Source organism: Manacus candei, unplaced genomic scaffold (genome assembly GCF_025592945.1).
Source record: "Manacus candei isolate 608988 ecotype Guabito, Panama unplaced genomic scaffold, ASM2559294v1 h1tg000061l, whole genome shotgun sequence".
Taxonomy (NCBI): domain Eukaryota; kingdom Metazoa; phylum Chordata; class Aves; order Passeriformes; family Pipridae; genus Manacus; species Manacus candei.
The window spans coordinates 2,736,826-3,025,183 of record NW_026138109.1 but is presented as its reverse complement, the minus strand read 5'-3'; the positions used below and the strand labels follow the sequence as shown (position 1 = coordinate 3,025,183).

The 288,358-nt window shown below is 37.3% G+C and overlaps 1 protein-coding gene across 1 annotated transcript; it reads right to left on the bottom strand.

Moving 5' to 3' along the window:
• Nucleotides 1-70,134: 70,134 nt before the first annotated feature.
• Nucleotides 70,135-272,563, bottom strand: HCN1 (hyperpolarization activated cyclic nucleotide gated potassium channel 1). The gene is made up of 8 exons (XM_051804740.1): nt 272,119-272,563; nt 247,221-247,644; nt 165,424-165,585; nt 142,830-143,048; nt 113,233-113,379; nt 93,654-93,894; nt 76,721-76,885; nt 70,135-74,820 (listed from the first exon to the last, which is right to left on the bottom strand). The coding sequence occupies exons 1-8, from the start codon at nt 272,490-272,492 to the stop codon at nt 73,979-73,981; spliced, it is 2,574 nt and encodes an 857-aa protein (XP_051660700.1). The 5' UTR covers nt 272,493-272,563; the 3' UTR covers nt 70,135-73,978.
• Nucleotides 272,564-288,358: the final 15,795 nt, after the last annotated feature.

The following is a 288,358-nucleotide window of genomic DNA, read 5'->3' as shown; positions in this document are numbered from 1 at the left end:
GCAGAGAAATGGCAGAGAGAAACAGAATAATCTGTCATTCAGGCTGGGCTAGGGAGATTGAGCTGAACATCCTCACCCCATGGTTTGATGTGACGTCTCTGTCCCTTGGTTTTCAGATCTCTTATGCTATAGGGCCCTCTTTAATCTCCACAGAAGATTACACTTGGGCTTCTCATATATGTAGGATGCTTTTTAAAACTTAGCACATTACAGGATGGGGCAGAGGTTATCTGTAATACCATTTGAAAGTATCTTTCCTCTGAATAAAATAATGTAGTTGGTAACATTCCAGTGAGGAAACGAGTCCATTTTCCAAACAAATAGTCACTACTGAAAATGGTGCAGGTGTCTTAGCACGTTTGATGATGCACTTTGCAGACAAAGTTGTCTTACAGAAGAGCACTATATGGTAGGTGGAGATGCTGTATCTGTGAATATATGTGATTAAGTATGTTTATAACCATAATTTAAATGTGTGACCTTCCTCCATTTGAGGTCAACTTCTACTTTATTAAAGATTCTTAGCAAAACTAGCATATGTTTTCACTTGAGTTCGCCTTAGAAGAAAAATTGGAACAGTATTTTTTAAATTGTCATTAAAAAATATGTCTTGTCTTGTTTCTTCCTGAGCATTTAGTAGACCATGTATAATCACTGTCTTGTGGTATTCCTAACATTCTGTCTGCAGTCTGTGCATTTGAGGCAGCTGCTTTCAACCTTTTTCTCTTTCAGAACATATTTTTGTATGGTTGGCAGAAGAAAAATGATAGAATTTGGCTCAGGTGCGCATGACAGCAGCTCCTCACAAGTGCATTATCTGCTGGTACTTTACAGTATAAATTGTTCTCACAAGACCTTACGCAGGCAGATTTGCTGATGTTTATTTCAATGAGTTAATATCACTTAGTTAGACTAATGGAAGGTGGTTTCCATCTGCTGCTATAACATTGCTGATACCCACAGTTTGCTGGAATAATAAAATATCTGATCCAGAGATCCTGGAGTCTTGCACTATAGGAGGATGAGTAACCAAAATAAGGAATGACCTATAAAAATTGTCTTGCTACTCTGTAAGGTTTTGCAAAGTTGTGGAAAGACTACAGAAAAATTTAATTTCTTAATGGATGTGAGATCTGATATTAAAAGGGAAGGAAGAGACACTGTGAAACAGCAATGAAGAATGTAGAGATCCTAAATATATTGTGCAACACCGCAGGAATTCACCTACATTTTGGCACTAAAGGATGGAAGCTGCTTTTATTAAGCTCCCCAGGAGAAATAAAAGATGTTTCGAGCAGCTCTCAGAGTGCTTATACTAGCATCATGCCCACATGCCTGATACTCACCTCTAGTCTTCAAAGTTCTCCAGTCATGGCTGGGCTTCGCGAATGAAGATTTGGGAAGGGCTCTACCCACGTTTGTTGCAAGGGCTTTGGTGGCTGAAAAGGCCAATACGAGACAGGCATGTCCGGTTGCAAAAGGCACAGCAGAAAGACTCCTTAGGTGGTATATTCTGCAAGACACAATTCTTTCTGCATTGTCTTTTCTCCTCAAGGGTGATCCTGCTTGCGTTCTCAAAAGCATCAGCAGCGTTATAGATGGTGTGTCTCCAGGCCTCCCAATTGGAAGCCAGAGTAGACCAGTTATGGTGATCAATGTGGCCAAGGCTGAGATGTTGTTTCAGGGAGTCCTTGTATCTCCTCTTTGGGGCTCCTCTCTTGTGGCAGCCAGTGGCAAGTTCACCATAAAGCAGGATCTTAGGGAGGTGATGGTCCTTCATCCTGGAGACGTGCCCTGCCCAATGCAGCTGTGTTCTCAGCAACATGGCCTCAATACTTGTGACTGCTGCTTGTTCTAGAACAGATGTATTGGTCACATAATCTGACCAGTGGATGCTAAGGATTGTGCGAAGACAGCGTTGATGGAAGCGTTCTAGGAGTCGCAGGTGGTGGCAGTAGATGACCCATGATTCAGATCTGTATGAGAGTAGACAGCACTATGGCTCTGTAAACACTGAGTGAAAGTTCTCCAATACTAATCCCTTAAATAGCCCTTTTTGTGTTGAAGTTTCAGTGGAAGAAAGCACTGCATACCCACAAGCACTCACACATTCCCATGTGGACTTCAGAAGACATTACGCTTGACAATTATTTTTCTGCTACTTTTTAACAGATTTTATAACCTGTGCCTTTTCATGATTAATGGTTACACCAAAACACTGGTGTAGAAATAGCTGTAATTGCTGTGATAGATTGGCAGAAGACTCTTGATTTAAATAAAATCTCATGTTCTCAAAAATGTCCTTCTCGATTTTTTAATGCAGTCACCTGCACTAATATCATACAGTTTCCATTATTGTAAAGCCTTGAAGTCTATGATGTTTTCGGCAGAGGTACTTCAGAAAATGTAGGTAAATATGTAAGACCAAATCTGCTGGGCTACACAGTTTACCACAGCAAGACTCTAGTGCATTCCCCTGTGGATATTTCATTCATTAGTACCTCCCTGGTCCCTAATGAATAAATTTAATGGCCAAGATAAATGACTGTTTAAGAGCTGCTATTTTTGACAGCGTTTGACTCTCTTTCTTTTTCCAATTGAGCATTTATATCTATTTCAGATCTCTCTTGTCACTGGTCTGGTTTGAATATCTTCATTGTCTACTTTTAATGCACTATAAATTAGTGTTTGTTGCTGTCCTTATAAATGTAGCTAATGTCATAATACTCTGAGGGCAGGGCTAATATCTATTCAGAATAGCCAACCCATCTAAACACATTCATCTGTGAACTGTAGAGTAATCGATTCACCATTGCATATGTACAGTTTCCACTGTCACTGTCGCTATGGTGTTATTTATTACCATAATGGGCATGCAGCTGGGGGAAAAAGGAGGGAAAAAAAGGTATTTTTATGTACAAAGAAATGAATGGCAGCATGATATCAGATCCTCGCTCCTAAAAAGCCCATCCAAAATCCACAGCCTCTGGTTACCACCCATTAGGTCTGTAAAGCTACATTTTTTATTCATAATGATAATTAAACGTCCAGTGTTTGATTGCTGAGTAACTCATCAGAAGCAATCTCTTGAAAAAATGTAGGTTACTGTTGGACAATAGATCACTAACAGTTATGCTTGCAAATCAAGATTAGTTGTACATTCCATTATTTTTGTACATAAGGTGTAAACACCTTGTGATGACTCATGAAGGCGAAAATAACAAAAGTTTTGTAGATTCACTAACGTGTAAGCTTCCAAGTTTAATAGAATTAAAGAGTGTTTTAATGACCTATGGGTTGTCACTCAAATATGTGAAAAAACCAGTCACAATTTACAAAAGATGTGGAAGAAAGGATGAAGTGACATTCACTTGTGTATCATTCTCTTGTGTAGCATTCTCTTACATATATAAAATAGCTCTAGTTTATTTCTGGAATAAATCAAGTGGAACCAGAGTCCCCTTTCATTGCATGACAAGATAGAAACTTAGTGATGTCAAACAAATCTACAATTTTTCTAAGTGTCAATGTATAGACAAACTTTAAGGACTTAACCTTGCCAAGGGTTTGTTTTGTAACTGTCTCTACTAAATATGAACTTGCTTTGATATTGGCTGTGATCTCCTGTTGGGACTCATTACAAATATTATTTCGTATTTACTTGAATCCAATACATATTTTATCGCAGTTCGAGGGGTTTCTGGGGGGTCACTGCCGGCCGCTCTGTGAAGGTTTTCAGGGCTGGAATCACCCCCCCTGCCCGTCCCTCGTGGCAGGGACAGGAGACAGAGACCATGCAGGGAATCCAGCAGCGAAGAAGTGCTTTATTCAAATTTCCCGCAGCTTATAAGGGCTACTGGGCCAAAGAGGGGATTGGCCATTTGGCTAGCCAATGCAAGGAGATAATATAATAACTATGGCAACACAGAAACCAATGGTAGACAAGTGAGTTAACAATTTCCAAACCCTGGCAATATTTGACAAATGGCATCCTGTTTTGGTCTGGTCAGAAAGGTGTGATCCTACTCTGTAGTCAGATATTATTTACATATATATACGTATGTGTGTATACATATGTATGCTACAGGGTTTCTGTTAGGGTTAGGGTTTCAGTTTTCAGCCATGACTGTCAGCTGTCCTGTAGCTCTATAGCACAGTAATTGCAGTGGTAGCACTGCTGGTAACAGGCACAAGCTGAGGCTGCAAGGCCTCAGCATTGAGGCTTGTGATAGTTGCTTTACCTGAACTTGTCTTGACCTTCCTGGAGCTTTGTTTATAATTGGTTTAGCTATAACAGGAACTTGTCTAATGGCTATGTCTAACTTATTTTACTTTTCTTCATGTGGTTTAGCCATTTTATTATATGGATAGCATAGACCAATGTATTCTTCATAGAATAAGGGATTTATGAAACTGGTATAGAGATATACTATGGAGAAATAGAGGCATGGTATGATAGCTGAGGTCTTGAGAAGTGGGAGCAGAGCATACAACACACAGGTATGGGCATGAGCTGGCCTTGGAGACTTCTTGACTATCACATCTCACCAGTGCTCAGGATAGGGTTAGGAGAAACAGAACAAAGAGTGAATATGAACAGCTACATAAAAACCACCATACATAATACATTGGAAGTAACATGAATTCATAAACCAATGAAGAAAGAGTAAATTGTAAAAAACATATTAGCAAAGATAATAATGACTCAGGGTGGGTCATAGAGGAGAGGAGAGGAAGAGGAGAACATCAATATCAACAGCACATGGCAAAGGACATAGGATGGTCATGACCAGCTGTATACTCAATTACCCCAATCAAATGGACACTGTCAACATTAGGACTCTAAAAGGTAATGAAAGGGCTTGCATAACATGAAAGAAAGGAAAAGACATCAGAAAGAAGTTATGTGCATGCTGTATATGAATTTTAATTGCACAGTTTTGAAACTTATTTTCTGTTACAGTGTTTTCTTTATTTTAATTTATTTTTTATTTAATTTTATTTATTAAAAATAAGTCTTCTCTGATAATGTCTTGTTAATTACATTGTTAAGATTTCATTTATACTAACAATAAATTCATAGCTTTTCATATTCAGTGTGTTTTCTCTTTGCCCTTAATAATCCCACAATATGACTTATAGAATAGGCTAGAAAAATTGATATATGATTAGATGTGACATAGCATACTGAGCTGTCAAAATCTGGACAGGTTAACTTAGTGTTCTTGAGTAGTCAAATGGAAAGTTAGGGTATATTGAATTGTGATTGGCCGCCAGGGCTACAGATCTGATCTTTGAGAAGCAGGAGTTTGTTCTTGGTTCAGTTAACCAAGTTAAAACTTTGGTGTGTGGGTGTTAGCAGATTTGATTTTCATGGTGAAGGAATCTTGAGTACTGTAAAAGTTGTTCTTTGAGTACATTGTTCTTTGAGTGACATGAAAACCATGACAGCTTTGTAAAATCAGTCTGCTGTTTTAATAAAGGTATTTATCATACAGGTAATAGGCTTCCTAATTTGGGAATTTAGGATCTAAATCAGAAAGGTTAATTCTGGAATGTGAGAAGACTGTATCACAAAGATCAGTGAAATTGGGTGCCTTCCAAATGATGGCATCATAAATTTGGTTGGTTGGTGGATAAGTCAGGAATTCCTTGATGCTGGGGACATGAGTCTGATGCACAGAATGAGGGTCTGGACAGCCTGGAGGCATCACAACAGTTGTTAAGCTGTAAATCTTCCTAGGAATTCAAACCAGAACGAGACTGCTGTACCCACAAGCCATGGGGATGGTAACAGCCTGGATGAGATCTCGTGTTGCTTAGAGCAGAGAGTCCTTCCTCTGGAAGGATCAGGAGTAGGCAGAGACACTGACTTGGAATTGATCAGTTCATTGAACACAGGAGGTGTGCTAACGCACCTGGGAAACACCTTGAATTGGTGGATTAATTTTTATGTAGATTATTTAGGGAATAGCACACACTTTTTTTTGTACCAATGTCATTCTCTTAATCTCATTTTTGGGTTTTTTTGATGTCTTTTTAAAAAAAAATTATTTATTTTATGTGAGATTTCAATACAGTATTCTCTCTGCAGTTAATTGCTCAATGTGAGCTTAATTTCATACATTAATTTTCCAATACTCTCTAAATTTACTGAGAAAAGTGAAATTCTGAGTGAAGTTCTCATTCAACAAGAATGTAGTACTTATTTTTCACTTTCATTTATTGATTAAAAATGTATTTTTATTGTGTTCCTTTGGTGCTTATCAATTTAGCTCCTTTAACTACATTATTCAATTTCTTTTATGTTATGTTCCATTTAACTTTTTTTTGGCATATAGTAATGTGTGCTTTGTTCTGAGTTATTAAAACTGTTGAATAGTCAGCTCACTCTCCTTATTTGAACAATAAGCTATTAATAACTCTACTAGAAAAAGAAAGTATCTCAAGTGAACTTATTTTTTTATTCATGTGTTAAATAAGATCTTGATGAAACCTCAAATTCAAGTCCATCAAGCTAAGTAGCAACATCTGAAGTGTGTGACTATGAACAACCAAGAGTCATATGACAAGAACAGATTTATGCAAATTTCGTATAAATATGAATTAAAGTAAAATTTATTCTCAATTTTAAATACATTTAAGAATGATTCTCATAACAAAAACAAGATTAAGCAAGAGTAACAACCATGTGCCCACCTCTTGATGGATTTTTGGTCATGATGAGAGCGTAGGGGTCAGATTTATTAAGGTATTTAAGTACCTAAGGAGCAATTAGGTATTGAGATTTGTCAAAGGTGCCAACAATTGCACTGACAAAGAGACTTTTATTAGTCACTGGTACATTAGGGATCAAGGTCTGTACCACTCATATTCCCTATTTTTCAGCTATTAAACAACTCTTAAGAGCTTAAATCTCTCAGCCTATTTATCAGTAAAACACCTTGTGTGGTTAAACAACTACTCACAAGTAATTAAATACCAGTTTGACCAAGTCAAAGGACTAAGGGTATATTCTCAAGATAACACATTTCTCTCACAGTTGGCTGAGACATTATTATTAATCTAATGGAAAGAATGTCTTCATGAATGTTAATCTAGGTAACTTTCAGGTGTAGGCAACCCATAATCATTAGTCAGCTTGTATGGATCAGACTGGGAAAGGCCCTACCACTGTACCTTGTTGCTAAGGTGGTTGGAATCAACATTAGAAAAGAACAACACACAGCTGGGGTATGCATTCTGACACTTTTCAGTTATAGATTGCATTAACTTTTTATTTTGGCAAACCTCAAGATGAATTTCTACCAGGGTGATAAAAAGAAATTGGAGAGACATTTAACCCTTAAAGTATCTGTATTGTAATACAATACAATACAACAAGCTTAGCTGAGACCTATTGTTTTTGGCAGTTTTTGATCATAGGTCAGTTTACACGATACCAGGCCTGTGGGTGTGGTACACCTCTCTCAAAGGGAGAAGGACTTTTGCTCAGGAGTTAGCCTCTTCTCCCAAGTGACAGAGTGCCTCAAGTTTCACCAGGAGAGGTTTAAATTGGATATTTAGAACAACTTCTTCACAGAAAGCATTGGAATGGGCTGTCCATGGAAGTGATTGTGTCACCATTTCCTGAGGTTATTTAGAAGTCATATATATGTGGCACTGAGGGCCATGGTTTACAGGTGGACTTGACAGAGTTAGGTTAAGGGTTGGACTTGGTGATCTCAAAGATCTTTTCCAACCTAAATGATTCTATGATTTTAAGATTCTATTGAATTATTCCAAGAATTTTACAGTTATTGCAATACAAGCACCATCTATTAGTTTTTTATCTAATTGCTGGCCTGGAAAACCAAAATTGAAACATAAGGCACACTTTGAATATGTTTAGATAATTTGGCTTCAAATTAATTTAGCCAAATTTGTTCCATTATTGTGATTGTCAGAGTGTTTATTTTTGCCCTTTTACAAATGTTCTGAAATGCTTTTTAGTATCAAAGTGCATTTAAACATCCTGAGCAACTGTAGAAAAGCAAGGTGAAATCCATATCCTACACACTCCAAAGTGAACTGAATGAAGACTCAGGAGGTATTCATCTGGATAGTTCAAGCAGGACCAGGCTACTGAGTTCAAAAAATTTTATCATCCCATTTCCAGTATCTTAATCCATTTACCTCTTTAGTTTCCATTACTGATCCTGTCACTCAGAGAATGGAGACCAAATCTACTTTCAATTTTCCTTGATCTCATTGAGATACTCTCAGTAACATTCAGCATAATTTAATAATATCTTCCCTAATTTCATTTCTTCAAACATATACAAAATTTGATACTTACAAAGTAACAACAGTGTCAAACTTCAGCCAGTGTCAGGCTAGATGACATGGGATCTAAGTCTGAGTAGGTGGGAAGGAAAATTTTGCTCGCTACCATTTCTGCTGATTGATACTCACTTTAGGGAGGAAGTTGCCTTCCTTTCTGAAGGAGGGATAAGTACACATAAATTTCTTGGATCTTTGCTAGTTTTGAAGAGATTCTGTTTACATATTAAATTTTTCATTTAAGTAACTGTTGAAATTGAGAAGAAATCGAGTTTGAAAAGGTGATGACTCCAGTGCACTACATGCTTTTATGGAAAATAAAATAGAGTGATTTTACTTTGAGGTAGCACATTCAATTTGTGAGTTAAGTAGCGGAGAAAAGAAATTTCATGATGTACCCATGCTAGGTGTGCACTCTTTGGAGTAATTAGGAAGAGGAAACTAACTAATAAATCATTATGAAGCAATTCCAATTAACTTGTTTGTGTTTAAGGTTATGCAAATGAAATAATGTGAAATCACTAGAATATGGCACTCACCACAGTCAAAATCAGATTTGGACTTGCACAAAAGCTAGTGGGTGATTGATGTCAATAGGCTGTTGATTTTTCTGGAGGAAAAAAATGTAAGTTATTGTAAGATAATTACAGTACTTACAGTACATATAACTCAGTAATGACCAGTAATGACAACATTTTGGACAATATGGACATATTTCTTTTTTATGCTTTATTTGTATCTATCATTTTGCACAGTCTTAAACTTCAAAACCAAACCAACATGGTTTTCGAAGTATCATTAGGAGACACAAAAGGAACTCATACAAATGAGTTTACCATGATGTGAGAGGAATGGAGGCAAAGGAAGGAAAGTGGAAGATTTTTTAGCAAGGTACTTCCAGAAAAACAGTTGCTAGTGTCATAACCTCCTTTCATTAAAAAGGAACCAACTAGTCTTTTTGGCTAAAAATTAAGATTCTTGCTTTTTAATTTTTTTTCATATATCAAAATATCTAACACTGAAATGAATTAACAAAGACCTATAATAGTTTATTAGTTTTTAAAGTATATAATGAGGTGTCTTGCATCCAACTAGTAGTGTGAAGACAACATTTCTGTGACTTTTAAAAGCACTCTGAACACCATCTAAGAAGATAAAGAAATCTAAAAAATCACCAAGAAGCTTATTTTGTGTAATCTTAGTAAACTCAGCCACAAAGTTCTTCTAATGCATGCGACTCAGCAGTTATCTGTATGAAAATGTTTACTCAGCAGATAGAAAATTACTAGACCTAATGGGCAGAAGGCAAGCTTTGTAAAAGTGGCATTTTAAATGTGCATCTGGAAATATTTTTACAGATTTTAAGCTCAGCATCTGAAGCACACCTGTACTTGGAAAAATCATAGTAGAAATTAATTCAGGAACAATTCTCAGCGTCAATCAGAAAAATGTAGTCTGAAATAAACCTCTTACTCAGAGTAGAGATAATTTCAGTACTTAGAGAATGTTGTTCGTGGCCTTTTTCAGCTTAGTTTTGAAAACCTCTAAGGATGGAGATTCCAACGTTTCTTTGGGAAACCTGTTGCATTGCTTAACAAAACCCACAGTGAAAGTCTTTCTTCCCTTGATTGTGACCTTTGGCTTCTGCTTTCCTTATTGCTTTGTATCCCTGAGATGAGTCTGCCTCTGCCTTCACTATAATTTCCCACCAGATGGTGGAAGGCTGCAACGATGTTCCCTCTTCAGCTCCCCCTGCATCTCCTTGCTAGTTACCTAGTGGCTACATTTTTGTAGATGCAGCCACAAAAGAGGATAACCTCTGCCACCACAAGGGTGTACAGCTGGCACATGGCATGACAGGCACTGGAGATGGTAATTTAGCACTCAGAAAGGATTATAGGATTCCAGCAGACTTGAATTTTAAGAACTGACCTGAATTAATGACAATGGCATAAATTTACCATCTTTCAGGATTTAGCTGGAAAATAATAGAATGAAATACTTTCTTGTAACTATTCCACAGAATTTCACATGGTGGCAGGTAGTATCTCTATCATTCCTCTTGGAATTAAAAGTTAAGGATGTGAAGGGTACTCCTCACATCATCAGGTCAAATCCTCTTTCAGGGTTATAATCCCAGAAACACGTTTATTAGAGTTCCTTTTAAAATCTAGCTCAGGCATATGTTTCTGGAGCTTGCACTAAGTTGTTCCACTACACCGACGGTCAGAAAAACTGTTCTAATTCTCAGGCTAGATATATTCAGCTGAAGTTTATAACCATTTGTAATTGTGTCAGTGTTGCCTTTTGACTGTAATATCTTTATCCATCCCAGTAATAACAGTGCTGATGTATTTATAGATGCATCTCTTATTAGGCTTTCATTTGCTGGTTTCAAAAATTGAAAATCACAAATTGGAGCAGGGAATATTTTCTAAAATTTTGTAGAACTGTATTAACGCATATTATGACTGCATCACCCTAGCATTTAATAGTTCCCTTAGTGTCTGTCACCACCTATACTACATTCATTTACCTCACTCATTAAACATCTGACCTTACCCTTTGTTCTTTTGGGAGGCTGAGGGATTTGATTTTGTTTTTCGTATGTTCTGAAAGAGCTGTGACCATTGGACCACTAACATATTAGTTTTATTTCGCCCTCCTTTTCTCTGTCTCTTAGAAATTTCAAGTTATCCAAGTTTTGGGTGTTTTCCCTTTCTCCTCTTTTCTGTTTGCAGTAGTCACTGCAAATAAAATAGATCTATGTGATAGATGAGCAATAGAAAAAAAGTGAGATGATCAGTTTGAGTAAAATTCCCAGGAACACTTCTTGTATTGGAATTTAATTGAGTCGGAGAAGCAATTTCTTTCTCATAAAGTTATTGGTCCAAACATAAAGGGCAGTTTTTATAGTTTTAAACAGCGTGAACCATCACTCTTTGTAACAAAAATTAAAATGATGGATATGCAAGTGAAAGTCAGACCATCACTCAGCATAAATTTCACAACATAATGTATGATATATGGGAAGGTTGCCTGGAGATGTTAAATGCGGGTTAGAGAAAACTAATAATGTCTGTACAGCATGAATGGATGAAGAAATGCAATTTCAAAAGCCATGAAGATGAACAGAATATCAGCAAAGGACTAAGTTAGATATTTCTTATTATTATTGAATGTTAATATTTCAAATTAGTATTTTAAAAACTTATCTGTAAGAAAAACTATGAAGAAAAGATTAATTTCTAGGAAAATAGAGTTTACATTGACATAGAAAGTATAATTCTCCTGTTATTTTCTGACTTTTTTCTTTTTTGCAATGTTGAAAGGATGTGCACCTTTTCTATTCTGCATAACATTAAAGAAAAAGATATGTATGATCACAGTGAAGACAGCAGCAAACTTAATACCACCACTACCATATAACTGAATCTTATGAATACATTTTCAATGACTTATCTACCTCCTAATTTCAATATGTAATCTATTACTATTGATATCAGTAATAGCCTTATAAAGCAGGTTTCACTTTAAATGGTAGCTAAGTTGTGTCTTAATATTAATATACACCTGATGAAGTACCAGTATTAATAACAAAGGAGAAGTTTTTTAAAACGTGGCTTGTAGTTTTTAAAAATTCAATTTGTAGGAGAGTTTTGTACAATTTTTTGTGTATTTTTTAATGAAGTTTGGGTTTTCACAATTTTAAAAAGGATTTGATTTGTTTCTGCTAAGCATTACCAGGTAATTCAAGGACACATGTTAATTAATTTCATTCTACAATGTCTAGTCATGCCTGTTAGCAAGAGAAAAAAGGTTTATGGGTGGTTTTTTATATGCAAATCCCATGAGTCATCTGAAATTCATTTGTAAATGAACATTTTTAATTCAGACAAAGTGCTTAATGCTAAATTAAATATCAAGGACAAGAGTATCCCTACCTGACAAAGTTGTGCACCCAATTAGAAATGTAAATATACCCAAACAGTGACCTATTGGATCTGGACTTAAATCTACATCATACTTTTCTACATGGAGTTTTACTAAGAAACCTTCTCATTCTCCCACAAAAACAGCAATTAAACCTAAATACTGTTTGAAGATACTCATCACTTCTCTGCCTTTGTGTTCTTCTTGCACCTTCTGCACCAGACATGTTGTGACATGAACCTTAGTATAGAGGTATGGCTAGGAATTTGCCTTTTCACAAAAAACCCACCCAACCTCCTGGTCTTCTTCCACAAGTCAGCTTGCCCGTCCCCAAAGCAAGGTGCCAAAAAAGAAAGTAGGTTTTAGATTTCAGAAAAAACAGATGTCTTTCCTCTACCCCATCATGCTTTCACCCTAAATTCCTTCCTGCTATTGAATCACACCTGCTTGTAGCAAGAAAACAGACAGACCGCCCAACAGCCTACTAATATAAACCAACAGTGGATATTAATGGTTTGTCTGATGCACAGAAAATGCAACCAACTAAAACCACTGGAGGTAGAAGTAGTGACTTTCAATTGAGCTGATAAGTTTTATAGCTTCTTTTCTCCACATACTTGATTTAATCTCCACTTATAGCTGATACATAAACAATAGTTCAGCTGACACTGATTTTTGCCCCAAAGTAGTGAAAGCATAAGGTCTGAACCTAAACCTGCAACTGCTTTGGTTCTTTCTTTGCATTTTCATTGTTTCACCTCAACTGTTACTTTTCTTTCTGAATGTTAATGTAAACACACCCCTCCTGATCTCAAAATGCATGTTTTAAGACCAAAATTGATATACAGAATTATTAGTGTTGTACACTCAAAACCTCTGCATGATAAGCATAGTGGTGGAGCACTAAGGGTGATGGAAGTGAAAAATTTTTGTCTTTATTATGATGACTACATTAGTTGCAAGTGTAATTAATACTGGACTAATCAGCTCATATTCTTAGACCAGTTTTGTGCTGCTTTCCATTATGTTATCCATGAAATTTTCATAATTTCTAAGGAGTCGTAAGCAGCATTTCTCTCCAGTTCCAAGTCGAAAGTTGACCCTGAAAAAGGTAAATTCATTTAGATGTTAGCAGATATTTATAATAAATTTCATTTTAAAAATATTCTTTCATATTGCCCTAATTTTCTTAATACATTATTGTTGTTTCTTTCCAAAACTTCAGTCACAGACTTCACTCTTATGTTTCCCATACGATCGACGTTTCCATTCTTGTACCCTTTATAGAATATGTAGCAGAAGTCCTTGGGAGAAAATACCTAGAAACTCATTTATCAGATGCTTCAGGTGCAAATGGTAACTAATAAATACAGTGATAGTTTAAGTAGTAATTTTTTCAAGACCTCTTTTATAAAGGAAGAACATCATTCACTGACCTTCAGTGTATGTCTGGAGAAAAGGACATTGCAATTCATCATAGATTGCTAAGAACAGAAAGTATATTTCAGACAATAAAACAGCTGCACTTCTGTCTAAAGAGGGACAAATAAGAAAGACTCTTCACAGAAGTGATTTATAGAGTTTATGTTAGCTAAATGTTCAGGTCTGAGCAAAATTAGTCCTGCACTTTCTTCTGGCCATAGTATTTTGATCTGTCTACTGTGATTTTTCCATAAGTGCTCCATATCCTTCTGGTGGATGTCAGCCCATAAAATAAAACTGGTGAAAGGCAGTAAGAAAGACAGTCCACAGTCTCATGAGTCAACAGTGCGAGACTGTGGCTCAGGCTAGCATGCTTTATTTTCTTCCTTAGGAGCATATATTTGCAATAGCTAAAACCAAGAAATTTCAGGGTAAGATGCAGAGACCCCTAGGAATACAGCCTTACCATACTGAAACTGATAAAGCAATGGAAAACTGTTTTCTAGGTTGTTCACTACTTAGTAATAAGTTGTTCCAGGCCGGTTAAAATATGCAGCTTTTGGGGGTTGTGGGTGTATATGTGTGTGTGTGTGTGTGTGTGTGTGTGTGTGTGTGTGATCATAAACCAAAATATTTTGCAATTGTGGCTCACAGCAATCTAAGTGGGTTGCAACTCAAAGACATTATATTAATTTTTCATCTTTCTCTGCGCAGCCAACTGAAAAAATGATGCTCTGGAGCCCTTCAGTTCCCATCTAGTTTGAAAAAACTACATAAAGGGAAGAAGAAATTAATTCCACTCCAAAGAATCCCTATTTCTCTTTTCTATTTCCTGCTACTAGTATCTATATTTAAAGAAAAATAAACAACACCCATAGTAAAAGAAAGGGCATGCATATGATAACAAAGGAAATAGAAATTTCTAAAATATAAAAATCCTGTCACCAAAATGTCTTACCTCGCTATTCATGGACAAATAGCCATGAACAAATGACAATAGGCTATCATAATTTCATTCCTTCAAAAAGAAAGAAAGCTGATCTCTTAGTGAATAGTTTGTTCCTGACTCAAAGGTAAAGAAAGGAGATTACTATTCCAGTGGCTATGGCAAAAACTGCACTACTTAAGACTAACTGTGAAGTTTTTACTTCCTCTGTGGTGGGTTCAGGGAGCTGCAGAAGGACCACTGCTGATTCTAGCAACATCTTTATTAAGTGTGCATTAAATGAGGCTACCATACTTCATGATGCTATGTTCAAGACAATATTTCTTGATGACATTTTTTTCAGACCTATATGTTTATTCTTCAGTCTATATGTTGTTCATCTCGTTGCTGTCAACTTTCCTAATGAAATATTCAGCAAAAAATACTGAATTAAAATATACTGAATGTGTGCATATAAATAATTCTCTTAATAGAGGACATAATTCTGGTGTTATATAATTTATGTATTAGTAATGGTAGTGAAAAGATGGAAGTAAGGGAAAGAGTATTGGAAGATATTCTAACGTACGCATGTAGCTTTTCTTGGCAGACTTACAAAGGACTGTAGTGACTTTGTGATAGTTATATGCATAAGCTTTTCAGGAAGTTTGATCCTGGATTGCTCCACACCAACATAAATATTATTACGGACACGAACTGTCAGAATGAAGCTCTCTACAAGAAAATTCCAATAGGGATGTGCAAGTTTTTTAGGGATGCACATTTTTTTCTCATATTTCTCAACTTTCTTGACACTTACTTGCAATTTCTATGAGCAGAAAAGGTAGAGTAGGTGTTCATTATGGCAGGGGATTGTAGAACAACTGACCATAAAAGTTCAGAATATCTAAGAGTAAAGTATATATTCTAGTAGCTTTATCAATGTTTTCTTTTTCTAGAACTAAAGAGCAGCTGTTCCAACTAATGTGGTGGATTTTTTTCTTTTTTATTGTTACAGCTTTTGATTTTTTTCTGGAAACATAGAGATAGATATTACATGAACTATAAGCAAGAGTAAAGTTGAATTGATGTCTCAGAGCTTTTTTTGTATTTTTTAATTTTTATAGATTTTAGAAGATGTGTAATGAATACAGATTTTAACGTACTTATATTATATCCCTTACCCTGTAGCATAATGTCTACACATACCCAACTCTACTACCCCACTCCATATCAATCCCTCTAAAATTCCATTAGCAGGTTTAGTCTTATTTTCAAGGTAGCATTGTAGAAAAACACCCTAAGGCCTGGACCAGAAGGTATCACACAGACACAGTGACCTTCAAGCCCAGAACTTTGGAGGAGCTCCAAGTACTGTATGTGCTGTGAAGAAGACGAAGATGAGGAAGAAGGGGTCCCAAATGCTCCCAGACCCAGTTCCTGAAGGGGTGTGTCGGGGACAGAACTGAACAGAAGCAGGGGTGGACAAACCTGGGATTGGATGGACCTTATTATAAAATCATAGAACCACTGTCTGAGGTGCGCGTGTGGTGTGTATTCCTCTAGGCCTACTGACTCACTAAAGGATCTGCCCTCTTTGTCTTATCTCCTACACTAAATTGGCCTGTAGTCTTTTTCTCTGCGGTCTTTTAGGCAACAGAATTGAGGTTAGAAAACACTGAAAATATTTCAGTTTTGTAAGAAAAAGAATGGTCAATTCATGACCAAGAATGCCATGAATTTCATTGCTACTGAATGAAACTAATATCGTTATGTACTTTTTTATCCACTGTATGACATTGGATCTGCAAAATGAGATATCACTCTTTCCCTACTTTTCAAATTATTAAAAACCACTCTTCCATGCCTCCCAGGAAGTCTTCCAAGAGTTTAACTTTCAGACTGAAGGAAAAAAAGGTGTCAAAAAATGTGATCTACTTAAAAAAAAAAAACCAAAACTGCCCTTGTATATAGATAGAAAACAAATTACTAGAGTTATAGATTCTGATGCCAAAAAGACCATTAGAATCATTATCCTGGCTTTCTGTAAATCACAAGTAAATAACTTTTATTATTTGTTCTTTATTGAGTGTAAGTTATTTTTGGTTGAAAAATTGTCCTTTTTTTTTCATTGGTTGCTTTAATATTTGTTCATTTACTCTCTTAAAATTGTCTGCATTATTTTCTCTCTGGGTTTGCTTGAACCAGGTTTAGCTTACCTGAAACCTGCAGTTATGTGAGACTAAAAAAGGTTACTTTATCCTCCTGAGGGTAATTGCATTTTGTAGCAGAATTTACAAGGAAGAATTAAAGCAATTTTTATTGCTAAGTTTTTCCTGAACTATGACAAAACTATTTTCTAGTATAGACTTTGGATCTCTGACAAATTCTGTTAGAAATATTCTGCTTTGTCACTTGTTTTTATTAACTATTCCATTCTAAGGTCTGTAAGTTAGCTGTTTTTTTCATTAAATGTACGGAATTTTTAGCTGAGATGTTATATTATCAGACATGTATCTACATCTGCCTTTGTTAAACTGATTTTCTGTCTCTTTAGAGAATTAGGGGTTTTTGTAACAAATATAAAGTATTTGGCATTAATCACATTCTTAACCTCAACTTTTAATTCTTTATTAGATGAATCCTCTACCAGCTTTTCCATTTATTTTGTCTGTGACAAAGTTCACTTAACTGGCCAACAGGATCATCCTGTTGCCCCATGTTAAACCAAGCATTTTTCCAACTTTCTGGCATTTCCACTACTAAAAGAAAAAAAAAGAAGAGCAACTCAGCACTGTCCTCAATACTATTAGAATGCCTAACATTAAGCTGTTTGGACCTAATAATTTTAAAAGCTTATTCCTTTTAATGCAATTTAACATATTCCCTAATTGCTAAGGGCTGGAAGATACTTCTTCTGGGAACAGCTTAAATTTGATTAGTATTTTTAAGAAAAAGTATCCAGGCTTGTTTATTAACTTTTTAACCACCAAGCACAAATAATGACTTGACAAATCAATGAGAACCTCTTACAACAACACTGGAATTGCCTGTTTGTTTAATAGTCTTGGCAATACAGGTGGTATAATCCCAGTTGTTTGGAGCACGAAAAGGTTTGATCTTTGCAAGCTTCCCCATTAGGATTCTGAAAGCTGTGAGAGTGGAGTGGTGACATCTAAAACTCTCTGTACCTGGCTATTGATTATTCTTTTGTTTATGAGTTCATATAGGAACAGATGTTAATCGACATTTTTTGTTTAATCTTACAGACGTGCTGAAATTACCTTGAGTGAATATGGAGAGACACGTTATTATCAAAAACAGAAGCCATGTGGAAACATAGAAGAAACATAGAATCTGGGGCAATAATCTGATCAATCTGGGCTCATCACTACAAGAGTTTTTAGGAATTTTGTTCTGTTGCACAAAGGCAAGTGCTTACCTCATTTGAGACCTATTTGCAGGTCTAGTTCATATCTGCTAGCTCAAGGAAAAAAATGGTAAAAAATGTGTCTCTATTTTTCAAACACATCTATTGCTATTTCTACACATACACACTGATAAAGAAAATAAGTATTCTCCATCTAGAAAAAAATCACTATATCTAGAATGTGAGCTCTTATATGGTCTTCAGTATGTTTCCCATAGCCTCCCATCAGCACATAAACTCAAAAAACATATACCTTCAAACAGTATTTGAGGTTTATAAAAAAATCATTATTCTAAATATAGCATGTCTATATGCCACTGATTACACCCAGACTTTTGTAGTTACTGAATGATCTATAGGCTGTTTGGAAGAACACACATGTACACTTGTACACATGTACACAAATATTTATATCTCTATAGTTAAAGATGTTGGAGGAAGTGGCATATGTCTTCTGAGACCAGGATCTGAAGAGTTAAGTTCTTTTCCTGACCATCTTTGCAAACAGGGGAAAGTTTAGGCCTCAAGCAGTGTCTTGTACTAAGTTTCTGGGTGGCCACTCATGTAAGTTTTGTCATTTAAAGTCTACAGCATCGCTAGACACCCTGGTGCTTCATAGTCCTCCTTGTTTACTAGCTGACTGCACAGCTTCGGAGCAACATGGCCTACATGTCTATTGAGTTTTTTGGAAATGCTTTCAATGTTGCTCCCCAACACAGGTAATAAACTTAGATACATATTGTCAGTATCTTACATTTCTTGATGTTTGCAGAGCCATTTATTCCCATATGATTTGTAGCTGCATGAAGTTGTGGGACAGTGAAATGCAAAGCTGTGTAGAGAAAGAACAAAATTAGCAGGAAGCAGTACACACTTCACATATCCCACAATTTACTGATCAAGTTTTAGATTCACTGAACTACCTGACACACAAATTCCATCTTTACAGCAAGAAAATTCCCAGACAAGTCCAGCTAAACAGATCTACAAGAGAGGTGATGTTGCAAAGCAAATCCAGGATTCCTGGATTTTTGAAACAGTTGAGGGAAGAAAATACTCCATCTTGCTGCTTGTATGTTCACCCGTGCTCCAAACAACTTCATATGCCTAGCTTTTGTTAATTTTCCAAAAATTTATTTAAAAAAAAAAATTACATGCTGTTCATAAGGTCTCTTGACATGAATATTCAGTCTGCTCTCTCTCATTTTTGGGACACAATATTGTGTAAACTAACACATAAGCACAGTCTTCTGGCATGATGACACTAATGCATGTATGTATTACCTGATAAAAAGTAAAAGCAGAAAAAAAATTAATACTGAATATCAATTGTTAAACTCTTAAGGAGCTTGTGGGTAAAGAAAAACAACATTTACACCTCAGCATATTTCTGCCTTCTTACAAAATAGAACTGATGGAACTAAAGACAATATTTTGGAGATGTGATCCTTCTACTCTGCTTGTAATGTTAAAGATTTCATTATGTGTGACTCTCATCATTCATTTATGGGTAGGCTTCGTGAACAAAGATTTGGGGAAGGTTCTACCCACACTTACTACAAGCGCGTTGGTGGCTAAAAAGCCCAATACGAGATAAAGTCTGGTTGCAAAAGGCACAGCAGAAAGACTCCTTAGGTGGTATATTCTGCAAGGCACGATTCTTTCTGCGTTGTCTTTTCACCTTGAGAGTGATCCTGTGTGTGTTCTCAAAGGAAGCAGCAGCGTTATAGATGGTGTGTCTCCAGGCCTCCTGATTGGAGGTCAGAGTAGACCAGTTATGATGATTGATATGGCCAAGGCTGAGATGTTGTTTCAGGGAGTCTTTGAATCTTCTCTTCAGGGCTCCTCTCTTGCAGCAGCCAGTGGCAAGTTCACCATAAAGCAGGATCTTAGGGAGGCGGTGGTCCTTCATCCTGGAGACATGTCCTGCCCAACACAGCTGTGTTCTCAGCAACATGGCCTCAATACTTGTGACTGCTGCTTGTTCTAGAACAGATGTATTGGTCACATAATCTGACCAGCGAATGTTTAGGATTGTACGGAAGCAGCGTTGATGGAAGCGTTCTAGGAGTCGCAGGTGGTGGCGGTAGATGACCCATGATTTGGAACCATATAAAAGAGCAGACAGCACAATGGCTCTGTAAACACTGATCTTTGTACTTTTCTTCAGGTGTTTATTTCGCCAAACTCTTTTATGAAGCTTTCCGAAGGCGCTATATGCCTTTGCTAACCTGTTGTCTATCTCTCCGTCAATCTTACCATCTGAGGAGATGATGCTACCTAGGTAATTAGGACTGATTTGAGCTCTGATTGGCCAATGGTGATATGGGGATGATGGAAGACTTCCTGAGGTGCAGGTTGATAGAGAACCTCTGTCTTCTTTAAGCTGACTTGCAGCCCAAAGAGCTCAGCAGCATCTGCAAAGCAGGATGTTAAATGCTGCGGAGTTACTTCTGTGTGGGCAACAAGGGCGGCATCATCAGCATAAAGCAGCTCCCAGACAAGATGGTTTAAGGTCTTGGTGTGGGCCTTCAGTCGCCTTAGGTTGAATAGGCTTCCATCAGTACCATATCAAATGTAGATACCATCCTGATCATCGAGGTCTGCCGTGGCCTTTTGGAACATCATGCTGAAAAAGACTGTGAATAGGGTTGGTGCAAGAACACAGCCTTGTTTCACACCATTGGTTATTAGAAAGGGCTCAGAAAGTGCATTGCCATATCTGACTTCGCCGTGCTGATCCTCATGAAGTAAGATGATCATTTTAAGGAACTTGGGGGGACATCCTAAATGTTCCAAAATCTGCCATAGACCTTTTCTGCTCACAGTATCGAAAGCCTTGGTGAGATCAACAAAGGCTACATAGACACCTTTTTTCTTTTCCCTACACTTGCAGTTGTCTGAGAACAAATACCATGTCTGTGGTACTCCTGTTGGCTCTGAAACCACATTGGCTTTCAGGTAGAATTCCTTCTGCTATAGTGGGTATTAGTCTGTTCAAGAGTATTCTTGTCAGGATTTTGCCAGTAATGGAGAGCAGAGTAATACCATGGTAATTTGAACAGTCTGATTTAATTCCTTTCTTCTTATACAAAGTGATGATGACTGCATCACGAAGGTCTGATTGTAGTTCACCTAGTTCCCAACAGCGCACCACAAACTCATGAAATTTAGCATGGAGTGCTTGGCTCCCATGTTTCCAGACTTCAGACGGAATTCCATCAACCCCAGCTGCCTTGCCAGTTTTCACCTGCTGTATGGCCTTAAGAGTTTCTCCTAAAGTGGGGGCAGTATCCAATTCATTCTTCACTGGTTGTTGTGATGGACTGAATAGCTGAGTCTTGGACTACACGGTTGGTACTGAAAATAGTCTGAAAGTGTTCAGACCATCTATTCCAAATGGAGGTTTTACCTGTCAGAAGTGTTTGACCATCTGCGCTGAATAGAGGGCTTTGGACCTGTATGCTGTTTTCAAGGCCTCATAGAATCCTCTGTGATCACCTGTATGTGTGCATAATTGAATTTTTTCAGCTAGATTGATCCACCACTTGTTCTGGATGTCATGAAGTTTCTGTTGGAGCTTGCTGCATACAAGACAAAAAGTTGCTTTTCTTACACAACAAGATGGCTGTGCAAGGTGTGCTTGGTGAGCAGATCTCTTCTTCCTCAACAATTCCTGGATCTCTTGATTGTTTTCATCAAACCAGTCCTTGTTCTTCTTGAAGGCGAACCCTAAGGATTCTTCAAAGGATGCTGTTTTTAATATGATGCCAAAGTGTTTCAGGAGACGGATCTATAGAATCTATAGAATGATTTTCAAGCCTAGTTTGAAGATTTGCCTGGAATCTGTCTCTCACTGTGGCTGATTGGAGATTGTTGACTTGGAGTCTCCTCCTTGGGATACTGCCCCTTTTGGGTTTGAACTTAAGACTGAAGTTAAGTTTACAATGCACGAATAGTTAGGGCAGAGCAATGCTCCGGACGTCCACTATCCACAGAATCAAGCATGGTTCTGACATTCCAGCATGCAAGAGTCAATTTGGGTACACCTTTGAAGGCAAGTGTATGCCTTTGTCTCTTGATCTGTGTGTGACCGCATCAGAAGATGCCTGTTGGCCACGGTTAACCAGCCGGGTGAAGGGTGGAGATGAGCTTTGGTTAGGCCACCTTTTCTAGGCCCCTCTCCGTGTGAATGAAGCAGTGCTCTCCTTGAAAAAGGCTTCTTGGTCATTCAGGATGCTGCTGAAAGAGACTGTCATCTCCGGGGTCAGTCTCTGACGACCAATATCCTGAACCACCTGCATGCAGGGTTGGGTCTGCGGCTTCCAGTGCATCTTATCACCTGCCGTTTCGATCCTTGCCTGTCACTACAGGGCTTTGCAAATGTGGGTAAAGCCTTCGAGCCTGTGCAGTGGATTTTTTAGGTGAGATGCAGCATGCGCAGAACTGGACCCACCCTTTAATCCTGAGGTTCATCTGCCAGGGCCAAGCGAGCTTGGACAGTGGCAGTGAGATCCTCAGGATGTAGGTTTAATTAGAGTATCCTTCTCTTAGATGGATGCCTTACAGGGCTAAGCGAGCTCCATCTGCCCAGGTCTGGAAACAGAGTTGTCCTTCTCCTAGGATGACTGCCAGAAGGCTAGTGAGTTCATCCTGCCCATGGACATATTATGTCTGACCCTTCAGTCTTGACCTGTCTGGCATGGGAGACTCTACTGAAGGCATGTACCATCTCTAGCATAGCTCGCAACCGCATAGGGGTACACAGACTTCTTACCCACTAAAACGGTTAGGGCAAGCCTTTCACTCCCTGCTTTTCTGCCACCCATCTATACTCAATCCCAGGGAAATACCCAGGAACATCCCTTTGTCCTGACTACCCTTTCAGGACACAATAAATATATCCAAAACATTACGAACCTGGGCAGTAGCCACAGGTGAGCCAAAACCAAACCGTTCCAGCCCCTGCACCTACCCATGGCTCGGGTATTTCCCAAGGCCCCAGCCCAGCCGAGACCCCCCAACCCCCCAGAAGAACCCCCTATCCACCCAGACCTTATCCTCCCCCCACCGTGTTACCACAGGTCTTCCCTCACACTGCTCACCTACAACACTCCATACACTCCATACAGGACTGCCCTGCCCGCCCTCCTGTCAGTCCAAGGACCCCCACAGGCTGCCCGACACCCCTCCCCTCCCCCAGACTGGACCGGCAAACCTCTGTGTGCTCTGAAGCTCCCCCTCTCCTCTCCCACGAGGGCTCAATCCTTGCCGGTGAAGCTCCCCCTCTCCTTTCCCGTGCCCAGGCGGCCGCCCCGCGCACCTGGGCAGCAGGGCCACGCATCTGTGCACAGCACGCCCAGGGCCATGTGCCAACGTGGAGCACGCCAGGGACCCATGTGTGACTCTAGATTTGGCCAAATCATAGTTGTATTGCTCAAAGGAAACACACTTTTTCTCATTACGTATTGTGAGGTTTATACATTTGTTAAGTTGGAAGGAAAGCTGTTCAAGATAAAACCCATTTTATTTGTGCCTTAAAAGAGAAAAGTAGCATATAGTCTCCCATTCTTCTCTATCTGGTTGCGTTACTCTGTCTTTCCTTTGGTTAGTTGATGGGCAATTAATTCTCCAAGACCAAACATTTTTTTAAGAGCCAAAACATTGAACTCCAAGCAGAAATTTTACTTAAATATTTAAAATATCATTAAATATCATTAAATATCATTAAAATATCATTAAACTTGAGTTTGCAAGAATAAGGCCACCACCAACAGGAGCAAATCTAGTAACAGTTAAAATTATTTATATCTGTTATATTTGAGTGAAAGGCAAAATTTGATTAATATGTAGTAATTAGAAATACAGCCAACCAGCTAAGGGCACTTTTTCAGATCTGATGCAACATAGCAAAGAGTTCTTGTTAATAAGAAAGTGAGATGCAAGAACCCATGTCTGTTTTGACCTGTGGAAGATTTCCAGGGCTCCTTCTTCCTCTGTGTTCTGCAGGAAGACAACTTATTCATAATAATAATAATCATTTATTGTGCCAGGTGTAAAGCTCATTTTCATTCCAGAACTGGAGATTCTTATGTTAAATACTGCCTGTTCCTAGGCAAGGAATCTCAGTAATGTTGGCATGTATTCAGCTTTCTGGAAATAACATTTTGGCTCCTGGCACTAGGCTGATGTTAAACTAAGATAGACAGACAGAGCTTCATCTCATTCAATGTCCTTGTCTTAAATATGCCTGTATTATCCAGAGATTTAAAGGATATGCAATTTGGACTAGGAAAATGTCAACACCATGTGACTAAACAGAAGTGGTTTTATTTGAATTAGAAAAAGAGAAGAAAGAAAAGCATGGACTAGCTGAGACACTCACTTTAATTTGATGGAGAAAGCCCATCTATCCACCTGAGGAAATACTCACGGACCACTTGAAAGGAGAAAGCACAATATGGGAATCTTCCTGACAGCCTGAAACAAAACTTTGAGAAATTTGGGCTGGGTCACAAGAATAATTTGTGAAGTGTGCAGTCTTCATCACTATCTTATGAAAGTATCCTTAGAAATAACAAGAAAAATTCAGGTCTTGGTTGTATTTCACAGAGTTTGATCATCTCCTATTTGAGATGGAGACTGAACTAAGAAGCAGTGATGTGTGCGTGCTCCCTCATTGCCCAAAGATAAATATCCAACATCCTTTGCTCTCAGACTTCATTCTCTCTTACCTGGATCCCTGGTTTTGAAGTTTTTCTTTTAATTCTGCATGACATCTCATATACCAATAGAATAGACTGTTATATGTTTTCCCCTCATTTTGTTTCTCATATCAACAATGAAATTAATTTTCATCATTTTGCTGCAAAAGAAATTCCCTAATAATTAATACCGATTAAATTAATTGCACTGAAAATAACAAATACACCTCTCTACCAGTGGTTCCTTCAATCCTATGAAAGACAAAAACTATTGTAGAAAAGCGTGCTGCCAGTGAAAACTGATCTGAGTCAGAGCTGTGCAGTTTTTAAATGAAAAGAAGTTATTGCTGGGCCCTTGAAAAACTTGACCTTAGACCCATAGTAGAGTCTAAGGGAGGTGTGTGAGGGGGTGTTTTATCTTCCTTTTTTAATATTTTTGTTTTGTATTTGTCAAATATTAAGATTAACATTAATTTCTAATAAGAAGCTGACATTGATTACAATAGCTATGCTGAAGATATTGGATTTTGACTGATAAACACCAGGCAGGATCTAACTTTCAGAACGTTTCTGCTCAGCAAGAATCCTTCTACTTCTGTCATATGTTTTTGAGCCATTTACCATACCAGATCCAGAAGGATCTTTCCTTTCAGTAGCCGTCAGCAGTTTCTGAAAGCTTGTCCCATTTTATGTTTCACAGAATAATCACATAAGATATGCCATTTCTCTTATACAAAGTCTAACAGAACATGGCAAATTTTGTGCTAGAAAAATGACAACTTCTTTAAAGATTTAGGTTCCTATTTCTTTGGGACACAATGTACTCTTCAGTGTGTATGCTCATGTGCCCTGTCTATATTCACAGAGCAGTTCAAGGCAGAGGCAGAACATTCCTGAGCCAGAACAGGGAACAGAAGAAACCTCAAATGGACTTCATCTGATACCTGTTCTGAAAAAACTGTGCTTGTTCAAAAGTGTTATGGCTATTAATTAGTACACCTGTTGCAGTGTACTGAAATGGCTTGGCTTGAAAGCATCATAGTTTGTAGACACATCATCTAATAAAAAGATAAGTTAAAGATCTTAATGTTTCATTGTGTATGTATCTGCTAATATTAATATTTAGCTGATACAGTTTTTCTATCACAACCAATGAAGCTCATGGAAAGTGATTTTTGCAGGTACTTGACGAAGTAATTATTCCTGCTTCATTACTTCATTACTAAGTATTATAGGCCACAGTAAAATTCAGATAGTTTTCTTGAGACAAAAAGTTCCAGAAAAGAAATTTATAATATTAAATGCTTTATGATGTAGCAATGGAGTATTTTTCTTGAATATTTTAAATTTTCTTGCTCTGTCTTCATCTGTCTATTGTTTAATTAGGAATAAAATGCTAAAAGTAGGTTTAAGTGGCTATAACCTAGGCCCCTGAAGTTTGCTAGTCCTTCTGGGGTCCTACAATACATGTCCACACAATGTCTTGCACATTTACGGCAAATTAGAGCTATATAGCCAAATAGTGTAGTTTTAAGGGTGCCACAAACAGCAGCTCTTGCTGTACAACCACTCCTTGCATCACTGACAGACATAGTAATACATTGTCCATGGCCATGCTCTCACTTGTTTTGCTAAGACTCACCTTAATGCTCACTAGCCAAGTTCTGCCTGATTTCTAAAAGAGTAAAGGAATATAATTAAACTAAATTCTAAGCAAAATTATTCTCATTCTCTTCTTGGGTTGTACCTTGCTACTTCTGTTTCTGTCATAGAGAATGTTTAAAGACTGGAAAGCACGTCCATCTTATGCCCTGTGCTCTTCAATGTCATAAATAATTTGGATGCAGGACAGGAAGGAATACTAAGCAAGTTTGCAGATGAAACAAAACCAGGAGGAGCTCTTGACTGCCTCAAAGGCAGGGAAGTCCTGCAGAGAGACCTCAACAAACTAGAGCACTGGGCATTCACCAACTGTATGAAGTTTAACAAGGGCAAAAGCTGGATTTTGCACCTGGGATGGGGCAAGCCTTGCTCTGTGTATAGACTGAGAACGAGACTGTGCCAAGGAACCTGGGGGTCCTGGTTCAATATGAGTCAGCAGCCAGGAGCCCTGGCAGCCAGGAGGGCCAACTGTGTCCTGGGGGGCATCAGGCAAAGCATCGCCAGCTGGTCGAGGGAGGGGAGTATCCTGCTCTGCTCTGCACCGGTGCAGCCTCACCTTGAACATTGTATGCAGTTTGGGGCACCACAATATAAGAAAGATATTAAGCTATTTTGTGTCAGGAGAGGTCCAGGTTGCATATTTGGAAAAGTTTCTTCACCCAGAGGGTGACTGAGCACTGGAACAGGCTCCCCAGGGAAGTGGTCACAGTATCAAGCCTGACAGAGTTCAAGAAACGTTTGGACAATAGAAGAAACATTTGGACAATACTCTTGAGCACATGGTGTGACTCTTGGGGATGGTCCTGTGCAGGGCTGAGCTGGACTTGATGCTCTTCATGAGTGCCTTCCAACTCAGCATATTCTATTACTCTGTGATTCTGTTATTCTGTGATTCTGTGACTCTATCTCTGTTTCAGCCTCAGGTATTAGCCCTCACAACATTACTTCAATACATCAGGATTTAATTTAAATATAAATAATCAAATGAAAACTAGTAATGAAGTGATGACCTATAGTGATAAAAAAGATAACGAGAATATCATTTTGCTGCTATGAGAAGAGCCATGCATTGACATATATCAGATACTTGGGAATATGTCTAGGCATTTACATTGATTTTGCCTTAATCACCTGTTTGAATTCAGAGAAACTCAGCTATGAATGTGACTTTGGAAATTAAATGTCTGTGCTACCTAACCTCTCATGTTTGATTCCTGTAGAGAGTGCAGTTATGATCTATATTTCTATCAGTGAGTACTGAAAAAATAAGTGCAAGCATAAAACAGAAATGCCCCTTGTCAAAATTCTAAAGCCAGTTTCTTGAACAACTCCTTGGTGGCAGTACAGGTTTTAATTGGTGCACCTTCTCTCTGTTTCTCTGACCTCTTTTCCATCTCTGTCTGATACTTGCCTTAGCATTCATGATGTTATGGCATGAAATGGACTGACGAGATGATCCAGATCCAAAGTATCATGAACATTCATCATTTAGCTTGTGCATTATCAAATATTGAACCACACTCAAAATAGTTCTCTCAAGTAAGCCACAAACTAGGAGTATATGATCAAAACATGTTATAAATTCCAACAAACATGTTATAAATTCCTTTGCCTTCCCAAATATCCACCACTTCATCTGGTTGATTGTGCCTGAAAGCCCTATGAAAATTCACACTGACAAAGCTCATGCAGCAGGAATAGTGTCGTGGCTCAGAGAGGCAGATAGTCCCTTTAATTTTCCCTCTGGATTTGATTTTTGGTAACTTAAACTTCTGAATTAATGGGTAGTCCCAACTCTTACCCAGCACTTTCCAGGGCCTGATTCATTTCCAGATGAACATATTATGTGGGGTAGGAAATTTAAAGGCTAAGTCTTGGTAACAGATCAGTGTTAATAGTTTGGATTTCAGTGCCTTAAGGAAAGGACATGGCTTGAAAAATAGCTCTGGAAATAACAAGAAGTATTTTTCCTTCTGAGAATAGTTCACCATATTTAGTGGGGCCTGGTGCTTAAATTCTCATGCATTTGCAATATCTGTTTTTATTCAGCTGGTTGAAGACTTGATCCAAGGACATAAAGACTTGTGGTTCCAGAGACATAATGACTTAAATCCTTGTTATGACCAAGACCACAATCTGTCATTCACTGAAGTCTTTGTAATGAAGATGGGCAAGTTAGTGGACCTAAGCAGGAAGTTTCTTTTTCACAAATAAGTTACCCTGTGAGACTGTCCTTGTGCTGCTTTGTTTGGTGCCTCATAAATAGTAAAACAACAAGGTGGGTGTCCTGAACCATCCTGCAAGCCTTTGTAGCAATATTCAGTCACATTCCCATTGTATCAGGAACAACTCTCTTCTCACAGCGTGTCTCCTAAACCTAAGTATGACATCTGGGAAGGTTCTGCCGGTACCATCCCAAGGCAGGGTTCCTGGAGGGTGGAAAACACTCATATTTCACTATATTTGCCTCATGTCATTATTTGGAGCAAAACTATGGAAGTAGGAAAAGCTACTAAAGATATGTTGGGTAAGGAGCTGTACTCTCAGCATGCTCATGTTGGTTGGAAGCTGGGAAGAGGGTCCTGCTCCTAGCCACACAAAACATCACCAATTTCTTGTCAGAAAGCTTTATTGGGATTTTTCTGACATCAATGTCATTAAACCATCAAATATTATCACACATAATTAATAGCAAGCCTAGCTACTAAGATTACCATCCAGCTTCCTGAAATGCCATAAATGTTATCCAAGGGAATATTACCAACAGAATGAAAAAAATGGTGAAACCTACTAACAAAAAAGACCACAGCTTTTCAGAAAAACTCAATTACCCTTTAGGACCAGGTTATGATGTATACCTAAAGTCCAAAGAAGACTTTTTCCCTTAAGCATAGTCTCTTTTTTTAATAATCTGCTGCTAGCACCTCTGCAGTGTATTTTTCTTTAATTTATATATAACACTAATTTTTCAAAATTTTTTTCAAGCTTATTGTCAAAATGTTCTGCTTTTAAATTGCTTTCATCATCCAACATCCTAGATTAAAACATCCCAAAGACTTTGCAATAACAATTTTTCACTTTTTATGGAACTTTCCTATGCAATCATCTATTTCCTTAATGAATGAAGTTTTTCCTCCATGGCATATTTGTATCTCAGCCAGGTCTCACTCTTCCCATTTTTCTTCAAACTGAGGATACTTGCAATGAAGAATAAAAATCCCATCCTTCCCACAAAGAAAAAGCCAGATAATGCTGGCATACAGCTCACCTTCTCCAACCAAAAGAGACATTACATCACTAGAGGACTGAAAAATTAGGAAGAACATGACAGAGAGTAGTTGTGATTTTAAATCAAGCAAATAACCTAACATTAGTGTTCCTTACATACCACCCTAGTATCCATACAGCCCTGGTCAACCAGAAATGTGCTCCAATCACCTAAATCTCAGGACATTATTGTTCACCTAACATGGCTTTTCCCTCACAGACTCCTGTCAGTCAGGAGCTGCTGTGCTTTAGGTGTACCCTAAAGGCTCCTTTAGGACCAAAGCTAAGTTAAACATTAGTTCAGAGCAGTCCTGGTTTTTTGCAATTTCCACTGAGGTAAACATTGAGGTTTAGGAACAAGGAACTGGGAGCTGCACCCAGTCCAGGTAAATGTTGAAGTATATAAGGTAATCTTCTGAGCAAAAATAAAACAAATCCCTTTAAATTCTATTTATTACAATTTGCTCTCTACTACCATCACCATACTTTCCACTCTCACTGTCCCAGTTGTCCAAGGAGGGCAAAGGACCGACCAGAGGAGCAAATCCCTTAGAAGACAGAGGTCAGATCTTCAGATCTTCTCCTTCAAACTGCCAAATGCAATCATAAGCAACCACTTGGCATCTATGCAACAAATAAGAAAAAAATGCTCCCAAAGTGGAACTGATTTTGTTTGTAAACTGTAATAGGCCCAAGTATTTTGCTGACCAAGATACTCTTGTTATCCCGTCCAACTGAAATAAGGTATAGAATAATGCTAAAGTAGAATTTAGGTGCAATTAGTCAATTACCTCTAGACATAACTTGTTTAATTGAAAAAAAAAAACAACAAAAAGCTACACCATATGTGGTCATACGGAGATTGCAAGAATTTTATCAAAATGCTTTCGTTGGCAGGGAACATTAAAAATTAATATATCCAACCTTACTGTGTTTGTTACAAATATCCTATACATACACATATCTCTACATACACCACCAGAGTGGTGTGTATATATATACATATGTCTATGTCTATATATATCATCTATGTCATCTATATGATATACATCTGTATCTTCTATATCATCTTTATCATCTATACCTTCCATATTTCTATCTGTACCTATATATCTCAAGTTTCTATAGTACAGAAAAGTGCTTTATATTTTTGTTAGCACTTGCTAATTATTAACTTTGATAAAGTTTGCCATACTGCATACATAGGATACTTAAAAGAATCAGCATACAAATAATATGATTAAAAGAAGGATAATAATAATGCTTGGAGTTTCCCTAGGACTCACGTGGTTTCTGTATGGCTGAAACATTTACCATTGTGGATTTTCTCAGATCCCATCCATTGGATGGTTGACCTAAGTGACTGAAGGTAAAAAGTATAGAAATGGATTCTCCAACGAGAGCAGCACAGTGTGGAGATAAACGTTGAAAGCTTTCCCTTTTCAAATATCTTTTCTTTTTTTTTTTTTTTAATTGACAATACACTTTCAATAAAGCTAAAAGGGAATCATAGTTACTGAGAATACTAATTTGAATTAACTTTTGCTATGAATTAATGGAACAAAGACTTTTTCTTTCCTTTTTTGTAGGCCATAAAATGAAGGTGAGACTATGGCATTTAAAGCAAGTTAAAATAGTTGTGATAATTTTAACCTTGAGAGATGAAATAGTGAAACATAGAGAATGGTTGAATAAGAAACACAGAGCATGGTTCTAAAACCATAGTGGGCATAGGAATGTTTACCCATGGTCCCCAAAAACTGTGTCACACTGACCCCACACCATCTACATGCAACAAAGGCTAAATCCACTTCATTCTTGTTGCAATTGTACCTCTATTTTGAAGTGGACATGCCCTTAATAAAGCCCAGTTCTCTGTAGGAATTAGTGGAGAGTTTTGCTGCACTAGTTTCCTCATGGGCCTGGATAGGTCTCCAAGCAGTTCAGTGGAAGAGTGGCTGGAGGGAGTGCATGATGTCAGGATCATAGGAGTAAGCTGGGAGCCTGAGCTACCACCACCTATGGCAAGGCATGAGCTATAAAAGAGTGTAACAGAGCTGAGACCAGGCCATGCCAACAGGGAAACAAGTAATGCCCACACTGAGGGTCTCTTAGGCCACATAATGATGGAGTTGTGCTTGTTTTAATAGCAACTATGAAAAAAAAGTTATTTGTCTTGATAAATGTGTTTGTATAATGACTTCTTTTACACTGTAACTTACATTTGCATAGACTCCAGAAAAGATTGGTAAGGTAGAAATAACCAAATATTCTGAAGCTTCCTGCAGGGTTTATGGTGTTCCTGTATGCATTAATGTCATAGGAGCATGAAAGAGTAAGCACATCAAGCATTTCTAATAAGGTATCATTGCCACTGCATGAAAAGAACCATGCAAACTCATCTGGAGACTTCAGCACCTGAAAAAAGTCAGTGGATTGTCACAAGAGAAATGACTCGGATATCACCCTAATATTGCTAGATGACCTGGCAAGGTTTACTGAAATTCCAATTACCAGAAGTCATTCAAGAACTCTCTAGTAATAATTATATCCTCTGTTACCTAGTATATGGTACTGAACAGCAGGAAATTGGAGGGAAAATATAAATGTACATTACATTCTAATGACTTAAAATTTGGTAAACAATCCACGGAAAAAATGAATATTTCCAAATGATTGCTGTTGAACTTCATGAATAAAGATAAATATTAAGTATCTTCATTGATGCACAAGAAAGGAAAGTACAGCTGAAAACCAATCGCCTTTTCTACGTCTTAATAATTATGTGGTTTCAGATATTTCCTATTAGCATGGTTTAAGAAGGAACAGGATTTTGCTTCCTCCTCAGTCATTATGGCCTCATTCCAGCATTTTAATGTTTAAATGAATCTTTATCTCTCTGTCCAAGAGATCCAGCTAGTTAATGGTTGAACAAGAGTTCTAATAAATGTGTTGAACAAAGTAAATCATCATCATCATAATTTAAAATAATTCCATAAATGCTTTATCACCATTGTATAATACTGTATCTATAGAATGTGTTTTGGCAAAACTTTCACTTCTGATCCATTGTTACCCTGGTCTCAAAACAAGAGGTTCATTAAGAAAATTGTTTAAATGTTTTATCTGGCAGCTAACATAAGCAATCTAAGATTGGTCATCATTGACTCATTACAGTAACAAATATGATAGCAAAAATACAATGAAACAGTGAGATTTATGGGGTCAATACATGTGGATAAAAGAGGACAGGATGAATTTCAATTCATTAGTTGTTGGAGGTCTGTGGGAAGAAGGAAGATCCTTGATGGTAAATGTTGCAACCAGGCAGCAGCTAGCACCAGAACTAAAAGAGAACTATCGAAGTACAGAATTTAAAATTGGGTACCTATTGAAAATTTCTTGAGTACAAGAAGTGGGATTACATAGTAAGTGCCCGTGCTGTCCCACAGTGAGGCACTGTGAGGCAGTCAGCACATCAGCTGCCCAGTAGCACTTGGGCCACCAGCTGTGGTGATGGCATTCCCCGAGGTTCAACTATTTCAAGATGCTGGAGCTGCTTCTGGCAGTAAAAGCAGACAACTTAGGCCTCTCTCTGTTCTTCTGCTATTATTGCACTGAGAGTAGATGATGTCCTTTTTTCTATTTGTCTCTATGGGAAAGAAAGACTTTTACTTTCATTATCACCAGGGCCTGTGACATTCTCACCCATCGTAATATCTTTAGAAAGGTGCTCAGCTTCAGGTAATAAATGAGAAGATTTCTCAGTTTTCTTTTATATCAACAAGTATTTCACGGTTTTGTTTTATACCAACAAGTACTCAGTGGAACTCCTGTTAAGTAACAATGGTGCTTGCAAGTCATCTTATCAATTTTTGCCAAAGAGAGAAGAAGGGAAAGTTGGGAGACAGAGTCACATACTGATGCAGTAGCTTATCTTATTCTCAGTAACAGTTTGTGCAAATACAATCAGCTTTCTCATTAGTATTGGGAAGGCAAGTTTTGTTTTTTTCTTTTTTAAACTGATTGTGTTGTTGTGATGGGACCCTGTACTGCCTGCATAATTTTCTCTGAGACAATACATCCCAAGATTTTTGAATCAATAAATCTAGAGATTTTACCCAACTCACTCTAGAATAACTATCTCCTTAAACAGAAAAAAACCCCCAGGCTTAAATAGAGCAAAATAGACAGCATTTGTTGCAGAGAATGCTCCCCTCCTCTAGAGGAACTGTTAGTTTAGAAGAGTAAGTGCAGCTCCCTATGGACCCCTTAAGATTTGTTCTTTCCATCTTGGCTGGCATTTGGCAATGCAACTGCCTTTATGGGAACTCTCCCAGCCTTTGACCGAATGTCTGAGCAGTGGCTCAGGGGATCTCTTGCTCTCTGCCTGCCCTACCCAGCAACCAGAGAAAACACTAAGAGCAAACGTGATCTTTTCCCCACTACACATGAAATCCTTTGGCTTTGTGGTACTTTGTCTTTGTCAGAGGCTCCAGGAAATGTATTAAAATAAAACAAATCTTTCTCAGGTTTGTATCCAATCTGTAAATCATATAATTGCATCCAACACCAAGCAAGAATTAAATTCCTTGGTAGGTTTTCCTTCTTTGTTAAACCTCTCTTAGCTATGAGGATAAGTGTTTCTTATTTAGCTAATATTGACCAGAATCCTCTATGCAAAGACATGAAATTAATTTATGTTAGTGCCCAAGGACTAAAGCCTAGCTCTCCATTTGAATAAATAGTTTTAGCAAGTACCATGGTAGATAAATCATTGTACATTGTAGTGCTTCTGGGCGTCATTTTATGTTACATCATGAACAACTAGTTGTACTGATTTTGTTGATTCTCAGTTTGAACAGTTTTCTCCCCCAGGTCTCTTTTCCTTCTCATTTTACATTCTCTCTCATGTCCAAACTGCAGAACCACTATCTGTTCCTGTAAACATCAGACTGGATGAAACAAATTCCCTTGCTTGCCAGACTTAATTGCTTTGTCAAAGGCAAATTCTGGATCTTTCTCAATGTTCTGCCTCAAATCCTGGAGTAATCGGTTCCCTTGGTCAGAAACTCTCATCAAATTTTACATTCTTTTGGTACTCCCTCAATATCAATAAGCATATATCTGAAATGTTTGTTTTTCTCCAAGTAAAAAGGAAAGGCAACACTTGACTCATACAGTTTCGTCAAAGTTCCCTGTTCACATAACTTCTCAATGATCTATAAATTATGCCAGTTTATAAGGGCAGTTTTAAACTGATGACTGGAATCAAAGCTATCAGATTGCTAGACTATAGGAAAATTGGTTCATGAAAATTTCGTTTTAACATCTTAGTCTGGTGTTATGTAACAGTCTCTGTCTTCCCAAAAGATGAATCAAGTTACAAAGAGCCTTTTTTTTTTTTTGGACATAAGTTATGGTCAATTTTAACTCCCTTAATTTATGACTGCCCCTTGGTTAAAGATTTCTGGGTACAAGGTCCAGAATTCATTATAGAAGTTATAAATGCTGACCTTGATCTACCCTTGCTTCTGGTGGTTCTCATATCTGCCTTCCTGCCCAGGGGCAGGATACTAATGTTGAAAATGTATTAAAATAAGCTTCCACAAAGATTCTGGCTAATTGGCCAGATTTTTCCAAGATCAATAGCAAGTACGCTGGGCTGAACTCTAAGTGCTTGACCTATGAATGATAAAAAAATTCCAGCAACCAAAATTGACAGGTTATTAAGATGTGGTCCCAGGATCCCAGGATATTTTTAGCAATTGCTAATTTTTCCTGCCTAAAACTTGAAGCCATGAGCTTCATGTCTCCCTCTGTATCCCGTGGCATTACATTATTAGCTATGAGATTATCTCATATTTTGTTCAAAGATGGTTTTATTTGTTTGTCTGTTTTTTTCCGATGTCTACGTCAATTCATGGAAGCCTCACACATAAAATGAATAAAGGCAAGCTGAAGAGGAAATGCACGAATTTAGAATTTCTACCTTTTCTTTCTCTCCTTTTATTTCACACTGTAGACTTTCACACTGTTTTCTTCCTATCTGAAAAACATGGCTCTGGAAACAGAAAAAATAATAATTTTGCTTTGTACTTATTTTTTGTTTTGTGTTTACACTACAAATGTCAGCTCTGCTGTGGTCTTTTGGTCCACCTTTATGTGAAGAATAACAGTAACATTCTACCCAGAAAAGTCAAATGTGAAATTGTATCTTTGTTTGGTGGGAACATCCAGAATAGGATTATTTTTAACTAACATAGATGTCTAAGTATGTCTAACTCTATGCAATTGTTTTAAACTCCTTCCCTAATCAACAGAGAAAAATACTCATATCCAGGTAGAAAGTCATCCTCTCCATTTTAGATGCCTTAATAAGACTGGTGCCTAAATTTTTCTTAGTTAAGAAGATTTCTTAGTTCTGTTAGATATAAGTATATCAAGGCCATCAGGAGTTACATTTTTAAGAGGCATGAAGTAGACTACATAAAGTAAGGTAAAATTGTCTTTTAAGGAGAAGCATCTTTTTCATCACCTGTTCTGCAATATGAGAACATATATATAAATGTGAATATAAGTAAAAATCCTGGGGGAAAAAAAGACAAAACCACAAATAACAACCTAATGCATATATATATCAGTTATATTAAGGAGCCACAAGCTCCTATTCAGCTGATCCCAAGGGCTGCACGCCAGACAGAAGTGGAGAAGCCAGTGGGAAGTGGTTTGGTGCTGGGAAGAGCTGAGCCCAGACTGAGCTGCAGGAGCTCATGAACCTGCAAGCTTATGAGAGAAGAAAAAAAACCCACAAAACAAAACAAAACAAAACAAAACAAAACAAAACAAAACAAAACAAAACAAAACAAAACAAAACAAAACAAAACAAAACAAAACAAAAAACCAAACCAAACCAAAACACAAGCACTCCAAATCCCACCTTGCCCTACTGACCCAGACAGAATTGCGCAGTTTCAGGCAATCAAAGCAGTCATGGAAAGGTACTGGGCTAATATCAAGGGAAAAGGAACAGAGAGCAGGTAGAGATTTGCATTGAAGCTTTCTTACAAATCTTTTCAGCAGGAATACATATCTTTCTCCATTTAAAAAGGGACATGTTTTTCTAATACAAATACACAAGGAAATTCTGACTTCAAGAGACTGTAAACAATGGCTTGTTTCAAAGTGTTCAGTTAAAGGAAAAATTGTAGTCAAATAAATGAAGGACTCATCAAAAAGAGCAAAACATTCTTTAAAATCCTCAGCTATAGTCACATTAACTTAATTTGTTTGTAGTAACAAGATGCCTGGTCCTTATATAAAGGACTGCTTTATAAAAATTGTAGCTCAGTATATTTCCCAGATATCAGTTGGACTGACCAGATTCTGAGTGTCTTATCTGGGAAGAAACTCACTGAATGTTCTTGAATATTGTCATGGTATGAATAAAACAAGGGATTGATTTCTCTTAATTCAAAAGGTCCTGCAAAATATCCCAGAAAAATACTTAATGCACATTTTCAAGTCCCAAAATCCTTACCAAGGGACAGTCTTCCTCCTTGTTCTGTGTTATTTTATAAAGACTTAAGTTTGAGGCAAAGACAGTGAAGTCTTCTTAAATTACAAGTTACTTTGATCTCAGATAACCCTAAAGCTGGTGGACACACAGCAACTCAAGTTTGCATACATAAAAATGAACTCTCTTTGGTGTATTGAAGGCAGCAGTAATTTTTACTTCAGGTTATTTACTTTCTGCTTTGGTATTAAGCCTGTTCTGAGACACACTTCAATTTGTTCTAATTGCTTCTTTTCAGTTAATTTAATTTTCATTTTTAATGCAGAAGAGTTCCAGCTGGGTAAGGTAGAAGGAAAGGAAAGGAAATGTCTTACTTCCTTTTTTTCCAGTGTTTTGCAAAGAAATATTATGCCCACATTATGTGAGCACTGGAAGGCACCTTGGAAAAGGTTGCCTGTGCCAAAAAAATCCCACATAATTTTTTGGTTGAAAACTGCTGAAAAAATATCCTGACACTCCAAATTATGTATATAGAAAAACAAACAAATGAACAATGGCATTTTAGTTTAGCTTAGGAAGAACAATTCATACTGAAGAATAAAGTCACTGACTTTCCAACTCTATTTTCAGGGGCCAATTATAAAATAAAAGAAAAAAGATGAAAAATGGACTAAGAAGGTCACCTATTTTACCTCCAGGTTACATCAGCTATACCTAACAAGTCCTGACAGATGTTTCTCTAACTTGTCCTCAAAATCCTCCAGTGACAGAAAAGCTACAAGCTCCCAAAGCAGTCTCATACATACCAATTTATTATGATAGAAAACGAAATAGTTTAATCAGAGATTACATTTAATGCTCTAAACGAAAACATGTATATAGTTTTGACACTGCCTGGATATTATCCAGGTTGGTTTGAGAGAATCACAAGAAGAAAGATGTACAACTGCAGTGCACTCAAGGTCAAGGCCAGGACCTGATGAAGTACATCCATTTGCTCGAAAGGATGATGAATCAATTGCTGGATGCAACTGCAATACAGAATCATAAATTACTGGCAAAGGTACAGCATTAAATCCACACAGCATCTGGTGAGTACACATGCACGTGTAGTCTCATGAAGTATAAGCTATCCTAGTTCTCATCTATTGAGTGGAAGGAGACAAATGGAAGAGACTGAAGATAGCCCAGTAATGTGGAATTGCTCATTAAAAACTCTTACCACTGCTTACTTAGCAATATTATTTTCATGCATCTATACATACAGAATGGAAAAGATAGTGCAACATATAGTTTTGATTTTGAGGAAAATATAGAAGACCTAATTTTTTTTGTTTTGTTTTTGTTTCTCCTTTTTTTTTTATTTGGGTTTCCTTAGGGTTAACTCACTGACAATCACAGGGGAGTCTTACTGATTGAGAGTCAGATGAAAAAAACCAGTGTTGAGCTTTTATAAATTTCAAAAAGCAGACAAACGATTAGGCGTATCCATATTTCTCTTAATTAGGTAATAGGTTGGCTGTTGTATAATTGGACTGTAAAATCAATACATTACTGGTTTTTTTCAGTTCCTTCAGTTCTTCCTGTTTGAAAGATAACTTTCTGATCTGCCCATTGACTTGCATTGGAGAGTAGAAGGTCTTCTGAGTTATGTATCATATATTTCTGCATCTGTGTGAATGACACCAAATTCACCACAGATTACACCCTCTGAAAAATGTTGGCTAAGGGAAAAAGTTGGCTCAAGGGCAAATAGAATAGCAATAGTTGGTCCTTCAGATATATTAGGAGTAAATATTGATGCGTACATCAGATATTAACACAGAAGTGATTATTTACACTGACTATACGTGACACCAGGGACCATAATTTTACAAAAGAAAAGGGAAAAATTTTATACTACATGACCTATAAGACAAGATAGGAGATGCTGGATTAATCTGGGAGGAAAAGAGGTGATTAAACAAGGACAAAAATGAGACTAAGGGACAGACTGGAATTTCCTGGGAATAGGACAATAGTTCTAAATTACACCAAGGGAGACTTATGTTGGAAATTACAAAAGAGAAGGGAGATTTAGGTACTATAGCATTGGAAAATGAGTTCTTGGCAGACAGAGGCTAGGGAAACACTATCTCCAGAAGTTTTATTTAAAACCCTGTTAAAATAAACCTCTGTGAGGACTGCTTTAGGAATAGCTGATCTTGTCTTGGAGTAGGAGGCTAAACCAAGACACCTGCAGCTCTGTCCTGTGCTGTTTTCCCAGCCCTACAGCTCTTAGAAAATGACAGAGATTGTGCTGTCAGAAGGCACTGATTTGCTGAATTAATCAAAAGGCCTTCCAACTAGCACTCAGAGATATGCTTCTAATCTTTTGCTTTACATTGTCTTGACTGTATTTTTCTAATTCTTCTGTGGTGATTTTCCACTTTTCCTGCCAGGACACAAGACACAGAGCTGTGAGCAAATCAATCCCTTACTCCTTGCATTGTACTTTTTACATTTTCTGTTTAATCAGAGCTCTTGGGCTTAGAAGACAGGCTGCCCATGAATGCATAGTCTAGTTTTTGATGTCTGCATATTCGTGGTTTCTTCAGTGACTAGATATAGGGCAATTTATTTCCTTATTTAGTATACAATGACTGTCACGTCTTTCAAGAAGGTGTTAAGATTGCTGACCTAACTCATAACAACACTCACTTACATTGTGGATTACTGCTCCAAAAAATGAGATGAAGGCAGGAGAGAAGCGAGAAAGGATGTTTAAGACTTACAGGGACTAATGAAAACATATGAGACCATAAACACAAAGTCACATGATGGAAGCATTTTCTCCACACTTTTCTGACTACTACTGTTCACTAAAAAACGTGAGAGAATGCTAGAAACTAGACAGGTGTGATATTTTTCTTTGAACTGACCCAATTAAAATGTTTCCCTCATGTATATTTGTCTTCTCTAGTTCCCTTGGAAGGAACTAGCACTCAGTAAAAATCAGAGGCCACTTTTGCTCCCACATGTTTTGGAGATATTAGCAAAAGGGAGAATAACACAGGAAATTAATAAATTAATTATTAAGGTGTGGTGAAATAAGCTGCATTAGAATCTCAGCTTCTCAGTTCTGCTAAAAGACAAGTTGTGGTTAATTAGCTCCAAATGAATAAAATTAAATCCTTAAACTGATAAAAGCAGTGTTAAACACAGGTCTTGAATTCCTAGCATTAAGAATTCCAGTAGTATTGCTCAAAATAGACTTTTTGCTACTGTCTCAAGAACTGAAATCAAAAAGACATTATCCTACTGTAACTTCTTATGAAGATGCACAAAACACTAGAGTGGAAGTATGAGCAGATCTCTTCAGAAACAGATAATACCACCACACTCATGATTTTGAATTTCACTATTCAATAAATGAATGTTGGCTTGAAGGCTCACTAATTCAAAGGGAAGAAACAAGTTACTTCACATTCTCTTTGGCAACCAGTCACCCTCTTTGGCTAGTCAGAAAGCCAGAGTCTAGGATCTCTACAAAGCCCTTGGGCTTGCAAGTCACATGCTGAACATAACTTTGCCTGGAGTGCAGCATTCATGCTACACTACATAAATCCATGCTCAGTACAAAAAGTGTAGATTGCTTGCAAGAATATTTCTGCTTTAGGTATTAAAAATAGAAATGAAAATTTGACTTGGAAAATAATTTAAAGAAACAATTGTGTTCACATTCAGCATTTACTTTCTGACCCTGCTAGATGTGTAAAAGTTAGAAGCAATACTGATTGAATTGCAATAAAATTCAACATGTGGTTCCAACTCATTGAAACTCCATTTAGCATTCAAAGAACTTAAAAGACTTCCAGAATACATAACACCAATATTGCAATGACCTCTGCTCAAACAAAATGTAATAAACTTGTCCTTTCTGCCTACAAAAAGTACAAATGTATCTGGAAGGATGACAGCAGTAAAACCTTAAAGCAGATATTGCCACACAGAGTAGATTTTTAAAGGTCTGAAACATTTGCTTCCTTTGGTATAATTGACAGAATTTAGGATTTGTCAGTAAAGGCAAATGAAATGTAGGAAGAGAGTTTTTTACTGCTTTGCTACAGATCCATTTATCACTTTATAAACTTGCTTGTAGGTTTGCCTCAATGCAGAACCACAGTGAAACTGTACCAATGAAGTCCTAGCCAAGTAACAGAAAATTAAGTCAGGAACAAGGCACTGCAGGCAAAGCAGAGACTTTTGAACAATTGATAGAGGAATATCTCTGAATTTAGCCTATTACAAAGGCTGCATAGTTGTGTTAAACACACTCAATATAAAATCCTTCTGGAAAATGTTATTTTGTGAAATGCGTGAGATAACACACTTTAATGCACAATCTATTTCCTGGTCTAAACATTAACTGGGATGAGCTGCTATATGTCTTGTGATAGTCCAAGTCAGTGGGACTAACATAGTTCATTCAATTCAAACTGTCCACTTGAGTCCTTGTGCCTCTTCACAAGGACAAGGTATTAGCTGAACTCCACTGCAAGGGATTTCTTGTTTCCTCTTGTAAAATTTTCAGTGGGGAGGTTAACCGAGTGAATATATTGATCCATCTACAGCTCAAATATATTCCATAAGCAGGTAAGTAAGTCTCAGACCAGGTGGAGCAGGCCAGTGTTGAAATATCAAACAAACTGAATAATCCAAGCACATTGAAGCACAACTAACTAATCTTCCATGAGAATTTGCAGAACTGATCATAGATTATGGATAGATCAATTATTTACTTTTTTAAACCTCGTAGTTATACTCTGTCTTATTTTAAGCCAGAAATTTTTTATTTATAAGATTTTAGTGCTAGGTGACTTTCATTATGTATGATATGTTATTACTAGCTTACTGAAAATATTTCTGGTATATCAGGTGAGGGTCAGGCGTGCAAATTCTCTACTTGGAGGGCAGAATAGTCCCACTGTAGCTACCAGAGAATAAGGGAGGCACAAACGGACAATTATTCTTATAGTCCTCTGAAATGACTGCAGGATCAACAAACTTATTGCTGTTACTGCTGCTACAACGGCTACATTGAGCATTCTCCAAGAAAAAAGGATTGTACAGCTGGTCATCTCTTGTCTCTGTGGGGGATTTACTTCAAAGCAGAATGCCGCATCCACCAGGGGACCAGTATTCCCTGCATTGCACTGCAGGGAAGCTAAACCACGCCCATTCTTCATCCTGCTTAGTGTGGACAATCACCTTCTAAAATTGAAGGTAATCAGTAATCCATATGCTTTTCTCAGTCTATGGATATATCTATGTTACCATGTGTTTAAGCAGCATGAATCTTTTCTTACATCTGTGCATTTAATTTCAATTAATTAGAAATAGTGCTAATGCTAGCTGGATTATGCATGGATTAAATACATAGTACAACCTCTAGTAAGAAGGCTGATGTTTTTCAATGCCATGTTTCATCACCTAATAACTGAGCACTCCCTCTGGGCTGTATGTGCTAACAGCATAGAGTCATACTTACAAGGTCAAAGCACACAGTAAGAATTAAGAGGAATGATTAAGTTTTAGATATTCGGAAAAAAACCCACACATATTTTGACTTTTTTCCCTTAATAAGAAAAAATATCAGTTCAGAAACAAAAAAACCCCAACCATTCCCAGAAACGTGTGTGAAAGCTTAATGAAAGTACTTGAAAAAGTATAATAAACTAAGGAATAAGTGCCCAGTGAGCAAAAAAGTAATGTTTCCCTACCTGTGTATCTATTTTAGAAGAATTTTTCTGTTTAATGATCTTAGCCTATTTCTATTTCTAGTTTTGCAAGTACTGCTTTTTGGGAGTCTCACAGTATTTGATACTTTACACTGGTGTGCGCTGTCCCAGATGTGTCATTGTACATGCTAAAATATATTTGCAGCGTTGCAGGTTTTTTCTGCTGAGTCTTAGTACAATATCAAAGGCAGGTGCATGCAGAAGTCAGTTAAAAAATTGTTAACTACCCTATAGCTTTTTTTCTTCTTCTTCTTCTTTTTTTTTTTTTTAAATATACAGACATTTTCAATACTTCATAGGCTGCAGGGATGAAAAATGCAAAGGCTCAATATTGGAATTGTTTCAGTAAAATTCCAGGGAGTCACTTGTTCAAACACATTTTACTATTTTGTTAATCTTATGGATGAACCAGATGCTCAGGAAAAGACTATTTGGATGACAGATTTAAGGGTTGGATTGTATTGTGAAAGCTGCCACATGCTCTCTGCAGCTTTTTTATTAATGTTCATCACTTTAGAGATGGGGAGGATACATGACTTGTAAATTCTTATAGGAAGATAGAAGTAATTACCAAGCCAGATCCAGTCCTCAATACTGTTACTATTTTAGCTCATCTTTCTTGAGCCAGATCATCTGATATGTACAAAAATGTGGGTTTAGCCCAAATCTCTCTAAGCACTCACACTGAAATTGTTCCTGTTTCTGAGCGCTTCCTGAATGAGAACATCTAGTTATTAAATGACTACTTTTGTGTTCTACTTTAAGCAGAAAAACCTAATTGTGGCTAAATCAAATGTTATGGGAACATCTTCAGAGAAGATGAAGATCAGCTCAGCTGTTCATGTCTTCACCATAGACAGTTTTTGACTTTTAAAAATGTATTTAGCAATACCAAAGCATAAAGAGAAAGAACAGATTTTTTTTTTTTATATAGGTATTTAGACATCTCTCACCTACAAACTCCCTGATCATTAAAAAATATCATCTACATAACAATGAGAACAAATTGAAAAAAATCTTTACTGATTACATCAGACCTTTTAGTAACTTCCCCTTCCCCTTCTCTCCTCTCCCCCCGACACATGCTTGGCTCAGGTTCATCCTAATTCTCTTATATGATAAATTCCTAAAGCTTCTTGAAGCTGATGGCAGGGAGAGATGTAATGAAAACAACAGAGGGGAGAGGTCATTAGTACTTATAATAACACTGTCACCAAATGACTTCCACCCCTGATGAACAGTTGAAAACACGTTCTCAAGGAGGGGTTTGTCAGGCTGCTTACCCCTGCCCGTGGTGTGTCTGGAGGTAAAGATTAGTTGCACAATGAGAGACAAACTGATAGAGCAAAGAGAGGGAAACAAACACGAATCTAGTAAACACAGTAGACAAAAAGGAAGAAGTCACAATCCCATTAGCCTGCCCCTATGTTGATTTACCTAGCGAGCAAGGTTTGTGTGCTCACATTTGCCACAACTTCATGGAAAATCCCTCCTATACTGATGAACCCAGTAGTTGCCAGGTTCTTTTGTGTCTTGTGTGAGACTTGTGTGTGCCTGGAGACAGCAGGTCTTGGGCAGTGGCACATAGCACCCACTTTGCAGTGCTGCAGACCCCAGTTTCAGGCTGCCTTGTCCAGCACAACAGGGAGCCTGTGCTCTGCAGCAACAGCGCCCCGGAAATAACATAGGAAACACAGATTCTACAGCAATGAGCAGTTTGCCCTGTTCTGTGCCATTCAATGAAGGGACATGTGCAAATTCTAATACTTATCTTGACTGAATAGGAACAGAGGTAAATTACACTCAAAGAAGAGAAAAGAAGATGCAGCTGGATGAAACAAAAATAGAAAATATCACAATCAACAGATGCATCTTTGGAAATAGAGAACTTTGAAAGACTTAAAAATATTGAGAGATATATATGAAATAAAATAGAAATAAAATGTTGTATAATTAAAAATATAAAATTCCATTTTTCCAATGCTTATAAGTTTTGGAATCTTTTAACTGGATTCAATGCTAAGTAAACAGACATAGATAAAATATTATTTGTTTCACTAAAACCATCAAATGATTAAAACCAAGTTATATTTTTAGATTGTACTTGGACAAGAGTTTTTGGTTTATTATGTATATTCCTAAGCAGGAGTAGACATTTCAATAGGCAAGACATTCCTGCAGAATAAATTCAACGTTTCTATTCTATTGACTTCTTTGTACATGATTTTAATGTAGTTTAGTTGACAGACAAGGAGTTTGTCACGAACAAAAGAAAAATTATTTTGCACACTGAAGAAAATGTGTTGTCAGAGTGATAGATTGCACTATCCTATATAAGTTGTATGTAAAGAATACACACAAAAAAAATTCAGAACCTATGAAAGATAGTTCATGTTCAGTAAAGAATACTACTGAGAAGAAAACCAGCTAATGGCAAAGACTCAAAAATCTTGAGTGGAAGCACAGTTTCCCTATTTCCTTGTCTTTTCACACTTCTGTAAGGAGAATATGTTAACTACATGTAATACTGCACATCATCTTTGCCATAATTCTTCATTAATTCAGGTAAAGAAAGAACTTATCTGATCATTTTCAGGCATTTTATTTCTTATGCTGATGTTTTAACTTGACTCAGACACTGCTTAAGGTTCAATTTTATACTGAACCTCTTACTGGCTATGACAGAGGTGCAATTTTTACTCAGATAACCTATTAATTTATAATTAAAATTCTGGTGAAATACTATAAATAATATTAGAAATAAAGTTTTAGAAAGCAGTATTTTCTTGACTTGGAAAGTTTTTGAAAACTACTAGTCCTTTGGGGTTTTTTAGAACTGTATGTGAACCATCAAATGTTCAGCAATGCAATTGAAAAGTTAGGTGTCTTACTTTTCATTCTTACTTTTCATCTAATGAACTCTAACTTGGTTTTATAAATGTTAAAGGTACTTTTAAGAGTTTGATGTTACAAACCATTGTGGAAATGTATAAGTTCACCCTTTGATGGGTGAGCTGTGACCTGGTGTTATAAATGTAGTTGAAGATACAGTTGAGAGTTTGGTGAGAAAATGTATGTATTCAAAACAGTTATATTCCCAAGATAACATCTGAGGAAAGGAAATACATAAGTATTTGACTTCTCACGAGGACATTACTTCCTCAGTTGACTTAAAAAAGGACCTACAGTGGTCCTTTTAATTTCATGTGGACTTAGAACAGACACCAATGGTCAGAAAATTAAAGCCATATTAGATAGCCTTGATCACATCAGTTCTACTGATAGTAAATCAGTAAAAATTCTGGAAAGAGAAACTAGGAAGAATCAAGGAAATTCAAAATTCATCCTCAAAAAAAAAAAAAGAGAAAAGGTTGTTTGTCAGCTACTTTTGTTTGCTAGTAAATACTTGCCATCTAAATTTGTTATGCTTTTTTTTCCTCTGATATAATGATGGAAGATTATACAAGATGAGGAAACAGACATTTCAAGAAAATCTTTCCAAGATTTATACATACACATTAAAAAGAATGCTTGCCAATTTTCTGTGAGTGTGTAATGAACAGAAACTTCTATAAAATAGAAAATTTTGTAGAATAGATGTTTTTATAAAACATCAGGAAGAACTGGATAAAATGAGTAATAAATACTATCAGTAGGAATAGGTTGTTTTATTCAAATGACTTGTGCATATATATCACATGTTCTTTCCCTTACTGACCAAATTACTCTATCAAGATGTTGGAAAAAACTTGAAGAAAAATAGCTTCAGATATGCGAGAGTGGAAAGTTGATATATGTTTATGTAGGAAGGATAAGATAAAAATCAAGGCTTCAGAAAATAGACGGGAATTAGAACATGTTTTTAAGGATCAACACCATAAAGCATTGTATAAGTGCAAAGATTTCCTCAAAACTTAGAAAATGCTTCTGAAAGAGAAAGACTTACTGCTCACACACGTAAGGGAGCAAGACACATGGAGCCTGTCAGATTGCTATTAAATCTTAAATAGAACTTGTCCCTAAAGAACATAGGGTCTTGTTACTGACACACCACCCAGGGTTACAGTCCCCAGAAACCCTGGGAAGTGGATCACTGATGACCTGAGCACTGTAAACTCGTGAGATGGCTATACATTTGCTAGTCACACAGTGCAAATGACCACCACTGGTTAACACATGGGATGTCCAGCCTGAGCCCATGTACATTGTCAGGACAGCTGACATTCGTCCACGGCATTCTGAGATCCAGCCAGTCTGGGGTGCCAAGGCACTGTGCATGTTGCTGCCTCTGAGTACTGCTATGCCCATATGAAGGTCATTCCTTCAGAAGTTGTGGGTGCTGAGCTGTCTTATGGAGATCGTAGTCGTGCCCTCCCACCCCCAAAGCTGCCTCAAGCAAGCAAGGCCTAAGCTAATAAGCCCAACTGAACTGTACGTTTGGACACACTGGCAGTGAAGTGCATCTCACTGCTGGGAACTGGTGCTTCTGACCGATGAAGGCAATGCACAGCACACTCTTTGAGGCTCACCTGAAGCAAGTCTCCAAATCTGATTCAGTAATAGGCACTGCCTGCACTTCAGTAAGAAATATTGCTGCACAAAATGTCTCACAGGAAGCACTGCTCTGTAGGCATTCTTTTATTATAACAAAACCAACATTTCCTACTATAAATAATCATTTCACCAAGACAGCTTATGATTTTCAGTGGCTTATTATCTGCCAGAAGACTGAAACACATGCTCTAAATAGATTGTACTATAGTGAAAAGAAACCACCAAACCAGCTAAGGACAGAAATAAAAGGTATCCTCTTTCTTCTCTCCTGCGTTTTCCCTTATTTTGATGACTAGTTAGATTAGGGCAATTAAAAGAAACACTTTCACCCAGTAGCACTCAGCAAAATTGCAACTAAAGAGAAACAAGTTATTTTTCTGTATATGAATTTCAAATATATACATCTTAAAGAAGACATTGGGTTTTATAGTTTCAAGGGTCTTAAATGTAAATAATGTGATAAGACACAGTGATCAAAGTTTAGCATAGGATATTTAGAGATATTAAAACCTGTGGAAAGCCAGTTCATTCAGAACACACAAAATATGACCAGAAAAAAAGTGAGGTGATACAAAAATCCAGTAAATCATAAATGATCAGGAAATTATCAAGGACTAGTAGTAAATACTACTAGTAAATGGGAGAAAAAAATAAAAAACAACACAATAAAACAAGCAGTGAGGATATAGCTTATTCGTCCTTGAAGTCTCTAAATTCTCCTGATTAAAAATTACCAGCAATGGTTGTCTCAGCTATGTGATAATAAAACACAGAGTGCAGGTTTTGGTAAAGTGTATCACCTTACATTGCCCAGGAAGGTAACATCAAATGCCTGATGAAGTAATAATTTATCATTATTGTGATTAAGTGAAGCTCCTGAATCAGAAAAATGTCTGTTTTTCACTACTGTCATTTTGCATCTATTATTTCCAGCATCACTACACTAAAATGCATTTTTGCCACAAAAATGGGACATGCAAAATGGAAAACCAAAAAAAAACACCAGTACTGAGGAGCTTGAAATCCACTAAGAGATACTGCAGCACACATAGATGGCAATGGTTGATCAGAGACCATGCAAAAAAACCTACAGAGATAAAATGTAATCAACTGGCAATGATTTATGCAGAAGAAAAAGAATGTGTTAAAATTAATTTTGACTTCTGAGCTGTGACTGAAGAAGATTCAGTTCAGTCCCCCATGGGATTATTGGTGTGCAGGTCCTACATACAGAATTTGATGACATTCTCAGCAGTCCTGAGACTGCCCATCAGTTTAAAGCCCATCAGCTATTAAATAGGTCCCTACTATAGCTGAAGGAGAAGAGTTTGCTATCTAAACTCTTCTTCAGCTATATACTTGTCCCATGAAGGAATGAATTCCTGGTGATGAGAAACTCCATACTTAAGTGTGACCAAACTGCTGGTCTGTGTATCTAATTCACTCTAAAGCCCTGGGAGGCCTGCAATGTGGTTGCACACCTGAGATGTGGGAAGGTGCTTGCTTTGTGCTGAAATTTTAATCCAGGCTAGGCTTAATTCCATCTCCTTGGAAAATGTCTAGTTCAGTAGGGTGGAGGAAAAAACAATGGAGCATTTTTACCCGGAAGCATTAAGAAAAATTTTCCTATGAAACACCCTAATGACAGAGGAGCTCAGGATATCTCCATCACACTGCTGACCAGTCAGAGTGGGAATCTGAGCTTCAGTCCTTTAAATCCCAAATGATTATTTATTCATTTATCTGGCAAAAAGTCATAGCTCTCAGCCAGAATTGAAGGCCTGGCTTTGTTTAGGCACCAGATGAGGATTCTCAGCCCTGAATCCTGGATGGAGGAAAATGCTTCTCTTTGGCCTAGAAAGAAGTAGGTGGCTCAGCCTCACTTCCTCCAAGGACAGCTTTGCCTCTTTTGGCTCTCTTTTCTCCTTGAAATTTTGTTTCTGGGTCAGGCTTCCCCCTGCTTAGTCACAAGTCTTTTTGTTGTCACCTAACTCATCACATGTTGTACCAGGGAGCCCCGTCAAGGTGAATCTGTGAAGGACAGTCTGAAAATTTGATAGTCTGCAGTGTGTGTACAGTGCTTGCTTCTTTCTCAGTTAATGAGTAGTATTTTTCAAGAGAGACTGCCAAAATACGTCATCTAAAGTGATTTACATTGCTAATGAAACCAATGCCAATGAATATCACACTTTTTCAGCCTATGCAAGGCATGGTTTCCAAGTATATGTAAGGATAACAAATATTAAAAAAATGTGCATGAAATATTTCTTGTTGGAACACAGAGTCTGAATTTGACTGCTTCACCTCCTGTTAACAACCTTGGACTATCTAGACTTTTATTTATTTGAGGTTTTAAATTTAACTTGTGGACTTCAGAGGGGAAGGTAATTCCAAATCAACCAGAATCTCTTAAGTATGCAACTATTTGGAGATCAGAAAAGACTACGAAGTTGTAGCTGTATAACAATCACATGTGATAGAAACCGAACATTTGCATCAAAACCTGTAATTTTAACTGACATACAGAATGTTAATGGCTGAGTAAAGAATAAAGGCAATGGAAGCTTCAATAATTCCTCATGCAAAATTAACAGGCAACTTTGAAGGAACATTTCAAATTAATACAGAAAAACTTTCTTTGTACCTGTAGTTTCATATCTGTACATGACAAAGCTGTCTAATCTGTCTTCCTTTTTTCAAGGAAATGGAAGTGAAATGAGAAGGGGGGAGCAAACAAAAGGCCCTGATGCTGGGAATCAGCTTTTTTATTCTCACTCTGACACTCAAAACTTTAAGTGTTATTACCGCCCCAAAACCAAACTTTGAAAAACAATTTCAGATTTCTCAAAAACTATTTTTTTTCCACACTCTTCCTTGTCTGGCTGAAACTATATTAGTTTCAAAGGGGTGAGATTCACACAATCTGTGTATGTGCCTACAAAGAAGTGACTATATATTACCATACATGCACAAAGGCTTCACAATTTATTTACAATTGGAGAGCACTGAAATTAGATGCCAGTTGCCCAAGCATTCTTGTCATCAGAATGACAGCTAGAGTAAAGGAATTGCTGGTGCTGTTTAACTGTTTACAAGGAGCATTTAATTAAAAAAAATTAAGATCCTGTGCTCTTGGCAGTGTATAAAGGTATTACAAGATTCTCTGAGATTTACATTTACCAATATTTTGTTAATTGTTGTTCTACTTCTGACTTAGCTTGTTGCATTTAATTTCACAGTTGAATTCCTCACATAATTTCTGAGCTTTATTAGTAGTGATCTCATTATTAAGAGACATATGGTGAATTAAAAAACCCAAAAGCTTGTTAAAAGGGGACTGGATGCGCAATCTATTGAAGTCAGTGGAAATTCCCCTTTGGTATGGACCAAGCCCAAGGGAAGCAGCATTTGAGCAACCAGGAATGCTGGTGCCTCACTACGTTCCCACTGCCTCCCTCTGGCACTCTCCTGAAAGCAGTCCCCTGTCTGTTGTCCTGCAGTTTTGCAATCTCAGTGTTAAAGAAGGCCATTCTACTTTGTTGGTTTATTTATGATTTCATCAATTTTAAAGCAGCCACTTTTTTTTTTTAACAATATTCATTAGCAATTCATTTTTGCCCAGAAAACTTCTCATGGATCCCACAGGTCTACCTACTGCCAATACTTTGAATAATTTCTTGATCTTCAATCAGCTTTTTTCCATTAAAACAATACTTATATTCCCTTTCTCATAAAGCTCATCAGTGTCAAAAACCAGTGATATTAAACATCTACTGTTACTGCAGTGAAAAATGAACCTCTGTTGCAAAAAATAGACATGTGTAATATATTATACAACTAGTACGTGTCAAAGTCACAGAAATGTCGCTTAAGATCCCAGTGTTGGCATATACTCTTTATTGTTCTAACTTAAATACATACATTCACATAGTAGAATAAGATCACACAGGCCTCTTTATAGCAAGAGTCAGATTTTTAGAGTGTTCCCGCATAGAATTTTAAAAAATTTACTTCATCACTCAAGAAAGACATTTTTTCATTCCTTTTTTTCTTTACCTTTTTTGACTTTTTTTTTTTTTTTTGTTAATTTAAAGTTCAACATGCTGAGCTTTTTGGAAAATGCTGCTAAGTATGCAGCAGGTTTACAGTTCCCCAACTACTTATTTATATGACAGTCATAAGGAATGATTAAATTTGAATCAATATTAATTCCAATATAGCACCACTATATATGCATTTAGATATGAATTACAGAAATGGAGACACTGAAATACCTCCCCTCAATTCCTTTTTATACACTTTCTTGGGGGTCCCTAAGTTACTGAGGCATGCTGATGGCAAAGACCTGGTTTATTCTAGCAGAGAGTATTTTCATGTGAACCTGTATGTAAATAAAATATTAGAAAGTGCTTCTTTGGTTGAACAGGTACAGTTTGCCTACATGAACACAGAGAAATGGACTGGATGACAGAAACAAGCAGGACACTCTAGGTTGCATGCCTGTGCAGTTCAAACAGCAACATGAAAAACAAACTTGCAAATGTGTTGTCATGAGTGGACGCTAGATGCCAAATGGCACTGCCTCAGTGATGCCTTTTAGCATGGTCCTACGCAACGGGGACACATAGTCTCCAATTTTTCACAGAGGGCACTCCTTTGATTTCACCAAAGGGCGAGATTAAATTAGCAGAAAGCTGCTGACACTGCAAATTTGGGCCCTGACCCCATTGCAGTGACTTGTGGCTGTGGCCATATCCTGCAGCACAGGCTTGCACTGCTGTGTGCATGACAGAGGACGAGTGCACACTTGGTCCATAAACAGACTACTTTGAGTTTATGAGGGCAAAACACAGCTTACTGATGCCTTTACTGCACATTTCCATCAGCTACACTTCTGGGAAAGGTGTTCTTCTTTTCAAAACTGACCCTTTGGATGGCTTCCACCTGAGAGCTTAATGTTGCTAGCAAAATGAAGAGTATGGCATTGCCTAAAGCAAGGTAACAGACTTAATAGAAACAGTCTGGTCTCAAGACAGATCATTTCCTAAAATGTAGGCATTTCTGAATTAAAAATAATGCATTAACCATTTTTAACCTAAAAATTCCTGTAAATTAATTTTAAAATTAATATAAATTGTAAAATTAATGTAAAATATAAACTAATTTCAGAAGCCCTCTGCTAAGCCATAGTCACTGCATATCTCCAAATGTTAGACAGGGAAACCTATAATGGCCTCTGGAAGCAACACTGGTGTAACACCAGGGAGGCTGAGAAGCAATTAGATAGCTGGCTTCAAGTGCAGTCTGCAGTGGGCCCACAGTTCATAGCCAAAAAGCCCAGAACTCCCTCTCCAGTGCATATAGAAGAGAAGGGGCAAGTAACACAGAAGAACGGAAGCTTGCAATGGCATGACCCTGCAGGAGAAAGGGTCTTCTCCCAAAGCATGAGGTGCCCTTGCAAAACAACTTCACTGCTCTGCAGAGTGAAGACCCATCACATCAGGAGAGATGCTGGAGCTGAGTAAGGCAGCCTGGTAGGGTAGCCCAATCTGCTGCTCGTGTAACACCCAGCACAACCTAGAAAAGCTGAGAGGTAATAGTAGTGGGTGACTCTCCTGGGAGGTATGAAGGCACCCACGTGCTGACCTGATACAGTCTTTGGAGAACTGTGCTGTTTACTGAGGGCTCATTTCAGGGATGTCATCGAGAGACTACTAAGCCTTGTATAGACCACTATTAATCACTGCTGTTGTTTCATGTGGGTGTCATGACACAGGCAGAAGCAGTCTGAGGAGTATCAAGAACAATTACCCAGCCCTGAGAGCAGCAGTAAGGGGCTCTGGAGCATAGGTACTTTTTGATCAGCCTTTCTGGTCAAACGGAAGGGGTTTGAAAGGGTTTGGACCCCGTTAGCCCATCATCAGTGTTAAAGATAGAGGCAAAGAAAGCATTGAACACCTCTGCTTTATCTGTGTCACTAAGATCATCTAGTTCCACCCATCCTGCCATGGGCAGGGATGCCTCCCACTAAACCAATCTAGTTTTGAATACTTCCAAGGATTGGGCATCCATCACTTCTCTGAACAACCTGTGCCAGTGCCTCACCATTCTCACAGTAAATAATTTGTCACTTATATCTAATCTAAGTCTACCTTCTTATAGTTTAAAACCGTTCCCCCCTGTCCTATCACTACCTGCCTCTTCAGCTTCCTTGTGGGCCCCCTTTAGGTACTGGAAGGCTGCAACAGGTGTCCTTGGAGCCTTCTCTTCTCCAGGCTAAAAAACTGAGCTCTCTTAGCCTGCCTTCATAGGAGAGGTTCTCCAGCCCTCTGATCATCTTTTGTGGCCTCCTCTGGACCTAATTCAGCAGGTCCATGTCCTTCTTATGTGGGGGGCCCCAGAATTGAAGGCAGTACTCAGGACAGAATCCCAGAGCCTGAAGATGAGTGAAAATGTCTGGAGAAAGGAAGACTTTCCTCTTCCATGGCAGGATGGGTGGAACTAGATGATCTTAGGGACATAGGCAGAGCAGAGATGTTCAATGCTTTTCTTTGCCTCTGTCTTTAACACTGATGATGGGCTAAGGGGGTCCAAGTGCCCTGAGCTAGACAACTATGGCTATGAGAATAATAACTCCCAATCAAACCTGAACTTCTGCAGGATCTTCTGCTCCAGCTAGATCCTTATAAATGTATGGAGACTGATGGGATTCATCTGGAAATACTCAAACAGCTGGCTGATGTCCCCGCAAGGCCTTTCAATGATATTTGATTGGTCTTGGTAATCTGAAGAAGTCCCAGTTGACTGGAAGCTGGCTAACTAGGCCCCAATTTTCCAAAACAGCGAGAAGGATGACCCTGGAAACTACAGGCCTGTCAGTCTCACTTCAGTGACTGGTAAAACTATGGAGAAGATTACTCCAGGAGTTACTGAAAAACATCTGAAGGGTGACACAATCATTGGACACAGCCGGCATGGCTTCGTGAGAGGAAAATCCTGCTTATCCAACCTGATTTCCTTTTATGACAAGGTAACTCAGCTAGCTGATCAAGGGAAGCCAGTTGATGTAATCTTTTTGGATTTCAGTAAAGCTTTTGATACTGTCTCTCACAGGATCCTTCTGGATAAAATGCCCAGCACACAGCTGGATAAACACATCATGCAGTGGGTGAGCAACTGGCTCAAGAGTTGAGCACATAGTGAATGGGGTAACATCAGACTGGTGACCTGTCACTAGTGGGGTTTCACAGGGCTCCACCTTAGGCCCTGTGCTCTTCAACATCTTCATAAATGACTTGGATGCAAGGGTTGAAGATACAGCCAGTAAGTTTGCCAATGATAATAAATTGGGAGGAGCTGTTCATACCTTCAAGGGCAGAGAGGCCCTGCAGAGAGACCTTGATAAATCAGAGAACTGGGTATTCACCAACCTTGTGAAGACTAATAAGGGTGAGTGCCAGATTCTGCAACTGGAATGGGGCAACTCTGAATGTTCGTACAGACGGGGGAATGAGATGCTGGAAAGCAGTGCAATGGAAAGGGACCTGGAAGTCCAGGTTGATGGCAAATTGATCATGAGTCAGCAGTGCCCTGGCAGCCAGGAGGGCCAAGCGTGTCTTGGGGGCATCAGGCAAAACATCACCTGCTGGTCGAGTGAGGGGATTGCCCTGCTCTGCTCTGCACTGGTCTGGCCTCACCTTGAATATTGTGTGCAGTTTTGGGTACCGCAATATAAGAAGGATATAAAGCTATTAGAGAGCACCCAAAGAAGGGCCATGAAGATGCTGAAGTGCCTAGAAAGGAAGCCACAGAAGGAGCAGCTGAGGCCACTTGGCTTGTTCAGCTTTGAGAAAAGGAGACTAAGAGAAGACTTCATCACAGTTTAAAACTTCCTCATGGGGGAAGAGGAGGGGCAGGCATTGATCTCTTCTCTGTGGTGACCAGTGACAGGACCCAAGGGAATGGTGTGAAGCTGAGCCAGGGGAGATTTAGGTCAGGTACTAGGAAAAGGTTCTTCACTCAAAGGGTGATTGTGCACTAGAACAGGCTCCCCAGAGAAGAGTCACAGCACCAAGCTTGTCTGAGTTCAAGAAGTCTTTGGACAATACTCTCAGGCTCTCATGGTGTGATTCTTGGGGACATCCTGTGCAGGACTTCAATGATGCTTGTGGGTCCCTTCCAACTCAAGATATTCTATAATTCTATGATCTTTGAGGTCCTTTCAAACCCAAATCATTCTATGATTCTATAATTCTGTGATTTAGGTTTGGCTCCCTGAGGTGTTGGTCTGTCTTTCAAGGAACAGTGGGGCATTCTGCAGGTTCTCAGCTTGTCATTATAGTCTATAACTTATTTACTACACGGTGCTTTTAAAATCCATCAAGAAAAATCTCTTACACTTTACAAAAAGCCTCCCAAGGGTTTGAATGCTGCAGCAGCCTGTGCTCCAGTATTAAGGCAATGTGCCCAGCTGTTTTTCAAATGGCCACAGACTACTCTCTCTCTGCAGTAACAGCAACTCTCAGGTCTGCCTCTACCTTGTCATCTGCTCAAATGGAAAGCAGCTGTCACAGCACCCCCCTTCACTCCTCAGAAATGGATGAACAGAAAAGCATTTTTAAGTCTCAAGAGATCATAGGGAGAACATAAACACACAGAGATGTAATCCAGAGGTAAAAAGACTTCATAGCTGTAACTAAAAAGTTATTCTCCGAGTCAGAAAGTGGCTGCTACCTGGACATTTTGAAATTAAGAGATGATGAAAAGTTTCAATTATTGTAAGTGAGGTATGGGCACAGGTATATTTTCTTCCATGGTTGCCAGAGCAGCATCTGAAAGGAAGACAGCTTTAGTATATCTGCTCATGATGAAGTAGTTATTAACAGCTGTTGCTGAGGCCCAAAACCCAGTCTGCAAGGATTAGGAATGTAACTGAGCCCTTCTGCAACAAAAACCAAGCTAGGAGAAATTGCTTGAAAACCACAACTGCTCTGAACCAAAAAAATACTAATGTTGGCACAGCCTAAATCAAAAACAGCAGAGAGAGAATTTGTTGGATCCCTAAGAAAATGCAATAACAGAATTAGTCTGAAATACATGAGAGAACGAACCTCTTTGTCCTTAACAACTTTACCTCATTTGTTTCTAGCAATAAAGCAGTATTTTCTGCAAGGAACCAGGAGGATAAGAGTCCAGAGAAATAGGTAAGTAATGACTACATATACCTATATATATGCATACATATGGCTGTATAAGTCCAAATGCTTAATTTTGGTCTTTTCCCAAAGCTTATAAAATGCAGGTCCTGTAAGTCCTTGTTATTTTTGTATTGTAAAGAAACACATCTCACTTATTTATAATCAGTTTAGATTTTTCTGAATTAGTGGGGAATTAGCCTTGCCATTTCAGTAAACACTTGATGAGGCCCATATATTACAACAGAGCACAGCATTTGGAGGCCTGGACTACCTTGCATGAGTAACTTAGAATACAGCTATCAATAAGTATTTAATATTGTGTTGTAAGTTATTGATTTGTTTCTTTTAAAATTCATGGAGGGAATGTGAAAATAATAAGTAATGGTCTACAAACTTTAATTGTTTCATAATGTTTACAAATGTGTGTACAACTCTGAAAACCAGGTTCTATTAAAATACCCAGTGGTAATAAAGATCAAATTTACCTCATTGAAAAGTAAATACAAAGCAAATTAATGTATCGAGTATCTTTAAAAGCCATTTTTACTTTTCACAACTGTTGCTTCCTTAGACTTTTAAAGTGATTTCAATTTAAAATGTGATACTTATATCCTTCTCAGGTGCAAATTTGCTACAGTAAGCAATTAAGGAGTTTGTGTCATCCATCAATAATGTCCCATTTTCTCTCACTGTAGCAATTCACATTTAATTAAATTAGTGCAAAAGTAGCAATTGGTTGAATATTGAGCCGAAGACAGCATGAAAATATAATCAAACTTTTCTATCCCATGACCAGTGTGCAATGAAACAAATAGTATTAGCACTCTTGAGTACTGCAAAATAGCCCACTGGCAATAATTTTCAGGATGCACTATACTGGGGACAGCTGCTGCCCCCCGTAAAGAAGTCAGGAAGCAAGGTGAAAGATAAAATGTTATTTGGCCCTCCACCCATGCTTGCACAGGTCTCAGTTCCACCAGGTAATGAGAGAGTGACAGTGCCAAACTCAGGCTTTAAAAAATCGTGCATTAGAGCTAAGTAATAGTGCAACTCTGTTCCTTTTTTTTCTTTACCTCGCATCCTGAGCATATTTTCAGCTTGGCTAGATTTAGTTTTTCTTTTAGTGAAGCTGACATACTGGCATGTTCATGATTCTACTTTGGGGGCTGTTACAAAAAATATGAAACAGCAGAAGAGTCACAGTAAACTACTGTGGGCTGGTAACACTGCACCGTAGTAAGATACCTATAACAAACACCATGGGGCATTGCTGTTTGCATAAAAATTTTATACAAACTTCCATTAACTATGTGATTCACAGTCTCTTAGATTGTTTGAATCAAAAAAGGATCCATTTAGATATAAAATCAAGGCATATTCAGTTGACGCTAATTCTCTTGGAAGATTCTAGATAGGAAAAGATTTTGACTGAGCATAAAAGTTTGTTGTTTATTTGAGGTTTTTTTAAGTAATTACTCAACTATTTTCTGAGGAACTGCTTACTCTCCTGTTGAGCTAACACTTTTTACCTTACTCTTTGCCCAACAGTCTTGCAGGGTGTGACCTAAAATGGCAACTGGAAAACCAAGATGTGGGAGTGAAGCAATATATGCCTGGATGCTGCTGATAGTTTTGACAATCGGGTTTAAGCCTATGAGGGATTTGTTTGTCTGCACCCTCAGTAGGTAGCGTAACACTATGGCAGAGGCACACAACCAGCAAGTGACACAACAGAACACTGGTGTGAAATGACACAAGCAGCTGAAAGGCAATGAGAGTTTTCCCTGTGCTTTGCTCATACGCTTTCCTTTCATGTAGCTAGATCTTAAACATGGTTGATAAATTCTCTGGGTAATGAGGAAACTCTGAAAAGAGATCTTGGTCTTCAAGCAGCCAAGTTAATGTCAAAGAAAATACTATCTCTTAGTTCTCTTAAACTCCACATCTTTTGCCTTTTGAGCTGATTTTGGCTGGAGTCCAGTGCCTAAATTTTGCGTGGAACGTGTCTGAGGAGGTTTGTTTCAAGCAGGCCCACGTATTCTGGGAGAACATTAAAAGATATTTCTTCCATTTAGTATTACACCGTAATATACAGGGCATGAGTTGTACCCAACTGACAGGAGGCTCTGAATTTTCTAATATACCCTGTCCTCAGTTACCTGAACCTCAGTTTGATTAGTTGTGTACAGCCACATCCATGAAGACAATTCTGTCTGCACTTAAACAGACACGTAATAGCAGGCACTGGAAATTATTTGCACATGCAGTGAATTATTCTTCCTCCTATTGTGTTATATTGCACCACAACAGATAGAACAATATTCAGGACCTACATCACTTGAACTTACTGTGTTTTGAAAAACATCCTGAGTTCAGAGAAGGTGTGTGATATGGGTTAGAGAGACTGACAGTACAAGCTGCATGCACTGTCTGAGGCAGAGTGAACTTGGGGTTCTCTTAAAAGCAAAGATGGTTTGACTCCTGACTCTGGCAGTGATTTCTAGTCCTGTTACTCTGTTCCCCATCTGTAAACTGAGGTTAATGAAATTTCACTGTCTCTCAAATTATTCCGAGAACTGCTTAGAAATTACTAATATCTTTGTTACGTTGACTAATCAGGAAAACATTGTTATGTCTAAGACAAAGAGGACGTTAGGAAAGTACAAACTGTATAGAAAGAATGGAGGGATGAATGCTATACAGAGTCGTTTTTTTAATCATCAGATCTGTGATGCTGTACAATGTTCTTGCAATAGGATGAGTTAAGGATCAATTTCCCTAAGCAGTAAAGAGATCTAGGAGAAAAATAAATCTGATGGGTAAAAAGAAGATCACTTTCAACTCCTTCTTACTGTTAAAAAAAAATGCAAGTATCTCAGCAGTAATCTTCTCTAATTTCTAGGGCTGTGTAACGCATAACCTATACTTTCCCACACATTTTAAGAAAACTGTATTTCAAGGCAGCTGATTCTATATACCTGAATTAATTTTAAGATAATTAACTAATAAAATATTTTCTCAACATAAAGAAATGTTTTACAGAAGTAACAGTGCACAGCGGATGCTTCTGGCACTGTTCTAAACTCCCTAAAGCAGCAATTACATGGGTTGTGAAAAAGGAGTGACTGATATGAATAAAAGAAAATTCATGCCACTTCCTGGGTAAGGCAAACTGGAAATTATATCAGAAGATATGTGTTTTATTCATACAGAGATCTTAATCAACTTTATTCTTCTGTTATTATTTGAAAGAGAAAAAAAATACTATGAACTGAAAATAAATTTAAGTATCTCATTTCAGCTCAGGTCTTCCAGTTTCAGAAAGCCCAAAGCTAAATGTTGTCTGTCATATCACTAAAGCCCATGCCCATACTTGCTTCTCGAACAAGACTTCAAGGATGGCACAAAAAACTTGGAAGATATAATCCATCTGTAATTCACAGAGAGGTCAATTAAGAGAAAGGACAGCAATCTTTTCTGAGCTAATCACACCCAGCTTCTCAGTGTCCATTGCACTAACAGGTCTTTGTTGATGCTGCCTTTTCAACACTGAACTATTTTGTAACCAATATGAACTGTGCCTGATATGTAATTAATTCTTGACTTCTATTTCACCTAGAATGAACACAGATACTGTCACAACACTCTAAGATGGGTTTATATAATTATTTCCCTTTCTTTACAAAGCTGTATAAAACTCTTAAAGATTTCTGGGCCAGAGAAAAATAAAGTTTGAATCTTTATTTGAATTCACAGAGTCAACCACTCAAACAAACTTTCCAGCAGAAAATATTTCCTGAGCTAATCTGTGATCTGAAGATGTGCATAATCTGTTTCCAAAATAGCCAGTGAAGTTGCCCATAACACTTGTTTCTTGAGCTTGCAGCGTTCTGCTGACACAGATGCAACAAAGATACATGGAGCCCCTAAGCTGCAGGATCCCTCCTGGACAAAAACATTGATCAGCAATACTCTACTGTAAGCAGAGTTCCTCATTTCACTCATAGGATGAGCATTTTGCACTGTATAGATTGAAACTGTATCTTTCCCACTCAGAGCACTTACCTGGGAAACCACATTTACATTTGAGTCAACCGTCTCAGTCCCTACACCAGTATATTGCACAGGACTTTCTTTCATTCCATTGCATATGATAGAAACTAGAGAAGCAAAAGTTGCAAGGCAGCTCTCACATCACAGAAAAATTGTTTCCTGTGCATCGTCAGTTAATGCAATTGGATTTGCTTCTTGAACTTGAGTATAGACACTGATGATCTGCACATGGGCCAGCAGAGCTGTTAAGATGTCTCTGTTTCAGCATCAGTCCTCTGGCAATGTCTTTAAGGCTAAGTAGAATCATAGAATCGATTGGGTTGGAAAAGACCTCCGAGATCATCGAGTCCAACCCTTGGTCCAAATCCAGTCCATTTACTAGATCATGGCACTCAGTGCCACGTCCAATCTGCATTTAAAACTCTCCAGGGATGGTGAATCCACCACTTCTCTGGGCAGCCCATTCCAATGCCTGATTACTCTCTCTGTAAAGAATTTTCTCCTGATATCCAACTTAAATTTCCCCTGGCGGAGCTTAAGCCCGTGCCCCCTTGTCCTATTGCTGAGTGCCTGAGAGAAGAGACCAACCCCCACCTGGCTAGAACTTCCCTTCAGGTAGTTATAGACGGTGATGAGGTCACCTCTGAGCCTCCTCTTCTCCAGGCTCTGAGAGTGGAAAATGATCTTTCCTTCTTCCCTCCTGGACTTTTATTTGGAGGGGAGAAGAGATTTGATCCATTGTAAATACTTATGTCATGGTAGAGATAGATAAGATAGTATATAATGTATTGTAGTATTTATTTTGTACAGTCATTGTAATATATATTCCCTTTCCCCCATTTTGAGTCTTGTGTGGTGTCTGGAAACCATCTCACACTGGGTTGAGATGTGGGAGGGGGCTAGGACTAGGGAATTGGATTTTTGGGGCTCTCAAACCATGACAACCACAGAGTGAAACACAGTACTTTCCAATTTTTTATGTTCTATGATAAATATAGGTTTCACATAGTCCAACTAATTCAGAAAAAAACATCACTCTTGCAAATATAGTTTCACTCTAAGAAAAGTGACTGTAAAACTCAGTTGTTTAAGGTTCTGCATTTATGTGTCTCAATGGCTGTAAATCACATTTGTTCAAAGCACAAGGGTTTTTTTCTCTTCTAAAAACATGACCATAAGGCTTCCCTTGGGATAAGAATATTCCACTGTGTTCTTTTGGCTTATGCCTCATGCTCAGAAAGATGATTCACTTGAATCTATATTTCTGAATACGGTATGGAAGCCAAAAGGAAATCAGAAGTTTCTTGTAGTACTGACTACTGGCAGAAATCTTCATTTAGAGCTTAATGATTCAGAGTTGTCTCTGAATAGTAGTGGAGCTACTCTCACCTGAGTACTTAGATTCACTGACAAGAAGAGTTAAAATGTTCATATTATTACCACGATTATCTGTGCAGCAATTAATTGAGCAAAAAAGCTTGAATTTTTGCAGCATGTGCCTGCAAATGACTAAAACTTTATTTAAGACAGAGAGTCTACTACCAAACTTGACATAAATAATAATAATTAACTTGCACCAGTATGAAGTATACCACTGCTTCATGTTAACATTTTAAATCCAAAATAAATAAGAGCAGTCTGCTACTGCATTGGTCATCAACTCCTCTCTGGAACTCTTCTTAGCCAGCTCAGATGTTAACTACTATATGCTTCTGGATGCACAAACTGAGAACTGGAAGGAAATGTTTCAAAATGCTTTGAGCCTCTCCTCTGAAATAATAACACAATCTCAGTAACTTAAGGTGACTTTGGCTTGTAGAAACCTCTAGGATGTCACTCAGCTAACAAAGCCAGAGAGGCCTCTCTACTGCTTAGATTTCAACGAGAAAGCAGGTTTTTATTTTCAAAAATTAAACAAAGTTGATAACCATCTTTTTGAAGCCTAGTTGAAACCACTTCCTGAATGAAGGGCAATTGCTGTCACACAGTCCAGGAATGTCTGGAAGAAGCACACAACCAGCTGTCTCTCCTCACATAACAGCATTTACAGGTACCAGTTCTCCTTCCTATTTTCAATTTTTCATTATTATTGGTCCATAAAAATTGATACCTGAACAAAATACTTAATTCCCTTCAATACAGATCAAACATGCAGGGCCATGCTCAGCTTGTGTGCAGTGACAGCGCACACAAAAAAAAATGTATCTGGTTTATGTATTACAGATGAGGATGCTGGGCTATAATCCACACATCCATAAGAAAGATGCTTCCATCAGCTTTAATTTTGTCTTTGCACTACTGCCACAAATGAAGATTGAGTTTTGGCTGTATAACTACAAGTTTGCTGACAGTTTTTGTTCAGGTTTATAGCAGGAGACAGAAGGGAATACAGCCCAGCCTGCTGGCACCACAGTGTTAAGTGTGAGAGATAGTAAAAATACTTGTCAGTTGAGTGAACAGAAGAGGCTTGAGTGCATGCAGAAATAACACTGCCTGAGAAAAGAATTGGCAGTTTTACTTAACAATTTTCCAGCAAGAAGGACACTCTATTATCTGAGACATTTTATTACCTTTTCCCCCACTCCTCCATGTCCTTCTCTTTATCTCTTTTTTTTTAACTAGAGAACTGATTTCATGGAATAACAAAGCAGCAGTGGCTTTAACTTTTGACAAAGACCATTGGATATAAGCTTGTTCAGACAAAGTGGCTGGTGCTGGGGGGGGGGCAGGAGTCGTAGGCACAGTTGGTGACATTGCAATCATAAAATCAGAGAAAAATTTAGGTTGGAAGTGATCTCTGGGGTCTATCCAGTACAACACCTTGCTCAAAACAGGTCTAGTTAAATCAGGTTCTTCAGGCCAGTGTCCAGCTTAGTCTTGAACGTCTCCAAGGACAGAGATGCTACAGCCTCACTCAGCTCATGTTGCAGTGTTTGTGTGCCCTATTAGTAAAAAAATGTTTTTCCTTGATATCTATTTGGAAATTCTTATGTTCCAATTTATGTTCTTCACCTCTCAGCCTATTGTTGTGCATCAACCTATTGCTGTGCACCAGCAAGAAGAGTCTGGCTCCACCCCATCTGTATCCTTGGATCAGGTAATAAGACCTCCCCAAGACCTCCCACTTCACCTTTAGGCTACACAAGCTCAGTTTGTTCAGCCTCTCCTTGTCCATACACCTGGATATCTTGCTTATCCTTTGCTGGACTTGCTCCAGTTTTTCAATGGTTTTTCTGCATTGGGGAGCCCAAAACTGGACACAATACTCCTGATTCAGTCTCACAAGTGCTGCATTGAGCGAAAAGATCATACCCCTCAGCTTGCTGGCTGCTGCCTTGCTAAAACAGCCCAGTATGCCAACTGCTGCCTTTGCTGCCAGAGCACAACCTTGGCTCAAGCTCACCTTGTTGTCCATAGGACCCCTTGTCCCAAGTCTTGGGCAAAATTGTTTTCTACACAGACATCCCTAAGACTGTAATGTTGAATGGGCTACTCCACGCTAGTTGCAAGACTTTGCACTTCTTTTGTTGACCTCCATGAGATCAATATCAGCCCATTTCTCCAGCCTGTGAAGGGCCCATTGCACACTCTTTTCCTCCAGCATATTAAATGCTTCCCCACCCTGCCTGCTCTCTGTCAATTGGAGGTGTTGGCAAACTTGCTGAAAGTGCACTCTGTCCCACCATCAGTGTTATAAAGACATTAAATGATATTGGCCTGGACAGTGATCCCAGAGGGATGCTGCTAGTTATTAACTGCCAGCTGGAGTGTAGCCCAGTCCCATAACCCATGCAAATGGTTGCACACATCATATAAACTACCTTAAAAAGCAGGTAATCATTGCAAATGGCCTGTGTTTGCCCAGAAGAAAAAGAGTGAAAATTCAAGCTGGATTTGGGAAGACCAGAAGAAAGGCTAGTGAATGAACTGTTAAATGAATAATCCCATACACAACAGATGCACTAAAGCTGAAGGGCTGGTACTGCAGTGAAACTTGGAGAACACAGCTGAAGAATTTTTCCTAGTGATTGGTAGACTGTGAGATTTCTTCACTCCAGCCCTTAAAGAAATCTCTCTGGGAATAGAACAATAGAACAATAAAGTTCCATTAGGTTAGGGTTGCTTTGTTGTACTCTCACACTGTTCTCTAATGTCAACATGAAATATAAGAAACTAATTTAATAATCAAAACTTATGTCTTTTGATGGAACTTTGATCTTAGTATATGGTAAAATCTTAATATATGATACAAATGAGGGTTCTACTTGCCGCAAAAATCTAAAATAAAATGTCTGAAGTATTATATTAATTATTATTTAACAGTTTAAGATTAAGAAATACTTTCAGCTAAATCATTTCCCTGCAAAAGTTTAAAACAAATAGTTCTGACTTCCAGCATTCTTCTACTGGCTGAAAAACTGTCCCATTGGTCACTGATGATACTGCATGCAATTAGCAATGGCTGCAGACTACAGACGGCTCTGAACAACTTAATATACAATGTGAATCCTTTAGATTCAAGGTATAGAAGGCTGGGCCACACTGCTGTCTGCATAAAAGGCCCTGCATGAGATTTAGACATATATAGATAACAGTTTTGTTATAGCCTTTATAATTTTATTTATTTATACATTACTGAAAAGCTTTCCATCGTTTTGCTGTAAGGGCATTATCTTAAAGGTGCTAGTACCAATACACTTTCAACAAATTTATATAGTGCCTATTGAGATAAGATGCTCCATCACAAAATGCAATTTGCATGATTGTTCTTAGATGTTACTGGTTAAATGCATTACATCTCTTTTCCTCCCAAAACTCACTTGTTGTAGGGTGGTAAATGTTGTCACTGGGCAGCATATTTATTCTAGACTTAGTGTTATTATCTGTAATGAACTTGCTTTTCCACAACTGTAACATTAAAACTTAATGTATAAATAGATATAATTCAAACACATTCTGGATTTTCTTCTAGATGGATTTCAAAATAATTCATGCCCTTCTTTAACCCTAATATTTGCAGGACATACCATGGAGCTGTTTGCTTCATGGGGAAGCAACCTTCCCCAGTTATAGTCTCTGGATGCCAAAGACAGATTTATCATAGTTTTGTGGGGTACTGTCATGATTTGTTGACTTTCATAACCAGTACAGTGACATTCTGGCTTCACTCCCAGAAGCCAAAAAAATTACTTATGGGATGTGCAAAAAAAGAAATGGGAGATAAGCCATAGTAAATAAGGAAGATAGGGAGATGTGCAGGATCTAAGTTAGAATAAATATTTGGAAGAAGCATCAATGGAAATATTTGATGCTAGTTATGCTCTGTCCCATTCTCCACCAAGCCGTGATCAGTAACATTTTTTGTGGTTTCCATCTAAGTTATTTGGACTGACTCACAGTAAAATTGTTTCAGCCTGTTTTGAAGTTCAATTAGCAATGTTTATAAAAGTAATTGTTAGACAGAGAGTGCAATGTTATTATAACAAGAAAAAATAAATTACTACAGCATTTTTCAATATACAAATATACCGTAAGTTTTGTAATTTTCCTCTTACACCCATCTTCTAACAGGCCCATCTCTGATATCAAAAGGAGTGGGCAAAGTGGTCTATCAACTGGCAAAGTGGATCTATCAAAGTTCTCAAAATAAACAAAATAAGTCACCTAAAAGAAGTCCTGTATTTGTGACAGAAACAAGAGATTGATTTCTCCAGCTCCTCCTGCTTTATCACTACCCTCATGACAGAGCTGCTTGGCAGCCTTAAATAGGACATGACATGTTGTCATCTTTCCTCTCCTATCCCTTTCATGTCCTTCAGGGAATCTCTACACAAACGCCTTATTTCAAGGAAATAATTTTTTCTGCCTCTGGCAATTCTCTTTGCTTTTCTTCTACTCATTGTTATTGTCACTTTTGCTCTTTTCACTGTGCTCGGGTAGTGACATCAGTATTTCCCATTACTACTGAGAAGCTCCTCCAAACACATGAGAAAAAAAAGAAAAAAAAACCAGAGAACGATCATTCCATTTGATGCAATGAATTTTATCACCTATCTCAAATGATGAAAAAACTGTTCTAGAAAATAGAACAATTTTTGCATGTTCCAGATAGTTGTATCTCTGTCTTTCACAGGAGTATTAGGGAAAGGATAAGAGAGCTAAAAGTGACCCAGCAGAGTGCAGCAATAAACAATACGTGACCTCTTTGACAATCACGAACTTGAGATAGTCAGTGTAACCAGGACCATGACACACGGTGCTCTGTGCTCAGTGCTGTCTGCTTCAATAACACTGCCTACACTATGGAAGTTTATCCCAGATATGTCAGTTTTTCCCAGTTATTAACAATGCCAATTCTTTTCTTAGCAAGCTGTAAAATCAATGACAAAAGACCAGTTAAAAACATGACTCCTCTTTCACAGAACACTTGACTGTCATAGACTTGAGCAAAAAAATAATAGCTATTAAGTATTCATCTTCTCAAACTCCAGATCTGAGAGATTTCACATGTGAAACACTTCCATTCTGATTAATTCAGCTCTCATAAAAAGTACAAACCCAGTTTGAATGCTTATTTATAGAGGATCAAAACCCTAAGGATTTGTAAAGTCCTTTTTTTTTATATTTTTTTTTAATTTGGATTTGTTATTCTGGGACATTTAAACATGTGCAAACAAAACAGAAGATTAAAAGTCCAAAGGTGCAGTCTCTCATTTTCTGGCTCAGAGATTATTTTTGAACTAACCCACAGATTAGATTAAAAAGTGTTTAGGGATACATACCACTTTAAGTCATGCATGCAGTGGTGAACAAATGAATTTTCTTCCATGGTCTAAAAGCTTGTTTTCTGATTTTATGTGCTAGTTGACCTAAGATTAGCACATACTCCATAAAGAATTTTTATTTCTCTTTGTGCATTAGTTCAATCAAGATTTTGATAGGAGTTCTGAATTGTGTCCACATCTTTTTGTCTTGCAAAACAGACATGAAGAAAAGCAAAAACCTTGAGTTATTCCATCTGATTTGTCTGGTGGATCTGATGAACAACTTCTTGCTACTGGAGAAAAGAAAGAAGATGTCAAACCCATTCTATTACTTGGTAAAATGCACACAATGCACTTCCTTTATCGTTTGGTTGGCTGGGGTCTTTTGGTTTTGTTTTGTTTCTTTTTTTTTTTTTTAGTATTTCTTAATCTTCTTTGAATATCAATGTAGGAACCAACTAAACTGAAATACAGTTGAGATACAGCACTGCCTGAAAATATTGGTACACATTTCTGTTGCCAAGATGACAGCACAGGATGAAGACTAATCATAGTCAAAAAGGGTCTCGACTGGCAGATGTTAAAAAAGCAAAGTTTGCAATTACAATATAATCTACTTTATCATACAGGGTAGATGTGAATCACAGGGTTTCAGATGTGAATTGATCAGTCCAGGTCATATTTAGGAGTATTTCTGGTTCTTTGTAAGAGGGCCTCTAATATTGCTGGTGATTGTCACTCTACTTAGATTTCCTGCTGCAGTGGACAATGACCTGGCATCAGTTATTCCTGACACTGCCTCTTGGCTGGATAGAGGAACCAATATAATTGGATGTAAATCTCCCAGCACTTAGAAAAAACTAATTGCTATAAAACTCTGCAGGCATCTCCTCAAAAATGCAGACTACACCTCTAGTGTAACAAGCACAGAAAACTTGTTATCAATGTTGACTTTGCAGAGAAATAAAAAATTCAATTCAAGAAGAACCTGGCCTAGAAGAACTGAGATCTGCAGTTATTGTTCTCTGATACATAGGAACTTTTCTTACTTCAAAACAAACCTTTTAATTTAAAGCCTCTACACTGCAACAACACAACTGAACACAGATTGCACATATTTTCCTTTCTGAAGAAAAGATGTGGAAGTAGATGTATAAGTAGTGGTCATACTCAGTGTACCACCCAGAGAACATCTCAGATTTTGTGATGTCAAGTGCAATATGGAACCTATAAAGAGTGGAGTAGTCATTAAACAGAAGACAGACGAGATGCTTCACTAATGCTATAGGAACTATGGGTTGTGTCTATGCAAACTTTTCAGTAACTGTGGAGCCCAGAAGCAGCTGACATTGGAGATGCATTTTCAGATTGAACCTCGGGTTTGTTGAGACCTATGGTTCAGTGTAAGAGTCCCTCCAGTACCCTGACGACTTTCCAGAAAAATGGTTCAAGTACCTGCTTCCCTTTAGTGCACAGGCTAGTTTCGACTGATTGAAACTACGACATTCAATCTCCTCTCTTTTGTGCTGCAGTTCTACTTGATCCAAACTTGCCAATGACTTTTCAGAAAGAACTAACTCAGCACTGCACAATCTCTTCAAAGCAGAGCATAGGGGGAACCATATTCCAAATCTGACGTGTAAAACTGGAGAATGGTAAAAAAATATGGTATGTTTTGCAAGCAGGTGAAATAACATCATACAAGAACAGTTTCAAGGATGAGGAAAAGTTTAGATTCAGTTCAAATGTGTGCTTGAGTCCATCAGTTCATAGTCCAAGGATCACCTGACCTGGAATACCTCTTAAACCATCTAATGGAATTGACAGCAATATTTAAAAATGTATATGGAAGATACACAGGTAGATTTAAAATCAATTCATTTAGTTGGATACTCTGCTTGTCTACTATCACTGCTTTTCTCTTTCTAATATCCCTGTTTTTCTCTTTCTAATGCTCCTATATCTTGACCTGAAAAATTCAGTGCTACCACACTCTTGTTAAGATATTGCATGTTAAAGTACTAATATGTCTTCACTGAGATGAGAAAAAAGGTAACCATGGATCAGAAATTATACCATCTGGATGGTGTCCATTGGGCTAGCCAGGGTGGATTCACACTAGCATTCTAGTGCTAAGTATGCAAAGGAGTGCTGGGTACTGATTATTGGTGAAAAATGTACCAATTCAAGACTCACAGCATGTATTTCTCATAGGACATGCTCTAGGGCAATATTAATGCTCTTACTCTTCCCTAATTAAAAAGAAAAAGGAAGGAGACAAAAGACCAAATCCACTAAACAAATAAATTTGCACACCCAATTTTTAGAGTGTTCAGATAGTGCTTGTAGCTCAGACCCAAGATTTGTAAACAAACACTTTCTGTTCCTATATTGTAACAATTTTTTGGAATGAGCAGAGGACTTAAGAACAGCAGAAATTACTAACATCACTGCATATTTCCAGAGCAGTTGAACTGCAGGCTCATTTAAAAATTTAACATCTTATTATCAAAATAATATGTTTTTCTTCACTGGACAATGTCACTTATAGAGTAGAAATGAATGCAAATGTATAGAAATACTGAAATTGGTTTGAGAACTCATGAATAAATTTTGAAAATAGAAATATTAAGCTTAACTCTTAACGACATGCATCAAGACATGAAAGTTTGCTTTTTAGATAAAATTTACTTTGGTTCCATTTCAAGATAAGGTAGGAAGTAAGCTGAGGTAGATATAGACACTCAAAATGGAGAGATTTTAAAAATACATAAATTGGTGTGTAGATACACATCAATACCATATACTGGGACATGAAATATCACTTAAAAACAATCCTTTGTTTCTTTTGGTTCTGCACGCAAACATGTATGGAATAATAAGACTGAACCAAAGAGCAAAGTATACTTTGTGCAGTGGTCAAATGTAGACAGGAGAACTGAACTGTTGCTGCTAAACAAGATTTTTCTAGTGTCATGCTAGTATTTTTGAAAATCCCTTCATTGACCACCATCGGACTGAAGCAATATCTTAGTGATGCAAAGTAAAAAAACCAAATTTAAATACCAGTGAAAGGAATTCACAATATACTCTAGAGTGCAAACTGAAAATACAACTACTCATGCTTGCTTAAATCAGTTTATCAGTCTAGGATTCTATTGATCCTACCGAAGATAATGTAAAACACATAATATGCTATTACTTTGAATGCACTAAGCTTTTTAATTTACAATGTCCTAAAATAAAAATAATGAACATCAGTGTTCCCCTGAAATCTGAACTATTATACACAAGTTTAGAGGTATATCTGGGATTGGCACACACAGTAAGACGAAGTGAAAATATGACAGAATACAGTTTCCTTAAGTTATACTTACACCTCTTTGGGATTTTCTCCTGGGATATTTAATATTTTATACAAAAACAAATGCAATTTTCAAATATTTGTACTTTAAAAATATTACAGATAAATATTAATTGCTTAAATGAAAGTTTTGTAGGGAAATTAATTTCTCTAATCTGAAGAGAATATATAGTTTAGGAATTGGTTGAGTAAATAAGGTAGTATCCTTGAATTTCTAAGCCCCCTTCTTTCAAGAGTGTACATAATGACTAAGGCAGTTTTCTCTCCACCTCCCCATACTTAGTGCATACCACTTCTGGGCTCAGAATAAAGAAAAGACATAAGCAAACAATTCTTCTTCCATATTAAAGCAAAACTTTCTCAGTTATAAAGATATTGGAACAAAAAAATATTCATGGGGTTTTTTTTATATATTTTCTTCAATTTATTAATAATCTTTTATATTTGTTTATTTATGGCTTTGAGCAAAGACAAAAGAAAAAATCTAACTCATCCCTGATCATACAGTTATTGTAAGAACCAGACCTATAGTCTTCCCAGCAGCAGTAAGATCCAACCTTTTTTCATTAATACATTGCAACTTGTACAGATGTGAGATTTCATACTTATGGGCTTACTTATGTACAGAGAAAATAGGTCACTTCTGAAACTAGCAATGGACCTTTATATTACAGGAATGTGAGTCATTTGTTTCTTAATCTAAGTATATATACATTCATACATACATATATATATACGTATATAATTTTATACCCTGTACCATTTTTTTTTAATTAACATACAAATCCTAGATATTGTCCACTCTATTACAAAGTCATTAAAAATTATTTATGGTTTCACTGAAAGACCATGTGAATTAATATTTCTTCATAGTGCTTAAAATAAAATAAAAATATATATAAAAATATTTTGCTACTAACCCCATTTCTCCTATTAAATGTAAACCTTAAACAGTTTTCAAGATCAGTACATGATCTTAGTTAACTGACAGAATTTGTTAGCATTAAAATAATATAAGGGGTATTTTACTGATAAATAAATGGTCTTGCAGCGTATCCATAATGTTTGAGACACTTTTTAAACAATCATTTCCCCATTTCCACTCCAGGTCACTTAAATTAATGGCAGCAGCATGTTAGTGGGTTAATTACATCGATTTTTACTGGTGAGTGTGAGTCAGCAAAAAAAAAAAAAAAGAAGATTTTTTAAAAATTTTATTTGATGTACCACTTTAGTAAAACGTATAACAGGCAGCATAGGCTCAAGCTCTGTTAGCTTTAGTATATTTTACTTGGCTCTCAAGTACATCTGGATTCACTGCATTAGTAGTTTGTGATGTTATTTAATTTTTCCATGCATCGTTAAATTCAGCATTAATGGAAAGAGAACTCCTTTGCATTCACTTCCTTAACATGAATCAGCCTGGTTTTAAGGAACAGAATATATGCTTATATCATATCCATAATGCTGATTTTTAATGAGTTGAATTATGACACATTTAGTCTCAATCTCTATTTAATGTGACAAATCAGGCACAAATGATTACGAATTTTTTTTTCTGGATAAGATAATGTGAAGGTTTGAGCAAACAAAACAAAATGTTCACAAAACAGTATGCTTTAACCCTGCTTTCTGTCACCATTTCCTTTCTGTTTTGAAGACATAAAAAATAATAAACCTCATACCTATGGGCTATGTTTGACACTACATGCCTTAGGATATACTAACCATTTAATTACAATATACACAGAGCAAATCGTGCATTTCCAGACAGACTTGATGCTATATTATATTTATTTTTGTAAATTAACACCACAGTCAACTACAAAACTACAGTGAAGACACAGAAAGCACCTGAAAGTCTAAATCAAGCTGTGGTTTACAAATAATCTTTTAAATGAAAAACCTCACTTCTAGACTTAAACCAGAGATTCAAAGTCAGCATTATAGGAATTTTAAGGTAGACACAATTAATGAATGGTTATTATTTTCTAAGATACCATAAAGCCTTTTCCTACTGACCAAACCTATTTTATCGTCTTTTTTTTTTTTTCCAAAGCATGCATGGAATATTCTCAGATGCTATTGAGGGCAAGAAGAAGAAAAGTGATGGTACTGGTGAAGTACAAGCGGTTTGCAGGATCAAGCGTACAATTTTGCATAAAACATTGCATGTAAAAGTAACACCATAGGTTTTAAGCCATTGCATTACAATTTAACAGTTGTGTTGCACTTAGCTTTAACAAATTTTAAAACTGTAAATTTTGAAGTGAAAAGCGGAACCTAAATTCCTAAACAAAGACCTTGCAATGGTACACCACACAGCAGCTATTTTTGCTTGGTTCTAAAAAGTTATTTACAATGGCAATATTTAGTCTTTGTAAAAGTCTTTAGCAATATGAAGATCAAAGTCCACCCAATTTTCTTAAACAACAGAAGGGTTGACATGTCATGAGGTTACAACCTATCCAGAGGAGTGCTAGTGCCACCCTTTAGACTGCAGATGTTTGCAATATAATGCTTTTCCAATCTAAATCCAAATGGATGGTGCTAACATATGAAATGTAATGCAAAATAACAACTGAATTCTTCACAAGAAATTAACATCATATACGCAATAAATGAAATAACACAGGTTTCAGAATATCACTTGGTCAGTGCTACGTGTTACTTGTTAGTTAAATTGATTTTTTTCTTTTTTTTTTTTTTTTATATACTTGTTTGAAGTTTGTTATTGTGTTGACAATAATGAAAATAGCAGATCCCCTAGACAGAGAACAGCTCTTAGGCTGATTTTGAAGTCAACACATTAAAAACATTACAGCTAAATTTAATTTTCTTTAATGGTTGAGAGGAAGGAAGACATGAATTCAAACAAGTTTTTTTAATTCTTTTAATATATATATGTATACATATATATGTATATACATATACATATATAATTTTTACATTCGTTACATAGGGCAAAGCTGTCTAAAGTATTTTTCTCATAGTAGACTGCTGGGGAACATTAGGAAACAGGCTACAACAGTTCGGAGGATGGTGCTCGGTTTGTTGAAAGTCTGTTGCTCACAGTCATCAGGGATCATAAGTTTGAGGCGAAACGCGGTTTGTCTCCCTCGGGCTCTGTGCTTAAGACTGTGGAAGAATCCCTTTGCAGGGGAGCAGCGGGCGGCGCGGCCCCCCGGTTCGGGGGAATGGCTCCCGAGGACATCTGTCGGAAGAGCGAGACCCGCTGCGGGACGGAGGCGCGGCCGGCCGGGGGCACGCCGGGACCCGGGGCGGGCTGCGGGAGGGAGGCGAGGGACTCGCCCACGGTGGGGTGAGGCCTGGCGATCAGCGTGGAGATCTCGTGGGGCAGCGAGGGCTGCGAGGCCGAGAGCGGCCGCACCTCCCGCGTCAGGTTGGTGTTGTGGAGGGCCTGGGTGCTCTTGTGCACCTCGTTCTTCCGCGCCGCGCCGGGGGGCTGCTGGGACGCTTGTGGCGGCGGCTGCTGCGGCTGCGGCTGCTGCTGCTGCTGCTGCATCAGGGAGAGCTGCGAGGCGGTGGGCGAGGCGTACTGGAAAGTTCGGCCGGCCAGCGGGCTCTGTACCGGCGGACTGCAGACGGCTGTGGTGTAGGAGCAGGGCGAGAGGATGACGGCAGCCTGCTGGGGCGTCTGCGTGCTGGGCGAGGGGGAGTGCAGGTTCCCGTGGGAGAGGCTGCTGGTGCTGTACACGGGCGGCGACTGCGTCCGGCCGCGCGAGGACGAGGCCGAGGTGCTGGAGTTGAGGGCCGGCATTTGCTGCAGGCTCACCGGGGCGATGGTCTGCACCATCTCCCTGTCGTGCTTCACGATCTGCTTCAGGATCTCGTTCTCCTGATTGTTGAAAACGCCGGTGTTGAGGTCTTTCTGGAACTTCTGCAGGAGGATTGAGTTCTTCTTCCCTTCACAGAGAGGCAGAAGAGTTAGTGATCCTGAGGCACAGGCGGCAGAGCCCCACTCTGGCTTTGTGTTTCAGCACCCAGCACTGGGTGCTGTGTATTGTAAAAGCCTCGGCAGGCACCGGGGTGGCTGAACTAAGGCCCCTGCTCCGCCCCAGCCCAGTGCAGGAGGGGACTGCGCCACTCGGGCACTGCCACAGTGGCCCACGCTGGTCACAGCTCCCCATGGCTGCCTCCACCTGCAGCCCTACATCCCCTCCCCGCACCAGCACAGCGGGCTCCTGTAAGACCCCTGCACTTAGATGCTTGGACTTTATGTGCCTCTTCACTTGCAGTTTACTGATTTTACTGCAATTACATGTAAGAATGGCAATTTACTGAGCAACTTACAGTAAGAGTTACCGTGCTCTGCATCTACATCATCTTTCTCTGTTCATTGCAAAACCAGATTTCCACTGAGCTGTTACATAACATAAATACACCTGCCATCTAGCACATTCCTGGGAAGTAATAACTAGACATTAGTAACCAGTGGCCACCAATTGACAAGAAATCATCCTTTTAAATGTGAACTCATATGAACTTATGGCTAATGTGACAACCTGCTTGCACAATAAAGACTGCTGTACACTGCATCCTAATGTCTGCTTGATGGGTTCCAGTGTTTGCAGGATGTAGACGCTATTCTGTCTGAGTCATCAGATGCACAGGAACACAATGGCACTCAATTGCTCCATTTTTTTTTTTTTTTTTGATAAAACACTTCAGATGGGATTGCTATTCCCAAGTGGACTGGACTTTACTGCTAATATTATTCAAGCACCTATTACTTAGAGTTGGACTACATTTTCAGAGAGTCTCAAGAGACAAATTTTAAGAGTTTAATGCATGGAGTGCTCACAATCTGCAGAATACTAAAACACCTCTATTAAAATTAGAAACCTGTATACCTGTATTGCAATTCTTTTTGGTATATTAAAGAAAAGATACTTTTTTCCAAATCACATCTTCGGCTTAGAACAGGCAGCACGACACTTCCTTGCAATTCTTTTTGGTTTAATTTCGAAGAAACTACAAGTATTGAGAAAGAGGGATGCAGAGAAATCTTTACACTGGAATTTTATTGTGAAGTTGTGAGTTTTTTCACAGCTGCCTTTTAAAACCAGTGTCGATAATCAGAGTGCAATTCTCCTGACCAAAGACCATATATTTTGCCTACTGTGTCCTATCAGAGAGGTCCAGAATATTGGGATGCACGATGGCAACTTCACACCCCCTGTTTTGATAATCTGCCGTACATTTCTGCCTTTCACTTGGATGTTGTTGGCCTGCTTTTCTGATTGCAAGCAGATCTGAGCAATGCCAGTGTGCAGCCATCAAAGCTAGCAGTGCCCATGTTGTGAGGAAAATGAGAGCCCTACTGCAAAGGATTAATTCACTTCAACAAACAAGGAGTTTGTGAGTGCTGAGAGGCTTTAGCTCTTCCCAGAATTATAGATGTCATCTCTAAGCAATTTATTTAGGAAAATGTCACCTACAGCTGATGAAACAGCATAAATCCTATCAAGTGCTGAAGGCAGCAAAAGAAATCTACAGGACTAATAAATAATACTAATGATAATTAAAGTATGAAAAATATGCTTAGAAGAGTATGAAAACTATGCTTAGAAGAGTATGAAAACTTTCTAAAACTTCATGGTTTTTATTATTTAAAAGTGAGATTGCAAAATTTCATGTTGGCACAAGTGTTATGTATAGATCAACAAAACATTTACTGCTGTATAACAAACAAAACTTATGGACAGGAGTTTTCATTTTTAAGAGTGGCATTTTATCATGCAACTCAAGGAAAAGAAAATGCAGAAAGGTTTTAAGAATTAAGCATATAGAAAAAAATAAATACCTATCCTGTCTAGCCTATCAATTGCCACTGTTTCGAAGGCCCTTCTCATCATGGGGTACTCTTCCAGGACCTCGTTGAAATTGTCCACTGAGAGGGAATACAGGCGACAGTATGTGTCTGCTCTTACACTGGCAGTTCGACGGCCTTTGGTCAAAAGGCAGATCTCTGTGGAGAGAAAAATTCAACACACACAGGAAACAAAGAAGTTAGTGAACCATGCGAAACTTAAAAGCTAGACATTGACTCAGTGCTAACAAGTAATAATTCAGTACTCAGTAATAATTTTTCTATTGCTGTTTACACAAGCTTGCAGGGGCAATTTTGGAGGTGTTTGATTCTGGTTTTGGTACTCTGAAAAGAAAACTCAGGTTCATTAAGAGGTTTTTGCCTGTAGGTTTTCTTGGTCTGAACTCTGATTTTATCAAGCCTTTTTAAAATAATGCTTCAAGTTATAAGAAATGATCCATCACCTGTCAAATACAGCTTTCTGACTTTGATTAACCCAAGTGCTGAATTAACCCAAGTGATTATATTGATTTTCTTTTATATATACAACTGCCATAGAGGACCAATGCCTTTAATAATTCACTAGATTTACTAAGCCAAAGCAGTACATGATGTAATGATATTTGAATAAAAGAGCTGTTATAAGAAAAAATACTTCAAGCATGACAATGCCTTCTGTTTCCTTGGGGTTTATGTGCTAGGTATTTTAGGAGAGCAAACTTAGGACTTTAGACTTTTTTTCTCATTAGGCTAAAAAATGGAATCCATTTGATTAGTCTAGTAGTTTTTCTCTGCAAGTGCCTACAACAGAAATTTGTTATTCTGGAACAGTGGAAACCAAAGCTATATGCAGAGTCCCAGGAAACAGCCCCAAACTTGTGATTGCTGATTCTAAAACCCACAGTAACAGGGTTACTGCATAAAGACCAAAGTAAATGTCTGAGGCATGTAACAGCAAAACATGGAGTAGAATATTTATGTACTTAGATTAATTTACATTAAGTACATTTTCAAGCTGGGGAATAAGAATGCATTTAGAAATATCAAGAATTCTTGAGCTCAGGCAGGATGAGAGATAGTTTCCCTAACCAGTTCCAGCAGTCAAGAGTTATGAGTTCATACTTGTTCATATTTAAATGCAAAGTAGGAAACTGTCTCCTCTGTTGCTTTTGTGTCCATTACATGCTCAACGTCAATCAAACTATCATTCTCAAGTGTGGAAAAACAAATGTTCTTTCCTAACAAAAATAGACTTTAGACTTTCTCAGACTTCAGTTATACAAAGTGCCAACAAAGTGCTTTTATTTTTTTGTTGTATGTCTTTAAGAAATAAATTTTTTGTTAATCTAGAATGTAAAGAATTTTGATTTTTTTTTTCGTCTCATACTTCTTGAGGAATTTCCACATACTACCTTACCCTGAAGGCTTAGGGGATAAAATGCTTAAATTGCATTGGATAAATTAAAGGAAATTAGCATGGGACCAGTACTAACACAGAATGTACTTAAACCCCAACAGCGCTGCAAGAATTTATAGAGACTACTGGGTGTTGCAAGGGTTCTTGACCTAAAGTTCCTCACAAAACTTGATGCCCATGCAATAATGACAACTTACTGTAAAGAAACAGCCAGGTATAACAAGAGGTCAGCCCTTTCCTTTTCTAACTCCTAGTTCACCCTAACCTCCTCTTCTTAGACTGAACCCTCTGCATTTTAGTTACAAGAGTGAGAAGGACATTTTGCCCAAGGGGAGCAGTTAAATGCAGTGAATGCCTGCTCCATTTCCTAAGATATTCTTCAGATCTCGCGAAGAATAAAGTTTTACAATACATGGTTGAATTTATAGATAACTGTCTGAAAAATCTGTGTGACTAATGATCACCTTTTGATTTTCAGCTTTCTTCAATTAAAGTTGCTGCAAACAGTACTAGAGCCATAAAGAGATATCTTCTGCTGTTCTCAACAAATACAAGTACTTAGGTTGAAAAAGCATCAAACGCCCCAAACAAAATAAATGCTGTCTTTGGATCCAAATAATTCTGAAGTGTGCAGAAAAAAAATGGAGAAAGTACAGTTTTCATCATTAGTAATCTTGACCACTGTATTTTAGATAATTTAAACAAAAAGAATGGGAAGAAGCCATAAGAGACAATGTTAGATTTCATCACAGGAGACTGGGACCATGGAATGAATGGATATTGGTGCAACAAATACAATTGTTTTTTTCCCCTTTTTTCATCTTTTATTATTCTCGTCAAGTAAGGGGAATGGAAAAAAAAAAATCACTGAAAACTACAATGTGCAGAACTCTGTTAACTCACAACTTCTGGTTGAAGAGTATCTGTTTGGAAGGCTCTTAGTAACCATAATGGAGTCTATTAGTTAGATAAGACAATAAAGAATGGGTCAGAAAAGATATGACAAATGTCCCAAGTGCCTAGAAACTGAGCAGGGACTGCTGCTGTGGAGTCTGCCTGCTCAGGAAGCTAGGAAAACTTTGTGTTCTAAGTCAGTTGAATGGTGTCATTCAAAAGATGAACTACAGCTTCTCACAGAAAAAATATCATGTGATGAATACTTCTGTACTGCATTTCCAGCAATGTTTCTTGACTGATAAGAATTGTATTATAGTCACTGAAACATCCTCCATATTGCTTTGTTACACGCACCAATAGCATCATTTGTACTCTGGCCACAAGACTAATGTGTTTGTTAATTGTATGTGTTCATCTATTAGTTATTTTTTGGAACAGACTCTCAAGCCTAATAAGACATAATATATAAAATCCTCTTTTATCTGGATAGAGACGAAGAACACAGAATATTGAAATATGTTCCTATCAAACACTTGTGTTCATTTAAATAAATCAAAGTTTGTTTTTCATGAAAAAAACAAAGTAATGAAAATATCCAGGATATATTTAAAATTAGTCTTAGTAGCATCAAGTGCACATGGTGCCCTCAATAATTATGCTTTCCTTGACATTCAGTTGATTTAAATAGACTAGGAAATGCAAACAATAATAACACAAGAGTGTGTAGTGAAATACAAAGTGCACAGACTATTTTCAAACAGCTTGGACAAACAAGGTTCTCTATTAGAATAAAAATAAGTGTCAGTAGCATATTATTAATATTTCTGTCTGCATTTGGCATGGTGCCTTACCTTCATGCTGATGCTTTCAGTGTGTCAAATACTTCTATCTTTCCTTTCCAAACAAAAGAATGTCTTTAATTCCAATTAATAATTATGTATTAGGCTGTAATGAACCTGTAATTCAATTCTTAATGCAAGTTTTACTTTATTATTTAATCTCTTGGATAACTGTTCCCTAGAACATTTTGAAACAAATGTCTGTCACTGCCCTAATGAAAAGTGACTATTTGAAAGCACTAAATGATGCTAAAAAAATAGATTTATTCTTTCAGTCTGTATGTAATACAAATGTAATTATTTCATCTGTGAAAATCATAATTTGTGTTCTGCTAGGGTCAGGTCTTTCCTGCAGAACAATACAGCTCAAAAGAATATGAAAAAGGCTCAAATACAATCTCAAGGTATTGACTAAAAAGCACAATGATAAAAGTTTAAAGCTAAGCTTGTTCTGAAGGTTATAAATAAAATAATCTGATCACCAGTGTCTTAGATGCACACATACATGGGATGTGGTTTAGTGGTGGAATTGTTAGTGCTTGGGTTAGTGGTTGGACTCAGTGATCTCAAATGTTGTTTCTATCTAGAGTGATTCTACAATGCCATGGCAGTATTTCAGCAAGAGCATCAGGTTGAATTTTTGGAACACCATGAATTTCTGAAGAAGTTTGCCCATATCCATATAAAAAAGGGAATGCATAAGTTGTATTTTATTATTGCCTTAATGTGACAGAACTCTCTGGATAGGAAATTCTACATACCTTAAAAACAGCAATACGGAAGACTGACTTCAGGAAAGTCTAAATGAGTTAAGGTGAATGACACAACCCACGGGATGAATTTTAAAGAATTAGGCTTAATAAGGCCCCAGTTTTGGTTCCAGCTGAGACCAGGTTCATCCTTCTCTTGGACTGTATTGATATGCCACTGTAGGTGATAATTTCCCCCCTCCCCCCGTTGCTATGTGATTCCTGAACGCTTTTTTCTTCAAGAAAATAACTGCAGGGAATGTGGAAGAGGTTTATCACCAGCACCCTATATGATGTTGCATTGCTTCCTTAGTCTTTACTGGATGGAAATATATTTACTGCCACCCTAGCAATAGTTTCCTGTGTCCACTTTACACTGACCTAGGAAAAATCCTTTTTTACTCTGAGAAGCAATACAGTTTATCTGAATGTGTATAGTTTTCCAGTCACCATCAGTTCATTTTACATATAAATTATACTCCAGATGTAATTACTCAACTTCATATGTCACACTAACACTTGACCAGAGATTAAAATCTTCAGAAATTCAAAATGTCAGTATAAAATTACCTTGCAGACAAAATGTGTCCACCAACAGATAAACTAGTTGATAAAGGAAAGAGGTATGAGTGCAGTACTTAGCATGCTCATTGAAGGACACCAAACCAGTCCTGTCTCCATATTTCTTAGCTTAGGATGGTAAATAGTTAGTGTAGAAAATTAATACAATGAATTACTGTATGCACACCTTTGTCTTGCAAGGACAAAACCACCAGAACTAAAGCACAAGTTCACTTTATTAGGTGCAGAAATAATTTTTTGTAGTAATGAATAAATGAAGTCAATAGTATTTTAGCTGTACAGCGCTCTCCCTATTAAAGGCAAGTAAAAATAATTAGCAATAATTTCTATGCATTTCTGTCCCCTTCCAAAGCTGTAACAGGTTTCCCATCATCTATCAGATTTAATATTACAGAATCTAATGAGGTATCCTTCCAGCTGAGGACAGCTAACTACTGCTTCAGTTCCTCAGCAGGAAACTTGTTTCATCTTGTAGTAGGCATATACGTTGCTGTGCAAACGGGAAAGAAGCTATTCAGACCATCTGGTTGCTTTGAGCAGCAGAAGAAAGATGGAAAATTAAAGCAATTCAAAGGATTGGGTCAGTCAGTCTAGTAGACTTGGAAATGTTTTCTGAGAACAGGACAGTGGATTAGAATATTTTTTATTTTATAGAAAGCAATGATTTACTGAACTATCATAGACAAAACTTAAATGTACAAATGCTCTTTCCATCCACCCATCTTGTAAGTCCTCAGAGTAGGCTTCCCAGAACTACCAGGTTTAGGCTATTCTTATTTTCTAACATAAGTCGTCATAACAGCAACTACTTGGCATGTAATAAAGATCAATAGTTCTTTGCTTCCTTCAAGCTACTGAAGTTGTCCACTGAGCAGAGATGAGTTAATGGGCACTTTCTCTGAGTGCCAGTCACAGGAAGGGACCTTCAGCACGGGGCACTCTGTTCTCAGCTTTACAACATGTAATGTGAATAATGTTTTTTTTCTTTAGGAAAGGACTATATGAAATTCAAGCAATTAAAAAAAAATCAGTAAATGGGGAGAAGCTGTTTCAAATGATAACACATTACTTTAACATACATTTCTGCATTTCTGTTTCCTTTTTCTTTATTAAACTCTGGAAAACAGTAAATGCATTTATCTGTATTTTTCCTAACTTTTTAATGCATTCTTCTTATCTTTTAATATATTATTACTAGTACATAGAATAGTAAACTTGGGGATATGCTGCTTTTTGTTATAGTTACTAAAATAACTACCACCACATCTTATGATTAGTCAGAATGTAGTTTATGCCAACTAAATGAGTTTCAGTGATCTGTGTTCTAAAAACTTCAGTTCTGCATTTAAGGAACCCTACACTATGGTCAATGCTCAACAGGAACATTTCTGCAGCAAAGGAGAGATCTTAAGGAGGCAGGAAAATAGAGATAATTCCTGCCTTTTACAGCCAGATTTGTGGTCTGGGCTGTCCAAAAGAAAGCTATGCAAAAATTGCACCTTTTGTCATGTTATTTACACTAAATATGAAATTAAGACAAGACAGTTTGAGTTAGGAGATATTGCCTGCATGACCTTTTCATTTAAAAAGTGACAGCAGTAATTGTAAAGTTGCTTTCAGATATCTGGGTTCATCAGTTGGACAGAATGTTCATATAGGAGGCCTGGATACATGACCGAGTGGTTACTATTTGAAGAGGGACTGAAAATGGCCAATTAGAATTAAAACCAACTTCTGTAATATCTCAGTTTCAGTCTCCAGTTATTTTATTAACTATTTCCCTAAGCTTAATTTAAATATATCTATTTGTAATTTTTGATAGCTGTTGCCCTTATTAGTCATCCTATTAAAAAAAAAACAAACCAAAAAAGCCCAAAAATCCCAAACAAGCAAAAAACCTCACAGGTTAGTTGTTTGTAGTAATTTGAAATTTCTGCCTCTGAAGAACCAGAAGAGACTTGAACTCTCAGTATGTTCATTGCTTAATTTACCATATTTTATTTAATTTAATATAAAAACAGCAAAGGAAATAACAAAAATTTCCTTGAGGAAAAATAATTAATCTGAAAAGAATTGCCTACCTTTCATTGACTCCAAATTTGATAGAATTCATATAGAAGTGTTTATTTAAAAAAAAATTTCGTATTTATTTAGGGTTTGCCAACAAGCCTGAGAGTACGCTCCTTTCTTTGCTTAGCTCCTAGCATTTATGGCACTTAACCTAGGAGAAGCCTGTTCCTTGAAGTAACTCTTGCTTTTTATCAGTCTGTTTCCTTGAATAAATCTTAATACAATATTTTATAGCAGTTTTGAAAAAAGCAGTGTGATAACTTGCAACTAATGTGGATGTTTTGAGACACTCAGAGCAGGTCCCTTAATATTTTCATGTGAAGTTCATTAAAAAAAACTGCAGAGCCCTTAAAATATTATCTACTGTGATATAAATAAATGTTGATGTGGAAAAAGACATTTTGAGCATATATTACATTTCAAGGCACATTTGGATGCAATAAGTCATTGACTTTTCAGTCATTTTGTAATGGTTTTTGTATATTTTGACAAGACTGATATATAACTGTATGTTTTAAGTCCTATTTCATGTAAATTTAATATTAAACATATTTCAGTGTAGTATGCTTAATATATATTGACAGTATAGTTAAATACTTTTCAGAATCAAGAAAGATGGACAAATATACATGGCCAGAATACATCTGCTTTTATAAAATGTGGCAAGTTATCTCACCAGAGACATTTTATTTTCCATTCTGACCTGTCTTTGCTTTTTGATTTGTGAAAGTACTGAAAATAGCTGTGGCCAAGTTTTCATGACTAGAGCAAACAAAAGCCAGTAAAAGAATCACAGAATCAATTAGGTTGAAAAAGACCTCTGGGATCATAGAGTCCAACCTTTGACTGAACACCACCAACCATGTCAACTAAACCCTGGCACTGAGTGCCATGTATAGTCTTATTATCATTTCTTACACCCTTCCTGTTTTCTAGTGGTAACTCAAATTCTGCTGAGAAAGCTCTGTTTGATAGAACAGAAGCTTAGGATAATTTTATAAAAGAGAAATGCGAGTGCATATTTTATCTTCAGTGCTATTTATAACAGAGCATCCATATGTTTTTCTTCTACTTTAATGAAGTGTTCTTTCCACCAACAGAGACTAAGATAGTCTATTTATTATCTTGTAAAACCTCAAAATTTGACTGATATTAATTTTATTTTTTTAAAAAATATAATAATTAAACTTAGACAATGTGTCTATGTACAGATTTATTTTTCATAATGGCTGTGTCTAAGGCCAAAAATGATTTTGTGTGATTCATTTACTCCTACTTTTGTTCAGATGGATGCTTATTCCCTACTGAAAAAGAAGGCACTTAGTTTCTTAGTTCTGTATTCTCTTGTCATCTGGAGTTTGGGAAACAACAACAGTTACAATATAAACTATTCAACATGAATTTAAGGGGACTATAAAAATATTGCACTTCTTTTTCCCCCCATTAAATTATTAAAAAAAAATGATCAGAGACTGTCAGTTCTGAATTAACTATTTAGTTAAAATTCTGCTTTCTGAAGGTACTTGCCATATCCTCTTATATGTGGTTTATCTGTGTTGGCCACTTCAGATTTTCAAGCTATGCTGTGAGGTGTTTTACTTGTGTCTAGTTATTTTATGTATAAAGTCTAACCTAAAAACTTATACTGTACATGAATTTGCAGAATTAGAATTATAATTTAGTTATGTTTTTCAGACTGCAAGACTTATTACTTTTGTTATCATTATGAATACTGTTAAATTTATATTTACATTTGCTAACTAATAAAACTCCTAAACCCAAACCTACTTCTACATTTTAGCGCAACAGAGTAAGTTATTTTCATTCTATTTTACTAAAAAGTCTCTTGGAATTTTAACAATATTATTGTGTTTGAATAGCAAGAAGTCCTTCTGACTGAGTAGTGTTTTCTGTATAAAACATGGTGTCAAAAGAACAACACAATGGAGAACAAGAAATTAGGCAATATCATCAGGAATTGTATCTTCAAAATGGCAGACTAGTCTGTGCCAAAAGACATTTAATTTTTATGCCCTCTTGTAGATAATACTTTTAGAAAAATGTTCTATACTGTTCACCTGAAAAGTGTTTTACAAATGAGTTGGTATGGGGATCTGGAGATCCTGCTCCCTTAAAGCATTTAATTATATCCTTGTCTTTAAGAATATGAATAATTACATCTCAGGGAGGCTACTTATAATTAATTATTTGGATTATAGCATGACTATTGAGAGAATTCATCCACTACTACCTTGAATAAGGAGTAGCCATATGCAGTATTTTTTCCAAATGTAAAATTATATATCGAATCAGATCATCCATATGTAAAGCACTTCAAGAGAATTTTTCCCATTTATAATCAGTATTCTAATGCAAATCTTATAAAGTATTCTATCAAGAGGAAGCACTTAGAGTGTTCCCAGAAAAAAATAAGTGGCAAAATATAATCTAAAGTGACTCAACATTTCCCATGGTATTATTTTCCACTGCACTGGTCTAAAATACACTGACAGTTACTGTTCCGAAAGGGGGAAAAGCTCCATAAATAATAGGTAGGTCAAAGAAGTTCTGTCTAATTGGCCTTGTACAAACTGAAGCAAATGCAAGACACAGTTTATTAGAATTTCAAGTGCAGAAGGGTAAATGTTAAAACTGCATTAAATAATTTAAGCAAAATAAAATATTTAAAATTGAAAATATTCCATGAACTACATGTTATAAAAAACAAAACAAAAACCAAAAGATGCTGTAATATGACTCTGGAACATTATCTGGGAAGATGGCAATGAGAATTTGGTTTCTGTATAAATTTGCTAGATGAACAATGACGTGAAGCACAGTTAGTGACATGTGCCTTTGAATAAATAAAATAAAACAAAATAAAACATGTATTTGTGTCTTATTCCAATGTAAGAGATAGGCCAATACATTTTCATATTTACAAGCAGTGACTCTCATATATACATCGTAAAAAGAGTTTTTAAAAAAATCACATACATTTCTTCATGTTCAAAATACCTGGAAGTTACTAGAAAACAAATGTTTTTAAGCAGTATGAGTTTTTAGTTAGTCTAAAAACTGATTTATACTGACTCCAAGTGGCATAATACCATTGGGATTTTCAATGGGATAAAAAACAATGGATAGAGGGATCTGCAATGGATACCTCACAAATTGGGCAGCATGAATTGTTGCACACTTACCTACTGAAATTAGGAAACTCCCTCAACTACTAGTACAATGAAACCTCCATGTGGTCCCTAGACCTAATTAATAAAAATACCTATACTTCTTACTCACTCAGTTTGGATTTCCCTATATCAGCATTCCTTCAGGTCTCACACAATATCTATTATAAACAGGAAAAAAGGGGTTAAATTTCCTGGAACATACATCTGAGCTACTGAATGAAGGAAAGCCTGTGTAAACACAGGTGTGAAAACAGATGGAGAATGGAAAAGATAGCAAGGAGACAAGTCTTATCTTGTGTCCCTGGAGGTTGAGAGGAATTGTGCCAGTGACAGCAGCAAGAGCAGGATGGAACCACAGTGAACGCTCAGTCCTCTGAGTTCACCAGCAAGAAAGTAAATGAAGTAACAGCAGAGTCCTGAACGTGTTCCCAGAAACCCTCCTTTGGGTAAGCTGTGCTGAGCCTTACTGGTTGGGTAGTGCTGGATTTATTCCTTTCTTTTTGCCTCTGTAGGCATGTCAGGCCCACTCCATCACACCAGTTCAGCATGAAGGCAGCTCAGCACGTACTTAGCTGAGTCAGGACTGCATGCCCACAGTGTTTCATCTGACTCCACAGGGCTGGCAGCTGGAGGGGAACAAGCCCACCTGAAACCACGCCCACTCATCAAAGTCTTCTGCACTAGTTTGGGACAGCTATAACTTTTATGTTTGCAGGGCTAAACAATCTCAGGGGAGTTTTGTTCTCCAAGCAGGAGACTGCCATTTGTAGCAGAGTATATTGGAACACCAGCAGACTAGGTCTGGGGTGAGGGGTATGCACAGAAATGAAGGGTCACAAGGCATCGGGGAGTAAAAGGGAAGGAGAAATTGCAGGGCCTGATCTTACTGTGGTAACTGAAGGAGCCCTAAGAGCCACACATAGAGCCAACTGAGTAAGAGGAAGGAAGTTGTTGGAAAGGATTTATTTTATTAAAGCAAACTTCTCTTTAATTTATTAAACTCCTGCATGCTTGCAGCATGCAAACCACAGCAAAAATCAGAATTGTCTCACATCAGTGGTATTACATCAGTTTCTATCAATATATATTTGTATAAGGTAAATTAGATAGTATTAGGCTTATTAGATACATTAATAATTCTGCTCTGTAAAGCCCCAGTAAATCATGAACTAATCTCTGTAAGCAAAAGACTCATATTATTGTGCTTCATCTTGAAAGATGTCAAAATCTTTGCATTTTACCAATTTTACCAATATCATCTAGTGAATGGCATCCCATCCCTTGGCAGGGGGGTGGGAACGAGATGATCTTTAAGGTCCCTTCCAACCCAAACCATTCTATGATTCTATAATTCTATGACTACAGCTGAAAAGAGAGGACACAAGCTACTCATCAGATATCTGTGAATTGAAAAGGTTTGGATTGTGAAAAGGAGAAAATAAAAAATAATTCTAACATTCTCATCTCTCTGGAGAACACACTCTTTCCCTGAAATGTGTATCGGAGTAAAGTTTCCTGACCAAAGCAGACACAGGAAATATTGCACAGTGGAAGAACAATCCTGCATTCAAAACCTAGGATCAATATAGCCCCTTTTTTGCTTAATGGAGACATGAAAAATCTGAGGCTGTGGTGCTGTTTAAGAAGACACAACTTATAACAACCAATCTGTATGGCTCCCAGGTCTGACACAATAAATCAATATCAACACTTGTGCTCCCAGAAGCAAGTAAAGAGCACATAGGTAAGAGGGATGTGCCATGCCTGAACAGATCCTTTTCTCAATTTTTAAATGTCTTATGATTTGAAATTTCCTTGTCCCAGCTCAAAAATGCTAACTTTTGGATGTCAGGTATACTCCAGAGATGAGTTACCTGAGGGGGCCTTTGCTCTGGGGAGATTTGGGAGTCCCTGGAGAGTCAGGCTCCCCTCCAGAACACGTGGAGGGTTTCACCACCATCCTGCTTTGGATTTGGAAAACATTTGTCAAACTTTTAATATGTAAAATGTTTGGATATTAATAACATTGTATCAGTTAAAAAGCTAGGTAAAAAACTTTACAGTAAAAAAAACAACTCTCAGGTAGTGGGAGAACTGGAGATTAGTGTGAAAGCCAACATTTAAGAAGAACCAAAGCAGTGTCACCAGTATTTGAATGGAGACTGTTGGGAGAGCAAAAGCCTGGAAAACCAAAAGTTGCAGTACAAAAGAGAGGAATATATGGAGGTTTGAAGACTGAGATGCTGCTGAACATTTAAATTCTCTTGCCTGATCATTGTTTTTAGCTAAAAACCCAGGCTTCCCTACAAATCTAGTCTTGACAATTGGTTGGTAATTCTTCTCGAAAAGAACATGCCTGAATAACCACCAGTGGAATAGACTAATCTGACTACACCTCTGCTGTACGTTTTCTGTTGACTTTTGAAGGACACGCAGTGATGACTTTAGAGAGATCTCTCCATAGACCTGGGTTTGATCACCATCTGCCTCTTTCCTCATCTGTGCTCGCTGATTTCTCCTTTTGAGAGTTAAGTACAAGACTTTAACCACAGAGATCTTGTGGTTTGTTCATTGGTATTCCTGTGGGAAGAGCATTCTGTCCCTTTACCTTCATGCATGTTCATAAATCTAATCTTCTTGAACTTTGTGTGCAGGAGCATTACTTAGCCCAGCATTGTGTAGGATGCTAATTCTCATCCTAAAAAGATTTTTTTCAGACTGCTGATTGAAGGACATTATCATCCTACCTATCTACTCCAAGTGCTAGTAAGAATTTCAAAGTAATTTCTGGTACTACCCTTTTTCCTAGGCCATATTCCCCCTACCCTCCCCCCAGCTCTCCCTTTGATGGAATACATAAAATTCCATCAATGGAAGGAATTTGTGAGAAATGCTGACCAGCCTACATTCCATCAGATCTGCAGTCAACACATCAAAAAGTAATATTCCCTCAATTATTAGATGATAAATATATTCAGAAAAAAAGTTTGATTTGAGGTTGACTATGTTCTTTCAAACTTTTCAGTAATGACCACAGAAAAAATGTTTTAAAGAGAGTGCTATAAACTATGTCTTGAACAGGCATGGACCAGTGGAAGGATTGTTTCATAAAGATTCTAGTCAATCCATTTTCATTTGTCTTTTACCAGCATTTGTAGAAAACAGTAACCTTTTACTGCCTTACCTTAGAATCCCTGTCCTCACATGATATAGTTAAATTAGTTTTTATAAAAAGGACAGGAATTAGACAGGGAAGGATACATGAAACTAATTTTCACTATATTGCACAGTTATATAGTCATTTCTACATCAGTGAAATTATGTAAGCCACAGTTACCACTGGAGAATTCCAGGATTTTAATACTTTATAGCTTTTATTGGATTTATTTTTAATTGAGGCATATCTCATTTTTCTGAAATGTCTATGGATTTTTTTTTATCTTCCTTCATTTTTTTCCCTGTCTTTGAAAATGGCTCCCAGCTCTCTGTTATTAGGAATGGGATTGCTTCCACTTTCAGCTTAGCATAGATGCATCTTTTCTCTTTACAAATACAAGAGAAACTTCTACCACTGACAGAGTTTTCATATTAAGGTTAAACAAGGTTGCCCTCAATGGAAATTATCATAGAATGACAGAATCAGAGAATGGCTTGCGTTGAAAGGGACCTTTAAGATCATCTAGTTCTGCTCCTCTTGTCATAGTCAGGGACATCTTTCACTAGAGCCCCATCCAACCTGACCTTTAACACTTCCAGAGATGGGGCATCCACAACCTCTCTGGGCAACCTGTCCCAGTGCCTCACCACTCTCATAGTGAAGTTCTCTCTAACATCTGGTCTAAACCTACTGTCTTTCAGTTTGAAGCCATTCCCCCTTGTTCTGTCACTACATGCCTCTGTAAAAAGTACCTCTCCATCTTTCTTGTAGGCTCCCTTCAGGTACTAGAAGACCTCAATTACATCACCCATAATCCTTTTCCAGGCTGAACAAACTCTCAGCCTTTCTCATAGGAGAGGTTCTCCAGCCCTCTGATCATCTTGGTGGCCTCCTCTGGACTTGCTCCAAAAGGTCAGTGTCCTTCCTGTGCTGGAGACCCCAGAGCTGGATGCAGAGCTCCAGGTGGAGTATCACCAGAGCAGAGCAGAACAGAGGGGCAGAATCACCTCCTCGACTTGCTGGCCACACTGCTTTGGATGCAGCCTAGGATACAATTGGCTTTCTCAGCTGTAAGCACACATTGCCAGTTCATGTCCAGACTCTCATCCACCAGCAACCCCAAGTACTTCTCTCCAGGGCTGCTCTTGATCTGTTCATCTCCCAGCCTGTGTTAATACCGGAGTTTGCCCTGACCCAGGTGCAGCACGTTGCACTTGGTCTTGTTAAACCTCATGAGATTTCAGGTCCCTCTAGATGGCATCCTGTCCTTCAGGTGCGTCAAGGGCACCACTCAGCATTGTATCATCTGAAAATCTGCTGAGGGTGCACTCGATCCCTTCACCTGTGTCATTAATGAAGATATGAAACAATACTAGTCCTAGTACGGACCCCTGAGGGACACTGCTTGTCACTGATGTCTCTCAGGACTCTGAGCCACTGGCCACTACCTTCTGGATGCGACTGTCCAACCAATTCCATATCCAAGTAATTATGACCTTCTCCTTCTAGCTGCCTCTGTAGGCACGTCTAGTAACATGAATGAAGAAGGTCAGTAGAGAATGAATGGATGGTCTGGACTATATTAACACATAGGCCAAAACCATGGGGAAGAGTGTGAGGAGCGATATAGATGTCAACAGAGAGAGGACTCTGTGGGTAGGAGTCAGGTTGTGAGTGGTGCCAAGAACTAAGAGATGGAGGAGCTGACAGTGCAGAGGAACACCGTGGGCATGAGATTGATGGGAAGGGGAAGAAAACACAAGGGACAAGCATGTGTCTGAACAACTTTCAGGAGCTGGAAAAGTGTGGGAAGGTGCTTAAACCTATCCCTTTTGAACAACAAGTAGGAAAACCTGACTGCACATGTGTTTGCAGCTTAATTGAGTTGCAAGCTTGAGGCGAACATTTGAATTCAACACTTCAATTCAGTCTTTCTGGAATGGAGAATAAGAATCAGTAGGCAAGTCAAAAATGTAAGCAATTGTATTTTGAGGATGTTGTGATGGCTAAGTTATTCCATTTTTTTGTTATCTTGCCATGGTTCTGAGTATCTACCATTTACAATACTGAAAATGCAGTCTTTGTTAAGTACACAGCAGTGGACAATGAGAGCTCCCCCCTTTTTTCTTCTCTGTCTCAGTCCATATTTTGTGTTTCTCTTTAACATCTTGATAGTTCAGAATCATTAATGGTATAATCCCAGTAGTAAGTAGTAGGGAGGAATTTGGCAGGTTTCAATCCAACTGAACTGTCTCCTCTCAGTACCAGGTGATTGGATTAGAAATTACTCTTCTTGTGACAAAAGAAATTACTGAACAGATTGTGTATTAATTCTTCACTAGACACTTCTCCAGGCTACAGCAGTAGCTATTACCTTCCATTTGCACCAGCAGCCGTTGGGCTTTGGATGCATTTGCACCCATTTTTGCAACACCTGTCTCATGACAGCTGCAATTTAGATGAGCAAAAGTGCTTCGGTATGCAGCGTCGGAAGTTCTTGTGGTGTTTGAATATCGCAAGTAGCTTATTTTTTTGCCTTCATTCCTGTAAGAAGGGTAGTGGATGAACAGGATGAGCTAAATAGTTGTTTGCACTGCAACAACAGGCTGACAGTTATGTAAAATACTTTCATGTGCAATCTCCTCTGATCCTCTCTGGTTCAGAGGAGTATTATGGCCAAATTCAGCACGCAGGCTCTTGCAAACTCATTTTCATAAACTAGGGCACTGTTAAGCATAGAGGAGACCAAGACCAAGGTTGCTCTGTTTCTTCATCCCCAGCATTACCTTTTCTTTCTGCTTTATCTCCTGTCTTCAGAATCTACACTTTAATCCTGTGGGATAAGCACAAGACCTCTTTTACCGAAGTGCTTCTACAAATACTGGTGATACAAATCACCTTGCAGAGGCTACTGCGGAGTGACAAGGTCTGCTGGCCAGATCAGTAGGAGTTGCTTTAGGGTATTATTCTAAAATGGGATTAGTTAAATAACTCTATAACACAATTCAAATGCTTAGCCCAATTCACTTTTCTAAGCTTCCCCCTTCTGTATACCAGCTAAATGGCACTGATTAGGCTTTCAATTGAACATTTTCTGAAAGGCTTTCAGCTCATTTCTGAGATGATTCATGGAATTCAACAGAAAATTGATAAAATGACCAAGTTCATGGGCAGCAGTGGTAACACAAATGTTCAATCAGCTTCTGAAAACCAGCTTTGCTGCTGCTTATGGAAGCAGATGCCTATACTATCACACAAAGACAATCTGCAGTCACAAGGAACAACTTTTTTTATATCGGTCAATTATTAGGTATAAAAAAAGAAATTGCTTTAATCCAAATATAAATATTCAAATCCCTTCATCCAAAAAAAAAAGCTATTTTCATTAGGATTACCAGATTAATTTAATTAGGATTAAAACCCATGCCTTGTTTTTATTAATATACATCTGTTAGAGACCTACCTAGTCAGATAAGGAGTCCAATTTCTCATAATATATACCCGAAGAATAAATGTTGCTTTGTGCTAAAATTCAGTGAAAAAGCACTAATAACAACTTGAAATATTTGTGAATTACAAAAATATCCCATGTAAAATTGCTCTTTTATCCATTGCCTAATTTTGCAAATCTTAACATGATTTTTACCTTTAAATTTATGATTTAAAAAAGCGCTCTTTTTCAAAGATTAATCCTGTCAATTTTACCTTTAAAAAGCTATAAAATTACCATGTTAATGATTATATTTTTATTTAAATATTGTCTGTTAAATAACAGTGCTCTTAATTCAAAATAACTTCAAAATTCTGGAAGGTCATCCTGCATCTTTAATATCTGTCCTCACAACAGTAAGCAGACTCTGAATGACTTATTCGGAAATATTTTGCATACCTTTTAATGCAGTCTGAATTGTCTAGGCAAAAGATGCTTAGTAGACTTATTCTGAAGTCTCTTTTTGTCTGTTATCTGAACATGTTTTATTCTAGTGCATTCAATTCAGTGTTATCATTCATTTTTTTCTACTCACCTCCAAAGTAAGAGCCATCTGTCAGCTTCAGCTCCTTGTTGGATTTGGTGATGACACCAGCAACACCATGTTGAATGAAATACATCTTTTTACCCACAGCCCCTTCTCGGATAATATAATCTCCAGGCTGAAACACCTCAAATCGCAGTTTGCTTAGCATGGCAGTCACAAAATTTGGGTCTGCATTAGCAAAAAGAGGCATTGTAGCAACCAGCTTCCGACAGTTGAAGTTGACAATCTCCTAAATAGGAAGGAAACATCATGATAATCACAGTCAGTAAATATGTACAATATGATGGACATTCAAAAAAAGACTTTCTGCTTTCTTCACAAAGAATTTCTTTATCCTCACATTGGACATTTCTGTGTCTCTTTCTGTGCCTATTTTATAAAATATTTCATCTGTTTCTAGTGAAGTGACTGAAACATCAGTGCAGTCTGACTTGCATTTCTGAGGTTAAAGACTGTCTTCTTCTGGTGACTTTTCACATGTTATTTATTATTCCCATTGGAATTTAAGGGGAAAATATGACAGAAAGATAAAAATTAAATAGGTATTACTCTGCCTGACACAAGATTAGTTGTTGCAATAACTATATTAAAGTTATGGATTTATGTAAGCCCTGTGTTTTCAAATTATACACCAGTAATATCTTTCTGTTCTGAACTTATCCAGTGGCAATATAAATGTATATTACAGTTAGCTAGTTGAAATCAACAGGAAAATTTCCTTCCCAGTTTTTAATTCATTTTATAAACACAGAGGCATACATTTCTGTTCTTCAAAGAAATGGTTATATAGTAGACCCTTATATGCAGAAAGCACTACTCTTTTCCTAAGGCCTAAGGGGTTTCTCCTGCCAAGAGCATTTATATTTACAGGGCCAACAATGAGCACATCTACATGAAAATATTAGTACCAAAAGGCTATAAGTGTCCTTGCTTTAAATAAAGATAAATAAATAAATAAATAAATTTAAAAAAAAAAAAAAAGGAACAATTTCTGAAATATTTTCAAGTTTATTCTTGGAAACCTTATATTGTGTTAGGAAATTAACATGATCAGTTGCCATTACAGATTTAACAGTGTATTGAAGAGCTGAGACTAATCACTATTACACTTAGAGAGGGGCTTAGGCAGATAACATCTACTGAGGTAGCAAACCCAGCATGACAGGAAGAGCAAGTATAATCTGTATATAATATGCACATAAAGCAAATGAAAGAAAAATAAAACCAGCAGTCACCTAACTGCTCTGTAAAACTAAACATGATTTTACTGTCAGTGGAGTACCCCTAGCATTTCTTACACTAAACCAAGTCTTTGAGATTGATGTAAATGAGGCATCCCACCTACAAGTGCTCTCATTCCCTTGACTGAGACCCATTGCACTCCTGCTGGAAGTGGTTTTTTCAATCTCCTATGCGTTTGCTGTCTCATATATCTCATGAGATATATCTCATATATCCCATGCAGACAGCTCTCTGAGCATGAAGCTTGGCTATACTTATCCAGAGATCTTTTCTTCTCCCAGCCCCACAGTGTTATATCCTGCTTGCAGACATGGTGGGGAAGGTAATTCCACAGCATGAACAACAGAACCATAGTTGGTTCTTCAAATCAGTCCCCTTGCATCTGGGAAAAATTGGAAATCCCCCCTTTGAAGGGAAGCCATTAGTTAATGAGGCAAATGGATGAAGAGTGAACAGAGTGAAGAAACAACCACCTTTTCCTGAGCTATCACTTCCTTTACAAATAAATCCAGTGGAACTTAAAAAATAAATTGGAAAAGAGGTCTCACCAGAAGCCCGAGAACTAGTCTTCCTTGTAAAAATACATCTTAAATTTGATGCAAGATATCTGCTGTTTGCCTAAATTCAAAAACTATCTCAAGCAACAGCACTACAAGGTGTGAATACTGCTGTGTCATTAAGTCAATAGGGATAATCCCAGGCTACCCCTCTAAGTTTACTCTGTATGAGGGAATAAATATCATACTGAGATTTCAACTGGCTGTCTTTTCTACAGGATGAGGAAAAGCTTGTTTTCCTTCCTGTTTAAACACTACTTTTCTTAGTAAAGCTTCAGGCATCACCTCTTTTCCAAAGGAAAGTCATTCTCTTCTCCCACTGCTAGCAGCACGGTGGCATAACAGGAGGAGCCCCAGACTAAATCCTCAGCTCCCTGTGAGACTTCCTTACTGCAGTCTTGGCTGATGCTGGCAATAACTATTACTTGTCTTGCCTAGCTCAGGGACTTTTCAGCAGGCTTGCTGCTTGTTTTCTGTTTCTGAAAGTGAATAGCTTGTCTTGCATGCCCAGGAGGCAGAGAAAGGAAATTACTAAAGAAAGCAAAAATTGACTGGAAATTATATAGAAGCTGGTGGGGAAGCACGAAAAAAGGCTGGGAGAGTAGAAAGTTCAACTCCAGTCAAATTACAAAGAAAGAGTAAAATAGACCTAGGTGGAGTAGTACTAAGAAAGAGAGAATGGGAAGAAAACAAAAAGAAGGAACACAGAGACCTAGGAAAAATGAAAAAAATAAAAGAAGGCAGGAAGCTTGACTTTAAAAACAGATTGAGAAATGGAAATTGCTTGAAAAAGTGAGAGAACAGGAGAACAAAACCTGGAAAATAAGTGTCTAGAGTGAAAGCTGAGAAGTAGGGCAGATGAAGTAAACAAGAGAGAAACTGGAAAAAAAAGAAGTTATCAGTAACATGTCTTTAACAGTACCATAAGAGAGAGCATGATATAGAGAGAGGGGAGAATTCAGACCTGCATGACTCCTCTGTACAGAGCCAGTCCAGCCCAGCCAGAGAGGAATTCACCTCATCTTGGGAATCCCAACAAAACACACCCTGGACACAGAATTTTCATTCTTCGAATCTCATGTCCTCTTATTGCTCAATCTTCTGCCCACCTTTCTCTCTCATTATGAAATCTATATCTGGATATATCCACGTATACACACACATTATCCTGCTCAGCCTGAGTTGCCTAATGAAGGTACCAACATAGCTACAAAACCACCCTGCTGTGGTAATTTCAGCAGTTATATCCTAATAATGCATTCATTTTGTTGATTAGTTTTCTGTGAAAGTTTGTGCTAAAGTGCAAACCTTCCTTATTTAAAATGTTAGAAGGTGGAAAATTACTGAGGGAGAAAGAAATGTGTCATTTTTAGAGTGTTTTGTTTTTCTTTAAAGTGTTCTTTTATTTAAATATGAGATCATTCAGAGCAAGTAAAATACATTTCCCTGAGTCTTAATCACAGGCAGTACTGCAATTTCAGATTCTTGTGTATTACTTTAAATGCCATCTTGGGGAGAAAGAAACAGTAAAGATTATGAAAGTGTTTTATGTAACTCAGAAAGTACCAGGAGAAAAAGTTCTGTGTTTTAAAAGAGAAATAACAAAAGAACAAACTGACAAATTAAGAGGTGACACTTTGTGCAGAGAAAAATTTTTCACTCATATATTTTTTTAATTCTTTGGAGACAGTGAAACCAGTTTATGCTGCCCAATATGATATCTTAATTTAATGAAATAATAATGATTTTGTCTCACCTCTACTTGAGGAAAACACCAAATGAAGCCTCAGGAAAGGATGAGGGAAGAAAATACCAAATGAAGCCCAAGGAAAGGACTAAGAGTACATTATATAGCTGAAGCGGTTAAAGGGCAAAAATGATTCAGACCTACATGGAACAAGTGTTGAACTAGTCCAAATGTTCCTCTCCGTTACACAAGATTTAAGTCAGAGGTGCAGTGGTCTGCTTTAAATAAGAGACTGGTTAGGTAATTACACTGACTCCTGCTCCTTTGTAGTGTATTGGTTTTATTACTCATCTTGATCTTCCTGGATATTTTTTTAACCTGATGTTAAAGCATCAGATATTATCACTTTGTTTAATATTTCTTGATGACTGCTCTGAAGCATCTCAATATGTTAGAGAAGTAGTCTCAAGGCTGTCCTAGCTGTGATTGGGGTTCTCTGATGGCATCTGTAAATTTTTTAGGACTTTTTCTCCAGAAGATTTTTAGCTGGAGGTAGTGCTTTTATTTAGACTGACCAGAAAATGCTGTTGCTATAAAAAAAGGCAAGAAAGATCTGTATGCCTGAAAAGTTCTTTACTTTTTCTCAATAATCCAACCGAGCTAATTAAAGGTACTGTCATCTACAAATTATGTCCTTACGTGTAGGCCAACAAAGTCCATTTTTTTTCCCGAGTGTTCTTTCTTTATACTATGCTTTCGAAGGATGAGAAACTAAATCAGTCTTAATTTCCTGATGATTGAAAGGAAGAAATCACTTTACTGAGAAAGCTATTTTCTTCCTATAAGAACTAACTCACAGTTAAAAGATTACTGAACCATCATTAAGAGAGACCTATAGGAAAAAGCATTACCTTTAGGGATTTGGGGCTGTGTGAACAGATTAGATATATTTAAACCCAGTTTTGAGGAGTCATATTCTGTATGTGTTCATGATTTCCTGTAATTTTTTAATTCATTGGTCAATTATAGTCAAGTTTGGCAGAAAGGAGGTATCTCACTGGTACTAAGATCTCAAAGGTTTTATTACAGCAGGCAATCAGAAGAACTAGGATTAGTACCCCACTGGGGGAATGACTACATCATTATCTAACAAGTTGTTAAATGCCAGAAAATCTACATGTGGCAACAGGATGCAATATTCTTCATTTCTGGTGCACCTGAGATTGTTCAAATTGCTTGGACACATTCTGTTTAATCATCTATACAGAGTTTATGACATAAAAACAAATTTTTCTCAGAGGCCTTTCATGTAAATAATAATGACTATGTACATTTTTTCTGAGTGGGATTGACATGATTTTCCATTTTTCAATGACACTAATCAATTTCAATATAGAGATTCTGCTTAAATTTTACTAACAAACATGGAAACTCTTGGACACTATTATTTACATCTAGAGCTGTGTCTAGAAACAGTATTCTTTTTTCTTCATGACTTGATATTTTGTCATTCTGTTAACATAGCTGGATATTTTATGTGTGTGTTTTAGAAAACCTCCCTGTCTAGCCCCTTTGGTTATAGATTTTAAAGCCCAAGAATGCTCTGCTCTGATGTGGCCTGCATATCTGACCTACAGACAAAGCACAAAACCTGAAAAAAACTCTGAGGCAAAGACAGTTCACGGGATCTCAATTGCCTTGAAATCCAGTGGTCAGCCTGTCTATTTACATTTTCAAAACCCTTCAGTCCCCAAGACCTCCAGTTTACCTGCCTACAGGTTATCCAAATGCAGAAAATTTGCCAGACAGCTGTGAGAGAATCTTAGGCAGCCAAAATAAAGAATGAATAAATAGGCTTTCCAGTCAAACAGTGCATTGAATGAGATTCCTTGCTTGGATTCTACCAGGACTGACAGGACTGAGTCAAAGAAGGGTTTTTTTTCTCTCTATCTCTGTTCAATTCAGATTAAGACAAGTCAACCCTAAAGAGAGCATATGGTAGCTAGTATTGCTGTCTCCTGAGAGAAGGCAATCTTTTTTATGCATTTGCAATAGAAGAGATATAGATTTGAGCAATTATATTTTCTTGGCTTTGTTGATTAAATGTTGGCCTTCTGCATACTTTTCTGTCAGTCTTTTCTTGATTAGAATTTTTGATTCAACTCCTTATATGTATTTTTTATGCTTCAGTATTATTATTGCATTAAATTCAAATGCAGACAGAATAATCCTTTTGAGACGGTATGGTTCAACCAAATCTCCAATAAAGTCAGTCTGATGAAGGATATCCATCTTTTTCCCAGCTTGTTAATTGATTTAATGGAGCTTAAGAAAGAGCAGTTCTATGCATCTCAAGCTTGTCTTTAGATCGTCCATTATATTTAGAAGATTAAAAAAAGAGTAAAAGAATGAATAAAGACAGTATCTATGCACCCTTTCATTCACACAACTGTCTATCCATTCTTTAACTATTTTAAAAAGGAATTTAGCTTTCATCTTATTCAATGTTCTGACATGTTCTATGCTGTTTAACTTTAGTTTCCAGCTGTGAAAAAGATGACAGGCTTTAAAACGTGAGCAGCAATACAGGCAATGTTTCAAGGCAGTCTGTAACAGAGAGATGGCCAGTCTAATTTCAAAACGCCGAGAAGTCCTGATAATTCAGATAAGTATTTAAAGTTTGGGCCAACTGACCAATCTCTACCTCCTGAAGGTTTTACTTCTGAACTGTTCTGCTGAACAAATTTCCTGAATGCTCTTAGTAAAAAACACCCAACGTTCATTACAGGAGGTGGCATTGAATCAGTGCTGTATCATAACAGCAGTTGCTGTAGAGAATGTTCCATTTTATTAACTGAATAAAGAAGCTGCAATTTGCAAAAGTATTTAACAATCACTGTTTCAGTTTTCTGCACTTGAGTAACCAAATAACTTCATTCTTATTTGTGTGTGTACATTGGAATGTTATACTCGCTAATACTGTATAGTATTTCGTAAATAATATCTTGGGCAGGGGGCAATTAAAACTGAAACCTTTTTTTAGTAGGTATTTTAAAAATTGAAGTTTCCCCGTTGTACCAATGAGACTACAGATGTAAACATATGTATTTTCAAACTGTGGCAGAAAGTGAATCCTAAGAGACATGAAGTTAAAAAAATCCTATTGGTATCCATATCCTATTGGTATCCATATCAGAATTTTTGTCAGTACATGGATAAGTGGAATGAGTTAGACATCATATTTACTGTACAATGAATGATGCACACTTTATGTTTTTCTAAAATAGCAATTAAGAAATAGGATAAAGTTTTGCTAACAATCACAAAACTTTGTCTAGCCTGCTTGCTCACAGGTTAATATCTACTGTAGCACTGCTTTTCCACTGTCTTTGGAGTTTCCAGTGACCACTTCTAGCTGGTTCTGGAAACCATTTTCATTATTGTGCATTTGTACTGAAACTCAAGTGGTAAAACTTGCCAACACCAATGAATCTGTGGCTGATCTTGTATGTAATCTGTGTGGCAGCTACATCCTTCCCAAAAAACAGCTCAGTTGCTACTTATAAGTTTGCTGAATGAAGAGTACCTCTTATATTTACCAAAGTGAGTGAGATTTCACCTGATTGCCAGCAAAAAAGGGATTTTGTTTTAGAATAGTACTGGAAAGAGTGCTGCTGTTCTCAGGACAGTGCTTGATTCACCTGATACCAAGAAAGAATAATTATGCATGAGAGTAAGAAAAAGAGGAGGAGACAGTGCAGTTTCACAAAGGCAGTCCAAGTCACATTTGTGTGAATTATCAGGTAAAATATATTCACTGGTGTGCTTTGTTGTGTAAAATTTGTCTGTCAGAATTCAGAACAGTATGAAAAGCCTGAACAGTTTCTCTTGCTGAGGAAAGGGAAAGCCATGAAGAGATTAACTTGTGGATGAAAGCAGGGAGAAAAAAAAACCCTATGTTTGAAGCTATCATGGGACTGACTGGGGCTAAAACAAAGTACTGAAACAAGGAACTAGTTGGCAGGAAAATATAAACATACCTTGAAAGAAATTGAAAGCTATGGCTTGGATCTAAATTTTTGCGTTGACTTATTTCTGATTTTCACTTTTTGATCAAGATCAGAAGCTGAAGCTGGGAATTCTTCCATGGAGAGTTTATTGTGTGCTCTGCAACAGGCAAAGAATTCCTTCTGCTGTTCCATCTTTCCCTCTTTGTCTCCTGCTCCTCTCTTTAGTCCCCTGAGTACTGCAACCCAAATGGCCAAAATAACTGAGACAAGAAGGAAGTTCTCAAGAGAATGTCCTTTATCTACACACAATGTGTGTCATTTAGCTGACACAGTAGCAACAACAACCAAGAAAACAGTCATTGAAAAGCCAGTGGTAATTTGTTCACTGAGTTATTTTACAGCTCTCAAAGAGCTCTGGACGAGAAATACTGTTATCTTGTTAATTGCTAGGTTAACATTTACTCTCCTTATTATGAATTAAAAGTCCATTGGTTCAAAGGCTCTCTCTATAAATTTATTAAGTGGCTTAAATTAAGTCAGTGATTATATTGGATAAATCCCAGTTAGCTGAGCTTGAAATGTCCACATTTAAATTATATTTAGTGTTTTTAAGTGCATTTCAGTTTGCATCTAATTTGATTTATAATTATTCAGTGAAGGCCTACTCTATGTTATATGGGAGAAACATCAAATTCCTAACTTTACCTAACACAAAATTTAAACATTCTTACACTATGTATATGCCACCTCTTAAAGTGGTGAAAAAGAGCTTTTGTAAACAATGTCATTTATTTAGATTTCTTAGACAAATGTGTGACAGGATCCTAAATGCCAGTGTGTGTACGTGCTAGAATATTTATAATGGCAGCTATAGATGAACACATCTATATATAACAGAAGGCTATAAAAAGAAAGATAAGGAGGATTCAGAATCCCTTTCTAATTCTGAATCAGCCTTCGTCACTGCTTTGCAATGGGAACTGGGACAAGCCAATTGTATTACCACTTGAATTTGCTTTCTACAGGAAACTACTGACAAGGGTGCTGGGGTGGGATCATGTGCAAAGGCTCAGTGATGTTGTGTTGTGAGTGGCAACTTGCATCACAGGTGTAAGGAGCTCATGACCCACATTCTGGCCACTGCACCAGAGCCCAAGCATGCAGAAGTAGAAAAATACCGAAAGTGCTGATTTTAGAGCCCTGTTTTACAGTGAAACATGGGGATGATGCTCAGTTGTAAGGGTGAGACTTGGAGAGCTAGCTCCAGAAAAGATATCATCAGTTCATAAAAATGGAGATGAAGTTTCTGGGAATAACTTACTAGAGTGTCAGCCAGACAGCCCTCAAGACAGAATTTGCTTGAGAGTACCACTTTGGCTAATATTGGTAGCTGCAGGGGAAAGAAATGAATAAATGGCAAAGGAGGTTGTAAAGAGTGGAAGAAATTCTGAGGAGTGCAAATGGTGACAGCAAAAACAGCCTCAGTAGCAGATCATGTGGAGGAAAGAGAAGGCAAACTGGCAGGAGTAGACTAGTCAATGTGAATTAGTCATAACAGCTAGAATAAAAGCGATGCATGAGACCTTAAGTATCCAGTAGGCAGACACACTAAATAATGGCATGGTACCAGAGTAATGAAAGAAAAAGTCATATTACAACTAGAAGCCAAACCCTGGTCAAGATTTGACAGATCAAGGATGCACAGGACATCCTCAGCATTTCTACGTCCTGAAAAGCTTTGTTCTATGGAGCGTGGAGAGGAAGCAGCTATATAAATAATAAATGAGAAATCAGGGGAGATACCTATAGCCTATACAGTTGCTCTGTTTGCTCTCTGAATGCAATCCCTGAGGCCTTAAATAGCTGTGCTTGTGCAGGAGTAGACATGCACTAAAAGCAAGGGGGGCCTGATAACAGCAGAGCATTCCGGAACTGCCATTAGCATCCATGCATAAGACAGGATGCAGGTGCATAGGAAGTTCCAGGTTCTTTACAACACTTAAATAATCTTTTTCAGTTCAATTTCAGTTTATCTGCTTGCCCAGAGTTTTAAATTTATTTTACTATTAATAGTGTTTAAGTATAATTACATTACTCACAGTGAATTAAACACATAAGAAATATGTTCCTATAATTTATTCAGAAGGATTTCCAAATGATCTTAAGACTATGTCTTCATCTCTACATTTATGAATAAATTTATCTTACATATTGAAACCATATCATAGAAGAGCCCTTATACCCCTTGCAACTACAGTTAATTTTAAGATAATATATTATAAATATAGACTGGGTGGCATAGGAAGTATGTGTTGAGACATATGGCAAGAGCAGTAACAGAAAAACCATACTGAAGTACCTAATGCAATATATGTACTTACTATGATGTGAAGATATCAACAAAGTATTATATAATATTCTTCTCAAATATACATCTTGCACACGTGTTTGTGTGTATGTGCCAACAAGTCAGGGTGTGTGTATGTATACATATACATATGCATATATATGCTCTCCACATGTATATATACACATATATATCTCTACAGATGTATTTACATGTGTACAAAATGTATGTATTTGTACATTTAATGAAAAAAATTAAAGTTTAACTAATTAATGGGTCCCATTAGATCTGTGTTGCAAATTAGTTTTAGTTATATATTTAGAGATTAATATAAGTCATGTAAGAGTGTGTGCTTGTATAACTGAAGTATAATCTATAAGCAAAGAGGTGAGAGGAAAGAAGATTCTGCTCTGAGTCCCAATTATGTTCTTTGGAAATGAAATGTCCTGATGTTCTATATTCTGCAAGGACACATGATCTGTATCTATTTTCAGTGAACATCTTCTCACATGGTAGCCTAAAAATAGGCCAGCCATGAACTTTAAATAATGGCTCAGGAAGGGTATTAACCTCTTTCTCACATTCTAAGTTTGTTGCTTTGCTGTAAGTATCAATATTATGAAGAACGTATCTGGTGTAAGAGAATGACAAAGCAAGCTACATACACCTCCCTTTCTGTTTCTCTACAGATATCATTGCCTCTTAATTCCCTTCAAGGTCTGTTATATATATTAAGCTGTCCACACACAATAATGACAGCATTTCTTTTCCTCTAAGTAGTGAATCTGTTTTCTGCCAGATGTTAAAAAGAACGAACTATTTAATTTCCAACACGGCAGGGATGGGAGACCTTCTACTCTTGGTGAAATATGATGATTATGAAAACTTATTTTTCATAAATACACAAGTGTTTATACAATGTGTGGCAATAGACCCCCAGAAGAAGCTGAGAGATTAAAATTCTCTTCAGGAAACTCCTTGTCAGTCATTGCTCTACTACTACCAAGGATGGCTTATGTTCCAGTGCTACCACTGGCCAAGGAATGTGTGAAGGTATCAGGAAAGAGGCAGAGACAACAGATAAAAACATTGCCTTGAACTCAGTCTAGAAGTTACCAGGAAGTCTGTACCTGTAAACACAATGTCAGAATCCACATTTTGCACCAGCTTTTAACTTCAGTCATCTCTGAGACTCTCATTAATCACTAAAAATATCATATACTAAGTTCCTTCAGTGTTAGACACATCTTTAAATTCAACAAGTGTAATTCAACACCTTGTGCATCAATATAGATGCTAAATTTATCTGTCCATTTATAAATAATTTCAAAAATTTCAATTCCCATTTCCATTTCATCTTTTATATAAAAATTCTTCATCAAAAGAGATTACACTTCCAAAAGATTATTTTGCAGCTGTAGAGGAGACTCCTGATTTTTCAGGTAGTAAAAAAATTCAGTATTTCAACTTTGACTTATCTACAAGACAATTTATGGAGAAAAGATTTTATGTATTTCCCTTTTGCATTTTCTAAGTAACAGCAACAGTACAAAATTACAGATTAGACACAACTTTGTTAGTTTCAAAATAATGTACAATTTTTTTTTTTTTGTTATAGTAGCATTAGGATAAAAGGAAAACAATGATCTCGCATTGCCTTGAAGTGCAGAATTTGACTTTGATATCTCTCACAGCTTTAACTAGATTTACCCTCTTAAATCATCAGTGTACCAACTGGAATTTAGGTTCATAAGTGCATACTCAGAACAGATTTCATGCTCAGTTGTTTTTTGCATGCTCATGAAAGACAACTCCAGATTTATGCATGGGAAGTGCTGGGTACCCTTCTGTATGCTGTTACTACCATATTCATAATGTGCAACTGAGTGCATAAAAATAGGCACATGCATTTGTTTTTGCATGAAACAGTTCATGGCATATTTATCTCCTCTTGCTGGTGGCAAATCACGATGTTTATTTCTAGTGACTTTCATGGACAATGGCATCTTTGAAGGGTGCCCATTCAACCCAGAAACTTTATTACATGGCCCCCATAGCATTTTTACTGGTTCCAAATAAATATGCCTCAAAAGACTTTAGTCTGCTTCTGGATCCGGAATTTAAATTCTACAATGAAAACTTATGGAAAAGATGTTCACTTTCACCACCTGCAAGGATGAGATTTACAGGGAAGGCATGTGGGCATGTATACACTTTGCATCTCTATCTTGTCTGAAGTATGCTTTCTACTGGAGTCAGGGCTGCATCCTGCCCTCTTCTTTTCTCCTTTTCCTTCCCATGCTTCCCTTATGCAAGTGCCATGGCATGAGAAGAAAATGGAAAACCCTGGTAGGTACCAGAGTGCCAGATCCCACATCTCCTAATCTTGAATTAAAAGAGATAATGTAATTTTCAGCTCTGCACTAAGAATTTTAATTTACTTATTTTTCATTTTTTTTTCCAATTATTCTCTCACAGGTTCAAAGGAATGTGTGTTAACTTCTGCTGTTTTAATGTAATGGATTTATAGTCACAATTCAGGGATTAGGGCAAAATATCACTCATTTTTAGCGAAATAGAACTTTCCATATCCAACCAAAAAGAGCACCTGTCAAGCTAAAGCAAGCATAGTAGTAGAAGAATGTGTTTACATAAGAAGAACTAACTCAGAAGTTATTTGAAGTACAGGTTATTATTTTGAACCTCCTAAACATGGAGCAGTGCTATCTATAATTGCAATAGCATATTCAAACCTAATAGAAATGAACATGTTGTGAGAAGCACTAATACACAGTAACCTTTCCTGGCTTTCACCAGAAACCACATAGAGAATATAAAAAATGCTTGCCTCTTTCCATCCTGAGCACTACCTGGTTATCAAGTATCTGAACAATTCTTCAGTCCATTAAAAACTGAGATACAAAAGATGCTTGGAAGCATGATCCTTTCTTTGTATGAAAGACAACTAGTGCACTAAGATTTGGGCATTTGATTTGTTTTAGTATATTTGAAGTGCTCATGAAAGAACTGTCATGTCTGAAATATTTATTAAACAATTACAACAAAGGAATCTTGTAGGTGCAGTAACATGCCTGTTCATAACTACTGAGCAGCGCTGGTGTATTATTATCTGTATTATTGGAAGCAGTTAGATGTGGGACTTGTCAAAGCATGTCTCATCTCAGGATGGATTTGCTAATAAAGCATGTCAAACACAGAAGGGACTGTCAACAAAGTTTCTTGAATATGCACAACAGCAATGAAAGTAGTTGACAATTCAGCTGCAGCATATACACTGGTGTATGTGCATACAGCAAGAAGCAAACACACTCCCCATAGCTCAGGAAATCAAACTACATTTTGTTAGGTCCCTGGGAAACAGGTTTGAGAGTGTACACTGTTTGTTACCACATCACACCTGCTGGGGAAAATCATCTTAAAACATTAATCCAATCCAGTGGTGATTGTCTGCCCATTTCCACATTAAAATGACCCTTTGTTACTATTTTTAGTTTTAAAAACTTTGTTATAGTTCTTTGTAAGAGGTGGTCAGGGTTTTGCCTAAGCTTTGTACACCCGGACTACAATTTAGGCATAATTCACACAGATATTTGAAAAATATAGTTGGGTTTTTTTTTTTAGCATTTGTGAAGTAAATAATGCTGTGGTATATCAGCATTTATTCTGAAAGACTGACATGCTGCATAAGTCATTCATGATTCAGTACTCCAGAGTATGAACCAAAGCTGTATTTTGTGTCTCTGTGGAAAAAAAAAACAACCAAGAAACTTTAATCGACTGGATAAAGAGGTATTCACGCTCCATATATACATATAAGGAGATACTTAAATGAATTCCAATGTGACTACATCTGTACTTCTGATGCACTTTTCCTACTTCCCCTCTTTAGGCTTCCTACCAAGGATCACTGCATATTAAATGAAGAAAAGTGGATTGTAATTAAATAATTATCTTTCTGTCTTTTATGAGATAAATTTAGGGACATAAGTTGTTATGGAACCAAAATACTTGGAATCTCCAAATTTTAATATTGCTTCTGATGCTTCATTATTTTTTAGTAAAATAATTTGATTTTCTACCATTATTTTAATGTTTGAAAGTCTGTAGCCCAAAATCATCATGACTTGCTATTAAATAGAATCAAACATTCCATAGTCTAATTACACCGTATTTTGGCCTCATACTGTTATTTCAGAGATGCTTCATCTTTTGAGCACAGGATTATAACTTAGTCAAAATGAGAGAATATACTGTTTCATGATTTCTAAAGATAAATACTGAATAAAAGGAATGATGTTAAAAAAGGAGGTATGTTTTAATGGGAAAAAGGAGAAGGTCTAAAACTAGGGAAAAATACCAGGGTTACCACACTGATAATTTTAAAATTGATTTTGAAAAGACAAAATAATTTCTCTACAATAATACTTTGTCTACATGTACAAACTGATCTGATTTATGTCCCATTTTCATTTAGATACAATATAAATTATAAATAATGGAAGCTTTCCATTAATTGGTTGTGGCAGTACTTTTCCTACAAGAACTGTCACAAAATGCCGTTCCTGATGCAACACTGGACACTGAGCAAAGTGTTTTTTCAGAATCTCATACCTGACTCATTAGGCTGTAATAGGTACCACAATGTACTTATATTCACTATCCCTATGGAAAAAACAAAGGCCAAGAACTTCACACAGTTCTGCTCAGTTCCAGAAACAGCACCATGTAAAGATGAAGTAGCTTATTAAAAAGAAACTACAAGAAGCTTCTTCTGGCCTTGTGTGGAGAAATATTAAGTGACACACCTATTTAAACACAAAAAATAATGTATCCATTACCTATTAGAGTTAGTTCTTACATTAAAATAAAATAAAACTTGATGGCAGTGATTAAAAAGCAAATTAATGTTAGGAATTAGTAGGAAATGAATTTTTTGTATTATTGTAGCATCAGTATGCTAGCTGCAGACCTGGTGCTATCAGCTCTAAAAGGCTATAGTGGAGCCAGGAAAAAAAACTGAGAATGGTAAGAAGGATGATCATAAGGGTAAGCTAGCTTCATGCAGGAAAGAATTAAATAAAGTATATCTCTTTACCACCAAAAAATCACAGTTAAGGATGTTATCATGTAAGTCTATAAAATCATAACTGTCATGCAAATAGTGGGTAGTAATTGACTGTACTATCACTTTTGCTACAAGAATTAATGGCCATCAGAACCATAAAACAGTCAGAGCCATGTTCAATCCCAAAAGAAAGAAGTGGTTTCTCATGCAGTAAGATACAGGTCTGTGCTCCTTGACAAAGGATGGTGTGGTTGCAGAGAGTGTGTAGATTCAAGAATGCAAATAAGTAATCGCAAGAGATGTATATTAAGGATTACCCTGTAATCAAATCACATCAGTCTCAGAGTACCCCTTAACCTGAAAATACTGTGAGTCTAGGAGAGTCATTAACAGATACCCTGTTTTTCTGTGGACCTCCATTTACAGCCACTGCTAGTGAGGCTGGTGGCTCAGACAAATGCCAGAGCTGAGCCACTTTGAAATTTCTTACAAGATGAAACTGGCTATGTATATGTATTTAAACTTTTATACTTCAGGTTTTCTTTTGGAATATATTTCTCTTATCTATATGGAGTTTTTGTTGAGTTTGATTTTTTTTTTCTTTCTGTGTTGTCTGTACAATCTCCATTTCATGTCATGACGGTTAAAAAGACTCCTTTTAGGACTAAGGCCTTCTGAGGCCAAATGATGTTCAAGCATGTAGGTGGTAAGAATTCAGAGTTAAAAAATGTGATCTTTAGTACCTCTGTCTGCTGAAGAATTAGAGATGGTATTTATATAAGGGAAACATGCTAATTGTTACCAATTTCTAATCACTACATCAAGAAATGAGGGAGAGACAGAGTTAATTGGAAAGCTATTAAGGATAGAATTTATTGTAAATGCTATTAAAGACAATTTATTTCACATGTCAACAATTTATTTCATGCTGTTTGAAGATGTAGCCTTTTTCCTAAGCTAGTCAGCTAGGTTTTCTTTATCATGAGAGCATATGTGTGTGGGTGGTATGTGCAGAGAGATCCTGATGATTATCTCAGACTTGTTGCAGAACTTGCATGGAGCTACGGATAGGTTTGATGAATCCAACCCTGCATGGCCTGGAAGAAACAATTTAAAGTCTTTCATCTCTACCAAAATTGTAACTGCCAGGAGTTTCCTGATTATTTTATTCTTGAGAAGACTGGATGTCTAACTGTGGAAAAGGGGATATGTTTTTCAGTTAGAGTGAAATTTCTGGATTTAATACAAATAAACCTTTATCCTTTACTTTTGTCAGAGAGCATGTGTCCTTATGAGCAGGTAGTAGCACATCAACTGTTCTGGTGCATGGTTAATTCAGTTTGAGTGTATAGAGCTGAAAATATCCAATTAACTACATTACCAATGGACTAATATACCCAAATTGTGCAATTAACTAAACTGGGGAGAATATAGAATTTTTCAGTCTCATAAATGTCTACCTTAGTTTTCAATCACTGAACACAATCTGTTTGTTAATACAAGATTATGCTTAAATGATACAGGTCAGCCACTAGTTGCTATACGCAGCTTTGAAGCACTTAGACAGAGTATTGTAAAATTTAAAGATGTTCAGGATTCTTTTTTTCCTTCTTTTATGAAGACCTAGTTAGTTCCTCACCATAAACATAATTCTGTTTTTATCATCCAACAATGTTAGGCACTCACACCTTTGTATCAAATATTCATCAAATCTTTTCTCAGATTTTCATTATTTTAATCTACTATGAATGTTCCATACAGTTATCTGTCCTCTTTTATCAAAAAAGTCTTAACCTCTGCTATCAAAGGAGATGATTGTCTTGCTCTGCTCTGCGCTCACCTTGAGTAGTGTGTGGAGTTTTGGGTACTGCAATATAAGAAAGACATTAAGCTATTACAGAGTGTCCAAAGAAGGGCAATGAAGATGGTGAAGGGCCTTGAGGGGAAGCCGTATGAGGAGCAGATGAGGTCACTTGGTGTGTTCAGCCTGGAGAAGAGGAGGCTGAGGGGAAACCTCATTGCAGTCACAACTTCCTCCTGCGGGGAAGAGGAGGGCACTGATCTCTTCTCTGTGGTGATCAGTGACAGAACCCAAGGGAATCATGTCAGGGAGGTTTAGGTTGGATATTGGAAAAAGGTTCTTCAACCCAGAGGGTGGTTGGGTGCTGGAACAGGCTCCCCAGGGAAGTGGTCACAGCACCAAGCCTGACAGAGGTCAAGAAGCGTTTAGACAATGATCTCAGGCTCTCATGGTGTGATGCTTGGGGATGGTCCTGTGCAGGGCTAGCAGTTAGACTTGATGATCCTGATGGGTACCTTCCAACTCAACATCATCTATGATTCTATGATTCTGTGACTTAATAAGCATATACAGCTTTATTACTAGTATTTATCATGTAAGAACTATTTTTACACCAGATTTTTACTGCTAATTCTATGTACTTTAGCTATTTTTAATGGTTGAATGATAACATTTATATCATGCATAATTACTTTTCTGCTAAAAAAGAGCCAAAATTTTAAAACGTGGACCAAAAAAAAAAGGTCATCACTCCTAAAGAGAGCCTAGCTGTGGAAAATTTCAGCCCATACAGTAAATTTCAATGGCTGAGAGCAAGGAGTAGTGAAAACAGGGCAACTATTTTAATAACATTTTGTGATGCTATAATTATGCAGCAATTGTATGGTTTCTTTTGTTCTGCTTACTCTAAGCGAGAAAATAATAGTTTCAGATGAATGTCTTTGTCAGAAGCTACTTTCATCAAGATAATTACATCCTGCGGAGACTAAATTTTTACCCTAAGCTAAATTCCAAGTATAATCAAATGTAGGATTAATTACAAACTTAAGAAATGCAGTAAATATTTATTCTTCAGTGATGCAGCTAGGTTATCTGTGCTATCACCTATTAGAGCCTTGTGCAGTTGTTGGCATTTAAGATGGTAAATCCCATCCAATATATGAAAGCCTCTAAAAGGCTCTAATTTATTATCCATTAGTAACATCAAAGAGCCACTACCTGCACGACTGAACTGCACATGCTGAAGTGGTAGCTAAATTTGAAACTGCTAACTAAGCAAACACTCAAGGGGGGTTTTCAGGGCACAGTGAATGAGCTGCCACCAAAATTTGGACAGATTAATTGAGAAACCTGTTCTGGCACTGCCAGTGTCCAGCTCTTATTTTTCTCTTTCTTTTTTTTTTGACCTTTCTCTGGAACACTACTATGTTGTCATCAGAGTAGTGCGCAACCTGATCATAGCTGAGTAAAAAATTTTTTGTCCTATAATACAGAGAACAAAGAAGACATGCTAAGTACTACATGACCATAGCAAAATCAGAAGTCATTCCCTCCACAAAATCCTATTCTTCCTCCATGTCTTTAGGGACTCATTCATTTTTGAAATTTTCCATGCTTGATCTCTCTCCAGAAGTGGTTTTTGTTTTTTATGGTTGACCAAATTTGCCTTGCTGCTTTTAAGGTATAAGAAAAAAGGGTGGGAAGGTAACAAGGCTAGGGAAGGGAGGGAGGAGGGGAGGAAACAAAGAGGGAGGCAGGAAAAGAGGAACACACAGGTAATTAGAGTGCAACAACTGCAAATTGCTGTTAGTAAAATAATATTTTGCAATGGAAGAGTATTCGACTTCACTTATGGAGAAATGCTTTCCTTAAAAGCGTAAATGGATGAAACTGTTTCTGATGTCAGTGACTGATATGTCCGTACATGCTTCTGTTCTCTTAACAAAACACAAGCTCCACACTGGCCAAAATTCATGTTTCGACTGTCACGTAGTCTGGCGATAATTCCCTAGATTTTTCCTGTTTCTTTTCTTTTTTCCCTGTTCATGCTCTCTATTCTCTGAGCTTTTCAACTTGCTTCGTCTGTTTGGTTTTTTTCCCCCTCCTTTCAGTGGAGGATATCAGCCAACATCCTTGAGAAGATCAGACGTGAGCTGCACCCAACAGAAGAGAGTCTGATTTATAGTCCCATGAAGCAGCTACTTCTGCTACAAGATGAACACTGCCTTTGTCCCACACAAGCAACTTGCAAAGAAAATTCCAACTGCTTCCACATATCACATCACATAAAATAGCAAAGCATAACCCCTAAAACTGGAATACAGACTACAGGTTTAACAAAAGAGATTTTTTAATGGCTTGTATATCATATTCCAGCTTTGTAATCTCAAGTAAAGAACATCTTTACCAAGGATGCTACTTCACAGAGAAGTTCTCTCTCTGTGGTGGCTTTCAGCAGTTTTATCTGTACAGGTGGGTGGTTAGCAAGTAGGGAAAGCAAAAAAAGTTTTCATCCAGGACCATTCTAGTCCAGCTCCACTCTGTTGCAAAAAGTGTCAGAAAAACATGAGTTTCTGACAATACTTAAGGATGGAATTTTACTCTTTGACATCCTTGTGTGACAGTGACTCTGACAGACTGGTTCAGAATAGAGCATAAATCTGCTTATTTCTTTGTGCCAATCTAATATAAATTTAATTATCCTGGTCATTCATTGACTAGGTCAAATGAGATGAAATGTTACAGAATAGAATCAGAAAGAGCATTTCAACACAGAAACAGCAAAGATATGAAAGTTTTCCATACCATGAAGACCTACTCCAGTAATTTATTCTTACCTCCCTAAGAGGATCATTGAGCTCATTCAAAATGTTTTCTTCATCAAAGATCTTGCCTTGGTAGCGATGCTCATAGTAATCATGGATCTTCTGGCGCATTTCAGCAGGTAACTTGTGGAATGACATGTACTGTTCCACTTGTTTGTACTGTCAAGATAAAAAAATATGGAAGAATCAGAAAAAAACCTCCACATTTTTTTACTATCTAAAGGCACCTACAAAATCAAAATTCATTCATGTATCCACTTAAGCTTTACCTATTTTATAAAGATAACACTTTTTCATATGTCAGAGAACCCTCACACAAGTATTAGCTAATTTAATATTAGTCACATTACAGGCCATCTATAAATTATAGAAACTACCTTTAGTAGCAATGCTAATATCCAGATTAATATATAAGTGTTAGAAGTCCAACCTCATACATCTCATATGTTCCCAGCATTCCCAGCTATACAGAAGCTGTGAAAATACACCAACACCATTTTTAGCTCATGGGGTGGACAGAAAAGCTGTACACAGTGTTTCATCTGTACTGCTGCATTCAGAGAGAGTTTAAGGTGTGAAACTGGCTATGCTGTATTACTATGCAACATATTAATGTTGTGTATGCTTTTAAGGTGACTGAAGAACAAAGTTAAAATCTGAAATAGAAAACATTCCTCAGGAGTGATGGAGAGAGGTAAACTAGAAACATATGCATGGTATCAGGAAATAGAAACTGGGGGAAGAAAAAGATACCAGGACCCAGGAGACTCAGAGGACTTCATTTTACCTTGTGCATTTGGTTTCTTTGTTTCTACTAGTCCTCTACCCTGTCTTCCGGAGTTTTTTTCCTTCCCATTTTCAGAAGCCTTTTTGTATTGCTCAATTTTCAGAAAATAAAGTCCTGAATCAACTGCTACAATACTCAAGAGTTGTATTGTGCTAAACTACATGATAATCTGAGACCTGCAAAATGGAGTAGTTATCTAAACTGCAAATGGACAAATACTGCCAGAACAAGATTTTTACCTCTCAGACCACTATCCTTGTCTAAGCTGAAAAGGATAAGGCACTGAGGCAGGGAAGGATAAACCCCATCCCAGGCTGAAAGGTGAGTTAAAATTTGGCAGAAACTTCATTTACTTATGTACACAGTCTTAATTTAATTTTTATTAATTTTTTCATGCTTAATTAGGGAATTTTAACTGTTTTCAATGGAAAAGCCAATGAAGTCCTAATTAGGATTGGCATCTCTGTAGAGCAACTAAGCAAGTTTATAATGTACATGCACTCTTTACGAATTGCAGCACATATCTGTTAGCTTGTATAGTTGAAGATGGTTCTGTCTTCTAGAATTGAAATTAGCTTTTGTTTTGCAAAGTGACAAAAGATTAGATGAGGCCATGTGTACAACATCCATTCCAAAAATAAGATGAAAGTAATTTTGCATGGGACTCTTTAACAATGTATGATGAATATGTCAGTCTGATTTAACCTCTGCACAGCTATTTTGCACCTCTGAAGTAATAACTCTTCATCCCCATCCTTTAGATGTGTGATTTAAATTTGCATGCTTTCCATTGTCTTCTGTTCTGATATGGAGAAATTTATCCCTACATTGTGGGTTAGAATCAGAGTTCTGAGCAACCAGAACCAGACATGCTTTAGCATAAATGAAGTACTGCTACTAAAATTACCCTATGCATCAGGTAAAGCTACTCCAGGCATGGATTTACTTAGAGGGAAAGGAGAGATCACCCAGTGCTCCATCTATCCCACCAAGCTGTTCACAGAGTCCCACCTGCTGTGCAGTGTTCCAGCTCCTCTGCAGCAAAGATGAGAAGATGCTTCACTGCACAGCATCCCGTTCCTGTCTGTGCCCAGACCTCTGTTGCTGGGGCCCCATGTAACATGTCATGGACAGGGAAAAGTTATCACTATGGTGCCTAGCACAGGGGCTTTATGCTCTATGCAATCTTATTCACACAAAAATGTGCTTAAGTGACCCTAAGAATAATCCTTGCTAATAAAAAACATACATTCATTGAGATGTATATTGCAAGCAAGCTGCAAAGGACTTTTATACCAGAATGACCTTGAAATAGGGAAAATTCATGCTATGAGAGAATTACTTTGCCAGCAGTTTACACTGCTGCCTTTCATTAGGGCTGTTGTTCAAATAGGTGCGTTCTCCCACATAAGCAAGCTCTCTTTTTTTACCAGGATTTATGGTTGCACATGAGAATTTTAGGGAAATAGAAAAAATAAAACTGGTAGGAAAGTAGTGCTTATCACTACTGTGTCTCAAAATGTCTGCAGATTACTAACATAGAGAATAATAGGGACAGCTGAATATTAGCAACCTTTTTTTTTTTAAATCTACAAAGAATTTAAAGTCTTCCACAATTCCCAGAAATATTTAACCATCTAAAATACTATCAAGGTGCCTTTCTATATCAAAACATCTGACTCTGTGAGTGTATAGTATACTATCACTATCACCCTTTAATCAATCTTTTCCTAGTATTTTCCAATGTGTGATTTTGACTCATTTTCTGTATCATTCATGGTATCATTACTCTCTTCCTTGATGCTCTGTTTGCATGAAGTGTTACCTCAAAACTTTTAACTTACTCTCTTCTTCAGCAACTGATATATTTCACTAACTCAGTCCTAGAAATCATTGCTTTTTTATTCCTCAGAAAAGTAAGTTTATTTTTTCAGCCTGCTACATGTTATTGGCAATATTGAGGATATCCCAAATCAGTTGTCACTGTGGAGTGCTCCATGTCACTTGCAAAAAAAAGTGTACTGAAATGAAGATACAAAGAGAGCAAGACTAATATGATCTTTGTGTAATATGAATTTTATGTAATAAAACAGGAATTTGTCTAAATTAATTTTAAAGAGTGTTTTGTTTGTGGGTACCACAGATATCAAAAATGGCTAGAAACATGGGTATTTTTCATCCTTACATAAATATACTGATTTTTGTTCCTGGGACTTTTTTACTCACAAAAAAAAAAAAATAAAATAACTTAAAGAGAACTGAAGTAATTTCTGGAAAAGAAAAAAAGATGTTAAAAAAGTCTTATAATTCTCATCAGCATTGTGAATCCCTTGAATAAATATAATTCAGTAGCTTCTTTATTTTTCTAAGTGTAATTTTATATATGAAGTGGATAAAATGTTCAGTAAAGTTAAATTTTGTCAAAAATTATATTTTAATCATATTTAAAAGAGCTGTAACCAATCCTGATATGCCCATCAGACCTGACACTGGAACATGCATTTTTAAATGTGAATAAAATAATTTTTCTCTAATTACTCTTCTCATTACACTGTATCCTCTATCTTTTCCCTTCTAGACTGAAAAGTTTAGCTTGTTTGGGGTTTCGTTTCGGTTTGGGGTGGGTTGTCTAGGGTTTTTTTCCCTTGTTTGATTTGGTTTATTCAGAAAATAGATGTCTTAATTACACATTCATAAAAGCATCTCTGGTGTTTGTATTATATCTCTATGAAGTAACTTTTAGAGCCACAGCAAGTTCCCTCAAGATTGATTTTAATTTTTCTTCTTTTATTTTTGTTTTTTTTTTTTTGTATGTCACATGATAAGCACCAGACTACATTCAAAAAGACTCTGCTAACCCCCCTTTTTTTTTTTTTATTTCAAATTGCCTTTCCATCTTTGCTCCTTCCTGACACCAAGTAGTACTTGGTTTTCCAGGAAGGACTATTTAGTAAGGGATTCCATGTATGCACATCTAAAAGATCTGTGCACACTCCAAAGCCAACAGCAAACTAACTCTGATTCCAGCGTTCTGAGCAGAAAAAGAATAAGCATCCAGGATTCAGTAGAGCCTGTCCTCCATGAAGACACAGCAAGATAAAAGAAAGCTAAGATAAACTTTCTAAAACAAGAACATTGGTTTTTTGTCTAATTTTACAAAGCTCAAGTATGAGTTTATTTCCATAAAATCCTAAACATGGTCCAATTAACCTCAGTGTGATTTATGATAATCAAATAGTTTCAGAATGCTTTAAAAAACTTTTAATGCATAATGACGTAACCAGCTGCAATTAAATAAAAGGTTGCGTTCTGATTCTTTTTGATGCAATTTTAAATTATTTTATTATCCATACAAATACCTATTTTTGTATTCCTCTGTGCTTCTATACTGTCTACACTGTTTTTGGTCTGTATGAAGAACATAGTCTTTTTTCACTTTAATTTTGCACTTAATTTTCCTCAAATTCATAACATATTGGCTTATATTTTCATAAAAGTAAAACAATATTTTTGAATGCAGATGCTGTTTGTCTTAACTATTACAAATATGTATTCCTGGTCTTTTCAATATCTCACTGAATGAAATAAATACTGTGTTGCTGACCACTCAAAAAATATCTCTTTTTTAAGATGAATATTGAATTGTTTGTCCTAAAATAAGCATGTATATTAATGTGCTTTATATATTGCACTGACATAATTTCAGTAGTTTCTATCTGTTTTATATTCATCACTGAAATGAAAATGCCCATAATTGCTACAAAAATAAGCAAACAAAATTGCTGAGATAGGCAAGAGCTAAGTGGATTTCAAAGTTTCAAGGTAGTATTCCACACATTTTAATGCAAAGCATCACCCAGTAATAATTGTATCTTGTTGTTTCAGACATAATCTTATTCATAGACTTTTTGTCAGCAGCAAAATTCTGCTAATGGGTTCCTCCAGCAAAAGGTGACTAGTATGACATCAATCGTATGGAATCCTTAGTAGAGTTTGTTAGGAAACTACAGTTATGCTGAAAAAAATAGGTATGGAAAAAGGCAAAGAAGAGTAATGTCTTTTTCATAACTATTTGCAAATGGAGCTGGAAAAATATTTTAAAATTAAGATAGTATCCGAATACAGACAATATCCCAATAAAACCAGTAAAACAGACCTGAATGTTGATCTCTCATAAGATATTTTACTACATATGTTAAGCCTACCAGGTCCTTTTCTTATAAGGTATCATAACTATCAAGTTGTCCATTTTAGCTGAAAAAATGCATAGACTCCTAATAATCTTTATAGCCCAACATTCTGTCTTTGATACAATAAATAATAGAAATATTTGAAAGACATGAATAGTATCAGTTACAAAACATGAAACTAATTACATTCATGGGCTGTACCTGAAACTGGTCTTGCCTACCTTTCAGAAATGAGTGCCAAAGTCGGATTTTTCCAAAACGTCAACACTGAACAACTGCCATAACTGGCTAGATTTTCAAAGAACCTAGGTCCCTGTACCATCACTTTAAAGTCCAGCTTGAACAACAGGCCTTTTGCACTTCATACATTAATGGCGTCCTTGGCAATAGGGTCTCACTTGTGGGAAAGTTTTCCTCCAAAAAATATAAGCATCTGTAAAAGTGTTTATGTTCAAGTTGTCTTTTCTTTTACCACAAATATAAACCTGACTCTTACAGTAAATTAATATTGTAATTGTATTTTTAGCATACTTTATAAGATAATAGAAAATGAATACCTATAGACAGGCTAGGAAAAAAAAAAAAGGAAATAGCACTTTTTCGGAGATAATAGCCTATCAAAGCCACAGCCTTACAAATATGAACTTCAATGAGCTGTGTAAAAACAATAAATCCTATATAATGATTATAAATGTAAAAAGAAAGCAGAGATCATTTTTTAAATCCTTCTGCTGAATCAAGAAATTTCTATCACACAATTTAGATGCAACAAATTCATCAGTATTCTTAACATGATTTGAAAATTCTTGCATCCCATGTATGAAAGAAGATTCTAAGCAGCATTATAATATGAAGGAGATTCAACTCATTGAGAAGGTGTAGAAAGGAAAGAGGAGGCAATTTGATCAAGATGAAGCCTTTCTAAACACAGACACACAGTTCAAGAAGCTCTCTGTCTTATATATAGTTCTGAACCTTATTTTAAATTTCAGTCTAATTGTATCCAGACGCAGTTTAAATCAACTAATGTTAGTACAAAATTATCTAGCACCTCAAGAGATCCTGTTCCTTGGTATTTCTCACTGGAGTGTTTATAGATGGGAATCGTCTCTCTTCCCAGATTTGTTCAAGTATTCTATTCTACTCTTTGTTCAGAAGACAGCATACTGGCCCTCTTCTCTTTGATCCATTTGAGCTCCAGTTAATTTTTCTCCAACTGCAATTACTAGAACCATACATAATATTCTAGTGAAAGTCTCACCAATTTGTAGTTTATATTAATTTCTTTCCCATCTAGTGGAAAACCAAGATGGATTGAAATAGTTGTTTGGAGTAATTTTATGAGCAGCTTCATCTCTCGGATTCCTTATTTTCTCCTCGCCACTTAAAATTGCTGTGCTCTTCATCTCCCAGTTTATAATAGAAGCTTGTACTAGTCCTTGAATTTTGGATTTCTGAATTTCATCATATTCTTATTACTTCATCTCTTAAAACTCAGTTAATTCTTTCTATAAAATATCTTGGTCTTTGTATAATATTAGCATTTGAAGTTTCATACACCCAAAGCTTTATACCATCTGTTAGCAAAAGCCTAATGTCAATATCATGTCGTTAGGTGTTTTTCTACTACAGAATCACAGAATCAATTCAGTTGGAAAAGATTTTTGAGGTCATTGAGTCCAACCTATGACTGAACACCATCAATTTAATGAAACCATGGCACTGAGTGCCATGTCCAGTCTCTTCTTCTCCACCTCCAGGACTGTGACTCCATCACCTCCCAGGGCAGCCTATTTTAATGTCTAATCACCCTTTCTGTGAAGAATTCCTCCTAATATCCAGCCTAAACCTCCCCTGGCACAGCTTGAGACTATGTCCTCTCACTCCAGCTTGGTATCTTGAAAACTTGCAATGGGCCCACAACCAAACTGGGATGTAGAATGGCAGTAGTATCTGTGATAGCAAAGAAAATTGCTGTCTTTCACCAGCTTTGCTTGTGAGAGGAGAATGAGATTTATACAACCTAAAGTAAATCAGTTTTATGTGGATGACATTTTATGGTCTACATAGCAGGTGTTACACAGAAGAGATTCCAGAAACTTCCTGTATATTCTAATACTTAAACAATTTTCATTTTTGTAAATGTTCATCAACTACTACTTTCAATAAATCAGAAGGCGGCAAACTTGGCTATCACCAAAACTGGACTTTTAACAGAAACTTTTAGAATTATAAAATTAAGATTATTCTCTCTATTTGCTAAAACAGTCTTGAAAACTGTGAACTGACAAAAAAGATTGAAAAGCTATTATTATGATACCTTAGTTCAGATTTCTGTAAGCCAAGTGTCTAATTTAAACCAGTTATCCTGACTCTGTCTCTCATAAACAAAGAAAGATAACAATCATTAATTAACCTTATTCAAAAATTCATGTCTTGCACAGATGGAATACAGTCACCTTTGTCATCTTTAAGTCTTTCTCTCCAATTGACCCCAGGGGAGTTCTCAATGAGTAGCACTGACCAATTAGCTAAACATCAACTGCAATCATGTATTTAAAATAATAATTTATTTAAATGAACCTTTCTACTGAGATACACGTAGATTTGGCAACTGATCCAGTAGATCCAATAGAACTTTCAAGTTCCATCATTCACCCTTATAACTGTGCTTCTACATTTTTAGCCTTAAAGGAAGAAAATTAATTTGGTTATCGAAAGAAGAAAGTGAACGTGACAGTGAGGCACTGATGAGTCTTTAGTTATTAAATGCCAGGTGAAGATTTTTATAGAATCATAGAATGCTTTGGGTTGGAAGGGAACTTAACAATCATCTAGTTCCAACCTCCTGCCATGTTTATCAGATTTCTAATGGAAAAAAAGCAGATGGGTGCTCAGCATTGGAAGGTTAATAAGTGAGGTTCTCACTGAACCAAAGTAAGGGAAAGGTAGCTAGTAAGCCAGCACATCACTGTATAACAGCTGACAAAATCCACTGAACAACAGAATGGTCTAATGTATAAAGGACTGAATTCTAATAAAACAGTGTAATCATAAAATTTCTTCCTGTATAAGTTTTTAGTACTGATTAGACCCATGATTCAGGTGGCTGACAGTTACATGGCAATAAAAAACCAGTTCATCTCAATAGGTGTTCAAGTAAGCTTTTAATAAAAAGGGACAGCCCAAATAGTATTCAAATAGCTTTTTATTGGTAGGGTGTTCCTATAAAGACAGTTTACAACATTACAAAAAAATTTCCAATATATTTTAATCCCCGTGAAAGTTCACTGGCTTTGCATGTGAGGAATCATTGATGTCAAAATCCTTTTTCTCTGTGCTATTGTGCTGTAAGGCCTTGAAATAAACTCAAGGAACTGAGGAGCTTTGATTCTCCTCTTGTCCTTCACTTTGCTAGGCACAAGATTTGACTTTCTACCTACAGACTTTTATTTATTTTCCAGTGAAGAAAAGAGAGAAAAACTTCTAAAGTAGTTCAGGGTGGTTGAGGAGGAGAGCCCAGGGAATTCTTTCGAAGCATATAATCACATAATATTGTCTCAGTTTAAGATTAATTTGCATATTCATGGAGTTTTAGGCCCCCTCACTTCTCTGCAAGAGGTACCAGACAGATGAATTTTGAGAAAAGAGGGGAGGTTCAACAGGGATACTGAGATACAGCACAGAAGGGATTTGAAGCTACCCAAAACAAACCATAAAACGTTATGAGGTAAAACAACATTATGTTGGGTTTTTTGTTGTGGTTGGGTGGGGTTTTATTGTTGTTGTTGTTGTGGAGGGGGGAAAATAATATTCTTGAAGCGTACAAAAGTTAATGGTTTTTGTGGAAAATTCTGCTTTGTGGAAAGTGTGCTTGTTATTAAAAATATCTGCCTCCCTCTCAAGCAGTGCTAAAACATAGCTCTGGAGATAGCACAGGCTGTATGGACAGAACTGAACCATGATCACACATTTGCAAAGAACTGCAGATAGGAAGAGGCTTTGCGATATTATCTGCATGAAAGCTCTTTCTCAAAATTATTCAAATGCATAGTGGACTTGGAAAGCAAACAATCAGGGAATTACACAAACTATTAAATATTCAGGAAACTTCAATTTCTAGTTCAAACTTAAAAATATAAAAATATCATTCTAGTTTACAATTCTCAGAAACATTTCTAATGCCTACTGTGCTTACATGTGGCATTCAACTGAATGTTGATTTTTCACTCAAATTACATTGAAGAAGAAATTTTAAAAAAAACAAACTGAAGTTTCATCTAACAAAGCAGGCAATTAATTTTTAAGCATCATATGTATATTTCATTTGTTGAAATTTCTTTCTACACAGAAGGATAACTGCAAGTGCAATGGATAAATACTGAAAAAAAAATATAAAGGAGAACAATTTTTCTCCTTATGAAAAAGGAGTATTATCACTTTTTTAAAACAATCCTTCAGCAAAATATAATTTTTAACACTAAAGGAACAAGATTTGCACAATTCTGTAAAAAGATCACATCATGAAAATAAATAATTTCCATTTAAAGATACTATTTTAAATTAAAGCATTATGCATTTTAAAGCAGACACTTTGCTAAAACACTTTATAAACTGTTTCAAGTAAATTCTAGTCTATTATGTAATGCTATTAAAATAGTATGCACAAAATACATTTTTCTCCCCCAAAAAAGAATGTGTAATTTCATATGGCACGTAGCCCCCTTTGGATGATATCTTTCTTTCATATGAAATAATAAATTAATTTGCTTTTTCACACAATCATTTGAGAAATTAGATAATAGGTTGTTTACGGGTTTTTAAAATTATCTCTTAACCCACTATTCAATAATGCCAACTCACTAGCTGAGCTGCGCAGCTGGATGTCTAAATATCACACGATATTGCTTCTGTTTGCTGAATGAATAATCTGATCTGTATAAGAAAAATAATGTCTGAAAAAATCCCTAAGGCTTGATTTTCCCTGGGAAAATTTGAATAATGTGAGACAATCATAGACAGCAGGCTACACTTTTTCCTTTTGCAAGGACTTCCAATCTTCTTCATAAGTAGATTCTACGTTAAAATAATAATAAAAAGATATTAAGTTACAGATTAATGGAAAGAAATGAGAATTGTATAGCTTATATTTATTAATAGTTATTTAACAGATATTCGATTTTTCTTGTCACATTTATTCTGAGAACTTGGCATTTTTCTCTTCTTTAACTCCTTAAAATGTCACCAGCTACAAGCATTACTCCTGGCACACAGTGGTGTAAATGAGAGAAAACCATTATTCCTGCTCACAAAAAATGGGCAAGCAGTAACTTTTGCCCTGGCATTGTTTGCTTCTTCTCTGTTTCATCTGCAAACAGTGCTATTTAATGAGCCTGTCAGCTGGGTGATCTGAGGTCTCCAAATTTATTATTTGTTCTCTGCAGTCATTGTCAGTCACACTACACAAATCAACTGTTAATGTGCCTCGACTCACACTTAAAGAGCCAAACAATAACATTCTGGGTCTGCTGCTCTCTGTTAGCTGTGCTGCTGACTCCAGCCTGGAGCTTCAGCTACTGGCAGCTAGAAAAAGGTGGAGAATGTAATCACTGATCCTCCCTCTTCTACCATAAGGGAATCCTACCTTGCTGACAAGTATTCCTTATTTCTGCAAGGACATCACACTATGTAAACACCTACTGCCCTTGGTTTAGGATCTGAATGGTTTTTAGATTTCTGGGAGAGAGAAAGGAGAGAAATGTCAAGAACTCTTTCCCAAGCTATAAAGAATTCTGGATAAATATTCCTAAAGTGTTTAAGCTCAATGTCTATTCAGTTTCACCCACCATTTAAAAGCATTATCTTCAGTAGTTGCTAATATGTATTTCCTGTTTGTAATTCTTATTCTCTACCATGTACAGTTTTTTTCACCTCTGTAGGAGTGGAGTCATTCATTCTGTCCTAATATTAAAAGTATTCTCTTTAGACTACTGCTTCATAGTCACTAGAAGGCTTCATCCAGTTTCCATGCACTTGGCCAAAGACTCTTGCTCTCCACTGGAAATTCAAGCAGGAATCAAGAAACTTTGCTGTGCTCCTTGCAAGGTTATTCTAAGTCTGGTGCTTGTACAGTTAATCCTTTTAAAATTCTTTTCATCCTATCTTTGACTGGGTTTATTAGGAAAAGAAAGGAACACTTTGCATGTTGAAATATGGGGACATGATTCATATGAGGACAAGGCTCCAATCTCTGTCCCGCTCTTGCTATATGCTCCCCCAACCACAATGGAAAAATGAATTATTCCCATTTCATAACCACCTCTTGTTTATGTGTGGTCCTCTGGCCTTCAATGGCTATTTCATGAGCCAGCTGAACTTTTGACCTGACCAGCAAGGCACCAAAGGACAATCTCTAACAGAATATTTGGTCAAACCTAAAGTTAGCACTAACCTTAATATTAACTCATAGGATGATTATCCGTGATGACATATACACCATATATACCAAGAATGAGAAAGCATAGATGGTTCTTAAATGACCAGAGATCTGGCTGAGTTCAGAAAAGACACTGAACAGTAAACCTTCCAGTCAACCATTTGGTTATCTTATTTCAGTAGTGGCAAATAAGCTCACCTGTACATCCCACAGTCACTGAACAGCTGAATTTACTAGGGCTCGAGAGATATTTCTACAATCTGCTTTCTTTACTGTTAGTTTACTGAACAGGCAGATTTTTTCATATAAAGAAAAAAACAGTTTATAATCAACCATAGATAAAAATAAAATGTAAGTACTCCTGCTGAATGGTATGGTAAGTTCATTTTAATAGTTCTTTATCATGAGATGGAACTGAAGTGACTTGTTTAGCCTAAAAGCTATCATCTGTTTACTATCTATTTTTCACTAATTACCCCCAAAAGAGTACTGTTGCTTGCAAGAATGCTTGAAGCTGTCATTTTACTTACATGCAGCAATTAAACACTCCTTTCAACTGCCACAAAATACACAATCTCTTACTATTGTTCCTTTCAATTAGTGTAATTGAGAAATTAATTAAGTTATAGGGAATTTTCTGAATAGGATTTGTTTTCTTAGTCTGTTCTTTATCTTGCACAAATTTGCTTTTTATTGTTTTAAAAGGGGGAGGGAAGTAGCATGAAAACCAGGCTTAGTTCCTCTCTTCACAGAGGCAATGACAGGACTCTGATTTAATGAAACAACTTAGAGCTCCAAGGCATGAAAAGAAAAACATCTCTCCTCCATACAGCTATAGATGAAACTGTATCAAGTCTAAGGTAAGATGATTTTCTTTCTTAATGAGAAAGATACAGTAAAGATGACATCTTATTTAAAAATATCAGATATGCTGTAATGGTCTCAGAGTTGCCAGTTTTGATGTGAAATTTAATACCTGTCTTGTCACCTTGTACAATTTTTCTTATCTTTTGAATTATTTGAATTTATTCTTTTTTTTTTCTTTTTTCAATTTTTCCGTGCCAATAAAAAAAGAATATACATTAAAACAAGTGCCTAGAGTGGAGGGACGGGAGGCAGAAGGAGTTATTCCCTACTAGCACTCTGGAGGAGTGAAGGGGATCAGCTTGTCTCTGCTCGGTCACTCCTTCAGTTCAGTTCTGGGCACAAGCAGCAGCTTGTGCAGCCCCAGGATCCTTGATGGGGACATCTGTACCTAGGCACTGAGTGCACACTGCAGGTATCTTTGATGCTGACTCTGAACACAAGGTGACAACTGTCAATCACCTATTTTCATTTGAATGACTTAATGTGTATTAAGTCTGCCTTATCAGAAGCATTGTTTTCCTGTGGCATAGGCTTCACCTCAACCCACTGATCCTGCAATATAGAAATATTGCATAATGCTAAATTCAGCACGTCCTACAAAGGCTTTAGCTGAATGGGCATGCTTAGTTGCAAGCATCTTGCTCACAGAAATGCGGTTATTTCAAGAAGCAATTTGAAGTAGTAATTTAGAAAACATAGAAAAGGTATAATTAGTTTGAAATTATGTAACTTTGTAGCTATTGTTTAATAGTTACAATGAAAAGAAGAAAAAAGTTTTATTAGCACTCTAACTGTTACATCTGCTTGGTGTTGTGCCAACAGCTATGCTACAAGCAGAACCAGCACACACAAGACAGAAACACTGGCACAATACAGTTGCTGATCCTGGTAATTCTGTCTCTGATAAAACCTAATTATGGCTTCCCAATTATTTTTGTATTAATTAGTGGAAAATGCCAATTCATCAAAAAGAACTTGCTTTTCTAATGGACCCATTTTCACTTTTTTCACTTCCATGTCAAGATACTTGCATGCATGGGAAGGTCTCCAAAGCTAAAGGGAGAGACAAAGAGATTTTTCAGTACATAAAGATGGTCAAGTTGCTCAGTTATAGAATGCTTTGCTTTTCTCGACCTTTTATCAGAGACCTGAAAGTGGCCTTCTCTCATTTCATAGCAGTGTCTTAATGACGAGGAAATGGTTTGTCTAGGCTGAGCATCTCTCAGCGTCTTTTCTGCTTTGTCTACTAAACATGTATCAAGGTAGAGAAAGACAGAAAGTTCTCTTGTTCTTCATAAAGGATAGAAATAGCAATGTAGATGATTACCTTTTATCTTGCTTTTCCAGCAAAGTGAATAATTTATAAGTATATACACCATATAAAGTATAATCACTCACATTAGAATTAAGGTGCTGGGAAACACAAATACTCATCCTATGCAGATGCTACTCATCAGGAAAAAGAGCCCTCACAGAGACACTGGCTGCAATTGATCCACCTCCTTGCAGGAATTTCACTTGTAGACACCTGAGTCAATGTCAGACAGCTGCAGTACTAAGATTATTTATGAACCATAGGAGCTTTAAGGAAACCAGACAACCTCTGCTCTGAGTGGGTTACCTCATTAATACTATTATTACTTTATGAACTGTTGTCTAACATATGCAGTGTGAAACCTTCTTGCATATTTTATTTGAAAGTACAGCTAGATACTCAAGATGCAAAGAGCCCTTCAACTTATAGAGGAGATTTTAGGTATATAATTTATTTTTTTAGTTAATCTAAAACTCTTTGTCAGACTGTTCAGGTTTCCAGCTTTACCTGAATGTCTGAGGTTAACACACAGCATCACACAATATTCATGATTCCGAGCTTTCTGCATCAACAACTGCAACAGTCTGACAAACTGCTCTTCTTCGTGTTCCCAGCTGTTGTGTTTCATTCATTCTTCCAAACTGTCTGTAAACTTACCTTCTTTTTCTCCTTACCTTGCCTTTATCTAGTCTTGAAGTATACACACTTCAGAGATATCCTTAGAGAAATAAATTTATGGCACCTGAAGGCTGCTCTGGTAAACAACAGTCATGGCAGGAATCTAATACTCCAAGCAACCTTTTGTACTCCCTTGAATAGCATAATTATAGACCTGAAGGTTCTAGAGGAATGACTGTGAGCAACAGGATGTACTCTCTTATATTCCAGAATTATGGAACTTATTCATTAGATACAGAAAAAAAAAATCAGATTTATTCACTTAAAGATAATTATTTAATTGGAATAAAAATTAGAAATAAGAGAGCTACAACCTCTATCAGGAATGGAAAAGCCAATGGAACATTCTGCAAAGAACAAATTTTAAGGCAATTTATAGCTTTCTTCAAACAAGTAGTCTAACAATCTCTGTAATATTTCTGGTTATGAAGAAACAGTTCAATGCATCAACCATTCAATCATCCAAATGCATTAAATCTTACATAAAGAGTAAGTAAGTAAGTATCTTTTAGTCTCCAAAAAGGCACAAAAAGTTGTTAGTAATAGTGGATTACTTCCCACAGCTCTGTAGAGATTTAACTCTCAAATAAATAATGATACTGTATTTCTGTCCTGATCATTTCTGCAGAAACACTCAGGGAAAGTGTTTTATTCAGCTGGGTTCATTCAAAAGTGAAGTCACAAAGCTGTAACTGTTAAAGAAGAATAATGGAACTTCTGACAAATAATACCTTTTTTTTCCTTCTTCCATAACAAGAAGGAGAAATAGAGAGAGCCTCAGAGAAGTAGGCAAAAATATATATAAGATGCTATAAAAAAAAAGGGAAAGCAGTGAAAGGCTAGCAAAGGGATTTTAAACAATTCTACAAACAATTCTAAAGATTATTTATGTTTTCTTTCACTTAAACAAATATGCATACCTATTTTTCCCTTCCTAATTATTTTAGGAGTACTCTGCTCAGCATCTGAAATTTTAGCAAAATTTACCTTAGTTTTACAGTAGAATAAAGTTTCCTTTGTTTCCATGGCAAGAGAAGCCATTTGCACTCTAGAACCACTGGCTGTGAGCATGACAGTCTGCAATGGACATTGTTTCACACAGGCAATTGATAATCCACTTCTATTCTGAACTAGCATCCTAAACAGCATTGCCAGCACTGACAATGGTGTGTCTGATGGAAAGGCTGCAGTGCAGGACTCCTTCTGAAGCCGAGGAGGCACCTGCATAGACCTGCCAATGAGGGTCCTTCCAGGTAGGCAATGCAAAGTATTTGGTTTTGTTTAAAACAAGTTTTGGGTTTGGAAGTGTTCTTCTTTTTTCCATTTTTTTTTTTTTTTTTTTATTTAAGGCATGTATTAAGCATTAACAAAATATCACCAGGCCCCTTTTCAGTCTTTTGGAGATAGTCGATTGAGACCACAAAGTTTTGTGTGATGATCATGAAATTGTAAGGAAACCTTCCCAAGAGAACAGCAGTGCACCCCCCATAGAGAAGGCCACACATGGGCTGCGTGCAAAACACAGGTAACAAAGTGCTGAGGCAAGTAAAGGCTTTTCATTTACACTCTGTTTCTCAACCAAAGGTGAAAAAGAGCTGGAAGAATTCATAATGCCTTCACAACAAATCAGTATATTTTAAAGCTGCATAGACAGTGAAATTTTTAGTAGTCATAATCAAATGTAGCACATGGGCTCTACAATGCTAATTCCTGAGAACTACAGAAACAGAACATTGCTTCTGCTAAAACCTCAGTGTTATATAAGAACCTCACTATAAATAATAACTACCTGTGGCAACTTAATGATTTTAAGGGCTAAAGCAGCAACCACTTCAAATATAAGCTGGTATTTGCTTCTGTTTTTCACAGTGGACTCCAACATTTTCTCAAATTGATGGCCAAAACAGAAGCCCTCTTTGCCACGCAGGGAAAGTATGTTAGAAGTTGCATATAATGTAAATTACATAGGTAAACTTTGTTTTGAGCAATTTTATGCCTTTAGCCCCAATGTGTCACAGAAATTCTGACTAACACACTAAGGAATTGCCTTCAGCCGCTGCTGACAGGGACAGCTCATTTTCTCAGCCTGCCTGATTGATCCCTCCTCTGCTCAGATCTGTACTACAAATCTGAATGTCACATGCAATGCGGCATACACCCAATATTAATGAATATGCCACAGTACAATGCTTTCATTATTCACTTTTTTTTTCTCCTTTTTCCAGCTTTTTCAAATTGTTCTATGTAATTACACCACTACACCCCTCTCCCCCATCCCCCCCGGAAGCTCTCACTTTCTTGGCATTAAGTGATACAGAAACATTTAGAAAATGAAAGCTCTTTTTTCTGCCATGGCAAGTGTGGTGCAAGGTTTAGCTGAGGGTCCTATCTTCTCTAACCCCCACAAAACAGACTGTTTTTGTGGAGGGTTTTGAGGAAGGAGTGGACAAATGTCCTCTGCCAGATGCAGAGACTGCCTTAAAAAGAGACGTGGGGACTGGGGGAAAGACTGAGAAACTACAAGAGAAAATGAAGCTGAGGTAAAAAAAAGGAAGAGAGAGGTTTATTCTGTCCCAAATAATTTCTGAGTTTGGCACTATTTTACAAGGTTATACTGTTCTTTACTATCTTCCACAAATCAGGAACTCTTACAGAGTAAGAGTCTGTTTCTTAAATATTTTGCGAACAGACATCTAAACCTCAATCTTTCAGCAGTAAAAAATTATCTTTTCATTTACTGAGTTACATATACGATTAGTTTTATTGTGCCATTGCTTTTCAGTCAGTTACCCTCTGATTTTAATAGCTTTGTTTTAAAATCAGTGGACCAATATAGTCTACTGCAGTTTTTAATCTTTTTTCCTTTTTTATAGTAGTCCATTTACTTCCCTTTAGATTTTTTTTTCTAGAAACACTGCTTGAAGATTAAGTACTGTTGCCTGCCTTACAGGTGCACCTGATGGAGCAGGGATTATCAGCTGCTATCCTGTCTCTGCCCGTGCAACCCAAAATGTCATGGCTGGCTGACTGGGTGATGTGATATAGTGTCCAGGTAATCATTACCATTGATCATTTGGGTCTTTTCTATTATTTTATTTGCACTGTCCACATATAGAAGCTCCTGATGTTCAAGGTGGGGGGGACATGCAGGCAGAAGTTAAAGGGTCATCTCTATCTCTTTGCCCAAAAATCAGAGGGGAGGGCATGCCAAATGATTCCCTGATTTCTTCCAAATAATGTCAGGTAGCCCAATGAGAGGTTCTTCTCAGCCATCAATAAATCCCTCATTCCAAGCTCTTACGTCATAGTTCTTCTGTACAAGAAGTCATCCTCTTTCCCCTGGGTGCAGTCCCAGTTCCCTCTTCTCTTCATGTCTCCCTACCTCCCACTTCACATATCCCTTGGCTCCTGCTACTTCCAGTACCTCTGTTAAACTGCCCAGTCATCTTCGGGGCTCTCTGCCTCAGTTTTCCTTTAAGTTAGCCTTTTGGGCTGCCTCTGGTGTCAGTGGTACTCCTGGCTGAGGTGAGGCCATATCCATCTTCTGACGCTGCCTAATGATGCCCAAACATGGGCTGAAAAACACCTGATGCTGTGCAGGAGTGAAACAGTAACAATGAGAGCTGGACTCTTCAGCCAGGTGATCACTGACTCATCTCACTTATTTACATTCCCTACAAAGTCAGTGAAAACAAAGGCCTATGCCTAAAAAAATGTTGAGAAAGGAAAAGGGATAGGGAGGTATCTTATTCAGGGGAATTAACTCCATTAAACCTAGTTACCAGCTCCTATCACATGTCTAATAAGAAGCACCCAAAGACTTCACTTTTCTTTTAAAAAAAGGCTCAGTGTTTTACTCAAAACTTTATAAAATTACTTTTATATTTACATTAAATTCTGCAGTGAGCTCTGCCTGAATATACGGAGCTATCCAGCACTGCCTGTAGTAAAAGCATCTGCTGAACAAATATTTTGTCTAGAAGATCATATAGGTGCTTATGTGAAAGTGACATTTTCCTAATTCCAAACTTTATTTTTTTATTATGCTGTGGTAACCACTTAGTGTTTAGAGAACTTGTTTGTTTGTTTGTTTTTGTTGTTGTTTGGTTGCAGAAAATTGCTGGAAAAGATAGGTCTGGTGCATTTTATGAAAACACATGGGGATAAAAACATTCTACTTCTATATTCATTACTGAATCTCTTTTCTAATGAAGGTTTCTTGAATTAGTGGTACAATATTTTTTCAAGGTTAGTAACCACTTGGACTGAACTGTTAATTTAGCACACAAAAGAATACAAAGAACTTTTTAAAACATTCATTCGCAGAGAGAAGGTTTTAGTCCTTTTTTCTATCCTCTGCACTCCAAAGCATTTATAAATATTGCATGTCTTAGTTATATAAGTTATCATGTTTTCAAGGTAGACATGCTTTAATTACTTGAACATTAAGAAACACGGTGAGGTCAGGAGAGAATTATGATTTAAATGTCAATATAAAAATAATCAATCCTACTTTTTTCCCTTTTTCCTTAACAAGGTAAAGGAAAAAGACCCAATCTTCACAGCAAGGATTATTTTCTCACTCCTAATATTGTATTAATAATATTGACTGCTATTTCCTTCTACCCATCAACAGGACATAAGCACAATAATTCTAGTGTAACTGGGATAATTGCTACCAGCTATATCTATCTGGTGTGAATCACAGAGTTTTGTATTGCTAAAAGGTAACTTGTGCTGTATTTTAACAGAGACTTTGAAAACCACAAGTTAGTTCCTTGGTTTTTGTTTCCCTTTTTTTTTTTTTAATCTATTTAATGTGAAAACCTATGGTAATTACTGTGAAAAGAAAGCAAATTGTGTGTAAAATCTGGCTCTGGTATACCTTCATGTCTTCACAGATAATTTTATATAGTCATCATGAACATGGCTGAAATTGTAATGAGCTTGCTCTGCAGTTTCATATGGAAAACTGTTAGAAACCTAATCCATAATGCAAGACAGCAGAACACTTTATAGGTAAATTACCCACAACACAGCAATAAATCAAAGAAAGTCCCATCTGTCATTTTAGAAGCAGTGGGAGTCTATTACAGTTTGGCACAGGTATGATGCAGCTGGGTGGAGAGCACTTGGCTTGCACAGTACCCGCTACTGGGAGGAACCAATTGTCTTTTCAGAGATACAAGACAAAAATAACCAGCCCGATTACCCCAGCAAGATGAGAAGCTGAAACACAATAATGAAGCATCAGGACAAAAGAGGAGAGCAGTCTAGTGAGAATGTTCTGACTGATCTACATTCCTCTCCGAAGTCTTACCCTCAAACTAAACATACTGTTCAGTTTCACTTGAAAAGAAACAAACATGTTTATTTAGTTATTGCTGCATCATTAAAGGTAACTTCTGATTTTTGATTAGGAGAGGGGAAGTAGTTTTTGTCCTTACTTGTTGCAATACTGTCTTTTGTTCTTTCTCACTTCAAAATTTGGGAAGATCAAGGTCAAACTAAATATCACAACTAGGAGCAGCAAAAATTCAGGTAATTACTAAAAACATAAATTGACAACTATGAGAAAGAGACAGCAAGTGATGGTAGCAAAGGCCCTATCCTGACATAACAAATATTTTCATGTTCAATAAGTCTCTGTGCAGCCCACACTGGCTCTCATGGCTGTATTTACATATTCATTTATATGCCAGTGGGTTGAGTTCACAATGGTCTTAATTATGCATCAAGTTATTTAAAAGAATGCACATAAATGAAAGAATTAATGTACCTACACATTCTATTATGTGCATGTTCTTTTAAATAACAATACGCATCCTGTGAAATGAAGTATCTGAAAAGTTTTTTCTGAAACGCAGATGTGTACTTTTTTTCCTTTCAGAGTGTTTTGTTATTCAGTTATACCAAATATGTTTTATTACATATTTACTTGCAGAAGCCAGGAATACTTTATCTATCCATTTAGCAGCCTGTGACCTGATGGTTGCTGAAACTGCATAAGATGATTCAGAAATAATCCAAAAGTCAAGATTTACAGATGATTTTCTAACTGTAAGGCACCCTGGACTTCCAAATAAATGCATAAACTACCAGAACTACCAGAAACAATCCACAAATACGGCATCAGGCAATAACTCTCAGTAATGCCTAAACATTTAGGGAATTTTCTCCTTCACAATCCTACAACGACTATATTGCTTTTGGCACAGTCAATACTTAGTCCTGTTCTGACACTCTAGAAGACTGTTAACAATACTTGTATGGGATTATTCATAACATACTTCAAAAATTGTCTATTTAAATTACTGCATTATGGCATAGCTAAGTAGGATATACACCTGTGCAAATTGATGAGAATTTTCTAAAACTCTGCAAAAATACAAGCTGATAGTTAGCAAAAAGCTTTTGTTTTATGTTCCTTTCCCCTCCCCCCTGCCTCCCCCCAAGTAGGTATAACTCCAGGATAAAATAAACCATCCCTCATTTTCCAAAATAAATTATTCCTTTGGGGTGGCCAGTATACTGTAGCACTGCTGTACAGAAAATATAAGATTTATCTTCCAAGTGTCTCACCTTCTCCAGCAGTATGAACATAACATGACCTATTGCTAAAATTATGGTTTATAACTGAAAACAGACTATTCTTAAGTAAAGAGTCAGAGAACATTTTCGTGTTATGCTATTGGCAGACTTTCTAAAACCTACTATCAGCACCAGAAAAGCAAGACTTCTATTTTTAAAAACCATATGAAAACCACGAAAACCTACTGAACTTAGAAATCAGTACTTAATGAGAAACTTTGCTGCTCAGATCAGACCAGATTCAGGAATAACATTCTAAAACTCCAGTATTGCAAGTTCAGCTGTGTGCCTTAAATTCAAGTTCTTCAATTTCTATTTTGAACATCTGTCCAATTCAAGGGAAAAAAAACGCCAGAAAACTAAATTTTCAGAAATTTTTATAAATGGCATGTAATATGTAGGGATGGGAACTCTTCTTTATCTGTTTCAATATATTTCATCTGAATCTGGACTCCAGCAAGGCTCCACCTGACAAAAATATTTACATGTATATGAATATTTATACTTTGTTTTATAATATATATACCAAAAGCTGCTACAAGCCTAGTTAAATAGTGATATGGTCTTGGGGTTGCCCAAGCTCTTCCTTTCCTATCAATTCCCATCATGACCAGAACTGCCATTTCCTAGACCCCTGTGAAAATACACAAATCCGTGATACTTACAGATGAGATAGTTACACATATCCAAAATTTTCCAGAAATGTTTCCTAAGCACCAAAGCAGTACTAATGAACATGCCAAGACCTTGGTATCTGCCTTGTTCCACCTTCAGTTTAACAACCAAGTGTTGAAGCTTAGGAAAACATGGAATTGCTGTCTCCCATTCCTCTTTAAGAAAATACAGAGGCATCACTGGCTGAATGCCCAGCTGAAGTGCATGTACACCAATGCACACAGCATGGGTAACAAACAAGAGGAGCTGGAAGCCATCGTGCAGCAGGAAAGCTATGATGTAGTCACCATCATGGAAATGTGGTGGGATGACTCGCGTGACTGGAGTGCTGCCATGGGTGGCTATGAGCTCTTCAGAAGGGACAGGCAGGGTAGGAGAGGTGGAGGGGTGGCTCTATATGTTAGAGAGTTTCTTGATGCTGTAAAACTCGAGGTCAGTAACAATAAGGTTGAGTGCCTGTGGATCAGAATCAGGGGGAAGGCCAACCAGGATGAAGAGGGTGATGAATTATTCTACAAGCAGCTGGTGGATGTCTCAAAATTGCCAGCCCTTGTTCTTGTGGGTGACTTTAACCAGCCGAATGTCTGCTGGGAACTCCACACAGCAGAGAAGAGGAAGTCTGGGAAATTCCTAGAGTTTACAGAGGATAATTTCCTGCTCCAGCTGGTAAATGAGCCTACCAGGGATGGGGCCCCACTAGACCTGCTGTTCACAAAGAGGGAGGGGCTGGTGGAAGATGTGGTGGTTGGAGGCCATCTGGGGCACAGTGATCATGAAATAATAGTTTTCAATACTCAGGGACACAAAGAGGGCCTTCAATAAAACCTCCACACTGGACTTCTGGAGGGCAGATTTCAGCCTATTCAGAAGATTGGTTCAGAGGGTACCTTGGGAAACAGCCCTTGAAAACAAAGGGGTCCAGGAGGGATGGACATGCTTCAAGAAGCAAGTCTTGAACACACAGGAGCAGGCTGTCCCAGTGTGCCGAAAGGCAAGCTGGCAGGGAAGACAACTGACCTGACTGAAAAGGGAGATTTTGAAGGAGATTAGGGTAAAAAAGAGAGCTTACCAATTATGGAAAAAGGGGTTGACTATTCAGGAAGAGTTTAGGAATGTAATTAGGTTATTTAGAAAGAAAATTAGAGAGATGAAGGCACAATTTGAACTCAATCTTGCCACTTCTGTTAAGGATAACAAAAAATCTTTCTACAGATACATCAATAGCAAAAGGAGGGGCAAGGAAAACCTCCATTCTTTGTTTGATGTGGGGGGGAACATAGTCACCAAAGATGAGGAAAAAGCTGAGGTATTTAACACCTTCTTTGCCTCAATTTTCAACAGTAAGACAGGCTGTCCTCAGGACAACTGGCCTCTGGAGCTGGAGGACAGAGATAAGAAGCTGAATAGCCCCTCTGTAATCCAAGAGGGAACAGTTAGAGACCTCCTGAGCCATTTAGATCCTCACAAGTCTATGGGACCAGATGGGATCCATCCTAGGGTGATGAGGGAACTGGTGGAAGAGCTCACCAAGCTGCTCTCCATCATTTTCCAACAGTCCTGGCTCTCTGGGGTAGTCCCAGATGACTGGAAGTTGGTGAATGTCACGCCAATCCACAAAAAGGGCCGGAAGGAGGACCCAGGAAACTGCAGGCCCGTCAGCCTGACCTCAGTGCCTGGCAAGGTTATGGAGCAGATCATCCTAAGTGCAGTCACACAGCATATACAGGATGGACAAGGGATCAGACCCAGTCAGCATGGACTTAGGAAGGGCAGGTTCTGTCTGACCAACCTGATCTCCTTTTATGATCAGGTGACCCACCTGGTGGATGAGGGGAAGGCTGCGGATGTGGTCTATCTAGACTTCAGCAAAGCCGTTGACACTGTCTCCCTGACATTCTCCTGGAAAAGCTGGCAGCCCATGCCCTGTGCTGGGTTAGGAACTGGCTGGAGAGCTGGCCCCAGAGAGTGGTGGTGAACAGTGCTGCATCCAGTTGGCAGCCAGTCAATAGTGGTGTCCCCCAGGGATCAGTGTTGAGTCCAGTTCTATGAAATGTCTTTACTGATGATCTGGATGAGGGGATTGAGTCCACCATCAGCAAATTTGCAGATGACACTAAGTTGGGGTGCTGTAATGATCTGCTGGAAGGCAGGAGGGCTCTGCAGAGGAACCTGGACAAGCTGGAGGGATGGTCTGATTCCAATGGGATGAGGTTCAACAAGGCCAAGTGCCGGGTCCTGCACTTTGGCCACAACAACCCAATGCAGCGCTACAGGCTGGGCACAGAGTGACTGGAGAGCAGCCAGACAGAGGGAGCTGGGAGTTTGGATTGACAGGAAGCTGAACATGAGCCAGCAGTGTGCCCAGGTGGCCAAGAAAGCAAATAGCATCCTGGCCTGTGTCAGGAACAGTGTGGCCAGCAGGACCAGAGAAGTGATTCTTCTGTACTCAGCGCTGGTGAGTACAGAGTACCTGGAGTACTGTGTCCAGTTTTGGGCCCCTCAGTTCAGGAAGGACATTGAGGTGCTGGAGCAGGTCCAGAGAAGAGCAACAAGGCTGGTGAAGGGACTGGAGCACAAGTCCTATGAGGAGAGGCTGAGGGAGCTGGGGCTGTTCAGCCTGGAGAAGAGGAGGCTCAGGGGAGACCTCATCACTCTCTACAACTCCCTGAAAGGAGGTTGTTACCAGGTGGGCATCAGTCTCTTCTCCCAGGCAACCAGCAGTAAGACAAGAGGGCACGGTCTTAAGCTCTGACAGGGGAGGTTTTGGTTGGATATTAGAAAGAAATTTTTTACAGAGAGAGTAATCAGGCATTGGAATGGGCTGCCCAGGGAAGTGGTGGATTCTCTGTCCCTGGAGGTTTTCAAGAAGAGACTGGATGTGTCACTTAGTGCCATGGTCTAGTAACCACAGGGTTGGACTTGATGATCTTGGAGGTCTTTTCCAACTTGGCTGATTTGATGATTCTATGAATGAGTGGCTACCAAGTCTTGACTTACTCTATGGCACAACCCCCCCCGCCCATACCCTAGAATAACTGCTTGGAGAAAGAAACTTCTAGAGGTGGTCTCTCTTCCCAGTTTTTAAAGGGAGGACCTCATTTTTCTCACTGCACAAAGTGATCAAGTACATATGACAGCCTCCCGGAGGCCGTCCAAAGCACCCCAAGAGTTTACTGCATCTTGCAGTGCATATCAAGTATCTCTTCATGGACTGCATGAACAGTTTAGATCTCCAGATTGGAGCTGTGAGGGACAGACTGGAAAAGCTGGGGCAAGGCCTTGCACTGCAAAATCTAAAGCTCCTGCCCTAACTCTGTTAGTAATTTTTAAATATTTCTTCAGATAATTATGAAGTGAAAAATGAGTAGTCTGAGCTTCAAATCCCAATGTTGTCTATGTAAAAATATATACCACTACACAATTGTGTAGTAGTTGCTTACTACTTACAACTTACTGGTTGCTTTTAAATTAACTTTATATGCAATTAATTGCTTTTTCTCTGTATAAAAGTATATTTAGGTCTTTTTCTCCTTTTGAATTAGACTTATTTAGCTGAAGATGTGCTAAAAAACCATAAATAAGGCTGTAAAATAAAAGCAGATTATGGAGTTAGGAGGAGATGTCCTTTGGGATATTGGAAGTTGATGTCTTACCCAGAATTCTTTCACAGATTTAATGATGATTTAACATACCTTCCCATGACTCTGACAGCATCCACTATACAGAGCCAGCTGTAATTTTTTTTACATTTCCTTTCATATATATATGGTTGAATTAACCATTTGTTATGCCTCTTATATTACTTGCAATTGCTAGAAGTGGTTTGATTCTTTTTCTGTTTTTGAGACCTTGTCTGGTTGCTCAAGTACTACTAGAAAAAAAACAAAATACACATAATGAAAATGGATCACTAAAATTAATTAAAATAATAAAACACCCCCAGCTAATACCTGATATTCTTTAAAACCAGTTTAAAAATCTTTAAGCCTAGAGACAACCGGTATGCTACTACAAATCTTGACTCTCTTAGATTGTTGTCCCTGGATACTTTACGCTCATGACAGACTGGAACAGAGAAAACATTAACCTGTCTTCAATCATGATAATTCAATGACATTCACAGCATTAGGAGAACATCTTCCTATTAAGAACTGCCAACATCTAAAGGAAGAAATATTTAACTAATGATCTTCACCTCCTTGTCAAGTTACTGTTCATTTTGCCTTCTTTGTTTCACACTAGACTGTTAACAAGTTCTGCATACACATTTCTGGTTCTTTCAAATAAATGTTACCTTTGCAAAGGCAAATATCTTTGAGATGTGATAACTCCTTAGATGTTAAAAAGTGTCAGAGCTGTTGTCACTTAAAAAATAACTTATAGTTGCTACTGCATTCATCTTTGACTTACACCAAAGCCAGGGAGGAGAGTGCTGAGATGTCATTGATTTATTGACTTATTCAGTCCTTTTATAAGGTAGAATGGTCTGTCAGACTTTCTTACTGAAGAGAGAATATGGATTGAGTATACCTGGTTTGGACATCTTTCTCCTTTGTCAGGTATTAGGCCCTCACAAACTGATACCAAGACCTGAGGTATGTATTAAATCTGAGAGGTATTTTTTTCTGTGAGAACAGTTTCACTACTTCAGTAGAAAAAAAAACGAACTTCCTCAGAGTGACCAGAATGTATCAATGCATTCTTTTTTGTACCACTTCAAGTTGTACAATTTTATTTCCCATCTTCTACATTTGATGGCTTATAATTACTCTTATAAATTATGTCTTTGGCCCATAACAGTAAATATGTGGAGCAATATTTGCTTCCTTGTCATATTTTTATTTGTCTCAGCATGCAACCCTTGGGACGGATCAAACTCTTAGATGGTGTTTGACATATTTGGCTTCATGAAAACTCTCTCTTGTCTTCCTGTGCTTAGTTCTTCCATTTTGAACTATGCCTGTTCTAGTTTTGCATACCCTGAGCTTTGGAAGGATCTGAATGAGGAATATTTTGGCTAATATTTCACTTCTAGCTGCTTTCAGTGCGAGAAGGACCAGTGAGAAGGACCATAACTTTCCTTTTCTTTTAGTTATATTTCACAGACACATTTATGATGTTATTCAGAGAAGAATCAAATAACAACCTCTTTCTTCACCTCCACTATCATTCTATGTTGCCTAGCAATTCGTGCTAATTACATTCTTTTCTGTAATTCTTATAAGAAAAATAGTGGAGCCAACCACAGATATATATGTCTAAAAAAAGAAGTTGATCTTAGAACTTAAGCCCAAAAAATCAAAACAAGTCTCACTCTCCTGATTTTTTAATTTCAGATGAAGAAAAAAAGCAATTCATTAGGCAAAAAATAGATAATGTATTATATTAAAACTCTGAAATCAGTGGCTGGGGATTTGATTTACCTTTTTCTCAAATCTCAGATAAGTGAAACATAAGCAACTTTTATCTGCCAATACTTTAGAAAATATGCCAATAAAATGGGTAGCATAAACTGATCTTTGAAATACCTATTTATCTAGTTTGCAGAGTAAAGACAAATATAAAACACTCATCAGTAATATATAGAAATAGCTTAAAATTCTTAGCCTATAATCAAAAATTTATTTCCAAATATGATTTGACTCTGATAAAGCAATGATTAAGAATATACAAACATGACTGTATAGTTGTTATAACTGATATTATATGTATAATTTCAGGGTCTCAGAAATCAATAGAAAAAAAGTTCTTTAATTAAGACATCCTTTAGCTCTAGTCCATAATAACTAGCTTACAAGGGGCTTTCAGCAAAAGAGAAACATTTCTCTAAAGCCTAGAAACATGCAATTTCTGGATCATTTCTTACATTTCTGATTGTCAATGTCATGCTATTTTTTTGCCTCTGAAGTCAGGAAACAAGTGAGAAGTAAAACTAAAAAGAGGAATAAAAATGTTGAGAATCGAAGGAATTAAAAAATGCCAGATATTTCTATGCTAGTGTTTAATAAAGTGTGTTTATAAAATCAGAGAACAAACAAACAAACACTTTTGCTTGCTGTTAACGAGAAAACATGAGAAATGCAATACTGCTTGACTGCTACTGGGTTTTAATTTACACCAAAACTGCAAATGAAACTGGCTTTACTCTGCACAGTTTACAATATATGGATATATTTACATATGTACTATATTTCTTATGCTCAAAATATTATGATACCATGCTGCAGCCAACAAGGTCTGAGGATAACAACTAAGATGAGTTTTTAGGTGGATAGTGACATTTCCTCTATTTCATACATCTGTGTATAGTGTGTGTGTATGTTCACCCTAAACTCTAATGAAGCTGTAGTTATACCTCATGTCCCTTCTTATAATGTTTCTGTCCCACAGCTCCCTAGAAATGTCCCATTTGGGTAAAATTACTTTCCTTTCACTTGGCAGAATAGACCCAACGAGCCAGTTGGGTTACATGGATTGGCCCTTGACTTCATATGGAGATGAAATAAGGGGGTTTCATATGGTCACCGACAGCTTAGGTTTTTGGAGATTTTAATGCTCACTTATCCTCTCTTTCTAAACTGCTCATTCTCACTTATGTTTCATGATACTACAGTGTGTGAAATTTCTTGCTTGCAAACTTCTGTTTTGAACAGCTGTTTTGTCAGCCACAAGCTAATTTTTCTGTCACTGAATATACAGCTCATCCCTTACCTCTTCCTGTTTCTCATATACTGAGCCTATGGTCATGTTGCAATTTGAGCTTAACAAAACTGAATGTAAACTGTTTTTTCATCCACATGCTCTCATTTCCTTCCTCTTTGCCTGCCTGTAAAGAAAATGCCCCGATCCATCCAACCCAAATATTTTTTTCAGTTTTCTCTCCTTCTTGTCCAGCAAATTCAGGTCATTTCTCTTCATACTCGGCATATGCCAGGGTCACTCTCTTCTCTATTCTCTATCTGCCAGGTTTCTCCCCCAGGTGTGTGTTACATCACACTCTTTTTTGCCCAGTTTGCCTTACTGGCCTTTGTTATGGACATATGCCAAATACTATCGCTCAGGTTGTGTTTCTTCATTTTTGACGTGAACTCTGATTTCACTACTTTGCTCAGCTGATCTCTCCCCTGGCATGGCCTGTCCAGTTTCCCATTTTCTATAATAGCAAATTTTGTCATCTTTTAAGCACCTCAGTAATTCCACACATCCTTATTGTCCCTGGCTGAGGTTCATTCTGATCCTTTCTTCCTTATACCATCATTCCTAGTCTTAACTCCTAGTTTCATACCTTCATTCCCATTTGTCTCTGATTTTTATTATACTGACAGCATTAATTACTACTTATTACAGAAAGTTCCCACCCTGTACCCATTCCTGTCTCTTTAATTCCAGTCTTACTTACATGGACTCAAACAACCTTTTTCTTCCTGTTTCATAAAGAACTCGCTTCTACCAATCTCTCTCTACTTTTCTACCTTTTGGCCACTGTTCTTTTTGACCTTGGAGAGAACCTTACAGGTCATGGATTCACATGTAAAAAATACAAGGCAATTTGTTACAAGGCAAATGAAGGCCTCTTCTGAGCACTTCTCTGAGGAAGTTACAAATGAAACTAATTGATTTGGTCTCGTTGTCATTTAAAGGACATTCTTTTGACATGTTCTAGGTGATCCCTGAACTGCACTCCAAAGGAATAACAGAAAATTGTACAGACATGGCCATGCTACCAAGCTCAAGGCCCTTGCTCCAAGCTACCTAGATCAAGTACCTACAGAGTGTAGCATGGGGGTACAAAGCTACACTGAATTTCCCTGAACCAGGGAAATTGAGTTTTCATGGAAGAGTTTAAAGGAAGTTGAACATTGAGAACATCTTACTTTCTAAGGAAACTGGATTCATGCAGAAATATATTGAGTTTATGGAGTCTTCTGAATTCCTTTGTGTTCAATGACATCTGCCACAGGATTCAGACACTACTAGATTATTTCATGTAAACTCATACAGCCTTTTCCACAGTTAAAACATTCCATTAATCTGTTTCAGAAGTTAAGGAGTTATGAGAAAATGGGTTACCTTTTCTTGATATTGTCGTCGTGAGGAATCCAGAGACTGAATGAGGGCAGTGGCATGACCAACAAACATGGCATAACAAGTAGCCCCCACGATCATACTCAACATGGTTATCCACAGGTCGGACATGCTGACAGGGGCACGGGCTCCATAACCAATGCAGAGCATATGGCTCATGGCTTTGAAGAGTGCATAGGAATACTGCTTTCCCCAGGAATCATTCTGCAAGAAAAGAGACAGGTGGCTGAGCCTGGAAGCAGCTGAAGGGAGAAATATGTTTGTACCTGTATAGTGGGCTGGCTCTGAAAAAAGGGCCTGGTGATGTATCCTATATGCTTGAGAAGAGATATTCCTTCTAAATTAATCATTAGGTAAAGCGTCAGTGATTCTGACAGATAATAGCACAGTGAGATGAAATAAAATTGACTATTTTTAATACATGATTGTATTCTTAAATATGGCTGTTAATCTAATTACAAGGAGACTAAAGGTCAATTTTATTTTACAGTCCATGGCAGATGAATTAGAAAAAGCTGAGCACGCAGACTTACCAAGCACAATAAGGCAGTATTTTGTTTTAATATGCATGAACATATTCTTATGGCCTATGTTATTTCTTTCTTTTTGAAACTGTCAGTTTTAATACACGACCACATTCACCTTACTAGCTGTTTCACTTTTCAAGGACAGAAAAAACCCCGTATTATTTCTTGCGATGTCTGCTTATCCTGATTTTTTCTTGTAATATTGTGTTTATACAAGAATAATCTCAAAAAGATGTCTGATTATTCTGCATCATCTGTGTTCATAGCCACATTCTGTGCAACTCAGCCCCTCGCCCCAAAAAGGTGAATACCTAGGCCCTGCATTTCTGATGTGAAGCTACCCCTTTCCATTCTCTCTGTGAGATTAGGACACGACACTTCACTCACAAGCTTTTAAAACTGCAAAGGTGTTGGCAGAAAGTCAAAGAGGCTGTTCCAGAGAAAAAGAGACACCTTAACACATTCCAAGAAGCCCTGGGACTCCTTGTCAAGTTTTTCTATTTTTCTTGCCAAAGGAATAAAAAAGAACAGGGAAACAAACTGTGCTTGCAGGCATGCAGCACACATGAGAAAACACAAAAAGAACTGAGAACAATTTAAAAAATAACAAAGTGAAGAAGAAAGAACTGGGATGACATTTGAAAAATTACATAGCTATACAGTATAGGGTCTAATATACAAGACCAAAAATAATAATCCTGCTAACATCAACGAATCTCAAAATCATAAGTAGCATTTATATATAAAATTTATATATTAAATACTAATATTTATGTCTCTCTTCCACCGACAAAAGCTTTACTCAAATGTTCTTATTTCTAAAAGAGCTTCAGGCTTGCTCTCTTGCCAAGGTTACTAATTACCCTTGTGCCTTACCTCTATTAAAATGCTCTTTCAAGACCCCCAATTAGCCTAAATAACTGGTACCACAAAAAAAGCTGCCACTAGCTGTATTGAAGAGGACATAGTAACTATTTATTCACTCAGGTAATAATTTACAAATTATTGGCTTCTCTGTAAGTTAAATCTTTTTGGATTTGGGAGCTGTTGCTGTCTTCACAAGTCAAAATTTTGTGTCATAAATACATCTAAGGAATACGTTTTGAATGTCTATACTTAAAAAATTTTTAAAATGAAAATTATCTTAGGTAGCTGGGAATCAGGTACGTTTCAATGAGTAATGAGGAAATAAGTTTCCTATTGTTTCAGATCTTTAAAAATACTCAAAAAATGAAAGAACCACAGAAACTCCCTGCCTTCTGGGTGGGTCACTGCAGGTATTTTAATGCAAATTCCCCAAGACTCATATCAAATTCTCTAGCAGTTGCATCTTTATATAGATTATAATGGGAAAAACAATAAAGTGAGTGCTAGAAGAAATATATCTAGGTCTTTTTAAGGCTACAAGTAGCATTATTAAAGTCACAGTATTCATGAGGCTGTAAGCTCAAACTGTCAGTTCTTGCAGGGCTCTTTACAGTGGATCTTGATCCTTAACTGTATTTTTCAGCATAACTGTTATAAATATTAACAAAAATAAAAGCTGATCTTCATCCTCTCTTACGAATATTTTCTATCATACCTTTGGTGTGATAAATCTCAATTACAATAATTCCTATAAAATTATATTTTTACATTAGTCTTTGAGTTAATCCAAACACTGATGGATTTTATTTCATGACTGAGGTACTTTCCAAGTCTGTGAATCACAGTTATCAGTAAAATACCATTGTCTCAGGAAAGAATAAGAAAACGTAAGTGGAGAAGAAGCAGGAATAAACAAAACAGAAAGAGTGTTTCCTCCTAACAGGGTAACAAGGCAAGTGGAAAATAAATACTACTTAAGAAGTACTATGAGGGAATAAATGAGCTGTAATGACAAAAGAAAAAAAATGAAAATGTACAACAAAATAAACAAACATGTTTAACTACATAGCTGCCTTTATATGTGTGTGTACATATATAAGCCAAAGTGTGATCCAGCATTTCAGTCAGTCAGGACTGGATCTGAATCCAAAGCAGAGGTCAAAGCTCTCTCAAATGGCCAGTTTGTTATACAAGCAGCATCAGCTGTTACTGTGTAGTTTGTTAGAGACCTTGTTACAGGCTAGGCACATTTCAGACATTTGTGAATGGGTGACCCTGAGCAGCTGGTTCTCAGATAGGTACAAAGGCTTTAGAAGAAGGACAAAAAAGCCCCAAAAGCTAGTGAAAAAGCATTTGAATTCAACTTTGATTTATCTGAGGATCTTGTTGCTGAAAACACTTGCCAGTGGTTTTTTGTTTCTTTTCCTTAATAATCCATCGGTTCTTATATAACCAGTTGCAAACATTGGTCTTTTTAGTTTGTATGGGGATTTTTTTTTAAATCATGTTCAACAAATGCCATTGTGGAGGGTACAGATTTCAGTACAGTTACTTCTGTTGTTCAATGATTTATTCCATATATAAACCACTTAAAAAAACATTGATTCTAATGTCAAATCCTATACATCACGTATGTTACAACCAATGTTACTAAATTAAATAATAATTATTTAATTATTTTCCTATTTGTGTTGTATAACCTAAGGGTTTGGCAGGACTAACTCTAACTTTGTTTCATTGTGGGAGGTTGGAATTTTCCACAACCTTGTTCCAATATGCTGCTCTTTGCTGTACAAAAGTGAGGTGTGGCCATTCCTCTGCTACTAGCCTACAGTGATATTTTAGTTTTTTAATAAGAAGCAGTTTTGCACCTGCATCAGAAGGAGATTTTATATAACACATTCACAGATAATATTCCTGAGTTAATAGAAGCCCATTCTATAAAATAAAATATCCTGTGTTTACACAGTCAGCTTTTCTTTATATAATACATATAATATAATATAATATATATACTATACCCCTAAATATTAATATTTACATAAATACACATTAAATGTTTCAGCAAATAGTCACATTCTGATTTTAATGTATATTTTTGCTTGGCTTTTTTTAAAAAAAGCAAACCACAAACTTCTATGAGCTGAAAAAATCAACTACTAATTAATAAAAAAGGGCATTTAATTTCTTAGTTGACGATGGGTTGATCACTGTTTCCAGATTAGCAGTAATCAGTTTAAAAAGTTTTAAATGTAATGACATCAATTTGAAAAAACTATTAAAGACTGTAATTGTGAGAAATACCAAAGCTATTTATCCAAGGTTTGATTACATAATCTAGCTTGATTACATTAGGAAATCCTCACATTTATGAAAGCAATGGTCACTGATCATTTGCAATTAGTTCTATAAGTATATACATTATCTTTGCACTTATCCTGAAGAATATATTAATTACAGGGCGCTTCTGATTCTTAAAAATCTGTTTCTCAGACTTTTCCTTCACCATAGAATGCTATGGTTTGTTCCATAATTTCATACAAGACTCCTACAAATATCTGCTTGTAATATTAACTTTTCAGCTCAAAAGAAATAAATCACAGAAAGATCACATGGCACCTTCTAAGGAACAACAATAAAAGGCAAATTATTTTTCTCAGTGGATTAAGAAAGGGTTTTGTGTTTTACTGTAGTCTATGGAGGTTTTCATCAGGAAATTTTTTCCACTCCCATATTGTAGTCATTCTCTCAGACACAGCTTATCTTCCCTCAGCCATATCCTTGCACTGAGATATAAATTGATTTAGAAATCTTGTACTAAGGAGACTATTGCAAACAGTAATGGTTTCCCCATTTTTGCTTTAGATCCTTTTTTCTTTCACATCACAGTCACTGCAGGTGTCACAGAAATGGTCCTGTCAGTTTGCAAGGGCATGCTTTACAATCATGCAGCAAAGATTGACTTAATAATTAAGTGAAATGGTTTCTACAAGGATCTTGAACTCATTCTCTATCTTTCAAAATTGTAGTAGAAATGTGGAAGTAGCTTGTCCCTATCCAAAGGAGCTTGCCTTATTATCACTCAGACACAATCATTCAATGCCAACCATTGTCCTTAGGTTCTTCTGAAAGTAAGTGACATCTGAAGAAAGGTCTTCATAGGATATAGGTAGTTATTGTCTATCCTAGTAAATTAAAAAGTAGCACAAGGCATTTCCAAGCTCTAGAATTTGGATCACATAGTTTTACTGTTAGAAGTGCCCAGGGCATGTGGCATGGTGGCCACATAACACTCTCCCAAACAACAGCAGGTCTACTTTAGAGCGGGTGTAAGGTGAGGAACCATTCCTTGCAGGCAGCTGGTATGAGCTTGCCCTGTGCCGAAACCAAACCAAGATTTATACTATGGACATAGTAGGTAGCTCCTAAACCATTCCTACCCTGCTGTCCATCAAAAGTGGGCACCTTTAATTTATGACCATGGAGGCAGCTGGACATTCCGTAAGTAAGCCCTCTGGTTTTAGCATTGTCACAGGAAGTTACTGCACAAAATAAATGTAAAATTAGGGGTGGGGCTTCAAAAGTTGAAGAAAGCACAAAGAAGTAATCTATATATACATTTTGATATAGATTTATAGTTTATATACTTTTCCATCAGTAGGCTAAATAATTTTCTGCCTCTGGTGTCATACAGTACCTTAGAATTACACATTAGTTAAAATCTCAGACAGGAAATCGCAGCAAAATATCATCTCAGCATTTCATCTTTTGAAGAAGTTGTTTGAATTTCACAATGAATGATCAAGTTGGCCAATGGGAAAGTTGCGCAATATTTACTGTTTCAAAACTCATGCCATAGTGCACTACCCTGTGAAACCTCTACTTCTTATCACAGCTATTCTTCCTAAGTATAACTTGTTTTCTAAAACTAGTAAACAAAGGCAAGGTGGGATGAGACTTGGAAGACTAAAAATTTTGCTGTTCTCAAATTCTTAAGAAGTGCAAGAAAGAAGAGTATATTTTAGGAAGTGTGTAAGTACATATGATTTAAGGAAAAAAAAACTGAATTGGTAAGCTCAGTGAAACAAGCAGATGTCTTCAGAAACTTCTCAACATTTTCTCTCTGCTGATATGTGCACAGATAACAGATGGTGCAAGTGACTCAGCATATACTTTCAAGAGCAGTACTAGCAGAAAAAAATTAGAAAGTGTTTGGCATTGCATTCCCCGGGAAAAGAAGTTTGACTGGAGAAGCAATGACTAAATATTATATATTTACTCTGTTCAGAGATACGTGACTTGTCTGTCATTACAGCTTGTTCATTTTTTGGTGCTATGTCTTTGGCACTAGCCATCAAACAAAAACAATGTAGCAGAACAGATCTTTCTTTTTATTTTGATTATTTTCTTGATGTAAAAAACCCTAGATATTTACCTGCTAATATATTCCCCTATTAAAAGCAAGTAGCCAGAATATCTACTTATGATCACCTTTTTGAGGTAAGGATAAATAATTTTCATTGTAGAATCAGCGTGACAATTCATAAACAGCAATAGAACAGCAGATATTTGGGTTATGTACACAGCTTGGTCTTTCACATATATTTGAGTTATTATATTCCAACTAATAGGCCCATTGCATTCAAAAGGATGGTTCACATAAGAAGATATGCACAGAATCTCATAGAGGAGGGTTCCCTGTACACTCCTAAGTACTGTTCATCATTATTTTTATCTTTGACTAGAAATACAATCGTGAGATTCTACAGCTGTACACGTACAAACTCACAAAATAATAAATTAAATCTTATGTGAAAAACACTTTATTCTTCTGCCTGTGAATCAGCTCACTCTGATTCATCCTTTTACCTGGTCACTGTGCTCCCTTAACTGAACCCAGATGACTGAAAAAAAGTTTGTGATGCATGAATCCCAAGTAATATAACAGTCCATTACAAAGATTTACTTTAATAAGAATTTTATAGGAATTTCAGCTTGCAATACCATTAGAAAGCTTTTATAAAGTTTAAAGTAAAATGTGAACAGTACGAACTTTGTCCATTTTTCCCATGTGAAAATTTAACAATGCTAGGAAACTTTTGCCTTCGGGGAATTTGATTGCCTACACTTGTAATTTTTCAGAAAATTGTGGGTTTGGCTCAAGCTAATTAATACCCTCCAAAACAGCTCCTGAACCAATCTGAGAGTTAGCACAGGTTTACTTTGCCTTGGTAACTAAGAAGTCCAGTTTTACGGAAGCAGGTTTTGGAAGCAACAGACTTCCAGGGGAAAAAACTTACCTGAGCACGCTTAATCTATCAGTATCAGTGCATTCCCCATGTCAGTCAGTGACAAACTAATGGATGAATACTAGTTAAAGAATTTTTCCAAATTGTACCTTTCATCTCTTGCCCATCTTCTGGAAAAGTGTGATCAGAATGTAGGGAAGAAATCAGGCATTTTTAAAGGATTTGTGTTTCAGTTCCTTTAAGGACTCACAGGATGTGAACTGCTTCAGCAAGAGGGATATTAGGGGGCTCTAGGTTTTGGCTATATACATCTTTTTTTCAAACTTATTAGGTGGCATCATCTTTAGCAAAAATTACTGCTTCTGTAGAGCATTCCTTTTCACTGCATTTGAAATCAGTGTCATTATTACAAAATATTAAAGAAAAAAGTTTTTACAAATGTGTACTGCTGAAATGGCAGATGTTACCATGCCATTCTATGCTGAACAAAGTTCTTTGAGATCTTTTTTTTTAAATTTATCAAGTAATCAAAAAATCTGATCAAGACAGCTTTTGTTTCCTAATCTCATAGCACACAAAGTTTGATTGACATTCAAATCACTCTGATTTTTGGTCTTGTAATAAACTTAAGTACCATTGTTTACAAGGAACTGACTGGAACAGATACACATTGTCTGCCAATGGGAAAATATGCTGTAATCACAATAAGTACTGTGTGGTCACAATAAGTGATTAAAACAAGTGCATCTACAGCATTTTAGTAAACATAATTTCACTGGATAAACAATGCATCCTGGAAACAAAAACTTTCTTACAAGAAAAGAAAAAAAAAACTACAACAGGAAGAATTTTCAATGAGAAACCTTATTCATGAAATAGCACTGTTCAGGAGAGGTAAAAACTCTGTGCAACTAAAGACAACGTATCTATCATTTCTATTCTTTTCATTTGGTGAAAGGAGCTGGATATGATGTAAAACAGTTTACTAAACAAGCCTAGAGTATTGAATCAAACCATTTATGAAATGCTTTTATAATCCAATCACTGAGAAAAGCTTTGAATTTTAAACAGTGGCTATCTGATAGTGAAGAATAGGCAAATGATAATGTGGGTTTAATATAGAGCATTTCTGGGAAACAGCTGAAGGAGTGAAGTGACATAAACTTGACTCATGACTCCACAGTGTACTGCTTTACTGAAGATTGTTAGGAAGAATCTCCACCATCACAGACAATATTTGCAACCAATTTAGGAAAAGGAACTTAGCTGAAGGAACTGCACCTGTCTATTATGTGAACAACTCAGACTAGACAGCAAACTATGTGAAGCATCCAATCCCAAATAAAATGACAAATGAAAATCATATGGATTTGGGAGTGGACATTGAGCTTTCTGAATGCTATCACCACACTCTTTGAATGAAAGTGATTTTAAGCTACACTGAAAAAGGAAGGAAACAACTAAGTTCACAAGTGGCAGAAAAGGCTATCACTAGGAAATGGCTTGGCAAATTTGATACATAACTTGAAAAGTACACAGACAGATATGCACAAAATAATAGTTTCCCCACGCTTTCTCACTAAGAACATCTCAAAACATTCAAAATCTGATTTTGCAAGAAACACTTCCATCCTTCTTCTATACAGAGGTAAACTCTAGCTAAATACATTTTCTTTGTAAATATTTGTAAGAATGTGTCCTTAGGAAAAAAAAGATAAAAATAGTGGATTACAGTAGATTAAAATGGTCTAATATAATCCACTCATAAAGAGTCTGAATATGCTTTAATCTGCTTAAAAATGAATCAAGGTTAACCAATGCTACTTTGACAGAGAGAATCAGCATAAGGGTTCAAACTGGGATTCAGGAGTTCCTGAATCCTGTGCTTTAAAAAACATGATTTTTTACCCAGTAAAGTGATGCTTGGTACCGCATAGGCTAATTCAAATCTTTTTCTGCTTAGTCTAAGGATACAATTTTTACCATGTTTTATTTCTCTTCAAGTAACGTATTTTTTAAGGCAGAGGACCAGTGCTGGTTTTAAGCATTTTTTTTTAAATTATCTGGTACTTTTCTTGTCAGTTTTTTTATATATATCCTAACCTGATGTCTTTGAGACTTTAGGCTGCATCTAGTTAGTTTACAGTTCTTCAGGAAATTACCTTACTAGATATCTGAACCCTCAAAAGGCTGGTCTGCTTTTTTGGTAAATCATAATCCTTTATTAAATGGATGAAACTATGTCCTACAAAACGCTGTGCATTGTTTTATTAGGAAGTGACAGCAGGAAGTAGTAGTTCTGCAGCTGAAAATCTATTTTGGCTCTATGAAAAGAACAAACCTCAGTGTCAAAGCAAGTAGGCTGGATCTAGGTCAGAGGCTTTTCTTTTTCTGAGAACTCATCTGAATTTTACTGATGACCTTTTCTTAAACTCAGATGCCCTAAAACTGCAGGTACTTACCAGAGTCGTCAAGATATTCAAGGTAATAACATAATATAGGTAATAGAATGATATAAAGAAAAAATGATTTAGCAGCCTAAACACCGTCCACAAAATGATGTCTAGGCATTTAAAAAAAAAAGACTGAGTCATAAAAAATTCATTTCCCTCCTCTAGCAGAGGAAGGTTAACCTGAATCATAGAATAATGTCCTGACTTTTGGGGTATGAACTTCATACTCTGAGAGGAAGGAAGGGGAACATGCTCCTCTTTTAACATCCTTGAGGGAGTTAACAAAGCACCGGAGTGACCCTATAATATTCACCTAAGAGGTTAGGAGCACTCAGGTCCCATTTCCAGCTCTTAAAGACAGGGACATCCCTGTGCAGCCATCAGCCCATGCCCACTGAGTCACTCTGGGCTTTCTCAGGTTAAGTCACTCCAGTGGGGGGTGAAACACCAAGGACAACTATGCTCAAAACCATGACAGTATGTCAGAGTCATGATGCTGTGACACCATGCCCATGCTTCTGGCCAAATATGAACACTCATTCAGTCAAAAAATGATTGGGTGGACTAATGGAAGAAACACGGTAATAGTTGTTAAACACTGGGATACCAGCTCTTTATCCAGAAGTCCCTCAGCTGCTAATGTCTGAAAACTGAAGGAAACATTACTCCATGCTTGCTGTGATTGGATCTTCCCTGTGCATCTGCTCCTTTCCTCCCTTGGAAAGGGGCCAGACTTTACATGGCCACTTTGTTGGTCCCACCTGAACGAACTCTCAACAGCTCTATCATTAACTTGAATGGAGCCACACATTCAGTTTGTCTTTAGATTGTTTTTCTCTTTTCTCTGTCCACTTTCCTACCTGTTGAAGCGAGTCCAGAGAATGGTTACAAAGATGATCAAAGAGATGGAGCACCTCTCTTGTGTAGACAGGCTGGGAGAGCTGAGATTGTTCAGCTTGGAGAAGCTCTGGGAAGACCTTATAGCAGCCTTCCAGTACTTAGACAGGGCTTATGAAAAAGAAGGAGAGTAACTTTTTAGAAGGCCATGCAGTGATAAGGGAAAATGGTTTTAAACTGAGAGTGGATTTAGTTTAGATATTAGAGATATAAAGACATTCCTTACTGTGAGGGTGATGAGGCACTGAAACAGGTTGCCCAGAGAAGTTGTGGATGTCCTACTCCTTGAGGTGCTCAAGGCCAGACTGGATAGGGCCTTGAGAAATACAGACTAGTGAAAGATTCCCTGCCCATGGTAGGGGGGTTGGAATTAGATGATCTTTAAACTTGCTATCAACGCAAACCAATTCTATGATTCTTCACCCAAAATAAGGTGCACTAAAGCCACTGATGTATAATTCTAATTTCAATCTCTTAAATAGACTGTTTAACTGCATTATTTTTACCTGATTAGTCACCATGTGGGATATAACCTCTCTTACTACCATATTTTCAAATGAATTGATTATTTGTCGCTGATCAGAGAAACAGCATCCTTATCCTAAACTATTCACCACCATTAAGATTTTTATTATCCAAAGAGAAGTGGAAAAAAGACTTTGAAGAATAAAATTTGGAAAGCACAATTACCAAGTCATAAATAGGCATGAGTGTTCTGCATCTTTTTTCCACAGATTAGTGAATACAGAAATGAATACAGAAATGGACTGTCATAAATTACCTAGTTTTCATTGGTTCAACTTTTCTTAGCCAACTTTCCTTTTCAAAGCTCCATAGCATGTATTTATGAAACAACTGTTTCATCCACAGAGGAATGGTAATGCCATTTAACTGTACAGAAATGCTTGGAAAGCAAATGGGATTCTTTCATAGCTGCAACATAAAAGGTAAGAAACTTTCTTGTTGTGATTAAGAGTTAAACTGCATGCTTTGATTACAGGATGATCCACAAAATTATCCTGCAGAGCAATGAAAACATCTACCTGGTGAGTAGTTCAAAGGAATCCAGGTTCCTTAGTCTAGATGATGAGGATAAAAATGCTCTGACTGAAGTGGGTAAGGCTGAGGTAGACAGCTCAGCCCAGAGGACAAACCCTGGGGGGAGACCAGTCATGGGATATCTGGCAGTGATGTTTGAGGGAGAGAGGCACAGCAGGAAAACCACAACCCTGCACAACGGAAAATGAACAGGTGCATTGCATTTTTGTACTCTTTACACATGGATATCTGCAATGACCAGTAGTCCAATTTGTCTCGGGGTTTTTTTGTGAGAACCAACAATAAGAGAGGAAGGCAACCTAAAACTTCACATCAGCTGACTTCAGGTACTTCACTTTGATAGCTAAGTGAGTTGGCAGGTTTCCCTAGGCTCCCTACACAGTCACTAAAAATCAGACTCCTGCAGATGGTGATTCAGAGTAGAATGTTAATGCAGGTGCTCTTTATCACCTCCAGGGGAGAGTTTCTCTCTCCATAAGCTGCCCAAGATCCTATTCAGCTAAAGCTGCATCCATTATCTTCCCGAGCTCCCCTACTGAGCATACCTCTGTTTTCTTGGATGGATTTGCCTCCCTGTTTCTTCCTTATTCCAATCCAGTGGAGAAATGAAATTCCTAAGAACAGTATCTTCTCTCGAGTTCTGGTTTTATTTTATGATCCATTGTTTTTCTCTTGCAATTGAACTTTACATTGAGATCAGAACATGAGTTTGCCCTTGCAAGTTTGAGAAAAGTCAGTGGGGCTCTGTCAGAGATTCTGGAGATTTTACTTGGTGAATTCAGTTCCAGCACAGTGGCTTTAATATAAGCACACCACAGTGAGATGGTATCATAAACCACAGATAGGAGCAGGTGAGAGACAAAAAAAGATACCTAATGAGGACAGAGGAATGCTTAGAATGCAAACATCATAATTATTTACTTGTATGGATAAAGTTATCCAGCAGAGACACACAGTGAGAGAAAAGAGCACACAGTGAGAGAAGGAGTTCTTGGATTCAGGGCACATATTCTTATATCCATTTATTGAAAGCATGGCATTTACTTTGCTTGAAAAAGGTTGAAAAGGATGTTAAACTGGCAATATATTAAAGAATTCGGATCCTAAGGAAATAGCATATATTTATCCCAAAATTGTGTTATCTAACATGCAAATGCATCAAAGCAGCTTTCATTATTCAAAACAGCAAAAATGCCATGTTTTTTCTACTATATTTTAAAATAAAATTAAGAGTCATTATTGATTAGAAACACACATTATATTGTATGTGGATGAGGTTTTAATTTATACCATACATATTTAGTTTCTAATTCAGATTTTGTGTTCAGTGTCATCACTGTAAGTGAATAATTTAAATGGTATTTTTCTGTCTTTAACATTATTATTCATTAGAAAATTTTAAAGAATATTTTCTAGATAGTCTGTGTGCAGATGTCTATGAATTATCTGTATAAGCAAGCACTTTCTTATACCAAGTCTGAAAGATTTTAAAACCAAAGGAGTAAAACCAACAATCTTTGTTAAATCCTAGAAATCCTTCATCTTTTATTTATCTGTACACATGCCAACTTTATGTTTCCTCAAATTATGTGGACTGGCTGTTGTCTAAAAAAAACCCACTTCTGCTTCAGATGTTATATTTCTATTAAAATGTCTCATTCCTTCTATCTCCTCCCCATATTACTCTGTGCATGTGTGTGTGGTTTTCCTTCACAATTCAACTAAGATGGCTTACTTAATATATTTTATTGATCTACAATACACTTAGGAGCAGTGCACCACTACGTCTGAGGGCACATGGCATTCCCCAGAGGCACTTCCTGTCAGCATTTATATGTTATTCTTTCCACAAACAGCTTCTTTGTCAAGATACAGACTGCAAAAACCTAAGGGAACCTCATCCCTGCTTATTCATACAACTCAGAAATGAACTAATTTCTTTTAAAGTTTTATACGCACAGAAGTGCATATAACAGCAGGGTGGTTTTGCTGCAAGAGTAAAGCCAAGACAATTAGTGTTAGACACTGTGAATGTAAAGGCAGACTTAAATATTCTATATAGCATCTGTGTTTAATATATAGAGATGATGGTACAGGACGGGTAGGATTTAAGTGGTATGGATTATGAGAGCTCATATAGAGATATCTGCATAGGTCCAAAAAATTCCAGAGCCAAATCTGTCCTTATCTGCTGGAAACATAGCATGCCTGCTCATTGCTCTTGAGTGTAGCTTTCCAGGGTGAGCTCTTGCATTTTCTTTTCAAACAAATCTGAGCTATATTTATATTTTTCTCCCACCAAAGTTTTTTTATCATGCATAATAACTTCATTTCAGAACACCAGAAAAAGCTATTAAAATAAAGGGGAAACTCCCTCAAATATTTTGTCAAAGTTAATTGAGTTTAGGTTTGCCATAACTTTTCCAGTTGCATCTATGAGATAAATTTTAAGGTTTTTACTATTCGAGATAAGCATAGGGATATTACATATTACTGTAAAGAGGGAAAAATTATTGGTGCACTGCCTTTATTCGTGATCAGTTCTCAATTACTCTTTGTAAAACTGAACTATTAGTCTGAGTAGACTCCACTTGAAAATATCACTTCTAAGCAGAAAGATGTTCAAAAGTGGTCGTGTTAGGCCCCTCCCTATCTATATCAATACAAATAATCCTTCTTTGATTAAAATTACTGTTGTCAAAATGCTAGGCTACCCTCAAATGCAAGCTAATGTCATCTCCTTCCAAATATAAAAAAACAAATACAGTGACTAAAATGATATGAGATGGACTGGAAAAAGAACATTAGTCATCAGTGAAGAATATGGGCATTATTTTCTTGTCTCATTCAAATGCCAGCTGCTGACTTTCAAAGAGGATGTTTCAAAGCACTTCTCTCATGTTAGCAGTACCACAAAATGTAGGTAATACTGTGTTATTAAACTAGACCTTATAGTGTACATCCTTCTATGCTCCAATCCTCTTCAAAGGAGATTGTCATGAATTTTTTGTAATAAGCCCCAGCCATTCAAAACAAAGAGAGAAAAAAAATAAGTAATTTTTTTTTAAAATTTGTGGAAAACTGGTTTTATTTTTACAGCTAAATTAAATATATCAGTACATTATTTATAGCAGGTTATTTTGAATAGATACTAATAATTTTGTTAATTATAATATTGTTTTTCCTCTCGCATGAGGAAAATAAACCCAATGCAAACTATTAAAAGTGGTACATGGACCAGAGAAAGTCTCACCACAGGGTTTTGTTCTTTTCCTTATGTTATCAATAACACCTTCTAAAGAGTAAATGAAACAAAAGTAAAAATCCAGATAGCAGAAAGAAAGCAAAATATATTTAAGGACATTTAATGAATAAAGTTACTGATAAGAAAAGTATTCACTGCTTGCTCTTACAAGTAATAGGTAGGCATCTGTACACACAATATCTAAAGTATTCAAAATTTACTCATTAATAGTAACATTTATTAAGATGCTGCTTATTTCAGATAATATAAAAATTGTGGAATATTACTGTATTTCTCCTGTAAAAAATCATTTCTATCATTTGTATTAAATTACATTTTCTGAAATTTTTATAACTTTATTTGAATTAGTTCAGGCTGAGTCTGCTTAAGTGAGTATATGTGCAGAAAGCAGGAAGAGCAGAAAGTGGATGGATGGGACCAATCTTAGAGAAAATTATCCTACATTTTTAAAGAGAGAAAATACATGCAGCCTAAATCTAAATGAGTTCTGTACATCTCTGGCTTATAAGTATAAAAAGTATGGGCAAAACTGCTTCAGACATGAAGGAAAATAAGTAGGTTAAAACAAATGAAAGAAAACATTATGTTGTGTATTTCCTGCTTTCCTTGTATTTTGGTAACCAGAAGTGGATACAAACGGAGACTTCCAATTTTACAGGGAATTCTTCTTGTTTAGCTTTTAGCTTCATTCAAATTCAAATTAAAGTAAAAATACGAAATATTAAAATTTCCATGGAGGAACTTGTTATGATACCATCTTTTTTCCCTCTGGGATTTTGGGAATCCAGATTACAGACCCTATAGAATACTGACATAGGTCTAGTAGACACAGGACTATATGTCAAGTTTCTGATATATCAAAGTGACTTGGTTCAGAATTATGTGAACCAGAATAAAGTATCTTGCTTTGATTTTTTCTAATGTGAAATGTTGGCATTCTAAATGTGCAATTTCAGGTGGCCAATTTTTATGTCTAATTGCATCCCAATAGAGGCTTGTCTCCAGATGTACTTTAAGTATTAGAATGAGTCAGGTGCTGAATACCTATGTGTAGAAATTTCAAATTTGATACAGAAAACCCCTTCAGTTAAAAGCAGCAAAATGAGGGCTCTTGAGAAAATCTGATTGGGATAATGACCCCTCGGCAAAAATATGCAGCTTGTGTAAAAAAAGTTTTTATTCAGTCTTAAAGCATATGGATCAAGAATTAGACTGTACATATTAATATAGGTTTGCAATGAAAACCAGAAAAATTTGCTGAAGAACAGCTGTATATGAGTGGTATTCATCTGGATGTATGTACATCTGGATTTATTCTGGGAAACCTGCTCTGGCATAAATATTCTAAGAGTTCAGTTTTTGGATATTCCTATAACAAGAAAAAAGGCCACCCATGGAGGGCTACTTCAGAATAACTGTTTCAAACTGATATACCAGTTCCACCTGGAATACCACTACATACAGGTAAACACTTTTAAAGAGATAGAGCAAAACAGAATGATCCAGCTCCCCCAGAACAAAGGGAACACTCTCTTCTACAACAGAGAGTCTGCATTTGGTCATGGTAGGGCAAATGAGAGATACAAGGTTCTAAAACATGACATTTTTTCACTTAAGAAGTGGCTTAAGACATGCTTTATGAAGTCTGTTATTTTTCCCTAGAATTTCTATCAAACACAGCATTACACTTTATCATATAATGTGAAATTTTTTGCATTCTTTCAAATGTAAAGCTTACATAAAATATTTCACAATTTACAGCTACCAGAAATCCCCTCAGAATATACTGCAAGATAAGCATTTATGAGTTGTGTTGATTCTTGAGGGAGAAATATGGAAACTAAATTTTGATGAGAAATAGGCAAGTTGTTCCTTGCATCCTCTCCTTGACATATTCCTACTAGCCCTTTCAATAGTAAATTAAAAACATGGAAATAAGTTAGTATCTATTAAGTGCATCAATTTGCTTTTGTATGCTTCCTCTAAATAATTGTTTCATTATTCTCATCCCCTATAAGGAAGACCTGCTTTCTATGTGAAAGAAACAGAAGCCTGCAAGGCAGTCAACTAATTAATTCCAGAAGTCATTGTCTTTAGCACCTATTATCACATCAGTAACACAGTCCTACAATCAATACTTACAAACACGAGTCCTAATTTAGATCTTTCCTCTGTAGCATTGAGCACCAATATCTACTGAAATATCTATCACCAGCTATCACCATCAGCATTAAATAATTACATTAATATGATAACATTAAGATTTAAGTATTTTGATGAGAGTAAAGTAAGGTAGCAGGGCTTATGACCATAGTTAAATTCATGATGCTAAACAATTTTCAAAGGTGGTGGACTTGTGTGATTACAATTGGGAATACCTTCTTTGAAACACTTTTTTCCCTTTTGTAATCCAAATATTCATGTGTAACATGAATACTTTCTCTAATGTTAAACTTTTAGAAAGGTTTAAACCTCCCTGTAATTGATTTTACACCTTTATTTTTCAACTTTCAAGGTTCTACATCTCAATTAGTTCATGGTATTAATATAATAAACCAGAAGTTATAAACTGAGCAGACATCAATGGCAGAAATAAATACACAGAAAAAAAATTAAATATTTTCAAAAACTATGAGACACAAGAAATCTAGTAACTGTTTTTACCTAAGCAAAAGTACACAGTCCGAAAAGTATATTAGACATCAAAAAATATAAAGAACATTACACCAAAAGCAAGGAGTTTGGAAAAAAAGTTATTATTATTTGCCATTCTAGGCCTGCAAAAGCAGATGACCTGCTAACCTGTCAGAGAACAGAAAAAAACATAAGCCAAAACCTATGTGGGCTTCGTAAAGCCTCAGCAGTTGTTGTAAAAATGAGAACTTCATTTGTTTTCCTCTTCATTGGTCACGACACACTGAATTAAATCAACAGTGTCCTCAGACACCCTATTTCTCTAGTCCTTGCTAGCTTGGCATAAACTTTTGGTAACGCAGTTAACACATGTCCTCAGTCTGCATTAAACATACCTTGTCATTTAGCTCTGCACATCTACAAAATTTTCCTCTGCAGTTTCTTATACTGTCAAATCACACACTCTAGTAAATTTTCCTGAGCTAATACAGTTCTAGGCCTATCACTTCATGCCAAACCAGTGAAACAGGTCATTATTTCATCATCTTGATGCAGGAGGAAAGAGACTGACCTCAGTGACTAGGTCAGTGCTCTGTGCAAGAGAGAGAGCAGTAACTGAATTCTGAACAGCTGCATGTACTAGAATGGATATAATTATTCACTGTAAATTTCAAAAATAAGGATATCTTAGTCCTAAGAATGTTATATATTGTTGTTATTGGTATTACAATATTTCCAAATTGTGTTGTACATAAAGCATCTGACTTGGGCAATTCCACTAATTTTGATCACAGTCCATCTCTGATTGGTAATTTCACCCCTTCATCTGTTCCAAGAAGCATTGCTCTAATTAAATACGCACACATAAATACAAATATATGACTATAAAATACATTAGAGTAGTAGTAGTATACCTCACCAGATCCTTAGTGCCTCTAGTAATCAGATGATTCCCATATGTTCCATATTGTTTAAACAACCAATTTAAGATTCTTGGATTTGATTTACATAAGCGTTTATTGCTCAGCATTGCAAATGAAATCAGAAGAATCTAATATTTTAAATGTGGCTCTACAATATTTTGCCATATAATAAAAAGATACTCAAAAACATTTTGGAAACTCTAAATTATAACTATCACATCATGATCAAATGAGGAAAAATCTCATGAGAAAATTAGCTTCTCTGATGGCCAGCTATAGGGAAGAAGGTGCTACACTGATGCATTATCAAAAAGGAGAAAACCCAATGCAGAATAACACATCAAATGACTATAATGCATTCCTTGCACTCCATTAAGTGAATCAAAAATCTTACTGGGAAAAAAACCCAACTGATTGTGTAATTGAAAATGGTGTCCATTAGTAAGAAATGCTGAGAATTAAAATTCAAGTTTTGGGTGTTATTACTAAATATCTTTTTTGCATATTACATATATATTAGTACAGCTCAGAGCGTTATAAATCCTCACCATCTCTGAATTTCCCCATCAAATATTCATTTAAGTAATTCATTTTATAATGAGAGAGACTTTCAGATTCTACAGCAAAAATTTCCAAATTCTTTTTCTAGCAATGCTGATGCCATCAGAGATGAAGATCTGAACTCTAACATCTGATTTCCTTTGCCCCTGAGGCAATTAAGTGACACAAATGGGCGTTAATACAATGTAAAATCCCCTTCACCAAATCCAAACCTAAACCAACCTGAGACATGCAAACAATCCAACTGCAAGGACAGAAAGGGAAAGATAAAACAAAAAAACCAGAGTACCTGAAGTGTTCTTGCTGAGCAAACATTGACTGACAGCCAGGAGAAATGCCAGCAAAACAAAGCCTTTCCAAAAGCTTTAAAATTGCTTTTGGCTTTAAAAAACTCACCATTCAACTTAAATTCTATACCTCTTTTCTAGATTTGTGTCTCACAAAGGGAACATTATAAATGAAATATCTGTAAAGACCAGGAAAATACCTTGCTTAAAGGACCATACATTTTGCTAACCAGACAACAAATTATTGCAAATATAGGCAGGAAAATATAGGTTGGGAATCTTCAGTTACTGTTATTAATGATCTACTGCAAGGGATGCTTTATTGCAGGCTGTCATGCTTAGAAGGCCAGATGGTATCAATGGCAAAAATGTCATCTCTCATTTCTACTTGCCTAGAATCCCTGTCCCATATAAGACCTGACTGTAACAGTTCATCAATTGGGAGTCATGCACTTTTCTTTCAATTACTGCAGCTGAAATTGATTGCAAAATGCAGAATCTTGGTTTGCACAGAGTGATTATAGAAGAGGATTACTGTGCTTTTCTGGTTTTGTGCCTCTGTGGTTTCAATTGCAAGTTTTACTCCTAATTTTCTAAGGAACTACTGCCTCAAACTCTGAAGCATTATAAAGATGTTTGGTCTATGAGTCATTATGGAAGTCTAAAGCAATGCAGATCAGAAAGCTGATGATAAATCACACAAGGAGCAGCAGATAATAGGTTTTCTGAGCCAGGGGGAAATTAGGGAGCATCTTTAGGAAAGTCTGTGAAACTTCTTCAGAAAAGACCTTTTTTGGAATGAAATCCTAGTGTTAAAAAAAACTAGGAAAGCCATCAAAGAGCCATATTCCCTCATAGGGGTAATTGACTGCTATTTTGTCTGTAGTGGATTGGCTCAAACATGGCTTAAAGTGAGGTGGAAAAACAGCTGCTACTTACTTTTATATTATATTTACCAGTGTTCCTATTTTTAAAGACAAGTGCATTGATATTCTGGAAGAGCATAAGATCCTGCCTGTCCACAGTACTCAGCACTAGTAAAGTCAGTACAATCAAATGGCAATAAAGATACAAAAGTGAGCAAGTGAGCAAGTGGGATCACATCAATCAAAGGAAGATGTCAGCTCTGGCAGTCATTTCACAGCAACATGAAGGCCAGTGCTAGGAACTGTCCAAGAGTTAAGTTGAGAGTACAGAAACAATATGGGGTCATAATTATTATTACTGAAGAGAGTATACCAATGGGACCTGAACATATTTTGTTAAATTACTTAGGCTGTAGGTTGGTACAGTATTAACCAGTGGTGATCCTATTTCCTTTTACAGAGAGAGCTTTCAATTTTATAGTCTCCTTCATGTTGCACTATGACTTTCCTAATATCCTTTCAAAGATAAAAATCCAACCAATTTGTTTCACTTTAATTGCATTCAGTGGCATTGTTCAGAGAGGAAGTAAGCAAACTGCAGCTTCGGTTCATTTTCCTACACCTTTGTGACATTAAATTTAACTTATGTATTTTTTTTACAAATATTTATAAAGGAAACCCACGAGCATGCCTATGGAATTTGAATACGTATCAGTTCAAAGAGAAGAAACAGCTTTCAGGAGAAGGCTTTTAGAAGTTCTTCCACTCCGCAGCCTGAAGCAACTAATATGCAAGACAGAAGGGAACTGCGGACTGGAAGAAAAGGCTAGGCTGTGTCAACTGAGGAAACAGCACAGCATCCTCATGGCATCCTCACTTTCTTTATCATCACATCATCTGCAAATGCTCTGGCTCACAACTGGCTTACATTTTAGACAAACTAACTTTTTCTGGCTGAGCACACATTGGCTTGAATAAGTCTTCAAGCCAACAATCACAATGAATAAGTCTAAAATTTTACTTTGAGTCCAAACCCCAGTATCACATGCAGTCACTTCATTAACAAAGTTTTACAATTCAGACTAGATTAGATCGTTACAGGCTACAGCATATGAGGGCAGTAAAGCACCCCTCTTGCCTAAGCTCTTGTAGTATCAGGAGCATGAAGCCCTTCCAAACTCTAAAGTTTGCAGTCAGTTAGATTCTGAATAGACTAGAAAAGCAGATAACCATCATTATCATCGTTCTATTTCCTCTATTATTTTAGAGGGCTGAGATTCCATGACTGCTTCTCCATCTGTTTTCGGTGCTAAAGAATTATTTTTCAGAGCATGGAAAGCAACCATGAAATGTCTCATAACACCACGACGTGGTCAGAACAAACATCTAGATGTTTTCCTCAAGAGGTGTCTTAAATATGCTTCTGATTCCAGGCTGGCAGTCCACAACTCTTTCTCTTGCCAGTGGCCTAAAAGACTGCCTACACTGTGAACATTATATTCAGACCTCTCCCCTATGTTCATTCAACAGAAGAAATTCAATAGCCTGACAAAAAATTTTTAAAGGTGCAACTTTCAGAAAGGACCTTTCCAAGAGTATGTGGCCAGTAAGAAGAGAGTATTGTTTCCATAAAAAAAACCTGAGTGTGGGTAAACTGAAAGGGTCTGACCACATACATAGAGTTTACAGCCTTTTTTATTGAACGTAGCTCTTAAGGAGCAAAGAGAATATAACAGTTCAGTGTTCTCTAAAAGTTAAATACTTCAATTCAGTGTAATCCAAGCCTTCCTTTCACTTGCTAGAACGATTTTCATCCAGATCTTTAAAAAGCTGGTAGAATATTTACCCTTTGTAAATGTGACTGGAAGATGTTAGAAAGCAGAACCCAGAATACAGCAGAATGGAAAGATGTGCCAGTCAGCATTATGCTGACCTACTTTTATTGTAGCAATCCTATATCTGAAGATATGTCAGAATTTTTTTTTTTCAGAAAAGCAGTACAATGAGGTGTCACCAAAATGCTGCTTATCATTAAAGATGTTGCTTGATGACTGCAACTACTTGTCTCTATGACTGACAATCTTAGTCAAGGAGCTTCCACATTAATGTGCAGTATCACATTCCTAAAGGAACAAATACTGTTATGGTTCTATGATAGAAATACATGGGACTGAGCAAGATGCCCATCTACAGTAAACAGTGCTGGTTTATGGATTCTAAATTGTAAAAACTGGAGAGACACATGTTTTCAGATGGTCCAATGAGAGAGTTGCTTGGGCTGCTTCTTTTTGCTATAAGCCCTTTTCAAAAACTTTTTCATGTGTAGTATGTATAAAAATGTCCTCTATATTGCTGTGTTATCTGACTTGATAAAAAAGTATATTTTTCACAGCCATTGTCCTTTAAGAAAAATATCATTACTCTTCCTTATAAATAACGCACAGTTACATTCTGTCCTTGAACATTCTGTTCCCACGCAGAAGAGTATCATACAACTAAATCTATTTATCTTATTTTACTTAGAAAAATTTCATGTTGACCTTTAAGATGGGAACAACGGATCATAAGATGACCCAGACATTATTTACAAAACAAACTGAGGATAACATTAGATGATGCAAACAGCAATAATATACTTTCAGGAGCATTCTGAAACTACAGATTAAACTGAAACCACTGGTGAACTGAGTGTTCCATATTTCTTTTGGTGGTTTTTTTTAGGGAATGAGGGTTAACAAATTAAAATTACCTTAAAACTGAAAGTATTTTCTGGCTCATTTACTGACCGTGAGTCAATATCATGGTATTGATGATAAGGACTGCAAAACAAACTTTAGTTCATTAGCAAGTGAGCCAATAAAATATAGAAGTAACTTTGAATAAATTGCAGGGCAGCATATTACTAAGCATGTAGTTTTACACTAAGTTCTGAAGCTAACTGTTTAGAATAGTAATGTTTAGAAAGCACAATGAAAAATGAACAATACTTACAACCATACCGTTTAGGGACACCCAGCAATCTGGTGGGAAATCCTGGAGTAATGGTACTAAAAACTGTAGACAACCATCCCAGTGGCACAGCAGGAGCATCATTCCAATGAGATTAAAGATTCTCACCACTGCACTGGCCAGATCATACGTCATGTGGAAAATCTGCAGACAGAAAATACAGATGATGTACATGTTGCAAATCAGAAACGCAAATAATTTCATTCTTATCAGGCAGGTTAAAGGAAAACAAGTATCATCCTGAACTTCTAAAAAAGCTGAGGTTTCTCAGCAAGGACCATTAATTTGAGCATGGTAATTTCAGCAGAGAACTATGCTGACACACCTGACTCTTGGCTGCAAGCCAGCGTTATGTAAGCTGCTGAAAAAGGCATATATTGGATAGAAGTCACCTGCTAAAGTGTTTTCTTAAAGCTTACAATTCCTTTCAACTGAAGCAAGACTCACAAATCAAAAAAGCTTGGTAAAGCTAGTGAAACCATTACTTTTCTATGAACTTGGTATTTAAATACTCACAGACTTGTGGGACATTTAATGACCCCTTCAGAAAATTCACTTTTACATTTATTACCTTCTTAAAAGCAAAAAAATCTGACTGAAGAAACAATATGAGTAGTGTTACATTTTTTGACTTCCATTTCTATACTATTTGCATATACCAGTTCACCAAGTAAAAATCACAAAAAGATAGTTAATTGCTCTTAATCATTAGCTATTTTCCTAAAATACTGATAATTTTATGGCTACTCATCTGTAGTAGCTAAGTTTATATTGAACTAATACAGTAATTTGGATTTCAATATATTCCTCCATTCTTATGACAAAAAAAAATGTTTGCATATGAAAAGTGCCTTACAGAAAATCACACATATAATTCTCAAAAACAACACAGACATTTTCAAGTTTGTGATGGGCAAATTTGTTGGGCAGAATTTGCATGAACAGCAGCAGTCAGCTGCCAAGTAGTATGGAAAAATACATTTAGCACTTTTCTGCTATATTGGTTTCAATGTACTTCCAAAATGTAAATACAGACATATTCTTTACTTATCAATAATTCAGTCTACTCAGTATAAATATATAACTTTTTTATATGCATAATTATCACTATGCAGGTGTTACATTTAGAAGATGTAGAACGTCCAGTTGTTATTTCATGGAATTTTAAGTTGAAAATACTATTTAATTGTATGGATAGACATAGAACTCAGAGGCTTTAGGAGATGAAGATGAAAACATCAGATTGCGAGAGGTATACAGGCATACTGGCACATGACATTTTGTATTTGTAAATAACAGAATTCACACATGAAAGACAGAATATTTGTATCCTAACTTTAATATATCTAAACTAAAAGCAGAGATTAAATATCCACATTGTAAATGAGTGCAAGTACAAATATGGAGAGCATATTGCGGTGTCTTTAATTTCCTGTTAGTGGGATTTGGTCCTTGTTTGAAAATGACAGTATATTTTGAGTCCCAAAATGCAAAACCTGCATATTAGAAATATACCTCAGACACTAACTCTGTGGACAAAACCTATTTTCAATCTAGGGGACTTTAAGAGAACATATTCCAAATTCCAGTTTGACAATCATTGGAAATAGATGCTTGTAACATAAGCCTTATCCAAATACCATCTAGCTGCTGCCAAAGTTGAGCAGATGACACTGATGTTTAGGAGATACTGTAAATGGAAAGAAACAGAAACTGTCACCATTATACATTTTTCTTATTGAGAAATGTATTTTTGTTACAGTTATTTCAATAGTTTAAGTTTCAGTAGCTGATATGAACCAAAATAGTGGACGTGTGCACTGAAATTATTTTCTTTTAAAGAACCGGAAAAAGTAGCAAGGATTACTACTGGTTTGGAACACCAGCACGCATTCAGGTTGTACTTTGTCTATATGGTTACTATACTAAAACTGCGAAGTGCAGATAATTCCTGATCACATGAAAATTTTTAGTTTTCCTTCAAACTTCCCATTAGGCTTTACTGTAAGAGACCCAAGGGAGGACGAGGTTCTCAAAACTCTCCAGAGACCAAAACCCAGCACTCACATATACTCAAGGCTCCTGAACCCTTATCCTGCCTCTGCAACTATGGGCTTAGGCATTATGCTGTAGGGTTTGGGCTCTGCAAGGATTATTCTATCTTGTCACTGTTTTCTTCAAAGCTTTTTCATTAGTACTGTGGCTCTGCAGAAATGGTCACATACTGTAAGAACGAGAACATGTTGAAAATTTTATGTGAAATCAAATCCATCCAAGGAAATGACTGCAACAGTCTGTGTACAACACTGCAACCTTCTATCAGTTCTGAAATTGTTGGCTCCAGAAATAGTTCCTGGGAAGCTTAGTGTGCAGTGTTAAAAATGCATGAACATATCTGGGATATTATCTAGATTGCATAACATAGTAATGTTTTATCAGTTTTTCAAACATACTATACTTTTATCACTAGTCTTTTGCTTATATAGTTTAATATTTATATACTCTATCCTAATACCTGTGATAACTCTGTATTAAAGAAAAGAACTTAAAAAAAAAATCTTAGGCAAATGTTGAAAAACCTTTTAAAAATCTCTGCCTGTTCTTCCACCAGCAAATAATAGTTGATATTTTTTTGTCAAAAAAGGAACTTCTTATGGCAATATGTGTTTGGTTTGAAAAACAAAACAAAACAAAACAAAAAAATACCCCAAGCATACTTTGTACAATGTAAACAAGAATATTTGTTCATAGTATTGTATTGATATATTTACATCTGGGGCCTGGGAGGAGTGCGGTTTTTCAATATTAATAGCCAAAATGCTCTGCGGATTGAAGTCATATATTGCATGTTTAAAGTTCTTCCATTCAGGAATTGATTGAAACAAGAATAGTAAAGAAGTCACCTTTTTATAGTATTTTTTTGTAATCACACATTAGAATTCCAGTATTAATGAGCTAAACCTCATATTAAAACTCATTAAAACTCCTAGGAGATGTGTGAAGTGTAGTTTCCTAGGAGAGAAACTAGAGGACAGGAAGTCAATGTCACTTGTTTAAGCAAATGGTGGCTTGTCCATCAGCTGCTTCTTCCGTGGGATAGGAAGAGATATAAGACCACAAATCAACTTGATTTTGTAGTATGGATGTGTGGTCAAATCTCTCTGTTTCAATGGATTTCTTAATAAGATACTATTCATAACAGAAATAACTCAAACACTTGCACATAAGTTAGGTCCCTAAACCCTTTACTTATGTAGTTAAATATAAGTGCCTGTCCATCATTAAACATTTACCACCCAAAAATGCCATGCAATTAAGCAGGAATTACAGCTGTAAAACACATTTGAATATCTGGCCACTTTATTTAGATTCCTAGTTTCATACCTAAATATTCAGCTTAAGCAGAAGGAGTTGGAAATTTTGGACAATGAATTTCCAAAAAATTACTAAAGTGACATGAGATTACTGCACCGGATAAAAATTAAAATTCTCTTGAGAACTAACTGTTTTCACACTTTTATTTTACATAATAGGACAGAGTGCATAGATATTTCTCCTTTTTTTTGTTACTACTCAGCTTCATTTCAATTAAACATGATACTTTTTATTATTATCATGTTTATTTTGGGGGGCTTGGCTATAGTGCTGTCATTTTTCATAGTTTCCATGTACTTTAAAATCATGTCTAATAAAAAATGTAGTTTGCGAACTCACTTCTAAGAACTCATAGTTTTTTCCTTTTCTAATCTTTTCTCAATAGCCCGGAAATCTTAAATTTTTGCCTGAAGAACTCACAATGCCTCTGATAATGTCTGAAATGAAACCACAGATTAACAGTTTCTGATATTTTGTCAAAGTATTACAGAGTATAAGAAATAGCTGAAGAAGTCAGAGTTCACATGTTTTATCTCAGTTTTCACTCACACTTTATTGACTCTTTTCATTCCCACGTAAGAAGCAGAAAGCAGACTATTCCTTCCTCACATTTATAATGGTTTGTATACTTCAAATCAGTCCTGCTAACCGACTTTTGAGCCTGAGAAAGAAAAACTGTTCCAGTCTTACCAGCCCACTTGCTGAATAGTATTTGGGGGCTGTCATAGTAAATTAATAGTGCACATATAGTTTAACCAAGTGAACACAGAATCTTTCGAACTGCTGTTGTGGAATGCATGGGTTACCTCTTCTGCCTTCTGATAAGTGGTACGTAATATTTGTTCAGTTGTGATTTTTAATTCAGTTTATAATCACACAATCATACAACTATTAAGATCATCAAGTCCAACCTTTGACCAAACACCATCTTGTCAACTAGACCATGGCACTAAGTGCCACATCTAGTCATTTCTTGAACACCTCCAGGGATGGTGATTCCACTGCTTTTGATTATTACATTCAGTTTAGATAAAAATTGACTTATAAAAATTATTAGAATTCTTCTAATTAAATAGCAACAAAAAAAAATACTTGGGACTTCTTGGAAAAATTTATTCACCTCTCCCATCATTGAGCTCATGCAGACACTTCTTCCATCCTCAGAAGTACTAAAGGTGCTCAGTATCACAAAACTGTCCTGGGTTTACTCTTCAGATTAAGATTTGCATCATGCCTTGGGCAATATGAAATGGCACTCATACCAAGTGAGCTGTGTGTGGAGTCTCAAATATTAAATAGCCACAGTGGGGAGACAGGAAGAGCTGCACACGTGCAGCTGTGGAAAGCATGCTGAAAGCAGTACCTAGAGCAACACTGGAACTTCCAACTAGACTGCAGGGTAGAAAAACAGTTATAAAAAAATAACAGTTATAAAACAGTATATAAGTGACAAGGGTTTTTTTGGTTCAGTCTCTGGGTCAGCCCAAAACTGTTATGTTTATCCATTAGAGCGCCCACTAAACAGAGATTATAAACCATAGGATCTGAGTTTTCCTACCGGAGTGAAATGTTTACTTTGAAGATAGTGGTTGTAACAAAACTCATCTGGAAATAAAATAATTTAAAAGGGAAAGCACAAAGCCTCTTTTTGAGCATCCATCTCTCAATCTTCTTTAAACAATGAAAGGCAATCATGGTTCTTTTGTTTATTCATTTCATATTCAACAAACCGACTTCAAAAGATATTTTTCCTAAATATCACTTGGGATACCATGGGTCTGATTCAACTCCTACCAAAGCCGATTTCTTTGAGAGTTGCAGGTTACTATACTCTACAGTGGAAATACATCTGTCATAAGGAGATGTAAACACATATTGATTGAAATGCCTGGCTGTGCCCTCAGGGTAACATTTTACACTCAACTGATTCCTGATATGTGTGCTTAATTTTATTATAAATACTTCATCATTGATAATTCAGTAGTGGGGAAAGGTATATAGCATTATCTAATCCAATTGTATTTGTGACCTTAAGCTGATGACAAACGCAAGGATCTGCTTCTGCTTTGGTTGGTCCTGAAGGGAAAACACCAACTATTTAATAAACAGAGCAAACTATTTTTAATCAAACATATTTGGAAAAAAACCTAAGGCAACTGAAGGCCCACACCAAGACCTTAAACCATCTTGTCCGGGAGCTGCTTTATGCTGATGATGCCGCCCTTGCTGCACACACAGAAGCAGCTCTGCAGCGTTTAACATCCTGCTTTGCAGACACTGCTGAGCTCTTTGGGCTGGAAGTCAGTTTAAAGAAAACAGAAGTTCTCTATCAACCTGCAGCTCAGGAAGTCTTCCATCATCCCCATATCACCATTGGACAATCAGAGCTCAAATCAGTCCAGCAGTTTAATTACCTAGGTAGCCTCATCTCCTCGGATGTTAAGATTGATGGAGATAGACAACAAGTTAGCAAAGGCATACAGTGCCTTCAGAAAGCTTCATAAAAGAGTTTGGCGAAATAAACACTTGAAGAAAAGTACAAAGATCAGTGTTTACAGAGCCATGGTGCTGTCTACTCTCTTATATGGATCTGAATCATGGGTCATCTACTGCCACCACCTGCGTCTCCTACAACGCTTCCATCAACGCTGTCTTCGTACAATCCCAAATATCCACTGGTCAGATTATGTGACCAATACATCTGTTCTAGAACAAGCAGCAGTCACAAGTATTGAGGCCATGTTGCTGAGAACACAGCTGTGCTGGGCAGGGCACGTCTCCAGGATGAAGGACCACCGCCTCCCTAAGATACTGCTTCATGGTGAACTTGCCACCGGCTGCCACAAGAGAGGAGCCCCGAAGAGAAGATACAAGGACTCCCTGAAACAACATCTCAGCCTTGGTCATACTGATCAACATAACTCGTCTGCTCTGGCCTCCAACCGGCAGGTCTGGAGACATACCATCTATAACGCTGCGGATGCTTTTGAGAACACACGCAGCATCACTCTCGAGGAGAAAAGGCAATTCAGAAAGAATTGTGCCTTGCAGAATTTACCACCTAAAGAGTCTTTCTGCTGTGCCTTTTGCAACCACACGTGCCTGTCTAGTATTGGCCTTTTTAGCCACCAGCACGCTTGTGTCAAATGTGGGTAGAGACCTTTCCCTAACCTTCATATGTGATGCCCAGCCATGATGATGATTTGGAAAAAAGAGCTGAGAATGGCCTATTTTATCTGACCTTTAAAATTTGTTACTTTCTAGGTGGAGTCAATCCAACATTAGATTTTATAATAGAATTCCCATTTATTCCAATTCAAGACAGGTACAAATAGAAAACAGCTTCTGCAGAACAAAAAAAAAAACAGCACAACAAAATACAAACATGACAGGTCAAACCTGAAAGCATTAATAAAACTACTTTGTTGAAGAAAGACTTAGGCAAAACTTGAAAAGGTCACATATAACCAGGAAGCAAAATTTACTTACTACATCTCAATTCAGCAATACTTATTTTCTAAATTGGCCAATGCCATACTAAATACTACCTCTCACACAGAGGGCATGACTTCACTGTCAAAATGTGTGATTTTGTTATCCTGTTGTGATAAATGTGCGTGACCTGTCTTGACATCTAAATAGAGAGGAGCAGTCACTTTACTCATATCATGAAAAAAGCAAGCAAAGAATGACAAACCTCAGGATCCTGAAACAAATTATACAGTGCTAATTTTCACTGTTTTTGCAGAGGTGGAGGTCTCATTCATCACTTATATTGATGACAGAAAGTACCTTATTAGACTAAGCTTTTATCTTAACTGAAACAAAGTAAAACCAAACAAAATAGAGTTCACAGCTGTCAGAAAGACACAAACATGCAATACTAACAGCCGGCCTCCATGACAGAATTTAGCTGAAACTCTTCTCCTTAAGTTATAGTACCAAACTGAGAATGACCATATGACAAAAAATACAGAAACTGCACAGGATTACAGAGATTGAGAGCTTTCTCAGCTTGAAGTATTGGTCCTTTCCCATTTCTGCATTATTTCAAGCATCAGCATCACCTGAACTTCAGCTCAGGCTTCTTGATGGGTCGAGTACCTCAAGTGACAGCATCACTGGACTCAAGCTGGAGACAGAATTCTGAGTGCAGCGCTGAGCTAGAAGGGACATTTATTATCTTTTATAATTATTTATATCTTAAAAAGAAGGCAGCTTGAAGACACAGCAAGACTCTAAATGGCTCAAAATATTATTTTTGATTTTTCTTACTAGCTGAGCGAGAGGAACTGTTTAACGTGCAGATATACTTCGGCAGCAACAAGATAAGAGAAATTCACCAACACTCATCTGCTCACAGAAAGGCCAAGGCAGGGATTCTCACAATGCTGAAAAGGGCAGTTGAAGAAGCAATGTGAATCCTAACTAAAAATATCAGTGCCTATAACTTTTCAAATGTAAGGGCATAAAGTCAGGGACCTGACTGCATTTTTAGAAATTAATACCAGATTCTGAAGCCTGTGTTTCCCAGTTGTAGCATACCTACACAAGTAGTTTTCATCCTTAATGAATTTGCAATAAACGATAAATACCAGACATATATTTATGAAGAAATCTACCACAAAATGTGTCAAAAATGCTGAGACAACGCAGGAAGAGCCTTAGAAAGAACCAAAGTCTTCACAAAAAGTGCATGTCTGATAAAATTATTCTAGGATATTTTTGATCATTCAAGTTTGTCAAACCCTGAACCAATTTTTTTCCCTTTTTAAAGCATGACTTTGGAGATAATCACACTCTACCCTCAGAACATTAGGTCTTCTCCTCAGAGACAGGTATTTAAACAGAGGAACAAGGCAGTGCCCTGACTGTACCTGCCATTGAAATGAGTGGGACATGATCCGGCCTCCCAGACTCCTGGAGGAGTAATTCATTGAAAATGAAATAAATCAAAATGAATAAACACAAAGCAGGTACAATGATTTCAATGCATTTACAAATAGATGGAAAGGAACAGCACATCCAACATATTTTTACAATCATCATTGTACAAACGGGACACATGTAACCAACATCTTTCAATCTCAGTATTTTCCTAAACTTACTTTTTTAAATTTTTTTAAGGTACTAATCTTTTTTAACTTCCCAACTCTGTGAACACAAAATGAAATCAGATACTTTCTGATAGTAGGTGAAGCACTAAAGATTGGATATACACAGAAACTTGAAAGCTTTCTTGTTTACAAAAATTGCATATGAAACTTATTGCTGTAAAACAATTTTTTCACTAGGTCTGTATGTCATAACAGGCTGCATATATTTCAAGTTGCCTCTCTTGTCTCAACCAGAACCAGGTCTGGGAAGCAAATGAAAGTGTGTGGAAATTTTTCTCTTGCATCATCCTAACTCCCCCAAAAGTATCAGTTTGAGATTTAAATGGATGGTTCATTAACATCATTAAATACAATTCTTTTTACTGATGCCTACTCCCAAAGACACATTGCCACATATCTGAGCTTCAGACCAATTGTCCTAATTATAATATAGCAGTGTAATGATCTCATTGAAAACAACAGAAATAATGAAGAATATTTCTCCTGGGAAATTTCAGCTGGTGTCTTACTGAAGCTGTTCAGGTTAATCCTCCAAACATGGAAATAACGGGCAAGGAATTGAAAATTAAAGTCATTATCTTAAATTTCCTGTGGAATAAAAGTTCTGAGACTTAACTGGTTCTGAATGCTTTATTTTAATAGCATGCAACACCTTAATTTAAAAAGCAAAAAAAAATGTTGCTTTATGAGGCACAATTACTTTAATGCTTGTAGATTTGGGTTTTAAGATTAAATATAAGCTATGAATAAAATATGCAAAATACCATATTAGAATACTATATTAGAATCTAAACTTTGCTTTTTATAGGAATCTAAATGAAGAGTTCATAGGCCAATTACAAAATACTCATTAAAAAACCCTAATGCTATCAGTACAAGTCAAGGCAGTTGATCTGTGTTAAAGTCAGAACCGTTCATCACCTGAATGCTTAATGGCCAAAATATATAAAATCAATTTCTTCCTATGAAAATCTTGGTAATAGCAAATATGATTAAGTCACTCATATTTCATAATAACACATTAAAACCACATAAAAATCAAAAAAATAACATCTAAAAGTATATAAATTGAAGAAATTACTCTTCCAATTATAAAGCAATGATTTGAGGTCTAAGTCAATGTTTCACAATCTATTGAAAAATTTTCTATTGAAAAATTTTCTATTGAAAAATTTTCTATTGAAAAATTATTTTTAAAAATATATGGGTAATTGAATGACATAGAAAATTTTTACCTGGGAAGTGCAAATGAAGTCTCCAGTTAAAATCTTACTGCCAGTCAAAATCACAGAGAGGATCTCTTTTAGGGTTTTAAAAGTTTAATATAAAAAGAAAACCCCTGATGCCTGTGCAGGAACACAGAATCGTAATCTCAATAATTTGCCTGAAAAATTGCCAGCAGAAATGAAGAATTCAGTTTCATGATAAAAAGAAATATGTAGTCAAAAAATATTACCATTTAAAAGAAATTACTTGAGAGATTTGCATACAATAGCCTCTCTTCAAAAATACTATGTTTATTTGGTTTAGGACATAAAACAATCTTGAGAAGAAATTTCAAATGCTTAATTATTCTGGTTTCAATTGTTTGACATTCAATAAAGATGTGGCTGTCATTATTAGAAGAAGTGAGTGTATGCTAGTATATACACAAACACAATTTGCACCCAGTTCTGAATACTCAAAAGTTTCTACAGATCTCTGAGGATAGTTTGTGAGTTTAAGAAAAACTGAGATATTCAGAAAAAAAAAAAAGTCATACAAGTAACATCAGAAAAGAGGAACTACGGTAAGAAGAAATAAGTGTTCTTTTATGGTTCTATTTGGGTTCTTTGATTTTAGTCTGTTTTCAAAATATTTAAATTAGCACTTGTGTCTTATGGCTAAAATTTTTCAGAGTTCAACATGCAATCAACTTAGATTTCATGTTTTAATGCTATCAGTCATAGCATTGAAGAGCTGATGAGGGAACATTTTGTCCAGACTGTTTTCCCATTGTTTTTTGGGAAAATAATATTAATTGATAATATTTTAACATGGTTATTTCACTATGCTAAGGTATTTTGAAAAAGAAAGCCATTTGAAATGAAAAATGGCTGAAAAAGAAACCTGTTAGTGCACAGTAAGCCTAATGTGTAAAACCATGGTACCTCTCACAATGTTTACTATTATATAGTCCCTCAAAGAAAAGTTTACATTTAGTAACTTTTTTTTTAACTCATACCTCTCTAAGCACAATGCTCACCATATGAATAATGGAACAAGACAAATCCACTAGGCTGCACTTCCCAAAAGCTGGCTCTGGCTCCCTACCATGGCTTTTGCTGACACTGGAGTTCCACTATGGAGACCTATGGTCTATCTTCAGGGATTCGATCTGAGCATTTCCTGATTGTGTTCAGATTTTATGTGACTGCTGACTCTTTAGTGATATGTTGCTGAACACCATACAAATAAACACCTTTTGTACAATTACTGCTAGTTCTATGCATGCTCTCAGTTGGCCTTTCCCATTCTAGTAGACAATATACCTCCTTATTTCTCCCAGGAAAATCTCTGTATTCTCATCTATTTTGATTTAGTGGTATCAACATTTCTGTTAGCTAGATACTATTGCCAGATCTCCTTCAGAGCAGTATTTAAGTCCATTCTGCATTTGGTAACAGAAATAATCTTGTGTGCACACATTCCTTGCAATCTTGCACCGATCTGCTGCCAGGGATTGTCTGCAGCCTTTTCCAGTGGATTCAAATGGATGTCAAAAAAATTAGCTGCATGTTGCTCCATCCTGTCTTATGCAAAACCACAGATTTAGAAACAACCAGAGACCTTTTTAGGGGAAACATCCTACTCTCAAACCATATTGATGAAGGCTCAGTAATTTAAGTTGCTTTCTTACAGCTCATTATTTACAAAAGCAAAAGTGACAGAATTTCGTCTGTTCTCAAGAGCTCTTCGTGCAGCCTTTGACACCCATCTACAGACCCAACCTGTTACAAGCACACCAGCAATTAAAGCACCCTCGCTGACATCATGATAGTCAGTGCAGATTGGTGCTTGTGTTACCTCTTCCTTGACACCACAGGCTGCAGTTCAGTGCTGTGCTGCCACATAGCAACACTGAGCACAGCACAAAGCAAAAACATCTCTCATTTCACACTTTCTTATGAACCAGCTGCATTCACTTGTTGGCTTCTGAGTGAGTTTAGTATGCTAACCCCCCACACCCTTTATCCAGTGTCCTGTTTCTACTTTCCCTGCTGACCCTAAAGTCGACAGTGCAGTCCAGCTGGAATCAACTCCGCTATTAAGAAAGAACATAACTCATATATGACCGTCAAAAGATTGGCAGCCAATGAAGAGGACGTGGTGAAGCAAAATTTGAGGCTAAGAACTTGAAAGAGACATGAACAGAAGGAAAACTTTGGGACATTTCCTTTGGGATATTTGATAGTTTTATCTGCCATTCCCTTTACATTGCTGTTACAAGATCTTTCTTGTTGATGTTTGAGTGCATTCCTCTACAGTACAGGCTGCAATCAACTGACTTCCTTCTCCATCAGTCTGTTTCTGTCTAGTCCTTATTTTTTACAGCTCTAACCTGCTGATATTTTCCTTTTCTGGTTTCTACATATTGCTCACATTTAAAAGAAAAGAAAGATTGCTAAAGAAGTATCACATCATTATTTTAAAGAAAAGAGTATCCTTTCTCTTTCTCAATTACAAGCAATTCCAAATTAGTATCACAATTTTGGCTCATTCTATATTTTTAAAGGCAGACTCTTCTGTTACCAAACATCTGTAGGAAAAGGATTTACTTTCAGCAAGTAGATGAGAATTTTCCCCTGGTTTCTGTGCTTTCTCTTATTCTTGTTCCCCAGAGCATCCTTGCAGTACATTTTCAGTTCATCCATTCCACATGTTCTAATTTTTTTACACTCTGTCCCTGTGCCATATCCTCTTTATCCTCTTTCATTTGTTTTGTTTTTTTTTCATACACTCCAATGGAGAATATTAATATCACATCAAAAAAATATCCAGAAAAAGTTCTTTAATTTAGAGCAAGTAACTCTGTCCATTCTTTTTTGGAGTGACTGTACCCAGTGGCTACAATGAAAAGGTCAGTATTTCAACTACAACATCATAGCAATATTGCCAACATCAAGCCAATATAATTGTGATTTCAGTGACCCCATAAAACCTGTGATTCGTTTAAAAATATGCTTTGGGTTGTTCATATTTGCATGCCTATCAAACTTCCCTGGAAGAAAACTGGAGGCTAAAAACAGCTATTAAAAAAAAAAAACCACCCAAAACCTAGTAATAAGTCTGAGATGTTTGCAAAATCACACAACTTGAGGAAGCAGAACACAGAAAGAAAAGCATTACTGTAAGGCTTACAATAAAAATGGAAGAGTTTGCAAGTTTTCAATAATATTTCAGTCATCTTACTTCTACCAATTTAATCCTAAATTACAGAAATCCTTTGTTTCCGGGAGTCCAAATCCTGGAAACATTTATTGTGTGTGCTCCCAGCACTGCAGATTACATCTCTCTGACTGTGCTGTGACGTTGACTGAGTAGCAAGGACAGTATTTACGCAATTGCAGAGTGATAGTGGGATGGAGAGATATTTTTATCATTGTGTTTGGCAGCATCAGCTAAGCACTAGGTGCTTCAAATGTTTCCAAAGACTTGGTTCATACATGGTAGATAGAGCTAATAGCCCAAGAAGAGAAGGACAGAAAACACAGATGTGGCAAGAGGGAGGAGAACAGTTGTAACCAATACATGCAAAAACCAACTCAGCATGTGTGGAAATGGGCTAACTAAGGATGTGCATGGTTCAGGTAGTTCCATCAAGAAACAGGAGAACTGGGTGACAGCACCTCACACATGGTTGAGAAGGATGGAAAAACAAGAAGCACTGAAGCATGTCCCTGAGCCACAAAGCTGGTGAGTGCCATGGGGAGCATTGGCCTGCTGCCATCGAGGTTGCAGGCTGCCCTTTTTGCACTCACCTCTACTGACATTGTCTATATTGTAATATAGAGAGGACATTTGTTTTTTGTCTTTTTTTCCAGTTGATAGGCTTGCCCACATGTCACGATCAAGCATGTAAGCTGAGCTCTTCATGCAGAGAGTCAGAGTGTCTTGAAGCATTTGTGTGGGGATAGTGGCAGACTCTTATTTATCAGCCCCTCTTATTTCAAATGAGGTGGTGAAAATAAAATATGGGTAGTTTCCAAGCAACCCCATCACACAAGCCAGATAATGTTTTATCTCCAAATACTTTTCCAGCTGCATAACTGTCATGTGCCTGTGGGGCATATATGTGTGTGGCATCACTCAAGGAAGGGAAAAGACCAGGAGAGAAGCATAGAGAAGTCATGGTTTTACAGAGCTGTGAAAACTATTTGTCCATCCAGTTCTTGCCCTGTAGAGATGTTCTATAAGCAATGAAAACAGGCTGCAGGGAGTTTTCTGAAAGACCTCTGAATGTGGAGTAGCACTTACTCAATTCTCTACCAGGCAGTATTCCCTGAAGTACAATTTTGAAATTACTCTGGACAACTTATCACCTGCCCAAATGACCCTGTCATTTGCCTAATCCATCTGCATGGAACTTGCTCTAGTATTCCTAGCCCCACAACTTGCAATAAACAACTGCCATTTTTTATAAATCAACATGCAAAATACAGTTTTTTCTCTTCTGTCTGATGCCCAGAAAAAAAGTAATAATCATTTCTGTGTCACCCACATGTTTTCTATACATTAAAATGTCATAATTTTCAGTGCTAAATAGAAAAATAAAATAAAAAAAAAAATCCCAACCCACAGTCACGATCATTTCAGGAAATCCTTTGTGGTTTGACTGGCTACCATATGACTTCTATTTCTGGAATAAACACATTAAAAATAAATAAAGGTTGCCTTACTTTTTTAACATGCCTCATGTTAAACATTCAGACTGTGCTGTGCGTCAGACCTGCACTTATTCTGCCCACTTTTGGTTCTTTACAATACTAACTTCAGAACAGCTCATGGTTGAGAATGAGAAGACATGGCTCTCATCCCCAGCTCTCTACAGACTATCTGGACAAAGAGTGACTGCTCAGAAGACAGAGGACCCTTTTGGGCTTGCTACATTTTTTCTTGTGCACCCAGCACAAGAAGTCATATATTTATCACATATATTTTCAAACAAATAGTATTCACCCCATTTATCCCCCTGAGACTATGGAGTGGGAGCAGTCAGTGTCTTTACATGAGGAGAAACAATGAAAAATATTATTTATATTAAAAAAGCCTAAAGAATTAGTTACACTCTTTTTTTCCCTCTCCCTCCCCCCCACCTCCTATCTTGAACAAAGGAGTTCACTGACTCATGGGAACAATAAAGTGAACAGTATCTCTGAAAGTCAAAGCAAAACAACTAATGAAGTACATCATTATGTAAAAACATGGAAGAGATTATGTAATCACAGACTAAATCCTCTTTAAATCATAATCAGGTCTCTCCAACATCTTTCTTTCAAACTTTTTATTTTTCCTTTCAACTGGTCTTCCCTTTCCACTTCAGTGAGTATTGATTCTTCCCTTCTGAAAGAGTACAATTCTGAAACAATTATCTGCTCTCTCAGTATTTCGCTCTCAGCTACAAGCGGAATGTTATTGCATTAATTTACTGGTAAATCTTTTCTCTTCATTGAAGTACAACTGTTAAAATGGGAAGAGAATGTACAATTTGTTTTCTGTTGATGGATATAATGTATTAACATAAATAGGATATCTCCTACCTTACCCACACTCCTCAAAATTGTTTCACTACCAAATGTACCGTTTCTATGTAAATGCAGCATAAACCAATGCCACAATCAATACACAATAATATCCTTCCCCTTTTCTTCTTTGCTTTCAAAAAGATCCTTTCTAAGAATGTAACAGAGTTTTTTTGGGGGATGCATATACCTCCAGGCATCCTAAGGAAATCTTTATTCCCACAAGTCTGTAGGATTTTGGTGTTATCTTCAGTGGATCCAGAATTTCACTTGATTTTCCCTCTTCTCTTGTGGTTGAATTAAATTAAATGGCAGTTAGTATGTCCCAAACATAAGCGGAGAGGTTTTAGGAGGCATGTATCCAGGAGGGAGAGAAAACTGTTTGGCAAAGATAACCAAAAGAGAAAAGGTGTGGTTCATATGGATTTCAGTTCATTTCAAATATTACTCCATATTTTATCATGTTGCATATTTTGATTTTATGCCTGAAATAGCAAAACGGTTCACTAACATTTCCTTATACATCCTTACATCTAAATGTATGTAAGGTCAAGTTTTATTTGTGTGTCTGTACTCCTGGTACTGAGAACAGGCACATCTCTTTGTTATCAACAAACAGCAACATTATACCAGTCTGTACTAAATGTTCTTGCATTTTTTCTATCTGTAGCAGTAAAATCGGCCATGCTGGTGAACATGCTCTTTTCTGAAAAGCAAGCTAGAGACAAATTCGCATATTTTGAAGTTTACATAGACTGTCATGGAGACTGAACCTCACCTAACCTCAGTGTCATGTAGGCATTTACTACTCTTGCATCTTCCTCTGATGACCTATGAGACAATACTCTCACACTGCTTTATATGTGTTGTGGACTTACACACTATTTAGCAGGAAATTGACAGGAGAGAGACATCACTCTCTGTTAAATTTTTATGTATAAATATAAACTCTAGCCCAAGTCACCAAGCACTGAAATCCAGCATAGAAAACATGCACAACTCATTACAAAATTTCCTTGCTATTTCTATTATTGCTTATTTTACACCAGCTTAAAAAAGGTACAAAAACTGTTCTGCTAAGCAACATCACCTAAGCCTCACTAAGTAAGGATTCAGAAAAAATACCATTCAGTTTAATGCATACAATGAAAACCCAGTATTTCTGAACATGGTCCTGCTCTACACTGCACTAGTGTGGGTCTCAAGTACTGTCTGCAACTTTGGGTGCCTCAGTAGAAGAAGGACATCAATTTGCTAGAGTATGTTCAGAAGAGAGTGACCAAGTTGGTGAAAGATCCAAGGCCATGACTTGGGAGGAATGTCTGAGGTCACTTGGCTTGTTCAGCTGCAAGAAGAGAAGGTTGAGGAGGGACCTCACAGCTTCATCATGGAGGGGCAGTGGAGTGGGAGGTACTGATCACCTCTCTCTAGCGACCAGCAGCAGGACACAAGGAAGTGGAATGAAGCTGCACCAGGGGAAGTTCAGATTGGACATTAGCAAAAGGTTGTTCACTGAGAGGATGGCTGGTCCCTGGAATAGCCTTCTCACAACACCAAGCATGTCAGACTTCAAGGAATATCTAGAGGATGCTCTTGATCCTGTGGTTTAGTTTCAGGTAGTCATGCAATGAACAGAGAGTTCTCAATGGTCCTTACATGTCCTTTCCAACTTGAGATACTATGACCTCAAGCAACCAGCTTTGGTTACTTCAGTTCTTCCAAACTAGATGTTCTTCTACACAGAAACAATTATCCCCAAGTCAATAGGACTGAAGTCATCATCCCCAGTGCTACTTCAGGAATGGCCCAGATGTGACCGTAACTACTGATTGCTAAGAAATGCTATCACAGACATTCCTCTTTGATACCACCAGCAGCTCAACTGTGACACTTCACCTTTTGAAGCTTATTAATACAGTTGATATTGGTGATCACACTGAAAAGTCTACACATAAATATATATAGACCTATACAGTTGGAGCCCAGCAATAATGGAGCACACCTCTGTATAAAAAGCCAAAAGAAAGAATCAGAGAGGACTGCTCTCATACTGTACACACAGACCAACCCCTAAGCCTCCTGCCTTTCTCAATAAACAAGCCAGCTGGGTACCATCTATGGAAAAACCCTCCAGTGTTGCTCGAGCAGGAAACCCAGATGACAGAAACTGCCCTCTGGAAGGGCAGCTCCACTCAATTTAAAAGGCACCTGGGAAGACTCACATTCTAGTCTTAGTACCTAAAGATGACTACAGAGGATTTTCTAGGTTATTTTACTGCAGTAGTGCAGTTTATTTTTCTCCACACTCCAAGGGTCGGAGAGTTCTTTGTTCCCCATAGAAAGAAATTTGAAAGAGGGCTGCCCCAACATGCCAGGCCATTTCTTCCTGGTGATGGAGAGGGTAGGAAATAATATCTGTAGCTCCTCTGCTCCCTTGACAGACTCTTTTGACAAGTAAACCCTATGCAATGAAGATGAGATTGCTGAGCCAGCCGGGGTACTCATGTAGTCATGCCCTGGTGCATATTTGCACCACATGAAAAGTTGATGCAGTCTTACTGGGGGTGAGGGGGTCTTCTGTCTTCACACAAACCCATGAGGCAGTCTTGCTAGATTTTGTATTTTTTAGGACAGCTCCTCACTAAAAGTAGTCAATAGATTAAAAAGAGGAACATCATTATTAACATACTGAAACACTTACTGGTCACCAGACTGGATTAATCCACATAGAATGTGCTAGTTTCCATTAAAAAAGCCTAGACATGGATGTAAAGAAATAAAAAAGGGAACAAAACCAAACATGGGACCACTTATTCCAGACTAACATTTATTGGTTTGCCCATTTCCTATTGATTTTAACATGATAGGACTAACCTTGTCTTATATAATTCCTCTTACCTACCTTTCAATAGTCTACATGTCTTCAAATTCTGCTGAATGTGTTAACCCATTAGTATCTTGACATAAGTGGCTGTCACTTGATGTAGAAAAACCCCTATTTCTTTATAACATTTTCAATTCATTGTATCTGAACTTTATTGTGAGAGTCTTTATTCTTATGAAACAGGTCAACCACTCAGATCCATTCCATTCCTGTTTGTCCATTCTCTCTCTCCCTGTTGGCATGGCTTTTACCATTAGAATTTAATGCTAGAATTTAAATAAAAATAGAAACATATTTCAGTGAAATTTATACCTTTTTAAAGAAAAATCACATATTTTTCACAAAATTCTAAAAAAAATTAGTACAATACCACACAATGCTCAGACAATAACAGTTTTATTCCATGAGTTATTGTACTGGTTTTAGCTGGGATAGAATGATTCTTTTTCTTAGTAGCTGGTACAGTGCCATGGTTTGCATTTAGCATGTGAATAATGTTGGTAACATTAGTGATGTTTTAGTTGTTGCTCAGTAGTGCTCACCCTAAATTAAGGACTTTTCAGTGTTCTATGCTCTACCAGCAAGCAGATGCAAAAGAGGCTGGGGGGGAGCATGGCCAGGAGATCTGACATGGTGGTGGTGGTTTTTTTGTTATCATCATCATCATCATCATCATCATTTTCATTATTATCTTTTACTTTATTTCAGTTATTAAACTGTTCCTTTCTCAACACATGAGTTCTATTTCCTTTTCTTTCCTTTATCTTCTCCTCATCCCACCAATGCAAGAAGGTGGGATGGAAGTGAACGAGTGGTTGTGTGATACTTAGTTGATGTCTGGTGTTTAACCATAACAGTTGCTGAAAAAAAAAACATATTAGCCACTTTATTGGAGAAAATATGGAAATGTATTTATCGTGTATTAAGTTATTGTGATTTTGCTTTTATTTACGTATAAAGTATTTGATTATTTGTGAACACAAAAAGCATGTAGTGCCACCTAGGGGTACTCATAAGCTTATGAATTTGAATTTTTGACCGCTCAAATATTCTGAATTAGGTTTACTTTTCCTAACTGAATTTCTAGGATTAAAAATATGTAGTAAAGGAGGTGTATGAAATTTTGGTTCACCAGACTGACAGTAGGAAATGTGCTAACTCCAGAAATATCATGAAATTTATTTTTTTTTCTCTGTTTCAGGTGGTAGCTATAAAGTAAATGACTCTCACAGAAAATTAAAAATTAAATAATCCCTATATTAAAACCCATTTTTCTCCTGCTTCAAAACTCCCACCTTACCAAAACAGTGGAAACCTAAAAATCACATTAATTGGCTGTCTCAGATGTATCCATTTCCTATGCTTGAGTTCACATTTAATTTCCTCCAGTTCAATAAAAGTTGGGCCAAGTGGGAAGATTCCTCAGCAGTGGCATGAAGCTGAAGGACAAGTCAGCCACAGCACCTATTTACTCATTTCAGTTTTTATTTCTTGGGTTGCCTTCTTTCATTTTATTTTCCCCCTTGCTAGGTTTTGTCAGTGAGGGATATATTAGCATTATTTTCGAAAGATTGTTGATACAAAAGTGGATTAATCTATCATTGATTACTTTCAGACACAGTTCACTGATAAAAAGTGCACTGGTACCAAAATGCTGGTAATTTGAATGTACGTTATTGGTTACAGATAAGGATTGCTTCATTTGTCAGGCAGATTTTATATGGAAAATACTATAGCAAGTATAATATATAGTGCCAGAGCACTAATCCTTGCTACTGTTTTTCACGGCAAACTCGGAATGACCAAACTGATTATGCTCTTAACATTTAAATCAGGCTGCCTTACCAATGGAAATGCCTCACCACCTTCTGTTAACACAGTATGGACCCACCCCACCCAGCATCTAACCAAGCAAGAACTTCATACATTAATTCGTTCTATAACAAAATATGCATTTTCAGGTGATGCTGCAGTAGCACTTCCTGCCTAACCCAGCAAAGCACTTAGTTAGTACCTTATTTTAAAGGCATGAGCAAGTGCCTTGATCCAGTGGGGGAAAAACCCAACTAACCAACTCTGTCCATTATTTCAACTTTGTATATGAAGGTTGGCATCACTGCAAAATGTGCAGTTATTTGTCTCTCTTGACCCTAACCCTTTTGTCAGACACCAAACAGGGCAGCACTGCTCACAATCCAACCTGCCTCTGCCCCTGTGAAATACCCTGATATTACTTTCACAAATACCACAGCAACAAAATGGGCTGGTTTTATTATTTTTAATTAACTTATGATCAACTTTCAGTCTACCTGATTTTTGAGTCATATTGGATCATAGTGTCATAGTAATCATTCTGTTTTACTAGATGTAGCCTAAAAAACCCACATAACTGAAGAAGTGGTAGAACCAATTCAGTGCAAACTACAAGAAAGCCAGACAAGGAATTTCACAAACAATCTCTGTTCCACATAGCAGGGTTTTTTTCACAGCTTCCTCCTCTCTATCAAGCCCACCCACTTATCTCCACACACAAGTAATTCAAAGATGTTACCAGAATGTCTGTGAGGTTTGAAGATTACTGAAAATTGTAAAAATTGTATGGATTATTTAGAAAGCACTGTTCAGAAACACTGCATTATAATGGATTTTTCTGAAGAAGTTGTTCAGTGCTTCCCTTAGAACTCTGCAGGAACTAGAAACAGTAGCATAAGAGAAAGGATTTAAGTCTTACTTTAAAGTACTAATGTCAATGCAAATGTGGAATGTGGAATCTTTATATTCTATTCTTAGCATTTAGGTGATAGCTGATACAAGCCAAAATTCTATTAATCTCAATAGCACTAAAAAGAGAGAAAAAGAATCCCTAGAAATATAGGATTTTTCATAGATTATATGGGAGATCAATCCTGTAAAATGCTGAGTGGGTTCCATGGTCCCAATACAGGAAAGCACTTATCAAGTACCTTATTTTAAGCACATTAGCAGTTGTCTTGACTCAACGAGGGAAAAAACAAAACCAACCAAACAGGAGTCTGTCTATCATTTTAACTTTGTATAATTAGGTTGGCATCACTAGAAATTTACCTTTTCACCTGTCTAAATGTAGATTCATTCTGGTTTAAAGTTATTTTAGTTGAAGAGTCTGCTTTATATCATCTTGGAGAGCAGAGAGCCTCCTCAATTACATTATTTCTTTCCTCTGAAATTAGCACTTCTGCCTGTAGATCCTGCAAATCCTATTGCATCACTGAATGAGGGTCCTTGCATAAAATTCATCAATCTAAAGGCATTTTTATAGCTGCATTTCATTGCAATCTAATTTGATTTTCTAGTGCAATGCTTTAATCATCTATTTGGAAATAACCCCTCTCTGCTGTGTTCTCTTAGGCTACTCTTCTGCTGCATGGAAAGAGAACAGTTATGGACAATTAAAATTACTCTATGTGATAAAGGGAAATTAATATGAAATTAGGTTCAATAACTGAGAGTTTCGTTGAGCTGACCTCTTTGAGTTACAGAAAGGCCTAAAAATACAAAAAATCCAAGTACCTCTCCTTGATACACTGATTACTGACTTTCTTGTTCTTACATAGAAAAGTGGTTAGAGGTGGCTGGGTTTTCTTCCACATTAATTACTGCCTTTATCTACCCAAAGTGAAATTTCTATAAGTCAAGGACAATTGAGGCCAGTTTATTTCCACCAAATTCTCAACCTGTTATGTTTTTCATTCTTCCCAGAAATTTATAAAAGGGTCCCAGTTAAATCCCATGTTCTGTGCCAGATCTGCTTAATACACTGTCTGCCCCTTCTTCTGCTATGTAAAGGTGACATTCTCACCAAGGAATGGTTTCTAAAGTGGTGCTTTGATCCACCTCTCCTTCCCTTGCAACGATTAATTGAAACATCTTAGGTATTTATGTGTTTGGTTCTTCATCACCTGTAATCTGAGATCCCATGACACTGATCACACAAGAAACTCAAACTGGAGTTTATCCTTCTGCATAAAAACAGACAAAAAACATCAAAGCTTTTTTTAAGCTTTGTAGGCTCACTTATAGATGAACTTTTATCTCTCTCAAGGGGATCCACACTCCAACCAAACTGAAAACAAAAGACAGTAATATAAAAGGGCCTAGTAAAACCAGTGCAGTAGGACAGGATGGGGTAATATATGTGAGGAGTCAAGATAATCCACTCAAATAAGATTTTAAAGGAATGATGATAGTAGGCAGAGGCATTTAGTAATATCTGCATACTTTCTGATTGGTAAAGGGAGTATCAAAGGACAGAAATAAACACAGGTTTTCTAATTCTTCCTGCAGACCACATGAAGAGTTAATGAGCGTGTTGTGTACACCTGAGCACCACCCAACACCCCAGATCTAGATTGCTCTAGAGTTACATTCCTCCAGAGGTACCTAGTAACCTTCTGAGACACAATGGCAGAGCAAGCAAAGATACTTGATGTTTGATAGATGGCTAAATGTCTATTTTTCTATTTTGCTGTTATTTGCTATAACAGATTTAGTATTTTCTGTTCTAAATAACAACTCTAGCTGTTTCAGCCAAATATTGCTTTTCTGCATCTCACATAGATGGTGGAAGATGGTATTGAATCCTTCTCCTACCCAGGTCTAAAAAAATTAACAAAGTACAAATCTCAGAATAAAAGTGAAAGGAAAAATAATTGCCTTCTTTTGGTTCTTAGCTCATTACTGCTACAGTTAAATTGGCCTGTCAGTCCTTATGAAGCTTTCCTCACAAATTCATATTGCCTGTGTCCAAAAAATTACTCAGAAATCTAATCCATACATTTCTGTCTTGGACTTCACATGGACAATTGCAATGCTTTCTTAGCAGGTCTACCAGTAAAGCCAATTAGTAGACTCTAAGTAATTCAAATCCAGCTGCAAGACACATAGCTAAAAAGAAAAGGATATTTCTCAACTGCAAGCCCAGCGTAAATCTTTGAAACAGACTTTTAGTGTGCACTTGGAAACATATTATTTTGAACAGAACACAGTAAAAGTCTAAATTACCTTACTAAGTTTCTCATCACATACTTCATTCCCTCCTTGTTTTCCTTTCAGTAATATGGAAAACAAGATATCAACAGCCCGTTTCACTGAAACAGTATGCTATTATAATCTGAATTATCACAGAACCCTACAACAATATATTACTCAGTATAAACTCCTGATCCAGAAGCTTTACCCTTTGACAGGACAAATAATATCTTTAGAGCAGAGAACAGAGACAAATATAGAACTTCTCTTATCATGCAAGGAAACAGGCAACAGCAAATTATCCCCATTCAAGTCACGCAAGCAGCAGGGTTGTTCACTGCTCTCCCACGAGCAAACAAACCAAGAGAGGGAGAGAAGCAGAGAGATTTAGGAGGAGGCATCACATAGACCTACATGTAGACTTAGGTAACTTGTGCTCCAGCTATAGGGTGCAGCTATACTCCCTGAAACACAGCAGAGCTTACAACAGAGGGTATGTGTGCATTCCTGTGTCTTCCCACACAATGTACTACAACTGCGAGACAACAGGAAATGCTTTTCAGGCAGGGACATGCACAGAATTACCTTTGGATCTATTTCTTACCTTTCATAACTGTGATGCTATAAAACAGACTAATGGCTGATGGCTTTTAAACAAATATATAGTCTCAGACACAGCAGAGCAAACAACCAATTTGAGATGGGATTGAAAAAAAACCATTCCTATAATCTGGTGTACTTTTTAGACTCATATTTTCTGCATCAGCAAGATTTCTAAGTTCATTTCTAAGAAGTTCATTTCTAAGATAGGAATTCCAATCTACAGAAATTAAGACTGGCAAGAAAATAACCATACTACACATACTAAATTTTGCAATTGCTTATAAAGCATTCAAAATTACAAACAGCATTACTCTCACTTGAACAATGACCTCCTGATATTTTATGTTCTACCTTCCTCTAAATCCCCTCCAAAAATTGAAAATAATAATTTTTATGTGTCTCATTATTCTGAACTCACAATCAGTTCATGTTAAGATACTGAAATGGTTACATTGCTATCATCTTTCTGTAGAGGAGAGATGATTTTTCACTAAAAATCAACTAATTTATTCATGCTTGACATTAAAGCATTAACTAATGGAGTCCAATTTCTCAGGAACAACTATATGAATAATACTGCAATCATTCATTTAAATTATTATTTACTAAAATCCAGTTTTGAATATTTTTATATTATTATTAATTGAGTATTCCAAGGGGTTTTTTTCCATGTGGCTATTTGACATTTTTCAGTTCAGTTACACAACCTCCTGCTTCCTCTTTTCAGTTGTTAGAGTGGAGGATAAGAAGATTCACTCCATTCATTACAATCCTTGGTAAAGTTGCAGAGGACACTACGACTGAGGACACATGAAGGTACATTTCATTTGGATTTGTGTATTTGTGGAAAACTCAACTGTAAGGGTAAAATGAGAAAAAGGAAACATCCTGTCACATTTTAGTGACCACCAGGTTAAGTGAACAGGCTAGAGAAATCCTTTTCACTCTTGCAGATTTCCAGTGTTTTCTCTTTCCAAGAGGTCAACCAAGAAAGTAGGTAAATACTCTCCCATTACCACTGGGAATTCCACATAATTTTTCAGAAGGCTATGGCACTTTTAGTAAAGAATAAATCTTTCACTACTGGTAACCAGCTACTCATTTCTTTATACTATATGCCTAATTTTTTTAAGTGGCCTCAGAGTCTGCAACAACTGGTAAGCCTAAGAGGCTGGGGAGCAGAGAAGCAATGAGGCTGTAAGTTTAGGCTGGGTATTGGAGAGACCTGAGGGTCTGTGAGTTGGCTCCCGGAGGTACCAGGGATCCAAGCAAGCTACTGGGGAGACTATGGGGTCTGGGTTTGGGCTAGTGCTAAAATGAACCACCTGATGGGCAAACACGTGCCTAGAGCTGTGTGTCTGTCCAAAGTAACCACGACATGGAGATTCAGAGGCAGACACTGGGCAGATTGAATTTCCAACTTCAGTTCTTGCAGGGAACCATTATACATAAACATGTGTATTTGTGTGTCTGTGTGTATGGGTGTCTAAGGCTGTGGGCCTCAGGGTTTGTATATCCAGCTACCAACAAGTGGGGAGACCAAGGACCCAGGGGCAAATATTAGGCATACTGAGTGTCTAAGCCCAGCTGCTGGTGGGATCCATGTTGTATTTGTGTATATTTATTTACACACATGTATGTTCTGAAATAGACGGGAATGGCCTGCTTGTGTTTGTGTGAATACTATGTCTTCTATCTGGATTGATCTGTGTGGCTATGTACATGTCTATATATTGTATGCATGTACAACCTACTGGTGGTACATGTTCAGTCTCACTACTGGCAGAACTCAGGTACATGGACCTGCTACAGCCTTGACTTTTTTGGGCTATCAGATTTGGCAACTTCTAACATCACTGATACAAATGCAGATTCTCAAAACACTTTTAGGCACTACTCAAATAGAATTAAAAGAGTTTTATATGCTATGAGTGTAGCTGTGCTACAACATATGATGATACACGAATTACAAGGTTTGAAGACTAACTGAAACAGCTGGAAAGTGACACAACCTTTTGGGCTTGTGGTTCTGTCATTATATGTTTTTGTAATTCTTGAGAAAGCAATGTTATCTCTGCAGAAAACTTGTTTCTCCAGGCAATACATACCATAAACACGTAAAGCTGTCAATGTGACACAGAAACTAATTGCATTCAGGGACCAGTATTACTGCTGATGACAACAGCAACAGAGAGGCTTAGGAAGGCTAAGCACAGAGAACAGATTTTCTGTGAGAAAACTGAAGGAACCAAGTATCTGTGTGGTCTGGAAGCATTTTATGGAATGGCAATAAATCCCCATTAACAATCTCTAAATCTAGAAATGGTTACACAATCTAGAAATGGTTACACATCCTAAGATTAATCAACACTGCCAAGGTCTCTCAACTGTGCAGATACTTCTCTTTCTCTCAATTAACTCCACAAAAAAGGATTTGGATGCCAGTATTTTAACTTGCTTTTATATGACTAACATCAGAAGGTGTATTGCAGTAGATAAGTGAGATTACATGAAAAGTACAAAAGTGCCTATGTCTCTATTTTTAATCCATTTATTGTTATGTCAGTGAATCTCCTCCTGACCTTAGGGAATAAAAGATAATTCTGTACAGATAAGTAAAATGTCCAACTAAAGAATCTTATTATGGAAGCAGATGACAGTTCAATTGCATTTCTAAGCTCCACCTGGCCTCCCCAAGGGCATTTGTTTCATTTTCCTGGGCTGCCCACTGTCACCTTCCCAGGGGCAGCATCCACCAGGATGCTCCCTCCATACCGCGGCTTAGGCAGCAGCATCCTGCCACCTGATGAGATCTGCTTAGCTGATCTGTCCTGAGATCAGCACCTCTTGTCACAGACATGACAAGGTCACTTGCTCTGGAGAAGGAAAGGAGCATTTGCTCTGAACAAGGTTTTGGAGAGAGGAGGGGGAACCGTATCTCAAACCAGCAAAGAGTTTATGCACCTACTCAGTTTATTATTGGGTAAAACCAATAGTTTTCCATGGACAGCCCTCAGGTATTGAGAACACCGAGGTCTTCAGAGATGATGATGTCTTTAAATACAGTCCAGGTAGGTTATGTGACATTTATCACCTAATTGTTTCATTACTCATAATTTATATTAATTGTGCCTCTTGGCTTCACTTTCCCCATAAAGTATTCTGTACCCATTAAAACATTAAGAACACCTAAAATAGTGCCTGAACACTTCTAAACTGCAAAGTATATTGAAGTACAACAAAATATATCTTCACTTCTTCTGAACTAGAGAATTTCCCTTTACTTCTTTGAAGTTTATAAATTTATACCAGTCAAAGAAGGCACACCATGGTTAAAATGTATTTACATTGTTGAACATGACACAATCACTGAAAAAAATAAAATACTTGTCATCTTAAACCAAGGATGAACCTCATTGCCAACTTTTATATTCTAGTTCAGAGCTCCTTCAGAGTTTTGTTTCAAATCTGAGTGCACTTCAGAGACATTAATTAAATGATCCAATATCTCTGTTACAAGTAAGTCCATAATAACCTGACCTACAGGTAGTCTCAACTTTAAAGAGTACCCATTCTGCTCAGAGAAGATTTGCAATTCAGTATCAACATTTACCTCCTGCTAAAAAGGTAAAAAAAAAAAAAAAATCATTCTCCAACCTTGCCCAAGACTTCATGCAGTTTTAACATTTTTCTCAAAACATCAACTCTAGAATTGTGTGATAATATAATAATCAAACCTCACCTTATCTTGGTTTCTTAAGAAAAAAAAAGGTATTTTTCTCTGTGAATCTTATCATGGCCCTTTGTTACCACTTTTAACTGAAATACAGCAGAAGGGAACATAAAGGTAGGTTTTACTCTATTCCTTTCCTATGATTTTCAGGAAAACAGCTAGATGGAAAAAGAAGACAGTCCATCTTTTCCTTTCCATCTCTCTTCCTCATCCAAGAATAAGGCCACGAATCAGCCCAAACTATATTAGACCCTAGCAAATCCTCACTCCAGAAGAGGTTCAGAGATTACACCTTATTAAACGTAGGAGGATCCACATGGAACAAAGCCACAGGAAAACAGGTTACAAATACCACCATTTTCTAATCTACAACCAGAAAAATTAAAGTCATTCCTCTCATGACTGCCCCAAAAAGCTCAGAAATTAATAACCTGGGGGCTCACAAACCTGACATAGACCCCAAATGTTTTCTTTTTGAAATCTTGGGATCACAACATGAAAAATAATTGTTTCTAATGCATTGGCTTGTATGCAGTTTCTTGAATCAGTTATGTGAGTTTTCATACAGTTGTGTAACCACAAATAAAATCTTTCTGAAAGCTTTCCTTAGGAGGATGTTAATGGCATGGTTGAAACAAGTTCCTCAGAATGCTGTGAGCTTTGCAAAAGCCTCTAGCCATATTATCTGGCAGAGCTTTTATTGTGATAACAGATCATAATTCTTTTCTGTTTTGCAGTATATCGAGTGAAAAAATGTAAAAGTCCTATGTATTTTGTTAAAATGGTGGAAAATGCAACTATTTTTTAATAAAAGTTGCTTTCATGATATTGTGGAAACTAGGAGAGTCAGAGAGTGAATATTTGTATACCACTGCATTTCAGCATATATTTTTCTGTTGGAAATGAGAAGAAAAAATAAATCTGTACAGAGGGATTTTTTATGGCATCACAAGTGGGGTTCTCTTTGTGTCTGCATCTTCTATCTGAATTTTATTATGTTACAAATGTAATTACCAGGTAGTGATGCACAGGAGTAGCCATTTGCTTTCCTTTGCCTTTCAATACAAAACAGGAAATACAGAAGAGCAAATTTTACTCCAAAGGAAACTTGCTTTTAATGATTAAAAAAAATATTTTTTGTAACTGCAGGGTACTAACTACACAGAAATATTCCTGTGTACTTTAGTAAGTCTTCTTTTCATTACCAATAATTTCTTCATTACCCTTCTTACCTTTTCTTACAGCGGGAACACAGATATCAAAAGGAGAAAGATGTATATGGTCTTAGAGCCAGGTTTTTCAAAATTGGGTGCCATATTTAGGCACCTATATATAAATGGCCTGGTTTTCAAAAGAACTGAGCACTCATCAGCTCCCATTGATTTCAATAGGACCTAGAATTGATCACACCCCTGCAAATCAGGCCATTTCTATTTAGGTGTGGGCATGTGAATATACCAGAATCACTTAGAGATTTTGGTTTAAAAGCAATAGCCAAAAGTTCTACCATAGAGTTTTTAGGTAAAGATTGCAATCTATAAATAAACTCACAGAATTACAAGAGTTTAAACAGAGGCGCCTGAGCTGTTACATTTCTTATTGCCCAAACGGAGTTGGTGAGAATTTTGCTGCTGAACAACCTGTCTTCAGAGTTGTTCAAATATGGAATTTTTCTATTTGTAAATAAAGTGTATCTGAATAATCTCATATATTCATTTTCTTTCCTAACTAAAATAACCTAGTTCTCAGTTTCCATTTCACTAGCTGCCTGCTGTGACACTAAAAATTATGTTAGTTATGTAACAACATGCTCTTTGTAGCTGCAGAATATGAGAACAGTGACAGGGACTGGGACAGCAAAGTCCCCATGATATTTCAGCTTTAGCTGCTTAATGACAGCAGGTTGCAAATGCACTTTGCTGAGCTGGAAGGCATTTGCTCCTTTATTTGACAGAACTAGACAATTTCAAGGAAAAGGTTATAAATGGCACAAACAATAGGCACAAAATTAATTTTTAAACATCATATTTGTTGGGAATTAAGAGACCACACATAAATGAATTTTCTGTGCAATTTCAGAAACAAAGAAGTAGTAAGAGCAACTTTATCATTACACAGAAAATGTCAGATTCTCCTTAAAAACCATAAAAAAGACACATGGTGATGCTCTCCTTTAAGTTTCTGTTTCTTTAAAGGTACTCTTTTACAGGCCTCAATAAATGTACAGGGACAAAGATCTCCACAGCAGCATTGACTCAGGCCCATGAATTCATGCAACACTGAGCTGTGCTATGCAAATACAGAACCTCACATATGAAAGCAACACATGTTTTTATGATGCTGTACCAAACTTCATACATCCCGATCAGGCTACATGATAAAAGCTGCACAACCTCAAAGGAGCACAGAGAGACAAGGGCTGGAGGGGGAAGGAGGTGGGAGAGGTAGGATGGAAAATGCAAATAACCAAAAAAATACCAGGCTGCTCCCTGGACTGCCTCAGCAGAGTCTCAGACCCCGTGTCCAGGCATGAGAACCATCAAGCTGAGTCAACACTACTACCGCTTTTGACTGAGGGGGGTGATACTGAGGGGGCACTGATGGGACGCAGAGGAAAAGCCAGCTCAGACACCTCCCTACCACTGTCCTCAACAAATCTAATTCCAATATGACTCTGCAATTTGACAGCCCTGCAATCAGGATAGGTGAGATTGGTATGAAAATAGCTGCCAGTGATGAGCTCACAGCAACAACTTTCATATGTAAGTTTGTAAACACAAACTCTCTCAACACAGAAATTACCAATTACTCCCCTTTAGCTCCTAAGGGACCACTTCTAAACTACAGCAACAGAGCATTCTGCATACATCTTCGCTCTTCAGAGACTTTGATGGGTACCCTTCATCACTCCTCTCTCCACTTCAGAGACATGCTTGCACCAAATCTGCTTCTTTCTTCCTGACAGTAAGACGTGAATATTATGGCATATTCTCTTTTCGATAGTTATACATTTATATGTTGAAACAAGTTTTTTTGTAGCATTTCTTTTCCTTATCACGAGATCACTGAACTTTAATGCCTTTGCAATAAACAAGTCTTGTAAACTGAGAGAAACGATGGGGTTCAGAAGTGAGGCTGTTTTATTTCAAGCTGGCAGCTAGCATGGACAGTGCCTCTCTTTTACTGGAATGTTTTGGGAAGCACATCACTTAGGTGACAGTGACAGAGAAGCAGCAGAAAGACCCTGGAACTTTGATTTGGAAGTTTACATTAAAAACACAGAAAAGCATTATACCTCAAAGACACATTAAAGGAGTGCCTAAAAGCTGGATGTATCTTCATTGTGAATGAATGGGAGAGAAAAACAGCCATCTGTGATGGTAAATTTATCTCCCCCTCTTCACTGAATTCATGCTGTAATGGGCAGTTCCGAAAAGGGTAAGGGAGCTTCTGCAACCTGAGACCCTACTGCTACTTATAATGCTGCATTTTCTTATTCTGTCTAAGTTAAAGTGTGCCAGGGATACCTCTCTCTGTTATTGGGAAAGACATTTCACTAAGAGGTAGAACATGCTGTACACAAGCACAAAAAGCTGAAGTGTAAAGAATTTAAGCAGCAAGAGTGTTGGGGAAGCTGTAGCCTGGTTCCACTTTGAGGAGAGACTGAAATACAAACTGCTGAGACAGCTCATTGACTTTCACCAGAGCAGAACTAAATGTCCACGAACATACAGAAACCTTTCCAGAAGAGTACAAAACATATATAACCTTGCATTGTGCTAGAAAAAAACCTACATTTCAGTATTTTCAGACAAAACAGTGAATCTGTTCAGGTTAACAGCTGCTGGGGGGCAAGGGGAGTTAGGATTTTCTTTATTTTTTTATGGACAATGTATAGCTCATGTAAATTCCATTTTTACCTACTTTTAGTTACAAATTTTCCCTTGTTAGACCTAATTGACAGCACTTTCACATACTCCTAGAAAAGGGCTGTGGCATCATGTTTCTATTCTGAAGTTCCCTTGCACTTTTGACTCGCACAAAGTGCTGCCTTTGTGATTGCACTACTTATAAATAATTTCTGTGTTATTTTGTATATACACAAAGAAACTCTTGATCACATTATTTTAAACTTCCAAGTCTAAGGAGGCAAAAGATAATAATAAAACAAGATACTGATCCTGAAGTTCTGAAAGAAATGTGGTTCATAAATAATGGGATAAGATAAATGATGCAACTCCTTCTGATACCAAGAAGATACCCATCTATCAAACCTGATTTCTTTAGACCTTCTTGCCAGTTCCCAGCTATCCGACATTTTTATTAAATGCCTTCCCCCTTTTTTTCCTATCATGTACATACTTATGTTATTATACATATATCACTGATTTCATATCTTCTTTTGACCTCGAGGTTTTCTCACCAGGGTCAGAAAAAAATATATACCAGAAAGAGGTATTATAGATACATTTAACTCTGAACATAATTATTTATATTTAAGTAAGAACTGGAGGAAAGAAATACATAATTGCAGAGGTAACCTAATAACCAAAGACTTCCCAATAGCCCAAGAAGTCTTCCCTTTCTTTTCCATCTTGGGCTGTACACGATAAGTAGAGGGCTTTTTAGAAAAATTATACATTCTACTGTGGTTTTTTTTCAAGACAACTGATAGGTATTGTCATAAAAAATGAACTGGGGCAATGATTGAGCTATAAAAATAAAGATAAAAAGACTATTTTGGTTTTGAGCTTAGATCTTCTCCCTGATCTGCTTTAGAGTAGACCTGACAAACACCCACACTGGTGTAACTGAAGGGGTGAACTCAGATAAAAGAAGTCAAGACAGGCACTTCAAAACAGCTTTTCTAACAAACCTATTTTCTGAACTACTCTGACAGCTACAGCTTTTCAGAAGAAGTCTTTCCATAATGCAGAGGTATAGCCTGTGCTCTTTGTCTCCAGGCACGTTATATTCTATACTGCTGGTTTAAAATGACTGATCAGTTTTCTGTCACAATCTAGTTTTACAAGTGAAAATTTGAATAAAATTGAAAACTTTCATTAAAGTTGCTGATAAATATATGAAAGAGCATTGGATAATGAGCTGTTTCTTCTAATAAGTTGCTAATTTTCTGAGATATATTGGTTTTCTTTTTCTTAATTTTCAGTTTGTAGTCAGCATTTTTAGCCCTATTAATCTTGGTCTCTTTAGCCCTTCTCATAAGTTCCTGTCTACCTGGCTTTTTTATTCAATCCTTCCTTTCTTTTTTCTTTCATATCCTTACTTATTAGAAACATATATGTACCACTGATTTCATATCTCCTTTTGACCTGAGTGGTGTCTGATCAATTCAGGTCTGAATAAATATGTATCCATAGATTTCTGGGCAATCAGAAGAATATCCTTGAACAGTTTTTTAACTATACTGAAATGTATAGTTCTGCTCAGTATAGGTTTTAATTTGGTATTTTGATTACAGTAGTACAAGGCAGTTCTTCAGGAAAAAAAAAAATCCAATTAAAAATTTTAGTGATTTAGACCCTTCATTCTTTGGGTGTGGAATTTCAGTCCACCCAACATTAACCTGTGCGAGGTGGATCAGACTGATCCAAGTAAAAACTAGACTGAGAACACAAAGGCAAGGTCCCACTCCTCTGAGTTTATGAACTGCAATGTCAACCATCATTTTGAAAAATAACTGAAAGCTACCTACTCAGTTCAACAGGTCATAATCCTTGGTACATAAAGTAATTGCAACTGATATTGTAAGACTAAAGATCTAGATTTTGGTATTGAACTTGTTTAGTCAGGATGTTTGAGTGTAGTGCTTCGTGCCTTCAATCGCCCATAACAGTTAGTAGTGAAATATGTTTTTCCTACAAGGTTACAAAAGTCACTGTTTATTTTCCATTAGAACAAGCAACTGAAACCTCCTTCCTTAAAAGTGCAACTAGGCCTTCTAACTCTTCTTTGTTAAAATAGCATTAATATCTAATTGTACTTTCAAAAGGAGGAAAAATTAATTCTCATTGCTAAAGGACATTCCTTTTGCTCTGATGGTATAATTCTCAGTCATAATGTACTTTATTGACAATTATTTTTTCTTTCGGTAACATTCAGTAACTCAAAGACGATTGGGAATGTCAGCCACCACAGATTTAAGCTGTAACAAAAGTCTCTTCATGCTTACTCTAAAAAACTTGCTAACAGCTGTTTGTCTCTTAGAATTCAAATGGAAAAAAAAATCATAAAACAGCTAATACTTAATGTGGAGAGTTGCTAATTTGTCTTTTCCCCATACTTTTTCTTAAATCTGACAGTATTCCAGGGATGGCATATAAAACACTAAAGCAGATGATATTGCTAGAAGGGAGTCTGCAAGGAAAAAAAGCAATTACCATATCAAATCAGACGACATTCATTATGAGTTTAATTCCCCTTTCTTTGACATTTCCTCCTCAATTTAATTAGTCTCTCCTGAGGCTCACAGTCTTAGCGGTCTTCCTATGCAAAAGAAAACTTGCTTGCCAAGGAAAATAAGTCCAAAACTGTCCCAACTCTGCGTCAGTGAGACTGGATTCTATAAATAACCCCTACAAAATCTATCATGTTCTCAGCCTGCAAAGTCAAATTATTAAACCTGACATCTCCATTACATCCAGCTGTGGCACAATTCCTCTCTTCTTTCTGAAATCTGCTACATTATCCTGCAGACAACAGAAACACTGTGGTTGTGTATGGCTAGTGTTTCCCAGGAGAGACTTAAAGGCATGCTTGGTTGATGATTAACATGAGCTGGTAACGTGCACTTGCAGACCATAAAACCAACTACATCCTGGGCTGCATCAAAACCAGCATGACCATCAGGTCAAGGGAGGTGATTCTGCCCCTCTAACCTGCTCCTGTGAGATAACAGCGGAGCATTGCATCCAGCCCTGAGGACCCCAGAACAGGAAGGACATGGAACTGTTGGAGCAAGTCCAAAGGAGGACCATGAAGATGACCAGAGCACTGGAGCATATCCCCAATGAAGACAGACTGAAGAGAGTTGGGGTGCTCAGCCCGGAAAACAGAAGGCTCCTGAGACTCCTCACAGGACCTTGCAGTACCTGAACAGGGCCTAAAAGAAAGCTGGAGAGGTCATGCAGTGACAGGGTAAGGGGCAATGGCTTCAAACTGAAAGAGAAGACATTTAGATTAGATATTATGAAAAAAATATTTACTCTGAGGGTGGTGAGGCACTGGAACAAGTTGCCCAGAGAAGTTGTGGATGCACCATCCTGGATGTGTTCAAGGCCAGGTTGGATGGTGCCTTGAGCAACCTGGTCTAGTGGAAGGTGTTCCTGCCCATGGCAATGGGATTGGAACTAGATGATCTTTCAGGTTCCTTCCAAACCATTCAATGTCTATCCATACAATCAACTTTGTTTTTAGAAGGACATAGAGTTTTATTTTGTTTAATTCAATGTTTAAATTTTATTATATTATTAATGCTAATATGGTAGGTCAGCAGTTTACTGCTCGTCAGTAGATGGTGAAAAAGAGAAGACTAGTGAAGTTCATCAAACTCGTTAAGGGCCTGGTTCTTCAGACCTTCTCCTGAAGAACCTCTGCATGTCAAGAAGTCACCAAAATCACTGTTAGTCTAATGGTTCCTTATTTTTAAAATCACATATCCAAACAGCATACCCTGGAATTGTCTTTTTTAGTGTCTCAATTTCTATAGAGATTAGCAAAACGTTGAAGAATACTAGTCTCAGGTAGCTCAAAATCTAAGCTCAACCATTTTTTTGTCAAGGAAAATATGATGATCTCTGAGGGACATAACTTATGAATTTTGAACTCCTGACAATAAACACTTCTGTATGCTGAGCTATGCAGTCTCATTGGTTTCCATGAGATACTTTCACGGGGTATAGAAAGATTTATAAACTCAGCCCTTCATCACAGGTTTCTAAAACAGAAAGAGTGAAATATGGACCAGTTATAACTGCCCTGAATGTTCTCAGTAACATTCAGGTAATCAGCTGTAAAATTTTGTTGCTGGTTCTAAAATCAGGATGCTGCTTAGCTCACATGAATGTACTCAGCTGCCCTGTCTGCTTTAGGACCTTTTTATCTGCAATATTTTTTTCAATGTAATTTTACTTCTGCTCTGCAGTTTACAAATGTAGCTCTTACCAATTTTTTTGTACTACATTCTTCTGTGCTGCACACTTTCGAATAGGTTGTTGCTTTCTTTATGTTTTCCCTCCATGAAGTATGTATAACAGAACAGTAAGCAGAAGCAACAATGAACAAATAAGGTCTTCTAAACCAGAAATATATTGTCTTTTTGTGTTGACTTTAGAGGAACAAGAGGAATACTCAATTTTCTATTTCCTGCCTGCGAAAGAACAGTCTGTTATATCTGATAGCAAACCAGTAATGAAAGTGTCTGCAGCAGTAACTGATCTACTGCTAATTGATCTACTTTACTTCTCCATATGGCTATGTCCTGACCATCAGAAAGCTTTCAAGTATTTTGTAACAACCACTCCATTGAACAGTTTGTTAGTTCTGTAAAAAGGCAAAAAAAATAAGCCAACTCTCCCTTACTCCAGTCTTTTCAAAGTGCACAAAATACTTGCACTTACAGTTACACAGTCCTTTTAACATACTTTTCTTCTGTGGATGCTAAAGCTGTAGGCATTACAGCAGTTTACTAAGAAGACAGCCTATCACCTCAGGCATTTCCCTAGAAGTCCACTGTGTCATGACCTAGTTATCTATTCCTCTCTGGATCTGCTCTTAAATTGTTCACAGAACTTTGTATTTTGCTTGAATCCTCACTTATCAAGTTCATTTGTCTTTGTGCAAGAGAAGTTTACTCGCTCAAATAAGAGTAATGAACCAGGTGTTATGTTTCAAACCAGAGCTTTGCACTTAGCAACCACTCAGAACAGTAGCATAAAGACAGGTCTCCCAATGACAAACCCTGCTGGATTATTTGGATTCATGATAAATTTAAAAACATAGATGCCCAGATCATTCCCATTCTCCAGCCACAAGGCAGAAGACATTCAGTAGTAGGTGAAGAAATCTGTATTCCCGTCAAGTACTCTCTCTACTCCATAAGCACAAGGATCATTTAGAAAAGGAAAACAGGTTCAGTGTGACTTTCTCTTTTACTATTTTACTATCCAGTTATAGGCATAAGGAGAAGCCATCCATATTGTTGCCATGTGCTTCTGTTAATAACTCTGATGTCCAAACTCTATATCTCAAGACCAGAATTTCATGCAAACAGCTCTCCATAGCATTGTTCATATTGATTTGCATTTCTACAGTCTACAACTGTCAGCAGAAAGAACAAAACACAGATAGAGAAATCTATCTACTTTCTTGGCATTATCATTAAAATAGCTGAGGTGGTCCTAAGTATTTGTAAATAAAAATATGTCCCTTTATGCACAAGCTGTACAGAGCACACTTCAATTATTTAGCACTTCAGAGTTCTAACAGATTTTAGGAGGAATTTCGTTTTCAACAGTGTATACTGACAAATTCCTCCACATTTCCACATACTGACAAATGCAAGTACTTTGAGAATATATTCAGTTAAATTGTTACCAGTGTGTACAGAAAAAAAAAAAAGTAGTTTCAAATACATAACCTTGTATTGAAGGAACAATGACTTGCTTTTTAAGTTGACCTTGACTTACTCTCTGCCTTTCTGTGAACAAAGAAGAGAAGATAACTGTGCTGGAACTACACACACAAAAGTAACTGTCTTGTTCTATAGCATAAAAAAATAAACTTCAGACTTCTTAAGTAGTCAAATCCTCTTGCAGTGAAGAGATGCTTTGGACTGAAATTCAAGTTTAAAACTTTCAACTTCCTTTAATCTTCCATGATTTTATAGTCTATAGTGCTCACTTTGTTCAGGAGACAGGCTGACCTAGAATCACAAGTCTAAAAATGCTTTACTATAATGTACAGATCAGCACACAGCTTAGCCAGACATAAAACCACACTTTTGGCCCCTGTGTCAGCAAAAAGGTTTGGAGTTTTCTTCAGTTTTACCAACTGCATCTCTTCTGCTCTTCACTGCTGTACAAACATCAGGCTGAAAAGACAATCTTCACTTCTTTTTAGCTCTTATCTTCTTTTCTTCTTTGTGCTTTATCCCTTCCTACAGAAGTTGGCTACAGTACCTCACATGGGCAGGGAGCAGCATGGTCAGGCCATTTATTCTCTAAGTGAGAAAATCTAGTTACAAGCAGTTGTCTGAATTTGTTTTTTTTCAGTAGTAGTGGTTTCAGCAATGTTTAAGATCCTGTTCACTGTAATTTTTGTCTCTATTGTCTCTGTGGTAGTTTGGCCTAGGCCTTCCTTGGTGACCAGTTTGTAACCAAGGAAGTGCCCAGATTTACCCAGTATTCCCTACAATTTTTACATAAGCCGGGCTATAAGAAGAAAGGAGGGGAGGCCTTCGCTCTCTTTCCTTCCGGCAGCTTGGAGGTGCAGGTTCCCTGCTGTTGAGTCTGCCGTGTTGGGGAGCGAGGCCTGGTTAGGCCTTGTCGACCTTGGGAGACCGAGGTTGCCGGCGATCGTTCCGGAGCGACTCTCGGATGTCCCAAGGAGAGTAGTGAGATATTTCTTTGCTAACTCCTTTAGTTGTTAGATACTGGGCTACTAATCGGGATATATATATATATATATATTTTATTTTGGTTTTGTTCCTTTTCCCTTCCCCCTTCCCTTTCCCTTGTGAAATTGTATATATTTCAATTGTATATAACTGTAACATAAGTGTAAATATATTTATATATATTTATATATATCACTTTAGCTGTCTCTCTCTCGTTTCGGGATTTTTCTTAGTTGTTTTTTCTCCCTCTTCTCCCAGAGGTTTGGGGGGGAGGGGACTTCCTGTGGTAAGGTTTGGAAACTTGGCAGGGAGCCAGCTTCAAACCATATCACCCTTTTTCTCTTTTTTTATTTGCAGATTGCAAAGTAAGATAGATCTAGAGAGTTTTCCTCAAAATTTGTCAACCGTTGACATATTTTTTGGCCTGGCATAGGTCAGTGCTACTGCTGTGATCACAAAAGTCCTCAACAGTCACACAAAACACAGAAAAATTGTCTTTGACATGCAAGTTCATAATGTCAGAAACATGAGTTAGAAACCAGACCTTTGAGACAAAATCTTCTCTTGCCCTTACTACTTCCTTCCTCTTTTTAACAACCAACCTGTATGTTCAGTTTTGGCATAGATTTCTTTCATCTTCCCTTTTCAAAGTTCTTTCATTTGGCTGACTTCACTGTCCCATACCAGTACTACATTTGTTTCAAAGTTAGCCTGTATAACTTGTGGAGTGGTTAAGAAGCCTTTGTATATTTCAAAATTCTTACTGAAGTGGCTACACTGACACTCCCTTTTTATGTTCTTTCAGATGAAAATAGTGTGATTTAGTCTGGAGGAAAGAAATGGTCAGAAAACTTCTGATTTTGAAGTATTCATATTTGAAAAACTTAAAAAATAGTTTAGATCCCTGAGAATTTTGTTTGTTTGTGGCAGGATGAAGACAGCATACAAGAAATCACAATTAAATAGTTGGGGGTCTATACATTAAACAATATGGAGGTCAAAAAATTAAGAACAAATAAAATAAACCCACAAACAACAAAAAAACTCTCAGCCGAAAGATACCTTTCATGATATGTCTACAGCAACTTTCTGCCAAAAGACATCTGTCATGATACCTTAACAGCACAGGTTCTAGTATATTCTGAATCTGTATTGGAATGCATTTCAACAATAATTGAAATTATGTATAATTCTGTAATGAAACAGTTTTTATCATTGAAATATTGAGCAATTTTATTCTCACCAAAATAGTCAAGTAATAAAAATAGTATACTAGTAATTCTTGACTCTTCCAAATTCTCTTTAAAGCTTATTAATTCCATATAAATTTGGAAATGCTTCTGTTACCTTGCTGTATATCACCCAACCAGTATCTTATTGCCACATATCTACTGCACTCAGAAGAAACTGTAGGTATGAAAATCTTATAGCTTGGGAAACTTGAATGCTAGCTTAAAACTTGATTTAAATTTGTCAGCTGGGTCAAAAAAAATCCATCTTAACTCCCATTGTTCCTTCAAACTTCAAAGTTTTAGGTAGTCTAAAATAAAGATTTGAACTTAAGGATGATTCCATTTTCTTTCTTCAGAGCATGCACAATTTCCAATTTTTGTCTAATTTATCTTTTGATAAGCAAGCTATGAAAGAATGATGAGAATAATGAGAAATTCCATGACGCCATGGCACTGCTTTCCAGTGCGGAGCAGGAAAAATCGCTGTTTTCACTTTCCCTCTTCTGATAGAAATCCCAAAATGACTCCTTCAGTTTTCTATTTTGTACCCACTGACTCGAACAGGACCATCAGAATACATATTTATTACAATTTCACCATATGAATCCAAATTTAAATTTGAAGTGAGAAATGTAACAAGGGCATTCAAGTGAGGAGTAAAATGGCAACATTCTTCAGTTTAGACTGTAACTATCTCACTTAAAAAAAAATAAAGAATATGTCAAGTGATTCACAGTGCTTGATCTTTAAGTACTTAATTATATTCTGTCATCAGAGGTTAAGAATGTTCAAGAATTCTTTAACCTCACTATGAAGTCTTTATAAAGTAGAGGGTTTTAAACATAATGAGTTACAAATAAACAGTTGTTACTACAAAATGCTTTTTTTTCTTTATGAGCATGTGTGTTCATATATCCCTAACAGCCAGACAAAAGCAGCCCAAAACCAAAACAATCCCTCCAATTTAAACAAAGACCAATAAATATTTTATTTAAATGTAGCAATTTCTAATCAAATTATACTGATAAGCTTTGTATGTGTCACAAAATTACAGTCTTCAAGACTGAGTGACAAGATAAAAATGAATCAAAATTGTTTGATCTTTTTTAGATCTCATAAAATCTATCTATGCATGGTATGCTGCACAAAGTATAAGGAAAAATTAATGTGCATTCTCAAAATCTTGGGAAATAGTATACAAAAGTCAGCCTGCTTTTAAAATAAGATAGGTTGGACATATTTAATCTGGGGCAATGAACAGAAGAGCAGAAATAAAGGACGGTCTGATATCAAATAAACATTGGACAGGTAGCAAGTCCATTTAAAGTCGCTATTAGGCTGTCTTGAAAAATAAAATACAATGAAGAAAGCAGTATGAATTTGTGGAATAAAGAGTACCTTTAAAACTACCTTTATAACTACTTTCAGTTTTTCTCCAATGTAAAATAAACTCTTCAATACTTCTACAATACGGCCCTGAGTAACGTTTCTGTTAATATGCTTTCTTCTCTGGCCCAGACATTGATCAAGAGCAATCCAGCTTGTCCCTTAGAGACATTACTGAAAATATGATGGAAGGAAATAGCATATCAAAAGGCAGCTGAATATTAGATAGTGGAGTTCCCAGTGCAAATGGAATGATCGTATCAAGATATAATGCATAATATAAAAACTTTCTTTTTAGAGATGATCCTATCAAAAAAGTAGCTTATATAGTATCTAACTATCTGTCCTAGTTGTGCAGTCTCATTTCTCAAATATCTTCAAGGGTCAGCCTAAATGCAAGCTGGAGATGCGTTCTATTTTTTTCCATCAGGATTCTCATACAAAGCTAAATTTCATTAAAGCTTAAATCAATTTAGTTTCCAATTCAGGCTACATTCTTTTTAGTTTTATCTCATGTAATTTTTCTGGACATTATGAAATACTATCTGTTGCAATTCTGCTCATTTCCACTTGCACTCTTGAATGATCTTTGTTTTATGCTAGACTGCTTGCTGAAATATCCTCAGTTATGTCTTCCAGATTTGCATTGCTAATATTGAAAGGGTTTTGGAGCAGTCACATGAACCCTTCTCATCATACTGAATAACTACAGAATTTCTTCAGAGAGCTGAAAGATGCAGGAGGTTTGTATCATTTCACCTGAACACTGCTCCTCAGTCTTCCAGTAGAACTATGTTTCAATAATTCAGCTATTCGAATAGTTGAACTTCGGTCACATGTACAACACACATATACAACACCACAACTATTAAAGTATTTTAATTCTTGTGATTTTGAATATGTTTTCTGTTATAAATGAAGGACAAGTGAGGAGTTTCTGATTGAGCAATCTCTCTTCTGGCTCACCAAGTCATCACTTCTGTTTGCTTTTCTTTCACTCAGATGCAGTGATTGACAATTTAATTGAATATGCAATAGAAGTCATCTTCAAGTTTACTCTTTAGCAGAAGGTAGTATATAAAAACAAACACATTTACTTACCATAACAAGATTAGGGGAGTTGTGACCTATTGCAATCTTATCTCAATTCTACCACATTTAGGTAAGCAGCAAAGGTAAAAAATATAATATCCTAGAATACTTTCTTCTCATTTTTAAATGGTTTTGCATAAGGAAGGGAGTAGGGGTAAAAATTATCCTTGCTTGTTGAGACATTTGTTTCTAAACAAAATACAGGTACTGCTTTCCACTTTAAGCAGCAAGTTATAATACATGTAGACAACCTGATAAAAAATGAAACAAAATTCTCAGTGAAGCAAGTAATTAGGTGAAACACTCCAAGTATAACCTCTTCTGTGCCATGCACATGCATATCCATACTCTGTCAAATTACCTGAGAAGTGACATTATATTAAAAAGACAGTTCTTTTCTCACCATTGTAATTATGAATATTTGAAAACAAATAATTTTTCAGTATATTAAAATATGGGAACTGATTAAACCTATCAGATCACCCAGTTTGTAAAGCTTTCAAAAATCAGCTACTTCCCAGCAGCCTGCAAAGCAACTGGCTCTGTTCAGAGACTAGAGAGGCAGTTCAGAAACCTGAAAAACATCCATCTTGCAAAAAAAACCCCATAAGAATCATTAATATGAATGAAAAACTAGGATTTTGAACACATCCTGTGAATATTTGTGTCAAGGAAGCACTAAGGGTGATGAGCAATAGAAAAACCAGAAGATTACAGAGGGTAGCTGGCAAGGATGCAGCTAACAAATTAGTTTGCATTTTATAACAAATAGTGTTTTAAGTCAGCTCTACTTTCACATATTTCAACATCTGTATCGGATCAGAAAGGATATACTCTTTCAATCCCATCTTATTTATTTATAATGTATTTTCAAAAGAGGATGCTTTTTAAAGCTTTTTATAAGAAGAGCTTAAATTAATACTCTATATCGGAAAGAAGTAAATAATTACCAACAGGCTTGAGGTATTTTGTAGCAATATGGGGACAGAAGCTGGGGAAAGGTATTATCCTGACCAGAGACACCTCTGCTTTACAGAAATTTGATCTTCTAATTAGCACAGACATTAGATTCTATACAAATACTATAGCAGAGATAAAAAGGCACTTTAACAGTTATTCTACTCTCATTATTTCCTAATAGCTTTACTTATCCCCAATTGAGAACCATTTTGCTTACCACTTTTGTCCTTCATTTCAAATAGCCTTCATATAGTGCTTCTAGAGCTTTTTAAGACTCAGATATGCTAAACACATACCTGTTTACACTTCCTAACCAAATAACTGGATGAATTTTGCAGCACCTCTGAGGATTTCAATTGCACAATATGTTGCTGTTACATATGGTTGGAAAACAGTGTACAAGCATCAAGAAAATGTGAAATTTTAGTGCTTTGCAATTCTGGATCAGATGCAACTGAAAGAGTTATACTCATGAGAGGATGAAGAAGAAATTTCATGCCATTTTGACGTATGCTTATTCCTGCCATAAGCACTCACAAAACAAAGACCTAATTAAGTTGAATCACTTTATTTTTTTTAAAAAGTGACGGAAAAGATTAATTGATAACTTGATTAAAAAAAAGAGATCAACCCTAATCAACCCCAACTTTGTATATGAAGACACAGCTCTTAAATACTTTGGTATCAATGATGCGATAAAAATCCAGATGCTGTCTCAGTGAACGTAATAACCTTTTCATAAATAAAACTAACAGTTTTCCTATACTATCTAGCAGAGAGTAACAGGCATAGAAATTGTGATAACCATTCTTTTCAGATTTGAATTCCCAAAGCTAACCACATAACAAAAATAAATCAAACTGAGCATTAGGCAGAATGGATAACTCTCCATATCTCATGCCCGAGTCATTGGTAGGCCAGGAGAATACTTTTTGAGAAGTGATAGTCACCAACATGACCCTCTTCAGACCTTAAGTAACATCTACTCAATTCCAGGTGAGATCTCCAACCATTAGGCGATTGGTCAAAACTACTGGTAGCACAGTCACATCTATATCCATATTCAAGTAAAATTGCATATAAAATGTATAACTGAAATATAAAAAACAAAAGCTGAGCAATTGATTTTAATGGACCTAGAAGCAACCTGTATTGTTGACAGAAGGTTAATATGAGCAGAAAATTGTTGGCTTGTCTGACAGTACAGCTCCATTTGAAATGCAAATTTAGAGGTCATAAGATCATCAGAAAAATAGGGAAAATGTTTAATATTTGTGTACTATATGTGTGCTATTTTGTCTTTGTTGAATAAATTATGTTGGTTATTTCATTTAGAGAATTCAGGTAAAGAACACAGTCTATTACAGCAGTAAGTCAGAATGCAAATCTTTAAATAATGATATCATAAAAAATTTACTGATACATACATATATTAATATTTTCTCATATGTATTTGAGATTTAAAGGGTGATTCCCACATCTTATTAAGATATATAGGCATTCCTAAGATTCTGAAACTATGCTTTGGCATCTTAATAACAGTATCATAATACAGCCTACTGGTTCAGGCTTTAGTTCACACAGAGAGTGGCCCTCCTTCCCTTATGCAGTATTATACAGAAGTATTACAGTCTGTGATACATAGAAAAACTGAAAAACAAGTTACAACAGTAAAGAAGTGCCCCTAATTCAATGATGTACCCTTCAGGCTAAATAAACAAAAAAAAAAAAAGTAAGAACATATAGATCCATGACTGTTCTTCACTGTGTAAGAGCCCAACTAAGAACATCCCTGAAAATTCAAAGGAACATTTTGATCTCATACAAAGACATTCATAAGTTGCATCAGCTGACTCTTCAGGAATGATGTCCTGTCTCAGATACCCGTAAAATGCAGAGGAAAATAATGAGGAGCAAGGTATTCCAATTCAGAAATCTCTGAAGCTACTGCTGACCAGAGGCAAGAAACACAGTTGTGAATTGCCTTGCAACTTCTCTGCTATTTCTTTCCTAGAACAGTAGATGAGGGAAGAGGAATTTAATAATTCTCAAAAATCCTGTTAAAGGCAGATATCTCCATTTGCTATTTCATTCAGTGTTAATCCTCAACGAAACATGCAATTTCTGTACCTAAGTGAGGCTGGGCACCCAATCTATCTCATCCTGATACTCAAAAGATGAAGCTCACAGCTTGAAAACAGAAGTATTCTTCTTTTCAGGAGCAAATACAAAATTCTGTTCACTTTTTTTGGATTCAGTTACTTGTAGCAAGAGCAAAATTAGAGGAAAGCCATAAAATCCTTCCCCAAGCTTAGCTTGTGTGAGCTAACACACTTTTCTCATAGCATTAAAACAGAAAGAATAACTGTTTAATAATTAATCTTTTCTCCATGAGACCATCATCATTCTCCATTTGTCAGCACAATTGTTCTATCTATTTATGTGTTTGTTATAGAATAAACAGAGCTGTTCAGACTCAGAGACGAAAGTACTGAGAGGATTTTAGTGATTATAGTATAGGGATGTATCTATTACAGATATGAAAAGCTGGTTGTCACATTTCAAAGCAGGGCTTTGCTGCTCAGGTATTTTCTTCAAAAGCTGGAAGGTTTAATTGCAGACTTCTAATATAGTTCATTTGAAATGGTCAAAGTAGCGTCAAGAGGCTTCAAAAACTTTTTGTTACAATAACTGGAAAAAAAGAATTAATTTTAGAAAAGCATGCAATGTGTTAACTAAGCCTCTCAAATGGTGAAATGCAATTAAAAATAGGAAAGAATATATCTGAGTAACTACAGAGAAAATGCAGTGGACACAGTGTCTCTGAAACAATTAATGCTTAGTTATCCCTAAAACATTATTGTGTGAAGAATGAAAACAAAATAAGACTTAAAAACAATTTAAAAAATAATAATATTCATATTAATCAACATTAAAATAATATTATCCTGATTACGGCTAATTTTTCATTATTATATTCTCTCATGTATTATATCAGTAACAAGTACCTCATAGCTGCTATCATAATTAAGCTTAATTTTTATCTTGTTTAAAGTGATTAAAAATGGTCTTGAAAAACAAACACCATATAGAAATAATAACATAGTTTTAAAAGTTTTTGCTATAGAAAACCTAAATTCAGTAGATCTTTTCTTCTCTAGAGCCTCGTGTCACCATAATTAAGAAATGTTGAGCCACAGACTGATCAAATAAGGCATTGATGGAATGAAAGTCCCTTTCTCTGTAAAGAGTGTCTTGCTACAGAAAGGACGTGGAGTGTGTAGGCACGTTGATTCACTTGGTGAACACAGTACTTCTTACTACTATGACTGTAGAGAAATACAGGACAGGGAATAAAAGACAAAGGGCAGGCAAACTTTCAATAAGGGTGAAAACTGCATATCTGTTTGAAAAGCAGAAATGAATCACAAAGTTGAAATATTATTTTAGAAAAGCATTAGTCCAAAATATACCAAATAAGCATGAATTAAAGAGCAAAGAAAGATACAAACAGATCGGTTTCCTTTTTTGCAACCAACCTTTATAATGAACTTGTCCATTATGTAACAAGATCTGGGGCAGCTGAAATTCAAGTAATATATTGATCAATGGTGGTAAAATATGAATGGGTAATATAATGCAGTCTAATCAGTTCTGGTTTTAGTCAAAAGCATTGCTGTGGCATCACCACGGTAATAAAGTCTTACCTGTATAGAAGCTGAGTTCAAGGTAATGCTGACTGTTCTGCATACCAATGCTAAATTGCTCTTGTGGAAATATCTTACAGGTATCACTTTAAAATGGTTATCTCTTTGCCACAGTTTAAAATGAAACATAATTATTAAGTAGGACTATAGGATGCACTAGTAAAGAACTGGTGTGCCTAGAAATTTGGTGTAGCCAAAACAATGATGAAGAATATTACATTTCATGAAAAATGTTGAGATCTGAAAAAATGCTTTAATTAAATGCTTTAATTTTATATTGCAATTTCTACACAAATATATATTTGTGTAGAAAAAAAACAAAACCAACAAAATCCCACAACAAGCATTAAAAGAAAATACAACCACACAGAGTAGATGAGCCTGGAATATTAACAGCCCAATATCAGGTTATTCAGTTGGTATATGAAAGATTGGGTTTGACCTGAACTTGCAAACCAAAATAACAGTTTCCCTCATCTTTCCTTTACAATTTGAATTTAAATATACTTTGGTTTTAGTATACTGTTCTTGTCTCATGTTTTTGCATATTGATGATATGTTTAATTGTCCTAATGTTATCCTTCTTGCACCTGTGATGACAAAGAAACAATGGACTACATGCAGCTCAAGAGTCCTACAGGCTAGTAGGTGCTATGACAGATACTGAATGAGTTCGTTGTTTTGAGCTGTATCTATTTTCAACACTGGCTTCAGAAAATTACCAAAACAATTTCTCTTTAAAAGTACAACTAACTGCAACAGAAACCAGCAAAAGGTAAGACACACAGAAAAATACTTGTCAGTAGCTATTTCTGATCATGAAAATGCTTCTCGTAATTTTAAATTAACTCAGAAGAAGAGGCCAAAATAAAGCTATACAAGAGGCATTTGAAATACACTGCACTCAGCATAAAAAATGAAATGAGATCAATACACTCCTTTAAAGAGAACGCTTTAAGGATTGGGAACATAAAGAACATTATGATTAGTTTAAAGGTGAAGAAGTTCAGCATATTTTTGAAGGACTGGGGGAGAGAAGACTTGTGATACGTGGGCAGTGTTCTGACATAAATAACATTTCAAAGAATCCAAAAGAATAAGAGAGAAAGGACTCTGGAATGCAAAATTGAATTCCATCCAAAACCACACAACTGCACACACAGTTGTGGTGACCAATTCAGAATAAAAAATGATGCTTATCTCACATGAAAAGATGCAAGAAATGGAACAAATAATATTGCTTTGTGAGTTTGCAAGTAGGGACAAGAAGTCCAAATTACATCATCTGCCATAATGTCATGTTTTGCATTAGTGAAGATGAATTGCTATTAGTCTGACAGCAAAAAATATTTTTTTAATTTTAAATTGGATAAAGATGCATAAGTAAGATTCTTGCCAGGACAAATTTAACTAGATTTTAAGACTCTAAATAGGTGAAATTGTGGGAATATTCTAATAGCATTTACATGAAAAATAAAGCTCATAAAATCACATTGGTTGGAAAAAACCTCAAGAGGCCATCTGGTCTAACTCCTTCCTCAAAGAAAGGTCACCTTCCATCAGGCTGCTCAGGTCCACATTCAGTGAAGTTCTGAACACCTCTAGGGATGGAGATATCGCAAGTTCCTTGGAACCCTGTTCCAATATTTCACCAGTCTCATGGTAAAAAGACATCAAGCATGTCACCTCTAAGAAGTATCTCCATTCTGTCGTGGATATTTTTATATGAATCTCTCTACAGTGTAAGCATTAGTATTTTGTAACCTCTGGATTGAGATACAGGAGATCAAAGCAGCTGGTTTTCCTTTTTTTTTTTCCTTTTTTTTTGGTCTCACGATATCATGGTTTGTGCAAGTATTTGTCCTGTATCTTTGAAAGCAATGTTTTCTCTTTCCCTGGAGGAAACAGTAAGTTTTATTAAATTGGGCTTGCACTTAAAGCAAGATTTATGGTTAAAAGATGGTCTTGATATTTTCCAACCTAGAGGATTCTACGACTCTGTGATATGCAATCCAGGTTTGTTATTGCAATTTGTTTCCAACTAGACCTCCTCTTATTTGGCGCACCCGAGAAAGGTTTAGCTCCCTCTTCCCAAAGACTGCCAAAAGTTAGGCAGTTGTAGACTGTAATCATGTCCCACAAAGCCTTGAATAAGCTGTGGTGTCTCAGCTGCTTCTTTACAACTACTTTACATTTTCCCTACAGCACGTTGCTGGTCATCCTGTGCTCTTGTTCCAATATGACAACTGTCTGGTACTGGGGAACCCAAAGTTAGACCTAGCACCCTAGATTCAGTCTCACAGCTTTAAACAGAGGAAAAAGGACTACTTCCCTCCATCTTCTAGTTGTGCCCTTACCCCTAAGCACCAGATGTTGCTGGCTTTCACTGCTGCCTGCCCTGGGGTGGCTCCTGTGCAGCTCACTGTACCTCAGGGCCATTTCCACAGAGCTGCTGTTCAGGCAGGCAGTGCCTAGCACGAACTTTTCCTAGCAATACCTACACATCATTGCTTTAACCTGTGTCTTCTAAATGGCAAGATTAAACAGTTGAGGGAGAAGTTTAAGCACACCTTGCAATGCACAAAGACTCTGTCAATAGAGGAGCACCACATTTCAAAATTAACAGATTCAGCAGTTGAAAGATCAGAACTGTGTCAACACTGTCAACTAAAAATATTAGAGGTGAAACCATAGCTTATGAACAGACCCAGCTGAAAAGGAAGATATTTTTGGAGAGAAGTGAAGCAAAGATCAGTAAATGTAGAGATTATAATAAATATTTACTCCTATGAGCTGATGAAGCAAGTGTCAAGAGTAAAACAGAGCAAACATTTGTGTTCAATTAACCCCATTTACAGAGAACACACTTCTTGAAGCTATGACTGCCAACTGAGTTCCTCAGCTTGGGCTCGGAGCAGAACCCGACCAGCAGGAGACTCAGCAGAATGGCTGAGGGTTTATTGTTTTCAGGTTTGTTTGCTGCAATGAACATATTGAGAGAGTGCATCCATTATTCCTGGCATCCTTTACTTTTATATTTGTAAAACACTTGTGTGTTAACTATTCAGAATGTACCAGCTGTTATGAGACTCAGCAGGAAAATGACCCTAAGGAGCTTGATGTGTGTCTCCAAGATCATGTTCAGAGGCAAACTGCCAGAGAGGACAACCAGAGAGGAATAGTTTGTCATATATTTACAGTGACACCTTGAATTGGACTGGGTAAAAATTATCTTAATTCTAAGTTTGAACTAGAAGTAGAAAAGCATTGCTCTTGACCACATCTAAGAAAAACTACAGCCACATAAAAATTCTGAAAATATTTTTTGAGCAAAAGATGGAAGAAGTACTTCCAAATATGCCTGAAGTGATGTTTACTTTTTGCACTTATTTTCTCTAGGTAAGGCTGACAGAACAGAGTGTACTACATGTTAGGTCAAAAGTTAAATATTACTCTGTCAAGCCTGAGTCTAATATCAATTTTTTGCCAGAAAGAATCAGTTGCAATCACCATCTCAAATGTGCTTTAAGCCTAACTGTGGCAACCTTAACATTGAGAAACATTATAACCTCACACTTAGGATCTTCTCATGCTTGTTATTACAGTAACTCATGTAGCCAAAATGGAAATAATTTCAGTTACATTCTTGCAGTCATTTTGCATATCAAGGTGTCATTCATTTGACAGATTCAGAGCAAGGATGATTAAAATTTTTATTCATCAATTCAAGACTATTTGCATATACAAAACAAAATATGAACAAAGTCTCTAGCCATGTGGTTTGGGAAGGAAGACTTACCTTTTTTTTAATCAACTACTTCTGAGTCTTTATTTTCCACTTAAATCTGGGGTAAGAAAAGAGTGTGTTTGTGTATACTCCACATAACTTTCAGGTACATGATGACACATTTTACCAGGTGTTTCCAAGACTAAAAAAACCCAGGACTAGTTGCAGTAATTATTAGCAATTTTAGCAATTAATATTAATGTGTTTCAAAAAGTACCTAGCTGTCTTGCTGCACTGACAGCCAAAAAAAGGTTACTCTGGCTTACCAATAGTCCACAATATTATATTTTATCTCCATAAAACCTAGAGCAGCTCCTCAAGCTGAAGATAATATCATGGTAGTTTTCTTCATCTTAAAAAAAAAAAAAATCAAACCCTCCAAAACTGAATTAATAAACACAAATTTAATACATTATTTTTTGAAAAAAAAATCAACTCAATCTGTCATATGCTACCTCATGTTAAGTTCTTTTTCCACTTTTCACTGGAGGGTTACCTCCCACTCAGCTAGTTTACAGGCACAGTTTTAACAGAGGAATGGTACTCACATCCAGACAAGCAACAGTGTGGTCACATTAGTAAGTTTTGACTTCAGTTTACATCAGAAGTTTATTTAGCTTTGACGGAGATGTATATTAATGAGATACTAAAGCTGGACAATCTCTGCAGTCCCTGAGAAACTTTCTGAGGAACTGGAGAGTGTTCTGAGCGAGAATACTGTAAATTCTGACTGATACCTGTCTTGAAGCACACTCAGAGTATCAGAAGAAAATCCTGTGGTCTAATTACTGAAATACTTGTTACAGCTTCACATTCCAAATAAAACACATTCATACGTAGGGCAATTTTTTTTTTAATGGGCATCAAGAACATTGCTTCAAATCAATCATTTTGAGGAAAGTTGGAACAATTATAAAAGTAGTAAGAGAGTTTTAAGTATTCTCAGTCTTTCAAGAAGGGGAAATGAATGAAGGGACAGAGTTAAGAGGTAGAGGAAAGCAAGTAATTTTAAATACTTGGCAATCATATGTCAAAATACTAAACCAAGGGCTTCTTCCAGGTTTTCAGTATAACGATGTCAAAAAAAAAAATTGACCAGGAAGCCCTTTGAAAATGTCAACCACTTCATGTCAAGGTATTCTTGAATCAGAAATGCTGTAATGAGTTATATTATTATAGTACAGAAAAAACCAGAAATGTCCTAAGTGCAATATCACAGATTAAACAACTGCACAATGTTCTCATGTTCTCCTTTCACTAAGGCTGAATTCTGATACTCAGTTTTTTGAAGCTTATGCCTTTGTAAAGGAGCAAATAAAAAGTATGGGAGGGAGAAAATGTTCCAGATTCAGTCTTAGTGCAAAAAGACTGGCGCAGCTCCCTTGATTTCATTTGATTTCAATTCACTTGTCTCCAAATGAAATAATCCCAATATTTTTAAAACAAAATATAGTGACATCGTCAGCCTTTATCCAGCTGATATTGATAATTCAAACGTAACTATTTTTTAGAATATTATGTTGAAGTTTCAGAAGCTCCCTCTTTCCAGGAAGGTTAATTACTCTAATGTGTTTATCTAGTTCTCTCACAGTAATACCCTATGTCACATGGCAATATCGCTTTAAAAATAGGGCAGATTAAACAAATCTCTTTACTTGTCCTGTAAAAATATTGGTTGTGGTTTAAAATGCACTTTCATAAGTATGCCATTATAGGCTTGTCTTCTAAAACATTAAGGCATATGTAACTACAGTATTATGTTCCTCATAAAGCCTGAGGCAATGTTGAATGAAGATAAACAACAACTTAATTCTAACCACTATTGGCTAATTCTAAATATGCTCTGAACAGATAAGATCAAAATTAAGCAAAATTAAGTTCTGCTTAAGCAAAGCAATATGTACTTGCTAAATTCTACAGATTATTAGTGTAGTTTTCAAGTTTAATATATTTTAAATGGAAAAAAAGTGTAGAGCTATGAAAAGAAAACTTACACCATGTTTAAAACATTTAGCTATGTCCTACAAAGTGCTATATGGTCTTACCTTAACAAAGGACAAGTTTTGTGAGAAAAATGCTCAGTTTTGATAGTGGAGAGGGGCCACCACCTCTGCTGGCACTGGTTCATGAGCTTGTCCCCATGCTCATGAACCACCTGGAAAGGTGGGTAAGAATGTTTGCTGATAATAATTAGTTAGGGTAATAAGGAAAAGGACCACCTTAGAAGAACTGCAGAAATACCCTATAAAAATGAGCAAGAAAATGACAGGACAATTTCTATTTCAGTCTAAAATGGCACACAAAGTTAGAAAAACTCCTTACCTTCATATCCAAGATGATGAACACTGAGCTAACTACTATATCAGAGGGAAGATCTTGGTTGAAGTACTGACAGAATCACAGAATCATCAAGGTTGGAAAAGCGCTTCAAGATCATCCAGTCCAACCATTCATCCAGCACCATCACTCTAACCCCTAAACCAGTAAACTGCATGACCCAGTGCCAGATCCAGGTGCCTCTTAAACACCTCCAAGGACTTCGTCACCTTCCTGGGCAACCTAACTGACTTTTTTTTTCTAATATCTAATCTGAATCTCTGCTGTCTCATTTTAGGGCCATTTCCTCTTGTCCTCTCACTGCAGGCAAGGCAGAAGATACCAACCCTCACCTCAGTACAACCTCCTTTCAGGTGGTTGTAGAGAGCGATGAGGTCCCCCCTGAGCCTCCTCTTCTCGAGACTAAACAAACCCAGCTCCCTCAGCCTCTCCTCATCAGTTATGTTTTCTAGACTCTTCACCAGCTCTGTTGCCCTTCTCTGGACATGCTCCAGCGCCTCAATGTCCTTCTTGCAGTGAGGGGCCCAAAACTGGACACAGGACTTGAGATGTGGCCTCACCACAGTGGCCAGTACAGGGGGACAGTCACTGCCCTGGTCCCACTGGCCACACTGTTGCTGATACAGGCCAGGATGCCATTGGCCTTCTTGGCTAGCTGGGTACACTGCTGGCTCGTGTTCAGTCAGTAGTCAGCCAGCACGCCCAAGTTCCTTTCTTCCAATGAAAAGAACAGCCTAATGCTCAGCTCAGATCAAAAAGATATATCATATGTTTTAATTTACTGAGAAAGAAATAGAGATTAAAATAAAGATTACTGTGCTGTGGTATAACCTGTGGCTTTCTTGCATCTTAAAGAAATATTTTTGTCTAAATTGGAGGCAGAGTGCTCAGGAGATGGAAAGAGCTGTTTTCTGACATCCGTAGTCCACTATTACTCATAATCAGAAGAATTAGACTTGCTAAACATAATATTGGATTGCTATTAGCAACACAGGAGAAAAAAAAGTAAAAATTAGAATCAATGAAAAATTGTTTTGAAACAGAGTATCATTACCTTAAAAACTCAGTGATTACACTACTCATTTTTACTTTCAATAAGCAACACTTCATTAGTTTTCTTTCAAAAATAACTGAACGAAAGTAAATGTTCTTATGAAAAGCAGATAGAAGTTATTCTTAAAAAAAAAAAAAAAGACCAGTAGATGAACAGTACTGACTTTGACAACGGGCAAACAGCAAAGTCTCAATCATTTTACTATGATAATTTTATAGGAGGCTGAACATTTGCCAGATATAAACATCTACATTTCTTCAGATGAATTTCATTGCATGTGTTCAAAAAACTCTGATCTTGTCTTTAGTCTCTAGGCATTAAGGAGAATAGAAAATAAATAGTAACAACCTCAGAGGTTACAGTGATATCTCAGCGAGTGAGCTATTGGAATGTAGATCAAGTTATTAATAGCAGTTTTTAATTATATTATGACAGTGCCTACAAAATCTAGCTGAATATCAGTACACAACTATGCTGGCATTTTACACACAGATGAAGAAAACAGTCCCTGATGCAAAGAATTCAAGATCAGAATTTTAGTTAAGGCAAAAAAATGGTCAAACTAGACTTGTCGAATCAAAAGTGAGTCAGAATGATAAATCAGCAATAAAACATGAGGTTAGCAGAGTGAGTGGAGACTCAGGTTTCTACCTGACAAAGAAATCAGAAAGAAAAAAAAACTGTCAGGGAATTGGAGTCAAAACCAAATAAAAAATGGAAATTATCCTGTTCCAGAAAACCTGGTTGCTCTCTCCATACAGTAGCCTCCAACACACAGACTGCCTCTGTTTTCCCTCACCTGCCTCATGACATCCTTGCAATAACCTCCTCGGCACCACAGCCCCTGTGCTTTCACAGCACAATGCTGCAGCAAGAGAAGCACAGACTATGATAGTATTCCCCAAATACCCTCCTCAAAGAGCACACTGGGCAGGAGGCATCACTGTAGGGATATTTTGATCCAGTTTTTATTTTTTTATGCGTGATTTCAAATGCTGAAGTGGTTCTGAAAAGGTTAGTGAAGTGACTACATTAAAAGACTAGAAAGACAAGTACAAATGAATGGCTGAAGAAGAACATTATGTCTATAAGCAGGTGACTATTGACAAATAATTTCAGGGAATATTAATGTTGCTTTTCTGTCAAATCCATTTCACGTCTATTCACAGCCACCTCTTTGCATTGCAGGAATAATTTGCCAAAACAGGGAATTTTAAATTCATACTAGAGAACACTAGAAAACAGAATTGTTATTTATAGCTGGGAGTACTTGTACCAGAAATATGACTAATTTTTTTCTGGCCAGGGAACACAAGAGCACGTGACACCTTTGTTCAGTAAAAATCAGCTGAAATTTAAAGAACAGCTTCCTTTTCTGTTATAACAGATGAATAATTGCTTTCAGAAATAATCCAGCAAACAGCTTCTACTCAATAAATCTGGAAAATTGCCATGTAAATAGTGAACCAGGAAAATTAGTTTTGACTGCTTAATATTAATCTAGAGGAAAAACCGACTAATCTCTCTGTGTTAGGATTGTTAAGCAAGCAGACACGCTTACAGTGTAACGAGAGTGTTCTTCAAATAGCAGCAGGTCCCATTCTGTCTCATTGTGGATCTCCCTAACTCCAAATTTGCACTGTAGCATAACCAGGCCCAGTCAGGCATTAAGCGAGGAAGCTAGCATTTCTGGAATCATTTATAAATGAGGAAATTAGCATTTCTAGAATAAGCTACATTTAGCTGAGGAAGGAATAAAGAACCCATGAATTATTCCATGTGAAGAGAGAGCTTGTACTAAAATGCATCTGAGGTAACAACGCTGTAACAACACAATGGTAGGGATAAAAACTATTTTATAGTTTTATAGCTTCAAAATCAACATTCTTGCTACTTAGACACTGCAAATTCCAGAAGTATGTCTGGAAGAATAATTTTGGCTTGTCTCAGACAGAGGATAGCAGATGGACACCCCACGAGGTTCTCTGTACATCTTGCACAGTTTTCTTCCATGATATGTACAAGCATATTCCTCGTCTTTTTTTAATGATAAGTTTCAGCATTGTTTAGAAAATTACCTATAGCTACTTTCAAAAACATAAAAATGTGTTTCCTTTTTCAGAATAGAACAGTGTGCATTTCAGTCACGTATTTGTTGCTCAAGTGGTAAGTGCAAAATTAAAACCCAATGCTATATGTTCACATGTGATTTGAAACATTTCTTACTAAAAGCAAACTCAGGCATACACTACAGAAATTGAAAGCATTAAGCAAAGTTCCGAGATAAAATTTATGTATTTATGCATTCTAAATGGAGTCTATACTAATTGAATAGATACACAAAATAACAGCAGCTCAATTTTGTAAATTCTAATGTGTCATAGATTAGATATGTGTTAGACAGGGTAATCTAACAAAACTCTTGCCTACAGAGTGAAACCTACGTTTTGTTTTTCCTCTGACTTCTAAGAAAATCACAGTAGTTCCTGGCTTAAAAATAAGTGAACAGCTGCAGTCATAGTCCTTATGTTTCTTTTGCTGTTAGTCAAGAGAAACAGAAGTCTACATTTTTCTGACTTGCTAGTGTCAGAAATATCGGTGGAAAAAAACAAGTGACATAGAGTAAATTACTGGTGCTGCTCCTTCAAGGTTCTTTCCAGAACCTGACCTTGCTTTTCTTATTTCTTATTAAAAATGTGCATACAATTAGTACATACTTCCTCTATTTCCACTGAGAGGCTGTAAACCTTATCAGTGCCACTTCATTGACTGTACAAGTAAAATTATTAGGAAGCATGCATTTCAGCAGTGGGTACACTGGGATATATTTTCTGTTAATTGTTCTGTACTGCTTTATAATTATGCTTGGTTTACTTAGCCTTGTCTCTAATTAGTAATTTTTATTAAGCCTGATAATTCAGTCTAGCTTGCAATACCATATAAAAATAGAAATAAATATGTAAGGGGAAAAGTTTGGATGTACTGAAAAACTCCTTTGCAGTGAACTAACCAGGTGAATAGAGTATCCTCAATTTACCTCTCTAGCAGCTAACAATCCTGGGCAGATTCCTGTTACATCTGAAAAAATGTGACTTTATTGAACCTACCAGTGAAAGATGCCTTTGCCTTAATTAAGGTGCAAGAGAAACCATCTGCTGAAATCAACAACACAGATTTTATTTAACAATGAATATGCAGTAGAGAGATAGAAAAAAATAGAAAGAAAAGAGAGAAAGAAAGAGCACCTCAACATCAAATAAAGTATTTTAGGTAGGACTATCGGCCAATTAATGAAGAAATACAGAATGCCATGTGATGCAAGATTTCTTAAGAACTCGTCAATGGATTGTATAAGAAGTGAATATCTTTGTCCTACTTAGCCAAGACAAGGGCATAGATTGCAGTATCCATTATAATACAAAAACTGAAGCAAGTCTTTGTTGCCTGCACTAGCAATTTAAAAGCACTGCTTGTGAAATTAGCTTTTTTTCATCCTGCAGCCTTGTGATACTGTGTTTAAATCCATTATTAGACTAGAATATAATCTATTGGGTCTTAGATTTTGTTTAACTGTTTTAATTAGACAATAAAAAACCTAGATTTGATTATCTCCAATGTCCCTTAGCAAGCTAATGTAACTTTTTTAGTTACCTTATGAAAATACTAATGAGTGTGTTCAATTTATTCATATTGATTTCAGTTGCTACTCCACAAGATCAAAACACGTACATTTTATTCCATTTATTGGAAAACTGATGAATGATGAAGTTCTCAACTCAAGTAATGGATGTGACAAAATTTCACCTTATAATACTAATTAGGCATCTAACAAACTGCTTACTGTGGAGAAATCAGGACAACGTATTTTCCCCAAAGTTTTAACGTTGCTATCTTCATGAAGAGCTTCCATGTTATTAATTAGAAAATATCAATCTTTAGTTACTGTGGTCCAGGATTAGTGGTCCATTTTACAAAAATACTTCACAGACACAGTCAAAAAGGCCTACCCTCTCTGACTGACTCTTATCAGTTGTAAGCAAAAGATCATATGCTTCCACCCACAGCCTCATGGCAAAAGGTATCTGAAGAGTATCTCCTAACTTCCACTGCAATGGACATCACAGGGAAAGTGAATGAGGCAGTAGAGAGAACAAAAGAAAATGGGGGGGGGGGGGAAACCAGCATAAAATGCACAAAAACATTAAGAGTCTTATTCTTGCTATAATAATTAAACAAAAAAAATCTAAAACAGTAAAAGCATGAAAATTCAAAACCAATCTTGGATTGAGAGCAAAGAGAGAGAAAGAGATAAAATAAAATCTCAGGTTGAGGACACATTTCTCATTATGTCATTGGAAGTACAGACTGGAAGGACTCAGAGAGATCAGACTGTCTGCAGGTAGGATTACCTACCCCTAGAGCATTTACCTGATCTGGATAGACCCATGACAGCATCCTGTGGAATACCTGTGGTTATTTATGTACATGTTGTTTTTTTTTCCAGACCATTTGGTTCCCATACAACTCCACTTAAACAACAGTATGACCACCATGCAAATAAAGGATACTCATATGCAATTTAAAGGACAATCTAAAATAATACCCAGATGCTGATATCTAGTGTCAAGCAGAATACAGGAAAGTAGAAACTGACTGAATTTAAAGCATGGTGGATTAGTAAATACATCATTGTATTTACTGACTAAATACTTTATTTAGTTTTTCAACTTTACATCATTTTCAGTGTTACTTGCCATCAAGTCAAAACTAAAAACAGTGCAGAGAGCATGCTCCAGCATGCTCCAGAAATATCACACAGTCATGTGGCGGCAGGGATATTGTCACTTCAAATGAAATAAAATTAAATGTGGTTATGTAGATGATATAAAGCCTAAACTGCTGTATAAATTTAAGCTGCTGCCTATCTCCTTGAATGTGATAATGAAGCATCAAGATATGTAAGGTTTTGTGACAGCCCATACAGTTTAATTCTGACTTTCAACTTGAAACAGTTTCAGTATTTTTAAAAAATGGTATCTACTACTTCTCCTAATTCTCTGAACACCATTTGGATAGGTCTTCTCAAAGCAGCCTAATAAAAACCATCAAGAGTCAACGTCTCAAAGATTTAGAATCATAGATCATATAATACCATGAGTTGAAAGGGACCCACAAGGATCATCACGTCCAACTCCTGGCTCTCCACAGGACAACCCCAAAAATTGCACCACAATTTAAAAAGGGCCTATTAGTGGCACTAGTTTTAACATCCATGTAAGTAGATTTTATATAACTGTTTAGTAAATTGATTACTTCATGATAGCAGAGGTGGGCCCCTGTTCCAGACTGGAAGACCTGCACCTGTCCCACAGGACCTGCGCCTGAGTCACCACAGAACAGACCATACTGAACAGCAAAACCCTGCACTACTCTGGCCTCTATGTTTTATATTATTTACACAACAACATCTGGTTTAAAGTGAATGTGTGCACTTCGGGGTACAGCACTTAGGATGGTTTGGAATCTAGTTTTGAAACAAATTCCCTGGCACAACTGATGGAATAAATATTAGGTATCATAGATTTTCCTTAAATATCATTTTCATTGTAATTTTTATGCTTTCCATATTATTAGTTTTTTACTCTTGAAAAGGCAGAGAAGGTATGAAGATCTTAAGAAGAGAAAACTATTAAATAATGTATGCTGTAATTGAAAAGTAAAAGCTAGACAGCATCAAGAGTGTTCCAGGCAGTATAATGGCTTTATCTGTTCCTGAAAACGAGTCATTATATTTCAGCATGGTCACCAATCTTAGTCCTGCATAAAAATTTGTTATGGTCTTATGTAACTCAGTAGTAGATCTAATAAAAAAATAAAAATATTTTATATTGTGAAGCACATTTCTTTCAAAATGAAAGAACACCACTTTTTCCAATATCCTCTGGAGGAGGAGCAAGGAGGAAGTTAAGGAGTTGACAATGTTGAAATAGCCCATGTCTCAATTAAATCTAAAATTGTAACAACTGTATATATAGTAATGTAAATGAAAAAAAAAGGTGACATCAAATGGTTCAATTTTGTCAAGCTAAAATAGTCTAGCTCAATTAAAGAATATTATTCTTTATTCTTCCTGCTTCTGAACTTGACATTATCATATTTTTTCTTCATTGAAGCAAAGAAAGATGTCAAAATTACAAAATCCTTCATAAAACAAACCTGCTGAACAAGAGATTGTCACATAATTGTAGCTACCGTCTCTTAAAGTCACCTCCTGAACACATAGAATTGTGGTCCTACATTCACTGAGGTTTCTATGTCATCGTCCTTTAAGTGATAAAAAACCAAACCAAATCAAAACAAAAAACTTTTTTATTCAGAGTGTACTGAAATAATAATAATAACAAATCTGCACAGGGAAATCAATCAATATTCAATAAATTTGTAAATAAATTGTTCCTATATTGTCATTCCCCATGGTTAGATAGCACTCTAGATCTACATGAACATATATGCACAATGTACATATGTGTCTTACCTGTGGATACCCAAACTAACAAATTTATCTTTATACTCATAAATGGCAAAAATGAGCTTTTAGCTAAAACAAATAACATTAACAAAATAACATTGTCTCCTATAGGGGATGGGGAGTGGGAGGTAATCAAACATTTCATAAAACACATACCAAAAATCCTGACCACTTTATATAGAGTTCACTAATCATAGAATCATAGAATCAAACTGGTTGGAAGGGACCTCTGAGATGATCAAGTCCAACCCTTGATCCACTACCGCTGTGGTTACTAGACCATGGCACTAAGTGCCACATCCAGTCTCATCTTAAGAACCTCCAGGGACAGAGAATCCACCACTTCCCTGGGCAGCCCATTCCAATGCCTGATTACTCTCTCTGTAAAGAAATTCTTTCTAATATCCCACCTAAACCTCCCCTGGCACAACTTGAGACCACGCCCTCTTGTCTTGCTGATAGTCACCTGGGAAAAGACACTAATCCTCACCTGGTTACAACCTCCTTTCAGGGAGTTGTAGAGAGTGATGAGGTCTCCCCTGAGCCTCCTCTTCTCCAGGCTGAACAGCCCCAGCTCCCTCAGCCTCTCCTCACAGGACTTGTGCTGGAGTCTCTTCACCAGCCTTGTTGCTCTTCTCTAGACCTGCTCCAGCACCTCAATATCCTTTCTGAGGGGCCCAGAACTGGACACAGCACTCCAGGGGTGGCCTCACCAGTGCTGAGTACAGGGCAAGAATCACTTCCCTGGTCCTGCTGGCCACACTGTTCCTGATCCAGGCCAGGATGCCATTGGCCTTCTTGGCCACCTGGGCACACTGCTGGCTCATGTTCAACTTCTTGTCAATCCAAACTCCCAGGTCCCTCTCTGTCTAGCTGCTCTCCAGCCACTCTGTGCCCAGCCTGTAGCGCTGCATTGGGTTGTTGTGGCCAAAGGGCAGGACACGGCATTTGGCCTTGTTGAACCTCATCCTGTCAGAATCAGCCCCTTGTCCAGGTCCCTCTGTAGAGTCCTCCTGCCTTCCAGCTGATCAACACTCCCCCGCCCAGTTTGGTGTCATCTGCAAACTTACTGATGATGGACTCAATCCCCTAATCTAAATCATCAATAAAGATATTAAACAGAACTGGGCCCAACACTGATCCCTGGGGGACACCACTAGTGACCAGCTGCCAACTGGATGCAGCACCGTTCACCACCACTCTCTGGGCCCGGCCCTCCAGCCAGTTCCTAACCCAGCACAGAGTGCCCCTGTCCAAGCCATGGGCTGCCAGCTTTTCCAGGAGTATGCTGTGGGAGACAGTGTCAAAAGCTTTGCTGAAGTCCAGACAGACCACATCCACAGCCTTCCCCTCATCCACCTGGTGGGTCACCTGATCAGGTTGGTCAGAAGGACCTGCCCCTCCTAAGTCCATGCTGGCTGGGTCTGATCCCTTGTCCATCCTGTAGGTGCTGTGTGATTGCACTTAGGATGATCTGCTCCATAACCTTGCCAGGCACTGAGGTCAGGCTGATGGGCCTGCAGTTTCCCGAGTCCTCCTTCCGGTCCTTTTTATGGATTGGCGTGACATTCACCAACTTCCAGTCATCTGGGACCTCCCCAGTGAGCCAGGACTGTTGGTAGATGGTGGAGAGCGTCTTGGTGAGCTCTTCCACCAGCTCCCTCATCACCCTTGGGTGGATCCCGTCTGGTCCCAAAGACTTGTGGGGATCCAAGCAGCTCAGTAGGTCACTAACTGTTTCCTTTCGGATTACAGGGGAGCTGTTCAGATTCTTATCTCTTTCTACAATCTCCAGAAGTCAGCTGTCCTCAGGAGAATTTGTCTTACTGCTCAAAATGGAGAAAAAGGTGTTAAATACCTCAGCCTTTTCCTCATCTTTGATAACTATATTCCCATCCATGTCCAGTAAAGAATGGAGGTTTTCCTTGCCCCTCCTTTTGCTATCGATGTATCTGTAGAAGGATTTTTTGTTATCCTTCACAGAGGTGGCGAGATTCAGTTCAAGTTATGCCTTCATCTCTCTAATTTTCTTTCTACATGACCTAACTATATTCTTAAATTCTTCCTGAGTAGTCAGCCCCTTTTTCCATAATCGGTAGGCTCTCTTCTTTACCCTAATTTCCTTCAAAATCTCCCTGTTCAGCCAGACCAGTTGTCTTCCCCACCGGCTCACCTCTCAGCACACTGGGACAGCCTGCTCCTGTGCTTTCAAAACTTGCTCCTTGAAGTACGTCCATCCCTCCTGGACCCCTTCATTTTCAAGGGTTGTTTCCCAGGGTACACTTTGAACCAGTCTTCTGAATAGGCTGAAATCTGCCCTCCAGAAGTCCAGTGTGGAGGTTTTATTGAGGGCCCTCCTTGAATCCCTGAGTATTGAAAACTCTATTACATCATGATCACTGTGTCCCAGACGTCCACCGACCACCATATCTCCCACCAGCCCCTCTCTGTTTGTGAACAGGAGGTCTAGTGGGGCTCCATCCCTGGTAGGCTCATTTACCAGCTGGAGCAGGAAATTATCCTCTATACACTCTAGGAATCTCCTAGACTGCCTCTTCTCTGCTGTGTGGAGTTCCCAGCAGACATCCGGCTGGTTAAACTCACCCACGAGAACAAGGGCTGGCGATTTTGAGACATCTGCCAACTGCTTGTAGAATAATTCATCACCCTCATCATCCTGGTTGGGTGGTCTATAACAGACTCCCACCAGGATATCAGCCTTGTTGGCCTTCCCCTTGATTCTGATCCACAGGCACTCAACCTTATTGTTACTGACTTCAACTTCTAGAGTCAAGATACTCTCTAACATATAGAGCCACCCCTCCACCTCTCCTACCCTGCCTGTCCCTTCTGAAGAGCTCATAGCCACCCATGGCAGCACTCCAGTCACACGAGTCATCCCACCACGTTTCTGTGATGGTGACTACATCATAGCTTTCCTGCTGCACGATGGCTTCCAGCTCCTCTTGTTTGTTACCCATGCTGTGTGCATTGGTGTACATGGACTTCAGCTGGGCTGCTGATTTGACTCTTAACTTGGGCTCTCCACCCTTGGGCTCCTTTCTGGAGAGCCCAGTTTCTATCCCTTCCCCTTTCAAACCTAGTTTAAAGCCCCCCTTATCAGCCCTGCCAACTTATGGGCTAGAGTCCTTTTGCCCTTGCTAGATAGATGAATCCCATCTGGTTTGAAGAGACTAGATATGATGGAATTTGCCCCATGGTCAAAAACCCTAAAGTTCCGCCGGTAGCACCAATCTCTTAGCCACTTATTGATAAGATGGGTTTTCCTACTCTATCAGAGAGAAACAGAATTATTACAGTGTATTGGCACTGATCATTTTCTCAGCAATGAGCATCTGTTCTATTGCACTGTTAGTACAACCTTATCATGAGCTGCCAGCACTGACACTTTAAAAACAATTATGTCACCGGTGGTTATAAACGCCTTAGAGTAATGTGACAACTGTCAAGGCAAGGAAGGCAAATAGAGAAAAGTTAATTTTCAACAGATATAAGATACCAAAAAAAAAAAGGTGCAGAAATATTAATAAACATATTAGCTTCAATTTGTACTGAAATTTTGGAAAAATAATGAAGACATAACATCTATGTATTCTATTTGTAGGAACGAGCAGGAAGAGTTGTCCTCACCCAAAAAGCCTCTACAGCTTCAAATAAAACACCAACATTTCTATATGCACTGTTAACAAGTGCAACACATTTCTGCTACATAATAAAAAATAAATACAGAGACATTTCTCCTGTGCAGCATGCAGGCCAGACCACTGAGCTAAGATATAGATGAATTATTTCCTTCTAGTTGCCTAGTGAACAAAGCAAAACTGCTTCAATAGATCAAAAAGAGAGTAGATAGTAATCTGATAACTGGGACCACTCACTAGGGGATATAGGAGTGTAGCCAGGCAGGGACTTTATCTGATTCTCCTGTGCTCTAGAAGACATGTCATTTACTGAACATCATTCTTTGGGCATCTCTCTCTCTCTCTCTCCCTTTCCGTGTGTTTTTATGAAAAATATTCAGATATGAGGTTTGTCCTCACTAAAGAGCTGTCATTGGTAGCATCACTCTTTTTTTTTTAATTATTATTATTATTTTTGGCAATATGAATTGGCATTTGCTGTGAAAGCTCACAATTTGCAGAAAATGCCAGCTCTAATTATCCTAGAGCCTTAACTTATCACTGCCAAAATGAAGGCAAGATTGGCATGCCACTTCAGTGTTTTACAACACAAGGTCGGACATTGTCGGACTGTTACTGGAATTATCTATGGTACATAAAAATAGCAGAACAAGAAAAGAAAATCTCTACTAATGGGTAAGGAATATTTAATCATCTAACAGTGGATTTTTCCCTTCACTGATTACAGCAATGTCCCTACTTGACTTCTCCCAAAGAAAATAAAAACATGGACACATTAACATCCAAGCCTCGACAATTTAGATAAATGGAACATAAAATTCATAACAGACAAAAAATATTACTAATTTTAAATATGTTTTTCCCAGAAATTGAAGGTGGCTTTATAAATACTCAGAGTTGCCTTTTTCATTATTTTTATATCAATAATGGAATTGAAAAGAAAATTCTGATTATGAAGCATCTGCAAGGAAATCCTGGATTATGAAGCATCTGCAAGGAAATCCTGGAGTTCCACTACCCCAGTGGAAGGTGTTACAGCAGACAGACTCTCTGGGAGTTTCCCAGTGTCCCCTCCCTACCTATGTACTAATTTGTGGGATTCTCTCATAATTTTATCTTGAATATAGAGACTGAATTAATTTAATACCTTATGAAGAAAAAAAAATAACTCAGACCCAACAAAACTTTGTTTTCGAAACTCTAAAAATGCTCTTTTTGAAATAATGTATGGCAAGTGATATGTCATTTCAGAAATATAGATTATGAAAAGTACAGGAAGCCTATGTTCTGTTTAGAATTCAATAAATTCAAGCCTTCATATTGTGTCCAACATATTCTGTGTTTCAGCCTGAAACCTAAAAGTCTGCAAGATGCTCCAAACGAAGACTGTAGGAAGCAACAATGCTCCACAGCAGAACTGAATGTTTCACAACATCAATAAAACTTGAATTTCTTTAAGAGGTCTTTAATTAATAATAAGAAACCTCATCTATGAATAAGAGAATTCATGTTACATACTACCTCTGGAAGAAAAAATTAAATCAAAGAAATCAGTTTAAGTAGCTTAAGAAACAAGACTTAGGAAAGAATATTGAATTGGACAGCATTAGATAATGCCAACAGAAACATTTAATAAAAAGGAATAGATGATCTGTGAGGCATACAGCAGCTCCCTAGCAGCTGCACTCAAAGGCAACAGAGTACAAATCTGTTTGCCTAAGAACTGCAGCAGTCTGAAATCCATAGTAGATGGGGGGTACATTTAACACTGGGCTTGATGTGGGCACAAGGGAGTAAGACTAGCAGAGCATCAAAAAGGGCTTGTCTCTAACAGCTTATTCAAGTTCTTAAAAAGCTGCACCCTTACAGGTACAGAGGTTGCTGTAACCTCATTGATCCTACAGAAATAAACAGGATAAAAGGATAAAGATGTGTGAATACTGATGGATCAAGGATTTGTGATAGCTAATCTGCACTACAAAGAAAAAAAGAACATTTTAGCAATCCTTTTTGGTGACTGCTGAGTCTTGCAGCCCCTTATCAATGGCACACTTAAAGAGGCATAGAACAAAGAGAATTTGTTACGCTTGTTGAAGAATGGTTCTAAAGCATCAGAGAAATCACCGACAACAATCAAATGTAAGCACTGGTATCTATTAAATATCATTCTGATTTGATGTCAACTATGTCAAGGTTATAAGCCAACCTATATTACCCTGAGAATGCCAAACTCCGACTGGTTCCCAATTTAAAAAGTGCTGACTGTCTAGGAATTGGCTGAGACAGAACAATATAACCTGGTACCTTACAACGCATTTTTATATGCCTAGGACACCATAGTAAATAAGCAAATGTGAAGGAAGGGGAATCTTCAGCTGCCTACTGATTTTAGGAATCTCAGATTTAGAAGTCCACTATAAATTAACTCATACTTTACTCCTTCGAGGAATTAAGAAAAGATATGGCAAATCAAGAACTCTGAATAGATGTCACTCTGGGGGAAAAAATGCCTTAGAATTTGTTGATGGTTCATGGAACAGCCAATAACACCCCAGGTCACAGGAGAAGGGCATAATCACAATGCTACATTTGAAACTGGATTTCAGTTGACAAATTGTAAGCTGTGAAAGAAACATTCACTTACAACAGATAGAATAGCAGCCTTTACTGATGCTGGTGCACTTAGCCTGATGAAAAAAAGCTAGAGTACAATATCTTTACATGCCAGCAAAGACAGTACTATGAATTACAAAGGTGTTACTTATCACAGAAACACATTTTGAAGACTGGTATAAAATAAAAGATATAACATGTCAGGCACTTCTCTGAAGGTATGCAGATTTTTTTACTTTAGTCTTTTTAATGTTATGCTCTATTTTTCTGAGCCATTTTGGCTCATTGCTTCTTCTTATACTGATTAGATATAAGGGCAGTAGATCTGTGTCAATGCTAGACCCCCTTTTCTTATTTTTTCAATTACCAATACTTTATCGCATCACACTTTCAACCAGGTAGTAGATTAAGTCACAAATCTCTTACAGGGACATGCCTCTTTCATGTATTATAATAAAACTTCACATTGACCACTTAAGGATAAAAGGCATATTAAAATGCCCTTTTTTTCATTTGAAGAATTTTTTTTTCTAAACTAGTCATAGTAGGTAGAAGACTAAAAGTCTAGTAATGAGCCAAATCATTTGATGCTTTTGAAACATTTCTATCCACTCAAGGGCTACTATAACTGAATACCCAGTAGTGTTCATCAACTGACACTAGTGAGCTGAACTCTTTTCCCCCTACTCAAGAAATTAATGAGAAACCTTTCAAAGAGCATAACACAAAATACATAACTCTGGGTTTTGTGTACAAGTACTTGATCTGCTACAGAAAACATTGGGAAGAGGTTGAATCCTGCTTAATCATTCTTTCCCTGCTACTTTAGAAATATTCTGAGAATATCATCTAAGGTAACTGAATGCTAGCAGTATCCCTGCAAATCTCTGGCTCAGTCATGGAACAGACTATGCCTGCTACATGCTGTACATTTAAACTGAACAGCAACTTTAAGGTAAAACTTAAAAAAGGTCATATTTGTTTTTCTATTCCACCTTTAAAAAGAGCTTTTCAGCAGAGTTATCTATTTTTCCTCTTGCAAATGAATGAAATGGGTCACCAAGGCAAGTCTTGAGGATACTCCAGAGTTTCCATTGGTAACACTGAAAATTCTCAAATTTTCACTGATACTGCCTCATGGAAATGGTCTGAGATAAACTCAGAGAGCAGATCACTGAATTCAAAATATTAAAAGGTAAAACTAAGGGAGTTCTACCTTTTCATTCTCTCCAGGTCGTACACTTTATTTCTCCAGCAAACAAGCAAATTCTCCATGCTATCACTGGCCAGGAGCTTGAGAGTAGCTCTAATAGCCAAGCCTAAGAAAGTCCTGATTTTGAAGCGCTTGCTCTCCAGTGATTAATGGGTGTCTGGGCTCCCTGCCCAGTCTGTGGAGAGAGATGGACACTTCAGATGGTGCTGCTAAGAGACATAAAGGGGAATGCAGACCTGCTGACAGCTAGTCGATGGGAAATGTCAGGACTGCCCTTTCCCTTTGTCATGAAACAGTCATTCCACAAAGCCCACATACACCCACACTGCCTCTCTATTAGGACGAGTGCTCCCACCATGAGGGCAGACCCACCTGCTCCATTAGGCACTCAGTCTGGCACAAAAAATCACATCAGGTCAGGTAGGGCAGTATGCCAGTGCCAATTTTGTCCTATGCCAACCCTGACTGAAGCCCTTCAGACCAAGGAAGGAAGGGATTATCTTCTTCAAGACAGCAGTGGATGACATAGTGGACTTCCTTGAGTCTGTTTCCTTTACTAAAATAAGGCACTGCTATTATAGGGGGAATTTCATAACAAGGAATAAACTTGCTGAGTGGAATGACTTCACATTCTCTGTAGCTTTCATCTGGGATGGCTTGCAAAAATACTTATTTAAGTATTAAACAAATATGTCAAGTTTAGAAAATCAGTTTTCTCTCTTTTGTTTCCAACTGTAAGAAAAGAAACTGAAGCATAAGTCTTGGTATGCTTATTTGTTCTAGACTAAATAAAAACTGTCACTAAAATATCTAGTGTTTTGCATCTTCAGCCACAGACTTGAGGGATACAGAGCTATTAATCCACTAGCAGGCTCTGACTGTCCAGAGCCACTGCCTGTGAGGACAGAGAACAGGCTCTATGTGTTCCCAAGACACTTACCTGACATAAAGGAAGAGGTGTGGGACTGAAAAGATATTGGAGGACAAATGTCTTGGGGCATATTTTTCAGAGTGAAAAAACAGCTGGAGGTCTCTCAAGTACCGCTGTAGCTCAATTTAAAGATAAATTACAGCTCAATAATCTTTATCCATGTAAAATAGCAAGAAAGTGAAAACGCTGAAAAATATTTAACAGATTTGTACCTCTGTATTCCAAAATCACATCTGCAAGCATAAATCATTCAGTGAAAAGAACAATGTCAGGCCCCAAAATATATCACTTGCAGAATCTCCCTACTCTGCTAGCCTGCTGGAATACCACTCAAGTAAAATGTTAAATACATGCAAAAGGAGAGGGAGAATGGTGCAAATACTGCATTCCCAAATATAGTGATCACAACAGCCTAGTTCAGCTGCCACCTAATGCTGCCTGACAGGGTCTCTATGTATCTGACCCTATTGAAGTCCCCTAGGTGACTAGAAACCTGCTTCTACACCTGTCCCGAACTGCCCTAAGCAATCCAGAAACAAAAGAGTAATGAACATTCAAGAATTAGAACAATGCAGTTGACCACGCTTCATGAGCAGCAAGAATATTCCTTTGTAACTTATTGATTATTCAATTATTACATGATAATAATATTACTGGAAACATGGAGATACCTGTCAAAACTGGAGTCCCAAAACATAAGCACAGATTAAAAGATGGTGGCTGTTAAGGGAAACAGAAGGGAAAAAAAACCCCAAACCTACGGCTAGTTGAAGGTTACTAGCCTTCAGAAAATATCAATCATTGTTACTTTAGTGTCCTAAACAGCCCAAACAGCCATTATATAATAAATATCATTTCTGTAAAAATCTGCCATTTTTTCATCACAAAAAAATAAAAATATAGTCAAACAAAAATATTTACACATAAATTTAATAAAAACACTATTTAGCAGAATAACTAGAAGTTACACTGAATATACTTTTGCTCCTAGAAATTCAGAGAGATATTTTCTTCTGAGGTGCAACCAGTCTTGTTTCTTTTTCATCACACTGATTCTGCTGAGTATTTGCAATGACAAGAACACAGTCAGAAGAGAAACAGATGGAATTTTCAGCTTCTAGCCACAAACTGGATGTCAGAGTAGTGGAAGCAATTCAAAAGATTTGTGATACCACCAGTGATATTCTAATATCACTTGCAGAATTTTCACATAGCTTAAACTAAAAGATGGTAGTCACAGAAAAAATATGGCAGATGAGTTTTTTTGATACTGGTTTTCTAGACATCAGTAGCTAACAAAAAAGACCAGTTATAAAGAAAAAGGTAATTTATGGGTATGAGATTGTTTGCCATCTCTTGCCAGACTTTTCTTTTCTTTTCCTGTCCTCTCTTCTTCTCTAGGCATAGCATGCATAATGGTTAATATAGTATTACATTTTTTGAATATATTTAACACTGGAATATGGACCTAAAAATACGCTACTGCTCTGAAAAACATTACTGTCAAAAGAATGAAAAAGATAAATTAAGGGAAAAGGAAACTCCTCAAAAATGTATAAGAACCCTGAAATTCAAGCTTTAAGTATCTCGATCTATACTTCCTTCGTGATTCAGCAAAAAGTTAGAGTTTTTTTAATTGGTGGGGAATTATTTCGCACTACTCAAATGAAAATCCACCACTGCGCTAAATTTTCTAATTCTAAATGAGCTGATAATCGCTACTTCTAAAGAGCATTATGATATCCATCATATCAGAAAAAAAAAAAGAAAACAAAAAACCCCAAACATTTAGAGAAAATGGAAAGAAAACCATGGCACCACGGTCACGACTCATAAGTGACTATAAGATTCAAAACTGTTTAAATGAGGAGAGAAAAAAAGTTCCATACTCAGATAATTCACAAAGAACTAAAAACTTCATAATTTATATGCTTCTTTTTGCATTTCAGTGCTGAATTCACAAACCAAACATTGAACTGACTATGTTTCTTTCATTGTCTGTTTGAAACTATGATAAAGAAAATGATTCACTACATGAGGCTGAGAATTCAAACAAAAATTTTATCTCTATAACAAATAATGCCATAGTGTACTGCCAAGATTTTCAATTATTAGCTCCAGCTACGTTGCTCAACACAGACACATGTAGTTTTAAAATTACAATGTAGTGAAAGAGTTCCTGTCTTCAGCTGCTTTTCAGAACATGTTCACTTTACACAAAGTATCCACAGACATATAAAAAGGTTTCACAAAGGCAAAATCTAAAATTGTCACAATTCCTTTCTCATCCTAAAGAGCACTAGCAATTAGCTTAGGACAGACAGCTTGGGAATTGTATCACAAGAACAGCACCCAGCATAGCTGCTGTCAAATGGCACCACTTCTAAACACTCTGTTGAGGTTAAGAAAAAAAACAACTATTAAAAAAGGTACTTCAACCTCAAATATAAAATTACTTAACTGTTAAACGAAAGTTGACAGGAACTAGTGATTTAATCAATTATGTTAGCAAACAGAGAAACAGTATCTGTAAAAATCTTGATGTTGATCAATCTTATTTTCACTAGGTTCCATGGGGGTAACAATGCAAAGGTAAAATGAAAAGAAAGCAGGCATGTAAAGTTCTATTGGAATTGATTTGGTAATTATCTTTAAAATTAGATATATCTTCCTGCATTTACTTCAATGAAAAAGGTTACAGTGTTGATATTAGTTCTATTCATACACACTTTTGACATTTCATTTCTAATGCCTTTCAGTTACTTTGCCAATTAAGAATGCCTCAAAAAATACTGATATTTCTTTTAAACTATTTTTAGAAGATCAATAAACATACATATACTTGTGATATGCAAACATTAACAGGAACATAAAAAGAAATCCAAGTTGAGCTAAGCTGTGTAGTAAGTTACCAAAATTGACACAAGAAAAAGGAAAAAGAGAAAGCCACATTTATGGGTAGAGGTTGGTTTTGCCTTAGGCAAAATAAATAAATGATAGGAAAAAGAATGTTTATATGACTGACACTGAAGGAAAAACAGTGTTTTGCTTAATTCACCAGAAAGTCTCTGCAAGAAAAATGTAAGTTACTTGTCTGAGTTCAGTATTTTTAAAACCTCTTAGTGATTAAAACAATAGAGCAGTTCTAGAAGTTACCCCTTGCCTTTGAAATTTTTCCATTTTTTTTCCATTTCCTTGTTAAAACATATCTGACATTACATTTCCCCAGATGGAAAACAATTCTCATGTGGGATGCCCAGCTATTTTTGAGACAGATGAAGACATAATTTATGTCTTTGGCTGAGGGAAAAATCGATCATTCTGATGACAACTACTACATGGTTTTCAATAATGTGCTTTGGAAATCCCATGGGAAGGTACTCTTGAAAAGAGATTCATTTTAAATTATGCACAGCAATATTTGTTCTCCAGGTTCAAGTTTTGGTCAGAAATCTTGTATGCCACCATCTTAAGAGTATGAAGAAGCATCAGCTCAACAGTGAAACTTACAGTTTTCAGTTGAGACAAAAGATTGTCTGTTTATCATGAGTCATTGAATAATGCCAGTCATTTTAATTAATCTGGACAGATAAAAATTGTACATAGGACCGTTTTCTTTGGTTTCTAGTGAGAGGTGCAGTGAAGGTTAAGAACCTTCACACTTGAAAACGTAGTCACATCAATATGTATATGCACATTTGTCTGAGCTACAATTGTTCTCTCATGTTTTGTTTTTATGTTGTTGATTTTTTTTTTTCTTTTTGTTTGTTTGTGTGGTTTGGTTGGTTTTTTGCTTGGTGTTTGGGGGGTTTTTTTGATAGTCACATCTTTCATCTCTTATACAGGCAGTTCAGTCGAACAAGGCTTATGGTCCAATATTATAGCAGTTATATCATAATTAGCCTTCAGGCATTTTCATTTTATTTACAGATGGTTTCTCCCATGCATATACAGGGCTCTACTCACAGGTTCTCACCTAGGAGCACCCACCTGGATTCAAAGTAGGATCTCCAATACTGCCTATCCTTGTGTCACACAAACTGAAATGACACCAAATACACTACTTGGCAGTAGTTTCTGCCAGGTCAGTAACAAGTTGCAACATTTACTGGAAAGAAAGGCAGTGCAACTACAAGACACCACCATACTCGGGTAAGCAGATGTGTAGTCAAGCTCATTGCTATCGGTTCTGAAAGCATAGAGGACGGGGAAAAAAAAGACAAGTTTTAAAAAGATAATAAGAAACAAAGAAAATACTGTGAGCCTAGACATACAGAAAGGCTAAGGCAATGCACTTGCCTAGGTTAAGAAAGGTGAAAATGGTGAGAAATAGAGCATCATCCCAGTGCAGTTATCATGAAGAGAGATTAGCAGTTCGACTACAGCCTTCATTCTTGCTTGGAAGCAAGGAGCTCTGAAAATCTGTGAATTACGTTGTACCCCTGTTCTTTCCAGGTCACAACTATATTTAAATAATATGTTACATATGTGAGATAATATCACCGTTATTTGGCATAAACTCCATGAGATTCAGGTTAGAAATAAGTCATTAAATATAACATGCAACTGTTAAAGCCATTTTTACATTGCCATCTCAGTTCCTCAACTCCCTCTAAATAGGTTTATACAGTTGCATCTTACTTCCTAAAGTGGTTAATTCAGACCATTTCATCCTTATAAAGCAGACCCGTCTCCCTAATCAACTATTAAAACACTATTCCATTGTCCTCAGTGGGAGCCATAAAAGAAACCTACTTAGACAAGCAGTGTCCCAGGTATTTTACTGTGTTAGAAGGTTGTCAAACTAGATCAAAATCAGAACATGATCCTCAGCCTATGGATATGCGGTGAACTCTGTGTCATTTCAGTCCTGATCTTATCCAATAAAATGTCCAGATGAGCTAAGGCACATGACACACTGGGAAAATAAATAAATAAAGGTAAAAGTGCACATATGGTCTACCCAGCACAGCCCAGCGAAAGTTCTCCTTTTCTACCTCTCAGATCTTTCTGAGATAACTGAGAAAATGCTCTCCCACAAAATCCCACAAAATTTCACAGGCACAGTGCTCTCCACAGAAGAGAACTGAGAGAATACAGTGGTTTGGGGATTTTTTATTTAAAAAGATCTTCGCTGCAACTGAAAATTTTCTCCTCAAAACTAGAACATGGAATATTATCAACTTGAGATCTAGTGAATTATCTTTCCACCGTTTAATAAATGATTACTTAATTTAAAAACTGAAATGCCCCTCTTAGACAAATGGTAGCAAAACATTAAAATTGCACCTTCTATGTATGCACTTTTCTAATTTATTTTTCCTGTATAATTTGTTCCTCAGCTTTCAATTAGTAATGATGCACTGGAAGGACATCTTGTTGCTTTCTTTAATAGACATATCAATACATACCGTATTTATAATTATTACAGTGGATTATAAGTTTCCCCATTTCAACAGATAACTGGGCATCTTTTGCCAGGTAGACTAGTAGCTCAGCTTCGAATTTGTGTTTTAAAAATTTACTTTAAAAATAGGTCTTTTTAAGACAGAATAAAATGACCATAACATATTCTTAACAATTTCTGGCCTATCAGCTACATAAAGAGAATAACAAAACCAATGAAAATCTGTGTGCAAATCTAAAGTGTTTATTCAACTGATTTCTTTACTTGCAAAGATCTGTAGGTATTATGAAAACAAAGAAAGCAAGAATTTTACAAGGCATGAGTGACAAGATGAGAATATCTTTTAGTTCAGTTACTATTGTTGAGTAATTTAGAAGTTAAACTGTCATTCTGTACCGGTCAGTATTAATACAATAGTGTACTATTTATTAATTAATCTACTTGAATAGATTGTGTTTACCCTGCAAAGAACAAACGTGTTATTGTCATTCTTACAAAATTTGTAAATTTTTTAAATTTGTAAAAATACATTGGAAAAGAACTGAGAAACCCCATTCACGTGTTCCCCTTCAGTCTTGTCACTGCAGGGACCAAAGGGAGCTTGCACCGCATGCACTCACAGTGTGAAGGACTCTGCATTATCGCAGTGCCCGAATGGTGAACCATGATGCAGACCCCGGGCTGCAGAAACAGCTCTTTGGCCGTCATCACCTTCTCTGACGGCTCTTCAGCTCCCAGGAGGGAGCAGGATGACGCAATGAGCAGCCAGCAGCTCTGCCTTGCAAGAGGACTGAATATTCCTGACCTTCCCCCTTGCCTGACAAGGTATGTCCCCATCAGGCCATTACCCTGCGAAAGCCAAGTGGGCTTTCTGCTTGTGTTAAAAGCTTAGGATGAAAGAACAAGGCTTTGTTTTGCAAATGTGTAGCCAGGAGTAAAGTGTGCAAGCTCTAGCAAGTGCAAAACAGAGCGATATTGCCAAAACAGCTTAAAAACAGTGAACATATTGGACTTAAAAAAAATTATTCTAAAAAATTTGTGTTACGATTCAGCATCAAAGACAAGTTGACACAGTTCTGATCATTTTCAAAACTGACTGAGTGGCATTTTCTAGAAATGTTACTGTAAGGGTGAACCCACCTTCCTGGGTCTACAGCCAAATCTCCCATGAATAGGTCCATTTACCATAGAAGCCAGGCGAGCACTTATATAAAGAAGAAAACATCATCCAGCTTTTGAGTTCAGGAAAAGTTGTCTCAGGCTATGTTCTACATTTCCATGGTTTATCTCCCAGGGAAAGCACCATCACCACACCATTACACTTCTGGGGTAGGCACACAAGAAAGGCAGCTCAGTTTGCACAGTCTTAAAAAGGGGGTAAAAAGACAAAGTAAGAATCCTTACACTCATAACACTTCCTATTTACTGTCCAGGGCAATGGATTATTCTTTCTGTGAAAGTGATTATGCCTAGACCATAAAGTAGGAAATTAAGAAGCAGAATACTCAATGTCTTGCTTGCATTTCAGTAACTGCCTTCTATACAAATGTGCTGTTCTTTTTCAACAGTTAGTATTCTATTATTATTCTATTATTCTAATAATGCCTTTTAACCGTCTCTATCAGTTATGTGTATTTTCCTACTGTTGTACAGAATTTAAAAGAGTGAAAAATATAAGCTTGCGTTTTTGTCAGTAATGTTTCATGGATGTTTCATTTACCTGCAATGATACATACTTTTCTTAAAAAAAATTTTCTTTTAAATATATTAAAAAGTACCGCACAAGTGAATATCATTTACCCATCTAATGTTAAAACATGCATTATTTCATACAAACAAAAACGTTTACCTGAAATAAAATCCATTAAAATTTCCCATTTGGAACACTATCAATTTTGTAAAGATTGTATGAGGTTTTTGTCTACCAAAACACAAACAATAGACTTTTAAGTTACACGACAGAAAATAAAACAGCACTGTGGCTCACATATCTGTATGAGACTGGTTTTTGCTCTTATGATAATGCTTCTATTCACATGTGCACTTATATTGTGTAACACTTTATTTTAGAATTTAGGTATCTTACCTTCTTATTTAGAATAAGAATAATATTTATAAGGTAACTTCAGTTCTACCCATATACACAAATTATATTTAGCAAACTGGAACTACATTATCAAGACAGAACATCAAGAGATAATATCAACAGCCTCAACATTCTAAAAGAAATTGCCTTTACATTTTCTAATTTAACAGGAAAAAGAAAAGGATAGTAGTTCAGGTTCTGGCTCTATAGAGTCACAGTCTACAGGTGAAATACCTCACTGTCATAGAGACAGACTATCCACTAGCCAAAATCCCAATCGAGTTAGGGAGGAATACCAGCACTGCAATCCTACCGAGGAACAAACTGACAGCCAGCACAACTCCCAGGCACAAAGGGAACACATTCCCTGTGTGAAACTGCACTGAGCAGCCTTCTGCTCTCACAAAGCTAGAAGGCTCCTCTACAGCTATGCTGAGCAAGGAGCACTCCTAGATTTTTTAATTCAAACTGCAAGCAAACAGTGCAGGGTTTTGTTTTTCACCCTGTAGATTACACGAGAGGTGGAGCTGGTCAGCACATGTCAAGCACACATGAGCACATCTAGTCAGTATGATGGTAGGGAAGGCTGTAGAACAGAGAGGAACCCCCAGGCAAACCCCGCCCGCATTTGAGATACAGCCCAGCAATAAATGGAAGTCAGCTGTGTAATACATACACATGCAAGTATATGCACACTAAACAACGATATGAACAATTCCCTGCTGCTTGCATATTTACCTAGTCCTGATAGGGAACACTTCTTGGGGGGAGGGAAAAGGTGTCAAACAACTTGGGCTTTTGATATTTCTCCTCAATGCACACAATGTGACCCCAACCACAGTCTTTATGTGGGAGGACACAAATTCACTAATTTATACATGAGGCATTTTTCAAGCATGACTTCCCAACAGAAATAGGTATTTTCTCCTACTTCCATCTTCTAAATGATAAGAAGGCAGATGACATCAATACAGAGGCTTTGTTGCAGAACTCACAGACTTTGTGCCAGTAAAAAAGGTGGACTTTCCTACATCTTCTTTCCCCTAGAGTTACTTAACAACTATCCTTCCCTCATCCCTTATGAGACAGACAACTCATATTTGGTTAATGTATCTCTAAAAGGCCATAAAAAAGTGTCCTACTTTAAGCTAATTTAATTCAAAATTGCCACTCAACTTCTACTGGTGTGCTTATTTGCAGTACTTGACTAATTGACACAACTTTATAGGGCTTAGAAAATATATTTTAAACTATCTCCCTGAAGAAGAGGAATTAAAATTAAATGAAAAGAAAGCAAAAATATGATGTCAATTCCCATTTCCACAAGACTACTCATTTAAGAAGTTAAACTGTGTAACACCATCATTGACAAGAAAACCCCATGTCTTGTAGACCCAGCCCTGTTAAAATAAAATAAAATGAAATTAATCCAATCAGTAAAGGTGGTGTTTTCATCTAACACCCCGAAGTACCCACCTAACTCATCCTCTCTCCCTTCCCACACAATTCCCCAGTCAGTAATCAAGAGGAGAGATAAAAAACCTTGAATTCTTAAGGTTGTAAGGGAAAGTGTTTGGTTTTCTTATAGGGAACAAAAGCCATCTGTAGACCTACCACAGAAACACCAGAATACTGAAGTAGAAGTTTTCTTCTGTTGTCTGGATAACACAAGTGTCCTTTTACAGTAATTTTATTTAGGAAACAATAATGATTCAACATCATAGAGATACCTAATACATGTACTGGCAAAAAACAGAACAAGGAGAGGACACCTAGTGGTAGTCTGTGATGCTCAGGGTCGGTAGCATGGAAGCAACATATGAAATTTTTAATGCAGGACCTAATTTTGCAAAGCTCTTACACACTTAATTTTTAAGCACTTTAGTAAGACTCAGCATTCCTGCAAGCTTGTATTTATGAGCTTTTGCGAATCAGCATCACTCCGATTATCAGAAATAAAATACCAAAACCAAAATATGTCAGTGTGATATGCTCAGAAACATGTTTAATTAAGCACCAGTGCTTTAGCAACAGCTAGAGTGAATGTCGACACTTATGTAGGTTTATGAGACTCAAAAAGGTTTGGCAAATTGAAAACCAGATTTCAAAACAAGTTAAACCAAATAAGGACATGGCTGCAATTTACAACTTTTTTGCATATTTTACTATATGATTTTTTGCAAAACATAACCTTTATTGCCCATGTTGCAATAAGCATTAATTCACTTTAAAAATTGTTCTAATTCTACATAATCAAATATCTGAGAACAAGAAAGACTTAGAGCACATTTTTAGAAGAACCAATTCTATTTACTCATACATTTACTAAGTCTTGTCCTGTGATCAGAATATCTGTAAGCAGAACTACTGAAGTCAGAGTTTTAAGCAGCTTTTGGAAAATATTTTTATTTCAAATAATCAGTAAATTAATATCATTGACAAATGTAAAGTAAAGTGGCATATCATTTGACATGTAATGATGTATTTATTTGTAATTGTTTATATATTTTATTTTTAATTGTTCATTGATCTATGAGCATATTTAGCTAAGAATAACTTACTAGTTGCATGTAAACCTATGTTAAACATTCAAGCAGTTTAGTCAGTCTCATAAAACTTAAAGTAAATAACAATTAGGTCCTGTACCTCCTGTTCAGTATTTTTAGGAACCTAAGTTAAAAAAAAAATCAAAAGCAAACCCCCGTCACAAATTACTGCAAAAGTATAATTTCTGTAATCATCAATTTAAATATTTTTCTTCTTGCATGTTATTACATATAATTTAGCTTAAGTAAGTATGTGATCTATATGTCAACACCTAAGTTCAAAGGACTGGAATATTAGACATTGTAGCTCAAAAGCAGTTTTAGGAAAGTGTGCATTTGCAAATTCAGTAAATTATTTCCTGGTAAGATATCTCCTGTCCCTTTCTTAAAGTCTTGCTTCCTATTTCCACTGAGCCATTCATTTGGATAAGCAATTAACATCAGACTGATATGAATATATCAATCAGATTTCATATATATTGCACCACAGGCTACAGCTGTTCCATCATAACACTTAATGCAGAGAAAGCTTCTGCAATGCATACATTATTTTCCTCAATATTACTCTATATGGCTGTTAGCAGCTTGATCTTGATTTAATTGATTTAAAAGATGTGGAAATAAATAAAGGAACAATGTTTCACCAGTGTCATACAAAAATCTTTTAAATTTTTAACTACTGATCCTAAAGTTCAGAATATTGACCTTGAAGCTGAAGTCTTACTGATACCTAAAGGAAAAGCTCAAACAATGTCAACGTCCCTTTTCTCTTTGAGGATATAGAAATACCTCAGTGGGATAGCTGCCTTATGGTACAACTTGATTTGTTCATCGATCAGTTTTCCATGAAGTATCCTCTTGGCATGTTATGAAGAATGAGTTTGCTGACTGTCCTCTGAATATTTTAGACATAATGTTCACTATTTTTGATCCAAATACATATATTTCAGATTTATCTGCACCACATTTAAAACCAATATGTCAGCTCCTAAGCGAAAACTATTAAATCCTTTTAAAACTATTGCATCCTTTTAACCACATGCAAACAGGCTCCAGTTCTGTGTCATAAAAATTAGTTAACAGTTGCTCCTTGTTGTCCATGTCCAAACACGCACATATAGAGAACATGAATATCAGAAGCAAAGTCTCACTGACTACCCCTATAGGATCATCCATCCATTGTTTCCCAGTTCCGCAAAGGTCATCCTTACCCTGCTTTTTTGTTTGTTTGTTTGAAAATATTATTATAACACACATTTTCTCCAAAGCCATATATGACAATCCATGACCTCCTTCATTTCTGATCTCTGTAAAATGCTAAACAAAAATAGAAACAGACCAAAAAAAGCCCTTTTTTTTTTTGCACACATTTCATTTATCAGAGCCTGATTCAGACTACATATTTATATCTGTTCCTGCATATGAGAATCTTTTGCAAAAGCACCCAACAACCTTCTCGCTGCTCTACTGCATGCTCAAAAAAACCCCAACCAAACAAAACAACCTTCCTGAGGACATATTTCACAAATTTTACTCATGGAATCAAAGGTGAAGTTGCAACCAAGCAGCATTAGCTAAAGATTAAATGGACCAAACACCAACTATTGCTGGTTTGGACCACATCCACTGGTCACTTCTAGTCCCACTTAGTGGCCTATTCAACTATTTTTATTTAGAATACCTGATTTCTCTTTGACAATATACAGAAGGGAGGAAAAAAGGAATTCATTTCTCTGCCTAGCAGGCATTTATAGTGGCAAGCTCATAATTTGAGCTGCCAGAAAATAATGTCATTGAATGCATTTCAGAAGGTTGTCTCTTTGTAAAGCACAGAGGAGACAAAAGCACAGCTTTATGGTAGAACTGCAAAATATGCTTAATCATTTGCCTTAGTTAAACAGCACAAAACTATAGTGCTCTATTTCTGTGCAAAAAAACTATTACACTGCTTTACAGAGAGGCAAAAAGAAGTAGAATTTACAAAATAAAAAATAATTATCTATTTCAAAGGTTATTTTAAGAAACAACTATAAATTTATTTATATAGACTTTTGATACTTAGGATCATCCAGCATCATATCACTTTAAAACATAATCTGACTTTATTTGTGAGATGGAGCTGCATTTAGGTTTCTGTTAAGCCAGAAAGTGCATACAATACTGGAGATTAGCAGCAGAAAAAGCACCAGAAATGGTACCAAATCTTCCCTCAATATTAATTTAATTAAATAAATCTCGATCAAATTGATTTATGGAAATCAATTTTAATTGATTCCATGATAATGCTCTACAAAATAATTCTCATTATGTTTACTTCAAGAAAGGTTTAGAAAACAGCAGTGTTTTTTCCTATGGTTTTAACACTTCTGTTTAAAACATTGTGATATTTAGAATTACAGAAATGAGGACAGGCAAGTAACAAAATGACTGAATCGTGGTGGTATGTGCCAAAGCGTTAGATACTTCCTAGCCATGAGTATGCCAAATTAGGGAATGCCATAATTTCCTGGAAAAGGCAGCATGCCAAACTGGCAGGCAGCATAACATCATATCTGGAAACAGTGGAGTTGGCAGTTCAGAAGGCAATGACTCAAAATTTGGACTACCCATTTTTCATAAAGAAGGCCAGTATTTGATATATTCAGACTACATACAGCCTTCAAACAAGGAGAATTCTAGGAAATCTACTCAATAGTAAATTATTTCAATTTCTCCTATAATAGAAAAATATGAACACGTATTTTAAATTCTCTTGACTACAAGAGTATTAACTTAGTAAGTTTAAGTGCTAGTCACGAAAATCCAATGAAGATTTAGGTGTTTGTTGAAATTCCCAGTATTCTTACTAGGAGTTCATCCATGCTAATTGTGTTGACAGTCCCAAACATATTTTGGCCACTGTGATTAGCAGGGAGATGATGGTTAATCTAAGCCATTTTTTTCAAAAAAGGCCTTTTCACTAGCACCTGTTTGTAATTACACCAACTGGTGAGTAAAAACTCTATTACGTTCTTGTTCTTGTGTACCTCTTCAGAGAGATCTGACTAGTGTTCTGTAGAAATAAGTTCTTAGTGAATGATGTTAGAACCATAAATCTTACCTCTTCCCACTGGTGTATGTATCTAATCAGTCTTGAAAGGCGCAATAAACGCAACAGGCTGAGGATTTTTGTAAATCTCACAATACGAAGTGCTCTTGCTGTCTTGTAAACCTCTGAATCCATTCCTTTTTCTACAATGAGAAAGATATAATCCACTGGTATTGATGAGATGAAGTCAACCACAAACCAGCTTTTTAAGTAATTCATCTTAATGATTTTAGGGTCCAGTATGATTTCAGAGCTGTCTTCATTTACAGTCCCAGTTCTAAAATTCATGATCAAGTCCAATAGAAAAACAGTGTCTGATGCCACATTGAAAATAATCCATGGTGTTGTTGTTTGTTCCGTGAAGAATGTGATTCCAACAGGTATAATGACAAGGTTTCCAACCATCATTATGAGCATGATTAAGTCCCAGTAAAACCTAAAAAAAGGGAAGAAACAGAATGGTTGATGTAATGTGGTAAAACACATCTATAAAAATGGTCTCTATCGTGCCATCAACTTCACCTCCAGATTTTGTTAATGCTAAGAAAGTTCTCATTGTTTTAACCTGTTCAATATGTCAGTAAAGACAGTCAGTAAAGACAAAGTAACATATTTCATTAGGTGCCTTCCTTCTTAAGAATATGCATCTGGAATAAAGAGAGTACTATGGCTTATGACTCCATGGCATATCACACACTGAGAGGTGTGTATGTGTGACACTCAGCAGACTTATGCATACTCCTGTCAAAACCTCTTTGTGATGTTATATGGACAAAACTGATGTCTTATGCCAATCAGAAGCACTTTAGCAATGAAATAGTTTTTTTAAGATTTCTGTCCAAATGGAAAGCCAAATATCTAATAGATAATATATTAAATGTTAGTACCTCTTTGCAAATATACCATTACAGTGCTGGAATAAAATTACAGGAAGAGAAAAAAATAGAAACAATAATTAGATAACATCAAAACATTCATCCACTTTTTCAACCTTAATTGAACTTCCATGCATTTTTACAACCTCATAGTCTACCTTCTCTCAGAGCTAGCTTAGAAGTTTTAGTAAGAACAGTTGCAATTTGCATAGCATAAAATGTATACTGCATTTCACTATTTTGTTCCAGAAGTATCTAAAGGCTCCCCTTTAACTCTGTTAGAATGCTGCTAATTACACTTGATATAGATGGTAGAAAGCCAGACTCATAACTTTAAAATTTATTATAGAAACAGTGAGTAAACCCACTTCTTACACAGATTATCTATCCTGATGGAAGATTTCCAAGAGATGGTAGTATATACCCGATTTTAAGCAAGTTATGATAAATTCTAAATGTTAAATTGTCAAAGAAAGTTATTCAATAAAAGAACTGAAACTGGACTTGAGAAAGCCTAAACCCAATGCATAACCTCTTGTGGTGCCTGAGAACACGATCTGGTCAACTAAAATCGATCTGAAGAGGTACAGAAACAAACCAACAACAGTTGCCTCATTAGACTTTCTAGAAGAATAGAGGTAGCAATGGCTCCACGACTATCTCTGCTCTGCCCTTCCATTGCAACAGCACCTGGTGCAATGGACATGTGACGGACACACCACCAGCACATCACTTCAAGACTGACTTCCACGCCACTTCTATCATACTAACACCAACCTCCTGACATGTAACAAGGTTCATCTTGGTAAAGGTTTATGGCAATCAACAATAATGATAGTTTAGTTGGCCATTAAACGTTTCAGAATCGCGAGCCTAGTTTTGACAGACTTGCACAGAGCATATGGATTACATTAGATTTCAGAATTGCTTCTTGTATTCACCAGATGATCATAGAACCATAGAATGGTTTGGATTGGAAGGGACCTTAAACATCACCATACTCCTCTCACCCAGCCATGCACAGGGACATCTTCCACTAGACCAGGTTTTGCTCAGAGCTCCATCTGGCCTGCCTTGAACACCTCTAGGGATGGGGCAACCACAGCTTCGCTGGGAAATCTGTTCCAGTGCCTCACCACCCTCACAGCAAAGAACTTCCTCCTTATACCTAATCTAAATCTACTGTCTTCTAGTTTGAATCCATTCCTCCTCGTCCTACCCCTACTCACTTCCATAAAAAGTCCCTCTCAGTCTTTCTTGTAAGCTCCCTTCAGGTACTGGAAGGCCACAATTAGGTCATGCTGAAGCTAGGCTGAATAATCCCAAAGATCCAGGTTTATAAATTCCCTTTTTTCCATGTTAATCTGTGCAAATGCTTCTGAGTTTACAAATTGCTGATCTGAGAATATCAATAATTAAATGCAACAGTAATTAAATGCTAAAGGAAGAGTAACATAGGATTGAGAATGGCACAAGAATTCCCAGTTTTAAAACTGTTCATTCCAAGAGAAACCTAGAGAGATTAGGCTTAACTAGCATTTGAGAGAAGTGCTTGGCAAAGTACCTCTAACTGGTACTCAGAAACTGCATGAAATAGACTTTAAAAATAATTCCCTGTGTACCACAATGTGATTTGTGTCTTACACATTCTCAGTTTTGCAATAAATATGAATACTAAGTGCTAAAAATGTTTTTTTATTGAGGCTATATGTATTTTTGTTTAGCATATGATGGTATTCACCATATCTGGCTAAAATTTCCAAATTTCTTTTATCTTTTTAAATTCAAGTAACAACCTTCCCACTGTGCTAGATTCCTTTTCAGTAATCTGGAATTACCATACACAAGGAACCTCTAAATTCTTATATCACTGCTACTATGATTGACAGGTAGTTACCACAAATATTTTTACAATGCTATCAATCAAACTATTTCACAAAAGTGTCCTTGGAGAAAAAACATCTTCAAGGAATCTTGAAAATGGGTGGAAAACAAATAGGAAATAATCACAAGAGGTGTCCTGGTATCTGTGGCTGTCTCTGATGCAAAGCACTGCTAATTTCAGACTGACCTGTACCTTTCATCAGCACCAGGAGCAGTTACACAACAAAGGCCAACCAAAGCTGCACAACGACCAGCCACCCAGCCCACGAAAGAGATAATGCAGAACCAGGTGTTTTTAACCTACGGTAATCCGCGGTTTAAAGGATCATCTTGTACTGTGATTATGCAAAACACACATGAGTTCCTGATGTTGAATGTCAGCAAAAGTGGTAGCATTAGGGCTAAAATAATACTGAATGCTAAGGACTAAGAGATTGTACCACTTCTGTATTTTGATTTTATACCACAATATGGTGTAAGCTGATTAGTTACTAGGAAAAATCCGTATAATTTTTCATTTAGAAAAGCATCAGACATTTTCTTTTAGAAAAATGTTTCCAAGTGGCAAGAAGTTGGCCAGGTTATATTTCTTTTTCAGGTGAGAAAACTAGATGCAAACCCCTGTATTACCCTTCTTTGACCTGTGCAGAGAAAGTAATACAATGCGTTCCTTGCTTGCAGTTCAGAACATTCTATTATTCACATAACAAAGAGCAAGCTGTAAAGCTTCACAAGATAGTGCAAGGAGCTGCTGTTGAGACACAGAGATAGCCATTTGTTTCAAACTACTTTTAGCATTATTTATTTATTTTTGCTACCTCCCCCTAAAGAATGAGGGTTATGAATCTACAACTTACAGTCTCAAAGTTCCAAATTTACATAAGGTATTGGAAAATGTTGATGAAGAGTAAGAAAGAGGTAGCCTTATTACAAAAAAAATTACAAGAATGAGGATAAAAAAATGAGAGTCTGGGGGTAATAAGATCTTTCAAAGCTGAAAATGAGAAGCAAATACTGATTATGGCTCAGCTGAAGCTAACTCAGTGGATCTACAACTGGATGACATAAATAGAAGGTGCAGAGGTCAGCATTGCACTCCACTGAACTATTCCTGAAACTTTTTAAATGCTACAAAATGGCTCAGAGGTATACTATCTCCAAATAAAAAAAAAGTCTTCAAGTATTAAAGTATAGAAACAAATTTTAAAGCACATTTTTTTCAGAGCTTTAGAAAATTATTTTATACAGAAATATTAAAAAAATCACATTAGTTATTACTTTAGAATTCTCAAAAAAACTACTTGGATTCATAGCCGTCTTTCATTGATCTTTTCACTCATAATTTATTTACCATATTTTCAAAATATACGGTAATAACAGTGTTTATTCAGCTCTTGAACACAGTACTGAAGTATTGGTACTTTATTCACTGACACAGGCTGTCCTGGATAGGATGAACAACCTATCCAAAATAAGTGTCTATCTAAGCAGCAATAAATAATTGTTTAGTAATAATTAATCACTGTTTGTATTAAGCTTAATAATGTAAGGCACTATGAATTCTAACAGGCATTTTATTTTCCACTTTATATATCCAACCCAGAGAAAATTGAATCTTAAGGAAGGAAATTTCATCTCAAAGTTAATTCACTGCATAATTTGCCATACAAACAAATTCAAATTTGCTTGCTTCATTATTTCCCATTGCTGCCCATCAACAGCAAAGTCTCAATTTCCATGAATCAGTGTTGTTTGAGATATGATTATTTTTATGGTACACACAGACTGAACCAGCAGTTGTCAGTAGTCTCACAAACCACACAGCAGAGTGAATGGCAACTCTAAGGCATGGAGTGCCCTGACTTGAGGCTACAGAGCAGTCAAGACTTTTCTTTAGTTTAAGTTTTCTGAGTTTTGAGAAAGACTGTAAAAGTCTAATTTTTTATTAAAAAGAAGCAAATCATATCACTAAAACTTCATTAAATTCAGTCATAAATACTCATCAGCCACATTGTAAACTGGAAAATCTTTCAAAAAGATATCAATTCAGATTGCTTGTAAAATATCTTTGAAGCCAAACCTGATGCATCAGAGAGTAGGTTTTCTGATCTCACATTCACTCTGTACATTCAGAGAATGAAGAACTGTAAAAAAAATTTACAAGCTTTCCATAGAAAACTTGTTTCCTCTTTAGCTAAATATTTTGATTGACTAGCAGATGCTCAGTGAAATGAGCACTGACTTTTTTTTTTTCTCACCTTCAAACAGAGCTTTATTTCTTTTGCTTTCATGGATCATCGGTTCACCTAACAGAGAAATCAGTGTCCTATATAGAACAAAACAATCTCAGTAGAAATAATGTTATTTAAAATTTTATTATACTATGCTGTAACAAACACCGAACTCAGTATTATTATGTAAGAATTTGATTCTCATAGGGCATGACATCTTTATCTGGTTGTACAACTATATTCTTCTTCTAGTAAGAGGGAGTAAAGCTAGACGTGCCTGGAAACATCTGCAACATACAGATTATTACTAGGATGTGTTGGAAAGGTCAGAAGAATGAGTAAAGGACTATTTTTTTCAGATGACCCAATTCTTTTAATGGTTGCATAGGTGTCCATGCTTGAAAACTTTCTCAAAAATCATCAATAATTTTTTTTACAACCTTAAAATTAGGATATCCCCTTCTGATCAGCTATCCATTTTCATTCATAGAATAGAATAGAATCATAGAATCAAACTGGTTGGAAAAAACCTCCGAGATCATCATGATCCAACACCACCATGGTTACTAGACCATGGCACTAGTGCCACATTCAGTCTCATCTTAAAATCCTACAGGGATGGCAAATCCACCACTTCCCTGGGCAGCCCATTCCAGTACTAATTACTCTCTCTGTAAAAAATTTCTTCCTAATATCCAACCTAAACCTCCCCTGGCCAAGACAAGAGGACCATGCCCTCTTGTCTTACTGATAGTTGCCTGGGAGAAGAGACTGATGCCCACCTGGCAACAACCTCCTTTCAGGGAGTTGTAGAGAGTGATGAGGTCTCCCCTGAGCCTCCTCTTCTCCAGACTGAACAACCCCAGCTCCCTCAGCCTCTCCTCATAGGACCTGTGCTTGAGTCCCTTCACCAGCCTCATTGCTCTTCTCTGGACCTGCTCCAGCACCTCAATGTCCTTCCTGAACTGAGGGGCCCAGAACTGGACACAGCACTCCAGGTGTGGCCTCACCAGTGCTGAGTACAGGGCAAGAATCACTTCCCTGGTCCTGCTGGCCACACTGTTCCTGATCCAGGCCAGGATGCCATTGGCCTTCTTGGCCACCTGGGCACACTGCTGGCTCATGTTCAGCTTCCTGTCAATCCAAACTCCCAGCTCCCTCTGTCTGGCTGCTCTCCAGCCACTCTATCCCCAGCCTGTAGCACTGCATGGAGTTGTTGTGGCCAAAGTGCAGGACCCGACACTTGGCCTTCTTGAACCTCATCCTGTCAGAATCAGACCATCTCTCCAGCCTGTCCAGGTCCCTCTGCAGAGCTCTCCTGCCTTCCAGCAGATCAACACTCCCCCCCAATTTGGTGTCATCTGTAATTTTGCTAATGGTACATTTGATCCCCGCATCCAGATCATCAATAAAGATATTAAATAGAACTGGTATATTAAAAACAACACTGATCCCTGGGGACACCCCTAGTGACCGGCTGCCAACTGGATGCAGCACCGTTCACCACCACGCTCTGGGCCCGGCCCTCCAGCCAGTTCCTAACCCAGCACAGAGTGCCCCTGTCCAAGCCATAGGCTGCAGCTTTTCCAGGAGAATGCTGTGGGAGACGGTGTCAAAGGCTTTGCTGAAGTCTAGGTAGACACATCCACAGCCTTCCCCTCATCCACCAGGTGGGTCACTTGATCAGAAAAGGAGATCAGGTTGGTCAGACAGGACCTGCCCTTCCTAAACCCATGCTGGCTGGGTCTGATCCCTTGCCCATCCTGTAGGTGTTGTGTGATTGCACTTAGGATGATCTGCTCCATAACCTTGCCAGGCACTGAGGTCAGGCTGCCCATCTGTTTCTCTTTTACTAATATACACACCTAGAAAAAAACAAGCTTCTTCTGGGAAACAGGCATACAAATTAAATATTAAATTCATTCTATTTTAGCAAGAACTATGGCATTCAACACCTTCCATGGAGTAAATTGTTTAATGCTTGAAAATCCATTGTGAATTGCTTCAGTGATTTTGGGTCAGTAGCAATTTTTTTATTTTAAAATTTCCAAATTTGAAATTTATTGTACTCTATCTCTGTGATAGTAATACAAATGAATTAAAATGACTAGTGGAATGTCACTTTTTTATGTTGGTCTGTTTTGCAATAGCAAACAGGTTACTTGCAGTTGTATCATCCTTATGTATGGATAAAACTTTCCTCATCTGAATGTACCAAATTTCACAAAGCTTTAAGAAGATAAAACTTTGAGTTTGGTATTTTGTTTTGCTTTTAAAGAATAAACTATTCCCCTGAATTTGTTGATTTGTATGTTTTATGTTCCTCTATTTCCACTCTGACAGCTTTAAGCTTATGCTAACAAAACACAACAAAGGAAACTTTCCAAGGCTGAAACTTTCATGGCTCACCTCTTTCAATTGCAAAGCACAGTCTACAGTAGAGTTCTGACAGTATATCCTACGTGTCAAGTGATGAGGCTGAAGGGCAGAAATATTATTAAGTAGAAGCCTGTGACACTTTCTCAGGTGAAAATTTCATCAATGTTTGTTATTCTTTTCTAATTTAAAACATATCAAGCTTAATGAACACTCATTGACTTAGCTAGGAAACCTGCTGAAGCAGCAGAAAGGCTTTCTCTACCTGCCTGAGTCTGGTCAGTCTGGAATGAGGGAGAGGCTGATATTCTGAAAACTATGTCTCCCTGGTTGAACTAGGAGCAGTGGTGGACCTGGGAATCTTCCAGTTTAATGGTTTCATTCTGATTGAGATTAAAAGCAATTAAAAAATAACCTAATAATGAAGTTTTCGGACCACCAGAAATATTTTTTGATTTCAGAATAATACTGAAATCTGTTACTTCAAGGTTAGCCATATATACTTAAGAGATCCAATGTATGTCCCTTGCTGTTATTTTTAAAAATATTGATGCAATTTCCTACCTCAATAAGAGACTAATAAAATTCAGGAATATTGAGTTGTCTTTTTTATATAGACATAGAACGTATTTAAAATTACAAGCTTCCACAATTTCAAAAAGATTTAATGAGTTTTTTCAGTTTAGTTATAAACACACTTAGTGGTGATTTGCAATTTGTTGCTCAGTTGTGACTTTATGCAGATGATTAGATAAGGCAGATGATAAGATAAATGCATCTCTCAAGAGACCTGATCAGAACCCAGTGAAGCCAAAGAACAGTAATTTACTACTTTCAAAAGGCTTTGGTTATAGAGTTTGGTTAGGTTTAAAGCTTGAGTGCTTCAAATACTAGAAAACCAAATCACACTACTGTCCATGGAAAGGAACTACAAAACTAACTAATTAACTGACACTAAATATATATGTATGAGTAAATTCAACTAATATTTAATCAGTGGATATTTCATCAAAATATATTTGATTCTTGGTATGTATGCAGCAGCTTCCATATCTGAAGTTTTTATAGTATTTTACATGCATTACCAAATTCAGCCTCAGATTTCTGAGCAATAAAGGTACAGAAGTAAAGGTGCACTCACTGCATATAGGAGGGAAGGAAGGAGAGGACAAAGAGAAATTTATATAATAGGGCAATATTACTTAACAATGAGACTCCTCATTTTTAGCCTATAATCCCCTACCACAACTGCTTGAATACCTCTGATATTTGCAGTTGCTCTTCCTCCTGAGAAACTTATTAAACTAGTAGAAAGAATTAAAGCCTGACTTCTATTTAACCTTGGGCAAGAACAGTGCACCACTGCCAATGGAGCTCTGATAATACTCTTGCACTCCCTCATCTTTACGTAACTCCTTCTTTCTGAGCAACCTGATCTAGAGGGTGCATCCCTGCCCATGGCAAGGGGTTGGAACTAGATGATCTTTAAGGTCCCTTCCAGTGCAAGCCATTCTATGATTCTGTGCTTCTTCAGCCCCATTACTCACTGAAAAAGCAGGATAGTGCCCCAGTCCAGGTAGCTACCAGATATGAAAAAGTTCTGATGGAGAGTCAGGGTTCACAACTATGTTTTCTCAGGGTAAGTGCTGATTTTGTCTTTGGTAGTATAGCTTCCTCCACTTTGCCTCCTCATTCAAACCACCACAGAAACCACTGCCTCTCAGAATCAGGCAAGATTTTGTGTAGGGACTGTAACTGATTTGTTTCAGTTTCATGTTACCAACCCTTAAACCAACTACGAAGTGCCACATACTGATTATTTAAGTATCAGCAAATTTCTGTAGTGGATCACTGTAAAATAGGCATTCACATTCTCAAACTAGAAATGACCATTTTAAAGGTATGGGAAAAAAAGTTTGAAAGAGACAGATCTAAAAATATTTCAGCTGCAAAATAATCTTGGATCTCATGGTGAAACACTTGCATTAATTAAGAATTTTGTAGTGACAGTAATTTTAAGAGTGCCATTTAGAAACATGACAGTTAGGATGCCTCCATACTAAAAATTCAGAGGCTTAAATTGGAAGAAGCCTTCTGTAATTCTTCTCAACAAAGAATCTTGTGAAAATGAAGGTAATATCCCCTCCCAAAAATTAGAAAGCCAGGCAGTATCATCTAATATTCTCCCTTAATAGATTTTTTTAACCAATTCAGTCTCTCAATTATCAGTATAGTCTTTAAAATTTCTGCTAATGGGAAAAATTCTATTTTCTCTACTTTTCAGAGAAGAAGATGATGGGGAAGACATCATTCGTAGCTATTGATAGACCTCAGACATAGGGTTTGGTGAGGAGACTGGCTGTGACTACCAAATGAGGTGGGACAATTATTTTTTTTGAGATTATTACCTCTGCCAAAAAAAAACCCAAACCCCAAACTAAACCAAAACAAGGCTAGGACCATCAACTTGGATTTGACATACAAACTACTGCCAACAATTTTATTCTGAAAATCAGAGGTAAAATTGGCTTTGTGTGTGTAACAGTACAAAGACACAGGACATTCAGACAAGCAGCTTCAAACTAGAACTTGGGGTACCATTTCTTGAATAAGTGCATTGAAGGTAAGAATGGGCACTGTGTTTAAACTGAAAAAAAAAAAAAAGTAGTCTTCAAATTCACAAAGTGAAAAATTAGAGATATGAAAAAGTGTAAAAAATTATAGATAGATATGAAACAAGTTGATGTACTCCTACATTACAAGTGAAAACAAATATACATGACTTAATATTTACACTCATTCTATGTATCTACATGTAGATGTAGAAGATTCCGACCAAGTAATAGCATAAATATATCAATTTTTATTATTATTCCCTTATTTATGGCTGACCTTTGTCTACAGAGCATATGTTTCCTTGAATATAAAAATAAGTACTGAGATTTCAACCCTTTAAAAAAAGTGAAAATACCATTTTAAGAACCAGTAAGTTGTTTTATTACAATCCATGAATATCACATTGCAGTAAACAATTTGCTTCAAATGGTAGTAAATCTAATTTATATATTTAAAAAATATATTAATAACTTGTTCTGAAAATAACATCAGAAACTGATGAGTCAGTGTTCAAATCAAATCAAGATGATAATTTTACTTATTTTTACTTACACTTGCCTAAAAAGGATTCAAATACATTTCAGACGCTTTTTAGAACAGCAAAGGAAAAAGAAAGATCAAGTTCACAACAGAGCAACATGGTAAATAATTAGGGTCATGTCACATGCATCCACCTTTTACAAAACAGCTTAATACCTAGAGCTCTCATCAACACCTATGAACACCCACTGGACTTTCCTCATCTGTTTGTGGGCAGCTGAGCCCAGGATCTCCCACACCTCAGGGAATTCACTACCACCAAGCCATACTGTGCCTCTTGAAGCAATGTGTGCTGCTGACATGTCCTCTCTCCCTAAACAAATACAAACTACAGCAGGAACCAAAACCTTCCTCCCGGGTAAGGCAATCACTATACTGGAGAGGTGTTGTCAGTTCTTTGCTCTGTCAAAGCAGAACAGCTCTGAGAGGTGACATTGCTATTGGAAGTGTCCATACCAGCAGTGCTATGCAAGGTAAATGTACAGGTCCAAATCTTCTCCAGCAGAAGACAAAAATTACTGTACACTTTGAACATCCATGCTGAACAGTTTTAATTCCCGAGCAAATGGAGGCAGAAGACATTCAGGTACACACTTGAATATGGCTTTAGTATGATTATGGATTTGTTATTTTATTAATTTCTTTAACTGAATTAATCATATTCATTTATCTAAAACATCAATTAATTTAAAATAAAATGCGCACATCACATAAGAAATGAAAGAAGTGATCTTCGGCATGCTTCGACATACCTTTCCCCATGTGCATTTATTACGAACACCTTTTAAAGGGGGATGCACCCCATTTTTCTAATTACTCAGCTTGTATTCATAACTCTCTGCTAGTCATTTGCCTTCCACAGTATTTAAACATATGCAACGTTAATTTTAAAATTGCTTTAAAACTTCCCAGTTTGCATACTGCACATTCCAGTGTTACCATCCTTTTGACAGCATAGCTCTCCGCCTGTGTTGCCAAAACAAATCAGCTAATTATGCAGCTAGACAGAGCAGTGATCAGATAGACCTCATATTCACTTGTTTAAAACAAAAAGGAAAACCCAGAAAAGTGAGCAAAGTAAACAAGAAAGAGCATACATTATGCTCAGAGATGTTCTAGTTACCGGCCTAGGTAACTGTGATCTTGCTGGTTCTACCTCTGCTCCTCTCATTGTCTTTTCATGCTGTTTACCCTCTAATGCTACAGCAAGCTCCACACAAGCTGGCCTGAGCAAAGCCTCCATTCTGCTACTGGGAGCAGCTCATCAAAGGGTGCAGGTTTGGAACACAACCCAAGTTTCTGGGGATGTAAAATCTGTCTCTGACATTTATGAACGTTGGTCAGTGTAATGGAATGCAATTGCTGAATGGTCTTTTTTGCAACATAATTCAAAATAAGGAAACAAAGAGGGGCTTTTTTTCAATTAAGTGGCTTTGGTTATCCTTAAAAAAAGCAAATAAAAAATTCCTAATTAAAAAAAATGGTCTATGCGAACTTACTGGATAAATTGTTTTTTGATCTGCAAAACAGGAGATAGCCTGCAATATCAAGCACTCCAGCAGATTGCCTTTACATGCAATGACACCTTTTCTACTTCCTGTACACCTTTGCCAGCACTACAGCAGGTAATTTCCATTGCTTTGTTGCAATTAAAAAATGAGGGGTTATTACATTTTGTCACGCAACAATGAAATAGATGGTCAAGATCCACTTCTAAAAACAGTATGTATTAAATTTACAAACCATGTGTAGAAAGTATTTATTAAATTACAGCAGATTATTTGCTTGAAACATATTTATTAAATATTTTGTTTTAATTTAGTCATATGAAATGGTCATTGAGCCAGTGGAAGATATTTGAAACCAAGACTTAGATCAATTTAAAATTCTATTCCATCTTCACTGAGACAGAATCATCTAAAGTTGTTATACAAAATACATATACAAGATAAAGGTTTTTTTCTTCCACAGTGTCTTTATTCATTTTTGTAAGAGAGAAAGTCACTTTAAGCTTCAGAATAACATGTCAGTTTTCAGCCTGAAAAACAAAAGATTGATAAAGATATTAAGATCTGAAAATTTATTCAAACTTAACCACAGGCTTTGTTATACGCTTCACTTATAAATATTTATCAGAAAAAAATAAAAGGGAATTCTTTAATAATCTGCTTCTCCATTTTATATTTTGGTAGAGTGTTTTGTTTTTAACAGATGACTTTGAAGTCTTTTCAGGCAAAAGTTCTTTTTCCAGTCTTTGAATGTTCAAATAAAGACATTCCATACTCCTTAACAATGGGCTGGTCTTGACATCAGCCACCCACCACAGGTTAAGGGTTACAGGGGAAAGTGTTTGCACGCAAGTAAAGTTGCCTATAATTGTAGTCACTGATAAGTGGCTCTAAAATAAGCACTCAAAGAAACTTTGGTCAAGAACCCATGACCTGACCTATAAACAACCGCAAAAATACCAAGAAAGCTCTTTACTCCCATACTGATAGATGACTCTTGTTTTGATACAGCAAAACAAAAAAGAGCTGCACTTTTCATGGTGAATAAAACACCAGATGTCCATTTTTATCTTCCATCCACATTCACTCAAAATGTAGTTGACTAAATATAATAAATAGGTTTCTGGCTTTCAGCAAATGAAAACATTTTACTTTGGAGATCATATAAGAGGTTTTAGCCACAAGCCAATATTCCTCAGAAAGAAAAAAATCTAATTTAGCCAAATATTTATGTTTCTTTTTTTGGAGGACAGTGAGTTATGAACTAATCAAACATGTTTAAACTAAAGATGTGTAATAATTAGAACTGCCAAAGAGTTGTTAATAATTCATTGGTGGAGAGCAGCGAGAAATTGAGGGTGAAAAATTATTAACAGAACTCTTCCTTACAATCTTAGAAAATATACTGATCAGTAAACTGCAAATCAAAATATATAATACAACAAAAATGGAAGCTGAAGCATATTCAAATTATTCTGACATACTAGTTCTGAAAATCCACAGCACCCATGGGTGACATTTTTTAAACATCCATTTTACCATTTAGGGTTCTGTATGGCTGGAATTCTGAAAGATGTTCAGGCATGGAGTCCAGATGCTTACAAGTATCTAGGTCCTAAAATCCAAAGATAGATGGGCTTCTGACTTCCATCTCGGATCTTCTTCATCTACCATCCTATAGATTTGCACACTCTGTGTACAGCACTGGGTAAACCTGAGATTTTCAAAGCCATTCCAGAAATGGAAAAATTTATACTAGAAACACGAAACCCAGTTAAACATCATATTCCATTTGCTCATTTTCCCAGTGGCATCATATCAGTGTGCACATTCAATGTTAAGATGATGTGCTATTCAGTAACACTCCATGGAATTACGACTCAGTAGCCCCAGCAGGAACATCTGCCACCATTTTATTCATGGTACCCACACTCCTGGGCTATAAATCTAGCTCTCTTTCCCTGAAGCAAGTCTGAACTCTGTTGTGATGTGAGGAACAAGTGTGGGAGTGGAAGTTCACTGCAGCTCTCCCATCCTTTCCCCAGAAAGATAAATTTGGTCTAGCCTGTGGAGAATGTAAAAGTTGGCTGCAGCTTAGAAATGACAGAATCAACCACAGTCACATTAAGCAATGCTTGTACAGTCCTGTAGAATGAGGGGGGTGGTGGTGGAAATTGCTGAATAACATTGACAGGTTGTATAATACTGAAGGAGTATTCCTCAGACCTGTCTTAATGAGAATCATCTCTTGACAAAAGAAAATTAGCGGGCATGTGAAAAACAGAGCACAGCATACAGGCAGACTACAGAAAAATCTAACTTTAGGAAATAAAAATAGAGAAGAGTTTAAAGTGAAGCAAGGAATTTAAAACTCGTGGTTAGTACCTTCAAATAGCAACGTAAAACCAAAGATTTAACTGGATTCAGTCATAATTTGTCATTTGTAGTTCACATCTAGCTAAATAATACACATACAAAATAATAAAAATATTACATCCTGGATTTAATTATTTTCAACACCAAAACCCTTGAAATTGTTTTTAGACTTCTTCCATTTCAGAGAGATCAGCCATCATAACGAATTCACTACTTCAATAAATAAACAATAAGAACATGTACAAATCCTACTCAACTTTTCAACACCCAGCAGTGTATCACTGTATTTAATATTCTGTTCCAAATTTCAAAAACACATTTAACTTAGCAAAAACAAGTATTTCAGATATTTACTGACAGAGTGCACGCAATTAAAAGCCTGTTTTGGTCATGTGGGCACCTCATGGTTAGGTTACTCATCTCTCACTTTTCCCACGCAAGAGATATCTATGCTTAATAAGCCATCAGATTTCAGACACTTTTGATTTTGACCCTTTTTAAATGCTCTGATAGATTGCCTACCATCTGGCAGTGCTTACTTTTGATACCATACTCTCTTTGCACTACCAAGTGTGCTTCTTATAATTATATCTTTAATGTGATAGATGTCTGCAACTAGAATTCCCATGCTGGCAATATGCAGGCTGAGGGGACAATTTTGGCAAAGTACCTTGTTACTAGGTGTACAGTTACAGTATGTTCAATTGCATCACATTGCAATTCTCAACACAAAGCTGCTAACCTGCCCAAGTCAAAGGAAATAGAAAATATTCATGCCATTTTTTTTAATTACTACAAGGCATTTATTTACAAACTCCAAGACACTGTGAAGAATACCTAGGCTAACTTTTCCTGCTAGTTTGAACAAACAGCTCTGTATCTCCTAGCTAACAGACTGGGTAAGAATGGAAAAGTACACGGCAGAAAAACAAATTAAAAAAAAAAAAATCAATGCATCATTTCCATTTATTTAAAGGAATGTATTATACCTTCAGAAAGAGATGTAGGAGGGCAAAGAAAAAACAGAATGAGGAAAAAGAGAAAATGTTTTCAAAAAAATACTGTCTCAGGGACTACATCCTCATGCTCCCACTAACTTTAGAGCATATGTTGACTATAGCAGAATTTCACTACCTGAAAGTTACACTATAAGAAATGCTATAAATAAAAGAGAGAAAAAGAAGGATTCAGTACTTAGGCAGTCACATAGATAGCAGTTTCCCTGAACATTGGACACACAGCTCTGAAAAATAACTCTTTAGCACGCTCGGTAAGCTGGGTATATGAGAAAGGTACCCAACTACCAACTGAAGCTTGAGGTATATGCTTGATTTATTTTACTACCTATGTTTTGATTCCAAATTTGTGTCTAAGAGACTAATCCCTAGCTGGAACAGGAAATCTTTGTGTCACTACTGGGATTGTCTGGCACCAAAGACAAGGTGAACCAGAGTGACAGACAAGCCTGGCTGTTATCTTCACTGAAAAATCAAGTGCAAACAAGTCCATATGCAGCCATCCCAAGGAACCTGTAGCCCAGGATGTGTTTGGGGAACACAGAAACTTGCAAGTATCTACTGCCAGGCAGTAATAAGAGGTTTTAGGGGGTAGTAGTACTTACTACTTGTGCCATAGTAATTTCTCTACCAGACAGAAATGATAAATCCTCCTGGAATAAACAGCTAGACAGAAGTGACAAGAGCCTGACAGAAAACCTCTCACTAACTGTGTGAAAACTTGATTGCATCCCCATGGTTTTTCAGTCATACTTATATTCCATCTCCTGGGTAGAGTTGTATAGATCTTACTCTATGTATTTAATAAAAGATCAGTATATTTTCCATAACTTTTACATAGAAAAATGTAGAATAATCATTTATTTTTAGGATGTCATGATATATTACCCTAAATTCGCTGCAATCAACATATTGGCATAATGTCAGATCATTTCTGAACCACACAGTGTATTGCTGCAGCCATGCCATAAAGAGAGGTGCTTCTTAGAGGATTTGGTAAATTACTGTAAGATACAACAGAACCAGCTAAGGAAATATCAATATTTCCACACTTTAGTCTGACATGAGAGAAAAAAAACCCTGCAGTCAACCAGAGTGTGATACCTATAGAATTGGAATATTTGATATTGTAAGGGTACATTTTATTTCTGTGGGGCTCTTTATATACTGGAACTTTAGTGCAAGTGTAAGATTCACTGACTTTCAGACTGAGAATTGGATTAAAAAGAGTAATAACACCTAAAAAAACCCCTCCAGTCATAACAAGTTTTATGTATATAGGCTATTTTAAAGTACATAGTTTAAACAATCAACCAACCAACAGCAACAACAAAAAAAACCTAGCTTTGACAGTGAGCATAAAGAAACCTGTGATTTTGCAGTTAAAAAAAAAATCTTAATAAAAATTTATAATAAGTATGACATTTTTTAGAGAAAGAAACTTAATCGTAGTCGCATACTAAATTCCAATAATATATCAAATTATTTATTAAATAAAATGCCTCATTAGATAACATATATACATAAACAACAAAGAAGTTAATAAAATAAGATCAAAATCCTATTCTTAGCTATATGATGCAACTTTAGTTGTTGGAATTCCACTGAAAAAATAAAAACAGTTTTTAAGGTTTTGTTGTGTTGGGTTTTTTTTAAGATAGAATGGAAACAGGATGCAGTTCTCTTGTAATGAAATGAACATTTTCTAAAACACAAGTTTACGCTAGACTTATTCCAGCTGCACTATACTACAAAGCAATAAGATTATTGAAAAATACTATGCAGCTTGCCTGAATCTGACTATCATCAGATTAAAAGATATTAGCAGAGATTTTATAGAAGCTAAATGACAGTGTCCTTGAGGTAGTACTGACATTGACTCCAGCTGATACAGTTTTTGGTCATTAACATACCTTACTATGTGTCTAGAATGAGCTCTCCAATAATTAGAGCTGAATACACTATGATTTTTAAAATTAAATCATGCCTCTGGGAAAGAATCAGGGAATAGACAGCTAAACGACTTTCAAGCAATTAACAAGAACTGTACTGTCAGGTTAAAAATTAAACATTGCAAAGTAGGTTAAAAGTTTCCTCTCTCAAAAAAAATGTATATTGACATAGAAAACAGCTCTCAGGCATGCTGTTGAGTCAAAGCAGAGGTGGGAATAGATATCTCTTACTTGCAATCAAGTGAAGTAAATTTCTCTACAAATTTTCATACTCTACCCTTTTCTCTAAAAATAGTATTTTGCCTTCTTATACCTTTAATCTGAACCTCTCATAAAAAGATGACAAAGTTTAATTAAATATTGCAATGTCACTAATCTTAGATAGGTAGGCAGAAATGCAGAGCTAAAGACCCATACATTTTAAGTGACCTCTGAATTTATATCTCTCTATTTCTGCTGCTCCAGGCTGAACAATCAGAAACCGAGACACTCAAATTTTAACCTGACTACATAACAAACAAAAAAAAAAAAAAAAAAAAAAAAAAAAAAAAAAAAAAAAAAAAAAACAAAACAAAACCCAAAACCAAACAAAAAAAAGCTTTAGGAACTTATCAAATGCTATGCATCTTTCATTTATCTGTGTAGTCACCAAACCCCCCAAACCAAATCCTAAACACACACCTTTATTCACCTTTATTTACTCTTTCATGCTTTTACACAGCATTCCAATTCACAGTTTCTTTCATATACCCAAGTCCACGAAAATCAAGATAAAGAAAAACTTCTACTGACTCAATTATAAGAATTGCTTATTTTGCTGAGCTAATAAATAAAGTCCCAGAACACAGTCAAAAATATGTAGCTGTGCTAAAATAATCAATTGGAATAAGGGAATCGGTACTTTTTCCCCATAGGCCCAAGCATGATGATGATCTTATGAGATCTGATTTTTGATTATGTGTGTGTGTGTGTGTGTGTGTGTATGTGTATATTTAACAAGAACTTTTTTCTCACTGCAGTCAAGCAAAAAAATCAGAAAACTGAAGATGAAGTCTCACGATATTGATCCAGGTTAAAGATTCTAATATAACTACCCCAGAACATCATCTTTTAGATTTCCCACGCGAATTCTGTAACATTTTGGATTTATTTTATTTTGTTGTGGTTGCTTTTTAAACATATCTCAAAATCATGATGGAACATATTTGCCTTTATTTAGACTGTGAAAAGGTGAACTTTGTAAAATTAAGCATCTTGCAGAAAAGACATGTACTCGTGTACTTATTTATAGGTGATCTTCAAAATGCCCCAAGTTAAATTAAAAGTAACTCAGTGAACTGAGGAATTATTTGAGTTACACTTGTTCAGCTCTTTCTCTGCTTTAAACTTTATTCAATGTGCAAGTAAGTAACATGACCAAAGTGTGAAAGAAGAGGCAGTCAATAGACTGATATTCTAGGACTAGAATTAACATAATGAAAATTGGCAAATGTTTAACACATAAGTGAGCTCAAACTAGGCCTTAGTATCCTACATTATCTAGAGACAGAAGGATGTCTTATCAATAAAATGAATCACTTTCCTTGAACAAACAAAGGCGTAATCCATTCCACATGCCCTAGAGGCAAATGGCTGCTGCATCAACCTCAGGTGGACTCCACTGGCTTCCTTTACCAGCTCTTGAAGAAAATTTCAAAGGGGAAAAGAATGCAAAAGAATACAAAATACATCTCTGCATATACGTTTTCTCTCACACATGCTTACAACTGTTGCAAAAGGAAATGCCAGTAGCTAGTTTTAGTCAACTAGATTTCATAACAAACAAATCGGCGATAACCAAAGACATTATTATTCAATATGAAAAATAATAGGAACTGGAGATGAAAAACAACCTAATGAATTTCTGGTCTATATTCCACATCAAAGCATTTTCAATAGAATATTTCGTTGCTTGTTTTTGGTCCTGCTTTCTAAACATCTAACTTAGGTATTTGTTGCTGCAATTTCACTCCATTACTTCTATGCAATTTCCTTCCTCTTTGTAACATCCATTTATGTAGTTGAGGACCATTACCATATTTCTCTTCAGCCTGCCTTTATAGGCGTTGCATTTTACATGGTAACTATAATTAAGCTTAATATATAACTTAATGTCAGAAGTAATTTTAGACATTATAAATGCATTATTTAGATTAATGCTACATTTTTGTCATTTTATGTTTTGGGGCATTTATCTAAGTAAAGTACAAAAATTGTTGGAATGCAGCAAATAAAAAGCCAAGCACTATTAATAATCCTTTTTGTACTAAACAGTTCTCCATAGGGAGACACATACAATGAGTGAACGTTCAAGTAATAGTAGTTTAAGTGTATAAAATTTTTCTTTACTAGAACTAGAAATTATAGTCACCACGACAGTATTTGAAAATGATACATGAAAGAGCCCTAGCCAAAACTGTGCTATTTTTTTAATTGTTTGTGCAAGGAATGTACAGTATACAGTATAATTAAAAATCAATGATTATCAGTTTATTAGCAAATAATTCAAAAATGCCAATACTGCAGAACAATCTCAGGACAAATCCTGAGTAGTAAGAATTAAATGACTACCTTAGGAATCCAAAATTATAGACATTTCATACTCCTGCACTACCAGTGACATAATGTATGCATTAAAACCCACACTAATTTGTATCCAATCTATTTAATATAAACTAACATGATTTATATACTTCATTTTGCATACATATATCTCTATCAATTACATTTAAGTATGATATAATACATTGCCCTCACTGCATATAGTATTACCTTCCAACTCTACTGCTCTATGTAAACCTAAGCATGTAACAGCTCACGAAAAGATAAATCTCATTAGCTTCAAAAGAGACATTAGAGACGTGACAAAAGAAAAGGACAAAGTGCTTACCCTAAGCTTCTTAAAATGCAAATGCTAGGTATAACACGCAGAGTGAAGACTGGGCCCGAAGAAGAATAGGTTTTAAACCAATGCACAAACTTTAGAATATGATTGTGAGCTACACAGTCTACCAAGTTAGGGTGATTACTGGTGGTCAGACAGGTCCAAAGGATAGGTGAAAATGAAAAAGAAAATTGATTCATAAAGTAAATGTAAGTTCAAATGTTAAAAAAACCCCAAAACTATAATTTAAAGAACCAAACCAAACAAACAAACAAAGCCAAACAAACAAAACCACATGAGGTGCACTAATACATGGTAATTGCGACTTACAGTTTGGTATACACTTACTTGAAAATTTAAGCTGTACATATGGAGGACAACATGGATGGGTTGCATAAAACTGCAGAATATAACAATGTTTTTTAATAGCAACAGATGCAAAAATAGTCTTTGGTAACTAGCTAGACATACACATGCAAACATTACTGTGTCTTTCACCCTGATTAAAACCTATTGAAACCTGGCATTAAATTACTCAAAAGGTATTACGAACAGAGCTTTCTATAACTTATAAAGATTTATATGATAAACCTCAAGCATTTACATGATCCCTCAAATCTGTATACAAAAAGATTTTGAAACTGGGATGACATACAAGCTAAAATAAATATTGTATACCTTTAGTATTCACAGTGCTCTGAAATTTTCTGTTCTAGTTTTGGAATTAACTCTGCTTTTTTTTTTTTTTAATGCTATCATTAAAATAAGGCTTTGAGTTTCTTGGACATATGTAAAGTTACCCCAAGATAAAATGTTGATAGTTTTATCTTAATTGCTGCAGATCAGTTCATACTTTGTATTCATGTACACTTGAAAAAAGACCTTCAGCACTGCCTCCACTACTACTCTGACAGACAACACCACAACACAGTCTTACTTCACTTCATCTTGAAGCCAATTATAATTTTTGTCCCCAATTGCAGACAAAGGCTGCTATCAAACATCAAGTTGAATACCATAACCATCAGAGTGTGAAGGCTACACTTAGGCATACACATATTATTTCCACTCAGTCTGTCTCGTACATTGCTATTTCTGGTCAAGAGATGCCACTCCGGTAGTAATTCTGCTTTCTTTACAGATTGCTGTCTACAGATGCTGTTGCGGAGATGGTGATAAACTCAAGATTTCCATGACAGTGGGAGCTTCTCGGCGTACCCACAGGCCGGGAGGGATGGAGACAATATAGGGCTGGATTAACAGCCCAGGCACATGCAAGCAAGCCCTCTGAGCATTAAAGAAACTCCTGACATGCCAAAGGACACTGAATAATTAATTATTTGAAAAGTCAGCTACGTACATTTCCATTAACACCAAAAGGCCGTAATACATAAAAGTCACCAAATGCCCATTTCACCACAACCCTGCTATGAAACAAGTGAAATGTGTGGCAGCAGGAGAACCGTGTGCAGTTGCTCCCATCTCCTGCTGGCTTTGTGCTGCTTTCACCTGGTGGTTGCAAGGCCACAGGGCTGGACCAGTGATCCCTCCTGCGGGCTCGTTCTTCCACACATGAGAACAGATGGACGGAGGCACTCAGCATCTTACAGAACGCACTGAGAACTTCAGTAAACTCTGACTGATAAATTTATTTTTGTGAGTCATGCAATTACACAGACTTGTTGTCCAAGTTCAGAGACACAGCAACCACAGCTGCAAGGAGATAAACGGAGGTCTTGTGCTGGGTTTGATGTGCATTAGGTGCTTGGTTTACACAACAGCTTCCAAATTACACATTAACCTCAGAAGCCTAGAAAAAGACGACCAGGAACAAAATGGTCCCCTTACGGAAAAATTATGTAATACTTATTGAATTTAATACTCCAAGGGTGTATCTGCCTGATGAAGAGACAATTCTTCCCTGAAACATAGGCAGGATGGAGAGCCATAAAACTAAAGACAAAGTCCTACAAGGATGGAGGTAACCAATTCACAGAGCACCAAATTTAGAGACACAGCTTCCACACTTTGTTCATACCAAAAAAAAGGAGAAGATGGTGCAGGGATGCTGCCCACTTCTCCAAACGTCACAACAAAATACTGCTTGGTGTAGGAAAATATACTATTTTTATTTAAAAAAAAAGAGAATTAGGTAAACAGATATAGCCAAATGCATCAAACTCTTCAAGGAAATGCACACAAGCATCCAGAACTAGGAGGAAAAAAAATCCAAAACAAGTGCGCAGGAGCCTTTACTAGAATTTTCTCACATTTTACATGGTTAACCCAATATTCTCCTAAGTGTGTCTATACTTTAAGTTTACTGGGATGTCTGTTCTCATATGTGCCACAAACACCCTAATAATAGCTGCATTTACAAACGCAGTCTACATCTTCTCACTTGGATACCATAAAATATTCAGCTTTCTACCTTTTCTTTGTTACTTGGGTAGAAAATCTAGTTCTTTCCCCTGATGGTATCAACATCAACACAGTGACACTGGAATACCCCTGCTTCTTTCCATGTTTTAAGGTTGGTCTACACACTAGCATTAAATTGTTACAAAGTAACATGCAAAACAGAAATTAAGACCACTCCATCGTACATACACATTTATTCTGGTACAGAGATACTGCTAGGAGGCACTTACTAGCATTGTCATAATTGCCAAATAAGAAGGTGAATACACTATATAGGGCAACTCCTCACACATTTCACACTGCCACCCAAAAAGAATTGTATCATTATACAGTAGCAAGTATTTTAGGAGAAAAGAAACAAAAACATCTCATATTCCTCACCAAGATGGTCCTACTAGCTAAAAAACTGGGTCTGGAGCAGGCCACACCATCCAAAAACGAATGAAAGACTATGAACTTTATTTAAAAACCAAATAGTTCCATTCTAAAAAACAAATAAAAACATCATAAAATCACCAGAAAATACAGTTGATTCAAGACTATTCAAACAACAGTCCTGAAACGGATGCAGAGTTGTTTACTCCTATCGAAAAAAATAGGCAAACATATGCTACAATCTCTAAATCTTCCCACTGGAAGAATTAGGACAGAATTAGAAGATATTTCTGTAACAAAACACTTATTTCACACAATAGCTTAAAAAGTTACATGCTGCAAAATATGACAAATAAGTTCCTATCGCACAAAACGTTGTCTGGGTGTGCAACTCGTTTAGAAACAGAGCTTACAACAAAACAAGGGAAATTACTCACAAGAAAAAACTCATTCATCTTAACAGAATTCTCATATGAATAAAGTTACTCATGCACACACACGGGTAAGTAAGAGGCTATCAGACCCTCCTAATCCCCTATGCATTCTACCACAGCAGCAGATGTGACCTGCTATGTCCCTCTCTGGCTGGTAGAAAGGACGTGGGTGGGTGAGTGGCTCTCTCCCCCCTTAAATGCACCTGCTAGTGCAGCTGAGCTGGCATGAAAGGGGGGAAAAGGTACTTCAGGAAAAGAACAAGTGCAGTTTATTGCCCTCTGGGAACCAGGAAGACAAGCAGGGACTTGAAGCATAATTCCAAGTCATAACAGTGCTGCCACGCTCCTTCACTCTTGCAGTTGTACTGCTCTCGGGCTCAACTGCAAGGTGCTAACACGGCTCACTGCATAGCACCTCACTCCAAATAGTCCCACAGAAACTTGAACTTTGAAAGTATTTCCTTCTGTTTCCACTGGAAGCATGTTCTATTTAGCCCAGTGTTTCTTAGAAGATCCGTGTAACTATTGAACATTCTGGATTTTCCTTTATTAAACATAGTCTCCAGTGCAATTCACTTATCATATAGACGTAGGTTGTTCAATGCAAGCTGTTGATTAAATTCGCTTAATGACACCAATAGTTCCTCGGCAAATATCATAGAGAACGTTACATTTACAAAGGCATACAGCCAGCTGGCATGGAGAATGCAATTAAACAATCCTACACTTAAAAATGTAATTCTAAAGGGAATATAACTTTTTGGGAAATTATCTGCCCTGCTTTCTGTATGACTGTTCCCATCCTACATTCATTCAGCTTACTATAAAAGCAATGCTAATTTGGCATCACATTTACCTGCCTCCCTACGAAAACATAGTTTCCCACACATCACCTGGATGAACTTATTTTACTCTGATTGATTTAACTCTGATTAAGATGCGCTTCCCTCACGCAACCCCTGGAACAAGTGTTTATGCCCGGTGCTCAGGGAAGGGCAGCCGCGTGCAGACACCCAGGGATTTTATTGATGCTGATGCAGCTGTGTAACCCCCTGGCGAGCTCTCACACTCTAGGGCAGAGCCGTGCCCGACGGACCGCGGTCCCGCGGGGCGGACAGACCGGCAGGGCAGGACAGAGGGCCATGAAGCTCTCCATCCTTCCTCAGGGGCTGCGGGCGGCGCCCCGGCGGGCGCGGGGCCTGCGGGGCCGTCCCGGGTGCAGCACTCTGGAGAGCGCCGGGCCGGGCCGAGACCGCGGCCGTCCCAGCACGGGTCGCAGCCCCTGCCCCACCGCCCGGTCCGGCGCCCGCCGAAGTTCGCGCCGGACGAGGTGCGAGGCGGCGGGGCCACCCCGCTCCCGCCCGCCGTGAGCCCCGCGCTCACCTGAAGTCGCTGTAGGGGTGGATGATCCAGAACCCCGCAGTTTTAACCCTTTCCTGCTCCTTCTCGACCGCCTTCTGGCTCCCGAACATGCGGAGGGAGAATTTGTTGACCCCCGGCTGCAGCATGGAGGTGAACTGCCGCTGCATGAAGCCGTACTGCCGCCGGGGTCCCTCGGCATCCTCGAAGCCCACCACGGGCTCCTCGCCCCCGCCTCCGTCCACTTTGAAGCACACCGAGTTGCCATGCTCCTTCACGCCGCCGCTGCCGGGGCTGCTCTGGGCTTTCTCCGCCGGAGCCGCCTGCTTGGCTGGGAAGGAGTTAGCGCTGCCATCGTCCCGGCTGCCGGCGGAGGAGCTGCGCTTCCCAGCCTCCATGCTGCGGGGGGGGCGCGCCCCAGCCGCGGGAGAGCGCGAGGAAGCCTCGTCGCCGCCGGTGCCCTTCAGCGGCGCGGCTGGGCTCGGCCGCCCTGGGCTGGAGTGGGTTGGGCTGGACTGGACTGGGCTGGGCTGGGCTGGGGCGGGCTGGGCTGGGCTGGGCTGGGCTGAGCTCCGCGCCGCCCGGCAGCAGCAGCGCCGCCGGCCCGAGCCGCGCTCCGCGCAGGGCGGGCACCGCCGCCCCGTGCCCGCCCCCTGCCGGCGGCCGCGCCGTCCGCCCGCCTGACATTGAGAGCCCCCGAGTCCTTGAGGGGCCGCGGCGCCCGCGGCGGGGAGGGAGGGCAGGGGAGGAGCCGGCAGCCTGTGGGGAGGGGAGAGGAGGAGGGGGGAACTTCTGCCGGCCCTGACTGCGCCTTGCACGGAAAGGCAGGAGCGCGCGTGGGTGGATGCTTCACCTTGGGCGAAGCAAGGGGCGAGGAGTGGGGTGGGAGCCTGCACAGCCCCAGCGGGCTGAGAGTGATGCGGTGGGGACGTTCCGCGGGCTCTCCTGTCCCTTGGGAAACCTGCGTTGCTCCTCAGGGAGCAGGCAAATTGGGAGAGGGCAAAAGGTAGGGGTCTGCCTGGCCCCGGGGTCGAGTGGCGGCGCTGGAGGTCACAGAGGCTTTTTCGGTTCGTTTGCTAACAGTGCAGTGTGTGCCCAACGCAAGGGAGCATCTCTGGGATGTAAGTGAGGAGGGAAGGCCAGGTATTGAGTGGCATTCGTTTTCATAAACAAAACACATCACTCCGGTTAGACACTCCTGCCAAGCGGCTTTTCCTTGTCCCTGAGTCTTAATGCTGACTGAAAACACGGGGCCGAGCGCATGAGTGCAGGGACACGCAACATGTGAGATGCTGCGAGCACGGCTGGAGCACACAGGGATGCAATTCCCACCGGGAGGGCTGTGCTGCCACAGGCACCTGCCTGTCTTCCTGAAATGCGTGAAATGGCAGGTGTACCCGACTGCGAAGACAACCATTTCACATATGCCAAGAGGTGGTTTGGACTTACTTTTTGTGTCAACAGGAAACTGGAATCCACTTCCAGTTCGTGCCATCTGACATTTAAGTATGTAAGTTACAGTTTAGAAGCCTCTAGGAGGCAGAGGAAAGCTGTTGGTCAGAAAGGAAACAGAAGGTAGTTGTAGCTCCCAATACTCTACATACACTCTAAGAAAATAGAATGTGCATTGTCTTTGGTGTGGCTACACATGTTGTCCTAACAATTGGGGATTGTATTTGGGGAGTGTGGGGTGAGGTAGGAGCTGAGAGAACATTTCTGCCAGTGGTAAGCAGCTGTTTACAAACCATGAGTGAGGAGGAGGGCCTTGATCTTTGCTCAGAAAAATGCAAGATGCTGATATTTACCCCTAAATATGTGTGTTTGGTTGGGTTGCAGAATGATGGAGAATCAATATCTTGTTATCACAGGAGCTATAGTACTGTGTGTACCTGCAAAAGCATAAAGATATATTAGAGCATAGACATGTAGGTCCTGTGCTTTCATTTGAAATAGGTTTGACATAAGTTTGTTTTTCACACATTATCAACACACTTTTCATTTTGCACATTGAAAGTATAGTAGAAAAGAATTGGTAAAGTCTCACAATCTTGACTGTGGTATTTTCAATGATATTTTTCACATCATTTTACATACTTTGTCCTTTACACAACAGATGCTTAAACCTAAGAGAGAAACAGATGTGCAAATCTGCACACCACAGTGCAGATCAGGTGCATTGGGGAGCTGTATTTCAAAATGGGATCTGAGGACTTTCCTTGGCAATTCCAGCTCTAACAGAATGTTTATGCCTAGTGCACTCAAACACACAAGGTTCTGATGATGTTAATGTCTTTAGAGTGGAAGATGTTAACATCATGCAAGAGTGGAAGAAGATGGCTAGTATAGATGCACCAGGATGGATTACTGGAGGCTGAGCAGTGACCAGCATAGGAAGGAATATGCTCGCAGCATGATTGGTTGAGGACTGGCATACATAAACCTTCCCCATCTGGAGTGATACTTTTCTGTAGGATTTTATCCTAAAACAGTCAAGAGTGTGTGCGCAGCTGCTAATGGCTCATGCACAGCTGCTGACAGACAAAAACCTCTTAGTGTTTTATCCCCAGATGATGTCCGCCTCCTTCCCTCATCCAATGTCTGTCACCAAATGATAATTAAAAAGTAAGAAATTGTTACTGTTTTGCAGCTTTCTGAAAGAATTAACTCACATGATATTTGACAGAAGCCTGTAAAGGCAAGGGATGAAAAGGCTAATGCACACAGTGCTTTTCCACGTACTCACACAGTTTACTGCATCAGCAACAGTGGAACTGACACTTTCCACGTCATATAAACATTGAAACCTTAGAGTTTTTCCCTCCTCTTCACATCTTGTTTCAGAGGACTTTTGCATGCAGTCCTTGACCTGAATGATCTCTAGGAGAGCAACAACTAGTCCTGAACGGGGAAAAAATAGAACTGTAATGGAGTAAATCAGAACACTGAAATGGAGACATTTACAGCTGCAATAAGCAGATTCTGACGTACATTGCTTTAATTGGAGAAGTGGAGATTGAACTAATGGTGATGGTCCTTCATTCATGAATGAAAAAAATTGTGCACAGCAAGAACATCTTATTTCTTCTTTTATGAAACTTGTTTTCACTTGTATTTAATGTCTCATTTGTCAGAGTTTATCCTGCATGAACTGTAGACCTACCAGAATGACCAACCCTGCCTGGCTTCCCCTCTTTTTTCCCGCTCCAGCTGGTAAATGAGCCTACCAGGAATGGAGCCCTGCTAGACCTGCTGTTCACAAACAGAGAGGGGCTGGTGGGAGATGTGGTGGTTGGAGGCCATCTGGGGCACAGTAACCATGAAATAATAGAGTTTTCAATGCTCAGGGACACAAAGAGGGCCATCAATAAAACTTCTACCCTGGACTTCTGGAGGGCAGATTTTGACCTGCTCAGCAGACTGGTTCAGAGGGTACCTTGGGAAACAGCCCTTGAAAACAAAGGGGTCCAGGAGGGATGGACATGCTTCAAGAAGCAAGTCTTGAACACACAGGAGCAGGCTGTCCCAGTGTGCTGAAAGGCAAGCCAGCAGGGAAGACAACTGACCTGACTGAAAAGGGAGATTTTGAAGGAGATTAGGGGAAAAAAGAGAGCTTACCGACTATGGAAAAAAGGACTGGCTACTCGTGAAGAGTTTAGGAATGTAATTAGGTTATATAGAAAGAAAAGTAGAGAGACAAAGGCACAATTTGAACTCAATCTTGCCACTTCTGTTAAGGATAACAAGAAGTGCTTCTACAGATATATCAATAGCAAAAGGAGGGGCAAGGAAAACTTCCATTCTTCATTGGACATGGGGGGGAACATAGTCATCAAAGATGAGGAAAAAGCTGAGGTATTTAACACCTTCTTTGCCTCAGTTTTCAACAGTAAGACAGGTTGTCCTCAGGGCAACTGGCCTCTGGAGCTGATAGACAGAGATAAGAAGCTGAATAGCCCCCCTGTAATCCAGAAGGAAACAGTTAGCGGCCTGCTGAGCCACTTGGATCCTCACAAGTCTATGGGACCAGATGGGATCCGCTCAAGGGTAATGAGGGAACCAGCAGAAAAGCTCACCAAGCCGCTCTCCATCATTTTCCAACAGTCCTGGCTCACTGGGGAGGTCCCAGATGATTGGAAGTTAGTGAATGTCACGCCAATCCACAAAAAGGACCAGAAGCAGGACTCGGGAAACTACAGGCCCATCAGCCTGACCTCAGTTCCTGGCAAGGTTATGGAGAAAATCATCCTAAGCAAGATCACACAGCACGTACAGGATGGACAAGGAATCAGACCCAGCCAGCACAGACTTAGGAAGGGTGTTGGGAGAATAGAGATCGTGTGTGAACAATTCCCCTTGCATTTCTGTAGGCCTTACCTTGGCATGACTGTGTGCAGACAGTAAAAGAACTGTGTAGCTAATATGGCTTCAGCCTTTGAAGTTAGGACAAAGAAGGCTTCCTGCCAAGGTTAAGGTGGAGTTTCAAGAGGGTGAACATATGCCCTTTGCTCATATGGACACTTGTTGTGGTCCAATTAGCAGTGGACAACAAAATATATTTCTCTTATGTATCCAGTGCTGTGTGAAGAAGAATCATGCGTCCAGGTGTAGCAGCAGTATATAATGAGTGTTCTTCTTGTAATAAACCGACATTTTGCCGACCAAATTGGCCTGTGAGCAATCTGTTCCGTGCCCCTCCACCAATAGAAGGGCAGGTCCCATCTGACCAACCTGATCTCCTTTTATGATCAGGCGACCCACCTTGTGGATGGCAGGAAGGCGGCAGATGTAGTCTATCAGGACTTCAGCAAGGCCTTTGACACCGTCTCCCACAGCATTCTCCTGGAAAAGCTGACAGCCCACAGCTTGGACAGGGGCACTCTGTGCTGGGTTAGGAACTGGCTGGAGAGCTGGGCCCAGAGAGTGGTGGTGAACAGTGCTGCATCCAGTTGGCAGCCGGTCACTAGTGGTGTCCCCCAGGGATCAGTGTTGGGCCCAGTCCTATTTAATATCTTTATTGATGATTTAGATGAGGGAATCAAGTGTACCATTAGCAAAATTACAGATGACACCAAACTGGGGGAGGGGAGTGTTGATCAGCTGGAAGGCAGGACAGCTCTGCAGAGGGACCTGGACAGACTGGAGAGTTGGGCCGATTCCAACAGGATGAGCTTAACAAAGCCAGGTGCCAGGTCCTGCACTTTGGCCACAACAACCCCATGCAGTGCTACAGGCTGGGCACAGAGTGGCTGGAGAGCAGCCAGGCAGAGAGGGAGCTGGGGGTGCTGATTGACAGGAAGCTGAACATGAGCCAGCAGTGTGCCCAGGTGGCCAAGATGGCCAATGGCATCCTGGCCTGGATCAGGAACAGTGTGGCCAGCAGGACCAGGGAAGTGATTCTTGCCCTGTACTCAGTGCTGGTGAGGCCACCCCTGGAGTGCTGTGTCCAGTTCTGGGCCCCTCAGTTCAGGAAGGACATTGAGGTGCTGGAGCAGGTCCAGAGAAGAGCAACAAGGCTGGTGAAGGGACTCCAGCACAAGTTCTGTGAGGAGAGGCTGAGGGAGCTGGGGTTGTTTAGCCTGGAGAACAGGAGGCTCAAGGAAGACCTCATCACTCTCTACAACTCCCTGAAAGGAGGTTGTCGCCAGGTGGGGGTTGGTCTCTTCTCCCAGGCAACTATCAGTAAGACAAGAGGGTACAGTCTTAAGCTCTGCCAGGGGAGGTTCAGGTTAGATATTAGGAAGAAATTTTTTACAGAGAGAGTAATCAGGCATTGGAATGGGCTGCCTAGGGAAGTGGTGGATTCACCATCCATGTAGGTTTTTAAGATGAGACTGGATGTGGCACTTAGTGCCATGGTCTAGTAACAACAGTGGTGTTTGATCAAGGGTTGGACTTGATGATCTCAGAGGTCTTTTCCAACCTGGTTCATTCTATGATTCTGTGATTCTTTCTACAGTAGAAGAGTCTGGAAATATTCTATTTCATTTGTGGCATGTAGTGGTTTGAGACTTGAAATTGATTTCCAGATTCCCCACAAATTTGTTCAAGAATGGGAGAAGTTTTCAGACAGACACAACTCAGTATGGGGGAAGGGAATTATATTAAAATTACTAACATAATAAATATTATAATACATATATACATATATATACATATAATATGTATATATATGTAAGTGTGAAAACTATAACTAAAGACACTTAAACTAAAGAATAAATAAATACACAGCATTAACACAATTTCTACCAGCCCTGGACCCTCCCACATCAGTTCAGGAGAGTTTTCAGGGTGATAGTTAAAGTCTCTCTCTCTCTCAGTCAGGGTTTTGGGGGTCGGGCTGCACTCCCACCAACTGTTCGACCTCCATTGAGCAGCTGCTCCTGGGCTTCCAGGAAACTCTTGTCTCACCAGGTCTTCACCACAGCCAAGTGTGGTGGGGGGAAACAGTTTTCCTTCTGAAGTTATAAAATGGTAAATCCCCAGGGGATGGTGACCGTTGGAGTTTGAGCCAATAAGTGCTTCTGCAAAATATAAATATATCACAAGCAGAACGGAAGAGAAGGTAGTAGTAGTTGTTGTTAAAAGGTGACCATGTTATAGAGCCACGAGGAAAAGGGGCAGGAGCCCCTGGGGGGCTCTGAGCCCCCCCGGCCCTGGCTGGGGGCTACAGGAACTTGGAGCAGTGTTAAGCTGGACTATGTGTCTGTTGCTGAGCTGGGGGATGTTTCTCCACTGTGAGCTGCAGCAAGAAATACTGAAAAGCAGCGGCAGAACAGCAGTGGACAGAGAAAGTGGCAGAGAGCCAGAAGAGATAAGACCAAGCAGCAACAACAGGCATACAGCAACACAGAGAGAACTCCTGGAAGGAGAGAGAGAAAGAGAAAGAGAGCCAGCAGCAGAGGGAGCAGAAGTAAGCTGTACAGACAGAGACAGAGTTTTGGGGTAAGAACTGAACCAAAAGACCCCAAACCCCTCTGAGACCTCCTAGAGAGAGAAGGATGATGGACTTTTAGTCTTGGAATGCTACAGCACTGCAGAAAGGAGCTGAAAAGCTCGGAGAAGGAATGTGGGGGGGGGGGGTGTGACCGCTGCTTGAGACAGAGCACGGAGCTCTGCAAAGGGGGCTTGAATCCCCTGAAGATACAGACCATCACGAAGGCTTCTGTACTTCGTTGATATAACCATGGTGACGTGACGTTTGTCCGAGTGAATGCAGCCCACGGAAGAGAAGACCCTCGCTTGGAGACGATGGGCCAGGGGGCTTGGATACCCCCTCGTGTGTACTGGCAGAGATCCAGCTACAGCTGCTACATGAAGTGAGATAGGCTGCTGCCCTGAAGACACTGCTGCTCTGAGAGTGGAAAGGATCTTTTCCTTCTTCCCTCCTGGACTTTTATTTGGAGGGGAGAAGAGATTTGATCCATTGTAAATACTTTTATGTCATGGTAGAGATAGTTAAGATTGTATTTAATGTATTGTAGTATTTATTTTGTACAGTCATTGTAATATATAATCCCTTTTGCCCATTTTGAGTCTTGTGTGGTGTCTAGAAAGCCCATCTCACATGGGGCTGAGATGTGGGAGGGAGTTTGAACTAGGGAATTGGATTTTGGGGCTCTCAAACCATGACACCAAGGAATTAAAGCTTTCGAGACTTTTTTCCTGTCCCGTGCAATTCCTCCTGAGGGGTAAGGTTCAAAGACTCCTCCACACTGGATCCATTCTTCCCCCCCACGTCGCAGGATATTTCTAGGTTTTGCTCAATCTTTTATATACTCCGAAATTTTATTAGAGTCTCTTCCCAGTAAAACCTGCTCAGTTTAGCTCTATGCCATATTCCAGGCCCACTCTGCTCTGTGCTGTGCATTGCTGTTGCCACTTCCTTGCAGGGATGGCCCTGGGCCACCGCCACCGCACCGGCATCACGGCTGCCTCTCTAGCCCGTCCCGGGCTACTCTGTGGCTGCTGCAGGGACAGCCAGCTCCTCACCACTCTGCCCCCGTGGTGGGGGAAGGCGGTGAGGCCAGCTGGAAAGCTCCTGGCGAGTTTCTCTCTTGCTCCAGTGCCGTGGGGACCCAGCTCCAGCCCCGGCTGGCTGCTCGGGGCTGTGGGGGGGGAAACGGCAAAAAACTCCCACAGCCCTGGATGGGCCAGGGCAGCGGGGGTCCAGGGGCTCCCCCAGATTCGGTGGGGGGGCTCCTCTTTGCACTTACATGGCTGCCTGATTTTCCAGCTATGCCAACAGCTTCCCTTCTGGTTTGTGTAATATGCTAATTTTGAAAAAGCGAATTACAACTTCTGATTGGCTCTGTATCAGAAGAGCCACTTTGAAATTAACCATTTCTAGCCCCAGGGGCTGGGCAGTTCAGACCACCACATGGCATTGTATAGATCTGGCATAGGTTTATTACGCCAAAATGCTGTACAGTTTAAGAGAACTTTCATTACATGTAACACATATAATTCTCCCCATGCTTCTCAAACGCAGCAAATGTATAAACCACACAGGTACATATCTTTTGGTAAAATTGATATTTTAATTATTTTTATCAAATATTAGATTTTTATAATTTTATTTCTGTATAGAAGAAATTGGTGCATATTTGACTGCTATTCATCCTAAGTATTTTTGTGGCTCAAGTGGCCACAAACTAAGCATCTTGCAATTTTCAGTAGTAATCCTGAGACTGCTAGGATGAGAAAGCATTTTCATAATCTGTAGTTTTTCTGTGAGAGAAAGAATTCTTCTCCAGGTCAAAAAAACTAACATTGTTTTCCGCCAGTTGAGGAAATTTCAGGAAATCAACCTCTCCTGAGGCCAAACATATTAGTTTAAATGAGAGAATTTTTGTTCACTTAAAGAGAAATAATGGAGCATGATGTGTGTGAATAGTCTATGTGGAGCATGATGTGTGTGAATAGTCTATGTCCTAGAGTAATCAATCACTACCAAAAATTTAGTAGGCTGATTTATTTGTCTGTATTAACTTGTTTTGTTTACTTACTGGACTTCATCAGGGTACTATAACATCATTAATTCCAGTATTTTATATGAATCTCTAACTGTAATACTAATGTATACCTCAAAATTAATTTCCTTCTCTTCTGCCATAGTAAATTTTTATACCTGTAGTAAATGCAGTCCTGCTTCTCTTATTTTCTCATTTTGATATAATCTGAACATACCCACAACAGCTCAACAACTGAAACGAAAAAAATAACAACCTGTGTATTGAAGCATATGTATTTGTTCAGTGGAGAAACTGGGGCACAGAGAAGTAACAAGACTTCTATGAGACAACCCTGTAAGACACACCTGACTGCAGAACAAACATATTGTCTATCAAGTTAAAGTTTCTAAAGTTCCATTTCCATGCCCTATGAGATTTGGTTTAGATTCTTTCTCAACAAAAGTTCACCATCAAGTCAAACGCTAAAATAGGATTAGCAAGGAAGGAAAATAATGTTTATATTAACATTTATATGACAGTCTCTGCCAGCTTAATTAAGGATTGATCCAGGTTTGTAATATATGCTCTTCTCCATGTATGGTCACTTGAAACTTGCAATAAAATAATTTTGATTTGATCCTACCCTACTTATGTTACTTTCCATGAATATTCAGTCATACATACTTACGGGAAAGAAATATTTTCTAATAGATTTTATATTAATATTACCTAGTATTTGTGAAGCATATTTACATTATTATTCTATTAGTTTGAAGAACTATGGTTTGACACTACAAAGATGTAGACATTTCTGAATAATTTTGATATCAAACATGATGCGTGTTTAATACAAAGCCTAATCCCGTGAAGACTCCTAAAATTAGTGTACGCCAGTGGGAAGGGTCACATGATACTATTAAGAGTACTAAATACTATACCAGGCAGCAGATATATTCAGTATTCTTGCATCCCTTCTCTGTAATATGAGAAAAAGATACATTTTCTCTAAAAATGTCTGGAGTGCCACTTGACATTAACAATAGCTTTTTCCTCCTGTTGTGTAGTGTTCCTACATAATTGCATAATCAATCCACAAAGCCAAGTTCTTGTGATTTAAAAATCTCTTCCTTCCAGAAGTTCCAGAACCAAATAAATAAGTGCTTTTTAAAATTTGTATATTTCAACAATGTGTGAATAGCAGCGTAAAACAGAATGACCTTACTGATGCCTTCCAGTACCTGAAGGGAACCTACAAGGAAGATGGAGAGAGACTTTTTACAAGACTGTGTACTGACAGTACAAGGGGCAATGACTTCAAACTGAAAGAGAGTAGGTTTAAGTTAGATATTAGGAAGAAATTCTTTACTGCGAGGATGGTGAGGCACTGAAACAGGTTGCCCAGAGAAGTTGTACATATCTCATCCCTAGGAAATGTTGAAGGCCAGGCTGGATGGAGCTGTGAGAAACCTGGTCTGGTGCAAGGTGCCCCTGCCCACAGAAGGGATGTTGGAACTGGATGATCTTTAAGGTCCTGTTCAACCCAAAACATGCTATGATTTTATGACATACAAGACTGCCTTTTAAATTAGCATCTTTCCATGATCCTGATTTTTTAGAACTTAACTATCTTTTTCACCTATTCCTCCTAACTTTGCTCACATTATCCAAATTGTTAGGGTGCTTTTAGAGATAGCTGGAAAGTGCCGTCTTATTGACTTAATTCATTAGTTAACATTTAGAGTTGTCAGTTTTAATCCTGCAAGCTAAATTGCTTGACTTAGTTTAAGTACTTACGATCTATCAGTTCACCATCATATTTTAATGGATATAGATACTAGTGATAAGCAATATGCCTAAGTTGTGTCTTCTATTCAGTTCCTTACACAGCACAATGTTTTGCAGGACTAATAACTGTCTTCAGTGTAATATTCATTAAGTTGAATATACTGCTTTTGAAAAGTTTCTTGGAATCTTGAAGATATAACTTGGAATTCTTGAAGATATAACCTAAAATCTTGAAAGCTGAGGGTTTCTAGCTGCTTTCAAAAAAAGAAGGCCTGCCCCAGTTGTTTCTAAGTTGTAGGCAGATCTTCAAGTTATTGAAAATCAAGGAATTTTTCAAGTATTAAGCCAGCAATGGGGAAGAAAAACCAAAATTGAAGACTTTCAAAACAATTCTTTAAATCTACACTGCTATTTACAACTTTCCAGAATAGATTTTTAAAATTCTAAAGGTGGAGAAGTATTTGTATTTTAATGAGTACTTTGGGAAAAGCAGTGTCAAGGTATAAATCTTTTCAGAGTTGATTTAAATCTTCAGTTTTACTAGCAAATACAAAGTTCAGAGAAGACCAGAGATTGTACCAGCTCTACTGTCTTCAAGATACCTATATATGCAGTAATTTCAGGGATACTTTGTATTACTCGTAACTGGCTGTGCTGGCAGTAGGCGAATTTCAGTTACTGGCAAGTGCAATGATAAGAACACACAGGACTATTCCTTGTTGATTGCAATGCCTCTGAAATGCAGTCTAAATGGTGACATTGAACACACTGCTCCTGAAGGATTGTCCCAGTTTTTGCTGTCAGACTTTCTGTTCCCCAGTTCACATGGGCAGCTTTCTTGCAGCTAAAGGCATCTCTCCTGCATAGGAGGGGACTAAGCTTTCACAGCTGGCAGAAGCAAACATTACAAAATGCACAGCTGAACAAACGTAACATCTTGAATTGCCATAAATACTTGGAGGCAAGAACTGCTACAGCAGACAAAACACCGGCTGTTTAGGTTTCAAAGCAAGTTCCCATACTCTTTGATTTCTCCAACTTGGAGAATTAGTGATTATAAAGAAGTTCCACCTCTAAGAAGATTTTTTTCTTCTTTCAAGTTATGATATCAATACATAAGGAAATGGTAACTGCCTTATTACAGGCTTAGTGTCCTTTTATTAAAGAGAAACATAAGTAACAAATCATTGGTAACAACAATGGAAAATAAAAGATGGCTTTTCTTTCCCTAGGACACTCCTGAGAGAAAATACATATGACCTTATATACACACCCTAAAATTGGATGGTTGGATTGCTGATGGGAAGCGGGACTACAGCAGCTGGTGAGACACCAGTATGGCTAGTAGATGTAGTTGAGAGGGGGCATGGATAGCCTTTGTGCTGCTCTATAAATGAACTATCAGAGGTGAGTTCCATGCCTATGGGAGCCTTACATACAAGGCTCCATAGAATTATAAGGGACCTTGTGTGTCTGTAGCAAGTTCATGTCCTCTGAAGAAGTAAGACTGACTAGAAAACCCAACCTTTATTAACTGAATGATGTAAGTCACTCACTTCCCAGGGCTGTCACAGTGGAAGCATTGGGAGCACAAAGCATAAGGAGGCCCTTAACCACTAACACCCAAGCCATCTCAGTTTAATGCTGGCAGTAATTATCAATTTTCTTATAACCAAAGTGTTGCTGAACTAACAATGGCAACTGTAAAAGATTAAGGCACTGCAAACATTCCTTCTAAGTGAGATCAGAAAAAGATAGGAAGACTTTGTTATTTTAAAACAAAAGTATGTGGAAAAAAATGCATAAAAGTTTTAACTTTTTGGAAAGTATATACATAATAGGTATCCTCAACAGTAAAGTAAGGTAACTTAAAGCTTCAGTTAACAAAGGCATTTTCAATATTTATTTCCTATAGCCTTTTTTCATTCATATATACATATTCTTTTATTTAAGAATTATTTTTTTAAAATGACTGTATTCTCTCATGTGACTTTTGGTTCCAGTAAAAATTACTGCTAAAGACTACTTTGTATAGAAGTTAGATAAACACAAACACCTAGGGAGGGAATTGCCAGACAACCATTCATCTTTATACCTCTGCGTATACAGGAGATGTTTGTTTGACAGACAGAACAGTGGAGATCATTGTACATTTCTAAGTTTTTTTGGTCATCTGTGTGAGTGATGGAAGAACTGGACTCAAAGATTAACCAGAAAAAAAACAGACTACATGGTCAATCTTTCTAAAGCTTTTAATTTATTTTAGCAAAACTCAGAGGATGCGATTGGGGGGGTTTTGTGGGTTTTGTTTGTTTGGGTGTTTGTTTTGTTGGGGTTTTTGTGGGTAGGGGTTTTTTTGGAGGGAAATGAGAGGACAGATCTTCAACACTGAACAATCTCCATTTGAAAATAAGATGATGCAAGAGAGAGAAAGGGGGAAATAAGAAAGAATTCATATTTGCCTTTAAAACTTACCTGAAAAATTGTGGATCTTATTTAGGAACTAAAATTCTTTATCAGAACTATAGATAAATTTAAGCAACAGTGGAAGCAAGATATTATAAAAAGAATGAAAAATTGTAAATGTCTTCAGAGAAATAGGGATAGCAGTCTGGGCAAGATGTGATCTTTCAAAGTGATACTACTTGACATAAAAGAAGCATAAGTTGAAGGCAAAGAATATCCTCAAAGACCTACAAAGCGGGTAAGAAAATGTCATGTGGAGCAATCACAGATAACCATAGGAAATGGATATCTGGCACTTTATTAATAGAAAGTTCTCCTATCTTATTTGTTTGTAATGGCATTCAAAAGCACAACAGTCTTCTCTGATAGTAATGCTCAACAGGTGGTAGATGATGTTGATATTAGATGTTAGAAAGTCATCTCATTTCATTTGGTATGAAAGACTGGAATTTCAGAGTATAATATGGCAGGCTGGAAAGTCAAATCTGTTAAGTAGAAGAGTGTAATACAACCGGAAACTAGGTAGTAGTAACAATAAAAAAGAGATCTGGAAAGCTCTGTGTCTAAAACTTGTTTTTCTTAACTGCTTGAATAACATTCTTTATACACTAAGTGACAAATTGCAAAGAGTATGAATCATTTTGCTTCTGACCTATAAAGCCCTAAACTTAAAGGGGAGGGGTTATCTCACCTTTTTTCTTGTCTTTGAAAAGTACAGCCTTTCTGGCAGGGACTATAATAGATTCTTCTTGTGCTGCTCTCATTTTGTGTCCACAAAAGAGTGAGCTTTTATTCTAGTATAATTACAAAACTGATGAAGTCGAATAGTTTTAATCAAATGATAATCCCAGCACTTTTGGCATCTTGTAGGTGATCTACTAGTTCGTTCTCTGCATGTCATTTGTGTGAAGAATCACTTCCTGGTTAACATTCTGTAAGTTAGTGTTTTGGTAGATTTTAATTTTGAAATCTGTATTTTTGGCAACCTAGGTACCTTTGTAATCTATCTTCATTCATAGTGGCTATTCACTAAACATTCTTTTAGTTATCTGCTGCTAATACTGCTGTATTGGAGTGCTTTCTATTTAACATGAATATGAAAGTCCCCAAAGTGCTATGCATATCTATCTTTCTCCATTTAAAATATTATTAGATGTTTGAGATGGATCCCTTCTATGCATGGAAACACTGAAGTGAAAACCATGATGTAATTGATATTTTATGTTCAGACTTTTATTCTTCTAAGTATGATAAGCTTAACAGAATTTTTTTAGTCCATGTATCACTGAGATGCTTATCTATGTTTGCATCAGAGAGAGGCTTCCTAGATCATCATGCAGGTTGCAGGAAATATGGATTCTGAAAGTCACAATAAGCAGTCTATAATTCTTTAAAATATGCTATTCCAACATTTATAGTCTTTGTATGTTGAGCATTTTGAGATGTGTTTAGTGTAGACGTGAGTTTATTCATATGTATATGTTTCAAAAATTGCCTATAATTAAAGTACACGAGCTACTCTCTTAAAACCATAAATATTTACTACTAAGAATTTGTCAGTGAGAATTTGTTTGAGTATGATGGACTTAGGTACTCCTTTGTACTTTGAAAACTATGGCACATATTCCACTAAGAAAACCAGAGGAGGATGGGAGACATTATGCACTCCCTAATTTTAAAATTCATGCTTGAAAAAAACAGTTGTTTTATAGTGTTAAATATTCTTTACTATTATTTCCAGTCAAGCACCTTTCCTTTCTTTACCTCACAGTTACAGTCATCTGTAACTCTCAAAGTGCTAGTCCATCATCAAACATCTCCGGCTAAGGAAGGTGAGGGAACTCCTACATAGACTTAGAATCACAGAATCATTTAGGTTGGTAAAGGCCTCTAAGATCATCGAATCCAACTGTTAACCTTACATTGCCAAGTCTCACTAGGCAATGTCCCTAGACTGTGTCTGGTCACATCTACACATCTACACAGTGACTCTGCCACTTCCCTGAGCAGCCTGTTCCAGTGCACGATAACACTTTCCATGAAGAAATGTTTCCTAATGTTCAAGCTAAGCTTCCACTGGCACAATTTGAGCTTATGTCCTCTTGTCCTATTGCTAATTGCATGGGAGAAGAGACCACCCCTCACCTATCTTTCCTTCCACAACCTCCTTTCAAGTAGTTGTAGAGTGATACAGTCTCTCCAGAGCACACTTTTCTCTAGGCTAAGTACCCATGGCTCCCTCAGTCGCTCCTTACCAGACCTGTGCTCCAGACCCTTCACCAGCTCCATTACCCTTCACTGTCAAGATCCAGCCCCTCAATGTCTTTCTCACAGTGAGGGCCCATTACTGGACACAGCACTTGAGGTGTAGCCTCACCAGTGCCCAGTACAGGGGGACAGTCACTGCCCTGGTCCTGCTGGCCACGCTATGGCTGATACGGGCCAGGTTGCCATTTGCCTTCTTGGACACCTGAACACACTGCTGGCTCATGTTAAGCCGCTGTCAACCGGCACCACAAGTCCTTTTCCACTGGGCAACTTTCCAGCCGCCCTGTCCTTAGCCTGTAGAGCTGCCTGGGGTTGTTGTGATCCAAAGGCAGGACCCAGCACTTGGCCTTTTTGAACCTCATTCTGTTGGCCTCAGCCCATTGATCCAGCCTGTCAAGATCCATCTGTAGAGCTTCCCTATCCTCCAGCAGATTGTCGCTCCCGCCCAACTTGATATCATCTGTGGAGCTGTTGCTAGACAGAGAGAAGAGACATTTTGTTAGTGGATTTCATAAATATTTCCTGGCAACAGAATAGTGGGTTCCATTCCTGACTCTGGACTCTGAAAGAATTTGAATGTGTATTTGGATGAAATATGAGGGCTCCTTTCGTGCCAAATAACACTTCAGCAAATGTGATTTTTTCCCTAAAATATTGGTTATTCTGGAAATTAGAAAAAAAACATTACCACAACTGGATACAAGAGAAATATACTTTGTTTTGTTTAACTCTTTTTAAAAAAAATACCTGTGCTGTTTTGTCCATCTGTTAAAATTCAGCCTAAGGAGGAATCC

What these genes read in the sequence shown, in the direction of transcription:
- HCN1 (XM_051804740.1), bottom strand. Translation starts at nt 272,492, where the DNA reads ATGGAGGCTGGGAAGCGCAGCTCCTCCGCCGGCAGCCGGGACGATGGC. An exon ending in GACGACAATATCAAGAAAAG is followed by an intron (nt 113,380 to 142,829) that starts GTAACCCATTTT and finishes TTATCTTGACAG; the next exon opens with TACAAACAAGTGGAACAGTA. An exon ending in TCAATGATCCTCTTAGGGAG is followed by an intron (nt 93,895 to 113,232) that starts GTAAGAATAAAT and finishes CTTCCTATTTAG; the next exon opens with GAGATTGTCAACTTCAACTG.